Source organism: Pleurodeles waltl, chromosome 6, assembly GCF_031143425.1.
Source record: "Pleurodeles waltl isolate 20211129_DDA chromosome 6, aPleWal1.hap1.20221129, whole genome shotgun sequence".
NCBI lineage: Eukaryota > Metazoa > Chordata > Amphibia > Caudata > Salamandridae > Pleurodeles > Pleurodeles waltl.
The window spans coordinates 1,637,126,155-1,637,414,512 of NC_090445.1; positions in this window are offsets into that span (position 1 = coordinate 1,637,126,155).

Sequence of the window (288,358 nt, forward strand, 5' to 3'; positions counted from 1 at the left end):
GCAGGAATGCACTGTAATAATGAGTGCATTTCTGTCCTTTTGTCCTGCACTGTCACACAATTGGCTGCCTAGCACCAACGCAGTCACCCTTGCACCATAATGCAAGGCTGCCTGTGTTGCATGCAAGATTATTTTTGAGCAGGAAGGATCACCTTCCTGTACAAAAACAATCCAGAGAAACGTTTTCCTCTTTTGATGGTTGCTGCAGAATGCAGCACACAAGGGAAGAGGAAAAACGAGGATCAATGAAAATATTTCTCCTTGTTACGCCTGCTCTGGGGAGGTGTAAGGTTTTGGTACTGCCCCAGGTTTATGTAACTAAGTAAATCTGGAGCAGCGTCATAATCTATGGGTGTGCATGGGAAAACCCACTGGAACACCAATAGAACGCCTCCCTTCACAGAATAAGGCAACGCAGTGACGTGCGCTGCTTTTTCTTATTCCATAACTATGAGGTAATGCAGAGGCATGCAACATGGCTTTCTGTGGCCTCAGAGATATGGTTGAGAGGCTTGCACCTTGGGATCATCAAAAAATGTGACCCTCCGGCAGTACTAGCCTCTCATAAATATGCCCCACAATATTCTTGAAGACCCCACACCAATTTTAATAGCAGCAACATATCTGCCTGACTTTGCAAGGGTGTAAAAAATGTGACCCTCCGGCAGTGCTAGCCTCTCATAAATATGCCCCACAATATTCTTGAAGACCCCACACCAATTTTAATAACTGCAACATATCTGCCTGACTTTGCAAGGGTGTACATGTGCTTTAGAGATGGAATCTCAAAGTGAGGGCCCTTGTGGCTTTTCTTAATTACCTTTTGGACCAGTTCATCAACACTTAGATTAAGTTTCATTTGTATGCCCACTGTTCTTACTTTGATTGTTATTGGAAACCTGTAATTGAGACTAATGTAAATGTGATGTGTTCCATGCCTGCCTGGGGTTGTTTCAATGTGCAGGGTTCCAAGGTGCAAGACCCTGTGTCGCTGCTGATTCACTGCTGAGTCACTTTGCTCTCTTTTTCCACTGCACGATAACTCTGACCTCTATAAGTACGTTCTACAGTCTAAAGGCTTGGTTTAGATCTTGGTAGAGGGGAATACTCTGTTACAAATATGACTTCCCATCCGCCTTATTATGATTCCATGTTATGCTATGGAGATCGAAATAAAACAGATGGGATATCTGTCATGTTTGTGACAGAGTATTCCTTCTGCCAAGACCTAAATCAGGTCCTGAGTCTACGTAGTTGATGTGCAAAATGCATACTGTGTACAGCAAAAGGAATAGTATTACCTGTTATAATCAGCATAAACTTCAAGGTCAGCTCCCAATATCGCATAATATTACATGCTAGCATAAAGTGGAAGTTGTATCCCTAAGCAGCATCTATAAATCTGGTCTCCATGTTGAGTCTATGGTAAAATGGCCTCCATGTTTTGAACCCCTGGTTTGGTCATTGGACCACCTATTTTGGGGCCAGGGAAATAGGAATTGTAGATGCCATGAATGTTCCCAACTAAAGTACCTCCATTTAGTAACCAACAAGCCCTACTTGCTGATTGTCTTGGATCTCATGAGGCCAGTCATTTAAGAATAAGTTCTGTTCAGCCAGCCCCCTTTTTGTGTGGGCTATTAGTCACATGTCATTACCCAGCCGTCTTTGTGCATATTGCAAACCTGCTGGTCGAAATGAATCAAGGCTTTCTGCAAAAACATGCAGTGGACTTGGCTCTTCACAGTCATACTAAATTAGACTTTCACGCCAGGCATAGAATGGAAACAAACATGGTTGCTATCCAAGAGAAATTTCTATGAACTAAGAATTGTGGGTAAATCTAAATCCTCAAATTTTGCCGTCAGCAAAGTACACCATCAGATCCTCTTGCAAAGAAGTGGTCACTAACTAGGGTGGGAGGAAAAACTAAAGCATGACGCATGTCTTTCCTGACCGAATAGACTAAACAACTAAAACTTGAGTATTTGATGTCTCAATCCACACCTTTGATCCGTGTTGCTCTCCTCTGTCCAATCCCCTTCCAAAGTTGCCTATTACCATTTGCATGGGTAATCAAGGCATCCGATCTGTATTTACACATAAATGTTGAGACATTCTCCAGATATTGAAACACTTTCACAGGCTATAAATGAAATATGGTAACATGTTATGGCAAGTGCACGAAATAATGTGAAATTATTTTGCAGGTATTTAAACCTAAATTATTTAATCATGCTACAGCATGGAGGATTAGATAACTTTGTTCTGCAAGTATGGCAGATCTGAGTCCTAGTTTTACTGAATGACCATAAATCTTTTGTATGACTGTCAACCTGGTCAGAATTCTTAATGAAAAGTAGTTTGCATTCTGGGACTTGAAGTTTCACTTTTCAATTAAAAGTAGTCTACAAAACGTCTGACTTGGAACAATGCACCTTATGGCCATACGCACACTTTAATACTCAAATAGCCATATTGGTCTTAGATGTTCTAAGTAGGTCTGAGCGGAGTTCATGGAGTTCCGCTATGTGGAACTCTGCAAAGTGACCAAAAAACTCTGCTGTGCTACGTGGAGTTCCACTAGAAGTGGAGTGCATTAGTTCATGACGTTCACGCTGATTTTTAGCACTGGGTGTTTGTTCCGCACTGAAAAATCAGTGCCAACGGCACCACACACAGCACAAGAGGGTGCTGCTTCTTTTCTGCCACTCGTGTAGATTTTCTACTCGAACAGCACCTTTCTCAACGCGAACAGAAGGTTTCTCAACGCAATTGGTCGCGACAATCTGTGACCATCCACTTTGGGAAATCTCGCTGGGAGGTGGTCTGAGTAAGATTTCCCTCACTCATGCTTGCCAACTTAACGTGAGCGAGTGTGATTGAGGGAAAAAACTCTGCTACGTGGAGTTTTTCAGATCTCTGCACTCTAAGCAGAGTGCGTAGTGGGAAAAACTCAGCAAACTCCGTGAGCGGAGTGGAGTTCATCGCCCATTCCAGTTCAAAGTAGGATCAATGTGCAAAGGTATAATCTTATTTGAATAGTGTGAATTTACAAAGGGTATAGGGAAGTTAAAAATATACGCTAAATTTGCAAGTAAGTAATTCTTAAGGTACCATGAGAATGCACTTTAAGATGGATACAGACAAGAGTGCTGATGTTTGCATTTGTGCTGTAGCATTGCTATTTTGTGCAACAGGTTGATGATCACAAGTCCCTGATTCACAATTGGTGTTGGTGTGCCACATCTCTCCTACTTTCAATTGCATAAAGCGTACACCACATAGAGTTTCAAAGTGTCATCCTCAGGATTTTGACCTCAAACAACTACAAATCCCAGACTGCTGTCTTCAGCAGGTTAGTGTCTATGGAGTGAAGTCAAATGAATACGCTGGAACAAGGTGCCCCTAACTCCTACATAGTCATCAGTGCCCCTCCCCATGAACAACAGCTGCTAACGTGCCCTCCAAAACATGCAAGACTCTGACTCTAATCAGGGTCTTGTACCCCTGTAAGGTGGAAACAAGCCCTGAATTTGTTATTGATCAATGGCACGGCGTTTGCATTTTCTGCATTTGCATGCAAGTTCTTGTATTATCGCCGTTGGAAACGTTCTCTTTAAAAATTGTGAGTATGAATATATACAAATGCAACATATTATCCCAAAATCTAGGATTACAACTGGAATAGTGCTTGAAGTAGTTTAGTTGATCGAAGAATAGTCAATTGAAATGTAAATTAATCAGGATCACATTCTGTGCAATTTAGGATTATTTCACATTATGTATGCCAGTGCGGGTTTGGAAACCAAAATCAGTGTTGGCAAAATACAGTTCAAACCAGTACCACACTGCAGGAAGCCATAACTACAATGATGCCCTGGCGAATGGCTGTGACATAGCAGTTCATACAGCTGTGGCAGTAGCCCTTAGCCTGCAGCCGTTCGGGAGAATGTCAGCATGGCTAAATGGGCCTGTCCGGACTTCCATGTGCCCCAATGAAAGGTCTGCTAATTAAGGGCAAATAGGAAGACTTTTTGTGGTTCATGTAGTTAAAAAAACAAATGCAATTTTTGCTGTGTGCTACTCATAGGCTTTCCGACCATGCCATGCATTAAAACCAGTGTCCCAGCTCATTTTGAAAAAAAATGGAATAAAATCCAGTGGGCCTTATGCATCCAATGACGTAGCCAGGGTTCAATTGCCGACAAGGTGATCAAGAAAATGCCCCTTCCCTGTTTGGCGATATTAGGGGTGTAACGGGGTCCCCGCACACTAGTGTCCTGGTACCATTGCACTCCTCCTGTGCCCACTTTAATTATGAGCAATAGGCACCCTTCAGAAATTATAAAAAGATTTCCCAAAGACGAACATACATACTACATGGGCTTGACTCTTACAGCCAAGTGTTCTGCGTCATGATAAACTCTTCTTTGTTTCAAGCTTCCTTGGTCAGTTACAGAAGACTAACATGCAAATGTTCAGTTAATACCATGCATGTCCATCTGTTTCTGAATTAATTACTAAAACACGTCCTTAGCATGAGTCCCAGTGATGGTATTTTGATCCGGCAGTAAGAGAAGCTGTGCAAACCTAACTATGCCCAAAAGAAAATAGAATGTGGAGATTTGGGGATGCTGCAGAATCATACCACACATGGGGCCTCTTTTAAAAAGAACCTCTTGCATCATCATCGATGCGTCAGATTTGTTGCCCCTATCGCACATGCCCAAGAACGCCGTGGATGCACTGTATTTACAATACAGAGCTCTATGGCGCATGTTTTCGCAGCTTTGTCACAATTTCTGACGCATCTGTTGGCGCTAAACTCACACTTTGCTGGAGTTGCGTTGTTAAACTGATGCAACACCAGCAATGCGAGATGAGTCCCATACCAAAAATCCATGAGTCAACTTTATGCCTGCTCTGAACAGGTAATAAAATGTTGACGTATTGAAGTCGTAGAATGACGCAGTAAAAAGTTGTAAATCTCACTTCGTCAATCCTACGTGACTTTTTCAGAGGAAACACTTACCCTGCATACATTATATCTGCATATATATGCATTGGGCCCAATGTTTCAGTTTGTAAATATGGTGCAGTGTAGTACAAAAAATAAATGGCGCAAAGGGCTTGTAAATGAGGCCCCCAGGGTCCACGGAAAACCGCACCAAAATAGTTTTATACCAGTTTTGCAATTGAGTGATGGGGTACTACTACCATAAAATATCAGTTGCGAAAATGGGCCATGTAGAATCATGGCTCTTTATTGTATTTCATGCCTCTATTATTTGCCCCCAAAAAAGACAAAATATTTATTTATACATTTTTTTTAAATCATGGGTGGTGCATAAATACTCTACCAGCATTACATATTCTGCCCATTTCCCACATATTGTTATCTGTGTTCCTATATGATTGTATTCCCACTGTGGTCACAGGCTTTTCCAAATGGTGTGTGATTGTTGCCCATGACTTCTGGGTGTGTACGAATTGATTTAACTATTTCCTTTCTGCCAATAATTTAGAGGCTAGGTTAAACCACGGGTCTGTATCCTGGGCTCTTTCGGCATTCGTAAATGCTCCATTACCTCCCGTCCCTCCCTCGCCTTCCTTTAAACCAATGAGGCTTCCTGCCTCCCACTAGACCCTCCCTTCCCCTTTTAAAAACTCCCCCCATCCCTCCCCCTCCTGTTCTTTTTGTCTAGCCCACGCTAGACTTTCCCTTTCACTTACCTTCACGGCGGGGCCTGGGGGACATCGTTGGATGCACTCCTCGGGACGCGGAGCTCCGCGAGGTGTGCTTCGGCCGGGCGCGTCTTTTCTGAGCAGGCGGGGCTGCTCGTAAGACGCGTCCTGGGAGGCGGCTAACGGGGTCAGCCGGCTCTTGGTGGCTGGGGCGCTAAGTTCCGGTTTTTCTTCACTGCGGAGCAGCGGAGTAATGCCGAAGAGCGTTTTTTGGTTTCTGTGCGGGTAGGACGGGCGTTCTGCCCGCATTTTGACTGAAATTCTTGTTTTAACCTTTGTATGGATTGGGTATGGGATATTGTTCCTGGGCCCTGTATATTTGGGGGTGTTTTTTTTTTTAGGTTGGTGGCAGTGTGTTCTGTGGATGAGATCATGCCTACAGCTTCAGCTAAAAGACGGAGGATTATTTCTTCTTCCTCCTGAGAGGAGGGAGGTGCTGATGGCGTTTCCACCCCTGGGAGCCGCCAGATTCAGGGTGGTGGTGCTGCGCCCCTCATGTCCAGGGAGGAGGTACAGGAGATGTTCGAGGTGGCTGTTTCCAGAGCTCTTCAAGCGGGGATGGCCAGGCCTAGTGGGGCTGGGCTACCCATACTCCTGCACTTACAGGGAAGTCCTCCTCAGAGAGTGAGGAAGGGGATGCTCCATCTATGTCCTCTGGGGGTGAATATGGCTCCAGGGAGGTGATGTGGGATGTGATGGCACATGTACGGGACTATTTGGGGTTTCCTGTGTTTCGACCTACCAACTCTGGCTCTCACTTATTTCCACAATATCAGACGCCTTCTGAATTTTCCATGCCTTTTCAGGGACCTGTGAAGGATATGGTGTTTCGAGAATGGAAGGATGTAGATAAGGCTCAGGTTCCACGGTTCATTCGGACACTTTATTTACTTGAGAGTGAGGAGGTATTGCCTCCCTCGGTCCTCCTGGATTCAAGTTTGGCTACCCTGATCGGCAAAACCGCTGTCTATCCGTAGGATTGTGTGCCTACTGATGACATGGACCGTAAGGTGGACTCGGGGCTTAAGAGGGCTTTTGCGGCTAAGAATCTGGCTCTGAGGGCAGGTATTGATTCTGCTTATGCGGCCCAGTCGTTGGTGCAGGACTTGGATAAACTGGCGGTGGCTGTTCAGGATGGGGCGAGGTGTTCGGAGCTCCTGGCTAGTATGGAGCAGCAGGCCAGGTTGTTGGCAGATGTGTCTTCAGATGTGGTCCGTACTTCGGCTCTGGCGTCTGGTGTTTTGATTGGGGCCCGGAGGTCCCTCTGGTTACGAGCCTGGAAGGCTGGCCCGGGGGGGGGTAGTCTGCCTGGCTGAGACTACCTTTTGAGGGTCATAGCTTGTTTTGGGTTCAATTACCTTCCATGCTTTACAAAGCTTGTAAGGAACGGAAGCATGCCTTGCCTTATAAAGGGGGATCTGCTTCAGGAAAAGGGTGGAAGGAGCATTCCCGTTCTTCTCCTAAGATGGAGGCCAAATCTTTTTCTTTTAGGAAACTGCGTTTTCAGCCGCATTTTTCCCCTAAGATGTCGGCGCCTTCGAACCGGGGTGGGTTCAAGAAGGGGTCCTGACAATCACTGTGGGCCTGGCATAGGGCTGGTTGGGGGAAGGCTGAGTCGCTTTCTTTCGACTTGGAAGGAGAGTGTCAGCGATCGTTGGGTGCTGGACATTGTGGCCAATGGTTACGTCATCGATTTTGTGGTGATGCCTCCAGATTCGGGGGTACGTCCCACTCCTCTACCTGCAGGAGGGTCGTGGAGAATGGCATTGTTGGACGGAGTCCGGGACTTGCTGGTCAAAGGGCCGTTACCCGCGCTCCGCTGGAAGTAAGAGGTCAAGGCACTTTTTTTTTTTTTTTTTTTTTCTAGTTCAGTAAGTATCCGGGGGGTTTCGGCCTGTGCTCAGTCTGAAGGAGGTGAATGCTTGGATCGGGATGGTGCATTTCTGCATGCTGTCTATTCTGACTGTTTTTCCCTTGGTCAGTCAAAGGGACTTTCTGGTGTCACTGGTTCTGCAGGATGCTTACCTGCACGTGCCTGTGGCAAGGTCTTCGCGGAGGTTCCTGAGGTTTGCTGTGGATCTGGTGCACTATCAGTTTTGTGTACTGCCGTTCGGCCTCAAGTCTTTTCCTCGGATTTTTACGAAGGTGCTGGCCCCCCTGGTGGCTTTGCTACATTCAGAAGGGGTGTTTACTCATACATATCTGGTTGACATTTGATCCATGCAACCTCGCAGTCCCTATTACAGAGGCAGGTGGCCCAAGTTCTGGTGTCCGGCAGAACCACGGGTTTTTAATCAACTGGGGGATATCAGATTTAGTCCCATCCCAGGATCTGGTTTTTCTAGGGTCTCGGTTTCGGACTCTTCTTGGCTTGGTGACAGTGTCAGAGAAGAGGTTAGTGGTGCTCCGGTCCATGGTGAGGATGGTTGTGGTACAGACTGCTCCCCGTGCTCTTCTGTGGTTGCGGCTGCAAGGTCATTTGGTGGAACTGCGGTGCTTGTTCGGACAACTTAGTGGCCAAGGCTTATGTCATCCGACAAGGGGGGCCAGGTCAAGGGCTTTATTCAGTCTGGCCAGGAAGATTTTTGTGTGGGCTCAGGAGTGGGTTCCTTCTCTCAGGGCTACATACATTCGGGGGGTGGTCAATGTGCGGGAGGATCTGCTGAGCAGGGTGTTACTTCCTCTCAACTTTTCTCCCTCCGGAGGTCGCTGTTTCTTCATCTGGTTCGGCTCTGGGGTCTTCCAGTGCTGGATGTGTTCGCGTCCGAGGAAAACGCGATGCTCGGTCACTTCGGCTCCCGGTTTCGGTGTCCCAGAGCCTGGGAGGTGGACGGGATGTCGTGTCCTTGACCGAAGGGCCTTGTGTATGCGTTCCCGCCGTTTCAGCTACTCAGGTCTTTTCTGTTAAGGGTGCGGCTTCTGGGGGACAAGGTTATCCTGATTGCTCCCCATTGGCCTAGGGCGAATTGGTTCCCATTGCTGCGGCTGAGGGCATCCGGTCGGATGTGGCCTCTTCCTCTGTGTCCGTCACCCCTGGAGTTTCCCTGCCTCTCGATGGGGTCTTGGAGGAGGTTACACTTGACGGCCTGGGAGTTGAACGCAGAGGTTTGATGGGTCTGGGGGTGCCAGTGGATTTGAGTTCTACTTTGCTGGGTTCCAGGCGGCGTTCCACTTTACTTTCTTAGGGTAGGCAGTGGAAGGTTTTTTCTTCTTGGTGCTTGAGGCATGAATTGGATCCTACCGGCGCGTCTCTCTTTGATGTGATGCAGGTCTTGCAGGACGGTGCACAGTTGAGGTTGTCAGGGGCATCTCTGCTGGTACAGTCGGCGGCTATTCAGGCATTTAGAGGTCCGTGGCGTAGTCTTCCAGATGAGGGTCGTTTGATGCCAAGATTTTTTCAGGGGCTTCTTAATTTGTTTCCTCGCCCTGTACGTTCTTTTCCTTCATGGGCTCTTTCTTTGGTGTTGGATGTTTTAACGGATTCACCTTTTGAACCTCTGGGGGACTGTGATTTACGACATCTTTCCTTAAAGACGTTCTTTTTGGTGACCATTACTTCGGTTCGCTGTTTAAGGGAATTGGGGGCCTTGGCCTGTTCCTTTCCTTTTTGTAAAGTTTTTCAGGATCGGGTGGTTCTGGTTCCGGTACCTTCTTTTATCCCGAAAGTCAATTCTTCTTTTCATGCTCGCCAGGAGGTCATCCTTCCTTCCTTTTGTCCGAATCCCGCTTCGGTGGAGGAGGTTCGTTTGCATTCGTTGGATGTACGCAGGGCTTTGTTGGAGTACCTGCGTGTGGTGGCTCCTTTCCGTAAGGGTGCTTCGTTTTTTGTAAATTTTGGGCCGGCCCGTAGAGGAGATGCCTTCCACGGCTTCCTTGAGTCGGTGGGTGAGATCATTGATTCTGTTGATTTTTTCCTTGAAAGGGGTTGTTCCTCCTCAAGGGATTCAGGGTCGTTCTACCAGGGGTATGGCGGCTAGGGTGGCAGAGCTTCAGGGGACTTCAGTGGTGGAAATTTGCAGGGCCGCGGCTTGGGACTCTCCTTTGACGTTTGTTCGGCATTATGGGCTGTCGGACTTGGGTAGTTTGGAGTCGGTATTGGGTCACCGGGTCTTATCCTCTATGAAGTAATAGGGGTGGGGTTTTGGTGGCCTTTGTGCATGATATTAAACTTCTTGCAACTCAGTGTCCGTCTCCTGTGTGTTTCTTGCTATGTCTCATTGGTTTAAAGGAAGGCGAGGGAGGGACGGGAGGTAATGCGTCCATTTTCTTACGATAATGGCATTACTCCTAGTCCTACTCCCTCGCCTTCCTTTCCGTTCCCTCCCGCCCTCCCGGTACGGACTGTCTGAGTTGCTGCTTGGGCTTGGTTTTTGTACAGGAGGGGGGAGGGGCGGGGGGAGTTTTTAAAAGGGGAAGGGAGGGTCTAGTGGGAGGCAGGAAGCCTCATTGGTTTAAAGGAAGGCGAGGGAGTAGGACTAGGAGTAATGCCATTATCGTAAGAAAATGGACGCAAAAACAAAGACTCCTCTTGGATTCTTATCATGTAACCCATCTAGCTGACCACTCTCAAATTTGAGGCTCGCAAATGAATATTTTGTATGATTGATAGCAGTCTACTTACAAGGGGTGGAGTTTCACTTTGGGGCAGACCTGTGGAGGAGGACTGCATCGAGTAGAAAATTTCGAGTGGAAGGCGAATTGCTTGTTTCTAGGTAAGTCCATTTTATCTCTGACACCAGAAAACATTAAAAAAAAAAGTATGAAGCATGTACTCCAAATGGAGGTTAAATGCCAGCACTAATGATGAAAGTTATGTGCTCTTTCTTGTCTTTTCAACCTGCCAAACAGCAATGTTTTCTTTTGTCTCCCAAACGTCATGTCTGGCTTCGTCCCATAATATGGCCCTTTAAGTCAGCAGCATCACGATTATATCCACCTTGTGGATTCTGTCTGAAATTAAAATCTTTGATACTTCTGAGGCACTTTACATCCTAGATCAAGGGAAGTATAAGTCAGTGATTTATCCTTTTCTGAACCCGACTGGAGCACTGGACCTGTAAGCAGTGTGGCTAACAGATGCTCGCTCATAAGCTGCCTCATACAGTCCTAGGCTCTTTCCCGCCTCATGCCAAAGCACAGGTTAGGCCAATGGTTAGCCTGGGAACCACTGGCTCTGAGTCCTTTGCACCTAGGTCATGCATTTGATTTAAAGTTGTCCTGGGCCACCACATATATTTTGCAGTGCATAGACCTAGTCCCATTCCAGGACCAGTGAACGTTCATAGGAAACTAGCCCCTAAACTCTGCTCTGCTGCCTCTTGGCTGGAGCTATACCATCTGCTTTTGTTCTGCACTCCTTGTATCCAAATAAAAGTGAGCAATCAATGACTGTCTGCATTCTTCCTATAGGTGACCTCACTGACCCTTGGTCGACATCAGTTGCTCCCTACAGCACAGCTCCACCTGCAAGCTGCTGCCCCTCTGCGCTGCTCCACGCTCCAGGTCTCTTGTTGGAGGCCCTCCTCCACACACAGGCTTCTGTCTGCGCCTCATCCCTGGTGGTCCAGGGGTGAGTCTGTCTCTGATTTTACTCTTTGCTCTCGATCTCTTGTTCTATTCTCTAGCCTTTTTGGCATTTTCCTTTCCATATTTCCATTATTATTTTGCTCTTTTCATTTCATTCCTCTCTCCTTCCCACCCTTGCCGCTGCTCCGTCCCTGCGGCCCTGCCCTGTCCCAGTGCCACTTCACACCTCCCAGCCAACAGCCCCTCCCACCTCTCTACCTTTCTTAATGGTGGCCACTGCATGCCATGCAGCTGGCGCGCAGCGTGGGTGTCACTGGCATGCTGAAGGTGCGCCAAAGGCAAGCTCGTCTGCGCCCGTCCACACCTGGACCGGGCCTTGCACCATGGATCCTGGTCCCCACACTTTTCACTGCTGCGACGCCAGCACACTCCACGTCCTCAACACCGAACCATCTGCCGCCTGCTACCTTGTGTTGCCTAAGGACACACAAGGCCCATTTACCTGCCCTAACTGCGCCTCCCCCTGCCTCCGCACACTGGACCCACCAACCACATGCCCCACTAATACTGGACCTGGACATCTCAACTGCATCCTACTCATCACCCGCTCCCTCATCAAACATGCAGTGGAGATCTGGGATTTGCTTGACTCCATCTCTCATATGTCGCCTTCTTCATGGAAACCTGGATGACCCCCACCTCAGTCCCAGACACCACCACAACAATTCCCAATGGCTACAAATCATCCACAAGGACCACATCAACTGATCGGGATGGGGCATCGCCATCATTCACAAAAACACCCTCCACTTCACAACTAGGTCCGACGACCACTCGACCGACACAGAGCACCTCCACTTCCAGATCCAGACCAACCCAAACACCACCCTCCATGGCACCCTTGTCTACAGATCCCCCAAACCCCACACCCCCATCAGTGAATCCATAGCCGATTTCATTGCACACCACCGTCTCACCTCAACAGACTGTATCCTCGTCGGCGACCTCAATTTCCACCTGGACAACTTCAACGACCACAACACATCATCCCTACTGGAGAACCTCGCCACCCTGGTACTCAAACAACTGGTCACATCCCCAACCCACTTGGTAGGACGCACACTTGATCCCATCTTCTCTGTTAGTAACAACATCTCTGTCACCCACACCTCCGAACTACAGTGGACCGACTATCATTCTATCCACTTCTCCTTCACCAAGCCAACCAAACACCACCACACCCATTGTTACCTACGCAGAAGCTGGAACAAGGTCTCCAAAGACCAACTTGCCACCATCCTCCACCAAACACCAACGAGGGCCACCACGAACGCCAACACATCAGCATCCAACCTCCACTAATGGATCTCCAACTGCACCAACACACTGGCTTCCCTCTGGAAACTCTCCAACAAATAACCATCCAGGATAGCCAGGTGGTTCTCCCCAATCTCCAAGAGTTCAAGCGCACCCGGACATAGAAATAGGAGCAGCAAGACCCCAGCTGACCATGCAGTCTTCAAAACCGATGTCACCACACACTACCACCTAATCAGAACCACAAAGAAAACAGCCATACAGGAACGCATCAATGCCAACACACACAACAGCAAAAAGCGCTTCACTGTGATCAAAGAATATACCAAACCCGGCAAGGATACCACAGACATCCCCCCCAAGACCTCTGCGACAACCTTGCCACCTTCTTTCACCGCAAGATCTCAGACATCTACGACAGCTCCACAACCCAAGACCCACCCACCCCACTCACAACCACTGCACCCAAAGGCTCCAGTTCCCAGCCGACGCTGCTCAACAGGACCATCCTCTCCACCAACAACACCCTAAAGATCATGAAAAACATCCACTCCAGAGGCCCCTCGGACCCTTGCCCCCACCACATCTTTAACAGAGACAGCAACATCATCACCCCTAACACTACCGCACCATCAACTGCTCCATTAAATCCACCACCTTCCCGGAAGACTGGAAAAACGCAAAAATCAAACCCCCACTGAAAAAACACTCTGCCGGCAAGACGGACCTCGAAAACTGCAGACCCATCTTGCTGCACCCCTTGCCAGCCAAAGTCATTGAGAAGTCCATCAACGCCCAAATCACTGAATTCATCTAAACCAACCACGCCCTGGAATCCTCCCAATCAGGCTTCAGAAGCAACCACAGCACCAAGACTGCACTCCTCGCCAATACGGACGACATACACACTTCTCGCCTGAGGCGAAACCACAGCCAACATCCTGCTGCAACTTTCCACTGCCTTCGACACTGTCTCCCACCAACCCCTCTGCACTAGACTTCAGGACGCCGACATCCGCGGCAAAGCCTTAGAGTGGATCCACTCCTTCCTCATTGGCTGAACCCAGAGAGAATCACACCATTTTCCTCAAAACCAACAGAGATCAGTTACAGAGATCCCCAGGGCTCCTCTCTGAGCTCCACTTTCTTCAACATCTACATGGCCCTGCTTGCAAACATCGTCAGAAACCACAAACTCAACATTGTCTTCTATGCCGATGACAACCAGCTGATCTTCTCCCTCACTGTCGAGCCTATAGCCGCTAAAAGCAACTTCCACAACAGAATGACGACAGTCACTGCCTGGATGAAGGACAGCTGTCTCAAACTCAACTCCAACAAACTGGAGGTCCTCACCCTGGGCTCCACCCCCTCCACCTCGGACGACTCCTAGTGGCCCTCAACGTTCGGGACCCCCACACCCACCGATCATGCATGCCACCTCTGCAACATCCTTAAGTCCTCGCTCCCAATGAACCGCCAAATCAATGCTGTCTCATTCTCCTGTTTTCAAACGCTCTGCCTGCTCCGAAAGATTTTCAAATGGATCGCCATTGAGTCAAGGAGAACAGTCACCCAGGCGCTTGTCAGCAGCAAGAACTACGGCAACACACTCTATGCCAGCACCACCCAAAAACTCCAAAAGAAACTGCAGAGAATCCAGAACCAATCGGCCAGTCTCATCTTCACTGGCTCCCGATTTTTATGCAGTGTGTACTGGTGGCGCTGTTTGGAGAGAGATGTTAATCAACAATGGCCTCATTAGGAGAGGCCTGAAAAAGGCATGCATATCCTCTACACACGAAGTTACTGAATCAGTGGTTATTGCAAACTCCAGGGTTGGGAAACACACATTCTCATACTCTCTCTCACATAAACACACTCTCACCTTCAAGCACACTTATAGTATAAATTTCAAAGCCGTTTTACCTACTTCAGCTTCCTGAAAGGGATATAGTGCAGCTAATTGTACTCCATTGTTTACACCAGCGGCAGCCGCCTCAAATCTCAAGGGGAGGGGAGGGGGGAAGGACGGGGGAATTAATAAAAAAAAATAATAATAAAAAAGTACCTTTTGCTATCGTCGCCGCTGCCTCATGCCGCGAGCACAGGCTCCCCAGCAATCCTGGTGCTGCTTTCATGCTATATCTAGCATGAAAGCAACATCAGGATTGGTCTGAATGGCTTGGATTGCCACTCAGACACAACCCTGCACTCCACTCCTCCCCCCACTCCTATCTCCCATGACCCAGCCCAGTCCTACCCAGAAGACGTTGCTGGCTGAGTCAGCAGATGAAAGATAAAATGATAATTATATCTTGTTTTATCCTTCATCTCCTGACTAAGCCATTGCGAAGGAGCTGCCCCTGGTTTACACTAATAGTGTATAAACGTATTCAGTATTTGTGTAGTAAAAAAAGACAGAAAAACAAGAAAGTCTATTAGGACGAGCTACCCATCTGCTCCTGGCACTAATTTTGCCTCCTCTGAGGCCAGGGGACTCAAAGACAATGCTAGGGGTCGCAAAGAGCAAGCCAGGAGTCGCCACTGCTGCCCTTAGTGACCACGAAATGATATCCATGGGAATTAGTAGTGTGATCGTGCTCTTTTTTCATCTCTCCCTTTGTCCATATTTCTGCTGGCTCATGCACCCAACTGTGCACTTTCATATTTGTCTCTCTCTTGTCCTCCTGACACATTATTCCTGTCTGCTGATCAGGGGCAGCTCCTCCGCAGTGGCAGAGGGGTGTCGTCCCCTTCTGGCTGAGCCAGCAGATGAAAAATAAAATGATAGCTTCCTATCATTTTATTTTTCATTGTTTTTCTTCTGCTGGGTCAGCCAGCAGGTGCAGGAAGGGGCAGGCCTGGGCCACAGGGAAGTGGGAGGGGGGAGGAGGGGAGAGTGCACTAAGTACACATGTGTGTTTGGCCGGCCATCTGAGGCCGACCAAACACACATGCACACTTAGGTTTCTCCAACCCGGCTGTATACAGCCCGGCTGGAGAAACAGCACAGACCCCAGGATTGTGTCTCAGCGGCAGACACTGCCGCTCAGACCAATCCTTAGCCTGCTTACATACATACATACATACAGCACCAGGATTGGGGGGAGCCTGTGCTGGAGTCCCACAAGTGCTGTGAGGCGGCAGGAGACGGTGGTGGGAGATGGGCAGCGGAGGAAAATGTTTTCTTTTTGTTTTAAAATAAATGTTTCGCCTGTCGTCTCCCATCAGCCAACCCCTTGATATATGCGCTGACCGTCGCTGCTGTCGATTCTGTTCTTGTCTACCCTTTCAGTCTTGTTAATTCAGCCCTTTTCTGTCCACCTTCGAAACTTTTGTATTCAACTGCATATCTTACATCACACTTACTCTCCTATATTTAATCACGTCTGTCCTTTTGTAGTTTAGCTTCTTTTGAGACACATATATTCTGCCCTGGTGCCTATTTATTTCTGCTCAAGGCAGGGCTGAGAAAAACACAGACAGCTGAGGAAAGGGCGCCGAACTGGGATGCGAAGAAGGCACATATGGATCTAGCTGACACTTCAATGAGAAGTGTTAGCCAAAGCTGCCCAGGAGCCACTCTGTTCTTGTGGAGTCTAGAAAGGAATGATACTCTCTCATCCGTCTCAAACCGAAGTGAAGGTATGTTTCAATGCTGCCCCTCCCTCTGCATCATATCATATAATCATGTCAGTGTTTGTATAGCACCAAAACCGAAAGGCATCAGGGCACTGCAGAAGACTGGAGGTGAATAATTTCTGCAGTGCCCTATTGCTTGAGTCTGTGACATTATACAAACACTGATGTGATAAGAAGAAAAGGTAGAGGAACAGCTTTAAAATATGCCATTTTGTCCAGTCTTAGTCTGATATTAATTTCAAGGAGCTGACATAGCTCTTTCTAGACTGCACAAGAACAGAAACTGACACTGTGAAATGTCACTGAGTATAATGTGCCAAGATGGGGATACAGAGGCCGGCAGCCCTGCTAACCGACTCCAGAGTGCTCTCCAGATCATTGTCCAGGCTGGCTTGAGGGCAGTCGCGGCTTGCGAGACACCGAAGGGGTGGGGCAATGCGCGGAGTGGGGGAATAAACATTAAATTACTTTAAACAAAAAAAAACACTTACCTGCACGCCGCCACGCCGCTCCGCTCCTCCGGCTGGAGAGAGCACACTGTGCATGTGTGATTGGCCGGCCCTAGACTGCCGGCCAAACATGCATGTGCCCTGAGCTGGAATGCTCTGCACTCCCCCTCACTGCTTGTCACCCCTGTGTCCCCGTCACCTCACAAGAAAAAGATTATAAATGTCGTTTATTATCTTTTTCTTGTAAAGGTTTTGCAGCTGCCGCTGCTGGCGGGGGAGCGACGTTTCTGCCCCTGGTGGTGGGCCTTTAATATACAATGCCTGCAGCATGTTCTCGCAGCCCGCCCTTGCCCCTCTGACAGTGGCTGGCAAGGACAGGGTTGGGCTGCATTTGGGAACTGTGAGAAACCTCGACCAGTGTCAAGCAGGCATCAAAAGCAAGTTGGGTGAGAGGCCATTAAAACTGCCGCTTACACACATAATTACAATGTTGTATGAAAGTGTGGAAGTGTGTGCCTCTGCTCTGCAGCCAGTGCAGCTAACAGCACACTCGAACTACCCCAAGTACTGTATTTCCCATTGCTTTTGTCCCTTCGAAGAGTAGAGGTCGCAAAGCCAGTGTTAAGGGTCCCAAGGAGCAAGCAAGGGGTCGGAGTTCTGACCCCTGGTGACCCCTAATTGACGCCAGCACTCATTCTGTGACCATGTAGACGTACATTCCAACCCGCCCTCGGTATATAATGCACACAAAGCATAACCTTGATTTTTGTGTCTGAGTGCTACAAACAAAGCACAAACTTCTCCTTCGCAGATGAAGCCTCAAGGTCTCTTTTGCCAAACAAGATGGCTATTATTGCAGGAATCTCACTTCTGACCTCCCTCTCAGAGACATTGGAGGCTAGCCGTGCATCCTCCCTGCATTCTGTGATGCCTTCTTATACAGAAGAAGCAGATAGGCTGCACCTGTTCACCCTTCGAGGGTGCAGTCGTGTAAAATGAAATCTGCCACCACAATTAGGCTTAGTACATCCTGAGCAGCCACGCGCACAGGGGACCTCTTCTCTGGGGACATTGTAATCAATTGCCTGAGCGCGCGGCGGCAGCATCCGCTGCATGTCAATTCTTGTCAGGGACAGAGACCATGTCTAACCCCATACAACATCTACACAGGGCGGAGGCGGGCCTCGAAAGCGTGGATGTAATTACTAAGCTAGTTTGTACTGTGACTAAAACACTGCTGTTCGGTTTCTATTCTGCCCGAGGGAGCGACGAGTTTAGCGCGCCTTGTCCGCCCAGCAGCAGGAGCAGAGAGAATAACTCCTCAGAAAATTGGAGTCAGTCAACAGCTAGACGAACCTTGTGTCTTGTTGAGCACCCAGATCCGCGAGGCATGGCAGAGAGACATTAAATCCTCACTTGACTCAAAGGCAAACCATTATTCTGTAATTCTATATGTAAATAAGATGTATTAGGTAGCTGCTCAAGCAATTAATTAAACAGCTGTTACTGGAGTCGCGATGCGCCGAATGCGGATGAATATGCACAACTGAGGTTCGGAGCCATCAATATTAATATTTAGTCTACGCGCATCGCCATCCAAAAACCAAAGGATTAAAGGCTGCAGAAGCTGCGCGTCCCTTGTTGTAAATCAATACACCAGCCCTCCCTGCCGCTCTCTTCGCAACTTGGCTACCACCTTCAGCTCAAAGGATGAGTCCAAGGGTGAAAGTATTCATTGTTCACCCTCAGGGAGTTCTATATAACTAATGGAGAACATAGCGCCAACTCTTCCCGGGCACTATGTTAATAACGCTCTCCTCAAACAGTGCCTTAAAAAGGCAATCGCCGACACCCCTTTCTTGTTATGGCCTGACAGCACAGCAGTTTCTAAACATATTCAGTGCTTTAAATGAAAATACAGAAGCGCAGGTACTCACTATTAAAAGTACCTATTCTCTCCTGAGAAGTGTTGGTACTCTCCCCTTGAATGTATTGCAGCAGAGGTGAGAAGTGCAGGTATTCTCCCTTTCAAGATAAATAAGTGCTGGTACTCGATAGGGGACAGAACTGGCCCATTTAAAGCAGTGAACATATTGATACAAGCTCTTTAAAGCACGTATAGGACCTCATTAACAAGGAAGTGGTGCAGCATCAAAATTAACAGTGCTGTGCTGAGTCACTTCAGAAACCCATGGATGTGCAGTATTTACAAGAATAACACACACCCGTGTTTCCCTTAGCGTTGCCAATAAATATACCTGCCTAGTGCCAATGCAGGCACCATTCTACAGCACACAGAAAAGTAGAAAATCATCATTATTTCATGATTATTTATGTGCAGGAAGGGACACTTAAACAACCATGCATGTCGTTTTGCTCTTTCTATGTGTGCTGCAGAATGCAGCACACATAGAAAAAGCAAAAACGGGGAGAAATAAAAGTATTTCTCCTGGTTGTGGCATCCCCGGGGATGGCATTAGTTTTTGGTGATGCCGCCGGTTTACGATCCCTCATAAATCTGGGGCAGCGTTAAATTGCACTGGGTACCTGAGGGTACCCGAGGGTACCCGAGGGTACGAGTTCCGGTTAGTTGAAATACCTCTAACTATAACAGCTGAATTTCTAGGATTTTGTATTTTTAAAATGTGACCCTCAAATAAGCACACAAGTTAGCAAACATTTTAAAGATTTAGGCCTGCCTTATAGAATGCACTAACTGAACTTTTTTGCATTTCTGCTTTTCAACAGCAAATTTGCCACATGATCCTATAGATGCATATGAAAACCTATTATTGGCAGATGTGAGATGTGACACCAACAGAATTGGTTTTAGACCATCAACCCAGAATTACGTGACTGGCTCGTAACCAATTTCTGGTGTAGGATGCCAGTTTCAGTGATGGTTGTCTTGCACATGCAACCCTGAAGGTGTCTGTGGTATACAAGCCGCAATTGCTCAGTGTTTTCACAGCATTTTAAATATGGTTATTGAAAATGTACACCAATTTAAAGGCATATTTTCAAAACAACAATTTGTGTTCACTGTCCACCATGCTGTCACAGAATTTTGCCCAAGGAAGTTTCTGCCATACCCTTTCAAGGGAAATAGCCCTGTTGGGAAATAGTGTGTCAGGTGCTCCACCAAAATTTGAATTTGCCCCATACTTGATCCCAAAATACATATACTTAAACGTTATATTAAAAATGAAAAAATGAAAAAATTGTCTTAATCATAGAAGAATGATGAAAAGAGTTATGGAAAAATTCCTTTCTTCTGTTGTACTTAAAGATTTTTCCTACTAACAATGAAATAATTTCCTGGTTCTCCATGCATACCTTGTCGGTGGAGTATTTTACCCAAAATCATAAGTGTTGGGGAAGAGAAATCAGGCATCTTCTAACCACTGATAAAAAGATAACATGGGACATCATATAGCAATAAACAATGATTGATGTACTAAAGTCTTGCTTACAGTGCTTTAGGTGGGATGAAAAGGGTGCTAGGGCCTTAAAACAGATGTTGTTTGAGAAACATTTACACAAGGCACAGACGTGGAATTATTACATGTGAAATAGCATCTTTTGTTTGACAAATTCATAAGTTGAGTCTGATTGGACAAAGCATTACCAAAATCAGCAAATGACCAAAACAGATGATCCGCATATGATTAGGTCGAATGCCCATTTTTTAACCTTTGCAGGGGTCTTGACCTAGTGGGTCTTGGACCACTTAGAGCACTGTCTACTACCAAAATCAACAACATCTCCATAAGCTGCCATGGCGGTGGTGGTCTGACTGCCGTCGGGTTGGCAGTTGGACAGCCGTATTATGAGTCATGTGGGCCTATGGAACAAAGACCGCCACTGTTCCACTGGCACTGCTAAGCAGCGCAGACCGCCGCGGTCACAAGGCAGCACAAACAGGCCAGCGGAACTTGTGTTTCCTGCGGACACATTATGAGGTTGCACACTGCCAATGTGACCATGGTGGTGCAACCACATCTCAGAACACGAAACGTGGAGTACAAAGGGAGACACTCACATACAGGCAGCCTTACGTGTCCGGTGCCACCATAGAACCCATCCCACACATCCTGTGCTGCTGCTGACCATCAAAGGTGCACGTAATCCAAGCTACCGTGGACGTAACTGCCCATGAGTACACACACCTACCTGTGTCAGTACGCTCAACAACAGCTCTTCGCGCCATCATCCACATGATACAGGGGTCACGCTACGGGCACCAAGTACATGTGTCATTGTGTCCCAGTTTGGAATCATTCACAAAGAAAGACACATTCACAATTACAAAACACCTCCTTTGGGCAGGTAACTCACACTGCACTGCAAAACTACACAAAACACTTCTGCTTATCTCAGGCACAGAGACAGTGAAGTGTACACACCATTGTGTCACACCACAACAACACAGCAACATCACATTTACAAATACAACTGACACACTCACATTGCACACATGCCATGGACTGTCGTCACTTTAAATACATGTATGTATGGGTGTGTTGTGGAATACACACACTACTCCCATTAAATAGCCTTGCAGTGGACACACACACATCATCCACATTGCACACAATTGAAGGACATTGGGATGCACAATAGTCGGAGAGGCAAATATCTAAAGCTCACTAAGCAAACAATACCTGCACAATAGGGATGGGGACATCAAAAGTACTCATGAAGAAGGCTGCACTGGGACACATCACACTTAGCACATGCCCCTTGAACAACATATGCACAAGAACTGGCCCGACATGCTAAGGCCAAGTGACATGCCTGTGCACAATGTGGAAGTACAATTAAACAAAGCAAATACAACTCCAACTGCATGGGACATACATCTATATGAAGTAGCTACAAGATACACACAGCAAAATGGACACATGCACAGTCAAATGCAAACAAAGGTAGCACAATTGAACACACTCCACGTCTGCACAATTCAAGTTGCCACACATTAGGTGAATCTACAATCCATATCAGGGGGAGAAGTCTAACACCATCCATGCTCACATTGGACAACACAAAATGAAATACTTACCATACTAAACAGAACACAATGCAGTGACACCACAGTTGCATTAACACCCATATATCCATACAGTCAACATCTACCTTTGTCTCGGGTGACACCAGCACTGCCCACAAAGTTAGATACTGCAAACAATAGCAAATGGATCAGAAAGCAGGGTGAAACACACACAACTGTAGGCAGACTACACAAGTTATTCAGGAACAACATAAAGGTAGAAAAGGAATTTCAGGACAAATGTGTACCCAACAAAACAACTGTTGGGTGTATTTGCAGAAAAATCCTCAGAATTAAGGCCACTTCCCAGTCCATATTCAATTGTCCATGCACATCACTGTGCTCTCATTTGACTCTTTTTCTGCCAGGGAACTTCCACAGGAAGGGGCATCAAATGGGCAGGCAGGGGCCTCAGGGATTATCCTTGTGGGTGCAGAATTTGTTATGGGTGGACTGCTTCTTTGGAGGGATGGGCTTGTTCTTGGGTGGAGTGGTGTGTGTGCTTGTGGGGGGGGCAGCACTCATATTCAGCCAAAAGGGAACACCAGAGACTAATCACAAGAGGGGATTTCTCTCAGCCACAACCACTGGCAACTGTGCACTCTTTGGGCCAGATGTGGGTAGGTAACAATTTGCGAATCAGAAATAGCGACTCCATGCAAATCGCTATTTCGGACTCGCAAAACCAAATGCCAAAAAGACTCGCCATACCAAATTGCGAAACGCAGAGGTGTCGCACCGCATTTTGCGACCTTCGTTTTTAGTGAGGTCGCAATTTGTGCGAAGGGTGTGGTCCGGTGTCGCAAATTGCGACTGCTTCGCAAATTGCCTGCAGGTGGAACATAACAGTTGGGAAACCCACTTCCTGGCTCTCGGTGATGACATCAGAACCAGGAAGTCACCAAATAGAACTGGGAGGAGAGAGGAGCACACCCAGCCCAAACTGCAGAGCCACACCCAGGTGAGAGGAGCTGCACCAACAATGAAGAAGGAGACAGCCAGTGCTGGCAGGAAGAGAAAACGAAAGTTCTCTGACAAGGAGTTGGAGGTCCGAACGGAGGAGTGCTGCCTGCACCATGACCAACTCTTTGGCAAGGCAGCAATGAGTGTCCCTGACACTCTGAAGAAAGAAATTTGGCAAGACATCCAAGAAAAAATAAATCCCATTGGGGTAAGCCACCGCACCCTAGATGAAATCCGGAAAAGGTGGTATGACCTTCGCTCCAGGACCAAGGAGAGGGTTGCGGAGCGCATGAGGGAGATGAAGGGCACTGGAGGAGGCCCATCCACCGTTCCTCCACCTACAGCCCTGAAAACCCTGGTGGAGACAACACTGGAGCCGGAGGCTGTACTGGGCATAAGAGATGTGGACAGTTCAGCGCCTGGAACATCAAAAAGTGAGTACCATGATATATGCTTTGACACCCACAAATGCACTATACACACAATCCCAGTACACAGCAGCAGGCACCACCAGACTAGATTCATTCCAGTCTAGCAACCTCTAGAATAGTGCATTATGGGCAATGTAGTACAGTAGTCCAAATATAGGCAAATGTTTATTATGAGGCAAAAAACAGATGTGCAAGACTGACAGTGTATCCCCTATGTCCCACAGGTCTCCCACAAGTCACCCCCATCAGGGCGAGGAACATGGGCCAGACCGACAGGAGGAGGCTGCCAGTGACACAGCAGGGCACAGCAGGACACCACCACCCATGAAAATGCCACCAGAGTCCATGGAAGATCCTGTGCTGGACATGGAGGCAGCAGTGGTAGCACCAGGGCCCAGGCCTACAGAGAGGCACACACAGCCAGCAGTAGGAGCAGTGTGCAGACGCCGGCGCAGAGTGCAGTCTTTGCACAGGGAGGATGCCACAGACGTTGAGTTTGCTGGACTTGAGGCATCACTAGTAAAGGGTCAGCACCTGCAAAACAGACAGTTGAGGTCAATAAACAGGAACCTTACAAGACTGCAGACCACTATTACCCATGGGCTGGCTAATGTGGACAATCAGTTACAAAATATGAACACACATCTGGGGAACCTGACACAAGCCATCGAACTTTTGGTCAGGGAACTGGTGGCTGACAGGGCACAGGCACAGCGCAGGGAGCGCAACACTGCAGCTTAGTTTGCCAGACTTGCAGCATCGATTGGGCTCCTGGCTACAAACATCACCTGCCTGTCAAGGCGCACTGTCAGCCTGCAGGTCGAACTGGGTCATTTCACTGGTGATGTGGCACGGGGACTTGGCCGCATCAGCCATCTGGTTGACATGATGGAGACCAGACAGGCTGCAAGGGCCACAGGGGATACCCCGCAGGACATCGAGGAGGGCTCCACAATAAGCAGTGTGTCTGCCACTGATGCGCGTGTGCTGCGGAATGGCGGTGCACGGCAGGGCTAAGGGGACCCATCAGGAGTGAGCCATGGTGGCCGCAGTCGGAGGAGGCTGTGAGCCACCGAAATGTACTATTACTGAGGCACATGCAATTAATGTGTCTGACTTGACTGTTTACAATTCCAGACTGTGGCATACTGCACATTTCTAATGATATCATAGTTTAGCAATAAAAAGGTTTTTTTTGTTTCAATACATAACTGGGCTATGTGTGTCTGACATTAGTGAGTGTGCTCATGGTTGCCACGTACCTGTCAAAGTATTGGGTTGTAATGTGGTTCCGTCTCTGCCTGCCCTCATTTGCGATGCTTCTATCCCCAGGCTGTCGATGTGGTAGCTCTTGCTCCTCATCCTCTGTGTCTGTGTCTTCAGGGGTGAGATGTAGCCCACGTCTGGTGGCAATGTTGTGTAGGATGGCACAGGCGGCAACTATCTTGCATGCTGTTTCTGGGGCATACTGGAGTGCACCTCCACTTTGGTGGAGGCATCGGAATCTTGCCTTCAACAAGCCAAAGCTTCTCTCGACTACAGTTCTGGTCTGCCGATGTGCAATGTTATATCGCCTCTCGTTCTGATTGCCAGGTGTTAGGTATGGGGTGAGTATCCATGGTATCGGGGCATATGCACTGTCGCCTGTTTGACAAAAAAGGCAAATTTAGCAGGGCATCACAGGGTTACACAGTGTGTAGTCACCATACCTAATAGATATCCGTCTCCAAACTCCCCACGTTCTAGGCGTTGGTGTATCCCACTGTGCCTGAATATGTATGAGTCGTGTACTCCCTGGATATTTAGCTACAATGTCAGTAATGACGTTATGGGCGTCACATACCACCTGGATGTTTAGTGAGTGGGTACATTTCCTATTGTGGAACACATATTCCAAATTTGCAGGTGGGCAAATTTGTATATGTGTCCCGTCCACACACCCTATTACATGGGGGAAGTTGGCAATTCTGTAGAAGTCCAACTTGGTGCTGTTGATTTCTGCCTCATTCCTGGGTAAGTATATATATCTAGACGTGTGCAAGTATGGCATCTAGGAAATGTCTGAAGAATCATGAGAGGGCACTTTGGGATACCCCACCTGCCACTGTAATCACCCCCTGATAGCTACCCGAGGCCAAGAGGTGCACTGAGCATAGCACTTGCACATGTGTGGGGATGGCGCTGCCGTGCATTGTCTGTCGTTCAAGCTGAGGTTTCAGCAGTTCAATTATTTCTAAGATAACAGCACTGCTCAGTCTATATTTGTCATAAATCTCCTCCTCAGTTTATTGGAATAGTGTCTGCCTGGTTCAGTATATCCTCTCCTGTGTCTGCCTCCTCCTCCTCTGCTGGGCAGCCTGGACTCTCCTCCTCAATTGCAATCCCGTACAGTTCAGCCATTTTGAATCACCCAGATGCCTTCTGGGTCTCCTTTTATACTTTGGTTCTGGTTACCACCTGCTCTGAATCAGTGGTAATCTGGGTGTGCAAAACGGGCTTTTTGCGACTAGTTACAAATTGCGACTGGCTTTTGCATATGGTTTGCGACTCGCAATTTGCGACTTCCTGATTGCGGGTCACAAAATCAGGTCGCAATTTTTGCGAGTCGGTGCTGGGTCGCATCGCTATTTGCTATTCGGAAATGGGATTTTTGCATCCCATTTTGGATCTTGCAGGGTCGCAAATAGCAACTCGGGCCATTTGCGACTAGCAAAACTTTGCTACATCTATCCCTTTATTTCTTATCCTTCTCTTCCTGATCCCATTTTCCCTACTCCCCTGGTGTAGGTCTTCATATGCCTTTTGTGGAATTCCTTTTCCTTGAACTGAGGTCTCACTTTTGAAAAGTCTTTGGAAATTGCAACAGTTTCTTTGCCAAAATCTTGATAGATTTATACTTTATTTTCATCTTCTAGCAACAATGGCATTTATCTTGCTGCTTTTCTTATCTTCACTAGGGGCCTCATTTTGAATTGGGCGGGCGGCGGAGGCTGCCCGCGAAACTCTTCAGAACGGAAAATCATAATTCCGGTTTTCCACCCTCTGGCCCTATTATGAGTTTTCTGCCTAGCCATTGGACAGAAACAGCATTTCCGCCCACTGGCCTAGCGGAAAACTCACCAGAACATTGACCTCAACTCTTAATCGAGCCGGCAGCAATTTTGTGGTGCGTCAGATGCAACAGCACCCATCGTGCTTTTCACTTGCAGTAACAGGGCTGTCCATGGGGCTCCCCATCTGTGCCAGCCTTTGCATGGTAGTGGGACCGCCATGCAAAAGCTGGTGGAGAGGGGACTCGTAATACCCAGGCTGCCCTGGCGGATTAAGACCGACAGCACCTCCAGGCTGTCGACTGGCGGGAACCTGGCTGTGCTGATGGTCAGACCGTGGCGGCTCCGTCACAGTCATAATGTGGGGGCCGGACCGCTGCTTTGGCGGTGGTCCGATCTCCACCGTGACCCTGGCTGTCTAATGACCACCAGGGTCGTAATGAGGGCCTAAATGTTGAAGAGGCAAAAACGTAAAAAACACTTGCCATCCTTAGACTGGTAAGCTTTACAGTTGGGTGGTGTAAGTTGTGCCTTTTCAAAAACCTTAGAGGGTATGTTCCTCAGATACATTCTGCAGCTTTAACCTTTTGCATATTCTGGTAAATTGAAAGTACAAAGTTTTTATTATGTATTTTGGTTTCGCACCCAAAAGAAAAAAATACCGGAGCTCCTAGGATATATATTTGGGGTGATTAAATTAATCAGTGTCTTTTTATCTCTCATTTTGACGTTCGTATCAGACACTCTGATTGCGAACGAGCTACCTCTCATTGGATATTCTTGTTTTCTGCTCTGATGTTATCTACCAACTTGGACTTGATTTGAGGTGAAACACTGCTTGTTTCCTCTTATTGGATGAGGGATGTTTGGTGTCAATTGCGGTGTTAGACATGTTTTGATAATGTAGAAACAGCCTCCAGCCTAGATACAGCATAAATATTTGAGTAATCAACAGTTTGACAGTTATGGGACAAATAAAAAGTTGATTTTGAAACATTGTAAGAAAAACACAAAGACTGTAATGCAATATTTCTCACACTCTCAAGCAATAATATACAGATAACCATTCAGACATTCATCCAATATTTAATTTTGTCAGTAGAAGAATAATACCAACATAAATGGTATTGTCATTTTAAGGAGAAAAGGAAATCTGAAATGAAAGCAATGTGCAGCAGCACAAGCCCTCTTGAGAGTATATGTAACTTGGTCTCCTCTTGTACGACACAACAGCTAAAGCATAGATCGCCTGAGGAGACAATGCATTTTAGGGAAACCTAGATCTTCTGATCACAACCAGGTCAAAGAAGTGCAACACCAACTTGTCAACACCCCACAGAACCTCCAAGATCCTGCGTGAGTACTGGAATAAGGAAAAACTTAAAAAAACTAACACCTTAAGGGGCTGATTTAAGAGCCCTAGCGCCATCCTAATGACACATCAGTGTCATTTTTTACGCTAATGTGGTGTTAGATGGCCAAAAACGCAGCACCAAATTTATGCATGCATTGCGCCACTTTGAACCCTTTGAGCTACATTATGCCTGGGCCGGGTGTAATGTATGCAAAGTGGGCGTTCCCCCGTTAGGTGGCTTGAAAAAACGGTGCAAGGAAATCTCAGAGATTTCCTTGCTCCATTTTTTTTTGCATCTTTAATGCCGGCTTAGAGCAGGTGTTAAAAGGGGGCATGCCATTGAATGCAAAGGGCCCCCATGAATTCTGCAGAAGTAGAGCCAAACGTTTGGTGCGACTCCTGCAGAGTACATCAATAGCATCAGGAATTCTGACTCTATTGCCCCCTATCCTGCGCCATTGTGCGCCGTATTTTAAATACGGTGCACACATGGTGGCCGTAGGGGATGCCAAGGGGCGCAAGGAAAGTGGTGCTGCACTGGGTGCAGAGACACTTTCCTTAAATCAGGCCCCATTTCTCATAACTTCATTGTAACTAAACCAGGGGTCATAGAGACTTAAGCGCAATTGCTATCTTCGAGCGCATGCACTCTACATCATCCCACTATCTACTGTCTAACTCTTTCCAGAACAAAACATTGTCAGGGATTGAGGCCCAGATTTATACTTTGTTTTTGCTGCATTTGCGGCATTTTGTGACGCAAAATCGGCGCAAACTTACAAAATACAATTATATTTTGTACGTTTGCACCTCTTTTGCGTTAAAAAATTACGCAAATGCGGCACAAAGAAAGTATAAATATGGGCCCTAGTACGCTCACCTGAAGGTGTGTAATTATGCAAAATGGAGTAATAGCATCATTTTGGGAATTTAGTGTAACAACCTTGTTGTCATATTCTCAAAATTAGGCACCATACGCAGTGTAATTGGAAATTCACACAGGCCCAACTAGAAACCAGCGAGACAAAAGCACATGGACAAATGAGCACATCCATCCTCTATCAGTATCACATTATCTGCTTCATGAAGAGGATCACAGCACTGTTCCATGCATACAGAAAAATCTCCTGCTTCAGTGGCCAGGTGCAGGAGTAAACATCTAGGCTCAGATTTAAGAGGGCCTAGCGCCTCCTTGCACCACATTAGTGTCATTTTTGTTTTTACACTAATGTGGCCCAACTCGCCAAAATCACCGCGCCATATGTGCCAGGCATAATGTATGCAAGCAGGGCATTCCCCCGTTCGGTGGGCCAAAAAATGATGCAAAGAAATCTAAGATTTCTTTGCTCCATTTTTTGCAGCATTTTTAAAACCTGCACAGAGCTGGCATTAAAAGGAGGCATATCATTATTTTAAAAAGTCCTCTATGTGCTTTGCAGGATTAATGTCAATTTTTTTAATGTTAATCCAGCAAAGCGCCAAACTAGCATTAAAAATGCTGATGCTAGTTCCCTAACTACACCATGGTGCGCCGTATCTTAAATATGGCGCACATATGGTGGCGTTAGGGGGGGCAAGAAAAGTTCACAGCATTGGATGCAGCACCTTTTTTTTAAAATCTGTCCCCTAGTGTCTTTCTTCCAATATCAGAAACACTTAAGGGTAGGGGACAGACTGGTAACACTGAGGATCAGACATGCCAAAAGTAGTTGGTGTTATTTAGGCACATTGAGAGGCAGAAGGGAATTTTGAGACTTGCGAATTGGGGAGGGAAGGATAAGACATGTAAAGGGGGAGAATCAGAAGTAATGCATAGTATAGAACTAGACACATAGATAACAGTTTCAGGGAGTACTATCTAGTTGGGTATGGTAAAGCTCATCTGTGACAGTCAGGGAATCTGTGGACTTTTAGTTGCATGCCACTAAATCAAGTTCATCTATACCAATGTATTATAGTGTATACACAACATCACCTTACTATGACATCACAATTTAGTATAAAATTACTATTCTGAACTCCACCTATATTTCTCCTGGGGAATAAATATAAGTGAAGTTAACTGTACTAATTATCTGCTTGTCTTATAATGTAGTGGCTAGATTGACCAAGTAAATGCACTACTATTTTCATGCACTATATCACAAGTGAAATAGTGACCCCCCCCCCCATTTATTTACCACAGTCTTGGTGGCATCATAGTTATTTTGTGAATAATAGTGATAACCTGGTCATTGTTGGTGCGAAATACTGCGGTAGCCATGAGTGACATTGAAGAACCACACTACTTGCTACTCACATCCAAATCATTGCCTTTTCCACTGAAGGAAGCCGTACCTTGGGACATCTAACATCAGGGAATACGAAGAGTAATCCCCAGGAGATGCCAAGCAGTTGCATAGTTGTAAACTTGCAAACTTGTCCAGCCATGAGAGTATCTCAACTTGTTCCTAGGGCCCCTATTTGTGTGTCTTTTGAGGTTCATCAGTTTAGCACATTCCAAATCTGCGAAAGTGCAGTAGAAATCGTGAACATTGCGTACCTCACTATTTTGACTGTCTCAAGCCAAGGAACAACTTTAGTGAACGAGGCTCATATTACCCAAATAATTCTGCTTTATATTTAAGATGTGCTGTTTTAATACAGTGTACATTCTCAATTGGGTCAGTTGTATGACACAGGTTTTTTGCATTTTACCCTTTGAATTATTTTGCAGATCAATGAGAAATGAATTATTATCACAATACCCATTTGCAGCAAAAACTGAACTTGAGTTCTCAATCTTGATTGTAGGTGAGAGAGTGTAGCTTATAAAATCTATATTAACATGAAATGTTTATGAATTAATGTGTGGTAATGCCATATAGAAGATGTATTAACTTGTTTTGCTAAAATGTGCACTTGAAATGTGACCACGGGGAGTGGCCGTCAATGTATACGCGGACTAATAAAAATTGACTAATGCCAATGAATATTCGAATTAATGAATGATTTGCACTAATTATTAATGATTATGGGCCAGATGTAGGAAAGGAATTGCAACTCGCAAACGGCAAAAACTGCCGTTTGCGAGTTGCAAATCACATTTTCCTATGCAGAAATGCATTCTGCGAGTCGGACCGACTCGCAAAATGCATTTCAGAATCGCAAATAGGAAGGGGTGTTCCCTTCCTATTTGCGATTCCTAGTGGTATGCAAAGCACTAATGTCGGTACATTTCAAAATGTGAGGGGTCCAAAAGTGAGAAGTCAAAATCAAAACTTCCAGAATAACATGGTCCAAATGCAGGGGTTACAGCCCATGCAGCAAATACAAGTGCCGCGTGTTAAACCAACACAAATACAGTAAGTACAGCAGCAGGTTCCTATGGTACCTAGACAGCAAATGCAATTACCATTAGCTCCAATTGGACAGCAACAGGTGATGCTTCCTCAACAGGTCACAGGTCAAGTGATGAGCCAAAATAATACAGTACAGCAATTCCCATTGCGTGGTGAAGATGGAATGAATGATGAATGGTTGGATGACAGTTCAGATAGTGAAGAGTGCAGGCTTGCAGCATCCCTAGAAGTAGATCAAAGAGGACCCTATGTAGAGGGAAAGGTGATGGGTCACAAGGTTTCATTTTTGGTCAACACAGGAGCTACACGCTCTACGGTCAGAAGTGCAGAAGTTCCGAAATTACCACTGTCAGGGTGTACCATAAGAGTGGTAGGAGTAACAAACCAGTACTTGAAAAATCCGATTACTGACCCAGTACAAGTTGAGATTGACAACTTCCAGAGACTGCATAAGTTTGTAGTCTACGATTCGAGTCCTGTGTCCCTACTGGGAAGAGACTTACTGTGCAAGACGAAATGTTCGATTACCTGCTCTAATGAAGGGATTGAAGTGCAAACCAACAGTGATGATGAGGGAGATGATGGGCAGTTTTCAGAATCAGAAACAGAGACCGTAAATGAAGTCTACCCTCTGATAACCTTGTTTCCGATGCTTACAGTAACAGACTTGCCAGCCGAACTGCAGGGAACAGTGAAAGAGAAAGTGTGGGACCTGACAGGAAAGGAAGTGGGACTGATAAAGGGAGTAGAACCGGTTAAAGTAAAAGTGAAGCCAAATGCAGTGTTTCCCCAGGTGCCGCAGTACCACATAGCACAAGATGTCCTTATTCAGGTGTCGCAGATAATCGCAGACTTTGTAAAGCAAGGTGTCCTGAAAGAGGTATTGAGCAGCCCATGTAATTTGCCAATAATGGGTCTGAAAAAGCCTTGTGGGAAGGTTCGAATTGTACAAGATTTGAGAAAAGTAAACGAGGTTGTGGTAAAGTGTTGCCCCATAGTGCCAAATCCAGCAGTGATTATGTTCCAGGTTCCATGTGATGCAGAATAGTTGACAGTTGTAGACCTGTCACAAGCATTCTTTTTGGTACCTCTTCATGAGGACAGCCAATTTTTATTCAGTTTTAAATTTCTGGACAAAGTGTACAGTTGGTGCAGAATTCCTCAAGGTTTTTTCAGAGTCAACTTCCATCTTCAATCAGATATTGAAGAAGGATTTGGAGTCGCTAGAACTGCCTTTCAGTTCAACTCTGGTGCAGTACATTGATGATTTGTTGATTGCGTCCAGAACGAAAGATGACTGTAGGTATGACACAATTGCCTTACTGAACCATTTGGGAAAGAATGGACATAAAGTGTCCCCAAAGAAGCTGCAGTGCTGTCAGAGAGAGGTAAAATATTTAGGGCATTTGATTGGGAAAGGGTCCAGGAGAATATCGAAAGAGATGGTGACGGCCATACTGCAAATGAACCCCCCGACAACAAAGAGGGATGTCAGAATGTTTTTGGGTATGGTGGGTTACTGTCGTCAGTGGATCCCCAACTTTTCGATTATCTCCAAACCATTGATAAAGCTGACAGGCAAGGAAACTAAGGATGAACCGTATGCCATAACTTTATCTGAGGAAGAGCTTGAGTCATTCATAGAATTGAAAGAGTGCATGTGTAGGGCACCAGCCTTAGGTATGCCTGATTATACGAAGCCTTTTCTACTGTTTTGTCATGAAAATGATGCTTGTTCTTTGTCTGTCTTAACACAGGTCCATGGAGGTGCAAATCGCCCTGTAGCATATTTTTCAGTTACTCTGGACCCAGTCGCAACAGCCTTACCAGGTTGTTTGAGTGCAGTTGCAGCAGTTGGTCAGAGCCTCACACAGTGTGAAGGCATAGTGATGGGACATCCCCTAACAGTAGTGGTTCCGCATTCAGTTGAAATTCTGTTGACCCGAACTAAAACTCAGCACATGACAAATGCTCGACTTACCCGATATGAGACAATTATTTTGGGGTCACCTAATGTCTCTCTAAAGCGATGTACTGTATTGAACCCGGCAACTCTACTTCCTGTTGAAAACACTGAGATTAACAATACAGAGGAAGTGGAGCATGACTGTCTTGAGGTAACAGAACTATGTATCAAACCCAGACCTGACATTAAAGATACGCAGTTAGAAGAAAATGACTGCATTATGTTTGTTGATGGATCCTGTTTAAGAGACTCAGTCGGAATTCTGAGAGCCGGATATGCTGTGTGTACCATCACCGGTATTGTAGAGGCCTCCTGGCTCGAAAGAGTGTATTCTGCACAAGTGGCTGAATTAATTGCCCTTACTAAGGCATTCCACGCAGCTGAAAATCTGAAAGTTACTATCTATACTGACAGCCAATACGGATTTTGAATTGTACATGATTTTGGCCAATTATGGTCACAGAGGGGTTTCATGACCTCTTCCTGGTTCACCAGTGAAATATGGCGAACAGATTAAGGATTTGTTACATGTGATTCAGTTACCTCATGAAATTGCCGTGGTGAAATGCAATGCTCATGTTAAGTCACAAGATTTTGTGTCAATGGGAAACGGCTATGCAGATCAAGTCGCAAGGTTTTGCGCATTGAACTGAATATCGTTTAAGGATCAGTGGGAATTGTTACAGCAAACAGAAAATTTAACGTGCTTAAACTTTGCATTAAGCGTTGTTGACACATTAGATGAACTGAAATCACTGCAGGGTCGTGCTAGTAGAGAAGAAAAACGCTCCTGGCAGAGAATGCAATGTGTACAAAGAGCTGACGACTTGCGGGTCTCAGAGGAGGGGAAATTGGTTTTACCCAACAGTCTTTTGTCACAATTTGCAAGGTTGTACCATGGACAGGCACATCTTGGGAGAGATGCGATGATCAGATTGTTCAAAATTGATTGGTTTAATCCAAAATTCAGACAAGCCGCAGAGTTTACCTGTCACAGGTGCATCATCTGTCAACAGATGAATGCGGGAAAGGGAACTGTAGTAACTTTGAGCCACATAGGGAGCTGGAGGTCCGTTTAGCAAGATGCAAATGGATTTCATTGAAATGCCTGTGTGCGGAGGCTTGAAGTACGTTTTGGTAATTGTGTGTGTTTTCAGTCACTGGTTTGAAGCTTACCCTACACGTAGGAATGACAGTCTCACAGTATCAAAGCTGTTGCTTAGAGAGCTAATACCAAGGTTCGGTTTTCCGGTCTCTTTAGAATCAGATAGGGCGAGACACTTCGACAATGAGGTGATTAAGCTCTTGTGTGCTGCATTAGACATTGAACAGAAACTGCATTGTAGCTATCGCCCTGAAGCATCAGGACTAGTGGAACAGATGAATGGTACCTTGAAATCGAGAATGGCAAAAATGTGCACAGCTACCAACATGAAATGGCCAGATGCCTTGCCGTTAGTATTGATGTCAATGAGAAACACACCTGACAAGAAGACAGGATTATCTCCCCATGAGATAATCATGGGCAGAGCTATGAGGTTGCCCGCAGTACCTGCAAATGCTCTTGTAAATATCACGGATGATATGGTATTGGACTACTGCAAAGGTTTGGCTGATGTGGTCCGCTCTTTTTCCCACCAGGTGGAGGCCAATACGTTGCTACCAATCAGTGATCCAGGTCACACTCTGCAAGCCGGTGACTGGGTGGTTGTCAAGAAGCATGTAAGGAAGTCGTGTTTGGAGCCGTGCTGGAAGGGGCCATATCAAGTAATACTGACAATAACCACTGCTGTGAAGTGTGCAGGAGTTCCAAACTGGATACATGCCAGTCACACAAAGAAAGTAACGTGTCCAACTGATGAGGAACTTGAAGTGCCCAAAACAACAGCTCCAGAGGGGGAAGTCTCAGGGCCGGAGAGTATTCAAAGGGAAACTGAGACTATAAGAGAGCCCACTGAGGACGGCCTAGTCCCTCAAACAGTAAATGAGATCAAGAGAGGTGACGATGAGCCTATCTCAGTAGAGGCAGCAGGAGAACCGCAACAAGGAGAGGTTCTCCCAGAAGTAGACGGATACGAGTTAGAGCTTGAACCCGTTACAGACCCAGAAGACGAGGGGGAAAGAGCAGAAGGAGATCAAAACACAGAGATACCTCCTGAGCCTATTGCAGGTCCGTCAAGAGAAAACACCATAGTACAAGAGGAAGGAGCAGTCCAACGTCCTGAAAAGCCAAGCAGGAAGAAAACGCATAAAGGTGATAACTGGCCAGAGAAACTAGCTGCAAGAAAAGAGGTCGTCCCAGATGAAACAATAGAGGAAGAGATTGACACAACCAGAAAAGAGGATCTTAGTGAGGGAGAGTTGCGAAGTGAACTCAGACTGAAAAGAAAGAGAATCGCAAACAGAGGGTACGCAGGTCCTGAATGGGCGTATGCAACGACATCTGAATGGCAACAAGAATTCTTAGCATTTTGCTTTGATCGAGAAGTACCAGGCCAATACTACGGTACCTGAATTAAAAAAAGAAAAGACTGTGTTAAAATTAAAATTGAAATTGAAAGCTGAAAGCTGAGAAAAGAGACTTATAAATTACCGGAGGAGACATAAAAAACCTGAATTGACTCTGAAAAACCGACTATGACAAGTTGCTAACCTGATTTGACAAAAGGGTCCTGTGGTGAGTGAAACACTGTAAATACATGCAGAAAGAGAGGAAGAGAGACTTTTGCATTAAGAAAAAAAAAAAAGCTTTTAAATCGTCCTCAAGTTGATTGTTTGTTTCGAGTTATTTTCTATCTGATTCATTACAAATCATGGCTTATACTACAGGTAGTAGCAAAAGGAGTAAAGTGTGTGGTTGGTTAAGTGTTATATTAGGTATTGTGTGTGCAATAATAATTGTGGGTGTGATCGTGGGAATGCCGTGGTTGGAGAAGAAAGCGACTAATAATGCTTCAAAACCTGAAACTGCTACACTAACACCGTGGGAAAAATTTGAGCAAGATACACAACACTTGCATGAGGGAACTAATTCAAAGGGGGAACTCTCCACTAATGTCTTCTATCGCTTGCTGAATGAGTATGTCGATACCATGGATGCGAGAAACTGTTATGTGTGTACAAAGATTCCTTCATCAGTACAAGAAGGGGTCACCTATCATAGACTTCCATTAACTTATGAAATAAGTTGTAGTTTGCTACTAACAAGATTCTATGACCAAGAACATGTGCAATATTTTTATTCCAATTTGGATGTGGTGTTTTCTTTTGTGCCTGGGATTGAGTTTCTGAATAAGTTAGCTAAGGAGCATAGTATAAAATTAGTTAGAGGTTTCTTTGAACCGACACTAACATTTGGGACAGCTTATGCACACGCAACAATCTGAACTGCTTATTAACGCCTGTAGAGAAAAGCTTCTTAGATCACACTGATGATAGATGCAAAGCACTGAAGGAAATATTAGAAAAGGGGCTAGAGAAACGCACATATGCGAGCGATTATGCTTACACCGCAATAAAGACGCAAGGCAAACTAGCTATAGATGCATTACATGTAGGAAGGCTTTGTATATATAGGCCAAAATCTGATCATGATACTTTATTTGTGGGAACGAGTGAATGCAGGCATGTGTTTTTGTTTCAGAGTAAATGGACATTCATGTTAAATGGACAGGACCAACGATCCCTGGGATCCATTACATCTGTGGACTCAATGCTTATTACCGTCTCCCTAAGGGATGGTATGGCACATGTTATTTGGGGATAGTTTCCCAAAGATTTACCAGATTGATGACTTAAAGCAAATACCCAAAATGTCTGAATCACAACATGCTAGACAAAAACGAGAGACAGCGGCTGCTGTCGTTGGTGACATATTTGGAGCCATATTTCCTTCAGTAGAGGTTATTCTAAACTCCATAAAGATTTGAAAGTTGTCTATTATTGTGGATAACATGCTGACGAACTTCACAGAGGCTATACTCCTGATGGATACTGAACTTGCTGCGGAAAGAGCTATGACTCTTCAAAATCGGCTTGCTTTAGACATTCTTTTCGCAAAGAGTGGTGGAATCTGTAAGATGCTTAACGAGCGTCATTGTTGCTCGTTAATACCGGATAATAGTAGAAAGATTAGAGGTATGCTTACTAATCTAACTAGAGATAGTGCAGATTTGAAAGATTTGAAGGAACCCGCGGTTTGGGAGAAGGTTGGAAAAGGAATTGCCAGAGTGGGGAGCTGGTTTACAAATATTTGGAATGGGGTGCTTGCAAAAATATTAGGGGGTCTATTAATTGTCCTGGCTTGTTCATTGGGTCTATGGGGAGCATGTAAAATCAATGAGAAAATTAGAAGATAATGGACCAAAAGGAATAGAAGAAACTAGGAAAATGAAAGGGAGAAAATGTTTAATGAAATTTGGGAAAGTTCACACAAAGGACAGGGTGTTGAAATGCGCATTATGCGCAAAGTGAAAAATTAAAAGTGAATGGTCAAAAAGAAAAAGGGGAAAGGTTTATGTGATGACGAACGTCATCAGAGGAGGAACTGAAAGAGCGTAGCTTATAAAATCTTTATTAACATGAAATGTTTATGAACTAATGTGTGGTAATGCCATATAGAAGATGTATTAACTTGTTTTGCTAAAACGTGCACTTGAAATGTGACCACGGGGAGTGGCCGCCAATGTATACGTGGACTAATAAAAATTGACTAATGACAATGAATATTCGAATTAAAGAATTATTTGCACTAATTATTAATGATTATGTTATTAAAGTTATGCTAAATAAATCTTGTAGGCCTTAAGTTAGCATGAGCAGAAGCTTAGCTGCGTGGCTCTCATATTAAATGTGTTTCTCTAACGTGCAGTGTGCTGACTCGCAAAAGGACATGACCTCTTGTTTTCTTCAAACTAGAAGCTGAATGTAACCATAGTGGATCCGTTCTCATGAAATTCATACTGCTTGTAGAAATGTTTAATCGAAAGGCAACAGTGTGGACTAATATAATGTACAAGGTCGTTTAAACCGGTGAAGACAATGGAACTACTGACCAAAAGATGTGCAAAGAATTACAGAAGGATGAAATCATTCCGGACGTGCTACCTCTGAAGACGTCAATCATATGGACCAATAAAATGTCTGTAAACTAATATGGGGTGAAAGATTAATGACATAATCTGTTTTCTAATAGGGTAAAGATAGTAGGGTATAACCATGAACCAATGACATTTTAGGGGAATGTACTACGAAAAAGAGATAAAAACCAATGATACGGGGAGCCAGAGAGAGAGGTGTTAGGGAATGCCATTGATTTTATCCAGAAACTCTGTCACTCTGTTTGGTGACTGATTGGTTTATTAAAACCATCTTCTTCCTTAGATTGCCCATTTACACTTTACCTCCTTATGAGGGAAGTGCCCCCTTTTTGTCCCAGTGCTGAGTATTCACTGATGGCGAATCAACTGATGTCTTGAAGACGAAGTCTGAACCTGAGTGCTGACTATGACAATGAAATTGTGATTTGTCTGTTTGCTTTTCCTTTCTAGGTACCACCTACTTACTTTTTACAGAGACCATAGCTAGATTGTTTTCCAAATTGGTGTTCTAACTTGTTTTCCATGAAGACCAACATGCCAGTGCTAATTAGTGGCTAGGACAGGTGTTCACTAAACTGATGCAAATAGACAAACGACTGAATCTATGCTTTGTTATACTGACGCGTTGATGACGCTCTGCTAAAGTTGATTTATGTACACGCCATGTTATGTTCTGATGTTCGCGATTCTTGCCTTAATGAAATCTTATCAGAGTTGCAATATTGTGACTATGTTATTGTGTTTCTTGGTTTTGAGTTTAAGACATCTGCTTTTAGAATTGTAACTAATAGGGAATAAAACTCATAAAATTCTACTAAACTGGTGTGGTTATTCATGAATGTCAGGTCATGGCGGTGTCTTGAATTGATTAATGTCATTGACTAAAGTGAAATGTATTGTTGTGATAAATATTGATGACATTATTGACATATTGATTGATATATTGATTAGCTATCTCGTCCTAAGGTGTCTCTCAACTGGGTCAAAAGATTCATTGGCCTAAAACGAGTCCTGATGTGTAATAAATTATCATAAAGGGATGCGTTAATATAGGCATTCACTGAACAAAAAACACATCCAACCAACAGATACTATTATTAGCAGTTTCTGAATGGGGGGAATGACTGTCAGTGGGTTTTGAGGCAGAAGCTCTCACTCACTGGATTAGTATGCCTCAAAAGCAGAGTTTAGATTTATAGGAGGGATTTACTCTTGTTCTGGGGGTTCAACCCCTAATATTTCGAATTTAGTACCTCTTGACATTACCATCTCCAGCTCAGTACCAAATCTGTAAATAAATAACGGCCTGATTTATATTGTTTTAGCTCTGCATTTTTGTCAGTTTTTTTTTTTAAGCAAAAGCGGCGCAAACTTACAAAATTCAATTATAGGCCCATATTTATACTTTTTTAGTGCTGCGTTTGCGTCATTTTTCGATGCACAAGCGGCGCAATCTTACAAAATACAATTAGACTTTGTAAGCTTGCGCCGCTTTTGCGTATAAAAATGACGCTAATGTGGCACTAAAAAAGTATAAATATGGGCCATATTTTGTAAGCTTGCACCGCTTTTGCGTCAAAAAAAGTTTAAATGAGGCCCTAAGTGCTGCAGCTCACAGTTGTTTGTAGGAGCCCACCACTACTACTGCCGAATTCCGGGGTTGCAAAATACCAACTCTACCTAGATTTGATTCCACCTCATGCCTCTTCTTCATCACTACGTTCTCCCTTTGTTGCTGGTTTCCTGTAATTCTTCTCCATCTTCCCAATTCCTCTATTTGCTGACTCTCCCTATTTCTCTGGGTCAAATGCTGATGATATACCAGTGCCCACCACCTGTAACCCACCGGGACAAGTTAGGCACAGTTCCATCTTACTTTTACATTTCAAAGAAAAGTTGAAGTCTTACTTGTTTCTCTCAGGAGTTTTCTAAAAACAGCTTCAAGTGAGCCGTATGGGTAAGTGTGTTCCTTGTAAAAACTTACAGTCGCTCAGCAAAGACTGTGTCTCAATTTTGATCAGGTAGGAGAAGCATTATTGACGACGTGCGCAGGGCATAATGAGCATAGTGCCATTTTGCAACATGGACATTGTCCAAATGTATCTAATTATGAAAGTTTGTATGACACAAAATGATTTAGAGAATGAGAGAAAAAAGTGTCGAATCCCTCAAAGAACATGCAAGCCAGGAAAGGTCTCATCTGAAATGCAAGGCACTTGGCCATCGAGTGTTCCCATTTCTTAGTACAAGCAGAAAAGAATGCTTCGGACTCGGAGAAGGATGTGCTCTCATACCAGACAATTACTCTTCCAGTTGCATCTGGCAGATTTAATATCTGCAAATGAGATGCATTAATCTCTGAAATAACTGTTGTGATAACAAATGATAAAATCAATGAATTCATTACCACACAGCGACAGGAAGACTTGGAAAACTGGCCTGTGCGGTTGTAAATGATTCCAGTTGAGCGGAATTCAGTTTTTGAATTGAGCTTTGATGTGCAATATAACATTTACCACATTTATCTAGAATTGCTCGCCGCCGAAGGTCTGCAGCAGCTGAAGTTTGATGCCGGCTGCACATCAATTGCCTGCTCAGGCCTGTCGCGAGTTTTGAGCTAAAGTGGCTGGGATTGTATTTACTGCAGAGGCAGTCAGGTGGCTACCAGTGGTTTATAATGGCTATGACAATGATGGACGCCGCTTTCGGGGAGTCTACTGTGTTTAAGAGCTTTGTTGGAGAAAACTGATGCAGCTGTCCTTGTGCAGTTATGCTAGGTACCAGAAGTACATTGCTTAAGGATCGCTGACCAAAAAGATAGGGGCATATTTATACTGGTTTTCTGCCGAATTTCCGTCATTTTTTTAACACAAATTTTGGCATAACTAACTCCATATTTATACTTCTGCGCTAGAACCATCTAGCGTCAAAGTTATACACGTAAAGCCATTTTTTTGATGTGGAAACCTACCTTGCGTCAATGAAATGCAAGGTAGGCATTCCTGTGCAAAAAATGACTCCATGACCTTATTTATCCCCGCACGGGGGGAGGAGGGGTCAAATGATGGTGCAAAGCTTGCTTTGCACCATTATTTAACACCTGGGTCAGGGCAGGCGTTAGGGGAATTGTGGGCCTATTTCCATGGTAGAACACCATGGAGATAAGCCCATAGGTGCCCTCCCCAGGCCCCAGGGTCACCCCCTCCCACACCAGAGGGACAGTAGAGGATGGGGGACCTTATCCCTGGTAAGTATAGGTTAGTACAGATAAGTATTTCTTTTTCGTAAGTGTCATTGGGGGCCCTGAAATAGGCTCCCCTACATGGCACTGGGTGCAATGGCTATGCCCAGGGGACCCTGGTCCCCTGTGCTGGCCATTGCGGTGGTTGGCATGACTTGTGTCTTTTCTAAGACAGGAGTCATGTGGTATGGATGGTTTTGCATCAGAAAATGATGCTAGGCTGGTTAGAGTCATTTTTTGTTTTTACTCTAACCTGCCTAACATAATTCTTTGGTGCAAAACCCCCTTACTCCCATACCGCCACCCCCACCTGGCTAACATAAGTTTTTTTACGCTAGCCTACCCTTTGCGCTGGCTTGCACCATTCCATAAATATGGTGTGCGGCTGGCGCTCAAGAATGGTGCAAGCCGGGGCAAAACATTTTGATGCAAAACTGCGTTAGTGCAGTTTTGCACCAAAAAGTGTAAATATGCACCATAGTGTGCTGTATTACATTTACAAAAAAGATTGCACAGTTGGAGTTAATAAGGAAAAATCTTTGTTCATTTGAGTAATATTTTCTTTAGAAAGTTTTAAGCAAAGATATTGATGTCAGATGATATTTTTGCTATCTGTATTCTGCCATACAACTCAACTGAAGTCTGTTATATCAAGTTGAGACATTATTGTGACCAAAATATCCCAAAAATAATTTTGTTTTGCTCTGCGTCAAGAAGGTGTTCCATGGGTGGTACTCGGGCGTTTCCGTGCAACTACCCATTATTTTTTATGAAAAACCCTGTCACTAACAATAGTAGACAGGGTTTTGCACCAAAAATGAAAACCACTTGACAACAGGCATTAAAATGCAGAAATAATTTTATTTATCCAAATGTTTTCCACTTTGCATGTGTGCTGCACAGTACAGCACACATCCAACATGGGAAAAGTTTTAAAGTTAGTCTAGGCATAGCATTTTGTACTGGAAGAGTATCCTAATGGTGCCAAAGTTTTTGCCTGGAACTCTACAGCCTGATTGTGCATCAGTTCTAGGGAGAGAGCAGAATAGTGACATAGGTGGTCATTATGTACTTGGTGGTGGGAAAACCCAACAGCCGGCATGGCGGGCCACACCGCCACATAAAGAACACCATGAGGGCCGCCATCGGCATCCCTCACTCACCGGCAGGCTGCCTCTGTCAGGCAGCCTGACGGTGGTCGGAATCATTATCCAACAGGGCAGCGGTGCTGCCCCTCGGATAATGATCCATAATCCTCCAGCTCCGGGGCACTTGCATGGTCAGTGCAGGGGCCCCTGTGCAGTGCCTAATCGTGCAGGTGCACCCGCCGCACAGAGGCATTGGCAGCGGCTCCACATGGAGCCGCCGTCAATGTCCCGGCCAGGCATTCCTCTGGGCCGGCCCAGAGGAATGTTCCTAATACGTCCGGTGGTGATCCGGGGGCGCTGGTGGTCAGTAGTTTGACAGCCAGCAAGAACACGGCAGTTTCAAATACTGTGTTCATAATGAGGGCCATAATGCTGTTGATATGACACTTTCCTATTCTTTCCCTGTCACACAAGGCAGCATAACAACTTTGGGTGCTGCACTGTATTGCGTGACAGTTTTAAATATCTGGGCCTCGGTTTGACAAAAAGATTTTAACAACCACAGCCACCATATTCAATCTCAAGGCCTTCACCTCCATCAAATCATAACTGGTTCTACTCACGCTGCCAGTTACAAATTGGATGTTATATCCATCACCCCTCCCCCTGGGGTTCAGTTTAGTGGCTGACACATACCCAGTTTTCTATAGCAAACTTCAAGATCAATGTTCCATTCTATAAAAACACTTCATCCACAGCAACAACCATCAACAATAACTCCACATAGAGGCTATAGATATAATTGGAACTCTTAATGCTTAACTCTTACCTCTAAAGTACAACAATTGATATGTGGCTTCAGGACTTACCCACCTCTACAACTGCATATGCACTGTGTTGAACAACCAGATCCTACTAAATGTCACAGTAAGGATTAACATCAAGCAGCAGATTGCATGGGCCCATAACAAGATTAGAAAAAAACAAAAATGCAACAGGTCATCCTACAATGTAAGTGGAGGAAATGAAGGGATGAAAAAGATAAAATCATACTGCACCGCTATACAGAGCCTAAAAAGTGGCCACAGGGGCCTCAAAATGACATCACTACTCCACATGCATAATTGATGCCGACTGTCTATCAGAGGAACTTCACACAATTCTAGGAGAATTCCACAGATGAAGAGACGTAGGACCCCAAGCCTTTTGTGGGAAAATCTCCACAGAAAGTATCACAAAAACAGATAATAATAGAGAACTATAATTGGAGTCATTGAGTCTAAGAGTAAAGAGATTTTGGGATAGATGTTGGATGATAGGGCTCTAAGTAAGGGAAAAGTAAGAGGGGGCTACCTCCAGTGATAAGGTGGTACTAGCCATCTTCAAGATAAAAAGGGCCCCCATATCACTTTAAACACATCCATCTGATCACTTGGTTTGTAAATCACCTTTTTTGCGGGAAGCCATTTCAACCATGGCTGATGCCCATTCTTCCACAGATGGTGGAGTGGCGAATTTCCAGTGTCTCAGAATAAAGATTGTAACCACTGTCAGAAAGAAGTCAAGCCAGTGTTTGTAAATGTAAGGAGATGCCATCCACATTGTGCGTTGCATGCAAGAGTGCTGGATCTAGAGAGAGCTGAAGCAGCAGGTCAGTAGTATTTTGAAGAATATCCCAAACTGCCTCCAAGTAGGACTGGACTGTTGGGTATCCCCATAGGAGATGTATTGCACACCCTCCTGACATGTCCGCATCTCCAGCAGCAGGGAGAGGAAGTTGGCTTTGCCCTCTCGAGCTTAAAGGGTGAATAATGTCAGTCACTGAGGACCTTGAAGTGGCTGCATTTCAGACGTGCTTCCCTCAGACTTTTATTGTGTGAGTTGAGGAGACCTTTCCAGTCTGTTTATCCAGGTATTCTAAGAGATGGGGTTTCCAATGATTGTACGGGAAAGTTGAGGTAGGTTTCGACTATGCGTGGTCCATGATGGTGACATAAAGACCTGTTATCAGCTCACTATGGTGGTCATTCCAACCCTGGCGGTCCATGACCGCCGGGTTGGAGGACCGCGGGAGCACCGCCGACAGGCCGGCGGTGCTCCAATGGGCATTCCGACCGCGGCGGTAAAGCCGCGGTCGGACCGGCAACTCTGGCGGGCTCCCGCCAGTGTACCGCCGCCCATTGGAATCCTCCAAGGCGGCGCAGCTAGCTGCGCCGCCGAGGGGATTCCGACCCCCCCTACCGCCATCCAGTTCCCGGCGGTTCTCCCGCCGGGAACCGGATGGCGGTAGGGGGGGTCGCGGGGCCCCTGGGGGCCCCTGCAGTGCCCATGCCACTGGCATGGGCACTGCAGGGGCCCCCGTAAGAGGGCCCCTAAATGTATTTCACTGTCTGCTGCGCAGACAGTGAAATACGCGACGGGTGCAACTGCACCCGTCGCACAGCTTCCACTCCGCCGGCTCGATTCCGAGCCGGCTTCATCGTGGAAGCCTCTTTCCCGCTGGGCTGGCGGGCGGCCTGAAGGCGGCCGCCCGCCAGCCCAGCGGGAAAGTCAGAATTACCGCCGCGGTCTTTCGACCGCGGAACGGTAACCTGACGGCGGGACTTTGGCGGGCGGCCTCCGCCGCCCGCCAAGGTCCGAATGAGGGCCTATATGTCCCCCCATTTGATAAAATACCACTGCAGCATAGATTCACTAAGGGTCTTAAGGTCACCATCTAGCTTTTATAGAAGAATTTCCTTATGCCTTTCCCAGACTAAAGGGGCCAGGTGAGTGGCTCTAATGCCAATAAAATAGGGAGCTTCTACCATTCTGAGGTATGGACCCTAACCTACATGGAAAGCTGTAAGTGATGCCATTTCTGGAAGTCCATCTGCATTTGGTTTGTAAAAGATTTGATGTTGTTGGATACCATATGATGAGGCCTAGCCTGAATCTGAACTCCCAGATTTTTAATTCACTTCGGCATCCACCAGAACTGAAAACCATTCAGGCTAAGTATAGTTGTAACTGTTGTCATGGAAAGTGATTTGCTCGTGGGACAGTTTATCCAGTAGCTTCTGAAGTTTGAAAAGCAATCAACAATCTCCTTTACAGCTGGGATGGTGATAACAGGAGAGGCTAGGGTCATTAGCATATCTTCAGCATAAATATTAGCTTCTATTCTCCGCTTGGTGTTGGTATGCTTTTTTTTGTGTATGGCTATTGCCAAGTGTTCTAGGACCAATATAAAAAACAGGGGAAAGAGTGGACACCCCTGTTTGGTCACTTTGGCAAAACTCAGGGAGGGTGATCTGAAGATATTGACGCTGGTTTATGCTGCTTGTGTAAGGTATAACCATCAGAGCCATGAGAGGAATGTCAGTTCGATACCCAGTCTCTCTAGGGTCCAGTACAGGTAACCCCACTCCCCCAATCAAAAGCCTTTTCAGCAATTTGATGTTCATTTTCATCCATTTGATGTTTCCATTCTAGATGGACCAAAGAAGGTGGGTCAACCTCCATGGATAATTGTGCGACAATCTGCTTGGTATAAATCCCACTTGGTGGTTGTCATGTAAGGATGAGATATATTTTTTAAGTCTACTGGCCAAGACTTTAGCAAGAATCTAAATTGATGTGGGAGATGGGGCAGTAGTTCTAACAGTGCAGGTGGTCGCTATCTGGTTTTGGTATCAGCGATATTGAGGCCTGGGTAAATTCTGATATTAGAGGATCTGTGAGGTGGCATCTCTGAACAAATTTCCCAGCAGTGATACTTAGGGCCTGATTTAGAGTTTGGTGGATGGAGTTATTCTGTCACAAATGTGACAGATATCCCGTTTGCCGTGTTACTATCACATTATATCCTATGGGAATCATAATATGGCGGCGGTATGTACGTCACATTTGTGATTGAGTAACCTGCTGCCAAACTCTAAATAAGGCCCTCAGTGTACTTCTTTGATCTTATAGAATTTTATAGCAAATCTGTCCACTCCCGGCGCCTTGCCAGGAGGCATAGCTTTAAGGAACTCTACAATTTTGCTGCACATTTATTTCGCTGATGAGGTCTGCCTGATTGTCTGATGTCAGACATGGTATTGTGAGGTCCCAGAAAAACTAAATTTCCCGATCGTTGTCATATGGGGCTTCCCAGGTATAAAAGATAGTGTAACACTCCATAACCTTTTGCAGCAATGTCTCTCAGAAGATTGACCAGCCTGCATTTACGCCACATAGAGGGGACACAGTGTATTGCAATGTGTTTTGGTTCAGTTGGAAGACAAGTAATCTGCCTGTTTTTCCTCCTCATTTATAAAGATGACTCCTGAGGCTCTGGAGAGCTTTCTCATTGGCCACTCTGAGTGAAGAGACAAGCTTGTACATTTTAGTCCTGAGTGACCGGATGGTTTTCGTGGTGTGTCTCTGGTAAGTACTAGTCAAAGTCAAGATTTCAACCTTAAGGGCAAGCTTACTTTGCTAGTTTTGTTCCTTTGCCCACATTGAGTCCATTAATATCAGTCCATCACAAAGGCTTTACCTGCAGCCCACAGACCTTTCAGGAAATATATCAAGCCCTAGTTGTGGTCAACATAGTCTTGGAGGTAATCAGACAATGTCGATTTTTCCTCTAGAAGTTTGTGTCTATGGGTGTCTGTAGGTAACTGGGTTACTGTTTGCAGGGGTGAAACCCTACTCAGCAGCAACCACAATTCTTGTCAGGGTGAAGTTATGAGCAACCCCAAATTAACCTGTGCTTAACCCTCTGGTATCCTAGTACAAAGCAGTCAGGCCTAACTTACAAGTAGTGTGTAAAGTATTTATCCAGCACTTCAAAGAGTAACAAAGTGAAAACACAACACAATAAAAATCCTACACCAATTTAGAAACATAGAATATATTTTAATAAATTATTTTAGATGCAATCAACAAGAAGTACACACAGGATGCAATGGCAGCATGAGACATGTTTAAAAAGGCTACTTAAGTGGGTGGCCCAATAAGTACAGGAGGCTCACTAGTAGCATTTAATATACAGGCCCTAGGTACATGTACTACTTTACTAGGGACTTATAAGTGAATTAAATGTGGAAATTTAGTGTAAGCCAATGTTGCCATATTTAGGGAAGAAGCAAAAACACCTTAGCACTGGTCAGCAGTGGTAAAGTGTGCAGAGTCATAAAGAACAAAAAACAGGGTCAGAAAACAGGGAGGTGAAGGCAAAAAAAAATGGTGATGATTCTGCAGACTGAAGAAATGGCCAAGTCCAACAGTATCCTTTATCCAGGTCCTGTTGCAAGGTACAAGTCAATTTCTAGAGAAATAGGAGCATTATCTGATACACACTGCACCCCGAGGAGACAACCTTTGACGGAAGGGAATTGCTGAGTAGAAAATAATCAATGAGGGATTCCACATTATGCGGACATCAGAAGAAAGTGTAGTCCCTGCTGGTCGTGTGGGAGAGTCAACAGAGATCTACTAGTCTGTGAGCAGTTAATAAGTCATACATAATACCACGTTCAGCATACCAAGGATACAGATGACCTGATCGATCCAGAATAGGGATGAGGCAAGGTTCCAATTTCCACCCACTATGAGTGCTCCTGTTCCTCTATCTGTTAGGAGTCTGAGGAATTTAGAGAAAATCCTCCCCTGTTGGTGCCTAGATAGAGCCCACCATACATGTGTGGGATTGAAGGGTGAGGCATGTAAACACTTACCTGCCTTGGGGATCACTCCAGGCTTTGTGCACCTTAGCAGCAATGCATTTATGGAGGAGGATGGCCACAGCACCTTTTCAGTACACTGGTGATGCAAGTACAGGTTCCGACAATTAAATCATTGTGGCTGATTCTAGTAATTCATAGTATATCCCCTTCTGTTTAGCCAGAGGGCAAAAGGAGAGGAGATTTCTATGTAGCACATGGGTATCATAGGAAAAGTTGGCAGAGAAGGCTACAGAACTCTTTTTAGTGGTAAAGGGACTGTGTTGGCTTGCCACTCATAAAATCTGTTCGGTTTGCGTATGGCACAGGAGACACATATTAATTGGCTGAGGGCAGTCTAATGCACTCGGTCCACTTTGTTTTAGTCTGCGCCCCTTTCAAATTCCAAGGGTATCTTAAACTCCACATTTAGTGGTCTGGCAGGGCTAGGTAGCATTGCTGCTCAGCTGTGTTGCTGCTCATAATAAGGCCCCAGCAAAAGGCCATGTGTGGGCGTCCTGCCAGGGGGTGACTTGCTGTATTTGTTAGTGCTTTAGCACTAGCACCTCCCACTACTGCCCACCAAAGTCCACCCCGGGACGGTTGGACCAGCGGTGCTCTCAGATGATCCCTCACCTCACATACTGACTACTGGCTGCCGTTCTGTCCTCTGAGGCAGGGTTTGGGCAGTTCAGTGGTTGTGATCACTTCTCCCCTCACTCCACCTCAAGTCAGTGGAGTTCATTCCCTGAGCTCAGGTGAAACGTGCCAGGGTTGCTTGGAACCTCCATTCCTAGTAAAAGGGCATGTGAGGAGGTTAACCTTGACAGAGGGATTTACAGGGTGGCCATATTTTTTGTGATGCAAGCTCCAACCCCCATAGCACCTTCAATGCGTTCTCTGAAAAATTATTGCGTAGCATTATCAACTTAAACAGGTGGCTAAGATCACCTTCCGACCCAGCCCCCCAAAAATCTTCAAAGACATAGGGGGTCATTCTGACCCCCGCGGGCGGCGGAAGCCACCCGCCTGGCGGGAACCGCCAGAAGACCGTACCGCGGTCAAAAGACGCGGCGGTCATTCTGACTTTCCTGCTGGGCGACCGCCAAAAGGCCGCCCACCCGCCCAGCGGGAAAGCCCCAGCAACGAGGAAGCCGGCTCCGAATGGAGCCGGCGGAGTTGCTGGTGTGCGACGGGTGCAGTTGCACCCGTCGCGATTTTCAGTGTCTGCCAAGCAGACACTGAAAATCTTAATGGGGCCATGTTAGGGGGCCCCTGCAGTGCCCATGCCAGTGGCATGGGCACTGCAGGGGCCCCCATGGGCCCCACGCCACCCGTTCCCGCCATCCTGTTTCTGGCGGTTTTCACCGCCAGAAACAGGATGGCGGGAAGGGGGTCGGAATCCCCATGGCGGCGCTGCTTGCAGCGCCGCCGTGGAGGATTCCCTGGGGCCGCGGGAAACCGGCGGGAAACTGCCGGTTTCCCTTTTCTGACCGCGGCTGTACCGCCGCGGTCAGAATGGCCCCAGAAGCACCGCCAGCCTGTTGGCGGTGCTTCCGCGGTCGTTGGCCCTGGCGGTCCATGACCGCCAGGGTCAGAATGACCCCCATAGTATGGACAGTCTGTGTAGAGGAAGTAGCTAGAATAATACTGGAAAAAGTCCTTGGAACTAGAATCTTTCCCACAGGGTTGAAAATATCCTACATTAGATCACTCTTCAATATAGGCCAGCACGCTACAGGCCATTATTTAATGAATCCAAGGCAAACTATTCGAATGCTCTACAGACTGGGGCTGGAGGTATCAGTAAGCAATAGTTCCAGGGACGGAATGCCCTTTTGAGTTTGTGCCAATCTTCTAACTTGCGTGTTTTTTGGGTTTTCACCAGCTCTTTTCTAATCTCTTCCCATGCTGAGAGAGATTGGAATGTTCTCCTGGCAAGGGCAGTAGTAACACTTCTCCCTGTATTGGGAAGAATGTGGTTGTAGGGAAAGTAAACTTGTAAACACTCAACAGATTTTCGCATGAGCACACCTACAGATGCATATTTGCTCATACTAAAATACAGTTCACAAATACTTTCTAGAAGTACAATGTTCTAGTCTAGTGAAAATTCTTGTGAATTCATGAAACACATAAATCTGTACTAATGCACAGACATCTACGCTGGGTGCACTTTTGTGACTTTCTTTAATAATTTGGCCCTTAATTAAGTCTGGTATTAACCATTTTTATATAAATTCTATTGTAGTGTGGTTAGTTTTACATATACTTTATGCATTAGCTTCAGGCTTTAGGCCTTTGTGCACTTTGCCCTGAATGTATTTTATTCATTTGCTGACAGCTTAGAGCCTCTGTGCACTTTGCTCTATATGCTTTTTATTAGGCTTCGTACTGTTATTTTTCAAATAGCCAGTTCTACGGTGTTGTTTTTTATTCATATCACACTGTTTTGCCTACTACACCACTGGAGTTCTTCATAACATATTCACTCTGTTCTTCAGTCAAGGATACAGTCTGGTACATTGCCGATAGACGTGGTAGGAGTTTAGATTTGGCATTCCTGCGTAGGGACATTTTGTGATCACGATGACATGTTAGTTATAAAATCACTTCCTTGTTCCAATACATGCAAGAGGGAGATTCCGCCCAGAGACCCACAGCTAGAACCTGACTGCCTCGTTGCAGATGCTGAACCAGATCACAGGCCTTTGCTCAGGTATGAGGGCTTATGTCTCCCCGGTGATTAGGAAAGGCAAGCTAGAAGCTTAACATGCTGTGCTCTAAATAGATCAAGCAGAGGAAGAGTAGAAACTGTTAGGAAATATGATAGCTTTGTTCTTATGTTTTGCTCTCCTGGTTACTATTTCAATCCTACTATGTTGTATTGTTCTGGTTATTGCGGCTCACGCCTTATTATCTAAAATACAGTCGTTTTATTAAAACATTATATAAAACCTATACTGTCTTTGTCATTTGTATATGAGACCATATTGTAAATGAGAGAGTTGGTTTGGATCTGAGTGACCACGATTTCCCTGAGAAGTTCCAAAGATGTCATGCGCTCGGCTGCCTAATCATTTCTTCCCCGTGGGAGAAATGAGGCACTGCTAGTTAGCCGGAGCAAAAACCGGATTTAGGGTGACAGAGTTCCTTACACGTGGGTCAGACTCAGTCCCCCACACCGTTATCGATCCTGCTGCCTAGAAATCCAGTACTCTCATTTAGGATAATGAGAGCCCACGCGACATGGCGCCGCCAATGATTGGTCTGGATCTAATGTTTAGGTCCGACTGACTCTCTCGGTCTCATATATATTTTGACTCCTCGGTTCCGCACGCGGAGACGTCCGTGGGGCTGAGGCTTTCCGCCACCACGGGATAGGTACGTCCTATTGCTTAGTGGTTGGTTTTTTAAGCTTGAACTTTGAAAGGAAAAACGCCGATATTGGTGTGCCTTCTCTGACCTAGAGCTATTTTTGCAAATGGCGAATCCTAATGTAGTGAATATAGCAATCAATATGCGTCACCCGCTCACAGGACATCTGATAGCACATGGAATAACAGTCCAGGGGGGGTCCAGTCACTTTTGTGGTGGACGCCCATGCAGCCTATAGGACAGAACATTTTTATTCTTGGGTCGCATTTCAAGCAGTTGATGGGGGTACAAATACTTTTCACGAATACACTGTTGCGAATGCCCCTGTACAATACAGGGCTTACGCTTATTTAGAGATACCTCTATCTTATCAAGAACACCATAATTGGCTTGTTGGCGCCCTCCCACATACAGTAGCACAAGTGAGGTTAGGTCCGTTGAGTAATGATGGTCCGACCTGGCCTTTATTGGCTACTTACACACCATATCCTGCGGTTGCAAATTTGGCAGTGGCTAATGTGCGTCGTTTATATATAGACTTAGCTACAACATACAGAAGACTGGTTCAGTTTGTGATGCAGACATTAAATATTAATGCAGCGCGTGCTGCTCCGGCGCACCCACAAGCAGTGGTTCCGGGAATCAATCTGGCCACTGTACACTCAGTTATGGGCAAGGTACCGGCTAAACGGGAGGAGACTCCATTTTGGCTGGCGCAAAAAATGAATACGCTGGAAGCAGTATTTCCCCATACGGGACCTCAGGATAAACATAGAATTTTGACGATGTGTTTGCCGTATGGGATGGTTCCTCCGGTGGACCTTTGTAATACCTGGGGCACGGTGTTTGCCACGCTCTACACTACAGCACACGGTACACCGACTTTAGCTAATTTACCGGAAGTGCTTAAACAAATTCAAGATGAATATGGGGCTCACCCTGCCTTAGATTTGGGCATGCCGTTAATGGGCAATTTTGCCGCAGTTTCTTCTATTATTTTGAGTAATCTCAAGGGAGAGGCAGTAGCACTAGCCGTGCGAATGCGTCTTCGGGATGTTCCGCATATTGATCAAGAGCGGGAACTTCCACGAATAATAGCTGAGACATATTCAAGTATTGGTCGCGATAGCCTAGGGGCTCGACCGCAGAAACCCCAATTGCAGGGTAAAAATAATAAAGATAATGCTAAGCAACAGCAACCTGAGGGTACAAAAAAGCGCTGGGAAAAGAAACAGCAAACACCTAAAAAAGATGGGGGACAGTCTCCGCAACCGGAGACCCCGCAGAATAGGTATAATCTCAGGAATAGGGATAATTTGAAGACGCCTGATAGATATCAATATACTGATACACGCCAATCTCGTTCCTTTCAGGACTCCTCAGGGAAGAGAAGTGAGAGAGGTGGGCGGTCAGAGCGGAGGACGGAGTACGTGAAACCGAGACAAGATTCACAACGCTCGGCGGAGTTTTCTGTTAAACAAGAAGAGAAACCGCTGCAACAAAAACAGCAATTTAAAAAGAAAAAAGTGGCAGCAGTCTCAGTTAGACATGCCGCTCAAGAAAAGAGTTCTCTTGACGAACAAGACATGGGCGTTAGCACTGTTAGACAGCGCGGCAGAGGTCACAATAGTTCGCCGGAGTCTTCTAGAGCATCTGGAGGTGAAAGCAACTGATGACTTCATACAAGTCGAAACGGCGGACATGCGAGTCTCTGATCCTGATAGAGTATATCAAGTGACTCTACGATTAGAAGGGGACATTGACCGCATTGTACACGCCATATTTTCGGACCATGTGGTAAAATCATATGATGTTCTGTAGGCCGAACAGGATTGGCCACCTGACTTTGTTCGCGACTGTCCGGTTGAGGAGGATGTTATTGTACCTTCCTTCTCACCACTTGTTCCGAGAGAGCTAGCGGAGTCCTATGGTAAAACATGGGCTCTAGCACAGGCTCCCGCCCTAAATAGAAATAATGTGGGGTGGGATAGACAATCACCTTATCATGTAATTCCAATAAAGGGCACACCTCAGCCACAGCCGCAGTATCCTATTAAATTTGAGGCAAGGGCATCGGTTCGGAAAATTCTTACACAATTGGAGTACCAGGGTGTAATTGAGCCCTGTGTCTCGCCAATGAATAATCCCTTATTTCCGGTTGCTAAACCGGACCATTCATATAGGATAGTGGTGGATTACAGACATTTGAATAGTCACACACGCACATATGCAATACAGAATTCACATAGCGCAGCGCTTATGAACAATATAGTGCGTAGGAAATACAAAACAACGTTGGATATCTCGAATGGATTTTTCTGCCAAAATATAGCGCCCGAAAGTCGGGACTATACAAGTTTCAGTGCGTTTGGCTCTCAGAATTTTTTTTGTCGTTTGCCTCAGGGGTATGAGAATAGCCCAGGACTGTTTTCGGCTCGTGTGACTGAAATGCTGCACGAGTTGGACCCTGAAGCGTTATCATATGTTGATGACATATATCTGACAGACGATGAGATTCTGCAACATCTAAGGCGCGTATCGCGCATTGTTGTGGGGTTTGCTGATATTGGCTATAAGTTTAATTTTAAGAAATCAAAGATTGCCTTCCTCAGCGTCATTTTCCTGGGATATGAGTTGTCGAGTGAGGGCAAGAGCCTAGCGCCACATTTTTTGGAGAAATGTGCTTTATTGCAGCCTCCTAATACGGTTCGGAAGCTCCAGTCATTGTTGGGGTTTCTGAATTTTGGCAGAACTTACATTCCTGATTATGCTACGCGTATAAAACCCTTATAAGAACTGATTCGCCCGAATTTTACGAGTAGATTTTGGACGATTGAGCATACACACATACTGCGAGAGTTACAGACTGATCTCTTAGCAGTTAAACACTTACATACACGGGACAATAAGACACATTTAGGGGGTGATTCTAACATTGGCGGGCGGCGGAGGCCGCCCGCCAATGTTCCCCCGTCAAAATACCGCTCCGCGGTCACAAGACCGCTGAGGGTATTTTGAGATTTGCCCTGGGCTGGCGGGCGGCTGCCAAAAGGCCGCCCGCCAGCCCAGGGCAAATCTACCTTCCCACGAGGACGCCGGCTCCGAATGGAGCCGGCGTAGTGGGAAGGTGCGACGGGTGCAGTTGCACCCGTCGCGTATTTCAGTGTCTGCTTTGCAGACACTGAAATACTTTGTGGGGCCCTCTTACGGGGGCCCCTGCAGTGCCCATGCCATTGGCATGGGCACTGCAGGGGCCCCCAGGGGCCCCGCGGCACCCCCTACCGCCATCCTGTTCCTAGCGGGAGACCCGCCAGGAACAGGATGGCGGTAGGGGGTGTCAGAATCCCCATTTTGGACAATTGAGCATACACACATACTGCGAGAGTTACAGACTGATCTCTTAGCAGTTAAACACTTACATACACGGGACAATAAGACACATTTAGGGGGTGATTCTAACATTGGCGGGCGGCGGAGGCCGCCCGCCAATGTTCCCCCGTCAAAATACCGCTCCGCGGTCACAAGACCGCTGAGGGTATTTTGAGATTTGCCCTGGGCTGGCGGGCGGCTGCCAAAAGGCCGCCCGCCAGCCCAGGGCAAATCTACCTTCCCACGAGGACGCCGGCTCCGAATGGAGCCGGCGTAGTGGGAAGGTGCGACGGGTGCAGTTGCACCCGTCGCGTATTTCAGTGTCTGCTTTGCAGACACTGAAATACTTTGTGGGGCCCTCTTACGGGGGCCCCTGCAGTGCCCATGCCATTGGCATGGGCACTGCAGGGGCCCACAGGGGCCCCGCGGCACCCCCTACCGCCATCCTGTTCCTAGCGGGAGACCCGCCAGGAACAGGATGGCGGTAGGGGGTGTCAGAATCCCCATGGCGGCGGAGCGCGCTCCGCCGCCATGGAGGATTCTGTAGGGCAGTGGTAAACCGGCAGGAGACCGCCGCTTTACCCTTTCTGGCCGCGGCTGAACCGCCGCGGTCAGAATGCTCTTGGGAGCACCGCCAGCCTGTTGGCGGTGCTCCCGTGGTCGGTGACCCTGGCGGCCGTCAGAATGACCCCCTTAGTCATCAGGGTGATACCTGGGGCTGTTGGGTTTACGTATGTCACCTTTAATGAGGGTGAGACAGTCCCGATTGCATACAAGTCCCACTTGTATTCTGCTGCAGAACAGCGATTTGCACAGACTGAGAAAATACTCACTGCAGTACAGATGGCTGTGATTAAAGAAAGACCGCTAGCCCAGGGCCAACGCATCATTGTCGTTTCCCCGATTCCGGCCTTAGAGGCTGTTACAAAAGCAAGTGTTCCTAATTCGAAAGCTTTACACCCACAATGGATACTATGGGCTACGTCTTTGACAGCCACTGATGTAGATTACATATTTGACCCTAAACTGCAGACTCAAGAATTTCTTCAATATGAAATAGAGTACCCAGTTCCTGCTGGGACATTGCCTATTGACCGATATCAAGTGGTCATGTATACCGATGGCTCTGCGCAACCAGCGGTTGGGACTAAACAACAGTATTCTGCTGCATGTGCGGTGGTGAGCGGTACTATGGAGGGGGAAGTGTTCTGCCCCCGACATACTTATACTAAAACCTTGGGAGATTGCACGGCGCAGCTGGCTGAGCTCAAAGCTCTATTGTTAGCGTTGGAGCACGCGGATCCGGCTATTTTGACCTTGCTGGTCTGTGACTCCTACTACTGTGTTCAGTCTTTCAATGAATATCTGCACTATTGGAAGTTGAATGGGTTCAGAGATCCTAAAGGCAACACCATTAAACATAAATTGTTGTGGGGTAAGGTTGCGGATCTGAAAGAAACGCTTCCTAAGGTCCATGTTGTGCATACACTTGGACACCAGCGCATTGGAATACACGTTGCTGGGAATACTTTGGCTGATGAAGCCGCAAAGTCGGCAGTGGCTGTCACCACTGTGACCGCAGTGACTCGTTCGAGTTCCAAACCAGACACAGAGATTTTGGCTGCCATAAAAGCTACGGCTGATGGCACGCCGTTTCCTAAAGGATTTCCTTCTAAATATAGTTACTGCTTGAGTAGTGCGCTTAATGCTGTTGTTAATATTCCAGGCATTGGTGTACGTGAACTTCCCAATAAAATTGAGAGACCTCGATTAATTTCTGCAGCACATGAGGGGGTGGCATCTGCACATGCTGGTGTGGCTGCCACAATTTCACTTTTACAGGCTCGTTACTGGTGGCCTGGTCTCTATAAAGAGACGAAGCAGTATGTCCTTTGTTGTGACGTCTGTCAACAGATTAAGCATCGTCGGCTAGACGCCCGCAGCAGACGCCCCTTCTGATTTCAAACAAACCGTTACAGTGTGTGTACTTGGATCATTGTGGTCCGCTGACACCAGATAGTGCATACAAATATATATTGGTTGCTGTAGATTCGTGCTCCAGATTTGTGTGGGTATGGCCTCAACGCTCGGCTGACGCTCGGACTGTTATTAAAGATTTGCGCATCTTTGTCGATACATTTGCAGTTGCGGCTTTTCATTCGGAGCAGGGCCCTGCTTTCGCCTCTAAGGCATTCAGGGACACCATGGCTTCGTTGGGGGTCCAACTCCAATTCTCGTCTCCATTTCATCCCGAGGGAAATTCTGTCGTGGAGCGTTTAAATCGTGATTTAAAGCAATCCTTAACGGCCAGGGTTATAGGTACGGGTCGTAGTTGGCTAGCCCACCTATATGGAGTACAGAGAGCACTTAATAACTTGCCTAGACGGTCACTGGGGGGTCGTACTTCATATGAGTGCCTGTTTGGAACACAAATGTATGTTCCTGATCTGGATGGTCCTGGTGTGGAGGCGGCAGTTACGCCCTTTGACATAAATGATTGTGTCACTGTTTTGCAGGATTTACAACAATTCCGTGAAGATAACTCCTCTGCAAGTGCTGCCTCCTCAGGAATTAAGGATGAGCCAGTAACACCTACTGGTTGGATACCCAGGATTGGGGATCTAGTGCGTGAAAAGGTCACAGTAAAGAAAGAATTTGGTCCTTCTTATCGAGCACCTGTCCCTGTGTTAGGGGTGAGCGGCACGAGAACTGTGATTTTACCGCTGCTGCAAGGGGCCAAAGGAAATCGCTTTGTTTCTATTGATAATGTCAAGTTACAACATGTGGCCGATTCTGCACAGCAGACCAAGAGGGACACCCAGTAGTTCCGGCATCCCTCTCACTACTGGGGAAGAAGTCCCGCTGCAGGTGATTTACACCGACGCTGTTTCCTCTCCGAGCTTGGGGAGGGTGGAAGATGATCTTGCGATTGTTCCACAGACAACGATTAATGTGGAATCTTTTGATCAAGTTGCTGTACGTTCTACTGATGTTTCTGAACATGTGGTTTATAGCGTGCCTAAGAGAGAGCCTCCATCTGCTTCTTTGTTCACAATTGCACCTTTTGCAAGAACTGCCTCTGGCTGCTTCAACGACGCTGATGAAGCAGTGTCTAGCTCCTCGTCCTCGATGTCTTCTGTCCGAGGTCCACGTAAGCTGCTGAGTTGGCTTAAACGTACATATTTTGTTTTTCCTTGGAACTATTTGTGGCTTTTTTTGGCTGTAATGACTCTTTTTTTATGGTTGGGATTTGTGGTTACTTTTTTTCTAGTAATACATGGTCATTTTCTTCCTGATCGATCTGACATTGAGCACGTGGAGACTGTGTTGAGACCACATTTTTCGTCTCATATGGTTCGAAGAGACTTGTCCAATGTGAACATTTCTGCAATACCGATTCTGGATGGGATTGTATGGGATAAAGTAATGTTTGATATATATGGTCCCACTGAATTGATTCAAATACCGTATGTCCTCAGGTTATCAATGAATGATATTGTTATACCAGGCATTGTTTCTGATGATTTGGATGTAAAGACAGTAGATTCTATGCTAACAGATTTGCAATATTATACTGTCTATGACGATGAAGATGTTTACCAATTTAGAGATAATCATGGTGACATGTTTTGCTTCAACTATTATGGACACCACTTTATTCATAAAGCTAGTAGCCCTAAGTCCATATTTAATTATGTGCAATGGGAACATTGCTCGACTCCTCCACAAGGGAGTTCAAAAACGTATTATGATAAATTTGCATATTTTTCTGGGCATGATCAGCGGAATGCTAAGTCTTACTATTTTAAAGTTGCACCGTATTCTAATAAGCAAATTTTATTGAGAGATACTAAATTACTATATTCAAATTTGTTTGTATCTAAACTTTCGGTCGAGGGATATGAATACTGGTTAAAGACTGTTGACTTGAAAAGTGTTTGGGGTACGAAAAATTGGCAGATGCAAGGCAGGGATACATTATTTAGAGCATGTCTTATCCCTGTGCAGATGATTTACCTCAATGACACGGTACAACAGACTAGCTGTTTGGGCTTGGCGACGATTAGAGAATTGACTTTGCCTAGTATACCTGTCCCTTCCAAATTAAACAACTGGCAGCACTATGTGGTTATTATGGCCTGTAGACACTAATCAGTGTCATCAAAGTTTTGTCACCTCTTCAGGGGGGTTCAGGACTAGTAGGGCAGACCCTCGTTACATTTCACCAGAACATGCTGATATTATAACTACGTACAGCGTGGGGAAGCTTTGTCAACAATGGTTGAAGTCATCCACGCTGGCTGCAGTTAAGTCACATCTCAAGTTACTGTCTAATGGTACTGATTTACAAGATTTTTTGTCAGGTCCCAAGGTACCACGGAAGAAAAGGTTTTTATATGAAGTTTATAATGAGATTTGGAAACTTTCACAACAGGAGGCTGCAGCCCGGTTGAGGCAGATTGATCAAGAAAATCTACTGCAGACTTTGGGGGTCATTCTGACTCTGGCGGTCACCGACCGCCAGGGCCAACGACCGCGGAAGCACCGCCAACAGGCTGGCGGTGCTTCCTGGGCCATTCTGACCGCAGCGGTAAAGCCGCAGTCAGAAAAGGGGAACCGGCGGTTTCCCGCCGGTTTTCCCCTGGCCCAGGGAATCCTCCATGGCGGCGCTGCTTGCAACACCGCCATGGGGATTCCGACCCCCTTCCCGCCACCCTGTTCCTGGCGGTTGTTACCGCCAGAAACAGGATGGCAGGAACGAGTGTCATGGGGCCCCCTAACAGGGCCCCATAATGATTTTCAGTGTCTGCTTTGCAGACCCTGAAAATCGCGATGGGTGCCACTGCACCCCTCGCACCCCAGCAACTCCGCCGGCTCCATTCGGAGCCGGCTTGATCGTTGCTGGGTCTTTCCCGCTGGGCCGGCGGGCGGCCTTTTGACGGTCACCCGCCGGCCCAGCAGGAAAGTCAGAATGACCGCCGCGGTCATTTGACCGCGGTGCGGTCTTTTGGCGGTCTCCGCCCGGCGGGCGGCGCCCACCGCCCGCCAGGGTCGGAATGAACCCCTTTGTCTGTTGTTGATAATGGCATGCATACCCTTTCTGACCGTGTTTACATGATTGACAGCATTGTTTCCTCTGCTATTGACATTATTAAATCAGACATGTCTTCTTTATATCATGGGCAGAGTCAGACGCGGTCCATCATGCAGCTGGGTTGGACTCTTCAGACCTTGAAGGCGGGTCGCGTTCCATGGCAGCACATTCGTGCCAGAGAGATCTTTATCTCCTTTAATTTGACTCGTCAACAACAGTTGATGGCTAAAAAGGAAGCAACATATGTTATGTTAAATATTGAGAAATTGGAGAAAACTGCCTTTCACGGTGGCTGAGATTCCGTCAGCTGAGTGGTTGATTCATGGGGTTATTAATTTGCCTATCTCCACTCTGCAATTTACTTCTTGTTTGAAGCACATTCCGGTGGGTAGATATGAACTATTGGGAGACAGTTACATACACGAGGTGTGGGAGCTTCCCTTTCAATACAGATGTGTTAATGGTTTGAGGGAGGTTTTTCTTAGCGGTAGCGAATGCGAAGCTTCTGTCAGCCATTCCATGGTTGGTAAACAGCTGCCCTTGCACGGAGCGTGTAATGCTTCGATTGCTAACTTGTTATTTAAAGGATGTTCCAGTCCCGGTTATTAAAAACACTTTCCAGGTGCTTTCTAACGGCAGTTACGTTGTTCTTAACAGCAAACGCTGCTGTGGCATGCGTGCCGGAATAGTTTACGTTGTCGTTGTCAACAAGGCCATTACGTGCTGCGGGAATGTGTTGTTTCCCCCCACTCAAATTAGGGAGGTAGCGGACATCTGGCCTCATATTGCTACTTCCAAGGTTGATTTCGACAAGTTAAGTCGGCTGAAAGCTTTATTGTTTCAAAAGCATGTGGCCCTTACATCTGCTAGCGAGACCTACGCACTTCAGGTGGCAAGGTCATCGGCGGAGATACAGTCCCTTTTGAATACTAACTTTCCAAGTCACTTCGGTGAACTTGTGGGACGTATATTTAATGCATCCAGCACTGCTGGTATTGCTCATTTTTTCAAAGCCGTTGGTGTTGGTTTCGCTCACACCTTCTCTTCCATATTCGGTTTGATACCTTCGGCTATACACTCTATTTTCGGAAGCATTTTTGGGGGTTTCCCGATTACTTTGGCTTTGTTGGCTGGAGTCTTGCTATTGTTGCTCTTTTTTCGCAATGGCTGTCCCGCCACGACGAGATCCTATATTGTTGCTCCCGTCAGCGCAGCTGTGTCATGAACGCATGATGCAGCATTTTGGAGCAACACTCCTGGGCCATTTGGAGTGTGACTGGTCTCTGTCATTCAGACCGGTTTTGGATTTTGTGCAACCCGTGTTTCGGTGCCTTTGGTGCTCATTTGAACATGCACTGGCTTTCTGTCTCTCACTGCAGCGCCCTCCAGTGGTCGATCCTGATCTGTTGATGTTCCCGATTAGGGCTCATTCCCAGACTTGTGCACTACGGTTGCGTTTGCTTCGTGAGGCGGTTTATGAGATTCCCTTCCTGGAGGAAGATGGTATTGTCTCTTTCATTGGCCCTGCACGGGGTGCCGCCCTGAATGGTTTTGGGGCTTTGGAACACACCTGCTCCATGGTACTTTGTGGCGTGGATCTTCCGATATTAACATATATCGAAGTGGAGGAGCTCCTACGTTCTATTGCTTCTGTCTGACAATTGGATTTTTTTTTTTTCCTTCGGCAAAATTGCACTATATTGAATTTGGCCTTATCGTCACATGTTTCCTAAATTTATGACTTTGTTGTCTTCTTACCTTGTTGAAATATATTGTTTATGTTTGGGGCATGTTTTTGTGTTGTTGGAACCACTTGCTACTGACAAGGGGATTGTGTAGTGTGGTTAGTTTTACGTATACTTTACGCATTAGCTTCAGGCTTTAGGCCTTTGTGCACTTTGCCCTGAATGTATATTATTCATTTGCTGACAGCTTAGAGCCTCTGTGCACTTTGCTCTACATGCTTTTTATTAGGCTTCGTACTGTTATTTTTCAAATAGCCAGTTCTACGGTGTTGTTTTTTATTCATATCACACTGTTTGCCTACTTCAGCACTGGAGTTCTTCATAACATATTCACTCTGTTCTTCAGTCAAGGATACAGTTTGGTACATTGCCGATAGACGTGGTAGGAGTTTAGATTTGGCATTCCTGCGTAGGGACATTTTGTGATCACGATGACATGTTAGTTATAAAATCACTTCCTTGTTCCAATACATGCAAGAGGGAGATTCCGCCCAGAGACCCACAGCTAGACGCTGACTGCCTCGTTGCAGATGCTGAACCAGATCACAGGCCTTTGCTCAGGTATGAGGGCTTATGTCTCCCCGGTGATTCGGAAAGGCAAGCTAGAAGCTTAACATGCTGTGCTCTAACTAGATCAAGCAGAGGGAGAGTAGAAACTGTTAGGAAATATGATAGCTTTGTTCTTATGTTTTACTCTCCTGGTGACTATTTCAATCCTACTATGTTGTATTGTTCTGGTTATTGCGGCTCACGCCTTATTATCTAAAATACAGTCGTTTTATTAAAACATTATATAAAACCTATACTGTCTTTGTCATTTGTATATGAGACCATATTGTAAATGAGAGAGTTGGTTTGGATCTGAGTGACCACAATTTCCCTGAGAAGTTCCAAAGATGTCATGCGCTCGGCTGCCTAATCATTTCTTTCCCGTGGGAGAAATGAGGCACTGCTAGTTAGCCGGAGCAAAAAACAGATTTAGGGTGACAGAGTTCCTTACACGTGGGTGAAACTCAGTCCCCCACACCGTTATCGATCCTGTTGCCTAGAAATCCAGTAGTCTCATTTAGGAAAATGAGAGCCCACGCGACACTATCTCTCTCTCGATCCTTGAGTCATCTGGCTTTACTGTGAGTGATAACAATTTGCTGTTTCACAAGGAGCATATCAGTACACAAAATAGTTTTGATCAGTGCCAAGAACTACTGTGAGCAATGTGTACTTTTTGAAGCCAAAGCATATTTCTGCATTTTGCCAATGTTTGTTACAATGGTGAGGACCCAGCAGCTCCTACAACAATGAAGTTTTACAAAATCCATGTCAAAACAGGACAAACATTGACAAAACCAAAATTGTCAGACTTACTGGCTTTGCCAATGCTTATTTATCTCCATGTTTCCCATAAGCTTGTTGAAATTGATTACACTGATATTTCCATGATGCTTATTATTTGGAAATACACCATGCATCAATACATTTTACTGAATGATGCTTCAAAGAAATGGTACCTAAGGAATAGTGAAAGCATCCGGCTGAAAAAAATCTATTATTTATTCAAATTATTCATTTTTTCAGAAAAAAAGGAAAGAGTAGCTGGTTTACAAATAACCAGTATACGAGGTGCAATGGTGCTTTTGGTGAATCAAGCGAATTAAATAACAAGAGGAGCAGTAATTGGATTCAAAAGGAAGCATTGTTAATATGTGCAAATAAGGTATATAAAAAGCGCAAAAAGGACTACAGTAACATTAGAAAACAGATCAGATGAAAACAAAGCGCACCAACCGTATTTGAAACTAAGAGACATTTTAAGTTCAGCAGGGCAGAACCTCTACCACCCAAGAAATGTCAAACCAGCCTTCCTCTACGGCTAGAGCTTCTTTGGGTGTCTGGAGCTTGAAAGTAAAAGAAGACTTCAGGTCCACCATACTATGGCAGAGTGCTGATTAAGAGAGTCCCATGGGCGAGTTTCACATTCGAGAAACATCACCACCACCACCTGATACAGAAAAAAACAAACCCGCTGTTTAGTCCTTCCACCATCAGAAGACCTTCAGGTAATTTTGGACTGTTAAATGTTTCAAACCCCCTGCAAACTTTATCAAACAAATTTCCTCCACTTCACTCTAGCCCTAGCTTTCAACTCAAGGGGCGATGATGATTGCTCTAGTGATTTCATTTATTCCAACATGGAAGCCAAAGATGAGACAACAATGCAGTCAATAACAGAAACTAATCTAACTGTAAGCTGTCTGTACAATGGAGACATCCACTGCAGGTCGCCAGGCTCAGACACATTTATCATGCATCTGATGCCTCGTGGAAAGGTGGAGGGGTTGTCCTTTTTTGAGAAAAATTGAAATTTCGAAAACAGAGGAGGCGAGCACATGCAAGAACAATTTTTCAGCAGGCGCTGTTTGCATACGGTGAGGCTAGGTCACATCTAGTTATTGATTCCAGCCCTTCTCTTTGGGGTTTCTGAAGTGTAATTGTATTCACTCTTCTATTTATACGATGAATCTATAATGTAATTTCATGAGCCTCTGCAATGCACTAAAAAACATATGAACACTAAGTAGTTCTGCCTAATCCATATGAAACAGTGTTGAAAATCAGCATGGTAAACATGGCAAGAGAGGGGAAGGGACTCATCTAGGCTTTGACACTAATCTAAAGAGGATTAGCAGGGAGGTAGCCGGGATGGCGAGCACTTCAGGAGAGGGGACAATACAATTCCATTTAAATGAAGGCATTAGATTGCAGGCGGCTTGTAAATGATTAGACAGCCGCCTTCAAATTGACCAGGCCAGTTGGAGTGCATTCTGGCGGTTCCACGAACCTTACATCTCTGCGTCGACGTTCGCGTGGAGGCGAACAGGGGTTGACTGCAGAGGCTGGTATTCTGACAGCCTCGCTTTTCATGACATATTTAGTCTTAGGCATGAGGGTGATTGATTCAAATTGACTTGGAAGACTGATATTTAAATCTCACTGTGGTCTTCAGAGGCTCCTTTGCATTCTCCCCCGACCCCAGGCGTGGCCTTCCACCTTTTGCCTCATGAAGAGTGTCTGTCAGGCTGAACAAGGGTCAGCCTGACAGACACTCTTCATTTTCAAATCAGACAGCCAGGAGTGCGACATACGCAATTTGTGCAGACTCCTGGCTGCTTGAGCTGATCATTGCTGGGCTGAGGAGGTCATAGCTCCTATGGGCGTGACCTCCTCGGCTCAGCAAAGGTGCCTCGAGGCCCTCCCCTGGCTGACGAGGAAAGCCTCACCCATTGACTTCGACCTGGGTGCTTCAGGTTTAAGCCCTGAAACGCCCAAGGCGAGTGTCAATCAGTGACACTTCGTCACAGAGTGGGGTGGTGTCAGCAGTCTCACTGACCCCCATCCCACTCTGTGACGAGGCTGGGACTGCTGCCTTCCCTCATTGGCTGACCTATGGTCAGCCAATGAGGGAAGGCAGCAGTCCCAACCCTCCTGGGACCTCGAGGCTTAAGGTAAGTGTGTGTGTGTGTGATGTTTTAAAATGAATGTTTGGTGCCTGTTTGCATGTTATAAGTGTTGTTAATGGATGTGCGTGCATGTGTGTGTGAAAGAATGTGTGTGTGTGATCTTTTAAAATGAATGTTTGGTGCGTGTGTGCATGTTTGAATGCTATGAGTGTTGTTAATGGATGTGCGTCTGTGAAAGAATGAGTGTGTGTGAATTTTTGGTGCGTGCGTGCATGTTTGAATGTTATGAGTGTTAATGGATGTGCGTGCACGCGTGCATGTCTGTGTGTGAAAGAATGAGTGTGTGTGTGTGCTTCCCGTCCGCCCCCCTCCCTCCTAAAGCTACTGTCCGCCACTGCCCGACCCCTCTCCCTTCACCAGAGGTAGATAAATTTATGGCACCTTCCAGTACCTAAAGTTGGATTACCTGCATTGCACAAGTGACAAAGCAACTTTGCACCACTGATCAGGCATTTTTTTGCCAATGTTGCATTGATCCCCCAGTGCAAAATTAAGGGACATGTTTACAAGAAAGTGGCGCATCATACATGATGCGCCACTTTTTGTGCGTCCCTGCTCCGTATTTATAATAAGGTGCACCATGGAGGTCGTTAGCACAATAGCGTCACAATTTTTGACTCTATTGTGGTGCTTTGTTGCACTAGCATCAAAAAATGTAATGCTAGTGCACCAAAGCACAGGGAGGCCCATTGAATATAATGAGTGCGTCATTTCAAGGCCTGCTCTGAGCAGACGTTAACAAAGACGGAAAAAATGACGCAGTGTAATGTACATTTTACTGCGCCATTTTTTGGCCTCCCTGCGCCAGAACGCCCCCCCTTGCATACATTATGTCTGGCGCAGGCATAATGTGGCACAAGGGTTTACAAAGTGGAGCAAAGCATGCATTGCACCACTTTGTAAATATGACACAGAGAAATTGCCTCCTCAATGTCACATTAGCGTGAAAAAAGAAAAGACGCTAATGTGGCAAGAGAAATGTAAATATGTCCCTTAATCTGCACTGTGATATGTGATGATCTGTGCAAATGGCAGCGGTAAACTGTTACCAATAAAAAATGACAGACTCACCAATGCATTGCTTGCTACCCGGCCCAGCCACGGCCTATAGTAGTCAACCTGAGACCTCATTAAAAGTGGTGGTACTTCACCCAGAGAGGTAACTCAGGTGAAATTCTGCACCTTGCATTGACAAGTATCTCTAGGCCCGGAATTATTGTGTCTGCAAACACCAGACCCATTTACGCCAAGACACTGGGAGTGTCCGTACTACTGCAGGTCAGCAGCTGAGCGCAGCACCATATCCTGGCTCCTACTCGACCCCTGCAGCAGTACACGGGAGCACACAATGCTCCCCTGAACAGGGAAGAAAGCCTGTCCAACACCCCACCAGCTCATACGACAAACGTCTCTTCCGCTGACACTTTGCAGCTATTCAGAAGAGGTGGAAAATGTCAGTGAGTTTTTTACTCGGAATCAGGAGACACACTCTGGAAAAGAGCTTGGCATTACTGGGGCCGAGGTGTTGTTCCTCATTCTGGGGAACAAACCTTGAAATTGCTATAATATGGGCCTCTCATACCTGCCAAAATTGCAGAATCAAGCCTCCCAGTGCCCTCCACCAAATTACCCAGTGCTCATAAAGAGGACAATAAGAAAATAAACAGGTCTAGTGCTCCAGAAATAAATTATTCAGGAAGCTTTCTTTAGAGCATGGGTACTCGCAAACATGTTCCCACAGGCCAAAAAATGTGGAATGTGGTGTGACCAAGGGCTGCACTTATGCCAGCAGTGGGGGTGTTTTGGGGATGCTTAGCAAATGGGAAGGTGGGTGAAGGAGAAGCCAGGCATGTACATCTAGTGGCTGAATTGAATTGAGCAATGTAGAACAAGAAATCAGGACCAATACTGGCTTCTCCACTTGACCAAAATGTGTGATCCTAGACCTAGCAATTATTTTTTCACTTTCCCTCCTTTTTCTTCATTGTCACATATAAGTGGACCTCGAAATACATGACTGCAGCATGTGCGCTGTAGTGTTTGGTTTAATGAACTGTAATACTTATCATGTATAATAGCAAACCAGGGCATCCAGAGGATGTTCACAGCAACTGCCTGACTTGCCTCTTGGTTCACAATTGGCATTGGTGTCAGGGCAGGGAAAGCATGAATGTTTCTAAAGTCATATTTAAAAACTCACTTTTAGTACTTCTCAATGCACTGATATCTGATTTAGTAAGGTGAAACTTCTGCATGTTAATTGAACAGCACTTTTTGAACATTGAAGAGATTTTATCATATTTTTACATGTTTGCTTCAAGATGTCTTTAAAAATGAAGGTACTCCTAAAGTTAAGCAGTGTAGGAGACACTCTACGACAAGGGACCGGAATACCTCAACAGACGCCTCAGCTTCTACGTCCCCACCCGCCTCCTCCGCTCCTCTGGCCTCGCACTCGCTGCTGTCCCTCGCATCCGCTGCTCCACGGCGGGTGGGAGATCTTTCTCCTTCCTGGCGGCCAAGACCTGGAACTCCCTCCCCACCAGCCTCAGGACCACCCAGGACCACTCCGCTTTCCGGAGACTCCTAAAGACCTGGCTGTTCGAACAGCAATAACCCCCCCCTTTTTCCCCTAGCGCCTTGAGACCCGCACGGGTGAGTAGCGCGCTTTATAAATGTTAATGATTTGATTTGATTTAGGACACCATAGTTACTTCGTTTCTTTATCTGTAATTAAACTTTAAATAAATGCTTGCCCGTTTATTTAAGTGGAGATAACAGCAGCCCAGTGCTGCTGTTGACTATGGGACACATACGTTCCCCAGGCGGTACTTTGAGTATCACTGCTTTAGAAAAAACCATGCGATCCCAGCTAACAGAGTACAAAGCTCTAAGTCCTAGCTTAGTTCACCCCCATATTCAGAATAGCAAGTGCCATGTAGCTGTTACAATAGGTTCTTATACAGCATGCCTTGGTTCTGCTAATTGATTGTGTGTTGTGGGCATGTTACTGGGCAATAGGAAGGTGGAAATACATATGTGCTAGGGTGGAAAGACTCCACTGAGAGAACTGACTGTTAGAGACTTTGTTGTCGCCTAGAGCGAGAGGGGTGCTTTAACCCCCAAAAAGACAACTGTAGATGCTGCCACAATTAAACAGCTTGCAAAAATCTTTGAGTCAGAGATGACTTCCAAAGAACAGTAATCATAGTATGGTGCTTCATGACCAAGAACTGTATATGGAGCAGGCTGGGGTATACAGATCTCGTCTCTACCTTGATGTCCTGGGAGGGAGTACATGGGACTGGGGTAGTTGAGGGTTGTGCAGTGAAGTATCATGAAGTCAACCAGATGAGAATGGGACTCCTAGGGCCTCATTTACTACAAACTGATGCATCACTCATGATACGCCAGTTTGCTTGCGCCGCAGTGCGCCCCCTTAATGAAACCATGGTAGTGCTGTACTTACAACACAGCGCACCATGGCACTCGATAGCACTGCTGTCTGAATTTCTGATGTAGTTGTGGCACTTTGCTGGACTAGCATCAAAAAGTTTGACTCTAGTCCAGCAAAGCGTGGGGAGGCCCAAAGAACAAAGCACAGTGTCACTTTAACACCTGCCCTGAGCAGGCGTTAAAAAATGACACTAGAATGATGCAGTGAAATCTTATAGGTTTCACTGCACCATTTCTAAGGGCCTCCTTGTGGGGTAATGCCTCCCTTGCATACATTATACCTCGCACAGATATAATGTGACGTGAGAGTTTACAAACTGGCGCAATGTTATCATTGCGCCAGTTTGCGAATACGGCGTGGGGTGGGGGACTGTTCTGTGCTACTGTAGCATCAGAAAAAATTATGCTACAGCAGTGCAAGGGGCTTGTAAATGACTCCCCTAGTTTGTCCAGAGACTGTAGGTTAGTTCAAAGTCTAGATGTGTGTGTGTGTGTGGTGAGTGTGTGTGTGTGTGTGTGTGTGTGTGTGGGTGTGTGAATGTGTGTGTGTCTCTCTCTCTGTTTCTGTTCATGAGTGCTTGCATGTGAGTTTGTGTATGTGTATAGCTTATCGTGTGTGAACATGTGTATGTGCACTTAAGGAGGAGCTATGAATGTATGCTGTTTTGTTAGGCATTCATTTTGTAATCTAATTATAGAACATTGCTTCACCATTCTTATACTACACCGTTATTTAAGACAGTCATTTAGAGCTAGATGTACAATTACTTTATACACCACAATGCACTTTACAAATCAGCAGATTTTGCAGTTACAAAACCTATTTCGCAATGCAGAAATGTGACATTGTGAGATGCAAATTTATTTGTGACTTCCACTGTCAACACTGCGATGCCTTATAAGTCGCAAAGAATCACAAAGCAAAAGAGGGTGGAATATTGGTGCTCATCCTTGCTTACAAACGGCCAGAAAACATATACTGTATATGATTTGAGCGAGCCCCTTCTGAAGTTGCAAAGCGTTAAATTTACCGACTGCTGAGCGCATGTAATACCAATTCTTGTTGGTGACATGTGTGGCATGGGAAGGAGCAGGCAGTGAAGAAGTACTGAACTGCTGCATGCTCACCCTAAGATCCCTTCCATATTTCGTCTAATTTTCTTGTCTTGGTTTCCCTGTCCCATTAATGGATGCTGTTGCTGTCACAACACTTTATGAATGCTAATGCAGAGATGGAGCCTACTGTCCTTTGTATGCTTCCATCGTGGTAGTCGCTGCCATTCACAGAGGAAATCCTTCCTCCTTAAAATTGAGGTGGTATTTCTGTGATTTCTTGTGAGTGACCTCTTTCCACTGTGCTGAGGTGAACAAAAAAATGTGAAGGGTGGATTACTTGAATTTATCTCAGACACTATTAATTAGTCTGGGCCCCAATCAAGTCCATTGTTCTTTTGCCCACCAAGCCGCCTCTGAGAGGTGACAGCCATACCCATATCAGTCTTGGACCTTCACTGATAGAAACAGTCCAACTCCAAAAGCCGGGCCAGGTTCCCCAGAAAGGTTTTAGCTGCGTAGCATTAGCACACCTATCAAAGTGTAAATAGTTGACTACTATGCCTCATGCGGAGTACAAGCACAATTTTGTGCTGTAACTTGGCTAGTTGTTTGTGTAGCCCTTGGAGATTAGAAGTAGTGGCTCCTGTCAGGAAGGGATGGGGGTGGGGGTAGCAAGCAGAGCAGGTGGGCAATAAAAAAAAACCTACCTGCCGCCTCCATGTTCTGCAACTCCATCCTACCTCTCGTCTTCTTCCTCCCTCCCCACCCAATCCAGATGCTTCTTTCATACTGTGTGATAGCATGAAAGAAGTGCTGGGATTGGCCCGAGCCGGCAGAAATGCCACTCAGGGACAGAGTGGGAAACTGCGCTTGGTCTGCACCCTGCTGTGCAACACAGCCAGGTGGAGAGGTCTAAGTGCACATGTCAGTTTGGCTGGCCTCGTACGGACGGCCAGGCCGGCCAAAATGACACGCGCACCTGTCCTCTTTTATTATCCCTTTATTTTTCTGCTTTCAGCAGCGGGCGACACTACTCCGCCATAGAGGTGGGTCCGCCCCCTGGAGCTTAGTGACCCACATAAAGCACTCTTGCAGGTTTCATGAGATGCTAGGAAGGATGCAATAACAGAAGGCATTCTTGTGTTCACCTCCAGCATGAAAACTGCTTAAAATGTAAGAAAGGACAAGTTGTAAAAAAAGGGATAGAAAGATGTAGAGATTAAGCATAATGCAAAGGGTCACGCAAAGGGTCACAAAATGTACAAAAGGCCCCACATTAAATGGTAGGCAATCGATTGTGAGTCTTGATGCCAATAATGAAGTCTTGCTCATGAACACCAAACGAAAGTTTCATAAAAGAGGAGCAATAACCTGATAAATTGTTTGCATCTCAATCAAGGCTCCCCAAAAATGTACATTCCTTAGATACAGAACTGGAAAAGCAGAACATGATGTATATGTGAAATTAGCAGAATTTCAAAAGGGTTATCAAAGATATACTTAAATAACCAGACAAATAACCACGAAACATGCATAGGTGATTTGCTCACACTGAGCTGTAGTTTTTATTCAATGGGTTCTGGAGGGGCTGTCGCACCAGAGTAAATAAAAAGAGAAATAATTAAATGAAAGTCAACAAAGATCGCAAACCAGAGGACGTCCTGGTAAACCTGTACAGAGAGAACCCGAAGATACTTTTAAAAATGCCATCAGAGGTAGAAGTCAAATCCGGGCATGGTGGAAATTTTTTTATAGAAAGAGTTTCCTCCTCCTTCCTCCTGAATACTCCAACCACTTAAAGTAGTGAAAATCTTTGTTGTCTTTCGTACCGGGAAGAAGAGAAAGATTTGGTCTACCGCCTTGTAATTTTATATACATCTCGGAAAAGGCACCCTGCTGGCCAACTAATTCACACTGAAATGGGTCCTCATACTCATAGGCTACTGCACGGATGTGCTCCCATGCTTGAGAGCCCAACTCTCCACAATTCTTCCTTTCTGTGGCTGCCTTACTATTAGATGCACATTGATAGGCTCCCATTATGTTTGTTACATTTACTACTTTTCAGGCCTGGTGCTGGGCATGGTCCTCTGAGATGAAGAGGGAAAGTCAGCCAGATGAGGTCTTTGGAAGCTGAGAATGCCACTGGAGGCAATGTGACTGCTATTTTCAACATCATGGCAGAGAAACCGAGAGAGCCTTTGTGGCTACTTTGAACGTGTGGGCATGGCTTTTTCAGTACACTGCTCCTGCAGAAGAGGCATACTTGAGAGGTCCTTTCCTCGCTCCCAAGCATGGAAATGAGTATTTTTGGGTGCGCACGATCTTGCTTCTTATCAGTTGACAATCACAAATGAAGCAGAAATGTTCACTTTTAGGTGATATGATACTTTGTACGCTCAGTGTTTTTGGCCTTACCATCATCTTGCCTCAATCTTGTATCAGTGCTCTCTCTAAAAGAAGTTTGTTTGTGTTTATTTATGTTATTCTTAATTTGTTGGAAGAGTACAGTGCTGCACAACTTCATGCTTCTAGATGCTTAAGAGAGCTGTCTGCCGTGGCAAGGGCTATCAAATGACTAAGACCTAGTGAGGGGAAGGGTCAGCAATTACAAATGCTGCAAGAAGACATACATTGTACAAAACAAATCTGACCGACGCATTTGTGGATGCAACAATTCAACAATTAGGAATCATTTCATACAGAAATATATGACTAACAGGATCTTGGAGCGCAATCATTTTGGGGGATGGGAGGATTGGGGAGTGGAGCTTTGGGGTGTATGTTTGACAAAAAGATGGAGGGAATAATAATAAGTCCAGTCCCCACACTGTGGGGGGATGCCATAGGATCGCTGATGTGATCTCAATTCTGTTGGAGTAGTATTGTGGGACTCAAACTCAAAACCAACCTATTTCAACAATAGACCCTACGTCTATTGTTGAAATAGGTTGTTTTTTTAGTTTGTGTTAGAAGAGTATGGAAGATAAAGCATCATGGATTTCTGAGGTGTTTAGGGAACTGATGTGCTGCCAATGCATGTCACCAGTTGTCTATATTTGGACCTGGCCCTTTTGCAGGGTCACTCCTAAATTGGTTTTGTTCTGTTGCTGAACCGTACTTGTTGACATTAGGACTCTGTGCATCCTTTCCCTGCTAAACAGCTGTAAAGTGCTTGCGCTCTCTCCCTAACACATGGTACTAGTGGCATCTACCTAAATGGTAAATTTCATTTACTTGTTTGTCCCTAGTAAATGGTACTAAACCTACTCAGAGGCCTGTAAATTAAATGCTACTAGTGGACTTACAGCACTCATTATGCCACCCACCAAAGCAGAACTTTTAAAACATGGCTCAGGCCTGCACTGCAGACTGTAGTGCAGTTTTAAGTCCTTTAGTAAGTTCTAAACATTCCTTTTTTGTGTCGAGCTCGCAAGTGCTCTGGCCCCTGTTGTAATCTCTCCTTGGGCTTTTAACCACGTCCATGTCACACCCATCGGTTTGGTTGGTTCGTGGGCTTGCCTTTCAAAATTTGCTTGATTTCATTTGTGAAAGGCAAGCCTTTTCCAGAGTTTAGCCCTCCTCGAGAGCACAGGTAAACTACTGAAAACATTCGAGGCTCCATGATTTCTTCATGACTTCTGGACTACTATTTCTTTTTATTTCCTATGCATCTCGCTGGGCAGCTGTTGAGCGCTTTGCATGACATCAACCCTGTTACATAGATCATTGCATGACTGCTTATACGTTTAATTGCGAGCAAACTTCTGTTCCCTTTTGTGTGCTTCTTCACGCTCATGTTCATGGCATGGCACTTTAAATCGTCTTGCATATGTAAAACTGTATTACTTTTCATTTTCAATTTATGTGGCAAAAAAAGACTGGTTAGGAATTTACAACGCTAATAGCTCCAAGTCGAACAATTGTGGGACCCAATTGTTGGAAAGTACCTTCTTTCTTGGCATGTTACCCCCAATTTCCGCCTGTTTGTCAGTACATTTTGCCTGTCTCACTGGGATCCTGCTGGTCAGGACCCCAGTGCTCATAGTTTGTGGCCTAATGTGTGTGTTGTCAGTAGTGCTTAACTGTGTCACTGAAGTTCTGCTAACCAGAACTTCAGTGCTTATGCTCTCTCTGCTTCCAAATTAGTCACTATAGTTTAGTGACTTCATATTCCAATTGGCACATTGGACCCCTCTTATAAGTCCCCAGTATATGGTATCTAGCTACCCAGGGCATTGGGGTTCCAGGAAATCCTTATGGGCTGCAGCATTTCATTTGCCACCCATAATGAGCTGAGACACACCCTTCTTCAGGACGTCCACTGCAGCCTGCGTGAAATAGAGCACACACTATTTCACAGTCATTTTCACCGCACTTAAGTAACTTATAAGTCACCTATATGTCTAACTTTCATTTACTGAAGGCTAGGTGCAAAGTTACCAAGTGTGAGGGCACCCTTGCACTAGCAAAGGTGCTCCCACGCTGTCCAGGGCCAATTCCCCTGACTTCGCGAGTGCGGGGATACCATTACACGCGTGAACTACATATAGGTCAATACCTATATGTGGCTTCACAATGGTAACTCCCAATATGGCCATTTATGGTGTCTAAGATCATGGAATTGTCCTCTCCTTCCAAATGTGGTACTGGGGGGGCAATCCCATGCATCCTGGGGGCTCCACCATGGACCCCCAGTACTGCCAAACCAGCTCTCTGAGGCTTGCACTGCAGCTACAGCTGCTTCCACCTCACAGACAGGTTTCTGCCCTCCTGGGGTCTGAGCAGCTCAGTCCCAGGAAGGCAGAACAAAGCATTTCCTTTGGGAGGAGGGTGTTACACCCTCTCCCTTTGGAAATAGGTGTTACAGGCTTGGGAGGGTAGCCTCCCAGAGCCTCTGGAAATGCTTTGAAGGGCACAGATGGTGCCCTCCTTGCATAAGCCAGTCTACACCAGTTCAGGGACCCCCAGTCCCTGTTCTGGGCGAAACCGGACAAAGGAAAGCGGAGTGACCACTCCCCTGTCCATCACCACCCCAGGGGTGGTGCCCAGAGCTCCACCAGTGTGTCCCTGGCATTAGCCATCTTGTTTTCCAAGGTGTGGGGACACTCTGGAGATCTCTGAGTGTCCAGTGCCAGCAGGTGACATCAGAGACCCCTCCTGATCGGTGCATACCTGGGTATGTAGCCAATCCCCCTCTCAGGGCTATTTAGGGTCTCTCCTGTGGGTTCCTCTTCAGATTCAGCTTGCAAGACTCCTCCAGGAATCCTCTGCATCCTCCTCTTCAGCTTCTGACCGTCAGATCAACCACAGACTGCTCCAGGAACCGCTGTAACTGCAACAAAGTATCCAGGGTGACTCCTGTGACCTGCAACTTCAGCTCCAGCCAGCATTTGCAACAGTTTCCAAGTTGTGAATGCTCTGAGGACTCCCTGTCCTAACCCTGCACCAGAAGAAGCAAAGGAATCTCCCATGGAGTGATGCAGTCACTTCCCTGCTCCTGCAGGCACCTTCCAAGATGACGACCGGTTCTCTGGGACTCCTCTCCTGACAACAAGCGTGCTCCCTGGAACACAGGTGGTGAGCCCATCTGACCCAGACAATCCTAAGGTCTAGCTGTCCAAATTTGGAGGAGGTAAGAGCTTGCCATCCCTGTTTGCGACAGTACCCCTGTGCACTGTGTCATCTCTAGCTCTTGGGGCTTCTGTGCACTTCTTCCAAGAATGCTTTGTGCACAGTGTAGCCCAGCTCCCCAGCACTCCATCCTGCAACGCACAACTCGCTGAGCTGTTCTCCGGCGGCGTGGGACCTTCTTTTGTTGTGCTGCACCAATCGTGATTTGCACCTTCTTTGTCCCTGTGTCCTGGGTGCATCCTGGTCATTTGTGGACTTTCTCGAGTGTTGGGAGCCCCCTCTGACTCCTCAGTCTGAGTTGAGGCCCCCAGGACCCTCCTAGGTCCAGGCAGCGCCATTTTGACTCAAACCGAGACCTTCCTTGAACCAAGGCTTGTTGGACGAATCCAGGGATGCAAACAGCCTGCATCCAAATTCTCGATGTGGGACATCTCCTGCACCATGCAGGAACCCACAGCCATCTTCTTTGGTGCTCTTCTGCAGACTTCTTCTAACTGGAGAATCCTCTTTTGCACCATCTTCTAGGTTGCCAGGGGCTCCTGGCCTTCTTGGAATCTTCTGCAACTTCTGGACTTGGTCTCCTCTCTTCACAGGTCTTCAGGTCCAGGAATCCACCATTTGTGGCTTGCAGTCTTGCTTGGTTCTTGCAATAACTCTTATCACGACTTGTAGTGTGTCCTGAGGAAACTTGCAGTACTTTACCCCTTCTTTCCTGGGCTCTGGGGTGGGTATTTTACTTACCTTTGGTGTTCTCTTACACTCCCAGCGCCCCTATACACACTACACTTGCTTAGGGGGAATTTGTGATTCGCATTCCACTTTCTCAATTTATGGTTTGTTTTTCCCCCAGGCCTCTTGCATTCATTGAATTTTCTACTGTTTGCACTATTCTATGACTATTTACTTACCTGATTTTGGTCTCTAGTGCATGAACACATAGCTAATATTATAGGATAAAAACACAATTTGCAGGCATTTTTGTTGCTCATTCATCTTCTGAACTCCAGCATGGTTATCTTGGGGGTACTGCAGCACCCCGCACCCTTACTCCCAGTGTCTGTGCATTTTGCTTACAAGAGTTCAATAGCATCATCAGGACCACTGTAGCCAAGTACGCTTCTAGAATGATGCTGTATTATGCTGCCTTAGTGCTAAGAGCCTGGGATCCTGTGGGCTGCAATTCCTTAAACCCAGCACCTTCATCCATTCCTCAACCCTGAATGTGCAGTTTGAATCCTCTTCCCAGTACTGTTTATATTTTGCCAGATGTGTTTCCTTTTCCTGTTTTAGAAGGCATAGACCTGCGAGAAGCTTATCCATATGAGACTAAGGGCCTGATTCTGATCTTGGTGGATGGGGTTATTCGGCCACAAGTGTAATGGAGATCCCGTCCGCCGTATTACGATTCCATTATATCCTATGGAATTCTTAATATGGTGGACGGAATATCCGTCACATTTGTGACTGTGTATTCCATCTGCCAAGGTCGTAATCAGGCCCTAAATTTCTACATGTACTTGCCTCACGAGACCTCAGTTTGAAAATGCTTGTTGGGATGTTGCTCTTTATTCAGTATTCAACTTCTTCGAAAATTAGTTTGTAGAAGGATTATATCTTGAGAGAAAACAAGCTCCCTATTCAAGAATCGTCTCATATTGAATTGAAGGTGTGGGTGCTCTCACAAAGAAGCTTCAGTCCGCACAGTTGTCGGGTGTTGGTCTCTGGCGAGACGCATTACATTCTGGTACTTGCAGTGTTACAGGTTTCATTGATTTTAGTATTCAGATATTGGTCCTTGATGTGACTCCTGTGTTGTACTTGCAGTCTTTCATTCAGAAGCAAGGTATCAAGGAATGATTGCTTATTGAGTACCCCTCTAGAGAGTCACAATTAAGAAAAAAAAACAACAAAGAGAAAAAAAACTTGTTTGTCAATTGAATAATTCTTACTTGAAGATGAAGATAGCGCTGGGGCCGTCAGCAAGGCACCATATCAGGCGTATATCAGTAAGGAGAAAACAACCAGGCTGTGTCAAGCGCAGAATCCAGAAAGAAAACAATCCAACCTGCTTAAAGCTAAAATTATGGACAAAAATAGTAGCACGGGTCAAAGATTGTGGTGCAAAGTCAGGGAATGAAATGTGTTGCAACACATCTTGCTCCAATAAAGCCTCCTGTGTATATGCTTTTAATAGGACAAGAACTGACCTCACAGAAAAAGCCTCTGCAATATCACAGATTTAGAAACTTAGACATCCTCCAGTAGAGACACCACTATCTTGAAAAGGGCTGTTTATAAGGTTTGTTTTCATTCCTTACCAGGAATCTGTGGAGTTTGTTTCCAAAATTCCTGCAACTGTCAATTGTGCCATACGCAACTCTCAGTGCAATCGCAGTACCACTGTGAGTGCCCAGGTGTCAGAATGACCCAGGTAGCAGAGGTGTTCAGCAGCAATCCGAAGGGGGCATCTGAAACTTACTGATAGAGAGCGAATGGAACACGTTTTCTTCTGAGCCCAGGTGGTCTCTTACCAGCTCCTGGTACTGTCGTCTACACAAATCCCAGTACAAATTTAACAAGAAAAATACACTCAATCCATCAGATTGCTCTGCTACAGCTACCTCTGGATACCCAAAGATGCTAGAACACCACCTACATTTCACTAATAAGGGATAACTAGAACTGGTGTAAGGTTTAAGTACCAAGTTGCAAGTCATATCTCTCTCTCATTGACTAATACAACTATTATATTTAATAGGTTATAACTTTAGACTGTGATTAGGTTGAAACATACTTTTGACACTCAAATGAGCTGTAACATAAAAACCCTCTTTAATGGTGAAGTCAGATTTAAAGCCACAATTCTGAAAATACCACTTTTAGAAAGTTCAGTGACAGGTGATGGGGTAACCCAATAATCCTCCAGGGAACTGGGTATAGATGTATGTCAACGCAAATTGCCCTCCCTCCCCGAAAGAGGAAAACATGTTTTGTCTTAGATTTGATTACTCTTGATAAGGATTGTAGTGTTAAATAACATCCAATCCACACACAAACCAATTAAAAACAAAAATAAAAATAAATTGATGCATTACTGATGTATAGATGTGACATAATTATTAACAGGTGTATAGAACCATATTTCTTTTTAATTATCAATACTTCACACATAACACAGTATCCATATAGGGTCAGGGTGACAGCACATGCCCTATGCCACACAGGATGATCACAAAATACATTTTACCATGAACAACAAGTGATCTGAGACAGATAGGGCAACCACCCAACCGCTCCTCAATTGTCCATTCAAGTTCTTTTCCCTTGAAGAGAAGTTTGATCAGTAGATCAATTTATAAACAATTGCGCTTGTTAATCTGTTAATGTTTCGATCTCCTTTTGTCCAAACAGTAGACAAGACCATCTTCAGAACAATGTGTTGACATTAAAATGCAATATAGACCCTTCAGTTGCAATAAAACAGGTAATATTAGGCTGAAAAGATCCAAATCAGAATGTTATCAAGCTAAATCTGTTTTGTAGAATAATACATCATTATAATTAAATTTAAAAAACCAAAGGCATCCTGCATACAAGCAAAACCATTAAAACTGTCAGGAGCCAGCAATGACAATCTGATAGTTGTCCCACAAAAGGGGACACTGTCTCAGTAGGTCGTGGTGACCGCTGAAGTACAGTCTTGCCAGTGTCCCCCAGGAGGAGGTGACCTCAACCACATTGCCTGTACTAACAGGACAGAATCTAAGGTCTCCCATAATGTGGGATGCTTTTCACGAGGCCAGGGGCCTGCTGGAGTACAGACTTGCACAGGGGCCATTGCAACTATCACCCCAAGTTTGAGGAAGTCCCTCCCATGTTACCTGCACCTCCAGAAAAGATGCGGGATCTCCTGCAACAAGGGAATTGGTGGGTCAAGCATGGCTGCAGCATGACAGAGCCAAGAGCTTGCCCATCTGCACCCATCAGATCCCAAAGGAGGATGTGTTGAGCTGCCACACCTTGCTTTCAGTGGTACTAGGAAGGTATGGTTTTACTTTCCACTCCCAGTGAAAGTGTACTTGCATATAATGTAATGCATTATATTTTCCTGTGCTTGCAATGCCTTTTTTGTGTCGCTAATAACTTTGGCCCTATTTGTAGAATCTCCACAAAACATTTTTTTAAAGTGCCACTTTATGACTGGTTCGTACATGAAAAGTTTCGGGGGGATCGATCAAGTGGGTCCCAAGAAAAATGGGGGGGGCCCAAAACAAATTTTCCCCATTCATTTTTGATTTTTTAAGCATGTTTATTTAGAGTAAGTCATGATCATCAAAATATTACCCATGTATAGAGCATAGTAAAATAACGTAACAGTGACAAAATGTGCATAAATGAAAATGGGAAATACAGAAAAGACACTATATCAAAAAGAAAAAAAATTTAATCAAGCAAACTTAGCAATGCAACACCATATATTACACCAAACCCAGCCCCATTTAGTTGCATTAAACCAAGAAAAAAGGAAAAAACTACTGATCTGGGTATTATCTGCCTTACATTTACAAATATCCTCTGTAGGATAATGAGCTCCTACTTAAGTAGAATGGGTGGGCGGAGCTGAAGGAGTTCCACTCTGCAGAATTCTGCGGAGTTGGTTAATAACACCATGGAATTCTGCAGAGACGCAGCTCTGTGAGCTGCGGAGTAGACCTGAATGCGCCCGATCCTGGAAGTTCCATGCAGGGTCTGGCCAAGCAAGCACGGTTGGGTCTTGTTCGGCCCAACCCTGCTTAGCACTTCTGAGATCGGGCGCATTCAGGACTGGGCCATAGGCAGCAAAAGCTGCCCTTTCAGGCCTCTTGTGCACTGGCTTGCCCTGTGTGCAGTCAGTGCACATGGGGCAGGCCGGTGCACAAGAGGTCTGAAATGACAGCTTTTGCTGCCTACGTCCCTGGTCTGAATTCAGGCCAGGACCATAGGTAGTGGAAGCTGCTGTTTCAGGTCTTTTGTTCACCAATGTGCACATTGAAAATAAATCTGAGGAATTACCTCGGTCCTCATTGCCAGAGGGTCAACGTTGCCAGCAGCATGGTTGTCCCTCTGACTCATGACCCTGGATCCAGAGCTGCTGGGCTTGGACACCGGTGAGCAGCTCCACGCTGCATCAGGTGAGTGCACATTGTAGCCCAGTTATGGGCTACACAGCGCAAGCACAGCTTGTCTGCACTTGCACTGTGTGGTCCATAACTGGGCTGCAGTGTGCACGCGTTGAACTCCACTCCACTAGCGGGGCTAGCAGAGTTTTTGCCTGAACTCCACGCTCCAAGCGGAGTGCCAAAAACTCTGTTAGCTCCACCAACGGAGCAGAGCTTACCGCCCACCCCTATCAAGTAGTACCCCCAACAAGCAACATCATCAGCATAGGCAGCAGTTTTCAGCTCACTGCCATTAGATCTTACTGGTACTATCCCTTCATTTAAAAGAAAGAACTTCAACATGGCTCAAAACAGAGAGATTACAGGAGTGGGAAGAGTGGGCACCCCTGTTGCATGCCCCTAAGAATCACAAGTTTTAAGGAATAATCCCTCCATAGACTAGCCTAGCCATAGGGATTTGATAGAGGGATTGTATCCACTGAAGAAATCACTACCTGGAACCAAAGACCCCCATTGTACCCCATAAGTATTCCCATGCTACCCAATCAAAAGTTATCTCAGTATCTAATAAAATCATGCCCATCCTTTTACCTTCCTTCTCTGCTATATCAAATGCCACCATGACTGAATTGGTATGACTAGTAGTATCCCTTCCCAGGACAAAACCATGCTGTTGAAATGAGACCAAATTCAGCAGGAGCCAGCCAGGTAGACAGCATCTTGGCAAATATCTTTGCGCCTATTAAAGAAATTGGATCATAAGAGCCCCTATCCTCCAGAGGCTTATTCTTCTTCAGGAAAACAGCAATGTTAGTTTGCCTGATCAGCTTCATGAATTCTGGCACCGTAGTATCCCCTGTAGCTTTCCCAGAAGATAGACCCTCAATAGCATCCTCTAATTCAGACACAGATATGTCCCTCTGTAAGGCCATTTCCCGAGTGTCATATAAATGTGTCAGTCTGCAGCCCTGTAGATATTTGAACAGATCAGGCTGGTTGAATAATTGAAAGTGGCTATAAAGATCCTGATAAAAGAGTGTTAACTGCTTTACAATAGCTTGGGGACTGGTATGCAACACTCCGTCTGTCCCTTTAATACTATGAATGGTACACCTAGATTTTCAATCTGCAATCTGAAATGCCACTACTTACCCAACAGTCTTCCTATATTCATACTGAAGCACTTTATTTTTGTGACAGGTAGCAGCCACTTTTTTCATGAATCCTCAATCTAAGAGACACTGGCTCTCAATTGTAATTGTGATTGTATTTATACAGGGCTTACTACCCCTGATGAGGAGTCAAAGCACTTTTCAGCAAGTAGCACGCTGTTCGGAAACCCAAGAGGAATTAGTGGTGGATTAGTATGGGGAAATATGAGTACAGTATTAGTATGAGTTAATTTGAGAGGAGGCTATGTGAGTTTGTTAGTTGGATTGGCTAGAGTAATAGAGGAATAGAGAAGGGAAGAATCCAGAAGTGTTAATTGGGAGTTAATAGTAATAGGATGAGGCTTGGGATGAGTGAAGGAGAGATAGAGGAGGGAGGAAAGGGATAAGGGAGATCATAGTAGTAGAAGGGGTTTTGGATGAGTCACAGGTGAACTAAATGAGGGAGAATTTAGTAGGGTTGTTTGGGTGATCATAGTAGTAAACTGAGGTGTGGGGTGAGCCAGGAGAGGTAGAGGAGGGAAGAGTTTAGGCAGGATTATTTAAATAGTAGAATGGGTTTGGGATGAGTCAGAGTGGGGATGGAGGATAGATTGTTAGGGACATAGGATGATGGGGAGACTGAGTAAAGCTCCTAATTTTTTTAATGTATTTATGTATTTCATTTGATTTATGGTTTATTTCTTCTTCTTTCTATTTTATTTATTTCACACACATATACATATACACACATGCACACACAGGCATACACACACACACATATATATATATATATATATATATATATATATATATATATACTTAACCATATATATTTAACCATGAGTAAATATACATTTGTTAAACAGGTTTAAAGAGTGCGTTTACTTTATTATTATTAAATATTAACTATACATATTTCTTAAAGAACGATGCAGATCTAGAATATATACATAATCAGATTATAAATATTTATCAACACAGGCATATGCAGTCCATTGTTGTTTGGATATGGTGGTTATGAAGGAAAGAGAAGGAAAGAGCCAACTCTTGAGTAGTCTTCTGAAGACAAGATAGTTATCTGTGGATCTTATATTTGGGAGTAATGAATTCCATAGTTTGGTTGCTTGAACAGAGTAGGATGTACCACCTATTGTCTTCTTCTTGTATGGTGGTGTTTTAAGGCTGGGTGCCAATCTTGAGCGGAGGCTTCTTTGTTGAATGTATTTGGTTATTTTGTATATGATGAAAAGCGGTCCTGCTCCATGTATAGCTTTGTAGATGAAACAAAGCAGCTTGAAGGTGGATCGTCTGGCAACTGGTAGCTAGTGTAGTGCTCTCAAGGCAGGGGAGATGTGGGCTTGTGGCTTTACATGTAATAGTAGCCTGTCAGCTGAGTTCTAAATATGTTGTAGTTTTTCATAATAGATAGAGATGATCCATGGTAGAGGCCATTGACATAATCCAGTTTAGAAAGTACAAGAAAGATAGTAGCCTGCACCTCTTATGGAAATCCGAGGTGGGGGAAGATGCGTTGCAGAGTCTTTAAGGTGATGAAGCTTGATCGTGCTAATTTGGCCACTTGGGCATTCATTGTTAACTTGGAGTCTATGGTAATTACAAGATTTTTAACTTCCTTGGATACATGAGGAGGTGGCCCCAGATCGTCAGGCCAGGCACACAGTTGGTCATAATTTTTCCAGTCACCACACATGAGTATATCTGTTTTGGAAGCATTCAGTTTGAGATGGCTCCAAATCATCTACTGATCAACAGCTCTAAGGCAACTGAAGATTTGTGAGTTTTCAATGTCTTTGGGGCATTCCAATTTAAGGATTATTTTTGTGTCATCTACATAGCTGTAGCATGTGAGTTGAAAATCATTGATCAATTGTGGTAATTACATCATATATATGTTGAAAAGCATAGGTGGGATGATTGATCCTTAGGGGACCCCTGCTTTTTGTGAGGTAGGGTTTGGACGAGAACAGTGGAGAATAGGTAATATTAGTTCTGTTTTGAAGGTCGGATGTAATCCAGTCAAGAGCAGTCTCTTCTATGCCAGCTTCCTGGAGTCTTTGAATTAGGGTGTCATGGTCAACAGTATCAAAGGCAGCTGAGAAGTCCAAGAGAAGTAGTGCAGCAACTCCATTGTAGTCGACAGAGTTTTTAAGATCATCCCAGATTGCAATGAGTGCCGATTTAGTGCCTCTTCCTGGGTGGAATCCATTTCGGTAGTCTGAAAGTATGGAGTTGTCTTCAATGAATTGTGACATCTGGGTGAATGCTGCTTTTTCTATTAGTTTGCCCAGGAAAGGTCCATTTGTAATTGGTCTATAGTTGTTGAGGTCATGCGGGTCTAGGTTTGTGTTCTTTAATAATGGGCGTATGTATGCCTTTTTCAGGTCTTCAGCGAAAGTTCCTGTAGTTAAAGAGTTATTGATGATTCTTCTTACAGGTGTTGCAACAGAAGTAGATAAAAGAATGTTCTTGAAGATGCGTGGTGGACAAGGTTCAGAAGGGCAGCCGGAAAGCCTACTTGTTTTGACCACATCCATAAATTCACATTGTGATATTTGTTTGAAGAAGTGCAGAGGCTCGGTTGGTTTACTCTTGGAGGGGATTTTAGGAAACAGGTTGGTGCTGATGGTTTTCTTCTGTTTAAAATAGGAGTTCAATGTGTCTGCCTTTGTTGTGTAATGAATTGCCAGTTTGTTTGTGAAATCTTGAGTAGTCGGATTAATTCCTGCAATGCATTTTGGTTTTCAAAATTCATTGAGAATTTTGTAGATTTAGCATTTTGAATTCTGTCTGGGTAGTGCTGTGTTTTAGATTTTTTGATTGTTGATTTGTATATCCTGTTAAGTTTGTGTGGCTAAAGTTTGTCTTGAATGTTGTTTGTTTTGTGCTAGGTCAGTTGCAGCCTTCTGATTTGTTGCTTTATCTTTCTACGATCTGTGTTTTCTGAAAGGTGTTGTTTTTGTTTTGTCCTATGTAGTTTTTCTGAGTGGTGTTAGGATATCGAAAGCTCCATGTAGCCACTCATAAGGTTTTGGAACAGAGTGTATTGTATCTAGATCTGTGTTGGTTGTTAGTTGTGTTTCTAAGTCTTCAAAATTGAGTTTGCTTCATGATCGATATATGTATTTATGTAAGGTGCTATGCAGTGTGTTGATGTGTGGTGTTTTATGTTAGAAAGTTACCAAATGGGGGTCTGACCATGTGATTGGCATGATGCTTTGAATGGTAACTAGTTCAGGGTTTGCAAAAATTATATGTACGATGTGTCCAGCGATGTGTGTGGGATTGTGTAGGTTGTAACTAGGCCAGTGGTGGTAGCTTTTGGATGGGGCATTTTGGGTTTGTCAAACCAAATGTTTAGGTCCCCAAGAATGCATAGGTTTGAGTATAATGTTATGAAGGTTTGAGACTGCATCTAGAAAAGTGTCCGGGAATGTTGAATTGTTAGGTGGAGGTCTGTAAAGTAGGAGAAAGTTACAGGAGAAGGTTGGTGAGAAGGGCCTCACAACCTTGTATGGAAATGGTGTCTGTTTTACTGAGATTTATTGCTTGTTTGAATATAATAGCTAGTCCACCTCCTTTTCTGCCTATACGGTTTTGTGTGATGGTTTGATAGCCTGGAGGAATGGCTTCATGCAACACTGGGGCCATGTCATCTCCCAACCATGATTCCGTTACAAATAGTAAGTCAGGTTGTGTGTCAGTGAGCAGGTCGCATATGTGGTGCTTGGTTTTTGAGAGTCATTGAACATTTGTGAGTAAGCAGTTTAGAAAATGTGTGTTTGTGGCGGCGTCATTTTCTTTTGGAGAAGGGTGAGCAGTATATTTTGAGCTTGTAGCAGGTGTGTTGTTATATGTGATAACTGTATAAGGGTCTCAATAGTGCTGTTTTTCTATATAGTGTTCCTCATCCAGCAGGCTTAGAAGGCATTTTGTTGGATCTGTGTGTGTTGGTGGTGGACTTGATAGCTGAAAGTGATATGGTGAGTATAGGTTTTTTTTGTAGAGTAGCCTTATTGTGTAATAAACAAGGGGATCAAAGTTTTAAGAGTAGTGTGTTTTTTTAATTTTGTTTGGGTCTGTTTAGTGTGGAAGGAGTATGGTTTAGAGGTGGTGGAGGAGCATGTGGATAATAATGTACAGTAAGGCTCTAAATTGTGCAATGGATGCGAGGTGGGTGAATGACTGTTGCTGTGTTGGGGTGCTTCTGGTAGATATTTGTGAAGAGTAAGAATGTAGAAGAAAAGATTGGTCATGATTTGTATTATTTATATAGTCATGAGGGTGGGAGTGGGTGTGACGAAAAGTCTGAAAGTTTGTGTTATTTTGATGTGCTCATGTGTGTGGTTTGTTTTGTTTTTGTGGAATAGTGAGAGGATATATTGATGTAGTGGTTTTCTGTGAAGGATTTGTATGTGAGTTAGTGCTGGTGAGTGTTATTAGAATATTACAGGGGGTGTTAGTGTGTTTTGGTGAAGAGTGTATGAGGTATGTAAGGGGGATGGATGAGAGTTAGGGGTGTTTGTGGTAGTTTTGATCACTGGAAGAGGTAATATGTGTGGTGGAGTGGAGTGTAAGGATTGTATGGTTGTGTGTAATTGGTGAAGAGAGGGGAGGGTGTTTCTGGATGGTGTGATGGAAGGCTGGGTTTAGGTACCCAAACAGGTACCTTTCCTTGTCCTCTTCGCCCTTAGCCTTGACAACCGGGCTGAGACGCCTTGAGCCCTAGGCTTATATTGCCAAATTGGCCAATAGAAACCTAGTCCTAACTCTAACCAATCAGATTCGTAACCCTAAACCCTAGCCCTAATAACCAATCACACACCTAATCCTGACTACCAGTCACAACAGTAACCCTAAAACCTTAGTCCAATAGGAACCCCAGCCCTAGTACCAATCAAAATAAAAGCCCTAAAACCATGTAACAATAGGAATCCCAACCCTAGTACCAATCAAAATAGAAGCCCTAAAACTACGGACCAATAGGAATGCCAACCCTAGTACCAATCAAAATAGAAGCCCTAAAACCACAGACCAATAGGAATCCCAACCCTAGTACCACTCAGAACACAAACAATAATCCTTAAGCAAATAGAAATGCTAGTCCCAGCAACCAATCACAACAACATATGTAACAACCAATAGAAACTGATATAAGGGCCAAGTTAACTTAAGCCCAACTCCCTGTGGAAGGGAGAAGGGAGGTGCTGTGTATTCAGAATCTCCTTGGATACAGGCAGGCAGAATCCACACTTCCAAGCTAGCAGAGTCTTCTTTCCAGGCATGAGGCAGATTGAAAAGCACTGAAATACTGTTTGTCGCACACTCAGATATTTGGCTTTTTGAAGGCAAAAAAAAGTGGTGTAGACACTTTCTAAACATGGTTTAAATCACAGAAGCAGATTAAGCAGTCTCCTAAACACACTATGGTTAGCCACTGAGGTGTCTGTAGCCTTTTGTTTTGTTTTTTAAAGGAGGGGGGTGGCGGTTGCTATATGCAGTCTTTTCAACAAACCAGGAGGGACATTTCAAACAGTCACAGGTAAAATGCAGCAGTTTAAAAAGACCAAGCTAGCTGAAACACAGGGACCTTACAGTAAATAGGCACAGATAGCAGTACAAACACTTTTTAACAAATAAAGTCTGGGGCCCTTACCGGTCTCCTAGGATTTCTTGATCACTGGGCTGTATTAGGGCACAGTGAAAGCTGAGCTCACAAAATCGAGGTGGCTGTTTTGGGGTTCCCTCTACAAACTTAACTCAAGGTATGCAGCTTGTTCCCCAGAATCTCCAGGTGCTATTGCCCGGGAATGTTGAAGTGCTAATTACCTCACCCTCAAACACAACTGACTTAACCCCTCTTGCATTGCCCTATTCTTAGTGAGAATAAACTGCAAGGTGACCACATATATAAGCTTTTACAGCATCTCACACCACCTGCAGTGGGGCTTTACCAGTGTTCAGCCTTATAAACCCCCTTAACAGCCCTGACATATAGCTTGGGTAATCCAAGTTGACAAGGAGATGTTGAGGAAATGTAAAGTGCTGCTCTCCCTTGGGCCGGCTGGTGCCTGGAGCATAAGAAGAACAGGATTATGATCAAAGGTAATCTTAGGGCATACCTCAGTCTCAGCACCTTCGACTAGTTGTGCCCATGCAAAGATCATTTCTATTCTTGAATATTGTTTGTGAGGAGAAGAATATAAGATGTACCCCAGTCTTAAGGGATGTAAAACCCTACACACATCACTCAATCTGTGTAAGCGGGCAATTTCCAAAAGGGATGCTCTTGTCTTGGCCAAGCCTCAATGTGCATGATGATTAGTAGAGTAAATCTCTTAGTCCATCCCGTAGTTAAAGTCACCCATCAGAATTAGCCCCCCCCTACTCAATCTAATAATTCCAGACAACACAAATCTAAAATCCCCGGGTCATCAGCAATGTACCAAAAGATGAGCAATCACCCACCTTCCCCTCACATCCGCTGATGTTTTAAGTATCTTAGTCTCCTTGTGCCTGACAGACATTATAGCTACCCCCGAATTGAAACAGGCTGTGAGGTGCTAACAATAATGTTGTAGTCCAATTGTCTCAGCAATGAGTTATCCTTATATAATAATTGTGACTCAGTGAGACACAATAATTGCAGCTGGTACAACATTACCTCTTCTCGCACTAGGTGTCGCTTGCCTGCTCGATTCAAACCAGCCACATTTCGGTACATTATTTTCAAACCGACCATTAACATGTGTAATACATACTTGGTGATGCCACCCCTAAGCTACCTCCCAAACAATGGGAAAAAAAATGTAAAAGTGATCCTACCCCTGCAGATCCCCCTTCCCCTAAACCAAGCACCATTCATCAAGCAACTTATCGCTTGCACACTTCTCCCATCCCCCCAACCCTCCTCTCACCCATGTCCACAGAAAAGAATCATCCCTCCCCTGTGCTGTCAACTGATAAGACAGCACTGTGATATCTCAACTCCGGGACCCTCGCCCTCTCACCTACCCCCTGCCACCCAACAACTGTGTAGAAAAAAAGTAGAAAGAATTTTTATGAGGAAGCCTTAGTACTGCAAAATCGAAGTCAGGCAGATTTCATTAAATATTATTGACTTGACATGGACAATATGTAATGTTCATAGCATTATTCTTTAAAGTCAAGTGTGCGTGGAAGAACCTTTCATTGAAAGTAACATTTGCGCTGCATTTGGCTCGGAGATGCAGAACTGTGTTTGGCTATCTTTAATAATCTGTTTACCTGGCCAACTCCTGAAGGAACACCTGACCCCAGCATCTTTCAGGGGATCTATTATTTGTTGCAGTTTCCACCGGCCTTCCATAGGATGTTCACAGAAGTCTGAGCACACAGAGACATTGAGTCCATAATGAATGATGCATTGGATCTGGCTTTAAGTGAGATTGTCTGCTTAGCAAAAAGTTACCAATATATATCAAAAACAGCCAGAGATACTTTTGGTTAGCATTGGCGTGATTCCAAATTATTGACAAAGGTGTGCATGTTAAATTTGGGAGTCCATGTCCCAGTCCTCCAGATCTGAGAAAGCCTTTTCGAACAGACTCACTTTGGCATCTGTGGGTCATCCCCTTCTCTTGACTCAGGCACCTCAAACAACCTCTGATTAATATTGCGCTGTTGATTTTCCATGTTTTCAACTTTCGATTGTACCAGCTCCAAACACCTCTCCTGGCTCTTAATGGTCTAAACTGCAGCTGTAGCAACTTCTTTGGCCCCAGCCACCTCCGACTGGGAGAACTGCAGTGCCTAATTATCCGGTCTGACCTCAATGTAATGCTGGAGTGTCTCTGAGTGCTGGATCTGCTTAAACTGTAGTATTACGGCCAATGAGGGCTCTGGGTCTGACTCTGGTGGCGCCAACTAAACAAGACCATTGACTGATGCTCTAGAATGCCCTGTAAAGTTGGTGAAGGAAGACTTCAGAACTTGTCACTCGGTCAGGTTCCTGTCAGGAGTAAGATGAGTGCTGACCAGGGGTGGGTGAAAAACTCAGTGAAGTGACGCCACTTTTCCTGTCGCTCACGCTTGCCAACATTAAGTTGGTCAGTGCGAGCAAGAGAAATCACTAATTTGGGGAGCGCAAGTAGGCCATCATCGCTTGCAATGAAAAAGCTGCTCCTCGCATTGAGGAAGCTGGCACTCAAGTAGAAAATCTACTTGAGCGGCATAAAGAAGTTAGCACCCTCCGGCACTCCGTGTAATGCCGTTCACACTGATTATACAGTGTGGACTGGCCTCTCTTTTGAGACTTCTCTCTCAAATGACAAGTGGTCACAGTAGGGTGTGTGGATGAAACGGTCTCTCCTTCGAGACCTCTCTATCAAAAGATGGCTGTGCGTAGTAGGGTGTGTGGACGGACTGGTCTCTCCTTTGAGATCTCTCTCTAAAATCATGGGTTTGTGCAGTGGTGAGTGGGGAGAAACTGGCCTATCCGTTCACCCTTCTCTCTCAGATGACAGGTGTGCATAGGAGGGTGTGTGGATGGACTGGCCTCTCGTTTGAAACCTCTATCTCAGATAAGGAATGTGCATAGTAGCTGTGTGGATTGTCACAAGTGGTATCTATTGCACATCTTCACAGGAGCAGAATGATGCCTTGAACCCAATGCCTCTTTAAAGTTCTCAGTCCCTAACTATATTCTTATCTGGAGACAAAAAAACTCTTACAGGGGAAAGGGGTTGAGGATGAAAGAAGAGACTACCTCGTCCTCTACTCTGCGCTTGTCTATCACTTTGCCTGTTGTTTTTGAGGACTCAGTGGTTATGTTACTCGAGCTGTACGATAAAGCAAAACATTAATACTCTCTCTCAGTAAGGCCCATATTAAATACATTTTTGTGCCGCATTTGCATAATTATTTTTAATGCATATTCGGTGCAAACCTAACTCCATATTTATATTTTGACATTAAACACGTCTAGCGTCAATATAGGAGTTTGCAACATTTTTTTGATGAGTGACTCTACCGTGCATCATTGAGATGCAAGGTAGGCATTGCCATCCAAAAAATGGTGCTATCCCCATTGCCCCGTATTTATCCACTGTGATAAAATGACACACGGGTGGGAGGAGGGGCTAAAGAATGGTGCTAAGCCTGCTTAGCGCCATTATTTAACACCTGGGTCAGACTAGGCATTAGGGGACCTGTGGACCCATTTCCATGGTTAAACACCATGGAATGGGTCCACAGGTGCCCTTCCCAAACCCCAGGAACACCCCCAACCCCATCAGAGGGACACCAGAGGATGGGGAGGCCCATCCCAGGTAAGTTTGTTTTCCTATTTCTTTTTGCCATTGGGGGCCCTAACTTGGGGCTCCCTGCATAGCACAAGTGCAGTGGCCATGCCCAGGGGACACTTCCCCTGTGCAGGCCATTGGGGTGGGGAACATGACTCATGTTTTTGGTGGTTGTGCATCAGGAAATGGCACTAGTCTGGTTAGAGGCATTTGTGTTGCCTCTAACCAGGCTAGCGTCATTTTCTGACGCACAACCACCTCCTTCTCTACCGCCATCCCCACCCGGCTAGCATCTTTTTTTAAACGCTAGCCCAAGTTTAGCACCGGCTTGCAGAGTTCAATAAATATGGCCCCCGGCTGGTGTTGTGAAATGATCAAGCCGGCTCTAAACCTTTTGACGCAAAACTGCGGTAGTGCACTGTTGAGGCAAAACGTATAAATATGGGCCTAAGTCCTACCTTCTCTATTCCTAGGATTAATCGTTTCTTTATAAAGGTAACTTTTAGTGTGACCTATCCCAGTGTAGCGAGGCGTTAGCTTCTCTTATGTGTTAGCAATTAATGGTAAAAATTCAATGAAATTTTACTTGAGGAGTTTTTTGGTATGAGATTATACAACTTCTGTTTTCATATTCTTCTCCTCATCTTCAGCATCCTGGATTTGATTGAAAACAAATATTGTAGGAGAGAACCTGTTTTCACATGAAATCTAATGTTCTTGAAATAACTGCTGTTCCTGCTTTTCACAGTTTACTCATGACTAAAACGAATGTTCTTGAAAATACTGCTCTTCCTGTTCTTTACAGTTTTCTCATGACTAAAACAAATGTTCTTAAAATAACTGCTCTGCCTGTTCTTAACAGTTTTCTCATGACTAAAATGAATGTCCTAGAAATTACTGCTCTTCACCTTTTGCATATGACAGAAAATGAGTTTTCTTAAAATAACTGTTCCTCCTGCTCTGTACCGTTTTCTCATGACTAAACGAATGCTGTAGGAATAACTGCTCTTCACTATTTTTAATATGACAGAAAACAAGTGTTCTTGAAAATACTGTTCTTCCTGCACTTTACTATTTTCTCATGACCAAAACAAATGTTCTAGGAAGTAAAGGTTTCGATGGCTTGAAACCGGAACTCTTAAGAGTTCATTCTCTCTCTCTCAGAATACTTGTGTGATTTCAACAATTGACTCAGGAAAACAAATGCATGACTTCTGTCTCTCAAAATCTCCTCAGTGAAGTGCACCGCTTCGGAGGCTGTGCACGCACTTCATATCACTCAGCTGTCCATAAGAACTTCTCCATCAAATACTAGAGCGCAACCTTGACTCTTAGTGGCATCCATTTTGAGAGCCCTCCACTTCCAGAAAACTCTGCAACAAAGTCTGCAGATTGTGCGGGTGTTGCCAACTTTGAAGAACCCCCCCCCAAAAACCTGGAGAGGGGGAGCCGGAGAAACTGAGGATTTCCTGACACAGAGTGACTGGCCTCTCCCTAAGAAGACAATAGTGCATAGTAAGGTGTTTGGAGAGAGACTCATCTCCCTCCTGGATGACAGGTGTGCATAGTATGCTGTGTGCAGGACTGCCATCTCCACTAAAACTCCTTTCTTTGATGATGGGTGTGATTAGTAGCATGTGGGAAGAGCCTTAACTCCACTCACAACTATTTCCAAGCCAATGGACATGAATAGCAGACTCTGCTAAACACCATCTACAGTAAGACTCCTTCCTACAGCAGTAAGTCTACATACTATGGTGTATTCAAAGATCAATTGCTCCCTCTTATTTTTCATGATCCTTTGAGAGTCTCATGAGATTGTAACAATTAAAAAAAAAAAATTAACCTACTCATCACAGTACTTATCGCTCACACTCTTCCTCTCAATAAGAAGGGGCATATTATAAATTCCTATAAGTGGACTGCATTGAGAACTCACCCAATCCTTTTTACTATTCACAAGATTGTACAACTTTTAAAAAACAATATACATTTTTTTTATCACAGTAGTTACACCTTAGAGACCTCCACTCTAAATCTAAGGGGACAGCTTGCCTCTCAGCTGCCCCTTTATTTACTTTTTACCTCATTTCCACAACACCTGCACATTTTCAAAGTAGACAGAAATGGCAGCCATTGCATTTCTAAACTTCCAACAGTCAATCAATCAGAGTGCTTGCTCGCTCTTGTGGAACTCGCTGTAAACTCTTCCTCCCGTAAGAGTGTGAAGGCTCACAGGAAAATCAGGCCAGTCGACTACTCACACAGCTCCATTTTTGATTTTACTCTTTCATGGGACTCCTGCGAGACTCCAATGAGCCCAACTACCAAAATATACAATTATTTATGACCTTTAATTTCTCAAAAACTACTGAATGGACTTACACCAATTCACACAAAGCACAATCTGCAGACTGAGAGCTAGCTTCCTGCTAAATTCCGGTCAGCAGTTTTGAATGTGGCCCATCTTAAAGAAGTCTATGAGAAATGCATGGAAAATGCATAGGGATTTTGCATTTTGGGACCCCCCATTTTTCTTGACACTGAAACTTTTAATGCACAAACTAGTCAGAGCATCTTTTGGAAAGTTTTGTGCAGATTTGTCAAATGGTGTCACAGATATTAGCAACTCAAAGAACGCTTTTCCTGTGCAAAATTGATCCTAACTATAACTATCTAGTGGTGACTGTCACTAGGTAATATATATTTCTATCTATGTATGTGTGTATGTGTCTATATATATCTATATGTATATATATCTATTACCTACACCACTTCCCCTGGGCAATGAATAAAATGTATGTGGGGGGTCGCATGGCCCAGCGAGCCCTGTGGCCACCACCTACCTGTGGCTGGATTTTAAATATTTAGGGGGCTGCGCTGCCCAACTCATGAAGGCATAGATGGCCCTGGGGACCGCCACCCCTTAGGGCTGGCTCCTGCTACCTCCTGAGGTGCCCACCCTGGGCTATATTTCATTAATACGCTGGGGGCACTAACCTACCCCACAGCCCCAGGGATCACCACCTCCCCAGGGCTGCAATAATAAAGTGAAGGGGGTCCGTTTTGGACCCCCATAACCCTGGAGATCACCACCTCCCCGGGGCTTCTGACACATTGGAAGTGGGCTGCGCGACCCCCCTCGTGGGGGCCACTGATGGCCCTGGGGACTGCGAAGGCTGGCTCCTGCGATGTCCCCGCGGTGACCACCCGGGACATAGCTGTTTGCTGTGGCTTAGCTGCAGCATTGACAGCTGCAGCTAAGTCACAGCAAACACTCTGCTTTTTTGACAGTGGGACCTTTCAAACAGGTGTCAAAAAGCAGAGTTTTCATCTCTGTTCCATGCATGCAGGTATGCATGCGTTGAACAGAGATGAAAGCTTTACTCCAGCAAACAGGCAGCTGCTGTTAAAAGCAGCTGCCTGCTTGCTGGTGCAAAGGAACTGTGGGGGAGACCATGAGGCTCCCCCCACAGTCTCAGATAGCTCGTAAGGGCATATTACAAAATAAAAAAAATACATAGTTAGGGACTGTGAGGTAGGCCTTGAGGGACCACCCTTGTGAAGCCACTGATGGCCCTCAGGACTACCACGGCCTGCTCCTCCTATGTCCAGGGCTGACCACTCCTGGGACATGGTTGTTTGCTGTGGCTTGACTGCAGCTCAAACAGGTCCCACTGTCAAAAAGCAGAGTTTTCATCTCTGTTCCATGCACACAGGTATGCATGCAGGGAACAGAGATAAAAGCTTTGCTCCAGCAACCAGGCAGCTGCTGTTAAAAGCAGCTGCCTTCTTGCTGGAGCAATGGGACCGTGGGGGAGGGCTTGAGGCTCCCCCCATGGTCCCAGATAGCCCATAAGGGCATATTACCAAATGAAAACAATAAAATATAGTCAGGGACCGCAGGAAGGCCTTGAGGATCCCCCTGGAGTCACAGATAGTCAGTAAGGGCATATTACGAAATAAAATAAATAAATATAATCAGGGACCACTGGGGAAGAATTGAGGCTCCCTCAGGGACCCTAGATAGCCCATAATATCTATATATATATATATAAAAACCCTGAATAGTTCAAGTGTCAAGGTCGCAGACCTTTACAATGAGCATTGAGGGTTTGAAACCCGGTGTATTCCTGGTCACTTCCCCTCTATATTTTTTTTTAACTACAAATGTTTAAGGTTCATACTGATAGGTGATATTACTCTTTTTAAATGATGAAATACATGTTTTCAAACTGTCCAGAAATATCTCATTCTGAGTATACATCAAAGCCTAAAAAACTCTCTTTCCCTCTCACTCTCTCTCTCTGTCTCTATCAGTCTCTTTCTCCCACTCACCCAATCACTCAGACCCTTACGCACCCACTCATAGACCAACTCAGGCACTCATGTGCCCACTCACAGACCAACTCAGACCCTAGTGCACCTTCTCAGACTCTCACGCACCCACTCACAGGTCCACTCAGGCAGTTATGAACCCACTCACTGAGACTCTCACACACTCATTCAGAGACCCACTGACACCCTGATGCACCTACTCACAGACTCGCGCACACAATGGTGCACCCACTAAAACACTGATGTACAGACTCTGGCAGACAGGCACTCTCACAGGCACTCTAACCCCCATATTCACCCTCTCACACTTATTTTCACACCCAGAGAGGCTGTGGCCAACTCCTGCTGTGCACAGCCAAAAGGCCTCTGCACAGCATGGGGTTGGGTGGTTAGGGGGTTTGGCTGCAGGATCTGACTGCAGGCCAGGTCCTGCAGGCAACCTCCGCTCTGCATGGGGGAAGGCTGTGCATGGTGCAAGGTTGGCTGCTTAAAATGGGTTGCCCTCAGGGCTTGTCCACAGGCCAGGCCCTGTGGCCAACTGCCACAGTGCATGGCCAAAGAACGAGCGCGGTGGTGGTTGGTTAAGGTATAGTCATGAAAATGATTGCACTTTAAAAAAAACATAGAAATTCAATGAAGAAAACAAAGGTTACAGGGGCGTTATAGTTAGGAAATAGAATTTAAAAAACATAGAAATTCACTTAAAAAAACAAAAGTTATAGGGATGTTATAGTCACGCTCACATTTAAAAAATATAAAAGTGTAGAAATTCAGCAGTTATACTTATACTTACCTCAAGTAACCATAACTCACACTCTCACCATGCATTGCCAATAACCACACACAAATTACGGCGGTCATGAGACATCTTTTGATAACATCATTGATAATTTCAATATAATATTTGCAGTAATATAGTTTTTGACAAAAAAACTGTGCATGGCTGAGCGTGAATTATAGTTACCTTAGGCGCCCATTCTGGCTAGATGGGACCGTTGAGCTAGTCATCTAGAAAGGAGATTGAAAACTACAAATCCACTTCTTTGTTATCAAGGAAGGGACCAGCCACTATGAAGGACCTGAGACTTGTGTTCTTTGCCTACAAAGTCCACACCGACCAGATGAGCATAGTCATGAAGGAGTTCCCTAGCCTCTTCCAAGGTCTTGGCCGCCTATGAAACACACAAGTAAACGTCCACATCGACCATACCATTCACTCTGTGGTGTTGTGTCACTGATCAGCCCTTTTCCACCTCTGACCCCAGGTGGAAGCAGAACTGAAGAAACTGGAGCAGTTTGACATTATAGCAAAAGTGATAGGCCCCACCCCTTTGGTGTCCCCACTGGTCGTCGTTCCCAAGCCAAGACAAGCTGGAGTAGTGCATCTCTGTGTTAACATGAACCTCCTGGACACTGCAATATGCTGTGAGAGACATTTGCTGCTAGCAAGGGATGACACCATCTCAGATCTCAGCCGAGTGCATTGGTTTTCCAAACTAGACCTCAATGCTGGGTGCCACTAGCTCAAACTTGACCTCCATATGCCCATACATCACCATGTTCTCCACCCACGTTGGCCTCAGAAGGTATGAACACCTCAATTTTAGCATTTTACCTGCAGTGATGGTGTTCTAGAAAACCCTTGCGGTGTGGTTAACATCAGCGATGACATTCTAACATATTCCAACATGGTAAAGGAGCATCATAAGCGCCTCTTTGCCACGCTAGCCCCTTTGGCAGAGCACAGTCTGACACTACAAGGAGAAATGATCCTTCTTTGAACAAGCAATGACATTTTTTTTAACACATCTTCTCAAAGAAGGAATGTGAATTGACGCAAAGAAGGCAGAAGTCAATCTGACCGCACCAACACCCTGAACTGTGGGGGAAGTGTAGAGTTTTCTTGGTCTTACTGGATACTTTAGTAGATTTATCCCAAACTTGGCAACCTTTTCAGAAATCATAAGGTCCCTAACAAAATTAACATTAAATGGGAGTGGATTGACCGTGCAGAGGATGCCTTCTGACATATAAAAGGAGCCCTCATGAATGACACCAGAATGATGTACTGTGACCCTCACAACAACATAAAGTTGGTTGTTGATGCCAGCCCCATAAGGCTGTGGGCAGTACTGATGCAGGAGGAAAGCCACAAGACAGAGGTCCTGATTTCATATGTCAGCAGAAGACTCACAGTGATGGAGTCCATGCATGCCCAGCTCGAGCGGGACGGCCTGGCTACCGATTTCAACTTCTGCAGCCCTCACTTCCAGATCCTCATGAACCATAAACCACTAGTCCCCTTCTTTGCCGATATGTCAGGATCCTGCAATCCAGGATTGAATGATGGCCAGTGCAGCTGCAGAGGTATTACAACTCTGCGGACTTCCTGCCAAGACCCCAGCAGATGGGGGAAAGGACAACAGGGAAGAAGACAAATGGGCAGAAGACTTTGTGAGCATGGTTGTGCAAGGGGCCTGTCCGGGGTGATGGCACACAAAGGAAACCGGACAGCAACCAGGGCAGACCCCTGTCTCCAAAGGGTGGTGGAAGCCTTGTTTGCTTGAAAGAGGAGCTACTTCCGAGACAGAGCAAGAGGATGGAACACCACGGACAAAGCTGTCCTCACTTAGGTATGGCGCTTCTGTCATGATCCTAATTACACCATGGATGGGCTCATGCTGAGAGGATCGCACATTGCAGTTCCACAGAACCTGTGGCCCTCAGTGATTGACATGGTGCTCCAAGGACACCAAGGCAAGGCTAAGACCAAGGCCAGGCTAAGAACAAAGGAATCATTTCAAGGAATGGACAAGCTGATGTGTGAGGCAGTCAGCAATTGTGTCCCATGCAAAATCACTGGAGGAGGAACAGCAAAGCCCCAGTCACCACAGAGGTTACAATGAATAAGGACCTGGGGCCTACAAAATGATCTAATTCAGAGGACCACATATAAACTATGCCACTTGCCCTTTCAGTACTTAAAGAATATTTCATATTTTCACTTGTTTATTGTTTGATCTGGTACTTGGAGATTCATATTCAATGTCATCACATCTTTGCAGAATGGGGAGTGTAGGGTAAATACCATTGGTCCTCTGTTTGGTGGCTCTTCTATGATTTGAGTGGCAGAGAACCTATGGCCCGAAAAATGTCACATATGTCACTGCAGCAGAAAGTCTTGTGAGCTATATTATTGGCACTAGAACTGAAATGTGTAAAGTGCAGTTCCCTTCTGATGACAGCTCCCACAGAAGGTGCAAAACTCTAATCTTCTGACACCCGTTTTCAACCTCTCCCATACAACACAATGACCAATAGGTTATATGGGCTTCAAGAATGTTGGTTACTTTGCAAAATACCCCAGTCCCTGAATTCTACACCATTAACACCCAAAGCCTCTACTCTGACAGTGCCTACCACTGAGCTCTCAAAATCCGATTGATGCATTAGGTGGGTACATTGGTGTGATGGTTGGAAAATCTCAGACTCACACCCATAAAATCTCACTAAGTTATGCTCCTAGCCAGGCTGCCTGCTTTAAGGAAAAAAAATCTACCAAGGAGTGAGGTGAGGAGACTAAACCCACCAAGAGAGATCACTTTTGCACACCCCAGGAACATGGAACTAGCAGCTGCGGAATGCCTCTTGAACAGACTGGTACCAGTAGTTGTTGACTGCAAATGAAGCATTTTGATTGAAGGTTCCAGACAGGGTGTTGTAGGAGGCTGGCCCTCCATGTAGGGCGCAAAACTAAGCACACTGTGCAGGGGGTTCAGTCAACGACATGTTGGTTTACAGAGGTAAAAACTAGACCAACTAATGCTCTAATTTTAATGGTAGCTTTGTTGAGCAGTTAGGCTAATCTTGGAGAAGTGCAAAGCATTTGTTGTACTCACAGTATCAATAAAGCAAGACACAACCTTAAAAGAATAACTCAAGACCAATTAAAAAAAATACTTCAGATAGGTTTGTATAAACAATGTAAGACCAAGATCATCAAAATTAGGTAAGTAATTTATAAGTTATGATTTTTTTAAGTTTAATAAAATTAGTCTTTGTGCGTAATTACGCACCATAGGAATCAATAATGGATAACCTTTAAACATATATATAAAATCAGGCAGTGAGATTACCATGTTCTGCTTTAGCAGGTGAGTCAAGGTCATCAAAGGCCACTATCGGTCAGCTGCAGAAGTTCAGGCAGCTCCTGGTTCCGGCGGGAGCAGCGGGAAGTGGTCTTTGGAGCTGGTGGCAGGCCACTGCGAGGGGGCACTTAGAAATGCACTGTGCAGGTAGACTTAGAGGTAAGTCCAGCGGGTCCCCTTGGAGTGTTGAGGTAGCAAGGGTTGGGGGACCCTTAGCACGCAGATAGATCTCTGGTGCAGGGCAGAGGATGGCCAGGTGCAGAGCGAATCAGTGATCCAGAAGCTGTGCGTAAAGATGCCCTTGGAAGCAGGAGGTAGGTCGCTTCGAGGGTCACTTACAGGTCAGCAGGGGCACTCTGGTGGGAGGTCTGGGTATTTTCTGAAGTCACTAACTAAAGATTCCTCCTGGTCCTTTTACAGTCCGAAGTGGTCTGTTTTTGTTGGTGTCCGACATGAGGCAATGGTACGGTTTGCCAGTGAGAGAGTGCAGTGCCATCAAGCTTGGCACATTTGCAGTGTTTGTCCTTGAGGTCCATTGATCTGGCTGTGGTGTCTTATTCAGCAGTCAGCAGCTAGTAAGTGAAGTGGACCTCGCTAGCTTGTTGGTTTCTTCTGGAGGTGGAGTGATAACTTCACTCTGGAGGGAGTTCTTTGGTGATTTACGAAGAGAGGAGATCCTATGGGGGTTTCTAGAGTCCGTCTAGTGTCCAAGCAAGCCCTCAACGGTGATTGTCGAGTCCTGATCACAGCAGGAATGTTTTAACGCCTTTTCTATGTGCAGCAGGTCTTCAGTTCTCGTGCCTTGGGTCTTCTTTGTTGATGGTCTTCTTGTGTCCTTAGAATCTGATTTCTTTGTCTTTGGATACCCACTAAATATAGTATTTAGTGTGCATTTTAGGGGGTACCTAGTAGTGACCAATGGATCATCTACTTTAGGGTGGTTACACCCACTAAGTGACCACTTCCTGTGGGCAGAGGTCACTACCCTGCAACTGATTGGCTATTTTCCTTTCATCCAAGATGCAGGAAAATGAAATGGAGAGGTCACATCGCATGCAACACCTTCCGGGTGGTGCAAGCCAGGTCTGGCCACTCCTCCTGTCCTTTGTCTGGGTTTCCTGCCATTGCTCCCACCAAAAGTGGGGTTTTGCAACAGGGGCAGCCATCTGCTGCTAGCAGCAGGCCTGAGTGTTGAGTTTCAAGGGTGGTAAGCCCTTTGAAGCTCTCCAGCAGTGAAGTGCACATTTCTGAGGGAAGGGGTGTTAGCACCTCCACCCAGGAAGGGCTTTGTTCTTTGTCCCAGAGAGCAGGATCTCTCACCCCAGGGACTCATATTTTTGTCTGGTGGTGGCAGATTGGTTGAGGCCGGCCAGTGACTACTGGATACATTTTGTAACAAATCCAAAACTGGTACCAGTTTGGATTTATCATCCTGAGTTGTTTGATATCAAACAATCCAGGGTTCAGAGTGGCCATCATGTAGCTGTGGAGCTGGTACTGATCAGTGTCCAGTACATGCTTTCAAAATGGCTGCTCTGTTCACTTACTATGTCACAGGTTTGGCACGGACATAGTAAGGGCATATTGCTCATGCAGCTATGTCCTCACGTACAGTATAGTGCTCCCTGCCTTAGGGCTCAAAGGCCTGCCAGAGTGGTGACACCTGTGTTGCATGCAATGTGTAGTGGACAGGGCACACATGCTGTGTGCCATGTCCCGTTTACTTTTTAGGTCAGCACCAGGACACTTACGCCCATATTTATACTTTTTGACGCAAACCAGCGCTGGCGCTGGTTTGCGTTAAAAAATTTACCGCCGGCTACTGCCATTCCTACGCGCCATGCAGGCACCTTATTTAAGGAATGACGTTAGCCGGCATAGGGGAAAATGGGGGTTGTGCGTCAAAAAATGGTGCAAGCCAGGTTTGAGGCAAAATTGTGCCTCAAACCGGACTTGCGCCATTTTTTGACGCACAACCCCCATTGAAATGACTCCTGTCTTAGCAAAGACAGAAGTCATGCCCAGGGGACTTCTGTCCCCTGGGCATGGTCATTGGGCACTGTGGCATGCAGGGGGGCCCAAATTAGGCCCCCCCTATGCCACTTTAAAAAAGAATTACAAAATACTTACCTCAACTTACCTGTACTTACCTGGGATGGGTCCCCCCATCCATGGGTGTTCTCCAAGGGTGGGCGAGGGTGGCAGGGGGTGTCCCTGGGGGCAAGGAATGGCACCTCTAAACTCCTTCCATGGTCAGAGACCATGGAAGTGAGCCCACAGGTCCCTTAAAGCCTGCCCTCACCCAGGTGTTAAAATACGGCGCACATTAGGCTGTGTGCCTTTTTTAAGGCCCACCCCCTCCTGTGCGTCAAAATGATGCAGGAGTATAAATAAGGCGCACAGGCCTTAAAGACCTTTCATGTCATTAACGCAAGGCAGATTCCCACATCCAAAATATGACGCACGCAGAGGAATTTTGACGTCCGCGGGCTCGGGCGTCAAAGTTTAAGGGGCTCATTCTGAGCCCGGCGGGCGGCGGGAGCCGTCCGCCTGGAGGGAGCCGCCAAATGGCCGCTCCGCGGTCAAAAGACCACGGAGGCCATTCTGGCTTTCCCGCTGGGCTGGCGGGCGACCGCCAGAGGGCCGCCCGCCAGCCCAGCGGGAAACCCCTCCCCACGAGGAATCCGGCTCCGAATGGAGCCGGCGGAGTGGGTATGTGCGACGGGTGCAGTGGCACCCGTCGCGTATGAAATACAAAGTGGGGCCCTCTTACGGGGGCCCCTGCAGTGCCCATGCCATTGGCATGGGCACTGCAGGGGCCCCCAGGGGCCCCACGACACCCCTCACCGCCATCCTGTTCCTGGCGGTCCGAGCCGCCAGGAACAGGATGGCGGTGAGGGGGTCGGAATCCCCCATGGCGGCGCAGCAAGCTGCGCCGCCATGGGGGATTCCCAGGGCAGCGGAAAACCGGCGGGAGACCGCCGGTTTTCCTTGTCTGACCGCGGCCAAACCGCCGCGGTCAGAATGCCCTGCGGGGCACCGCCAGCCTGTTAGCGGTGCTCCCGCATCCCGGAATGACCCCCTAAATATGGTGCACAGTTTGCGCCGAATGTGCGTCAAACTTTTTGACGCACATTCGGCGCAAACAGAGTATAAATATGCCCCTTAGCCTGCAATGGCAGTGCTGGGTGCATCTGGAGGCATGGCACGAGAGGGTGGGGCAATCAGTGCTGCTGCCCTCAGGGGTCTAACCTTGGTACCCAATGCCATGGGCACCTAAGTACCATTTACTAGGGACTTATAGTGGGAGCTAAAGGTGTTGCTTAGTGTGCCAATGCATCACAACAGTTTTAGGAAAGAGATCTGGCTCAGGGAACCTGGGTAGCAGGGGCCCTAGGCACTAACAACTCTGAGTCTACACTTTGAGGGGCTAACCATGTCAAAAGAGGCCTTGTTTCACAGGTGCTAACTACCTTTATTGCCATGGATGTCATCTAGGGGTCACATTACCGTGGCTTGCCCCTTGCGACCCCTGGCCTCAGAGGTGGCAAAATCAGTGCCAGGAACACATAGGCAGCTCCCTCTTAGTACTTATTCGGCTGGGGCTCCACTCTGTATTCTTTTATTTTTTTATTACACTAATAAGGAATGATGGGCCACATGTACAACAGTGTCAATGACACAGTTTGCGATTCCCAATGGGGTCGCAAATGACCTACCTCATGAATATTCATGAGGTAGGTCGCAATTTGGACCCCATTGGGAATGGCCGCCCTCACAGGGTAGGTGGCCTGCTGGAGACAGCAGATCACCATGTCTGTGACTGCTTTTAAATAAAGCTGTTTTTTTTTTCTTTAAATGCAGCCCGTTTTCCTTAAAGGAAAACGAGATGCATTTCAAAAACAAAAAACTGGTGCTAACTGCTATTGTTTTGCGACCGCATTCGCAGTCATAAAACAATCATACATGGGACTGCGACTCGCAGTTAAGAAGGGAACACCCCTTCCTTATTGTGACTCGCAAACCCTATTTGCAATTCGGTAAATAGATTACCGAATCGCAAAAATTGGTCTGTACATCCCAAATAGCATTTTCCATGTTGCAAACGGCCTGATTCGCCGTTTGCGACGTGGAAAATGCTTCGTACATCTGGCCCAATGTTCCATTATTCCCTATTAGTGTAATAAAAAAAGATGTATAATTAGCTGGAATATGACCTTCCCTGGCAACTGAGATAAGTAAAAAAAAAATGGTTCTAGATGCATGTTGTGTGCGTGTATGCGGGCTAGTGCGTGTTTACATGAGAGAGAGCGTAAGTGCCAATGTGTGTGTAAGTGCAAATGTGGGTGTAAATGTAGGCGTGTGAGTGGAATTGAAGTTCGAAGGGTGTGTGATGTCACTCCCGCTACCCCTGGCATTTTGATGAGTTGACATTCATGTTAATTGCCCGCCCATAAATTCCATCTGCGTATTTTCTTGTGATTGCCAATGTACTTTCTTGTGATATGGCAACAGAAACTAAACGCAGCACTGCAAATCCGCCCTTATAAGCGTGCCTTTGGCCAAGAGTAAAGCTGTGCAGCATTTAACTATGAATTTAGCAGTGAAACAAATCATATAAATGGCTTCGCAAATGTATTTCAATTTGACAGTGCAGCATTTGTTTGCGCACAGCAGAAATTATTCCTGCTTAATGCTGAATATCATTTGACACAATATTGTCCCCACATGAACAATTGAGCGATATTTGCATGATGAAAGCCACAAAAACTGGGCAACCAGTGACACAACAACTGGCACCTTTCCAACTTCCTCCATTAACAGGGCAAAATGGCAAACAGGAAGACATCAAATAGACACGACCTGGAATAGCACCAAAAGAGTCTTGCCAAAAAAGTAAACATATTCTGCTGCAGCAGGCAGATTACTGAAACCAATAGCAGGGAATGCAATAGCAGAAGCTAGAGTACAATGACCGACCCTTGGAAATCAAACAGCGGGCTAAACCAATGCAAGTGTGGGTCAAGCAATATGGTAGGGTGCCCTGAGCCTCTGTGTTTCCCAGTCATGCCTGGGACAAACAGGAGCACTTATTTCAAACTAACCCATAATTTCCAGGTGTTGTGTTTACTAATTTCATATTCGACAGCAGCTTAATTAAGGAAAAGAGAAAGCCCATGCATTATCAAGAAGAAGCATTTTATTATAAAAAAATGATGAAAAATATACCGATACAAATGTAAAGTCAAAGAAGCTGGAAAATAAGCCGTATATAATTATAATTCAATTCTTTAAGGGTAACAAGTCGGTCGCTGTTAATTCACAATTTGAATGCTTGCCAAACAAGGAGATGTTTTGTTTCATTTGATGGCACTGAGAAGGATTTTTAAAGGGTTTGTATTACAAGAGTGACCAAGAGATTTACTACAAAGTAACTCTGGGTCAAGGCTCAGGACCTTATTTAAAATTTGTCAGATAAGAAAATCTGCCAAAAACATGGCAGAGTACCTAGACCCGGTCTCAGTGTTGCCCTGCTCTGTATGGCGTCAGCAGAGACACCATGGGGCATGTTTATACTTGTTTTGCGCAGAATTTGCATTAATTTTTCGGTGCAAAACTAACTCCATGTTTATACTTTGGCGCTAGACCTGTCTAGCGCCAAAGTTATGGAGTAAATGTCATTGTTTGGACGTGGAAAGTTACCTTGCGTCAATAAGATAAAAGGTAGGCGTTCCTGTGCAAAAAATGACTCTATGGCCTTAGCGCCATATTTATCCCCCCATGCTAAATTCACGCACGGGGGAAGGAGAGGTCAAATAATATTGCAAAGCATCTGGGTCAGGGCAGGCGTTGAGGCCCCGATTTATACGTTTTGACGCAAACCTGTGTTAGTGCAGGTTTGCACCAAAAAGTATAGCGCAGGCTAGTGCCATTCCAGAGCGCCAGTTGGGTGCCATATTTAAGGAATGGCGCAAGCCGGTGATAAGGCCTGGTTTGCATCAAAATACATGACGCTAACCAGGTGGGGGAGGCGTAGGGGACACTGGAGGTTGTGCGTGAAAGAATGGCGCTGGTCAGTTTAGAGTCAAAATAATGACTCTAACCTGAAAAGCGCCATTGTTAGATGCACAACCCCCATGGACATGACTCCTGTCTAAGTAAAGACAGGAGTCATACCCCCCAGCACAATGGCCATGCCTAGGGGACTTAAGTCCAGAAGAACTTGATCGCCAGTACTGGAGCGATTTGCATAACTACAAGTTACTTGTCATTGTTTCTTTTGTGTTTTTAGTCACGCTCATGGCACTTTTATTTTTTATACAGCGGGAACTCTATCTGCAGTATTGGAGCACTTTATGCAAATCGCTCCAATACTACTGATCAAGTTCCCGCTGTATAAAAATTGAAAGGGCCACGAGCGCAACTCAAAAGCAAAAGAATCAATAACAAGTAGCTGGTAGTTATGCACATCACTCCAATACTGCCAATTGAGTTCCCGCTAGGCAGTATCAGAGCAATTTGCATAACTACAAGTTATTTGTCATTGTTTGTTTTGTTTTTCCTTTGCGCTCATGGAGCTTTCATGTTTTACGCAGCGCAATGGGCATTATTGGAGCGTTTTGTATGACTACCACTTACTTCACATTGCTTCTTAGCTACCTCATGTCACAGTTACGGAGAGGACAGTGCATCCCGTTTGTGCACAGTTTGCAAAATGTCAGTGCAAAGCTTCTTTAACTATAGCTAAGCACTTAAATTTTGTTCCTCATTGTATAGAGTTGTGATACCCTATCCTTCACAATTCTTGTTTCACTGTTTCTCATTAAAAGTTCACATTTGTCATGCATGATCTTGTAGATGCTTGCTCAGTGGGATTAAGTGTCAGGAAAAGACCAAATTATTAGGCAGGGTTGACCAATTTATGTGGCAAAAAAGTCAACTTGTCCATTTAGAATGCTAATAGCTCTACCTCTCGCAAATACGAAACCTATTGCATTGCAAATGCTTGTTACTGTCTGACTTTATAACTGCCTCTCCTGCTAATGTCCTATTGGGTGACTTCACTGGTATCCAGTTCTTCCTTCAATAGCCCCACCCCTATTCAGCATCAAGCTCTACCTCTGATTTTCAGTTGCAGAATATTCTACCCTTCTTTGCTGAGAAATCCTGAGGTTGGAAACCAGCTATGTTACGCATCCTAAAGGCAGAAAATCTTTGCACTGGCAGAGTTGTTTATTGAAGAAATACTTTGCCTGACAAGTGCAAATCAAAGTTACCCAATTTGCCAACTTATCTCATAGAGGTTTTACCTTCATCTCCCTTCATTGCATGAAAACGCTGAAATTCACTTTCAGTACCTTCAGCTGTGGTTGGTGGTTTTGCACCCTTATTTTGTACTGTCACAATTTTGACTGTGTTGCGTTTCATTGTGAGGCAATTAGCCATTGTTACTTCCGGCAATCTGGTAAATATGAGCCTAGTGGCCCTTTCACTTGTACCATGCACTCTTCTGCCCTTTTACTGGGAATGGAATGGTTTTCTTAGTCGTACTTGTGAATTGTATTTAGATAAAATCCATTCCTGGTAACTTTACATAAATTGCTGCTCAGGGGATATCCTTTTTGAGGCAATGTATTATGCAAAATGGCTCCTTATTCTTGTCTGAGCCAAGTGCAGTCGCTAGTGCAGATTAGCACAATGCACGAGTGCAGCAAAAACTCACATCTGCGTTGGTGAGAGTGCAGCACTGAAAGGATTGGCCATTTGAAACCATTGGTCAGTGTTTCTATGCTAAAAGCCCAGGAGCAAGACTTGAAGGAGTGAGCCTGTACCTCTCCAAAGGGGGGTGCAGTGTTTGACTACCCCTGCCTGCAGGTATAGACCTAGGAGGTCCCTGGGACCTCTGTGAACCCCTCCCAGAGGTCATCCTGCCGGGTATACTCAGCACCGCCTCTTATGTGATACACAGTCAGTCAGACTCTTCCCCTCTACTCCCTCTCAGTAATATGGCACTGGTAAAAGTGGGTGAAAATACACATTGCACCCACGGGTACTATGTATAGCACTGCCACAGGCGAATGATGAGGACAAGACTTGTTGTGATGTTCCATGAGGAAGACGACCTCACTGCTTAGTTTTAAAAGGCAGTGGAGCTCTGTATAGGTTTCAGTGCAAATACACAGCCAGCCTGTAATTGGAGGGATGGCTAATTACTTAGACCAAAAGTGGAGTTTTACAGCATCATGATGTAGCATTCTTTAGGAGAATTGTCTTCAGCTCATTCCTAAATTGGAGAAGGATTAGGGCAGTCCTCGTGGATTTGGGGCAGTCATTCAAGATCATGGGTGCATAGATAGAGAAGGCTTGTCTGTTTTTTGCTTTTTCTTTTTCATCCCCAATCTAGATGATGGGGTTATTTGGTCATATTTCTTCAGACCCTCAAAGAGGCAGCCTTTAGCATGTAGGATGCCCTTAAAGGGGTAGGGTATTCTCAATGTCCAGAAGTACACAAAGGCGTCTGAGAGGAACAATTTGACTTTCTTCACTAGAGAGGGTTAGTAGCAGACCGTCTTAGTTTTCTGGCCGGTCCGAGTGAGATCAGTGTCCAGGGTGAATTTGAAAGACTTGGAAATTGTTGAAAGTTGAATCCACCCAGTGTAATGTTGTTGAAAGAGTTTTGATCCAATTGTTTGCTTGTTGCTTGATGCTGCTGGTAAGCAGCAGAAATTACGTTTTGGTTGAGTTAAGCTTCAGATGGGTACTGTACATTGATGACGCAGAAAAAGAAGGTCCGACATATATTCATACATATCGTATAATCAAAACATGTAATGTAGTGTGATTTTAGTAAAGAAAATAATGTACGAGGGAAAATTGTGCCCTCAGGGTAGTTCGCCATCATTGTAAACGAGCTTTATTAATCATGAAGTATTGAAAATGTAGTAATCCGTCATAATCGCAAATGTATGCCATGATTTCTTGTTTGAAAACTGTTTTGCTTAGCTTAAATTTAGTACAGGCTTTGGCCTAGTTGCCTGGTTTAAAAATTCTAACTGCGTGAACTAATGAAACATATATTCTTGCTTGAAGTTGTATTTTTCCAGTAGAGCTGACTGGTACACTTATCTCCAAGGTTTCGTGCTAGGCCGGTTTCATCCCCTTTGATACAAGGTCAGTCTCTGCAGGTGCGGACAATGAAGGTACAGATAGTAAAATAATTGGCAAACCATGTTACAATTTGTGTTCCAAGGCTCCAAGGACAGTGTATGCATAAATGAGCGCTAGTAAAAGACAATTTTGATTGGACAATTTGAAGCCAACCTATGAACCCTCCAATGGAAGACCCTGCAGAATTTGGAATGTTTCTTACTTAAACCCACCGGACAAAGAGAAGTCAGCCATTTTCCTCGATGCCAGTTTGAAGCCTGATGCCAGACTCCATTTTGGACGACACCCTGATGCCCTTTTCTCTATCTGAGAGAAAGAGACTTTAAGAATTCTCACCCTAGAGACTTTAATTTTGATTTGCCCCCGTCTTGCCCATGCAGTAACTTTGCCCTATTCTCCTTGCCGCTGCAAGGAAGCTTGCCCTTAACTTTGCCCCTTTGAAATTTGCCCCATGCTGATCAACCGGTACCTGAAGGACGAAGACTTTTCTTGAATGCTGATTGTATTTGGTAAATATGAAAGGATAAATGTATTATGCATTGTGTTTTTCCTTTTAGGTACCAACTGCTAATTTGATAGGGTCCTAGCTAGAAGTTTTCCAAATTGGTGTTGACTAAATTCGTTTTGCATGAAGTCCCACATGCCAATGCTAATTAGAGGTTAGTCGAGGTACTCATTCGATGTATCATGCTAATTTGAAATCTTGTTATGCTGACCAATGTATGCAATTAGTCAAATACAGTTAGTCATATTGGTGATTTGCATTGCGATAACAGAGTGTATCATTATTCAGATTTTACGTAGATTGCGTTTCTTCCGCCGTTATGGACAGATAGTAATGTTCATATACATATATCAATTGGTTTTGAGACATATATACATCGTGCTAGCTTTGTTAATATAGGGAAATAAATTCACTAACTTTTAATAAACTGGTGTGGTTATTCATGACTGAAAGATCATGGTGCGCTGAAATATCAACTGTTATTGATTTCTGGTGTGCTATATTAATCTATAAATTGAGTATTGATTACCGATTACAATAGTTATTGATCATTGATCTGAGTGACTCGACTATTTTAGGATGAGGAGAGCCCGACTCGGTTAAAAGATTCACCGACCTCCAACGTGTCCAGGTACAGGTAATTTATAAGGGCTGGACGCGTTATCAACATCGAGGTCTAGGTGAGGTGCTAACGACGATTGAGGCATCGGATTCAGGAGCAGAAGAGATTCTTCAGATATCTTCTAGCAATCCTTTACAGAAAGGAATAGTGAGCACAGCGTAACTCAACACTTGCTTTTGGTAAAGGTTCAGTGCCTCTATGATGTAACGATGGGTAAAGGAAGGTGCCAGAACTTCGAAGATCCTGTTAGAAACTCCCGTCTCAAAACTTCAGCTTTAGAGTTTGCAAATGACTCACAGAATATGTTAAGCTTAAGGTCAAAACTTTCCTTTCAGGTGGAAGAATGATGCACCAGTGCAATCTTCACAATTAATAATCTTCTGCAAAGGCAGACTAAAACCGTCTGCTTCGTTAGAAGGAAAACAACATTTAAAGGTGGCCACTGGACTAAAGAGGTGAGGCAGACATATGTATGACAACTAATCTGTATTGGTGCCTTAGACCCATGTGACAACGTTTTTTTAATCTGTATCTCATTCTACAAATGCACAATAGGAACAGGAACAACAGGAACAGTCTGCCTTTTCCACTGCGTGTACTGGACCAACTTACTCCTCAGCTCATGGATCCTCTACCACAGTATTTACATCATGAATGAACATGTCAATAGGGCCAGCAAGTCCACCAGTTCGAGATCGATAAGCAGAACAGCTGTGATTTACCTTCAGTGCTTACTTATGTTCTCTTCCCTACAATCCTCCTTCATTCTTTGTTTTCCCCTCCCTTAACCTCACAGTTGGAACATTCCGTAAGAGTTAATTTAGAATGGTCGTATCTGTCAGATCTGCCCTGCCTGGTGAGACTGGAGACACTGATTGATTATTTCTCGTCCTGTATTTTAATAAAAAGCACTTACATGGACTCATCCCATCAAAAGCATTTTACAATCCACCCAAGGGCACTTACTCAGCATACAGTCTCCCCTTCACAGTTCCCACTTTTTGTTATTGTATAGTCATGTATTAAAATGCCTTACCACAGTTTCATTTTTCACTTATCTACACATTCTTTACCACATGTTCCAAATGAAAGTTTGTGATAGTTTAGGAAAATAAAAACTGAAATAGCTCAGCTGGATACACGCCTACCTGATTTTAAGAGTGTTCCTAACTTTGCAATGTATTTATCATGCATGATTAATTAAAACCATAACATGCAATGACAGTTAATGTATAATAGAATAAATATTATACAGATACAATCAATAGAAATTCATCTATTAGACCCGCTACATGAAGAACATTATACATACAAGTAAAAAAAAGACTATTGGTAAAATTAATCGAAGCATAGTTGGACTATGTTGGCCCGCTGCTACAAGGTTAAAATGAATTGCAAAAAGTACTACAGGCATAAAAATCACTGGGAGCATGTGAAAAAAATACTCTTGGCGAAATTAATCAAGGGATGGTTGGACAGCTCTGAGCCCACAGTTTTTTACACAAGTGTGAAGCCATCCGCTTCTCATCATAATCACACACAGACAAATCGACACAATAAATCATTGCCATGTGGGTCAGCCTAGGTACTAACAGGGATTCCTTTATGTAGCTTCACACACAGAGCTGTAAATAACATGTCTTTATTCCTCTGCATGTACCTGTGAACTCCAACATTCTAAACCAACCTTTCATTATATTCTATTCTAGTGATTACGTCACACTAACAGAGATTCCGATGGGAGTAAGAAAGGGTTCATTCTAAATCATGCAAGACACTATACTTTATGACAGCTGCTCTTACTAGGGTCAGCTGTTGAGTGTATGACCAGTTTCAGGTCGTGTACCCCTTTGCTGTCCAGCTGTCTGGTATCACCAGATTTGGTCCTGGAGTAGTCAGAGCACAGAAGGCAGGCAGCCTACAATCTGGATTGTCATGGAGGGCCCTAATGTGCTACTTTTTGTAATGAGTATGATGAGTTAGGCATGTGCACTAGGTACACCCTAGTGTTTTGGATGCTATACCTATGCATCTGACTAGTTGATCATTCAGTATGGTATTTACATGACCGTTTTCCTAATTTAGTGAAGTAACTGCTCAGAAAGGCCTTTCTTTCCTTCAATAAGGCAGGCCAAATGCAGACCGTATGAATTACTGATTCACTTTGAATCATGTAAAGTCTGCATATGCTTCATTCTCTCGTTCTCGGCCACTAAAGCATGTTTTCCAGCATGACAAAATCGCCAAACCTTAGTGCCATGAACTTGCTTTTTTTGTGAGAATTGAAGAAGTGTTTGCTAAGATAGACCTGGGGTTTTTGTTCACCATAAGAATTGTTTACCACCCAGGCATGGGATCTCCTGACTAGTGTGGTTTTATCATCCAGTAATGCCAGGAACCGTTTGCCTTGTTAATGGTCTTGTTAACGCGTCCGTCTATGTTAATCTATACACATCATGACTCGTTTTAGGCCAATGAATCTTTGGACCCAGTGGTGAGACACCGTAGGACGAGATAACTGATCAAAACACCAATCAATATGTCAATAACATTGTCAATATTTAACACCAAGATATATCTTGTTTTAGGCATTATTAAACATTCGGCGCAACCATGACCTTTCAGTCATGAATTAACCACACCTTAATGAAGTTTTATGAGTTTTATTCCCTATTGATTACAATCTAGTAGCAAAGGCATCAATCTCAAAGTCAAGAAGCATATAAGCACAATTACAAGATGACAGCCACAGTAAGCTTTCGATAGTGCAGAAATAAGAAGCATAGATAATCAGATGTGTTTAACCAGATCACAATACATTGAATGTTCTAAGATACAAGTTCAGCATAGCATCATGTCAGTCACCTCAGTTTGTCAGTCAAAATGAATACCTCGTCTAACCTCTAATTAGCATTAGCATGTTGGGCGTCATGCAAAACAATTTTGAACACCAATTTGGAAACATCTAACTAAGGTCTCTAATAAAAAAACATACAGCAGTTGGTACCTAGAAAGAAAGGCAAATAAAGAATTTTTCATTAGCAACATATAATTACCCTCCTCTGATTAGGTCAGCATTCAGGATTAGTCTTCGTCTTCAGGACATCAGTTAGATCGCCGTCAGTCTATCTAAGTTTAAAAGACAAAGACACTCTTCTCATAAGGAGAAAAGTGTAGGGGCAGTCTAATGGGCAAAGATGGTTTTCTCTAAGTCTCAGGTCACCAAATAGAGTGACAGAGTTTCGAGATGCAATCGATATCATTCCCTACCTAATGCGCTCTATTTCCTGTGTCATGGGTTTTTATCCCTTTTTCGTAATTCAATCCCCCAAAATTCTATTGGTCAGTCAATACACCCTACCATTGTCAACCTATCACATTATACATTAAGTAATGCATTTTGTCATTTTGGTTACTTTATTATGTTCTTATTGGTCATCATAATTGACGTATTTCGTAGGTGGCATATCCGGGGTTACTTCATCTCCTTGGCACTCGTCAGGTCAAAGGTTCTCTTCTCCTCGCTCCATCGTCCTTGGAAGTGTCCAATAATGTTTCAAAACGCATAATTCTATATGAAAGCTACTAGCATGCGGATGGGAGAGTTGGGTGATGTTGCAAACTAATAAGGGAAAAGAACAATCGCTGGGTCATGGTCTTTTGCAAGTCAGCACACTGGAGAAACAGAAAAATATGCTTTAATATGAGAGTTACACAGCTAGTTCTCGACTCACGCTAACTTAGGATATATGGTTCCAATGAATGCAGTTTTATACGTGTTAATGTGCTCAGTTAGGCAAACTATAAACGATTATTTCTTACAGTCGACATTAGTTTATACATATGAACAATTCTCCATATTTATGAATACGCTTCAATTAATATTTTATTAATACAGCATTGTTAGACATAAACATTTCACGTCTATAATATGTAATATTTAAACTACGCTCTCTCAGTCCCTCCTCTGATGACGCTCGTCATCACACAATCTTTAGATCTTAATTTTTCACCTTGCGCATAATACGCATTTCAACATCCTGCCCTTTATGTGAGCTTTCCCATATTTCATTGAACATTTTCTCTCTTTCACTTTCTTCATTTCTTTTTGTTCTTTTAGTCCAATTTCTTTTCACCTTGTCATTAATTTAGCATATTCCCCAAAATCCCAATAAAGAAAACAGAACAATTAATAATCCCATCATAATTTTTGCAAGTACCCCATTCCAAATGTTGGTAAACCAGCTTCCCACTCGGGCAATTCCCTTCCCAAATTTCTCCCAAACACCAGTTTCTTTTAGATCCTTCAAATCTGTACTATCTCTAGTCAGGTTAGTGAGCATGTTTCTAATTTTCTTACTGTTATCAGGTATGTATGAGCAGCAATGACGTTCATTAAGCATTTTGCATACACCTCCACTCTTTGCTAAAAGAATGTCTAAAGCAAGCCGGTTTTGAAGAGTCATAGCTCTTTCTGCAGCAAGTTCAGTATCCATCAGGAGTATGGCTCCTGTAAAATTTGTCAGCATGTTGTCCACAATAGTAGACAACTTTTGAATTTTCATAGAATTTAGGATAACCCCTACTGAAGGGATTATAGCTCCAAATATGTCACCAATGACAGACGCCACTGATTCTCGTTTTTGTCTGGCATGTTGTAATTCAGACGTTTTAGGTAGTTGTTTTAAGTCATCAATCTGGTAAATCTTTGGGAATACTATTCCCAAATAACATGTCCCATACCATCCCCTAGGGAGACGGTAATATGCATTTAACCCACAGATGTAGTAGATTCCAGGAATCGCTGGGTCTTGTCCATTTAACATAAAGGTCCATTTGCTCTGGAACAGAAACACATGCCTACATTCACTCGTTCCCACAAACAAATTATCTTGATCAGATTTTGGTCTATATATACAGAGTCTACCTACGTGTAATGCATCTATAGCTAACTTGCCTTGTGTTTTAATTGCAGTATAAGCGTAATCATTCGCATAAGTGCGTTTTTCTAAACCTTTTTCTAATTTTTCTTTTAATGCTTTGCGTCTATCATCTGTATGATCTAAAAAGCTTTTCTCCACAGGAGACAGTAAGCATGTTAAATTGTTGCGATGTGCATAAGCAGTTCCAAATGTTAGTGTTGGCTCAAAGAATCCTCTAACTAATTTTATATCATGCTCTTTAGCTAGCTTATTTAAGAACTCAATAACAGGCACAAAAGAAAACACAACATCTAAGTTTGAATAAAAATATTGCACATGCTCTTGATCATAAAATCTTGTTAGTAGCAAGCTACAGCTGATCCCATACGTAAGAGGGAGGCTATGATAAGTAACTCCCTCCTGCACAGATGAAGGAATTTTAGTACATACATAACAGTCTTTCGCATCTATAGTTTCCACATACTCATTTAGTAAGCGATAGAAAACATTAGTAGAAAGTTCCCCTTTTGTATTAGTTCCCTCATGCAGATGTCTTGCGTCTTGCTCAAATTTCTCCCATGGTGATAGTTTATTAGTTGTAGTAGTAGTCTCAGGTTTTAAAGTTGCATTAATGGTTTCACTCTCTCTCCATGGCATTCCTACAATCACTCCCACAATCATTATTACACATACAACACCTATCATAAGTCCTAACCAACCACACACTTTACTTCCTTTGTTACTACAAGCCATGTTTGTATAGAATCAGGATAGCAGATCAACAATCAACTCTGAGCAGCAAACTCTTTCTGCGTAATTTACAGTGTCTTCACTCACTCCAGGACCCTTTTCGTCAATTCAGGTTAGCAGCTTGTCGTAATCAGGTTTCTATAAGTCAAATCCAGGTTTAATGTCACTTTCCGGTAGTTTTTTTTCTTAAGACTCTTTATTATTATTTTTCAGCTTTCACAATTTCAATCTTTATCTCAGCTTTCTTGTTGTATATTCTTCAGGTACCGTAGTACTGGCCTGGTATTTCTCGATCAAAACAGAACGCTAAGAATTCTTGTTGCCATTCAGAGGTTGTAGCATATGCCCATTCAGGACCGGTATATCTTCTGTTTGCTATTCTTTAATTTTCGTTCTCCTTGCTGTTCTCCTTCACTCAGATCGTCTGCTCGTGAGGTATCGCTTTCCTCTATTATTGTTTCGTTTGCTATTTCTCTTATTCTAAAGTGTGATTTGTCTGGCCAATGGTCACCTCTGTTCGTCTTACTTCGGCGTTTCCCTTCAGTACTTTGGACAGCACCCTCCTCTGGTGATATGGTGTTTTTTCCTGATAGGCTTGGGATTTGTTCGGGAGATTCTGATTCGTTCTGATTCAAATTTACCACTTCTCCGTCTCTTTCTCCTTCTTGTTCGACACTGTATTCAGACTCTGAATTGTAATCGTCTGCTTCTGGGAGAACCTCTTCTTGTCTTTGTTCTCCTGCTGCCTCCACTGAGATTGGCACTCTGTCAGCTCTCTCGAACTCACTGATAGTTTGAGGGACACGGCTGTTCTCAGCGGGCTCTTCTGCAGTCTCAGACCTTTCTTGACTGTCCTCTGACTCTGAGACTTCTTTTCTTGAAGTTGCTGTACCGGAATTTTCAAGTTCCTCTTCAACAGGACACGTTACCCTTTTTGTATGGCTGGCATGTATCCAGTTGGGAACCCCGGCACACTTTACAGCAGTAGTTGTTGTTAGTATTACTTGATATGGCCCTTTCCAACGCGGCTCAAGACACGATTTCCTCACGTGTTTCTTGACAACCACCCAATCTCCAGCTTGCAGAGAGTGTCCTGGTTCGCCGATTGGTGGTAACGTGTTAGCTTCCACCTGGTGAGAGAAAGAGCGAATCACGTGAGCCAAACTCTTGCAGTAATCCAACACCATATCATCTGTAATATTCACTAGTGCGTTTGCAGGTACTGCTGGTAACCTCATTGCTCTGCCCATGAGTATTTCATGTGGGGACAATCCTGTTTTCTTATCTGGCGTGTTTCTCATAGACATCAGCACTAGAGGTAATGCATCTGGCCACTTCATGTTTGTTGCTGCACACATTTTTGCTATCCTTGATTTCAGAGTACCATTCATCTGCTCGACTAGTCCTGAGGCTTCAGGGCGATAGCTACAATGCAGCTTTTGTTCAATGTTGAGTGCGGCACACAGAAGTTTAATCACCTCATTGTCGAAGTGTCTTCCCCTATCTGATTCTATAGAAACCGGAAACCCGAACCTGGGTATTAATTCTCTGAGTAGTAGTTTTGCAACCGTAAGACTGTCATTCCTACGTGTGGGATATGCCTCAATCCAATGACTAAAAACACATACAATCACCAACACATACCTCAAACCTCCGCAAACAGGCATTTCAATGAAATCCATTTGTATCTTATTAAAGGGACCACCAGCTCTCCCAATGTGGCTCAAAGTTACCACGGTTCCTTTTCCAGCGTTCATCTGTTGACAAATGACGCACCTGTGACAAGTAATTTCTGCGGCATGTCTGAATTTTGGATTGAACCAATCAATCTTAAAGGATCTGATCATGGCATCTCTTCCTAAATGTGCCTGCCCATGGTACAGTCGGGCAAATTGTGACAGAAGACTGTTTGGCAAAACCAGTTTTCCCTCTTCTGACACCCAAATATCATCTGCTCTTTGTACACACTGCATCTTCTGCCAGGAACGTTTTTCTTCTCTACCAACGTGGCTTTGTAATGTTTTTAATTCGTCTAAGGTATCAACCACTTTTAATGCTAGGCTTAAGGTTGTGTCATTCTCAGGTTGTGGTAACAGTTCCCACTGCTCTTTAAAAGATATACAGTTTAATGCACAAAATCTGGCAACTTGGTCTGCATAACCATTCCCCATTGACACAAAATCTTGTGATCTGGTGTGAGCACTGCACTTCTCCACGGCAATTTCAAGAGGCAACTGAATCGCATGTAACAAATCTCTTATTTGTTCTCCATTTTTCACTGGTGAACCAGAGGATGTCATAAACCCTCTCTGTAACCAGAGTTGACCAAAATCGTGTACAATTCCAAATCCGTATCTGTTGTCTGTATAGATTGTGACTTTCAGATTTACAGCAGCATGGCAGGCTTTTGTGAGAGCTATTAATTCTGCCACCTGTGCAGAAAACACTTTCTCGAGCCAAGAGGCTTCTACTATGCCAGATATGGTACACACTGCATAACCAGCTCTCAAGGTTCCTGTCGAATCTCTTAAGCAGGACCCATCAACGAACATAATGCAATCGTTTTCTTTTAACTGGGTATCCTGTATATCTGAGCGAGGTTTGGTACTAAGCTCAGTCACCTCCAGACAATCATGCTCAAACTCTTCCCCATCTTTTATTTCTGTATTCTCATTGGGAAGTAGAGTTGCCGGGTTCAGCACAGTGCACCTTTTCAACGTAACATTGGGTGACCCCAGAATAATCGTCTCATATTTGGTAAGTCGTGCATTTGTCATATGTTGTGTCTTAGTTTGTGTCAGCAGAATTTCAACAGAATATGGAACCAAAGCTGTCAAAAGGTATCCCATGACTATGCCCTCACATTGTGAAAGGCTTTGACCAACTGCTGCGACTGCTCGCAAACAACCTGGTAAGGCTGCTGCGAAAGGGTCCAAAGTAGCTGAAAAATATGCTACAGGGCGATTTGCATCTCCATGGACCTGTGTTAAAACAGACAAAGAACAAGCATCACGTTCATGACAGAACAACAGAAATGGTTTCTCATAATCAGGCATTCCTAATGCTGGAGCCCTGCACATGCATACCTTCAGCTCTAAAAATGACTCAAGCTCTTCTTTTGTTAATGTGATTGTGTATGGTTCATCCTTAACTTCTTTTCCTGTTAGTTTTATTAATGGTTTTGAAATAATTGAGAAGTTGGGTATCCACTGGTGACAGTAGCCCACCATTCCCAAGAACATCCTGACATCTCTCTTTGTTGTTGGAGGATTCATTTGTAAAACAGCTGTTATTCTCTCTTTTGATATTCTTCGGGACCCTTTTTCAATCAGATGCCCCAAATACTTCACTTCCTTTTGACAGTACTGCAGCTTTTTAGGTGACACCTTATGTCCGTTTTTTCCTAAATGATTCAATAATGCAATGGTATCATATTTGCAGCTGTCTCTGGTTTTGGATGCAATCAACAAATCATCAATGTACTGTATAAGAGTCGAATTGTAAGGCAACACGAGAGGTTCCAGATCCTTCTTCAATATCTGATTGAAGATGGATGGTGACTCAGAAAACCCCTGAGGAATTCTGCACCAACTGTATACCTTATCCAGGAATTTGAAACTGAACAAAAACTGGCTGTCTTCGTGAAGTGGTATCGAAAAAAACGCTTGTGATAGGTCTACTACGGTAAACCATTCAGCATCACAAGGAACCTGGAACATTATTACCGCTGGGTTGGGAACCACAGGGCAGCATTTTATCACAATTTCATTTATTTTTCTCAAATCCTGCACAATTCGAACTTTCCCACAGAGTTTTCTCAAACCCATAATAGGAGAGTTACATGGACTGCTCAGGACCTCTTTCAGAACTCCCTGTCTGAGAAAATCCGCAATTATCTGTGTCACTTCAATAAGGACATCCTGAGTCATGTGATATTGTGGTACTTGTGGGAACGCTGCATCCTGCTTTATCTGCACTTTGACTGGACCTACCCCCTTGATTAATCCAACTTCCTTTCCAGTCAAATCCCATACTTTCTCTGTTACTGATCCTTGCAGGTCAGCAGGTAGATCGATCAGGGTAAACACTGGGAATAAAGTAATTAGAGGGTAATCTTCATTCATCTCTCCTCCTACTTCTATGAGTTGACCCTCATCTGCCTCATCATCACTGTTTGTCTGAACCTCTATTCCACCATTGGAACAGGTAATTGAACATTTGGTTTTGCACAATAAGTCTCTTCCTAATAAGGATACTGGACTTGAATAACATACAACAAATCTATGCAGGCCCTGGAAATTTCCGATTTCAACCTGCACTGGGTCAGTGATTGGATTAGTCAGGTACTGGTTAGCCACACCAACCACTCGTATGGTGCGCCCCGAGAGAGGTAATCTTGGTACCTCTGCACTGCGAACCGTAGAGCGTGTAGCTCCCGTATCAACTAAAAATTAGACCTTATAGCCCATTACTTTTCCCTCCACATATGGGCCTCTCTGGTCTACCTCTAGGGATGCTGCGAGTCTGCACTCTTCACTGTCTGAACTGTCATCTGACCAATCCTCATTCATATCATTTTCACCTCGTAATGGGAATTGTTGTACAGTGTTGTTTTGATTTGTTACCTGACCTGTGACCTGCTGAGGAAGCGTCACCTGTTGCTGTCCCATCGGAGCTAGGGGTAACTGCATTTGCTGTCTAGGCACCATAGGGATCTGCTGTTGTATTGGTTGTACTGGCACAGTTTGGAAACGCGGCATCTGCATTTGCTGCATGGGTTGCACCCCTGACATTTGCACCAAATTATTTTGATAGTTCTGATTCTGGTGTCTCATTCTTGGACCTCGTGAATTTTGTAGTGTACCGGCATTAATACTCTGCTGAACTGTACCATCCTGCATTATATTCGGATAATCCCGTTTCCAATGTCCCACGCCCCCGCACGCATGACATGGTGACATCTTTTTCACTCCTTGACCATCATTTTGATTAACAACATTATTCATGTCCGAACCACGGTTCACAAACCCTCGACCTCTACCTCTCGGCTGTGCCTGAAACACACCATTCAATTGCGGTTGTTGCTGTATCATTTGCTAAACACCATTTCCTGTATTCCAGCTTGTGCAGCCCTTATCTGCATCACCATCACTTTCTCCTTCAACTTTTTCTGCTTCAACTCAATTTCGTCACTACAGTATTTCGCATACTGTAATACTTCATCAATCGGTTTAGCTTGCCAACAAATCAGATGATTTTTAATCATTTGGCTGACCTCCGGTCTCAGCCCTTCGACGAATCTGAACACAAGATGGTTCATGTCCTTCGGTTCAATTGTTTCAGTACCACTGTAATGTTTGAATGCTTTCAACAACCTTTCATAATACGCATGTATTGACTCTTTAACCTCTTGAGAGGTCCGGTCGATTTTCTGCCAATCGGTCACCTTCGGCGACACCTTTTGTTTCAAAAACTCAATTACTTTATGATAATATTTCATCACCTCTTCAGAAGGTGCTCCAGTCACCTTATCCCTTGCCGGTTCCTTTGTGGGCCAATCTACCCCTCTCTTGCACTCAAGCCACAAGTCTGGCGGAACAATAATCTCAAACAATGTATTTAAATCTTCCCAGAGACATTTTGCAAGCTTCACAAATCTATCTGTCTGTTGATACCACTCGATCGGTTTTTCCCTTAACCTAGGATAGTCATTCGTAAAAGACAAAATGTCTCCCCTGGACCAAGGCACATGCACCAAAACACCACCAGCTGTTTCTCTCATAGGTAGGATTTTTACCGTATCTAAATTAGGTGTGACTGTTGTTTCATTAGATCTCGAACTATCTCTTTTCCCCTTATCTCTTTTCTTCAACCATCGGCCTTCCCATTTCTCTAGTGCTCCCCAAATTTGTGCGCTTTGCAGCAACTCTTTCAAATGTGTCTTCATGCCTGCGGATCTCATGTGTTCAAAATCTTTCGAGTCAAAATCTAACCTATAACTACGTTTCAAATGTTTCGTGTTTCCAATGTCGATATTGTATTTGTCTGCCAAATTCGTTAATTTCTGGTGTACTTTGCCTACCTCTTTGGTAATTTTAGGGCATAAGTATCTTAATTCTGCCTCAGTGTAAGACTCCAACCTATTTACTCCCATTGTTCCATCCACCAATTCAGCAGCTTCTGCTCCTAGTCGTACTAGATTTAGGTATTCATCTTGTTTTTCTTTTTCAGGTTCGATTGTAATCGCTGTAGTCTTTTCTGATGTGCAAGTTTTCTCTAACCACTCATTTAACTGTTGTACTGTAAAACCCTGCAGTGAAATATTTCCTGCATGTATCATTGGAGTGTATGAGGTATTTGTACTCATAGTTTGGGGAGTCAGGACTCCCAACCCTGCTTGTCGCATTGCCTCAAGAGGTGCCCCTATTGGACTGAGGTCCATTAAGGGTCTTGATTGTTCGCAAACCTGTCCTCCCTGGGCCATTATTTGTGGAGTTCTAATAGGCCCTCCTCTTATCATTTCATGAGTCATAACTCCCTGTTCACACATCCTTGTTTTCTCCTGTGCATATAACGGCACCGGGGGACCAACCGTAATGGGTAGTGATATAGCGGCAGGTGTCTGGCCTGCTCCCAAGCTTCTTGGAGCTTCAACACCATAAGTCTGCTCTAATAATCCTGGTGCAGGTTCTTTCAAAGGACCTGCTACTGGGTTATACCCAGGTATCAGTTGTGGCGGTTGTGACACTAACTGTGGAGTTGACTCAATCTGTATTAACCTTGGCTTTGTATATATCGGGTCTGGTGGCACCACCAAGTTTGTAGTAGTCTCGAGTACTGGAACATCGGGATAAATTCTTTTTATCTGTGGTGGAGGCTGTAACTGTATCGGCGAGTCTGGTGCAGTGGGTACACTGACACCATTCTGTATCAAAGCTGTATCGCTAGTCTGCACTGTATCAGTAACACCCTTCTCTTTCGTCTGGTTCCCAGGATCCAAGCTAGTACTTGGAGCACTGTCGTTCACCGCGTATGGTGGCGGACGATCATGTAACAATCTATCCTTAAATGCCTCATCATCTGAATCATCCTCCTCTTCCCAGGATCTTTTATTCTCTTTGTGTTTGCCTAATTCTTTGTCAGTTTTGCAGGAAGCTTTCTTTCCCTGTGTCTCCTCTCCCTGGGTTATTGCCGGAAACAGCTTCAACCCATCCACTATTCCTCGTCTCCACATTTTGTTCTCATTGTCCCATCTAGCCTCTGCATAGGACTTTTCTGCTCTTGTCAATCTTCTGTGAAACCTTTCTTGTCTATGTTTAAGAGCCATCAGGTCCCAAATTGCCAAAGCCTCATATTGTGCTGGTCGAGGAGGTGGTTTCTGCGTACTTAACATCCACCTCAGATTTTCTAACACCTTTTGATTGAACGTTCCATGTTCCGGAAACGCTAGACACCCCTCTTTTTCAGTTAATTTGCGCCATTGCTTTATCCATAAACATGGTGCAACACCCTTTTCCTCCATAACCGTGTAAGCTGGTGTACCCTCAGGTGGTGTAGGTTCCCCATCAGTTGCAACAATATACACATCTCCTTTCAAAGCGCTTTTAAATGCCTTAACAAAATTAATTTTATTTGATATTTAATCAGAAAACGGCTTTGTTCCCAGGACACTCTTCACCTACCCTTTACTCAACCTATTGCCTCTCACGAACGGCAGCCAATCCGTGCGCGACCCCTCTCAGCATCTGACCTATCTCAGCGCGGCACCACTGACGTCACACTCACACACACTGTAGCTGACAAAGTCTTGCGGCTTGTCCACACCTCGCTAACTCCTTACAACTCATTCAAACTAATGCGAATTATTGCTAGCACTTAAATGACAACACAAATCTGCCGGTTTACTACAGGAAAGGTAACACATTTGCTTCAGAACTTTACAGAGATTTCACTTGAAGCCTCGGCCGCTACTCTCTCCTTCTCAGTTCCCTCATACGCAAGCAGAATTCGACCTGCAAATCCTACTCTCGACTTGTCAATGACTCCTTCTAGTGCACTTTAGAACTTGTCAAATCTCCATCGAAGGTTACACACATGCATCATAACTCAAAACTCGACTTGTCTACCACGCCCGATTGACCTACTAAACTGCACAGATTACGACATAAACCATTTTAACATCATACTCCGGAGTCTTAGACCTCAATAGGTCCGTATACAACAACCAACCACGTGGTTAATTTTGAGCAACAAGCGCTGCATTCACATGAAGTACGCCGACTTCCCTACTCTCATACTGTGGAGTACGCCCACTCCTTCTAAACAATACTTAATTTGGCCTAATCACACTCAAATATTCACAATCACCTGCAAAGTGCATAAGATTTAATAAGCGCAAAAGACCCTAACCACACATACTATGGCGCCGAGAACATTCCCAACTCATTTAGGCAGGCTCCGAGATCCCGGGAAAGCCCATGGCGAATCTAGCAACTCATCATCTTTCCAAATTGCATTTTCACAAGAAAACAAATTAAGCAATAAAACTCCGTCCTAGGGCCCCCAAGGGCCAAACCGTACTCTGCTACCAGAACTGTTAACGCGTCCGTCTATGTTAATCTATACACATCAGGACTCGTTTTAGGCCAATGAATCTTTGGACCCAGTGGTGAGACACCGTAGGACGAGATAACTGATCAAAACACCAATCAATATGTCAATAACATTGTCAATATTTAACACCAAGATATATCTTGTTTTAGGCATTAATAAACATTCGGCGCAACCATGACCTTTCAGTCATGAATTAACCACACCTTAATGAAGTTTTATGAGTTTTATTCCCTATTGATTACAATCTAGTAGCAAAGGCATCAATCTCAAAGTCAAGAAGCACATAAGCACAATTACAAGATGACAGCCACAGTAAGCTTTCGATAGTGCAGAAATAAGAAGCATAGATAATCAGATGTGTATAATCAGATCACAATACATTGAATGTCCTAAGATACAAGTTCAGCATAGCATCATGTCAGTCACCTCAGTTTGTCAGTCAAAATGAATACCTCGTCTAACCTCTAATTAGCATTAGTATGTTGGGCGTCATGCAAAACAATTTTGAACACCAATTTGGAAACATCTAACTAAGGTCTCTAATAAAAAAACATACAGCAGTTGGTACCTAGAAAGAAAGGCAAATAAAGAATTTTTCATTAGCAACATATAATTACCCTCCTCTGATTAGGTCAGCATTCAGGATTAGTCTTCGTCTTCAGGACATCAGTTAGATCGCCGTCAGTCTATCTAAGTTTAAAAGACAAAGACACTCTTCTCATAAGGAGAAAAGTGTAGGGGCAGTCTAATGGGCAAAGATGGTTTTCTCTAAGTCTCAGGTCACCAAATAGAGTGACAGAGTTTCGAGATGCAATCGATATCATTCCCTACCTAATGCGCTCTATTTTCTGTGTCATGGGTTTTTATCCCTTTTTCGTAATTCAATCCCCCAAAATTCTATTGGTCAGTCAATACACCCTACCATTGTCAACCTATCACATTATACATTAAGTAATTCATTTTGTCATTTTGGTTACTTTATTATGTTCTAATTGGTCATCATAATTGACGTATTTCGTAGGTGGCATATCCGGGGTTACTTCATCTCCTTGGCACTCGTCAGGTCAAAAGTTCTCTTCTCCTCGCTCCATCGTCCTTGGAAGTGTCCAATAATGTTTCAAAACGCATAATTCTATATGAAAGCTACTAGCATGCGGATGGGAGAGTTGGGTGATGTTGCAAACTAATAAGGGAAAAGAACAATCGCTGGGTCATGGTCTTTTGCAAGTCAGCACACTGGAGAAACAGAAAAATATGCTTTAATATGAGAGTTACACAGCTAGTTCTCGACTCACGCTAACTTAGGATATATGGTTCCAATGAATGCAGTTTTATACGTGTTAATCTGCTCAGTTAGGCAAACTATAAACGATGATTTCTTACAGTCGACATTAGTTTATACATATGAACAATTCTCCATATTTATGAATACGCTTCAAGGAATATTTTATTAATACAGCATTGTTAGACATAAACATTTCACGTCTATAATATGTAATATTTAAACTACGCTCTCTCAGTCTGTTTGAAAATGTACCTTGAAACATGAAGAATCCAGATTTCTCTTGCTATCAATGCAACTAGGGCCTTCTATAAATAGCGCCCATGAGCCGATATATGTTACCCACGATATACATTTTTCTCCAGGATAGATCGTCTAGGTTGTCTTTGTCGGAGGCTTGCAACTTCTGGCATCACTTTAAAAAAGAACCTCACGTTTCCAGTGATTGTTTCACCAAACCGAATTCAAGATGATCTTGGAAAGGGGTAGCTCTTTTGGGTAACCTAAAGTTGATATGTAGAGTTTTGTGTCCAAGTTGTCCAGCAATGATGTGTTACTGCCAAGTAATATTTCGTTCCTAAAGGTGAATGTTAGGGTCAGTTTAACTCTCATTACTTGAAGCAAATGGTCCAGGCTTGGGCCTCATAACTCATTTGATCTGTAAAGGAAAGCTGTCTAAATAGAGAGGCCTATGAACTTAATTGATTTCTTTTGTAAGCTATAAGTGCCTTTTGAATCCATTTGGACACAGATATTTATAGTTATGGTCCTTGTTTTTAGTATTACCATCAATGTAACACTAGCTAGACATTGATTATCCTGCTAAATATTGCAACTTTGGTTTTGCTTAACTTCATCTCCAAATTGTTTTGGCAGTATAAGCATATTTTTCATAACTTAGATCAGGTGTAATCAATCAACATTCAACACCAAACACTATGTTTTGTTACAGTACACCTGTTTACATGTAGTGACTCGCATTCTTTAAGCATAAATAAAGCAATTGCTAAATATTTCTTCTGCTTGGTAATTAAAGTAAAGGATTAACCATGAGCACAAAGGAAGTTTGAAACAAACTCTAGCAAAGAATTGTGGGAAAAGGGGACAGGTATAAATTATCAAAGGCTTTGACTAGCCCGTAGAACATGATCACAATGATTGTAACAAAGTGGAGGATGAATGGCGCAAACTATACCCTGCTTGCTTAGACAGCTTTAGAGGCTAATGGCACATTTGGAAAAGCTGCAGGGTTTTATGCCCCTATACCAGTCAAGAAGAGAATGTGACAACAATGGTCTTAGTACTTCACAATTGTGACCACGACCTTGAGCTGTCAAGAAGGCAAACACTAATCAAGAAAGCCCACAACGAATCCCAGTTGAAATACAGGAAAACATCCAGAAGACTCTTTAGGACTGGGAAAAACAATTATTGTGGTTTGTGGAAGACAAATGGAAGATTTTAGCTTAAGGCCACAAATTATGTTTGGCACAAATCTAACACAGCAGATCACCAATAGAGCTCAGGTCTGTGTGGGAATATAAGTGGGGCTGTTGGGGGCATTCTCGAGGGGGTCTAGTGAGGCCGAGGAGTTTGTCACATGCAGGCTGTTGGAAGGGTTTTGAGGACTATTTGATTGCTCTTTGTGGACTATGGGCCTCATTACGACCCTGGCGGCCGGCAGTACACTGGCGGTAACACCGGCAACAGGCTGGCGGTGTACTGCCAGTGTATTATGACCGTGGCGCGTTAGCCACAGCCATACCGCCGGCCCCTCCACTTGACCGCCAGGCTTCTGCCAGGCGGTCATAATCCCCAGGGCAGAGCTGCAAGCAGCGCTGCCCTGGGGATTATGAGTCCCCAACCACCAGCCTGTCCATGGCGGTAAACACCGCCATGGGAAGGCTGGTGGTAAGGGGGACTCGGGGTGCCTCTGGGGACCACTCTGCCCATGCACTTGGCATGGGCCCCAAGGCACAGCCCCATCACGCAGTGAAATGTGCGACGGGTGCTGCCGCACCTGCTGCACATCAACATTACCACCGGCTCTATTATGAGCCGGTAGCAATGTTGATGTGACTTTTCCGCTGGGCCAGTTAACGGAAACGCTGTTTCCGTCCGCTGGCCCAGCGGAAATGTCAAAATAGGGAGCCACAAATACCACCAGCACTGGCGGTATTCTGGCGCCCGCGGCTTCGACGGTCTGTTTGGAAGACCGCCTAAGTCGTAATGAGGGCCTATGTGTGGTCTTTGGAGCTACGTTCATTTATGTTGGTTGTTTGTCAATTGTTGAGGCTGCTTCAAGGCACTGTAGGGAGGAGAGAAGCCACTGTGCAAAAGAAAGGGAGGCACGTGATTCATGTCATGTTTGTTACAAGCAATGCAATTCCATTGCTGGTGAAGGTATTGGGCGCCCTTCATTTTTGTGTAACTGGATGGCTTAAGCATGTATTTGTTGGGTTACATAGGTGACTTAAACACATTGTTTCCGATCAATGTGCACCTGGAGCTTGTTGACAACTGCCTTCCCATTTTTCAAACCTAGGACGACCATTATATCAAATCCTACACTGCTTTCAGTTTTCAAAATGTGGTTGCTGCATTAAAGTGTAATTATTTGGAAATGCTTCTCCCAGTGGCCAAAGAGAGTAGTCTTAGAGAACCAAAAAAACGCAGTGCCACACATGGCTACTGTAATAAATATTGTTACCACCAACGCGATCGTGATGACTAACACAGGTTTCTGCATCTGTGCTAAAATCGTTTCCATTTAAATTGCATGTGCACCTGTTGCTTGTGAAGTGTGTGCATATGCTAAGATAAAAAAGGCAAAATCTGAAATGTTAGTTCAGTCATAATGCTAAGTATTAAATGGTGTTTTCTAACCCAATACACAGTTGTGTCACTGTTTTTTTGCACACTCGGCTACTAGATGGGTCATTTGGTCAGAACTATGAATCGAAAGTGCCACCTTATACCTTCTCCCAAAAGAAACACATACCCAAGGAAAGTAACATAAGGTAAGCCCTCTTTTGTCCGCCCAAATCAGAGGAAAAAATAAAATAAAAACGTTTTCTACTCAGAAGTTCAGATTAACCACAAAAACAATGCCATGTGTGTTTGCCCTAATCTGTGCCTAAATTTTACCGTTCATTGGGATACTCTGTGGAAATGCAGTTCATAAATATCCCATGGCTCTATACAGTACTATACAGTAATCAGGGACACAAGTTACGGACACATTGCTAGTGTATAATCGCCATGAATTGATGAACATGCACGTATGACTGGCGGATACGCGGTCAGCACAACAAAAGCTTGGGACAGGGCTGCACATGTCTAACATAAGAAAGGGTCATAGTGAATATTGAACAGTTTGGTGCAGAAACCGCATCGAAGGAATACATTTTTGTTTTAATATAGAGGTGCTGTAAATAAAACTGGACGTCTGGGGGAGGGGGTGTCAAACAGAGATTGTGGATTAAAGAGATTTTGGTGGGTTTTATCCTGGAGTATTTCAGGAGCAAGGATTACTTTACAGAATTTGTGAACTCATTGGAAGGCTTTGGAAATAAAAGCAGGGATAGAAGAGACAATTAATCCCAAAAAGTAGAGCAGGTATTTATAATCACGAATTCATATTCACAAGTGAATACAAATTATATTTTCTTATGATCCGTGTGTTTTATGTGAAATCAATAGAGCTATGGTGTGTAACAAGAAAGACTAACTTCGATGTGCCAGTTTCTATAAACTAGAATCACCTAAGTAGGAAATGGGTTGATGGATTCAAATTTCAGAGTCTTTCAACTCAGCAAATGAGGGACTTCTGGTCTTATTCCTTCATGCACCTTGACATCCTGCAAAGTTACAAGATATAATACTTTCAAAAAATGTAATTTCAGTATTAGAAATTGCAAACGTGTGCCGTTACACTTTTTGCCCTAGGTTTGGTCACACAAGTCCTCGCTGTACACTTATTTTCAATGTTGGGGTATGTATCTCTGGCACGTGTCCTCAAACTCTCTCCTTTAACTTCCATGTATTTTCTAAATGCATTTTCATGTATCGGTTATTTTTATATGGTGCTTGTTTCACCCAGGGCTGTGTCTCCCCAGGTTACACCCAGGTTTTGCTCTCAGTCAGACAATATCAGAAAAAGAAAGGAGGCGTCATGCTTTCAGACCATCCATTTCAGCTGACATCTGTGCAAAGTACAATGATGTTGAAAAAAGACCTCTAAAAACATTGTTTCTTTTTGCCACAAGAAGACTATTTGTTCTGTAATAACACTGCATCTCTTTTCTTACTCTCTCAAGTCAATTATGTGAATCCACTTCTGATAATGGATGCATACTTTAAAAAAAGAATGTGAGTGGTCTGTACCTCCTGCTTCAAGGGATTGTTTTTTGGTCAATCAGTTTGTTTGAGGTAAGCACCCTTCAGCCTTTCCTGCATTTAGAAGATATCTTTAGTCCCTGTCTCCAAAGTCTCCAAGTGTCTTTTTTTAGTAAGCACTATGTGGAGACAGTGTAGTACTTGTAGTAATGAATATTAGTGAAAAGCTACCGGGTCATATCTGACTCACGCCAATGACTCGATGAGCAAAACAGGAAAACAGACATACCAAAATATGTGCTTTTACCTAATCTGATTCCTTGAAGCGGGCCGAAAATCAATATTCATTGAAATGTACTGAACAGAGAGCCTGTGCCTTTTTGAGAGAAGTTCATTAAAATGGTTTGCCCTTTCTAAAGTCATGAACCACTTAAAAGAATGATGTTTGCTCTTAGAGAACTGAAGCAAATGAATACAAAAACGCAACTTAGATGGCCTTTTAATATGAAATGAAAAAATGTTTTAAAAATAAATCATTATGTAAAAGGTAAAGATTTAACTAGTGCAAAAAAAAAAGCCATATAGACATCACCATATGCCAAAGCAACAACAGGCTGTAAACTCCGACTGTAAATTCACTCACTAAGTGTTGCTATGCTACCAACAGAGCACTGATGCACTTTTAATTCTCCCATGATGCAGTGTGCGGCAACAGCACCACCCACTGTCATGACAGCTACCTACGAAACTAAACTCCACTGTTAACATTCGGAGCACAGAAAGCAAAAACAAAATGTTCATAGAATTTAAATAAGACAGTTCTAAGAAGATGCACAAAGCACATTAAATGACTTAACTTTTAAAATAGCGCTTTCTTTCAATTTTGGTAATTGCTCACAGCAAATCTCATTGAGGGTACTATTATTGTCTTTCCGGTAACAACATGATGTTCTCTGCAGCTCATCAGGATAATGTTGCTTAAAGAATGGCTCTGCCAGATGATCTTTAAAAGTAGATGGGATTTAAATTGTCCCCTTGGTTTACTGCGATTTTCAATATCACAAGGGTCACTGCATACAAATAAGAAATGTCTGATACCCAGATGATTAAAATCTCGGGTACCAGAGAAGGTCTCTTCGGATCCCAGCCAGATATAAAGAGTGGGATGGGTGATGCTCAGCATTTGAAATCAGCGAACACGTCTGGAACTGTATATGAAGACTCTTATCCTGGCAGGGAAGACATGTATAAGAGATGGAAAAAATAAACACAGAGCCATTATGCCTCACTTTAATGTGTTAACCATGAAGACAGCATTTGTGCAAGTTTGTATTTGCGTTTACCAGCGCTAATAAATCAGGCCTATTGACTTTATCAATGCTTGTTTTAATAAGTAGGACAATAAAAATTCAAGACCAGCCTAACAATCAATGTCCAGTATGATTAAAAAGCAGTATGCATTTGTTATAAAACAGTCCATTGTAGAGCGCTTCGAGGCAAGGTGCAAATATTTCAAGCAGGTGAGGGATTTGTTTTAGATTTTGGTGCTTGCTGATTGATTTTCACATGAAGCACAGCTTGAATAGTCTAATGGACTATCCCAGCAGAAAATAAAATATCCCCAAAAAAGATATAAACTTTCCTGCATTTATGTAGTGCTAAAGCACCACTGCGGTAATTACAAACTTTGTGAGGGGGACTTCCAAGGTTGACTTCATAGCAGAACATACTTACTGATTGCAGCTGTGCTTAAGCACAAAAGTCTCTACTTCTGCCCTCAAATGGCCAGCGTCTAACCATGCCAATCCTTCAATCACGCCTAATTTACAAAACGCAAGTCTTTTCTCCCATCTCATAATAGGTATATTTTTGATTTCCTGTTCAATGGTAAAGACAGTTTTTTGTTCCTGATCTTCTTTCACCTTTTCAAAAAAATCAGGGGATTTGGAGGATTAAAGGTCCAGTGTATACCCTCCAGTAACCATAGCTAATAATGTAATACACTGTTCCTGAAGAGCAAGAAAAGAACAGAACAGGGTGAGTACTAGGGGGTCCTATTTACTAGGAGCAAGAGTCCTCACACACCCACGTGGGTGTCATGCTTCATCATCGGACAAGCTCCTCGTCAGACCGGCGGTGCAATGTCTGACGGGCACCACCCATAGGGGGGCTCTTTGCCGGAGTTCTTTTTGATGATGCCACACTTTCCCGCAAGTGAGTAGGGAGAGAGGGAAAAAGGAGAGTGCAAAAAGGAAGAGATAAAATTGGCTCAAAGAATCTCACTAAGAATTATCTTTATTCATGCGTGGTCCAGGCCAAGGTTAAAACAATAATCAGGAGAGTGAAATCGAGATAATGTTCGACCACTCTCTCACTGTATCGCACATAACAGGGTGGTCAAGAAACTTCTAGACCCACCTCAAGATAGGGTCGACATGTTTCGCGTCTGTGTGGTCCAAAAGGATCCAATGACGCTTCTTCAGGACCTAGTGAAAAAATGATGCTTCTCCATATACAAAATCAATTGGCTCTTGCCTATAACAACTGACAGTCAAAAAAAGGGTTTAGTATCGTCAGTCACTTACACGAGTCCATTTTGACCCAGTGAATCGTTCCTATTCGTCACCCTGGAAATGTATGAGAGATATCACAACATAGATTAATGCTCAAGTAAATGTAGATTTAATTAAATATAACCAAATGTACATAAGGCTGTGTGGCACACGGTGATAGTGATTGAAGTAACACACCCATGCCAATAAAACAAAAAATAAAACAAACAAATTGTGCTTACCCTCCCCAAATTGAGATCGGGCTTCATGGGATCGCATGGTCCATATAACACACTGTTTGTTTCACCTTGACCAACTACACGTAAACACAAGCAATCACAAGTGACGTTCTCAGTTGGCTGTCACTGGACCTGCAGTCTTTGCACATCACTTCCCAGGAAGGAGCCTTCACATTTTAAGGACTAGCAGAGCAGGACATCTGCCTATGCCACAATCCTTAGTCCTCCACACAGTCATCCCTACTATTGCTGCAGCCCTTTCTTTCTCATTCATACTAGAAAAGGTCACCCTACCTTTCTAAGATCTTTTTTCCTCATTTGAGCAACTGTAACGTGTTTGTAAAGTGCATTGACAACACATCTCAAAATGACCCAGTTATATAATGTCTTCAGGTGGGGAGGGGTGGGGAGGTGGTTCCCCCGCCTTTACGATAGAGCGTTGCATGTGTCTTGTAACGCGAGGACACAAAAGACGGACTCCTCTGATCCCCATTGCTTGTGTGAAGGTACTGACAGGCAAAGAAAAGGGTCTAATAGATCAGCACAGGACATTAGCACAGCAGCCACTTTATAAGGTGGGTCCTGACTTAAGCCTCAAGTTACTGGGGACAAAGCTGTAAAATGTCTTGGTTTAGAGAAGCCCATAAGGAGTTAGATGGAGAGCCTAATCAAAGGTGGCAGAGACGCCTGCTGGGTCAAAGGTGGCTGCACCATTAGCGTCTGTATATGGTCTTAGTTAATCTGTTGTAAAGATAAGAATAGATTGTGTCTCCTTGGAAAGGCAGAAACTAGGCAGTGAATTGCCACATTTGTAAATAGGCTACCTCTTCAATTTTTTCAGAAGACCTTGCAAAACCTTTGGGCTGATAGACGACAATTTCTATAAATAAATAATACTGGTGATCCATCCCAATATGCCCTTAGAATGCTGTCTGCACCTTTCTGCAGGTCTTTTATCAACCACCGTTAAGAGATTGAAAAATAATGAAATTAATACCATTGTAGATTATTTAGATCAGAATAGAATTAAGTTTGAAGCAGAGATTTGCCCAAGAAACTCCTTGTATGATGTCTTACTTAGTTTTTCTTACAGACAAATGGTGTCTGTCCTTAATTGTCTCTCTTTACCTGAATTAGGTTTGAACAGGTGAACGATTCCCCAAGTTATTGGTATAAAGAATTCCTCATGATAACTCCCAGGCTATTGTAAATATATGCTGGAAATGGTGGCTGCATACAGAGATAGAAATCGACAGGGACATTTGGCCCAGATATATTGATTATGGGGTTTCACCATTAGGATTGACAAATTTTCATAGAAGTATGTTTTTTAATGGTTGGATGCTTTATTATAGCCCCAACAAAAAATGCCTCAGTTCCAAAGGAGTAGGAGAGACTGGGAATATATATTTTGTTTGTGTAAGGCTGCCTCCAAATATTGGATACAGATCTTTGAGAATATTTTACTAAGGGTAGGATACAGGTTGAGCCCTCAACTTCTATAGCTTTGCTAGGCCTTGCCATTCCGTCACACCTGGGGAAAAGTATGCACAATTTACTTATATCCCTGTATTGGTGCCTCGGTCCATTATTACGCATTAATGGGGTGCATCAGTGAATGCTCCACTGGGTAAAGTCTTAGCAAGATGAGGAAAGTCCGTATGAAGGAATACTGGTACTTTGCTGAGGTCAGCAAAATACGTTATAGTGAGCTATGGGGAGCCCTTGAAGTGGAAGAAACTCCATAGGAGAGATTTGTTATTTTGCAGTTTATCAGTATCAGGCACGGGCACTTTCCGATCTCTCTCTGATATAGAGGGAAGCAAGCACCTTATCAGCACCGTTACTTTACCGAGCCAGCTACTGGGTTAACATATTGGTTTAGCAAGCACTTAATCCACACTGTCACTTTACTGAGTCAGCTATTGGTTCAACATATGCAGGTTGCTTTGGAATAACTGGTTATAGAATAAAAAACAGCATATGAAAGGCTGTAAAATCTGGGTACTTGAAGATCAAATATATAACCCAGAATTGATATAGCACTATGGAAGGTGTTTACTTTCTTGACAAAATTAACTTTCAGCTTTGGAAACTTAGGGCTTAAGCAAATTTGAATATCTGTATGCATTTCCACTTTAAGGTCTACATGGTGAGGGTTTCTCTCTCATGGCTATTTTTACATGTTACTCTCTCTCTGGATTACCATAATGTTTTGAATATAAAAAATAGTATGAAATGTTCAAAATGAAAGATGTTCAGGCTGTATCCCAAACATGATAAAAAATAAATTAAAAAAAACTTCTCTGTAAACCAAATGTATGTATGACTCTATATATGTGTGTGTGGGGTGGGGGTTGGAGGGGGCTGTTTGTGGTGTTTGTATGTCTGTGCGTATGCTTTTATTGTGAAGTTCACAAATGTTTTACTTTTTTTTAAATTAGAGGAGAGACTTATGTTCTGTATGTGTGTCCCGGTCGGTGAGTGTGTCTGTGCGTTTTGTATATTTTATTTTAAATGTGAATCTCCTGGAAGCCCCAGGTTAATGTTCATGCAAACTGTTTGCACATGCACCCCTGCATCATTAGCAAGCTTCGTTACACAGTGTATATAGCACCTGTACATGTGCACTAGACCCTAACAGTTACCATATATCTTCAAAAGGTCTGAAAGTAAATTCAAGGCGAACAAAGTCCTTCAAATGACTGCATTGCCACTCAAATTTGGTGTATGTTCTCGTATTAGTTTTACGTTATGCAGAACAAAAAAATCTTCTATGCAGAAACACATTATCGAAAAAGTCTCCGCATTGCAACTTTAAATGTCAACTGAAAAATGAAGAGACAAGGGCTGGGCTAAATGTTATAGAATGTTTCATTAAGTTTGATGCACATTGGTCGAAGGAGCAAGGTCCCAACCTAAACAACAGTGGTGAGCATGTCATAGAAATACAGACACATAAAACCACTGAAATGTGCCAGTTATGGCTGGCAAAGCACACAAACAATACATGCCATAACTTTTGCTATTCCCCACAATTGTTTTCTTGATGTTGGCAAATTGGCGTTTTGCTCATTGCGGGTGGAACAAGTTATGCGTGTCTTGTGTGCTTTATAAACCATAACTGAAGAATTTTTATTTTATTTTATTGCACTTTTGTTCTACAACCATAAAACACTTTTTAAACATGTTGTTTTAGTTGATGTCTCAAATGTAATTATATATGTATGTGGCATTTCTATATGCCAAACCTAGCCAGTACTTAGTTCCCCTATTCCCGTGCACACAGCCTTCAGACTTAAGCCATGCACGGGGGTGGACAGCAGGGCTGGGCCTCTCTTTTTCTTTTTTCCTTTTGCCTCTCTCCCTTATCTATCTTTCATTCATGTTCTCACTATATTGTTTTTGTCTTTCTCCTCAAATCCACTAACGTGATCAACTCCTGCTGCACATTTGTTTTTAATTTATTTTGGTGCTCAGTGATGTCTGGTTCCTTCATGAATACAACTGTGAACTGCATTTGCCAGGATGCAAAGGGGTGAACTGTGCTGGGATGTGAGGCAGTGTGCTCCCACCCCCCTTCCTGTTTGAAAGGCTCCCTTGAGCCAGTGAGCTGACGAGCTTTGTAGATGCTCCTGTGTGCCTGTGAGTGGTACTGGACCTGAGAGGATTTTGGCAGCATTTCCAGCAACCCCAGATTAATTTTCTTTGTATTCTACTCTCTACTGATTAAGGGCTAAACCCAGAAACACGTGTCTAGAGATCTACAGCAATGTTTGCACCAACTTTGGTGAAAAACTACAGATCATTTTCAAGTAAGCGCTAACTGTGAACTGCATTTGCCAGGATTCAAAGGGGTGAACTGTGCTGGGATGTGAGGCAGTGTGCTCCCAACTCCCCTACCACTGATGAATCCTACTACACCAACAGAAGTCCGCTTCAATGAGGCCCATGGAAGAACACAGCAGGCAGTTCAGTGGGATTTGGGCTCCTGAAGGCCAGATTACGCTGTTTGGACAAGACTGGGAGAGCCCACATTTACTCACCCTGGAAGGTTTGTCAATCACTGTGGCATGCTGCATGCTCCATAACATAGCCCTGCAAAGGAACATCCCTTATATCCCAGAGGAGGGGGCGCCTGCGGTGCCACCGGGTGAGAATTTGGAAATGCTAAACGAAGATGATAGTAGTGGAGAGGAGGGAGCTGATTTGAGACTAGCATCTGCCTAAGTCTTGCATTGTATGATGTTGGATTCCTTTTGTGATTTAGGCGATATGGCTTCAGCTGATGACATCAACCGATTTCATATTTGCCTATTCTACAGCACAATGTCTGATACATCCCTTCCTTCTGTGGTCTGGAGGTTTATACCTGCAAATTTGATCATTTACCGGGTATGATTCAATCATGTGTGATTTGCTGTGTTTCAGACATATTGACTGTCAATGGGTTGACAATGTAATAAATTATCTTCTTTGACAAGACACTTGTGTTTGTGTGGAATGGTTGTAATCTTGAGCTTGACTTTGTGTACATTCAACATACCCCTGCGTTCACAAGTAGGTTGTTGTTTCATTGTATTGTTCACATGTTCTTACATATAAACATTGCTAAATGTGAAATTTAAGACAGCAGACAATAAGTTTGTAACTTGTGAATTTATTACATTGCAAAGGGTGAAAACAAACTTGTGGCAAAATGTAACATAAATTAAAAGTGATGGGGTCAGTCATGGTGAATGAAATCATAGGAGTAGATGCCACCCCATCGGAAGCCCAAAGGCCAGAGTACTCCTCCCATTATAAATGGAATGGGGTTCAGGATCCGTCCATCAGGTGAATGGGTGACTCACACAAAAGAGGTTGAGGTTTCTTGCTGGCAAGGTTGGCTGTCTTTCCATCCGCACCTCCTGGATTTTTACATGGACGTCCCCCACTTGCTTGGATGGGGTGGATTACAGCTGCTGCAGAGCCAGGGGTGTCTGAGGGTCGTTGGTCGTCTGTCTCCCTTCCTGTGTCTGCAACAGATGTATTTGTGCTTGATGTAGTTGGCCCACAGGAAGAGGTAGATGTTGGGGAAAAATCCCTGCTCAGGAATGTATGGATGTCCCTCAACACCACTGTTAGGGTGTCCATGATGGAATTATGGTCCTCCATATGTTGGTTCATGTCCCTCTGTAGATGCTTGATTTCCCGGAGATTGGTTAGCACTAGGCCCATCATACCTTGGGACTCATGATAGACCCCCAAGAGTTGACTAATGGTATCCTGGTTGTGAGTGGGCCTAGTGGCCTCACTCTGCTGGCCCACAGCATCGTTCCCACTGACCCTACCCCCATGAGCTTGTGCCCTTAGCACAGGATGCCCTCTCCAACTGGGCCCTGGACCCTCAGTGTCAGGATTGTTGATTTGCACCTCAGGATCCAAGACTGGGGGGCACAAGATGTTAGCAACTGTGCTAGATACACAGGTTGTGGGGCACATCGCATGTGATGTTGAAGCAACTGGGGTGGGAGGTGTTGTTGTGGGCACAGTGAGACTCCCTGTTGTCATCTGACCAGCCTGCTCAGATAAACCAGGACCATCATCAATGTCCATATGTCCAGGAGTGTCGTCATCACTGACGGTTTCCTCCAGAGGTGGTCTGGGAGCCTGGTCGGTGGACAAAGTCTGGTCAGATGCTGTGCGAGATTGACCTGTTGAAAAATAGAGTGGTTATTGGTTGAAGTGTGGAAGATACATCCAAAGGTTTTGTGTGGCTGTAAGCAGAGACCTTAGACACTCATAAGTGGTAGGTTTGCTGTTTGTGCTATATTACCATGGTACTGAAGTTGTTGACATGGCATATGTGAAGCTTGAAAATACTATTAGACTCAAGCAGCTCATTAGATGTAGTGATCAGTTGCACTTTAGAAGAGGGAATGAACATAACATCTTAGAAACAGTTAAGCCAACAAAGTGGAGAGGAGACATACATATTTGACCATTCCAAGGCCAAGTTGTGTGAGATATAGGCAAACACACAACTTTTTGGTATATGCAGCTGTAGCCATCATATGATCAATGCTGAGTCAATGTGTTGACTGCCACTACCAATCTGATGGAGCAGCTTAATGCCTTAGGAATACTTGATGTACACACTTGGTAAGGTGTCATTCCAGTCCTCATTATTTTCATTTTGGGATACCAGGACAAGAGCAATCTAGTTAGAAACACACGTTTCTGAGTTGAGCATGATATGTTGACTGCTCACTCCCCTCTGAGTGAACATTATTTAAAAGATGACACACAGGTGTTTTTGGACAAGTGCTGAAAGGCCTGTTGGTCTGAGGTACAGAAAGAGGGCCTCCTAGTCGTGGAAGTCATGTCACTTGCTGACTCCCCACACTACACAAATGCTAAACTCCCAGGGAAGGGTACATCATTTGAGAGATGGCACACAGGTGTATTTGGATAAGTGCTGAAAGGCCTGTTGCTTTGAATTACAGACACAGGGCCTCCTGGTAGTTAGAGTCATGTTACTTGCGGACTCCTCACACTACACAAATGCTAAACTCCGAGTGGAGAGTACATCATTTGAGAGATAGCACACAGGTGTATTTGGACAAGTGCTGAAAGGCCTGTTGGTTTGAGTTACAGAAACAGGGCCTCCTGGTAGTTGGTCATATCACACTCTGTACTTACCAACACTTGAGAAATGTTTAGTCTTACGTATCTGTTGCCACACTGCAGGTGGTTTGGCCCATACATTTACATGTTGACACACACCATGGACCCTGGGATTATCTTCTGATAATGAAACATTTACAGACCCCATTCCAGCATATGGCATGTAATGGGGATTGATACATTTGTAGTTATGTACAACAATGCACATTGACAAGCTTAGTTTGTTATAACTCTGGGTATTGCATGTTGGAAAATTAGATGAAAAACACATTGGCAAAAGGTGAGATGTGAGCATTCAGGACATTTACGATTTGTGACAGTTTTAGTGTTGTAACTTACCAGTCTCCACTCCTCCAGCTACTCCTGTCCTGCCCTCAGGATGCAGGATGACCAAGACCTTGTCCTCCCAGGGAAAGAGTTGTACTGGGACACTGGGAGGACCACCAACAGTCTTATTTTCCCCCATGTGTTCCCTGGAGGCCAGGGAACGCACCTTCCCCCTCAGGTTGTTTCACCTCTTCCTATTGTCCTCCTTTGTGTGCAGGGTGGTGCCTACAGCATTTACTCTGTTGACTATCCTTTGCCACATTTCTATTTTCTGACTGAGAGGAGGATGCTGGACTTGGGGGTCCAAACAACTGTGGCTCTACTCTTATGATTAATCCACCATGACTCTCAAGTCATCTTCAGAAAAACAGCCACAGAGTGTGGACTGCCAGGTTTGCAGGCTGTTGCGTATTTGACGGGCAGCCATTTGTTTTGGCGGTTGGCACTTCAGCTTGTATATATCGTAATAAGGTGGCCTGGAGACTGCCGGCACAGCTGTCTTTTTGGGACAGCCACATCGCGATCTGGCAGTTCGACGGCCAAACTAGTAATCAGGCTTCTAGTAATTTTCACAAAGTTGGTGTTGAAAACAAACTGTAAGATATTGTTTGAAAGCAGGGGTTATCTAAGTTCAAATAAAATGCCAAAGATGCGGTGTTACATTTCAGTTGTTTAACGATAAGGCCTTCTGGGATTCCCAGTACCCGGAACCTGAACCATGAATCTATAGTGTGCTGGACCCAGCCATGCGTATTTCAATGGTGCATGGAGAACCTACAAAATCCCAATGAACCAATGGAAAGGTTTCATTGGTTTCTGAGAACGTACTGTTCCACATTCAAATAGTTCTTGACTTTTTTACATAGGCCATTGTACATGTTGCCACAGTAGAGTTCTGCTGCAAAGGAGACTGGTTTTTTCTATGCTTTTTATTTTTTGCTAAACCAAAAACTGTTGCTTCTTTGGCATTACTTCTGAACAAGAGGAACAGGAGACGTGAAATACAGAGGAACAAGAGAAGAAAGACACAAAGATGTGGAAGACAATCAGACGGAGGATTCAAGTTAAACCAGAATATATTGTCAGAAAATGTGTATGCATTCCGGAGGGTGAAAAATATTGTCATTCAAGTAGATGATGTGCCCTTAGTGCGAAATGAAGCTAGGCAGGGACAGCCTGAAAAATAAAGCTTTGGAATATCATATATGTGCAGTTTGATGCTTGCCATGACCAGTAGTTCTATGCTGAAAAGAGGCAGAGGGATGCAGAAGAGGTGACTACATCTTCTTCAGTGCTGCAACACGGCATCCCTCCTGGAGAGAGGTTGTCTGAAGATGTTTTGCAGGAGGAGCAAGGAGAGATTGATCTTTGCTACATAACTGTGGGCTTGCCTTGCATGGTGTGCAGGAATATATATATGTGTGTGTGTGTGTGAGTGTGTATGTCCCTCTCTTTCTTCCTCCTTTTCCCTTTCTCCCTATCCTTTTTCTTTTGCATTCTTAATTTCTCTCTTTCCAATGCTTACCTGTTTCTCTCACCTTTATCCCCCTGCTAAACGTTTTTCGGTTTCTGCCTCTCTCGCTCTCTTTCTCTCCCTATGTATTTTTCTGCAACCCCACACTGTGCTTCTTTGTCTCTCTCTCTCTCTCTCTGTATATATCTATATCTGTCTTTTATCCATCACCCAGGTCCGCATCTTTCTCTTTCTGCATCTCCATATCTCTCTGTCTATTTCCATCTCTCCCACTCGTCCTCTCGCCTTCTTTTCTTCTTGCTGTCTCTGCTTCCGTTATTTTCTTCTTCTAATGCTGCCTGGCATTTCCTTTCTTTTCTATAATTTAGGTCTTGCTGCTCTGCAGTCAGTGATAACTGCAGTAACTGGACTCACTGCCGGGACAAGAGGAATATGTGATTTTAACAGTTCATTGAACTGTGAGATGAACAGGTTGAGCCTTGGAAAAGAAATCTAAGCCGACAGTACATTTCTGCGTTAATAGTGCTTTTCGTATGTGTTAAATTTCCGGGCAGTGACTCCTAGAGGGCTAACATCCCTTTCCTCTACAAATTAGACACATAACAGCCATTCGGGAACTCTGCTTTTACGTAATGTTTGGCGGAACGTTGTGCCAATGGCCTTTATCGTCAATTTGTGAAAGGCCAAATGCTCTAATTATATCTCAAGGCTAATCATAGCCCCCAAATAAATAGTGGATAATATAATCTAAAATTCTCATAAAGTGACTAATTCCCCTTGCATCTATTACAGACTGAGTTGCTTCTCAATCGCCTGTTAACAGAAACCAAAATAACTTCTCCAAGCAAATTACATGCACCTCTTCCGGCACTCAGCCACTCCTCACATCCGAAAACAAATCGCCTGCACCACGTCTTTGGGCAACCACTCACCTCTCACACTGCAAACAAATGATATGCACCTAATGTCTTTGCAACTTACCCACCATTCAGAGCTGCAAATAAATTATCTTCTTATCCCTTCCAGGCACACATCATCACTCAAATCTGCAGACAAATAATATACACCTCACGGCTTTTAACTCGCACCGACCCCTCACATCTGCAATCAAGCCATCTCCCGTTTCAGACACTCACTCATCCTTCACATCTGCAAACAAATCATCTGCACCTCGTGTGTTAGGCCACTCGCTAAGCCCTCACATCTGCAAACAAATCACAAGCACCTGATACCTTCTAGACACTCACCAGTCCTCATATTTCCAGATAAATCACATGCACCTCATGTTTTTGGGCACTCACTCACACCTCACATTTGCAACAACAACAAAAAAAAAATCATACGCACCTCATGTCTTTTAGCACTGACTCATGCCTTACATCTGCAAACATATTATCTGCACCTCATAAATTTGGGCACTCACCCAATCCTTAAATCTGCAAGCAGACCAAATGCAGTTCAACCACTTCCCATATCTTGTAGTCATTCGCTCACTTCTCTGAATGATACTGCCTGCCTGTGTAGGCAGTTACCCACTCTTCACACCTACAAATGCAGCTGCATTATACATCTTCTGCCGCACCAATACTTGTTGCATGTGTAAACAGTTTAACTGTACCTCACATTTGCACTCATTTATTACGATGGATGGCTTTTCTTGTCTCTCTCATTGGCCTGCTTCTAATTTGTGTCCCAGTTTGCCAATCTTGTATTTGTCTCTGCCATGGAGCCTTGCCTCTTTACATCTCTTTAAATGTGTTGCCTTTGTGGCTTCCACCATTCGATTTCGAACTAATCTTTTCTTCTGTGTTAAGAACTCTGTTGTAAATTGGATTACCGGCTGATGGGGTAAAACCATACTGAAGCAGAAATTACAATCTTTGTCTGGGTGAAGTCACAAGCGAACCCCAAATTAACCTGTGATCAACCATCTTGTATCTTGGCACAGAACAGTAATGGAGTGAAAGCACAACACAAGAAAAGTCCCACACCAATTTAGAAAAATAAGGTATGTTTTAATACACAAGTCAAGACCAAAATGATAAAAATTAAATCAGAAGAATGGAAGAAATGCAATCTTAAGGATTTTCAGTGAACATGGTGCCAAAAGCACAAAGCACCAACTGTGGTTATCTGATCGGGCCAGACGGGGACAAGGTCAGAAGTTAAAGCTGACTTTGTTGGAGTAAGGCAGGCTACAGGAATCCAGTCAAGCCTATTGAACAAGAGTGCCTTAAATCCTGGTTGGGTAGTGAAGCAAAGTCCTTCCATTGAGTTGCGCTGGCCGGTGTGAAGGAAACATCAACATGGAGCTTGCGATGCGAGGTCCTTGCCCAAGATGGGGTGCGTGGCAAGGTCATTAAATGTTGAAGGAAGCTTTCAATGCAAGGTCCGAGGTTGTCATCCCGGAAGCTGCTGCGGCATGTGATGTCTTGCCTAGCAATGCATTGGTGCTGAGGTTGGGATGTGTCACACTGGGTCGGTGCTGGTGAAGCTGCTGGGGCTTGCAAGGACTTACGTCGAGATGTGCCATGCTATGATGAGCTGGGTCGGTTGTCAGCATTGAGATGGGTTTCACTGGTGTTTGCGGTCCAATATTTATATCGGGTGTCTTCTTTGAAGTAGTAGAATGTAAAGTTTTGCATACTGTTGGAGATAGAATACGAGAAAAGCATCACTCCTACAACACTGTTTGGGCGCTGAGGGTCAAGACATTTTGGAATCTTTACCCACCATATTATCTCCTGACGGTGCTGATGGAGACTCTTCTATGAATGAATTTGATGAGGGAGGTCGGATTAACTGGTGTGGCTGTAGTTTCCATCTTCAGGAATTATCTTTAATAAATCACTTGGATTCGGATCATCCTACTTTGTTCATGACTTCTTATTCCACAGAAGGCCGTCACTACACATATGTTTATTCTTATTGTGTATATGTATTGGTACGTTCCTCTTCCCCCTCTGCTCTGCTGTTTCTCTCGAGCAGAATGTGACCTGGCATTCGATTCTTGAGAGGGAGCGGTTGAGGGAGGTCAGATTAACTGGTGTGGTTGGAGTTTCCATCTTCAGGAATTATCTTTAATAATCACTTGGATTCGGATCAGATCATTCTACTTCGTTCATGACTTCTTATTTCACAGAAGGCTGTGCAAATTTTTCGCCTCAAGGGAATAACTTTAAAGGCAGATAAATGCAAGTTTGCATGTTCTGAGATTTCTTATCTCGGACATATCATTTCTACTGAAGGACTAAAACCGAAAGATGACCTGGTTAAGACAATAGTAAGTTTAGCTGACCCTAAAAGAAAGGAAGATGTACAAGCTTTCCTTGGCATGGCAGAATTTTATTCTAAATATGTACCGAACTTTGCTAGCAGATCAAACTCCATCAGATCCCTACTCAAGAAAGGCACTGAGTTCATATGCTCTGATGAGTGTAAGAATGAATTTATTAATCTTAAAAATGCTCTATCTTCCGCTCAATGTCTTAGCAGTTTTCGACCTGGGTTGCCATGATCTATCATGACTGATGCTTCTGATAAAGGATTAGGTTGTGTCCTTAAACAGATAGATGTTGATCAGGAACACACTATTGCTTTTGCGTCCAGAGCATTGAGAGGAGCAGAATCCAGATATTCAACTATAGAAACAGAAGCATTGGCAGTATATTGGGCAATCAAGAAATTTAAACAATTTCTTTGGGGATCTTGTTTTATTGTACAGTCAGATCACAAACCGTTGCAAGACATTTTTGAAAAAAAAGGGTTAGATTGCATTTCCACACATATTTGCAAATGGATAGTGGGACTTCAAGATTTCAAATTTTCTGTTAAATATGTCCCGGGTTGTGAGAACAGAACAGCTGATTGTTTGTCGAGACTGCCATCTGTCAGTGGGGATATAGATGCAGAACATAATTCATGGTGGGTTGATGAAAACATCAAAGTTTGTGTTGTATTTTAGAGAAGGAATGGTTAGAAGAACTTAATAAGGACGATGAATTGTTACGCATAAAGAATTTATTAGTGTGTGGAAAAAATGTATCACATTCAGAAAAAGAGGGAGTGTTGTATAAGAAAATGTGGAATGAACTTTCAGTAGAAAGGGGTTTGATATTGAGAGGTACTATGCTAATTCCTCCTGCAACTTTACGCGAGCATTTGATATCTTTTGCTCATTCTGGTCATCATGGCATTTGCAAAACTAAAGAAAGGTTGAGGAATGCTTATTGGTGGCCGGGTATGGATTTAGCTTTAGAAAGGAAGGTCAGAGACTGTGTTGAGTGTAGACTTGCAGACAAGACTTTAAAAAAGAGATGGCATCCCATGGAGTTGAGAGAACTTCCCAAGGAAGTGTGGGATGAGGTGTCACTAGATATTATGGGATCTGTGAATTGTGGAGCTACTTCTAAATATGTGGTGGTACTGATATATATATATGATGGACTGAAGTTTTAGTTACGTCAGACATTACATCTATGTCTATTATTACATTTCTTAGGAACATATTTGCCCGAGAGGGTAATCCAAAAAGTATTTTAACTGACATTGGTGTTCAGTTTACCTCCAAATTGATGAATGATTTTTTAACTGCAAGAGGCATTGTACATAAAAAGTGTGCTCTATACCATCCAGAATCCAACGGCATGGTTGAATGCTTCAATAGAACATTGAAAGAATCCATCCAGTTGAGTAGGCAAATGGGAGAGAGTTGTATAGAAGCTGTGAGGGCTAAAGTAGAGAGTTATAGGTATACTCCTCAATCTACGACTGGTCAATCACCTTTTATTTTATTTAGGAAAAGGATACCACACACGAAGATTAATCCTCCATGGGTTGAGAAGTACATCAAAAATATAGTTAGTCCTGAAAATGTTAAAAGTATGGCAATAGCCAGAGAAAAACGTTTATTAGAGAAAAGGAAGAAAGTGTTTGATATTCGTAAATCTGTGAAAGAGATATTAGTTACAATTGGAGATTCTGTTAAGATAAAGGCATTATCAGAAGTGGTCATTCACATTTTAGTAAAGTGTACAAAGTGGTTAAAGTGTTCAAGGGAGCTATCAAAGTTGATGATGGACGGATTTGGAATTTAAATAGAGCTGTAAAAGTATAGAACTCTATGCATTTGAAAGTTAAATAGAGTTGTTAAAGTATAGAACTAGTTTGTATTTTGTATTTTATAGTATATTTCTTTATTCCAGAAAGGGGGGGTAGTGTAGTGTAGTACATTTATGTAAAACTATTTAGTGTTTCACATGTAGTTTCTCTCACTGTTACGAGAGTGTTTTATGCATGTTTATTCTTATTGTGTACATGTATTGGTACGTTCCTCTTCCCCCTCTGCTCTGCTGTTTCTCTCGAGCGGAATGTGACCTGGCATTCGATTCTTGATAGGGAGCGATTGAGGGAGGTCGGATCAACTGGTGTGGCTGGAGTTTCCATCAACAGGAATTATCTTTAATAAATCACTTGGATTCGGATCATCCTACTTCGTATATGACTTCTTATTCCACAGAAGGCTGTCACTACATAGAAGCTTCTAGAGAATTCCTTTGAAGTGCTCAGGTTTCCTGCCTCCCCTGCCCTCGCTCCAGACTAACTACAAGGGTTATGCAGTCCTTTGGGTGAAGGCAATACACAGCCTCTTCAAATGTAATTAGGGCTGTGCCCAGCTCTGCCCCCCATCCTGACAGTGATGGCCCATCCAGGCACACCTAAGCTCCCTATTGGTTGTGGATGGCTGTCTGGGAGGAATACACAAAGTTCAAAGGCCAACTACACCCTGTGACCCAAAAGCAGGCACTAAATGACTAAGGCACGAAAATTCCAAGTTTCTAAAAGTGGCATTTTCAAAATTGTAAATAGAATTCTGACTTTACCATAAAATAGGATTTTTCATCAAAATTCCAAAGACACAAACATGTACTGTTTATCTGTTCCCAATTTGGAAGCTACATATATAAAATGTAATAAGCTCACCCCAATGTTATCCAATGGGAGACGTAGACTTTACAATACAGAAAAACTGATTTAAAAGTTTTTCACTATCAGGACATTAAACAAAACCTGAAAGGTATTGCTCATACCTTTTAAATACAATGCACCCTGCCCTGTGGGCTGTTTAGGGCCTACATTAGGGGTGTCTTATATGAATTAAAGAGGAAGGTTTTGGCCTGACAAAATGTTTATTTTGCCAGGTCGAAGTGGCAGTTTAGAACTGCACATACCGGCTGCAATGGCAGGCATAAGACATTGTTTGAAAGGCCAAAGAAGTGGGTCCATCCTTATCTCCACTTAAGGCTTTAAAATCATCAGTGGTGACACATGGAATGCTGTGTGCCGGAACGGGATTCATACATTTTGAGGGGGTGGGTGACATTTCTTTGTCTGAGTAACAGAACTTTTATTCTGAATACATTTAAATATGTTAAATTAAATAAAACATTCACCTTAAAATATTTTGATATGCATTAATAACTATAAAAAGTGATGTATGGAATTAATTCTATGTAATGAATTTATTGTCACAACCTACTCGTTGTCTGTGGCCCACTGGCAATGTTGCGAGGTTCTTGTTCTTATAGGTTCTACCTTGACCCAAAAAGGGGTGACCCTTTCTGGTAGCCACGGTGCTGCTGATGGAGGGAACGCCAAAGGCAATCCATGCCCTCCAGAAGGAATCCCCGAGGGAAAAAAAACCAAAAGGGGAAAAACCTCAAATAGGAACTCCTGAAACAAAAAACAAAAGGTAAAATTAAAGCTGAACAAAAAGGCAAAAAAATACAAAGAAAAAAGCTTTAATAGGCTCAGAATAATCAAATATCTGACGCAGAAGAACAGGAGCGAAGATCACCACCCAAAGGGAGTATTGCAGTGCAAAGAGGACAGGAATCACACACCTTATATACCCAAAGAACAGGAAGTGACTGGCAGGAAGTAAAAGACACTATATTGGCTTGGGAACATAACATAGAATTCCATAGGAAAGGCACCATACTAAGTAAGGCTCCAAGGCATGCAGGGAAAAGGAAGGCATGCTGGGAAAGAGAAGGGAATCATGGGTATGAAAGAAAGGCATAAAGTCAGGAAGAAACGAGGAAGACAGAAAAGAAAGAAAAAGAAACAGTAGGTAAGTGGGGGAAAAAAGGAAAGTGGGGAGAGGCAGGAGCTAACGGAGGCGCGTCGCGCCAGTTCTGTAGCGAGGCCTCTTGCCCAATTTGTGTTGCGCGTCATGTCCCAAACCAAATGTTGGGCTTTATATTTAAAAAATGTTGGATTCATTTTTACATACAAAAATGGTTGTCAATACCTATAAAAATGAAACAAGAACTAATAACTATTTTAATATTTTTTCATTAACTTTATATCTATGAATATATATATATATATCTATATCTATTTGTCTTTCTCTCTCTCTCTCTACCTCTCTCTCTCTCTCTCTCTCTCTATATATATATATATATATATATATATATATATATATATATATATATATATATATAAAAATATAGATGTATACCAAATCCAAACAACAAAATAACAAAATTACACACACTCAGGAACACTGTTGCAAAGATTTAATCAACAAGACTAGTTTCGGCCGTCACCGCGGCCTTGATCTCATGACTCCAGTAGGTTTTTCACTCCATCAGACACACATAACAGACATAAAAAACGGACACATGATAAATATGAACACCGTTGCCATCTTTAAGTGGCTCCTGCTGACACTATTTGTATACCAAATACCGCATAGTACATTTACTGTTCTATTTCTGAACATCTATCGATATTATCGGGGGGCGTGGCCTGGGACCAATGGAGCTGCACGCGTAGTGCGGTGCTCTCGGACCACAATCCAGGCCCGAAGCTTAAATCCTGCCATAATAACGACCGGAGGTCTTAAAAATTGAAGAGAAGTGATCGGAGAATATACAGCACGAGTAGAGACCGCGGCGATACACTTTGGGGCAGAGTTTACCCGGAAAACTCCCCCCGACAACTTTGCGGCTGCCGTGACCGAAAATGGCGGCCGCGACAGAGCAGTGAACCGGTTGCAGCCGTGGCCCGCGGCTGAAAGGATACAAAGGTCTCGTGGAGGTGAGGGCCCCCACACCATTCATCGGAGGGCACGAGGGGCTCAGACACCTTCGCCACAAACGGCGAGAGCAACAGTACGAAGCGGAACATCAGCGAATGCGGCATAGTGTGGCTCCCTTGGGCCGCAATTCAGGCCCAAAGTTTAAATCCTGCCATAGTGACGACCGGAGAATATACAGCACAAGTAGGAACCGCGGCGCCTCACCCTGGAGCAGAGATCGCCCAGAAAACTCCCCCCGAAAACTTCGAGGCTGCCGCAACCCAAAATGGTAGCCGCGACAGAACAGTGAGCTCGCTGCGGCTGTGGCCCTAGGCTGAGAGGACACGAAGGTCTCGTGTAGGTGAGGACCCTCAAACCATCCATCGAAGGACACAAGGGGCTCAGATACCTTCGCCACCAACGGAGAGAACAACATTACGAGCGGAACATCAGCGAATGCGACATAGGGCGGCGCCCTCAGGCCACAATCCAGGCCCGAAGCTTAAATCCTGCCATAATACCGACCGGAGGTCATAAAATTATAGAGAAGCGATCGGAGAATATGCACCACAAGTAGGTACCGCGGCGGTCCACTTTGGGGCAGAGATCGCCCGAAAAACTCCCCCGGACAATTTTGCAGCTGCCGCGACATAAAATGGTTTGCGACGACAGAGCAGGGAACCAGCTACAGCCGCGGCCCTCGGCTGAGAGGATACGAAGGTCCAGTGGAGGTGAGATCTCCCACACCATCCATTGAAGGGCGCAAAGAACTCAGACACTTTTGCCACTAACGACGAGAGCAACAGTACGAAGCGGAACATCAGAGAATACAGCGTAGTGCAGCGCCCTCGGGCCACAATCCAGGCCCAAAGCTTAAACCCTGCCATAATAACGACCGAAGGTCTCAAAAATTGAAGAGAAGCGTCTGAGACCTGTTACAATGGTAAAACCAAAAAAACAAGACAAATCACCAGCGGGGGACTCCTCGCACACTGAGAATCCACCCCCAACGCCCGCCAGAGAATCGCAAACGGGGAACGAACAAGAAACAACTCTGGACACTGTGCTGCTGGCCATTAAAGATTCCCGGGAAGCGCTTGAGCGTAAAATCGATAACCTCACCACAGATCTTTCCCTTTTGCGGGACGACCACCGTAAATTAAAGGAAACGGTGGGTTTGCACGAGACTACGCTGACAGGGGTATTAGCGGCGCACAAAGACTCATCCTCAGAAATTAAAGACCTGACCACCCGGCTGAAAACATTGGAGGCAAGGGCGGAAGATGCAGAAAACCGAGCCCGACGGAACAACATCAGATTGGTGGGGGTTCCGGAGGGGGCGGAGGCATACGCAGCTAATACAGAAGTATTCCTAGAACAGTGGCTCAGAGACACGATAGCATCAGAGGGCTTCTCACCATTTTGTGCGGTGGAACGAGCCCACAGGATCCCTGGCGGACCACCCCCACCAGGAGTCAGGCCACAGCCAATAATCGCTAGATTACTCCACCACAAAGATAGAGACTACGTGCTGTCACAATCCCGCCAACTAGGAGAGATTCAATTGGATGGCCAAAAGGTTATGATATTCCCAGACTTTACGAGAGAAACACAGGCGCAAAGTGCATCCTACATCGCAGTAAAACGAGCCATGCGGGAACATGGTATAAAATATGCCATGCTCTTTCCGGCAAAACTCAGAGTGGAATACGATAACAGAACCCATTTTTTTCTCACACCTCAGCTGGCGATGGAATGGCTGGAATCACTGAACATCCACTGCAGAGCAACCCGCGACCGGACATTCCAAAACCCCGGGAAGAAACGTAGCAGATCCCGGAAGAAGACCACAGAAGCGGCTCCATCGAAACGTCAGTCACAACAGGAGATGTGTGATGCGGTGGAAACAGCAGCAGTGTTAGGCGGAGGAGACTTTCATACACACCGGACCCCAGATGCTGCATCAGACATTGACTCAAACTGCAAACATTCCTCAATATCCTCCCAGGACACTCTTGTCGGCTTGCCTTTGATCACCCCAGGAACTGCGGACGAGATTATTTGACCTCGCTAAAAGAACAAGGTGGCAAGTGAGCGGACAATTGTGGGGGAACCTCAATCTGTTTAGGGACATTGATAGGACCCAACCGTAAATATAGAGCGATAGGAACCTAGATGTCATTTCTTAACCGGCACATTACACATGATCGGGCCTGGGGAAGGGTCCGGGACGCTGCCTCTTGGTCTCTGGCGCGCTTCCCTCCAATAGGTTGATAATTAAGGTTACAATAGTTGTAATGGTTTGGACGGGGAGAGTTGTAGGTACCGGTCCTGGGGAGAGGGAGTTACAAAAGGGGTTTGATTTTGGTTGTGTTGTTTTCAGGGTTTACCAAGCACATCTATCTCGCAACCCAAACGGTTCACACCTTAGATTACGAAACTCAATAGGTTTGTCCTGTAGTAGTAATAGAGCGGTGTTAGCGGACCGCCTCTACACCCCTCCTTAAATTATAACCACAGAATACAAGACAATCACATGGAATGTCAGGGGCCTAAATAACATGTCCAAGAGGTACAAGGTTCACAGCTTTCTTAAACGAAGCGGAGTGCACATAGCTATCTTACAAGAAACTCACTTGTTGGCGCAGGAGATCAAGGACTTGAAAAAGCACTGGAGGGGACAAATATTTGCGACTACCCACTCAGCGTTTGCGAGGGGAGTGTTGATATGGATCAGACCAGGCGTCCCATTACAGGTTCTTTATACCTTGATCGACACTGAGGGGAGATACGTAGTGATTTCTGGTAGATTAGATGGGAGAGAGGTAACTCTTGCAGGACTATAAGCCCCAAATTACGAACAGGGAAGATTCCTAGACAGATTATCACTGATCATGAGCACACTTCTCACTAGCACTACGTTAATATGAGGAGACTTTAATTGTGTAATGGATACCGCAATGGATAGATCGCACCCACCATTGTCACAATCCGTAACCCAGAAAACAGCACTGCACTTCCAGCAGTGGCAAAAACACTGGCAATTAACGGATTGTTGGCGCAAACTTAATCCCCCAATAGAGAATACTCTTTCTATTCAGCAGTTCACGACCTACATGTACGACTGGACACCTTTTTTGGCGTCTCCAGAGGTGCAGTCTGTGGTGACGAAGGCCGAGTATTTTGGCCGCACCATCTCAGATCATAATCCCTTATTGATTTCTTTGGCCTGGTGCGGCGAGAGACCTTTGATTTCCACTTGGCGTCTGAGAGCAGAGTTACTTGAAGACGAAGCTTTTAGAGCCCAACTGGAGAAGCAGATTACGGAATTCCTCGAGAACAATACTGGAACTGCCTCGTCCAGATCTGTCGAATGGGAATCCTTTAAAACAGTGATCAGGGGATATTGTATTAACACAACTGTGGGAGTACGGAAGGTGCTAGAGATAGAACTAACCGATCTCGAGAACTCCCTTAGAGATCTCAAACGTAAGCACCCAACACAACCCGACCTCTCTACACAACTAGAAGAGACAAGGGCTAGAATAATAGAAACTAACACTAGATTGTCTTGTTTTGATTACAAACAATTCTTGCATCTCTCTGTATAATTGATGGGAAGTGCGAAGAGGGAGAGGGAGGGGGAGGGGGGTTTACAAAAAGATGGGAAGTTATCTTGTTTTGTATGCGTTTTCATGCAATTATAAAGCAATAAAAAAGATCTTTAAAAAAAAATCTATCGATATTATCATTAATACAATATTCTGACAAACTGAATGACATAACACTAAATAATACAATTATTACTGGTAATTATTTATTTATTTTTAAACATCAAATGTTGTTATCATTGTGTCTCTCCTAATCAAGCCCACAGTGGGCGAATTCGTCTATTCACATCATCCATTGATATCACTCAAAATCTGGCGAATCTACAAATCAACTAGCATAATATATCACAAAAAATAATAGTAATTGTTTAACAGCGAACAGGGTTATTCTCATTGTTTGCACCTAGTTGTTGTATACATAATGAGTGGCTAATTGGGGGGGGGTCTATTCTTATTTACACACACAGATATACATGTATTTTCTCCCACTGTAATACATCTTGCTCTGATGCATATCATTTAGTCCCTGTCCCTCATGTTGCGCTCACTCGTGTTTTTCTCCCCATTGCTTCCCTGACCCTTGCCCTTCTCTCTCACCCATGGCTGCTTCCACCCATCTGCCCCTCCATGTTGCTTACCCCAACACATGCGTTGCTTCTGACACTCTCCTGCCCTCTCAGTGCTGTTTCTTCATCCCGCCCCTCTCTGTGTTTCTTCCGCATGCCCTCTAATCCACCCTCATGTAAAGCTTCAGTGGCCGGTGTTGCTTTCCCCTCTCCGTAACTTCTGCTCTTCCCACCTCCTTTAAATTAAAACATTTATTGTTTCATTTTATCTTTAGTTACAGACCCGAGTTAGATCAATAACGAAAAAGGAAAGAAAAAGTCCAGTGTCGTTTTGTAGCAGCATACTTGTCTTTAGCCATGTTGCAGAGCATCGGGGATAGTGTGTAGTGTATCTTCAAGCAATTGGTAAAGCTAATTAGTATTAAACTCAAGACCTATTGGCTTTGCCAATGCTTCTCTACTTCTGCCAACATCTCACTGGTATTCAAGGCTAGAACTAGGCAACAAACCAAACGATGACACCTCACATCTCATCATTTGTAACAGACGCAATGCACACAATATGCTAAAATCCTGGTTTCACCTGTTGTAATTGTAAGAATCTCACTTTCATACAAAACACACAGACACACTTGTGCAAACATTTTAAAGTAAAAGGCCATTTAGCTTGATTGCTGTATTTAAAGCATCCAGTTTTCACTCTAACTGCGCAAATAGGAAGCTCTGCTTTTATTTATTAAAGCCATTGGTTTAGTGTATTAAAAGTGGGAAATGGCACAGAAACCTTTAAATAAAAATAAAAAAAAACAATATACAAGCATTTTACTCAGTAACAGCATGCTAGAAGCTCCTGTTAGGTCCATACATGCATCTCAACAGCAGCCTCTGGGCTACGAATCACTCTTACATGTTATTTAAGAAGCAGACAGTCTGGCATAACAACTTCCACCCTGGGAACAAAAAACTCCCTTGGACGAAATTATTATCGCATCCCTTATCCCCTGTCTCCCAAGGTAAATGCTTGGGCTTCCCAGGTTATAGTGCCTGCCCTGTCTGCACCCCACTTCAAGTGTAACAAGCACTTGAAATGCAATAGGTCTAGCATTTTCTTGAGTTAGAGCTATTGGCTTTGTAAATTCATAACTGGACTTTTCTTGCCACATAAATAGGTCAACCCTGTCTCACAATTTCATACTTTCCTGCAATGCTTTGGTGGTCACTAGTGGCAACTGACATCAGAAACCACAAGCCCTTGAGGGGAGACAATGGAAAATAAGGCTGGAAAAGTAGTATCTTTTTTTTGTAACAGAATGAAGTCTTGCAAGCGTTCTCGCCTCACATTTCAACAAAGCTCTAATGAAGTTAATAGCAGAGCAGACTGAGACATTTTATGGCCCCAATAAAGGAGATAAGCAATACCCTAATGCCCTGTGTGCATGTCCTGAGTGCTGGCAGGGATGGACCCTGAAGGAGAGACTCCAGATGGGAAGCTAAGCAAGTTTCACATCATTGCTCCTAGGTTTAGCTACATTATACCAGAAAGGGCATGCCGTGGCTTTCCTGAGCAGTGACCTAAATAACTCTGTGTTTCTTTCATAAAATAAACTTATTTTAGGATCCAGGGGTGAGGACAGCACTGGAATGAAGCCAAAACAAATGTCAGCAACATGGGAGAAGGTGAGAGGAACAGAATGCTGCAATAAAATGCAGACAGCTACCAGCTTAAAACACCCACAGTGAAAAGGGAACACCAAAGAAATGCAAAAGAAGTCAGTCACAGTAACGGATAAAGAAACTAAAGTGGACTAATACAGTAATTGGTCACTGCTCTGAAACAGAAAAAGGATGGAGAAAAAGGCATATCTGACCAGTAGCGAGCACGATTTTTTAAAGCACAATACAACCTACACATGAAATGTTTAAGACATAAGATGTATACTAAAATTATGCATGAGGTTGAACGCTCACGCTCAACCTAAAAAAGAGAAAAACTGTTTCTTTTGGCAGCCACTAAGATCTACCTTTAGCTCAGACCTCAACAAATCAGCTGAGCCACACTTATCTTCAGCTCATACCCTATAGATTCTGGGAAGCAAACTCTCCTGCCTTATCATACCCCCTTGGCTATCACAGAAACTCATTTCTTTAAACAAATTGGCAACACTTCACACCCAAAATCAATATTAGTTGCAGTTAACCATCAACACCAACATTTTCCAGCACCCTGCATATCCCAAGACACTGGTACTACAGGTCAGTTGACAAAAAAGCCAAAGGAATCCCTGAGGACTATCTATTAATATTTGAGAGGGACAGGGAAAGCAAAGCATAAATTAAAAAGAACAAAAACCCACCTCCAAATATCGGCTGCAAATAGCAAGTCCTTTAATAAAAAAATAAATTTTTTTGTTATAAAATAAATCATAACTTGAAATGTTTATTCCCCTGCACTTTACTTTACTTTATTTTACTTCATTGCAAGATCAGAAAATCATATTTGATATAGGCAGTCATTGTTCAGAGATACAACTGAGACTCCACCTCCCAACACTTAAAAAAACACATACTTGTTCACACTCACGCAGAGCTCAGACGTACCAACCATTCCTCATTCTTTATTAAAACCACGTTGTTCAACCACACCCCGAATGTTGAGGTCGAACCCCAGATAGACAAATGCTGTTTACAGTTAGTTTCTAAAATGTTACTCTCCATTCACAATATTCTTTATGATTTAATCGCATAGTTGAACTAGTTCTTCATATCAAGATCCTTTAGTCCTGATACAGTATCATTTTTTATGCATACAGACAATACTGTAATATATATATGCTCAACAAATTACAATATTCTTGTAAATAATCATTCAAATCTGAACGGGCGGGGTTGATGTGCCGGTGCCAATGTGTGTTTTCAGCACCAAGCGGTTGGAAAAACCACACACCTTCCTCATGGTACAAGGCTCTTCTCTCTGTGACTCTACCCAGCCAAGTGGTGCCACATCAGCCTTAGACACTTAAAAAAGGGCTTAATATGCTTTGCCAGCCTTTGTGGATGCAGGGGAACCAATGCATCTCCTCTGCTGCGTGGTGCAACCCCAAGCAGAATTACCACATCTCAGGTGCTGTGTGGATTGGATCCATTGCAAAGACTTGCATCACTGCCACAGCCCGCATTGCCTTCAGAACCTCCACTGCACTCAGCATCCCCGGTGCAGGCCCCAGCAACTCTTATTGATGGTAGCCACGATGATGGTCAGTCTGAACTTGTGACTTTGTCCCAGTTCGGCGCGACCAGTTATCCAAAGTTGGCTCTTTATGCCTTCTGGCGTTATTTCCTCTAAAAAAATTCTAATTCAATATCTCTGATTCTGCTAATTGTATTTTTGTCATTTTGGCATATTGTTGTGGGAGACAATATTGACAAGTGATTTGAGGCTTATAAGATTGCCGAACAGATGCACAATATTGCTAGGGAGGATTCGGGGGGGGGGGGGTAGCCTGTGAGGCATATCCTTACCAAAGAGAGTGAAACCTGATTGGCCAGAGAGAAGGGAGACAGGATTTGGTAACTTGCATAAAGAAAGCCCTTGTCAGGAAGTTTGGTTTGAACCCAGAGAAGTACAGACATAAGTTCATGAACAAGACTGTCCTGATAGACCTATGTGGATTCCTTTTCCAAGTCTCAGGATGGTTGAGTGAAGGGCATTGAGGTAAAGGATTTTCAGGTGCTACACAATTTGTTTGCAAATGAGAACAAGCTCATTCTTTGTTTTCCAAATCTGCACCAGCACCTGATTGATAGTTAGCTCACTGATCCGTAGGGAGCTTGCTAAAGAAGCTGACTGCTGGATCAGCAACAGGGTCCATCGAGAAGGGCCCTGTGAGTGACGCTAAGAAGGGTAGTTCAGGTTCCCCCCCAGAGTGAAGGGGAGGACCTTGTCACTGTCCAGTGCATCCAGATATCCACAGTTGGCATTATTTCCACTAGAAAAAATAGACGTCAATATCTCCAGTTCTGCTAATTGGATTTTTGTCATTTTGGTCATGTTTTAATTGTTAAATTGGGCTCTGTTGTTCTGATCTGGTATGGGACCCTTTTTATCTCTTTTTGTTCACTGTCTTAATCTTTGAAGTGTTGCGCAAGGACTTTACACTCTGCCTCGAAGTTCAGTCTGACTGCTCCATATCAAGATACCAGGGGTTGGGCAGAGGTTAATTTCGGGTTTGCTTTTGCCTTACCCTGAGGACAATTGTGGTTGTTGCTTGACCAGGGCTCAAATCCCAGTCAAGTAGTAACCCAATTTCTAAAACAGCCCTTCAAATATATTTAACACTCACCTGCATCTAACATCTCATGAACATTCACCAGCACCCCACATCTGATAAACCCTAACAATCCCCTCACATTTAATAAATATTGAGCATCTCCTCTCATCTGATGGGCACTTGCCATGTGAGCACTGAATTATGATTCAGGATCCTTCACAATCTAGTTGCTATGGTCCTACCTGCTGGTGTAAATTGAGTCAGCTGTAGACTGGTACCAGACACTGAGGGAGGTGGCAGAGAGTCTCATTCACCTGAAATAAGTGCAGTGGTACCCATTGGTACAAATTCAGTAGTGGATGTCCCTTTACCAGTAGTGGGATATCTCACCGCTGCTTTTAGTTCTTTAGCCTCAGGCATGCTGAGTCTGTGCAGCCTGAGCAGGAGAACAGGAGGAGTAGGGGCTTTGTGCAATCACACCACCACAGACACAGAGACCCCACAGACGGCAGAGTTGCGGCTGGACCCCTAAGATACCACAGGCCAGGGGGTGACCCTTGCCACACCCCCCTCACACTCAATCATTCAGTTGAGGAGTGCAGTCCTCTACCATCGAAGCTCCTGATGGAGGACCACTGCCTGAAGACCCAGCTCCTGCATAACACATGTGCAGCAGACGCAGCAGGTGGCCGTGGCCAAGAAGGAGGTGAAGGCTGCAGGTGAGCCAGTGATTGTGGCAAAAGTTGCAGGCGATGGGTGACAGATGGAGATGGAGGCCCAGGAGAGCATCAAGTAAGGCACTTCAAAGAGTTGGGCAACAGGGTCCACAGGCCACAGACCCATAGGGCTGCAGGGTCACTGTTTTCATCTGTCCTCATTTGTACTGTTGTGCCACAACTAGCTCCATTTTAGACAGTGTGCCGTTTCCGTGGCCCCTAAGGCCACCAAGGCCCCAATGTACCATATCACCAGGCAGCAGGCTACTAAGGCATGTCCTGGGGACAGGAAAAAGGCAAGGATAGGCAGAGACTGCCAGTGGGCGTTGCCTCCCTGCTGCACCATGCTCTCTAGTCTCTCACCGCTTTTACAATTTTTACACTCCCACTAACCTTCCTAGATAGGCTGGACGCTGGCCCTCTCCCACATAAGTGAACAAGGGAGTCAAGGGACACAACAATTCATTTGTATCAAACTAAAGCAAAGAAAAGCAACACTAAAAGCAGCACACTGCAAAGAAGCAGCCAGCTCTGGCATCAATTCAACTGCAATTCCTCTTCCTGACCTGGGTAACTAACATATCAGGCACCACGGGCTAGATCTCATGGTTGTGGTTGACCCCCAAGGACTGCGGAAGTGGGTGTTGCTTGCGGTCAGGGATTATTGCGCCCCGCGCCCATGCTAACACCCGCATCTGAATAAAGTGCACAGATACAGTCAGAAGAGCAGACCAAGTAGCAGATTGAAAGCAAACCGAGTAGAGCTTCCCTGATGTGCCTCCCTGCTGTGCACTTGTGCCCCTCCATAGCTACAGATTCCTAGGGAGGTGTGGCAGTGCAGCCAGGGTATTTAAGATAGATTAACTAACAATACAGCAAGGCTACTGGTCGAAGTGAGGCAAGAAATTAGAAGCCTCGTGAACACCAGTCCAAGTATAATAACTCTGAAAACACCCAACACGGTAAAGAGGGCAGGGAGATGACACAGTGGACGACTCAGTTCCACATAACTCACCCCTGGACTCTGCCACATCCTTTGGCTCTAAAGTGGTGACCCAGGCAGACCCAAGCAGGCGCTCCATCCTTCCTCCACCTCAAGAGCTGTCTTCCTCAAGGTACACCATTAAGCAATATCTTCAAAGGGCAACGGAAACAGCACAAAAATCTTTTAGATGGAGCCACTGTATGTAAAAGGCTAAACAGCTAAGGGATTTCAGTCTGTAGCCCAGCCAGCAGCCCTCGTAATGTTACACTAAGGTTAAGCAATGATGCACTGACTGCGGAAACTTTTAGATTGCATAGATTGCAAACATGCCCTAGTTTAGGATCTGATGGATCAACAATGTATCTAACTGCAGAATCAACCCCAGAATCAGCATTGTTACCACGCAAGCCAAAGAAAGGCTCAACCAGTGGGCATGATTTAGCAAATGGAGTGCCGATAGGTACCATCCCCAGATCGTCCTCTAAAACAGCTGACATCACAGACTTAACAAGAGCAGAACCAAATAAGAACACTGTTAGAACTGTCAGCCCTTGGCGTGGCTTCCTCTGCCTTTTTGGCTTCTGACCTCCTGTTTTGATTCTATGCTGAATTTCGTTTGTGCTGGCTTTAGGACTCTGGACACTTTACCACTGCTGGCCACTGCTAAGGAGCAACTATTCTCTGTCTCAATTGTATTGGTGATTGATTTATCCATGATTGGCATGTTTAATTTGCTAGTAATTCCCTAGTATAGAGCATCATGTGTGCCAGGGCTTGTAAATCAAATACTACTAGTTGGCCTGCAGCACTGATTGCGCCACCCACAGGAGTAACCCTGTAAACATGTCTCAGACCTGCTACTGCAGTGTCTGTGTGTGCAGTTTTAACTGCCAGTTCGACCTGACAAGTGCACCCACTTGCCAGGTCCAAACCTCCCCTTTTACTACATGTAAGTCACCCCTAAGGTAGGCCCAGGGCAGCCCGATTGTCAGGGTGTAGTGTATTTAAAAGGTGGGACATGTACTGGTGTATTTTACATGTCCTGATAGTGAAAAACTGCAAAATTAGTTTTTCACTATTGCAAGGCCTATCTCTCTCCCATAGGTTACCATGGGGATTGCCTTGAAATATCTTTTAGGTGGAATTTCTCATTGGGAGCAGATTGAGATGTGGAGTTTGGGGTCTCTGAACTCACAACTCACAATTTAAAAATACAACTTTTGGTGAAGTTGTTTTTTAAATTGTAAGTTTGACAATGTCACTTTTAGAAAGTGGGTATTTTTTTGCTTAACCATTCTGTGCCTCCGCCTGTCTGTGGAATACAAATTTGGGTCAGGGTGACAGTTGAGCTGTTTGTGAATTCACTCTAGACAGTTACACAAAAGGAGCTGAGGTGTGCCTTGCATAACTTGATTGGTCTTCCTGGGCTAGAGTGGTGGGAGGAGATAGCACTTGCACAGGCCTGTGCCTCTGCTGGGACCAGAGAATGTAAGACAGGGTCTTGTGCACTACAAAGACTTTCCTTTGAAGTTTGCCTACTTCAAAGACAGAAATTAGTATAAGTATTGGACCTCTGAGTTCACAACTTTAGAATCATTCTAGACTGAGGACATTCTGCCAGAAAGAAGAGCTGGATGCTGTAGGCGGGGCTGACACTCTTCCTGTTGCTTGGCTGTGCTGGCCTACTGCTTGCTGCTTCTGTCCTGGGAGTGAAAGGACTGGACTCTGCTTTCTACATCCTGCTTCCAAAGGTTCTCCAAGAGCTTGGACTGAGCTTGCCTCCTGCTAGAAGTCTCAGGGACCTCAAAGACTTCATCTGCCTGCTTGCTGACTCGCCAAGAGGTGCCAAATGCAGTTCCTGGACCCTTGGAAGTGAGTTCTGGTGAAATCAGGAAGAAACCAAGTACATTGACTACAGTAACGATCGCAACCAATGCCGCAGCGTGAGTCCTGGGTGTCATGTCCCTAACGCCCAGGACACCCGACTCCAACTCCGCTGCAGCACCTCTGGGCCCGTGGTGTGATCGCAACACTGCGTAGTTGACACCTCGCCTCTTGATATGCAGGATTCATGGACCCCCCCCATTGTCGTAAGGAACCAACGCCTCGCCCCAATCCTGCATCACCTCCCCTGCAACCATAAGGAACCAACGCCTCATATCCCCTGCCTAGCAGTAAGGAATTAATGCCTCACTTCCCCAGTAGCAATAAGAAACCGACACCTCACTGGCTTCAGCAACACCTTCCCTCCCAGACTTGGTGCAACATCTTTGTTTCATAATTTTCCTTGGTACTGTGCCTGGGGTCCGTGCGACTCTATGACCAGCCCGCATTCCCACACAAGTGGCATTGGACTATTGGAATGACTCCATCAAGATGCTGTGATAGCCCCAGTTGGAGCTATTGAGTTTCTAAGTGCTTTACTAAGATTTACTCTTTTAAAATTCATATATTTGCTTGTGTATGTTGAATGTTTGTGGGTTTGGCCTTGTTTCACTCAGATAAATATTGGCTATGTTTCTAACCTGGTGTGGAGTACTTATGTGGTGTTTTCACTGTGTTACTGTGTGTGTGTGTGTATGTGTGCAAATACTTTACATATTGCCTCTGAGATAAGCCTGACTGCTCGTGCCAAGCTACCAAGGGAGGGAGCAGGTGTAATCTTAGCTGTGTGACTCCCTTACCCTGATTAGAGTGAGGGTCCTTCCTTGGACAGGGTGGGAGCCAAAGGCGAGGGCCTTTACAAGGGAGCCGGCCTTTAATTGCCTGTGGAGCCTACTAGGGCAGGCTCAAAGGCTATTAGAACATTCTGCCAATAGAGGGCAGAATGTTCTAACAAATAAAACAAAGTCCTCACAGAGCCTGAGGGGATTAAAATCCTCTTGGGCTCCATGAGGCCTTTACAAAGAGAACATTGGTATGTTGATGCTCGGGATTTTACCAGACAGTAAAAGCCCGGGGCACTCCATTGTCTGCAATGGAGCTCCCAACATTACAATGTTCTAATTTCTCTTGTAAAACCATGTACAGGTCTCAGAACAATGAAAGTTCAGATGCACTACTGACCAAAGTAGATATCTTTAATGAGCTCTACTTCCAAAGCTTTTAATCACTTATCTAAGTTATTCTCGGTGGCCTCAAGCATTGACATTAGCATCCAGTGATGTGTACTATGATCTGTCCTTAGGGTTAGTCACTTGATTTCCCACAGCACTTAGATTTATTTTTGAATTTTTGTATAGCACAGACATGGCCTGCAGCCATCAGAGCGCTTTACAACACTGAGGATTATAGTGGGTTATAATAAAAGTAGTTAAACTCAGACGTCTACATCCATGTATGTATACATGAGCTACCACAAGAGACAATTGGGGAGAGGAAATTAACAGTTAAATTAAGGCAGATCAGTGCCAGTGGAGAATGTAGAAATGTCTAGAAGGGGGTAAATTAACTAAGATGTCTGTCAAATAGGAGGAGCTTGAGGTCCTTTTTGAAGGTGGCTGGGCAGGTGGTTAGACAGAGTGAGGGAGGCAGAGAGACCATGTTAGATGCATTCTGGATTCTCCTGGTACCTTCCACATGTCCTTCTCTGCATCTGCAGGCCAGATATACAGGTGTTGTACCTTTAAACTCCTTCTAAGACATGATCTCTAGTGCTGCCAGAGTGCCATCTTTCGGTGCCCGTTTAGAGGTAGGATGCTTAGACTGCTCTGGCAGGTTTTCATGAGCACCTCACCGAGTCACATGGTCTAGAACATCTAATCATACTCAGCTCCACAGTTCATTCTCTGAGGCCCTTCATGCATACCCAAACCATGCTAGTCCAAACGTGTTAGAAATGGGGTTTTTGGTTGGCAGTCAGGTTACCTCCTGTCCAAGCAAAAGCCCTCACTCTAGTCAGGGTAAGTCACACACTATCCAAGATTATCCTGTGCCCACCCTCTGGTAGCTTGGCACGAGCAGTCAGGCTTAACTTAGAAGGCAATGTGTAAAGTATTTGTGCAATAAATCATACAATACCACCATATAGCACCACAAAAATACACCACACAGTGTTTAGAAAAATATATAATATTTATCAGGATAATTGTAGGTCAAAAAGAATAAAGTTGCAATGGAAAATTGTAGAAATATCACAGGGAAGTGATATAAAGTGTCTTAAGTCTTTAGAATGCAATACAGTGTCTTTCAAGCACAAAGTACCTGGTTTCTGGTGGAAAATCTCCTCAGAGGGCCACAGGAGAAGAGATGCGTGGAAAAAGGGGTGTGTGCATCGATTTCTCCTCAGCACACACAGACTTGCGTCGGTCTTTTCCACGCGGGGAAGTCGGGCGTCATTTTCCGGCGCGCAGACAGTCTCTTTTTGTGGATCGCGGGGATTACCAGATGTCCCGGGTCTGTGCGTGGATTCTCCTGCTTGTTTTCCGGCTGCGCGTCGTTCTGCGGGGCTGCGCGTCGAAGTTTCGATCTCACGGTAGGCGTCGCGTCGATTTCTCCTTGGAAGTCGGGCGGCGTTGTCCTTGCGAGGCCGTGCGTCGAAAGTTTGGTCTCACGGCAGGCGTCGCGTCGATTTCTCCTTGGAAGTCGGGCGGCGTTGTCCTTGCGAGGCCGTGCGTCAAAGTTTCGCACTCATGGTGGGCGTCGCGTCGATTTCTCCTGGAAAGTCGAGCGGCTTTGTCCTTGCGAGGTTGTGCGTCGAAGTCTCGATCGTCCCGAGGGCGTCGCGTCGATCAGCGTCGGTGTGCGGCGTTTTTCTCGCCGCGAAACAAGCTGTGCGTCGAAATTTTCGGCGCACGGAGCGTCCAAGTGAAAGGAAGAAGTCTTTTTGGTCCTGAGACTTCAAGGAACAGGAGGCAAGCTCTATCCAAGCCCTTGGAGAGCACTTTCACAGCCAGACAAGAGTTCAGCAAGGCAGCAGGGCAACAGCAAGACAGCAGTCCTTTGTAGAAAGCAGACAGGTGAGTCCTTTGAGCAGCCAGGCAGTTCTTCTTGGCAGGATGTAGTTTCTGGTTCCGGTTTCTTCTCCAGCAAGTGTCTGATGAGGTAGGGCAGAGGCCCTGTTTTATACCCAAATGTGCCTTTGAAGTGGGGGAGACTTCAAAGAGTGGCTAAGAAGTGCACCAGGTCCCCTTTCAGTTCAATCCTGTCTGCCAGGGTCCCAGTAGGGGGTGTGGCAGTCCTTTGTGTGAGGGCAGGCCCTCCACCCTCCCAGCCCAGGAAGACCCATTCAAAATGCAGATGTATGCAAGTGAGGCTGAGTACCCTGTGTTTGGGGTGTGTCTGAGTGAATGCACAAGGAGCTGTCAACTAAACCTAGCCAGACGTGGATTGTAAGGCACAGAAGGATTTAAGTGCAAAGAAATGCTCACTTTCTAAAAGTGGCATTTCTAGAATAGTAATATTAAATCCGACTTCACCAGTCAGTAGGATTTTGTATTACCATTCTGGCCATACTAAATATGACCTCCCTGCTCCTTTCAGATCAGCAGCTGCCACTTCAACAGGGTATGAGGGCAGCCCCAATGTTAGCCTATGAAGGGAGCAGGTCTCCCAGTAGTGCAAAAACGAATTTAGGAGTTTTACACTACCAGGACATATAACTACACAGGTACATGTCCTGTCTTTTACCTACACAGCACCCTGCTCTAGGGGATACCCAGGGCACACATTAAGGGTGACTTATATGCAGAAAAAGGGGAGTTCTAGGCTTGGCAAGTACTTTTAAATGCCAAGTCGAGGTGGCAGTGAAACTGCACACACAGGCCTAGCAATGGTAGGCCTGAGACAAGGAAAAGGGGCTACTTAAGTGGGTGGCACAATCCGTGCTGCCGGTCCACTAGTAGCATTTAATCTATATGCCCTAGGCACCTGGAGTGCACATGACTGGGGACTTATAAGTAGATTAAATAGTTCAATCAGGTATGATCCAAAGTTACCATGTTTACAGAGAGAGAGCATATACACTTTATCACTGGTTAGCAGTGGTAAAGTGCGCAGAGTCTAAAAACCAGCAAAAACAGTATCCAAAAACGAGGAGGGAGGCAGGCAAAAAGTTAGGGGTGACTACCCTAAGGCTGTCAGGTCTAACATGTGTCCCCCCCAGCTGAAAGTGGGGAGAGCTACCCGACCTCCTGGGAGCTCTCATCGCTAAGGCGGAAGTACCTGGAGAGACCATCAGCATTGGCGTGGTCAACCCCTGGGCGATGTTCCACCGTAAAGTCCATCCCCTGTAGGGAAATGGACCACCTCAGAAGTTTTGGATTCTCACCCCTCATCTGCATGAGCCATCTGAGGGGCCTGTGGTCTGTCTGAACTAGGAAGTGAGTCCCAAACAGGTAGGGCCTCAGCTTCTTCAGTGCCCAGACCACAGCAAAAGCTTCTCTTTCAATAGCACTCCACCTCTGTTCCCGTGGTAATAGCCTTCTGCTAATAAAGACTACCGGTTGATCTTGGCCCTCCTCATTTAGCTGTGCTAGGACTGCCCCTATGCCATGCTCTGAAGCGTCTGTCTGCACGATAAATTCCTGGGAGTAGTCAGGGGCCTTGAGCACGGGGGCCGTACACATGGCTTCCTTTAGGGCGTCAAAGGCTTTCTGACAAGCCTCTGTCCAATTCACCAACCTAGGTTGTTTCTTGGACGTGAGTTGTGTCAAGGGGGACACAATGGTACCATAGCCCTTGACAAACCTGCGGTAGTATCCGGTGAGGCCTAAAAAGGCCCTCACCTCAGTCTGGGTTCGAGGTGGTTGCCAGGCCTTGATAGTTTCGATCTTGGCCTGGAGTGGCTGCACCTTGCCACCACCTACTAGGTGTCCCAAGTACACCACGGAACCCTGCCCAATCTGGCACTTACTAGCCTTGATGGTCAGGCCTGCCTGTTGCAGGGCCTGAAGCACCTCCTTGAGGTGGAGCAGGTGTTCCTCCCAGCTGGAACTGTAGACAGCTATGTCATCCAGGTAGGCTGCACAGAAGGCATCCTTGCCAGCCAGGACCCCGTTAACCAACCGTTGGAAGGTAGCGGGGGCATTTTTCAATCCAAACGGCATCACCCGGAACTGGTAATGGCCGTCAGGGGTGGAAAAGGCGGACCTTTCCTTAGCCCCCTCAGTCAGGGCGATGTGCCAGTACCCTGAAGTAAGATCAAACGTACTCAGGAACTTGGCAGCGCCTAGCCTGTCCACGAGCTCATCAGCTCGGGGGATGGGGTGAGCATCAGTCCGTGTGACTGAGTTGAGACCCCGGTAGTCCACGCAGAACCGGAGTTCTGGCTTCGCGCCTGGGGCAGTAGCCTTGGGGACCAACACCACTGGGCTGGCCCAGGGACTACTGGACTTCTCAATAACCCCTAGCGTCAACATCTTGGAGACCTCCTCCTTGATGCTGGCCTTCACCTTATCTGACAACCTGTAAATTTTGTTTTTCACAGGGAGACTGTCACCGGTGTCAATATCATGAACACAGAGGTGGGTCAGTCCCGGAGTAAGGGAGAAGAGGGGGGAGAACTGCTCCAACAGCTCATAGCAGTCTCCTTTCTGGTTTAGAGTCAGGGAGTCAGACAGAATGACCCCGCTTACGGACCCATCACCTTCTTGGGCAGAGAGGAGGTCAGGGAGAGGTTCACTCTCCTCTTCCATTCCTTCATCTGTGACCAGAAGCATGTTGATCTCCGACCTCTCAAAATGAGCTTTTAGTCGGTTCACGTGGAGCACCCTTAGGGGGTTCCTAGGGGTTTGGAGGTCCACTAGGTAAGTGGCCTCCCCTTTCCGCTCCTTTATTTCAAATGGGCCAGACCAGCGGTCCTGGAGAGCTCTGGGCTCTACTGGCTCCATTACCCACACTTTGTCTCCAGGTTGAAACTCTACCAGAGTGGCCTTCTGGTCATACCATTGTTTCATCACCTCTTGACTGGCCTCCAGGTTACTTTGGGCCTCTTTCCAGAAGCGGGTCATCTGATTGCGGAGGGCCAACATGTAGCTGACCACGTCCTGAGGGGGTGTCTTTGGAGCGTTCTCCAATCCCTCCTTGACAATGCTTAAGGGTCCCCTGACGGGGTACCCATAGAGAAGCTCAAAGGGACTGAACCCTACCCCCCTCTGGGGGACCTCTCTGTAAGCAAAGAGAAGGCATGGTAAGAGGACGTCCCATTTACGCCTCATGGCCTCAGGGAGGCCACCAATCATGCCTTTCAGGGTCTTGTTGAATCTCTCCACAAGCCCATTAGACTGGGGGTGATAGGGTGTGGTGAACTTGTAGGTTACACCACACGCATCCCACAGATGCTTCATGTACGCGGACATGAAGTTAGTGCCTCTGTCAGACACTATCTCCTTGGGGAATCCCACACGGGTAAATATCCCCATCAGGGTTCTGGCTACCACCGATGCAGTTACGGTCCTCAGAGGGATTGCCTCTGGGTACCGGGTGGCATGGTCCACCAAAACCAGGATAAACCTGTTGCCTAAGGCAGTTTTGGGGTCCAAGGGGCCAACAATGTCGACGCCCACCCTTTCAAAGGGGGTGCCAACGACAGGAAGTGGAATCAGGGGGGTTTTAACCCTCTTTCCTGCTTTACCACTAGCCTGGCAGGTAGGACAAGCCCTGCAGAATTTGTCTGAGTGTGTCCTCATTTTGGGCCAGTGAAAGTGGTTGACAAGCCTGTTGAAGGTCTTGTCTTGTCCCAAATGTCCTGCCAGGGGAATGTCGTGAGCCAGACCCAGTAGGAAGGCTCGGTAACATTGGGGGACCACCAGCACACGTGCTGCCCCAAAGACCGGAACCCTAGGCTCACTGTAGAGGAGATCATTCTCCCAATATAGGTGGTGATTGCCAGAGGCGTCACCTGCTGCCTGGTTTAAGGCTTGTTTCCTCAACCCTTCTAGAGTGGGACACTCTTTCTGCGCCTTGCAGAATTCCTCCCTGGTGGGTCCACCCTCAACTTGCCAGCCAGCAAGCTCCGGTAAGTCACCTAGGGTGGCAATGTCTTCCCCAGTTGGCTCGGGAGTCTCCTCCTCAGGAGCCCCGTCAGCCACTGAGGGAACTTCTGGGGCCGGTTTCCCGCGCCCCTCGTCCCTCCTCTTGGCAGCTCCCTGGGCCATCGTTCCAGGCTCCAGATGCCCTTGACTTCCCTCTCGGTCAGCCATGGACCGGGTGGTCATGCAGACCCACTCAGGTAACCCTAACATCTCCAGGTGAGATCTGAGCTCTACTTCTTTCCAAGCAGTATGCTCTAGATCATTGCCTAACAGACAATCTACAGGCATGGCAGGACTCACAGCTACTTTCAGAGTACCAGAGACCCCCCCCCACTCAAAGGGAACCCGAGCCACCGGTAGGTGACTCTCGCGGTTGTCAGCGACTATGACCTGGTGGAATGTATTAGGGATTATCTGCTCTGTGGACACCAGCTGACTCTTGATAGTAGTCATACTGGCTCCTGTGTCACGCAGAGCCTCCACCTTCTGCCCATCAATGAGGACCCACTGCCGGTACTTGGAAGTATTTTTAGGCATGTGGACCTTGGACATCATTTCTCCTTCTCCCAGGGACACTAGGGAAATCTCTACCTGCTCCCCAAAGCTAGTGGGGTCCATCTCCCCCCCGAGTGCTACACTAGTCAACCCAGGCGCCTGTCCGGTAGTGGACGGTGCCCTCTTGGGGCACTGTGGATCGCCTTTGTAGTGACCATATTGGTAACACTCCATGCATTTGGGGCTAGATTTTCCTGACCTGTCAAATGTCCCTGGCTTCTTCCCAAATTTGGAAAAGGAAGGGTTGCCACCCCCTCCCTGGGAATTCTTTTGGGGGCCTTTAGAGAGTTCCTTATCTGTAAGTTTATCTCCCCCCTCTTTCTTCTGTTGGGAACCCTGACCACCTTTGTGGGAGTCCCCCCCAGGTACCTTCTTGGACACTCTGGTGCTAACCCAGAGGTCCGCCTCCTCAGCAAGCTTCCTGGGATCAGTCAGCTTACTATCCACTAGGTGCTGGCGCAAATCGGTATAAGTAACATTAAGCATATGCTCTCTCAGGATCAAGTCATATAAACCTTTATAATCTGCTACTTTGTTGCCCCGCACCCATCCATTCAGTGCCTTACTAGAGAAATCAAAGAAATCTACCCATGTTTGTGTGGTTTGTTTGGTGCTGTCCCTGAACCTCTGACGGTATCCCTCAGGGGTCAGCCCAAACTTGGCAAGTAAAGTGGCTTTCTGGAGTGGGTATGTGTTTTGATCCGGTGGGTCCAATGTGAGAAGTGTGTCCCTCCCCAATGGCGGCACATAACCCCACATAGCTACCCCCCATTGCCCTTCAGGAACCTCATGAGCCCTTAGTGCAACTTCATAAGCAGCTAACCATTTATCTATGTCATCTCCCACCACAAAACTGGGCACCACATTTTTGGGTATACGAACCTTCTTTTCTCCAGCAGGTCCTGTCTGTATGCTGCCACCATTATTGCTGGATTCGGACTGTCTTGCCTTGATCTCCAGCTCCTTGAGACTCAGTTCATGAGCCAACAATAGTTTCTTTTCAGCCAACGCTCTTTCAGCTTCCACTTGTTTGGCTGCTCTTTCAGCTTCTGCTTGTTTGGCTGCCCTTTCAGCTTCTGCTTGAATCTGTTTGGCTGTTCTTTCAGCTTCAATCTGTTTGGCTGCTCTTTCAGCCTCAGCTTGTTTGGCTTCTCTTTCTGCCCTCCTCTCCTCCTGTTGTGCCTCAATTTTCAGTTTTGCCATTTGCAATTGGAACTCCCTTTCCTCTCTCCTTTCCTCTGCGGTCAGGCTTTGCATGGAGACACTGCTCCCTGGTCTGGAAGGGTGCACAATTGCAGTGGTAACACCATCCATAGATAGTGAAAATCCTTCTGAGGGGCCATTTTCTGGCTCCTCTTCCTCATCATCCTCTAAATGGGCTTCTGCCCAGGCCCTCAGCGCCACTTGAAAGTCCTCCTTTCTGGAGGCCCCTTGGGTGGGTACCCTTAATGCCCTGCAGAATCCTCTTAGTTGTTTGACCGTGTATGTATCCAACTGGACTAGGTCAAAGTCCCCTGTCTGAGACCCAGTCAGAGACATGTTGAGTGAGGATTTAGTTTTTGAAAATTGTCAGGAAAAAACGGATTTTCAAAAAGAGATAAAAACCAAGTTGACCTTCAACTGTGGGTATGTAGTGAAATACTTAGCTACTGTATGTCACTGCACAAATACAAGTCCTATCCTCACCGCTGATCACCAATGTTAGAAATGGGGTTTTTGGTTGGCAGTCAGGTTACCTCCTGTCCAAGCAAAAGCCCTCACTCTAGTCAGGGTAAGTCACACACTATCCAAGATTATCCTGTGCCCACCCTCTGGTAGCTTGGCACGAGCAGTCAGGCTTAACTTAGAAGGCAATGTGTAAAGTATTTGTGCAATAAATCATACAATACCACCATATAGCACCACAAAAATACACCACACAGTGTTTAGAAAAATATATAATATTTATCAGGATAATTGTAGGTCAAAAAGAATAAAGTTGCAATGGAAAATTGTAGAAATATCACAGGGAAGTGATATAAAGTGTCTTAAGTCTTTAGAATGCAATACAGTGTCTTTCAAGCACAAAGTACCTGGTTTCTGGTGGAAAATCTCCTCAGAGGGCCACAGGAGAAGAAATGCGTGGAAAAAGGGGTGTGTGCGTCGATTTCTCCTCAGCACACACAGACTTGCGTCGGTCTTTTCCACGCGGGGAAGTCGGGCGTCGTTTTCCGGCGCGCAGACAGTCTCTTTTTGTGGATCGCGGGGATTACCAGATGTCCCGGGTCTGTGCGTGGATTCTCCTGCTTGTTTTCCGGCTGCGCGTCGTTCTGCGGGGCTGCGCGTCGAAGTTTCGATCTCACGGTAGGCGTCGCGTCGATTTCCCCTTGGAAGTCGGGCGGCGTTGTCCTTGCGAGGCCGTGCGTCGAAAGTTTGGTCTCACGGCAGGCGTCGCGTCGATTTCTCCTTGGAAGTCGGGCGGCGTTGTCCTTGCGAGGCCGTGCGTCAAAGTTTCGCACTCACGGTGGGCGTCGCGTCGATTTCTCCTGGAAAGTCGAGCGGCTTTGTCCTTGCGAGGTTGTGCGTCGAAGTCTCGATCGTCCCGAGGGCGTCGCGTCGATCAGCGTCGGTGTGCGGCGTTTTTCTCGCCGCAAAACAAGCTGTGCGTCGAAATTTTCGGCGCACGGAGCGTCCAAGTGAAAGGAAGAAGTCTTTTTGGTCCTGAGACTTCAAGGAACAGGAGGCAAGCTCTATCCAAGCCCTTGGAGAGCACTTTCACAGCCAGACAAGAGTTCAGCAAGGCAGCAGGGCAACAGCAAGACAGCAGTCCTTTGTAGAAAGCAGACAGGTGAGTCCTTTGAGCAGCCAGGCAGTTCTTCTTGGCAGGATGTAGTTTCTGGTTCCGGTTTCTTCTCCAGCAAGTGTCTGATGAGGTAGGGCAGAGGCCCTGTTTTATACCCAAATGTGCCTTTGAAGTGGGGGAGACTTCAAAGAGTGGCTAAGAAGTGCACCAGGTCCCCTTTCAGTTCAATCCTGTCTGCCAGGGTCCCAGTAGGGGGTGTGGCAGTCCTTTGTGTGAGGGCAGGCCCTCCACCCTCCCAGCCCAGGAAGACCCATTCAAAATGCAGATGTATGCAAGTGAGGCTGAGTACCCTGTGTTTGGGGTGTGTCTGAGTGAATGCACAAGGAGCTGTCAACTAAACCTAGCCAGACGTGGATTGTAAGGCACAGAAGGATTTAAGTGCAAAGAAATGCTCACTTTCTAAAAGTGGCATTTCTAGAATAGTAATATTAAATCCGACTTCACCAGTCAGTAGGATTTTGTATTACCATTCTGGCCATACTAAATATGACCTCCCTGCTCCTTTCAGATCAGCAGCTGCCACTTCAACAGGGTATGAGGGCAGCCCCAATGTTAGCCTATGAAGGGAGCAGGTCTCCCAGTAGTGCAAAAACGAATTTAGGAGTTTTACACTACCAGGACATATAACTACACAGGTACATGTCCTGTCTTTTACCTACACAGCACCCTGCTCTAGGGGATACCCAGGGCACACATTAAGGGTGACTTATATGCAGAAAAAGGGGAGTTCTAGGCTTGGCAAGTACTTTTAAATGCCAAGTCGAGGTGGCAGTGAAACTGCACACACAGGCCTAGCAATGGTAGGCCTGAGACAAGGAAAAGGGGCTACTTAAGTGGGTGGCACAATCCGTGCTGCCGGTCCACTAGTAGCATTTAATCTATATGCCCTAGGCACCTGGAGTGCACATGACTGGGGACTTATAAGTAGATTAAATAGTTCAATCAGGTATGATCCAAAGTTACCATGTTTACAGAGAGAGAGCATATACACTTTATCACTGGTTAGCAGTGGTAAAGTGCGCAGAGTCTAAAAACCAGCAAAAACAGTATCCAAAAACGAGGAGGGAGGCAGGCAAAAAGTTAGGGGTGACTACCCTAAGGCTGTCAGGTCTAACAAAACGTAATCCTAAAAATAGAATTTTCAAAGGTAACTTGATGAGTTTGAAAAGATTACCTGATTAATGTCACGCACGGGTGAATCTTTTTCAGTTGAAAATGCTTTAAACGCCGGGAAACGTTTGCGATAATCTATATACCCGGCGCCCGTGGGTTTAATCAACAGTCCTCAGGTGTCCCCAAACAATATTAACTATACATTAAACATACAGAGAACAAAGGGAATTAAGAAAAGTCTCAGCATTCAGTAAATCATGGAGCCGACTCACCAATCTAGGAATCATAGCAATGTTACCTGCTTTCCCTTACAATTTTACATACTTTAGGACCAGAATATCCATAAAAGATAATTAATCAAATTGTACCCTGGGAGTCCCTATGGACCGAAGATTCTTTCCATTTGAAATGACCTGCCAGATCCTATAAGAACAGCCTCTATTTCTCAGTCCCTTGGAATAAACTTGATACTTCATTGATACTTCATTTGTTTTCTTCATAATAAATGTTTTTCTTTTCTCCATTGTAACCACAGCTAAATAAAACTCAGAGATGGGTGGAAGTAATGTGCCCTTCATAAGTGTATGAAAACGCTCAGTCATTAGTTTTTAAAAAAATTAAAAATATTTATTCTCATGGGGACGGAAGCTGGCCTTCCCTGTGTGGATCACCAAGTGCGCCTGTTTTGGCCTGGTCCTCCAGCCAGCGAACAATCCACTGCAGCTGTGCTGTCATGCTGCTAGGTAGTATAACGCAAAGTCTGGGACACCCAGTCTGCCCCTAGTTGTTGTTCACTGGAGCAAACCTAGCGTCCCCTGTTCCGCTGGCAATGCAAGATCAGTTCCTGAGTCAGGGTATTCAAGGAGCGAAACCACGGTTCAGAGATCCAAATTGGGAGACTCTTAAAGTAATAAATGCTCTGGGCAGGATGGTCAGTGTGATTTGGGCCATAATAGGAAGTTGCTGCTCATGCCAAAAGGCCACGCTCCCCTTAAGGACCGCAGCATGCACCTGAGCTTACCCCCACAGATATCCCCATCTCTATGGGTTATCCTAACCCCAAATTATTTAGGGACCTGGATTTCCACTGAATTCCAAGGGTCTGCACTCTGGGTGCCTAGCGCAGACCACTGGGACTGGGAAGGCACAGGATTTTTTTAGGCCAATCACCTGTCCAAACTCATCCAATAGCTGGACACGCCATGGGACATGCGTTCGTGCATCTCACAGAAAGACCAAAATGTCATCCACATACTGCAAGCCGGTATGGTCACCATCTCAAAGTAGGATCCCTTTATCTTGACCCTCCATTCGAAGTAGGCAAGTGAACGCCTCTATTGCTAGCATCAACAGCATTGGGGAGAAGTGGTACCCTGCCGTGTTCCCCGACCAATCTCAATAGGGTTAGAAATGCACTTGCCATCAGTACCAATGCTCTTGTATTGATGTATAATAGTACAACCCATTTGGTCCAGCCTTCTCGCAGCAACATTTGGGCCATGACCGTTTGTTGGTAATCCCACATGAGTGAGTCAAAGGCCTTCTGTATATCAGAAGCGAGGACTAGCGCTTCTTTGTCTGTTTCCTCTAAGACGCGATATAGGTGCTAGATGTTATGTAATGTGCAAAGGTTAGGAATGAAGTAATTTTGATCCTCATGAACCAGCTTGGTGAGGTGTGGCTGCAGTTGTTCACCAGTACGTTGCTTAAGATTTTTTAATCTAGGTTTAACATAGAAAGTGGGCAATACGTATTATATTCGTAGCGTCACCCTGCAGGTAGGGATACATATAATCAGAGACTCTCTGGTCATCTCTAGAAGGTATACGCAGTCTTAGGCATTAGTCAACATCTCAGCCAGTTCCGGAACCAGGTGCAGAGCATAAGTCTGATAAAATTCAACAGGGAGGCACTCTGTCCCGGAGCGTCTTGCCCCACACCAGTTCTTTCATCGCTGCTTTGATTTCAGGTTGCAAAACAGAGATCCCAAGTATTTCATGTTACTCCACCGCCAACTGTGGGAGATTCACCCTACTTAAGAAGGTGTCCAGGTTTCCACCTTCTGCTTGGTGGGTAGCTCGGTATAATTCCCTATACTACCTAAACTATTCCAGTTTGAGAGTAGATCAGTTCCCCCATCGGCCCATGTATTTGGGTAATAGGCTTCCCTCTATCCTCTGTGCGGGTCAACACGCAAGCAACCTACCTGTGTACCACCTCCACTTGTGCAGTAGTCATGTATTCCCACTGCCATAAGGACTCGTGCTTTCCCAGCACTCAGTGTACTTCCTTACTCACGGATGGTATAATCTCAGCAGCATATTTTTAAGGAATTGGCATAGGGCAACGCCGCAAGTCTTTTTGCTTTGCTGCCCCACGCAAACTCGAAAGGGCAGAAATGTACTGTTTTTACAAGCTCACAATTTGCTGCCTAGCGTCAATGCAGGCACACTTGCACCACGGTGCAAGGATGTCTGCATTGTTGGTAAGATTGCGTTTGTGCAGGAAGGGACACCTTCCTGCATAAAAACAATCCCAAGAGGCCATTTCCTTTTTCTATGTGTGCAACACACATAGAAAGAGGAAACAACAAGGAGAAATACAAATATTTATCTTCATTGCACCTATCCTGGGGAGGTGTTCAGTCTTGATGCATTCCCAGGTTTACAGATCCTTGTAAACCTGAGCATGCGTCAAAACCCATGGGTGTTGGGTGGGAACAACCCCGCAACACCCATAGAACGCTTCCCTGATGCAGTGTGCCTTACACTATATCTAAGATGTCATGAAAAGCCATGCAAAGTGGCTTTGTGGGCCTCATAGATGTGGGGCTGCCCTCTGCACTGCTGGAGCATCATTAAAAGTGATGCACTGGCGGTGCACAGGGTCTTGAAAATATGCCCTTCAGGATGGTCCAGGACCTTAGTTTCCAGGCACTGGCCAGTTGTGCTAATTCTGTCCCGAGTGAACACTCAACCTCCACAGATTGGCTGAGGAAGTGCCCCTACACCATAAGTTTAAATGCACCCCATTCTATGAGAAACTGTGTGCATATTTGTAACAAAATAGTGGGTGATTCTGTTTCCTAGAGGGTTTCTGAAGGTAGGTTTCTGTAAGTAGCTAGGAGAAAGCCACCAGGTAGGTATTAGGTGATGTGTCCACCCATAAGAGCTTCCTAGGAAAGGGTTTATGGTCTGGGAGCGTATACCCCAGATATCTTGTGCCCATGACTTGGACAGCGATCTCTGCCAATCTCAAGATTTTGTCAAAACTGACATGTAAGTAATGTACTGGATATTAGAAGTGAAACTTCTTCCATCTCCGATTACTCGTGCATGTCCCAGAGGGCCCAGTGTTCTATTCAGTCCCTGTGATCTTTGCGAGTTTCACCACAGTTGCCTCTGCTAGTGTAGGAACAGATCCATAAAGCTCTATATCAGTGAAACAGTTGAAGTCCCCTCCCAGCAGTAACGGTATGTTGGGGTCAATCGAAAGAACTCCAGAAAGGGCTGCTGAAAAGTGCATTTGGCCCACATTTGTTGCATATATACTGTAAGTTCATAGGTTGATGCTTTTTAGTCGCCTCAGTATGAGAACATATCTACCTTCATTGTCAATATATGTCTTTGTGACTTCCAAGGTGATCCCAGAATGGATACAGACCAGCACCACTCTAGAGAAAGCAGAGTACCCAGTCACATACAGTTGCCCCCTCCTGCGCTTCTGCAGTTTGGGTATTTCTGACACAGTCCAATGAAGGAGGGGTGAGTCCACCCCTCTGAGTTTGAGGAAAGAAATGACTTTATAACATTTGTCATTGGTCCCCATCCCTCGCACATTCAATGTGCTGAACAAGGAGGCATCCTTGGGACACCGGAGTGACTATGCCACATCTAGTTCCTCCGCTCTTTCCTTCTTCATCTGTCCCTTTGTGGGATGCGCTTTGGTGGTCTTCTCATCACCCTTGGTGGTGCCATTTTCTTCAGGCGGTATAAGGCTCTGCTTCTACTCGATACCCCCCTTATAAAGAAATGTTTTAAGGCATGGACAGAGTGGCTCTAGCAATGTTTGCAGAGTTCTTCCCACTCCGCGCTCCTCTTAGAGCGCAGAGTTCAGAAAAACTCTGCGTAGTGGAGCAGAGCTTTTTTCATCATTCATGCTCACCAATGTGAAGTTGGCGAGTGAGGAAAATCGTACTCAGACATATGCACACTGGTGTGCCCCTATTTACTTGACCTGTCACAGCAGGCCTGAATGGGCACACTTGACCGTGTGGTATTCTTTAACTTGTGGCCACCTTGCCCCTGTAGGCTGGTAAGTGCACCAGGAAACATGTGTCCATGTAGTGAAAAGATACCTACGTGTGTTTTCAGTACACATGAGGGCTGCTCTGCCCTTAGGTTAACATGGGGATAGGTTGCAATTGATCCTGAACTGCAATAGTGGATTGGAGTTGAGCAGCCTCATGGTGTTTACTATCATTGGATTCAGAAGGACAAACCCCTTCCCATGAAAAAGGTGTTTTTTTCAAGATTGATCTAGAAATGTCACTACTAAAACCTCCTTTTCGGTGCTTTTTAATTCCAGCTCCATTTCACTGGAGGTTGGGGAAAGCACATCTATGCATTCCCCAGTGATAGCCATAAAACTTGATTTGGGCATCCGGAATGACAGGTCTCTGCCAGTTGAGATCCTGACTATATAGATTAGAGGGAGTGGTTTTGACACTTGGCTTCTTCGAGCCAGATCATGGCCCCACTAAAGATAACAATCTACATTCCATGGACAGGCCTGGCATTTAGTGTAGACATCTGGGGTTCAAAGGGGAACCCTGTGTAACATCCTCAACTTCAAAGGCACACTTTGGTAAATCTGCCATTACCACACTTCAGTAACTTAGAACTATGCTTGCAATAATGTGGGACTGAGACACTGAATCACTGGTGCATGCTGCCAGAGGACTCTGTTGAGCACAAGGAGTATTTACTGCCCCTGTAAAGGGACAGCGCACCCTTTCGACTTTGTAGTTGGCCTAGGCAAAGTGGTTGTTGCAGTGTGGCACTCTAAAGTGTGCTCCCCAAGGGCACAACTGCATCCCCCTTGCTCTCTTGTAGAGGTCTCAGGGACATCAAACACCTCCTGTCAGGGACCCAAACCATCTACTGGTGCCCTTATCGGTACTCGCATTGTCAGCTGGACTTCATCGGGCACGATCGATACGAGCATTGAAGCAAGTATACTATTTGAAGATGGGGTTTTGCCTGGAGCCTTGCCTTCAAAGAATTGTCTGCATTTTGTGGAGTGTGGCCCTTCATCATGGGGCCAACATCACACATAAGCAACAGATTTGTTGTGAGCAGATTCACTGGTGTGGGGCCCCACGTGGCCCACCTTTTTCAAGTGTCGCATTTCTCTCATGCAACTCCAGCCTGCATGCTCATTGTGTGTGGTGTCCATGTCATAGAAGATGATCCACGCAGGTGTGGGCATCCCGCGACCAGTCCCGTACTCTACCTCATGTGGTCCCGCTGAACTTGCCTCTTTTGTGTGTGCAGCCGGATCATCTGGTGAGACTCAAGTCATCTTGCACAAGACATTGTGGTCCTCATTACAACCCGTCGCCTGCCAAGGTTGGACCGCCGAGCGGCCGCCTATGCGGCCACAAACCCGCCGGCCGCATTACAACATCCCCGCTGGGCGGAAACTCCGGCCCAGCGGGGATGTCGGCCGCAACATTGCAGCCGGCTCCTAATGGAGCCGGCGGTGTTGCGGCCGTGCGACGGGTGCCGCTGCACCCGTCGCGCTTTTCAATGTCTGCTGTGCAGACAGTGAAAAGCAGGGTGGGGCTGTGCCTGGGCGCCCCTGCACTGCCCATGGCAAGTGCATGGGCAGTGCAGGGGCCCCCAGGGGTCCCGCGACTCCCCTTCCAGCCAGCCTTTCCATGGCAGTCTCTACCGCCATGGACAGGCTGGCGGGAAGGGGAGTCATAATCCCCAGGGCAGCGCTGCAAGCAGCGCTGCCCAGGCGGATTATAACCACCGGGACAACGATGGCGGGAAACCGCCTGGACAACGATGGCGGGAAACCGCCAGGACAACGATGGCAGGAAACCGCCGGGACAACGATGGCGGGAAACCACCAGTCCCGGCGGTGTGACCGCGGCGCTACCGCTACGGTCAAAATATGGCGAATTGTACCACCATCCTGTTGGCGGTACAATCACCAAAACAGCCCTGGTGGTCTTTGACCGCCAGGGTTGTAATGAGGGCCTGTGTCTCATTTCAGGGAGGTATGGAATCAGAATCCTTTGTGTGCCTGCTCAAGGATGGTCTGATGTGACTCAGGTCATTGCGCACCAGGCGTGCCTCATTCCAGGGAGGTATGACAGTGAGAACTTTGTGTTGGTGATCGAGACTGGCTGTTGCAACTCAAGTCATCATGCACCAAGCATTGTGCCTCATTCCAGGGAGGCACGACATTTCACACATTGTGTTTGCGATTGGAAGTGTCTGGTGCGAATCAAGTCATTGTGCACCAGATGTTGAACCTCATTCCAGGGAGGCATGACATTGAACATGTTGTGTTTGTGATCAGAAGTTTCTGGTACGACTCAACTCATCGACAACCAGACATTGTGCCTCATTCCAGGGATGTACAGGAATTTGACTCATTTCGTTTTAACTAGATTGTCTGGTGCAGCACAAGTCATCACACACCTGACGTTGTGCCTCATTTCAGGGAGGTATGACATAGAGCACTTTGTGTGTGCAATTGGAATCTGTCTGGTGCCACTCAAGTCATTGCACACCAGATTTTGTGCCTTATTTCAGGGTGGTGCGGCATTGAGCACTTTGTGTTTTTGATCGGAATCATCCATTGCAACTCAAATCATTGCACACCCGATATAGCACCTCCATCCTGGGAGGTGCAGATTGGTATCTCTTCGTGTGCAACTTGGACCATCTGGGGCTTCTCAAGTTATTGCACCCCAGATGTTGCGCCTCATCCGAGAGAAGTGAGGGATTTTGTAACTAATGTGTATTACAGTGCCTGGCTCGGCTTGGGCCCAACAGGGGTTACCCCAATGACCCTCTCCCTGAGCTTTGCCAACCTGGGCCCATGCCGGAATGACTATTATCTGCTCTATCCATATCTTTTCCTTTCCCCCATTTTGCCCCAAGTGTCTGAACAAGAGTGACTCCGGCCATGTGCGGCATAGTACCCGGGGAAAGGCTGTTTGCATTTTCAGCTTGTGGGAAGTGGGATACTAGGGCCAGTTGTGGGGCGGATGGGTGGGTTTGGGCCCAAGGGGAGTCTGCGAACATAGTGACAGCTAACCTGTCGGATATCGGTGCACCACATTACGATGCCTGAGGCAAGTGTATGTGAGTGAGTAAGTTACAAGCTGCCTGAAATCCCTGGTACCACTTGGTGGTGCGGAGTGAGTGTGTGGGATCGATTGCTGGTGATTGTTACACCGTACAACGGTGTTGCCAGACATGTTAATCTTTGCCAGAGCACTTACACAGTTGACCTTAAAGTTTACCTGTGTGGCCCAGGCCGCAGAGCTAATTTAAAGTGCTGCATTGCTCTGTATGTATACATTTCTGCTATCGTTGTGAACCGGGGTACACCCTAGGGCTTTGTAAAATTGAGTTGGGGTGATCACAATGTTTGTCAACTCGTGTGGGTTCTGGGAGGGAATGTACTATTTTTCTCAAGTGTGCATACTGCAAATGTTATTTAAACACAGTTGGGCCTAGTACTGCTGGTGTTGTTTCTGATGGTGATACCTGCCCAGAGATACATGTTATTAATGCTTTTTTAATTATGTGTGTGTTAAATACAAACCGTATTCGCATTCACCTTCTGTGAAGTCTCTTTTGTGACGCTCAGCGTAATTGTTGTGTGGTATTTCTGTGCCATTGCTTTACACATTGCCCCTATGATAAGTCTAAGGCCCATATTTATACTTTTTTAGCGCTGCATTTGCGCCACTTTTTGACGCAAAAATGGCGCAAACTTGCAAAATACAATTGTATTTTGCAAGTTTGCGCTGCTTTTGTGTCAAAAAATGACACAAATGCGGCGCTAAAAAAGTATAAATATGTGCCTAACTCCTCTGTGCTAAGCTACCCAATGATGAGTGCAGGTTATGCAGTGAGTGTAATCACCCATCTCTGAGTAGTAAGTTTTACCTGGCTATGGCCCAGCCTCAGCCATCCAGAACGCGCCATCTCCAACAGAGACATATGTTTTCCCAAAAAGGGAAAAAATAGAAACAAAAAAGTATTTTCACATGGATAATTGCACACTGTCTTCACAGGGGCGTAAAAGGGAATAACAAAAAACATACTGCCTCAAGATTCCTGCAAATTCCTGGGGACTGAAAAATGTGTAAATGCATTGATGTGATGGAGTAAATGTAAGGTTGCGGATTTACAAATTATTTTGAGAGTCAGGGTCTCTGAAACATTTTGAGGTAGATTTACAAGGCCCTAGCGTCTCTTAGCAGCACAATAGCATCATTTTTTTATGCTAATGTGCGTTCAGTAGGCCATTTTCCTTCCCTATATTTAAAAAAGTGGTGCAATACATGCATTGCCCCACTGTGTAACCCCTAGCGCCACTTTAGGCCTGTGCCAGGTATAATGTATGCATGGAGGGCACTCCCATGCAGAGATGCCCGTATACATCGCACCGTGAAATTTGCAACATTTTACTGCACCATTTTTAGCATCATTTATAACACCTGCCTAAGGCAGGCGTTAAAATTACACACCCATCACTTTCAATAGGCCTCCCTTTACTTTGCAGGATTAGTGCCACAAGTTATGTCGCTAATCCTGCAAAGTACCACAATAGTGTCATAAATTATGACGCTATTGTCCTAACATGTACCATGGTGTGCCATATTGTAAATGCGGTGCACATGTGGAGTCATTAGGTGGGCTCCAGGGGGGCTAAAAAAAGTGGTGCATCAAAGCAGATGCGCTACTTTCTTGTAAATATTGCCTTTTGTGTCTGAAAGAGTTAACTTATTGGTGATTCTTAAAGTTACCCTAAAAGTGATAAGTGGAATAAATTAATTGAACAAAACAGTCGATGGTGTACAGCAGAAGATATTCACTGGACGTCACACCAGCTGCAGCACCTTCAGGAGCAGCAGCTCTTCCATGTGTTCCGATATTATTAAATTGGGGGTGACTCGATGCCCCCCCTTGTCGGTGGTATGACAGTAACCCACATGGACCTTAGCTACTTGACAACTAATGTAAAATGCAGCTTATGTTCAGACAAAGGACATATCTCTCCCTGAGCCAGGTAAAGCAGCACACCCGATGAGCTGCTGATTTTCTAATGCTAATCGCTGGTTCTTTTCATTAATTAAACATCAAAGGTTTCTAATCCTCAAGTCGTACGACCCCTGCGGATAAATTAAAGAAATCAGTCTAAGCATGATCCAGTAAATGGTGACAGAAATGCACGAGTTAAACTTGTTTCATGGATTATACGACCTGGTCTCATGTGTGGCTGCGTCTTGGAAGTTGACAGCTGCCTCGGCTGGTAGGAACTGACTTCAATAGTCTACCATTGATCCTTTACAATGTGAATATTTAGGATGCGTGAACAAGCACTGACTGTCTATCCTCCTCAAATTGTTGTGGCTTCAAACATTATCTGTAGTTAAAAGTATCAACATGGTAACATTCTGGGTGAGAAGTTAAGCTGCCTATGGCCTGTGCTCTATAGACTGTACAGCATTTCACAGTCACATGTTCCAACCCCGAGGAAGGCCCACCAAGTCTTTCATCATTCAGAGGTCCATTAAAAAGGTCCATTGCCATTTAGGTGCTAATTATTTCTAAATAAGAAAACGTCATTGGATTGAAGGACTACGAAAAATAGGAATTATGTTGGTTTGTACAAAGGGTATACTGCCGGAATATCATGGTTGAAATATTATCCTGCAAAAATGTCATGACCCAAATGTAAACTAACTATTGTGAAGGCACGAATAGACAGATATTGTAGGTGGTTTAAAACACCTCATACTACATATATGTCTGACAAATATACCTTCAAAATGCCTAGATGCGGAAGTAAGAATAGTAAATCCATACCTCCCTATATACATTTACCTTCACAATATCTTGGGACTTGATATGTAGAACAAAATATTTTTATAAAATTATATTTTTGCCAAAGAGCTGTTGACTGTAGAAGGCATGGCCCAACCTTAATGATTCAATTTGTGTCAGTGCTTATAATATGAAAGTCAATGTCTGTTATAGTGCTTAATGTATCTACAGGCTAAACAATCTTTAAAAAATAACATTGTTAATGTGGGACGCCCAAACACCAGGTAAGTGTCCCCTAATTTACACTGGATGGCTGCTTTCATATGGCAATCATTGAATATGAGGTGAGAACTGTCTGGGCTTCCCGCATCCCTCAAACAACACCGCTTTACCATGTTCTACCACTTAACAATTATCACAGAAGAGACATGAACAGGAAAGACTTCAATGCTTCATCTCTCGCACGGGAACCAATTGCTCATCAATATATTGATTCAACGTATTTCTTGATTACTATCCACGATTACCAGGAATGGATAGAATTGATGTGTGCTGATGACTTAGGTTTTCAGTAGGTTTACGTCAATAGCATCCCGTTGAGTTTAACTCAAAGACTGACTGGGATACTTTATCCAATTGCTACGCCTGGTAATCCAGCATTGAAAATGATGATAAATCCATTTAGTCAGGAAGGTAGTTTACATGGAATGTGTACCTAGCAATTCGACATCCAATCACGTTAAAGCCCTGAATATTCCAGATGTTAAATAAACTGATTAGTTCCCCACTTACAGACTACATGATGGTCCCTCTGATTCATTAGGATACGTGGATCTTCCATGGCTGAGAATATTTATTGCATAGAATGAAGCCAAGAAATCGGAGGACCATGTAGATAAATAATTTGAGTTGTAGATGTATTTCACTGCATAAACCTCCCAAACAAGACCCCTTTTTTCTTTCAGAAAGAGGCTGATGACTTCAATGGGATGCATGACTTAAAACCCCTATTGGGAGTGCTTGGGCCCAGGATGGCTGGGAAATATCCAGGTTCTTCAGTCATTCATTTTTTTTAAATGTAGAAACAACTCTTTACTACTATTTGTTTTATTATTTATATGTTGGATCAGATTTGGGGCTCGATGTACGTAGCTTTATTCTTATCGCAAACGGCCCGATTCGGAGAATGCAATAAATATTCTCAGCCACGGATTCGGAGAATCGGGCCGTTTGCAACAAGAAAAAAGCATTTTGGTATGTACAAACACTGTAATGCGATTCGGTAATCTATTTACCGAACCACACAATGGGTTTGAAAGTTACTATTTGGAAGGGGCGTGATGAGGATATCCCTTCCTTATAGTGAATCACAGTGGCATATAAGACTGTTTTGCGACTGTGAATGCAGTTGCAAAACAATCGCAGTTACTACCAACTTCAAGTTGGTAGCAACCCATTCGCAAAAGGGGGTCCCAAAGGGATCCCTTCCCCTTTGTGAATGGGGGTGCCAACATTTTTTCAGAGCAGGCAGTGTCTACTCTAAAAAAATAAAAAGGAACATTTTCATTTTGTTTTTGTGATGCATCCAGTTTTTCTTTGAGGAAAACGGGCTGCATTTACAAAAAAAACTTTATTTAAAAGCGGTCACAGACATGGTGGTCTGCTGTGCTTAGCAGGCCAGCATCCCTGTGAGTGCAGCCATTCCCATTGGAATCGCAAACAATGTGCTTGACACTGTTGTACATTTTCTTTTGCAACTCGCAATTTGCGATTCCCAAACAGATTGCAAATTGTGAGTCGCAAAAGTAAATGTCATTCATCTGGCCCGTAGGTCTCAAAGTGGATATCTTGGTAGAGCATTCAAGAAGAGGCAAGTCCAATGTTAAGATTACGGGCAGGCATTCTCACACTATTTTAAACTTGACTCAGAGTTGATGAATAAACTGCAGAAACTTTATTTCCACAAGACATTACCCTAAACCTTTGTCAACACAAGGCTGCCAGAGACAACAAGATTTTCTCAAATTAGGATGAAGAGTGTGTAATTATTGGAACATCTCCCAATAATTACTGGAATTGTTTTTAATGATGCAGAAGGGAAAAATTGCCCAGTAATGCCATGACAGGATGATTTTTCCTTCTGTACAATTACCATCATGTTCTACATGACTGGGTTAGTATATTGTCTATCACCTTGTATGTTATTTTCACTAATATGAATGGAAGACAGCCTTCATGATATCTTGGGACATTTTCAATACCAAGCAAAGCTTCTAAGGCCCAGGGCAAAATTTAAATGATGCTGGGGTAATTTGTATAATTTTGGGAATTCCATGTTATACTTGTTACACATAGTTCCCGAAATACAACATTATTCCATGCTGTGTAATTATGCTGTAGCTTGTGGCAAAATTATAGTGCAGGAATACAGGAACGAAGTGAACAACCAGAATGTAAGCAGCGGTTCACCACAGTTATGCTTTTTGAGTTTAATTTTTCAGTGTGAAATGGGTCCTTGCATCAAAAATTGACACAATGGTGCATTTGGTGCTAAAATATTCTGCTAAATGACAGATTTGCATTTCATCTAATTTCATGTAATTTTATGTAATTTGTCAAAAATTTCATGTACTTAACCAAAAACAAATGTTGTAGGCCCCTAATGCCTTTCAGCCTCAGTAAACCTTTATCAAGCATTCTATTAAGATGTATCAATTTGTGTGTCTAGGATATAGGCCCTCATTAGGAGACTGGTGGTGACAGTCGGGCTGCCGCACTCCAGGTGGTCTGGCCACCACATTATGACCCTGGCAGTCAGATCGCCAGGGCACCACCGTCATCATCGAGAACATGGTTCCTGACGGCGGGTGGACTCGTAGTCAGGTACGGGAGCGCTGAACTCAGCGCTGCTGTGCTGATCACAACTCCTGTTTCCGCCAGCTTTTTCATGGCAGGCACTGCGCCATGGAAAGGCTGACAGAAACCTAGTGCAGAGGGACAGAGGGGGGGCTGCACTGCCCCCTTGGAATGCGCACCGTCTGCTTTGCAGACGGTGCGCATTCCGAGAGTGCTGCTGTGTTACGGTATTGGCCCGGCTCCCTTGAGGGGGCCGAAACCAATTCCCTAACACTGTTCCCGTCAATCTGACCAGTGGGAACATAGTTCCTACTGGTCAGTCCGACTGAGACATCGTAATATGACCGGGGGAGGCAGCCAGTATGACGACTGCTTCCTCACCGAGGCTTTGACGGTTGGAGTTTCCTGACCGTCAAATTAGTAATGAGAACCATAGTCTGATTTCAGGGCCAGTTTATCAAGAAACAAATGAAACTCAGAGCTCCATCTTTATTGGAAGTCTGACTTTTGGTCCTCAAATTAACCTAAGAGTTTTTAATTCACAAAAATAATAGCACAACATTGAATCTTCGCTTCTTGAACATTGTTACCTATTTGCAAATTAGCCGCAAACTGAGTTCTGAATGCTAAATTAGCTTAATACAATGTATTAAATTTAGAAAAGAGACAGTTCCCTGAGATAGGACAGTTTAGTGAAAAATCAGGAATACACAAACAGTGAACGGAAATACAGATTTACAAACAGAAATTTCACAATATGGTGAATTGCAAAATGTATCCACAAAGCATTTGCAAACTGTATGTGATATTAGTATGAGGGTAAAGCAGTCACAAAATGCTAGGAGGTGCAAGCAGTGGTCACTAGATGCAAAGTATAAATTAACCAGAAAGCAACAGAAACCTTCTCAATGGGTGAATTCTATGCCATGGTTTGACGCTTCTATGACATAATGACATCATCAAAAATCTTGCAATACAAAAATATCAAGGCAAAAATATTTTGGTACTAAAAGTAAACAATGTTTGCTTTTCCCTCGTTCTTGCTGCTCTTTCCTTGCTTTTGCCTCTGCTTTTTATGTGCCTCCTCCTTGTTTTTTCTCATTCTCACTGCTTTCACCTTGCTTTTCCCTCTTACTCTTGTGCCTTCTTGCTTTTCCCTTGTTTTTACTGTTTTCTCCTTGTTTTTCAGTTATTGCTGCTCCTGCCTGCCATCAGTTATTTGCCACGTAGCCCCGCCCACCGTCTCAAAGTGCCCTTCCCTCCTCCTAAGACCCACTTAATAATGGCCGCAGAGCAATCCTATTGAGCAGGTTTCAGGCCCAGCTCTCCCCATGATGCTGCATCGCTCTTGCTCGTGTCTTCTCCTTGCTTTTTCCCCCATTTTTTGAAGGCCTTCTCCTTGCTTTTCCTGTTTTCACTCCTTTCCTCTTGGTTTTTCTGTTGTTTTTTTCTGAACCTGCCCCTTGCTTTTTCTTGGTTTTAACTGCTTTCTCTTTGCTTTTTCCCCCATTTTTTGTGCACCTTCTCCTTGCTTTTCCTGCTGTCTCCGTGACTTGCAAGCACCTGGATACCCATCACGTGGTTAGCCACACTTTACAAATCCTGATCAATTGTTTGATTGAAAAATATTGCTCCCAAAATACTGTGGTACTAAATACCAGAATTAGGTGTATACACACACACACACATGCACACATACACACATACACACACAATGTCCAGTAGAAGGCGTCTGCCGAAACGAGTAGACATTCTTTGCAGGAAATTATGTCTTAATTAATGGAATAAAGCGGATGAGATTTACGCTCGAACATTGATTTTCTTTTGTCCTCATGAGTCAGTGAAGGAATTGGTGCAGCCGTTTGGTGGGTATCGTCCCACCAGTTGTGGATTATATATATATATATATATATATATATATATATATATATATATATATATATATCCTTATTTGAGATTTCTGTTTGATGTTTCTCCCCCTTTGTCCATCTCTGCTCGTCAGCATGAGTATATTAGGTCTTTGTCACTTGATTATATTTTCAAATGCCATTCAATCATGTACTTGAAGATGATATATATGGTTTGATTTTTGGGATGCATACGACAACAGATTATACTTTGGGTGCACAAATGTGATAATCATGTGGTTAATCTTTGAAGATTTTCTTTATGTGCTACATCACACTTTACATTTGGAAATTGGTATTGCCACATAAGCGATTATATTTCTGGCCACTTAGCCTGGGATTGGTGACGATAGGCCAATTGGAATTGTTTCTTGTGTATCCTTAGACTATGATTTGTGCACAAGCAGGTCAGCCATAAACATCTTCATTCTTGCCTTATTTCTTATACAGTGGTAATGATAATTATAACACACCTTGTCAGCGGTTTTAAATGGAGACTTGTGCATAATCCCTTATATTGGGTGTTTCTGGCAAAGTTATGACCTGCTGTGTTCTTTTTCATTGAGGACATTAATGTTTGACAGCTCTAACTTGCAGAAAGTGGAGTGTTTGCTCTGACTTGGCGGGACCCATCAAAGCTCCTACCAAAGGACAGCAAACAGCAATGTCCCGGGGTGGGGCACCCTCTGGACATAGCAGGAATTAGCCCTGGGTGTTGCGGTTCCCAAGGCCATGTAAGGCTCTTTGAAGGGGGGCCATGCAGCCCCCATCCGATGTAAAATAGCCCAAGGGGGATGGTGGTCCCAGGAGCTGGGGTCCACAATGGACCCCCTTCATTCTTTTAGTTCGGCCCCAGGGAGGTGGTGGTCCCTGGGGTTGTAGGGGCACGGCACCAGGGAGGTGGTGGTCCCTGGGATTGTGGGGGTGCCAGGGGGGGCCCTGCACTGTATTTCATTAAAGCCCCAGGGAGGTGGCAGTCCCCGGGGCTGTGGGGCGGTCAGACAGTCCCCCGCATTGCACTTCATTACAGCGCCAGGGAGGCGGTCCCCAGGCTGCAAGGGTGAGCTAGGCGCCCCTTGCACTGTATTTCATTAGAGCCCAAGGGAGGTGGTGGTTCCCGGTGCTGCGATGGGAGCCAAGTGGCCCACCGGCACTGTATTTCATTAAATCCCAGGGAGGTAGCAGTCCCCAGGGCTGCGGCAGCCCCCACATTTGTTTACATATAAGCCTCAGGAGGTGGTGGTCCCCCGGGCTACATTCAAAATTTGACATGCCTCCAACCTGACCCATCTGGGGCTGCATTTAAACAATTGTGCATTTTTTTTTTTAACAACATTTTTGGCTGATCGTCCAAGACTCCGGCTGAAAGTTAAATATTAACAAATATGTTTTTTTGCTCTGGGAAGTCTCCCTTGCCCCCCAGCACCAGAGCTAAGGAGTCAGGGTGTCCCAACCCTGACTACTTTTCTTTTTTTTTAATTTCTTTTTCTGGGACTTGGCTGAAGCCAAGTCCCAACATGGTTGGCAATACTTCCTTGTTGAAGTGTTGGCAGCCAATCAGATCTCAGCACAAGATTGGGAGGGTTCGCGGAGCCTTGTGTCCCTACAATTGTTTTTTGTTTAATATTTCAAAAACTACTAAACAGATTCACACCAAATAATAAAAAGGGTACTTTCTGGACCAAGAACTACATTTCTGCCACATTTGGTGTAATTCCATCTAGCGGTTTGGGAATTATTCCTGTTCAAAATCCCTATGGGAAACGCAACTTTATTAACTCCCCCTTTTTTTTCAGGCCCGTTTGACTGTTCACCCCTAAACTTTCCAGAAAGCAGCTGACGTGAGCGTCAGATTTTTGGGGAAAATTAATTGAAGATTCATCAACCTGCGCCAAAGGTTTAAACAGAGATAGGCTCAGACTCAATATTTACTCAAAGCTCCATACCCATGTGTCACTGATTGTAGAGTACAACATACACATATCCTTCTGGGAAAAAACATGCGCATGTCCTATAGATAAATTCAAATCAAATTCATAGTCAATCAGATATAATATCCCCAAAATATATGTGTGTAAATATAATGTGATTCTAGTGACTGCTTAATGCACTGTATATTTATGATGAAAAACCTAGTTGCAAGAAATCCATGATCATGTATTTCTCTGAAACCAAAACGTCTCAATTATCGTCATTAAATTCTGGTTAATATTTTATGAGGATGATACCCAGAGCAAAATCATCAGACTCATAAATAAATAATATCGGTAAATAAATTCTGCTGAAAAATCCTTCCTTTCACTTCACTGGTGCAAAACAAATCGAAATCACACAATGAGACAAATTGTATTAAAGTGCAAAATCTTATCATAGTGAATCCCCACACTGTCGTAGTGTAGACGAAGAAAAGGGTAGGGGTGCTCCTGGTTTCCACCACTGGTGGGAGCTGGTCCAGTCCCCTTCCTTTCTTCCTGTGAAACAAAACACAACAGTTTAAAACAAATCTCAAAAGAAATCTAGGCAGCGGAAAAAATAATAACAATATCACAAGTTATACAGAGAAATTTCTGCACAAATAAACATCTTAAAAAGTACAGTTGACTCACAGTGCCTACAGTCATGGTTTAAATGCACATTTAATTCTTCATCATGATTCAGACCAATAGGGGCTACAGTTTCCAGATCGATGATTAATTGGGATTTTCCTTTCCTTAACAGTAGAGCACAATTGCCACCTCTAGGATTCCTGATAATGTGTTCAATGGCATAAATAGATAACTTAGTACAATCACTGGAATTTGTTTCAAGGAAGTGTTGTGCTACTGGTTATTTGGGAGCAACATGATCAATGGCACACGTATGTTCCATTATCCATTTCTTGACAGCACATATAGTGCTACTAGCATATCTTAAAGTACAAGGGCATTCTAAGCTGTAAATCACAAATGGGTATTGCAGGTAAGGAATTGTATAATGGGCCATTTATATTGTCCCACAGTGACATATTATTTTATGATGCAGCTATATCTGCAGGCTTTGCAACAGTCGCAAGGGAAAAAGCCTTTTAGACCAAGCTTGTTCATACCTCTCGGCAGTATAATGTCACTGTGCATGTGTGTGTAGAAAAAAGATTTATTTGGTTTTGTGATATTAGTGAAGCTAGGGTTCACTCCTGTTTTGTGGCCATTAACAGCCTCATTCCTCAAAATCTCCAAAATGTTTCCTAACACTTTGCCTCACCTGAGTGGAGCTGCTGTTGAAAGTGAAAATTACTCTGGAGATGGGGTCCTCCTTTCTAGCAGAGGTGTCAGTAAATAGAATCTCTTCTCTCTTAATACCATCAACACTTTTGATGACCTTCTCAAGTACCCAATTGGGCTAACCCCTCTCTTTGAATCTCTTTATCAACACACAGCGTTCAGTTCTATATGCATCCTCCATGCTGCAGTTCCTGTTGGCCCTTATTAGTTCCCCAAAGGAAATACTCCACTTTAGATTGCCTGGGTGACCACAAAGGGCATGCAACAGACTGTAGCCCGCAGTTCGCTTGTGAAAAAGGCGGGTATGTAGTTCTCCAGTGGATAACTTCACAGTGACATCAAGAAATTCTATGCTCTTCTAATTTGGTTGTCAAAGTAAAGTGTACGTTCATTGTTGTTAGAAATGGGGTTTTTGATTGACAGTCAGGTTACCATCTGTTCAAGCAAGGAATCTCTCTCTAGTCAGGGTAAGTCACACACAATCCAAATTATCCTGTGACCACCCTTTGGTAGCTTGGCACTGAGCAGTCAGGCTTAACTTAGAAGGCAATTTGTAAAGTATTTGTGCAATAAATCATACAATAACACAACATAGCACCTCAAAAATACACCACACAGTGTTTAAAAAAATATATCACATTTATCTGGATAAATGCAGGTCAAAACGATCAAAGATGCAATAAGTAAGGGTAGAGATATCACTGAAAAGCGATATAAAGTGTCTTAAGTCTTTTAAAAGCAAACAAAGTCTCTTTCAAGCACAAAGTACCTAGTTTGCGTGAAAAATCTTCACAAAGAACTGCAGGGGAGGAGCAACGTGGAAACAAAGGGGTGTGCGTCGATTTCTCGGGCCGCACACGGCTATGCGTCATTTAGTTTTTACGCAGGGATGGTTGTGCGTCAATTTCAGGCACTCGGTCGTGGATCCTCTTCGGGTTGGGGGGTTTTCAGACGCCCCGGGGATGATGCATGGATTTCCTGTGCTGACAGGACAAAGTCACAGGAGCTGCGTCGATTCGGTGGGGGTTGCATAAAATTTTCAACCGCACTGCAGGCGCTGCGTTGATTCCTCTCTGAAAGTCGGGCTGCGTCGTCCCAGTACAGCAGTGCTTCGTTACGGTGGGCTGTGCATCGAATTTTCGCCGCTACGCTGCGTCAATCAACTTGTTGCGAAGTCAGACTGCATCGTTCCGGATCAGCCTGCTGTGAAATTGTCACTGCGGTGCAGGCTGTGCGTACTTTCTGGCAGGCTGTGCGTCAAATGTCGCCGCACAAGGAATCCTTCTTAAAGAGATGAAGTCTTTTTGGTCCTGAGACTTCAGGGAACAGGAGGCAAGCTCTATCCAAGCACTTGGAGAGCCCTTCTTGACCACAGCCAGAGAGCAGCAAGGCAGCAGGGCAACAGCAAGGCAGCAGTCCTTCACAGAAAGCAGTCAGGTGAGTCCTTTGGGCAGCCAGGCAGTTCTTCTTGGCAGGATGCAGGTTCTGGTTACAAGTTTCTTCTCGAGGAAGTGTCTGGCTTGGTAGGGGCAGAGGCCCTGTTTATATAGCTAAATGTGCCTTTGAAGTGGGGTAGACTTAAAAGAGTGGCTTAGAAGTGCACCAGGTCCCCTTTAAGTTCAATCCTGTCTGCCAGGGTCCCAGTAGGGGGTGTGGCAGTCCTTTGTGTGAGAGCAGGCCCTCCATCCTTCCAGCCCAGGAGGACCCATTCAAAATGCAGAAGTATGTAAGTGAGGCTGAGTATCCTGTGTTTGGGGTGTGTCTGAGTGAATGCACAAGGAGCTGTCAACTAAACCCAGCCAGACGTGGATTGCAAGGCACAGAAAGATTTAAGTGCAGAGAAAGGCTCACTTTCTAAAAGTGGCATTTCTAAAATAGTAATATTAAATCCAACTGCACCAGTCAGAAGGATTTTGTATCACCATTCTGGCCATACTAAAATGACCTTCCTACTCCTTTCAGATCAGCAGCTACCACTCAAACAATGTATGAAGGCAGCCCCAATTTTAGCCTATGAAAGGAGCAGGCCTCACAGCAGTGTAAAAACGAATTTAGGAGTTTTACACTACCAGGACATGTAAACTACATAGGTACATGTCCTGCCTTTTGCCTACATAGCACGCATGGTTTACCTAGGGCATACCTTAGGGGTGTCTTATATGTAGAAAAAGTGGAGTTTTGGGCTTGGCAAGTACTTTTAAATGCCAAGTCCAATTGGCAGTGAGACCGCACACACAGGCCTTGCAATGGTAGGCCTGAGGCAAGGTTAAGGGGCTACTTAAGTGAGTGGCACAATCAGTGCTGCAGGCCCACTAGTAGCATTTAATCTACAGGCCCTGGGCACACATAGTGCACTCTACTCGGGACTTATGAGTAAATTAAATAGTCCATTTGAGTAAGATCCAATGTTACCATGTTTAAAGGGAGAGAGCATATGCACTTTAGCACTGGTTAGCAGTTGTAAAGTGCGCAGAGTCTAAAAACCAGCAAAGACAGTAGGCAATAAGTGGAGGGAGGCAGGAAAAAAGTTAGGGGTGACCACCCTAAGGCTGTCAGGTCTAACAATTGTTATTCAAGATCTCTACAAATTCCTTAACTTCCCTTTCCGACCCTTTCCAAATGACAAAAAGGTTATCAATGAACCTCAACCAGAAGATGATCTTACCACAGTAAATAAGTAACTGGCTGTCTATGTTTGAATAGAGTGACTTTTGATCTGCACTCCTTTCCAAGATGGAACTCATTGCCATATAATTTTTTTCATGGGGATGGGGTCCGTTGTTTATGTTATACACAAGCCTGTTTACACTTCCTGTGTGTGAGCACAGCCATTTTTTGGCAGAAATGCAAAGTCAGGAATAAACTTCTGTTTGTTCTGACCACTGAGTGAGTGTTCCCTTCATTGACATAGATTGATAGATAGATAGATAGATAGATAGATAGATAGATAGATAGATAGATAGATAGATAGATAGATAGAAGATCAAGAGAGACTAAAAAATGCATTAACAAAGGGAATGCAATTAAAAAAAATATTTAAATAAGTGAAGAATATATAAGAAATAGTAAATAAGGTGGTGAAATTACACTGCAAATATACTGTGAAATAAAATCAACAAAATATATTTAAAAATATACTACTATAAAATCCTAAAAGAATTAACAAAAATGTATACGTCTTAAATAAAAGGGAAAAACAATAAAAACTACGTCCAAATTTATAAATATAAGACATAAAATATAAAGGATATAAAGAATATAAGTATATAAAGTATACACACCGTCTTCAGTCTAAACAACTGCAGGGAAACGTTGTTACTTCAGAAGGGTAAATTGTACTATTCCTAATCCAACCTTAGATACAGAAGGAAAGTGTTGGAGTTTGGAGGGGTCACATTTATTATTTCCACTCCCCTGTAGCCAACAGTAAAGTAATTGTTAGACTTTGGGGCTCAGATTTGTATTCTTTTTCCAGTCTAAGCAACAGTATAGAAAGCATTGGACTTTGGCAAGGAAAGATTTACTAATCCTATTCCAAAATATGCACAAAAAAAGTAAAGTGTTCAACTTTGGCGGTGTGTATCTTAAGCCCTGATTTATACTTTTTGACGCTAAACTGAGCTAACGCAGTTTGGCATCAAAAAGTATATCGCCAGCTAGCGCCATCCCAAGACGCCGGCTGGGCGTCATATTTATGGAATGACGTTAGCCGGTGGTAAGGCCTGGTTAGCATCAGAATAGTTGATGCTAACTGGGTGGGGGAGACATAGGGAAAACTGGAGGTTGTGCGTCAAAGAATAGCAATAGTCAGGTTAGTCAAGAAAATGACTCTAAACTGATTAGCGCCATATTTTGGCGCACAACCTCCATGGACATGACTCCTGTCTAAGTAAAGACAGGAGTCAGGTCCCCCAGCCCAATGGCCATGCCCAGGGGACTTATGACCCCTGGGCATGGCCATTGGGGCCAGTGCCATGTGGGGGTGCCCAAGTTAGGCCCCCCCATGGCACTTAAAAAAAAAAAAAATGCTTACCTCTACTTACCTGGGATGGGTCCCCCCATCCTTAGGTTTCTTCCTGGTGTGGGTGAGGGTGGGTGGGGATCTCCCTGGGGCTAAGGAAGGGCCCCTTTGGGCTCTTTCCATGATCTCGGACCATGGAAAAAGGCCCACAGGTCCCCTAACGCCTGCCCTGACCCAGGCATTAAATAATGGTGCTAAGCAAGCTTAGCAACATTATTTAGGCCCACCTCCCTCCCTTGCACCATTTTTGCAGGGGAGGATAAATAAGGCACCTGGGCCTAAGAGTAATTTTTTGCCCAGGATCTCATTCACGCAAGGTAGTTTTCTGCAGGCAAAAAGTGACTATAACTCCAATATTTTGACACTACCTGGGTCTATAACATATTTTTAAATATCACAACCATAAAAGTAATATCAAAACTATCAAAACATATTCATAAACAGTTAAATGGGTATTTAAAAAACTTTCGACAATAAAAAGCTCAACTAAATTACATTTAAAAAATCTGAAAATTACTTACAATTTAAATAAAAAATAATGATTCAATAATTGAAAAAAAATGCATAGCTAATACTATCAATTGAAAACATGTAATATGAATTAAACAATATGTAATTTGAATAAATTACAAAAACATTAATCTAATTAACAAATTATACATTGCAGATGATAAAAATGTGTTAAAAATTAAATTATATACTCCCACCCTATTCGACTACAAACCCAGCAACCAAGCAATAATTTAAAAATTAACTCAAAAACTACAATAACTTAAATTATATAAAATTATAAAACATGTCAAAATCGATATTAAATAAAATAAACTTTATGAAACAAAATTAAACAGTTACAATCAATATTCTTACCTGCAATATTCTGTACCCTTTCTGTCGCCACAATATTTTTTGACAATATTTTTATCTAATGATGTTTTTGAGACAATATTATGTTGTACACCGACAGATGCAAGTTTTGGGACTCTAAATTAAGTCAGATTTAAAAAAAACATAATATCACACAATTAAAAAAAATCTTACGATAAACACAAAGGCACATCTGATGTTTCTCAATGAAAAACATGTAGATACATACTTAAAAAATCATCTGATCACGAGACAAGGGCTTTGGCAATACTCATTAAAAACACGTTTGGACATTTATTAAAATTATCATTCAGTTGAACCATAACATTCAAGTCCTTGACAAACTCTCATGTGTGTAGCTTAATGAACCAGGCTTTGAATCTTTGAGTAAGCCTTATGTAATAATAGTCCTGGCAAGTTGTTAAAACAGCAATTTTTATCTTTGACAAGGCAAAAATAAAAAAGACACACAAGAGGTGAACTAAATTGCTGAAGGTATAAGAAAGTGGGTCTACAAGTAACAAAGCCCGAACTTTTCAAGATAGAGATAGAGATTAAAAAAAAACACTTGTTGAATGCGACATAAGATTTACAAATGAAAGAGTAATACATTTTAAGTAGAGGATACATGACAAGGACAATTCAGAATTGATGATCAATTCTACTGGTCCAAGTGAAAACACCCGTACCATTGTTTAATCCCAAATAAGATTTTGCTGAGGAGGGGCCTGTCCCAAATGTTGGTCACCATGCCCAGACATCTATACCTATGGTCCAACAAATACTAACGGCCTTATTATGAGTTTGGGGGTCTGACAGTAAGACTGCAGCAGTGGTGGCTGCCAAAAGACCGCTATGTGAGCAGTAATCCGACTGCCATATTAAGAGTCACACAGGTCAGTCCACCAAAAAACAGTAAAATATTCAAAACTACCAGGAGGATGGAAAAGAGCCTGTCCCACCACCAGCACCGCCAGCCCGACAAAATTCCTCTGATCATTCTATGATCCAGAAATCATGAGAGCAGTTCTTCCATGGTGGAAAACCATTGGCGGTGCAAACCGCGGCAGTCAGCGATCACCACAGTAATACACCACACTACATTGGATAGTTAGAAAACCCCACACCTTACACACACATCCACACACCCGACACACCTACTAACTGCACTATATAAGACAAACCTTCACATCCCACAATCCTTTGTAACCAAGATAGAAAACCAAGAATAGATTTCACTCAGCACACATCCCACACCTGCACAACATACTCAACACACAATTTACTATCCCACACAATACACAACACCCATCACCCACTCACTTAACAGCACCCCACCACATCAATAATATTTTCTTTTCCCCCTTTTGTCAATAACTCACAGTCTTTTTCCCCACTACCATATCCCCACAAAAACATCCACGTTTCACAGATGATGAGTTGAGGGTCATGGTGGACTAAATTATCAGAGAAGAGCTATACATTTTTAGAGCACAGGTCCAGCAAACATCAATAGCCAGGAAAATGGAGTTGTGGCAAAGGATAGACGACAGGGTGAATTCTGTAGGTAGATACCCATGCACAAGAGATGACATCAGGAAGAGGTAGAACGACTTCAGGGGGAAGGTCTGCTCCATGGCCACTAGGCACCAGCTGGCAGTCATCAAGAATGGCAATGGACCCCCACCTTCTTTCTCAACTTTCATATCTTGGGAGGAGAAGGTCTTGGACATCCTGCATCCTGAGGGCCTGACAGGAGTACCTGGGGGAGTAAAGTCGGATAAGTCACTACATCATTAATGTCACCAAAAGTTTTGTCTTGCATGCTCACTGATCACCTTTCCCCACCTCAAGACCAAACCACCCACCACCCCTGTGTTCAAATCTCCAAAAAACCCTCTCTGCCTGGCTCACGTGAAATAAACTCAGCTGGGGCCACAGTGTATGTGTACGGCATGTGAAGTAATGGCAACTGACCGCACTACAACTCCCAGAATCACTATTCCACCTGTGAGAAAACCAGAACATTGTACTGAATTGAAATGTCTTGCATGTGGAACTAACAATCAAAGTAACCTATGCCTAATGCACCACTGTTTAAGAGTCCATGGCAATGACAGCAATGCTAAAACCCACTGACAAGTCTATTACAAGCAAAACACAGCTTCAGCTGTGTCTCCTACCAATCTGGCCTTTGAAAAAACCTCCCTAACAATTCTACATACTCACCAGGGGGGAAAACGAAATTGCAAACTGGTTGCACTTGCAGTACTCCCAGGCAGATGTGCAGGTCAAATGGTAACTCCTAAATTGTTTGCCAGCTCTGGCACCATTATGCATTGTTCAGCTTTTAGTTGAATTAATGATGATAAAACACCTTACTAGGAGAGAAATGTAAAGTGTATTTTCTTTACTCAGACAAGATTTGAGGGTATCAGCAGTCATCTAAACACAAACATACTCCAAGAGCTTGTAGCATGGTGTATACAATTGAAAATCTCTCTGTCCCACATAGCTGTAACCCAGATGTGGAAGCCGCTGTCATTAGCATATCAGGGGATTATGTAAAGGCAGTGGTGGCATCCCACATATCAAGTTTAGTTGTCAAAGTTAAACAACACTTGTTGAATCACTTACAGCATCTATGAGTTCCACTTCACCTACAGGTAACCGTGCTATTCTCAACATGAAAAGGACACAGAGACTGTCATTAATCCTCTGGATGAAGGTGCAAGTGAGGAAAACACCCCTGGATGTATGGACACTGAGAACGAAGCTAGTCCATGAGAGATACCTGGTCAGTCAACAACTGTGAGCCTCACCCTGCCCACATCGACTCCTCTCAGCCCTGTTGCATCCACATCACAGGCAACCATTCGCTCCCAAACCTGTGACCCAAGGACAGTGGATTCCATCATGTGCCCCCCAGTACAGGTTCCTGAGTCTCCTGTTGTCACCCCTGACAATGAAGGCATGCCACCATTTGGAGTGGGCACACTGTGCCAGGGGCTCAGGTATGTGAGGGTAGGGTTTGTGGGAGGGATGGTGTGGGCCAGACGATGGGGGCTCCAAGGAACACAACTGACCAGGACTCAATCTCCCAAGTCTTGGGAGCCTACCGACATTCCCAAGGCATGATGGGCCAGGTATAGGCCATGATGGGGGAGATCTAATAGCTGCAGTTGGACAACTACCAGGAAGCTATGCAGCAGTGGCAGGCCCCAAATGCTGAGGGACATAAATACCACCCTGAGTAGGTTTTGTACCTAACATCATCTAGCAATGAAACATCAGGCCCTTTTTGATCTGTGGCTGCGAGTGGAATTGAGGCCCTGCCAGAAGAACTCACCCGCAAACGTGGATGTCCACCCAGACTTCCAGGAGGAGCAGATGCCAAGACCAAAACCACTACCAGGAAGTGAACCCCTACTGATAGGTTCCCCTTGTGTGCCACAGTATGACTGTTCTGAAACCTAATTCCATTTTCCTATGGTTCAAGCACAATGGACTTGGGTTTCCAAATCGTGAAGCAGCTACCCTGATGATTTCATCCACCATGACTGAACCCTTCAGTGTTTACTTTGTGTTATTTGTGTTTACTTTCACTCATATTGCTGTGCACTCCCCAATAAATACCATTTAACCATAGATCATGGGTAAGTGTGATGTATCATCCATATACAACTGCCATGTAAGTCAACTCTTGTAGCAAAATGTTCCTCTCTAATGTAAAAACTTTGTCATGGTCATCACACATGTACTGTATAACCAGGATATTGATTGCATTGAGAATTTAATATATACATGACACAAATTATTTCTTTTGTACATCGCCACATGTTTATTTGGAGAATGGCAATCTCCCCACAGTGAACTACTGCTGTGTACTTTAGTGTTTCAGCATAAGTATCATTCACTACCATCCCACAGACTACTGACGTTAGGGACATGTCAGTCTTTCACCATCCCAGAAGGCAATCATATTGGTGCAATTCATCATCAGCTAAAGCCTCATCACATACCCACACCATAGCTCACAAATGACATTACCCCATGAAACAGACAGAGGTCAGTACTAATGTCCCCAGTCGTGGAATCTTCCACTTACCATGGTCAGGTATCTGTAGGCTTGCCACTCACCTACGTCATTCTTCAGAGACATGCACATTGATTTGCAAATTGGAAACACAGTACAGCTACGTACAAGTTGGTTCATATGGAACACAAACCATCATGATGTTACAGGGTCTGGTTACCACATTATGACATGTGTCAGACACAAATGCACACACACATGGCACCATAGGCACAACCTCCAATAACAAAAAGGTCTTTAGTGTGGAAAAGGACACTACCATCCCACTGTCCTGACAGTCTGGGCATAAACCTCACACACCACAAATCTCATACGAAACAGTACCTGGTTTAATCCATGTTCACTTCACATGTCAGTTTGCAAATCCCTTCTGCCTCTGGCACTGTCTGATATTGCCATATGAAGATGAGCCAAACAGTCAATCTGCAGTCTGTAATTGAGAAGCATAAGGTGTAGGCCTCAGTGATACACATACATTACACTGCCAATTAATATGTACAAATGTGACTTTGAACGTGCATTTTGAAAACATTAGACTATGTAAGTAACAGTTCTGTACACAACTCTATTGAACAATATGCATGCATATCTGAGTCATTGTCTTTGGATCCACTTCTGAGCTCTCTGATGGTGGTAAAAAGAACATTATATGGCGTGCATAGCCTAACCAATACCCTACAGAATCTCTTTTGTAACATCACATCACATACCTTGAGTCAGGTGAACTGATGAGATCAGCCCTGATGTCTCCAGGTTCATCCTCATCATGCTCATCTTCAATTGACAAATCTGCATTTCCACCCATAGGGTCTGCTAGTTCCCCCTCATCTGGTATAAATGGTATCTGATGTCTCAGGTCAAGGTTACGGAGCATGCAGCAGGCAACAATAATTTGGCAAACCTTGTTGGGTGAGTAGAGGAGAGCTCCTCCAGACTTGTCATTGCTGCCAAATGGAGCCTATAAGTCTGCTCCATGACACACTTTGTCCTTCTGTGGGCCTCATTGAAAATGACTAACCCTGGCGTGGTTGGGTCCCTTACCGTTTTCAATAACCAAAGTTGGGTAGCCAAAGTCCCCTGTAAGGTATAGTTACACCAATCCAAACATTAATCTTGGACATCCACATATATGGTAGTAGTAAAAAGGTACAGACACACCTGACAAATGTGACTTACCAACCAGCTATGCCCTCTCAGTGTAATATCATGTCATCAGCAGTGGTATATTGCTGTTCTGCATGCTGTAGGAATCATGGACTGACCCTGGATACTTTGCACAAACCTGTGATATGTAGAGGTCAGCCAAACAGAGCACTCGGATGTTGATGGAGTGGAAGTTTTCCTGTTCCTATATACCTGTTCATTGGCACTTGGAGGAACCAAGGTTAGAAGGTTACCATCTATGGCTCCAACCACATGTAGAATGTGTCCCAAAACATAGAATTATGCCTTCACATGGACCAAATCTTCACGTTGGTGAAATGTGATGTAGCTATCCATGTATTTTAACAATGCAGGCAGTACAGCCTTCAAAACCAGAGTGGGCATTGGCTGAGACATCCCTGCAGTTAGGGCCACTGTATTTTTAAAGGACCCAGTGTCCAGGAAGTGTAGCACTGACATGACTTGAATGATGGGAGGTATGCTATTGGGATTATGGATGGAAGGCATCAGATCTGGCTCCAACAGGCAACAGAGATCCATGATTGCATGCCTATACAGGCAGCATATTTGGATAAAATGGTGCTCCTCCCTGGTTTGCAGTTCTGCTAGTGGATAGTACACTGGAGGTTGTCTTGCTCTTCTCATACCAGGGTACCTATGTAGGATAACACCAGAATGTATGTGAATGACTCAATCTATACATCATATGTGTGCTCACACCAACTTCACACATACATCTAAATAATGTCACATATAACAGTGAAAAAGTAGTACTGAGCACATTTGAGCAAAATTTGACTAATCACTATACTCAGATCACCTAACACCTTACATGTTCTCTAAATGGAGAAACATGTCACTGACAGTAAAAGTTACATCACATTACTTGACATGTGACACATAACTGTTGCACACATACTATGTTCAGATTGTCATCATTATGTGGACTGTTAGACTTGGCATCAATGGCATGGTCTCCCCTACCATTTTGCCTCTACTTCCCAGGTTGTTTCTGTGTGCTGGGCTCTGTTTTTAGTGTTTTGTTTGCTCTGGACACTACCACTGCTGACCAATGCTAAAGTGTAAGGGCTCCCTGTATACATTGTATGTGTACATAGACTTTTCCATGATTGGCATATTTGATTTACTAGTAAGTCCCTAGTAAAGTACACTAGAGGTGCCCAAAGCCTGTAAATCAAATGCTATTACTGGGCCTGCAGGACTGGTTGTGCCTCTCTACATTAGTAGCCCTGTAAACATGCCTCACACCTGCCACTGCAGTGTCTGTGTGTGCAGTTTTAATCTGACAATTTGACTTGGCAAGTGTACCCACTTGCCAGGCCTAAACCTTCCCTTTTTATACATGTAAGGCCCCCCTAATGTATGTCCTAGGTAGCCCCATGGGCAGGGCGCAGTGTATGTTTAAGGTGGGACATGTACTTATGTGTTTTACATGTCCTGACAGTGAAATACTGCCAAATTCGGTTTTCACTGTTGCAAGGCCTATCTCTCTCATAGGCTAACATGGGGGCTGCCTTTAAATAGTATTAAAGCGCTGATTACCTGAGGGAGCAGATAAACATTTGGTGTTTGAGGTCTCTGAACTGACAAATTAAAAAAACATCTTTTAGTGAAGGTGTTTTTCAAATTGGGTGTTTGAAAATGCCACTTTTAGAAAGTAGGCATTTTCTTGCTTAAACCATTCTGTGACTCTGCTTGCGTGTGGGTTTCCTGTCTGAGTCAGTTTGATAGTTGGGAAGTTGGCACCTCTCCTCTAGACAGTGACAAAAAGGGATCTGGAGTATAGCCTGCATATCCTGAAGGGCCATCTGGGCTGAGAGGAGGAGAGGAGTGGTCACTTACACCTGAAAGGGCTCTGCCTGCCCTCACACAATGCAGTCTCCAACCCCCTGGTGTGTGTCTGGGGCCTGGCCTTGGCAAGGCAGGATTTTGAAAACAACAGACCCTTCTTTTTGAAGTAGGCCTATTTCAAAGGCAGAAAGGGGTATACGAAGAGCACCCAAAACCCCCGAAAATCACATTTGTTCTGGAACCAAGATGAACCTCTGCCAAGGAAAAAATATAAAATCTGGGGGAGCAGTACTGCCCCTTTGCCTGTGACGGTGCTTTGCTGGGTTGGCCTGCAGAAGCTGCTTCTACCTGAGAGAGGACAAAGACTGACTTTTGTGTGACTTCTCACTGGTGAAGAATCTCCAAGGGCTTGAACTGAGCTTGCCTCCTGTTGTTGAAGTCTGAGTGACAACAAAGACTTCTCTCTGCCAGCACTTGGGTTTCCTGCTGAGAGTCCTGCCTGCCAAGTGGTGCCCTAACCTGTCTCTGGGCCCTTGAAAGGTGCATCTGGTGGAAAAGGACAGAAATCCACACAAAGACCGCCAAGCGGGGAAACTTTAAACACACCACCCACCTCGCGGCTGATAAATGATGCCCCACCGCCCTCGTGGCTAAAATCGATGCTCCACCTGCATTGCGGCTGGGAGACCGACGTAGCATGGCTGAAGAAACAACGCGTAACTCCAGAATTCTGCTTTTAACGATGCAAGCTTCCACGCAGCGCAGTTTCTTGACACTGTGCGACCGGATTCCAACGCAAAATCGTTGGGCACAGAAAATCAATGCAAAGCCTGTCCGGACCTGAGGTGCCCGTCCGGATTGACGCATCGGTCTCCTGCGGGAGAGAAGAAATGACGCGCGCTGACCTGACCGGAGGAGGAACGATGCACGTTCTCACTTTTAGGTGAGAAATAGATACATCGCTGGCCTTTGTCGATGCACACTCGCCCGTGCAGCTTTATATTGAGGCTACCAAGGTACTTTTGTGAAATAACAACGTTCTCACTGTTTTCTAAGGATTAAGAATCTTATTATTTTTAAAATTCATAACTTGACTTGAGTATGTTGGATTTTTGTCGTTTTGGTCTTGTTTTGTTTAGATAAATATTGCCATTTTTTCTAAACCTGTGTTGAGTCATTTTGTAGTGTTTTCACTGAGTTACTGTGTGTGTTGGTACAAATACTTTACACATTGCTTTTGAAGTGAAGTGTGCCTGCTCATGCCAAGCTACCAAGGGGTGAGCAGGAGTTAACTGAGAGGGATTCTTCTTTACCCTGACTACAGTGAGGGTCCTTGCTTGGACAGGGGGTAACCTGACTTCCATCCAAAGACCCCATTTCTAACACGGAAAATACTGTTTCATGTACGTAGCCCCGAAAACATAATTTTCACTTCCTCTTCATATGGCATACACATTGCTATATGTAAGCATAAAACCAGCACGTAACACCATATCATAGATCCAATTTAAAGTTAAGAAAGCACCTTTCATTATCCTAGCATACATACATGAGCCTTAAAATGGCAGCTGCCTTACCTATTTTACTGGACATCAGAAAGTAACCTAACGCTGCTGGCGGATGTCGTCATGGCAGTAGGAGGTTACAACCGCGGTGGACATTGCCATTGGAACACATTGCTGCCTTTGGCGGACTGAGGCCAATGGTGACGTCCGCCGGCGGTGACTGTTCTGTACATGGCAGATGGGACCATCATCCTCTCCTGAATCCCTCACTTGACTACTGACACTGCTGCCAACAAGACCTCCATGAGCTTAGCTGCTGTGTACTGCCTCTGGGAGCAATCATGCCTCGTCCTACAGGTGATAGGGCCTCTGCCTTGTCTCTGGAAGAGCTAGACAAGCTTGTGGAGGAGATCCTACCCTTGTATGAACAGCTCTATGGTGCACCAGAGGAGCAGGTAAGTCCAATGCAATACCAATGATTGAAAGATTGAGTGTATGAAGATGTAAATGAAATGTGCAGGGCTAATATGTGTGGTTAGATGGACATGTGCATAGAAATATTTTGAGCCCTGATACATAGTAGGTAGTCTGCAATGTATGTACCCTGATCCACAAAAATACTTAACAACATTAAAATTGATGGTGGTGTCAGAAATAGTAGTTTACCTATACCTTTTTGAGGACATGCTTGTGGTCTGGTCATATGTTTCTAGCCCACAGCTGGAACTGGATATGCATGTTGTATGGCTGATTCTACTTCACAAATGGCCAGATTACAGTTGTTCATTTGACAAAGAGGGTGATGTTGGAGGAAGTGTATGTTTGGCTACTTGCACTAACTTTTGTTTTCACCCTACTTGTTTTGGTATGGTGCATGTGGACATGACTTTTCCCTCTTCTCTGTATCATCCATGCACGTCAACGCCCATCAGAAAAAGGGGATTTGGCATGCCTTCGCCAAGGAAGTACGGGGCCGGGGGTCCACAGCTAGCAGGACACCCACTATAGTAAGCATTGGGAGGACCTGAGACACTGGGCCCAGAAGACTTCAGAGGCCCAGCTGGGGATGTCCTCCCAAGGAGGAAGGGGTGCCATCGGACCTTGACCCCCTAATGGTCTCATATTGGTGGTGGCCTACCCTGAGTTCGATGGGCGTTGGAGGGCAGCACAGCAGCTCCAAGGGGGTAAACACTGACTGAACATGTTTTCATCCCTATGGCAGGTCAGTGTATGATGTGAAAGAATCTAAGTTGTGACAAACTGGTAAGTGCAAACGGTGAAAGATCTTCTTGGAACACAATAGATGTACAGTCCTCACCATTGGTACACAGGTGTGCACATTCTATAGTGTATGGTGACCTATTACTCACCTATGTTATCCCCCCTGAACAAAAGCATATGATGATGCCCATGCAACTGTGTCATATATGTACTACTATACTGCTCTATAAACCCTGCTGAATGTTCCTTGCCACCAGCAGATCCATACTTCCAAAATCCTAATGGTAAGTTGTCTAGGTCTTTGCCCTCTGTCCATTCCAATGCCCCTTTATCTATCTATATATGCAACAAGGATCCTGACAATTTTAAGACAGTCTTACTATTCATGAGGTTTCAGATTAGTGACAACTTAATGTAAGGCTGTGATCTCCAGCTGACACTTACTTGCTGAACTTACTCAAAGCTGTCACGAGGTATCCCCATTGGTAAGTGAGGACTATACATTGGCACCTGTGATGTCTTATCAGAGTGGACATCCTACATGCTGGAAACCATGCTAGCATTACAAGATTCCTGTTGCAACACAGACATTGATATCAGAGCTCTGTATGTCAGTCCCATGCTCTTTGGATGGTAGGTGGCTACACAGCTGTTTCCTCAGCCAATGTGTTGTGTACAGCATCCATTTTAGGACATCCTCATTCCTCACTCCTCATCCCTACTTCTCATCCCTGCTTCTCATCCATCATCCCTACTTCTCATCCATCATATATTATCCCTACTTCTCATCCATCGTACCTGCTTCTCTTCCATCATCCCTATTTCTCATATGTCATACATCATCCCTACTTCTCATCCATCACCCCTACTTCTCATCCATCATCCCTGCTTCTCTTCCATCATCTCTATTTCTCTTCCATCGTCCCTACTTCTCATCCATCATACATCATCCCTACTTCTCATCCATCACCCCTACTTCTCATCCATCATCCCTGCCTCTCTTCCATCATCCCTATTTCTCATCCATCATCCCTGTTTCTCATCCATCATCCTACTCCTCATCCCTCATCCCTGCTTCTCATCCATTATACATCATCCCTACTTCTCACTTCTCATACATCATTCCTACTTCTCATCCATCATACATCATCCCTACCTCTCATCCATCATCCCTGCTTCTCATCCATCATACATCATCCCTACTTCTCATCCTTCACCCTTACTTCTCATCCATCATCCCTGCTTCTCTTCCATCATCCCTACTCCTCATCCCTGCTTCTCATCCCTACTTCTCTTCCATCATCCCTACTTCTCATCCCTCATCCCTGCTTCTTATCCCTACTTCCCATCCATCATTCCTACTTCTCATGCCTCAGCCACCATCCCTACTCCTAATCCATCACCCCTACTCCTCATCCATCATCCCTCAGTCATACCAACACTTTTTCAGTTTTGTGAAACACACCTTCACACTGATTGGTTAGGAACAGCCAATCAGAGTTATGAGAGAGAGCTGCAGTCTTACAGCTCTGTTGGTTTGGGAAATACAAGGAGCCCACAGCTAGGGCCATAAATCAGCTCTTGGAGAAAGGGTTATACAGTTCATCTATAGTTCATCTAAAATCTTTCTGGTATCAGAAAAGAAAAAATAACAGCTCTCAGAGATAAAAGCAGCCTCAGATGTAAACATGTTCTTTGTTACAAATAAAAAGCAGGCTCAGATTTAAACATTTTGGGGGTCATTCTGACTCTGGCGGTCTTTGACCGCCAGGGTCGCGAATGACGGAAGCACCGCCAACAGGCTGGCGGTGCTTCCAAGCCCATTCTGACCGCGGCGGTAAAGCAGTGGTCAGAAAAACGGGGCCAGCGGTTTCCCGCCGTTTTTCCCCCGGCTGGGCGAATCCGCCAGGGCAGCGCTGCAAGCAGCGCTGCCCTGGGGATTCTGACCCCCTTCCCGCCAGCCTGTTTCTGACGGTTTTCACCGCCAGGAAGAGGCTGGCAGGAACGGGTGTCCTGGGGCCCCTGCTTAGCAGACAGTGAAAAGCGTGACGGGTGCAACTGCACCTGTCGCACGCCCGCAACACCGCCGGCTCCATTCGGAGCCGGCTTCTGTGTTGCAGGCCTCCTTCCCGCTGGGCCGGCGGGCGCTAACATGGTTAGCGCCCGCCGGCCCAGCGGGAAGGTTGAAATGGCGGCAGCGGTCTTTTGACCGCGTAGCGGCCAAATGGCGGTTCCCGCCTTGCCTTTATTTGTTACAAATGAAACCAGAAAAGGTTTGGATGAATTGGATTGCACTGTCACCAGAGTTGATTTTAAACATTTTGGGGGTTATTACAACTTTGGAGGAGGTGGTAATCCGTCCCAAAAGTGACGGTAAAGTGACGGATATACCACCAGCCGTATTACGAGTCCATTATATCCTATGGAACTCGTAATACGGCTGGTGGTATATCCGTCACTTTACCGTCACTTTTGGGACAGATTAACACCTCCTCCAAAGTTGTAATAACCCCCTTTGTTTCTACATATGAAACTGAAACCAGAAAGGTTTTCGGTTGAACTGTAGATGACCTGTATAACCCTTTCTCCAAGAGCTGATTTATGGCCCAGGCTGTGCACTCCTTGTATTTCCCAAACTGTGCAGAGTTTCTGCAGAGGCCTGTGCAAACAGAAAAACACTTAAATACAATGAAATATTGTGCAGCCTTGAATTCACTGGAAACAAACACACAGTTACATTACCTCTCCTTTCTTATCACCCACCATGTGCAATGAGGAAGCTGTTTTTCATTGAAATAGAATGCAGCTCTCTCATAACTCTGATTGGCTGTTCCCAACCAATCATTGTGAAGGTGCGTTTCACAAAACTGAAAATGTGTTGGTATGGCTGAGGGATGAGGAAGTAGTGATGATGGATGAGGAGTATGGATGATGGCTGAGGCATGAGAAGTAGGAATGATGGAAGATGGATGAGAAGTAGGGATGAGAAGCAGGGATGAGAAGCAGGGATGAGGATTTAGAAGTAGGGATGATGGAAGAGAAGTAGGGATGACAGAAGAGAAGTATGGATGAGAAGCAGTGATGAGGAGTAGGGATGATGGATGAGAAGCAGGGATGATGTATGATGGATGAGAAGTTGGGATGATGGATGTGAAGTGAGAAGTAGGAATGATGTATGATGGATGAGAAGCAGGGATGATGGAAGAGAAGCAGTGATGATGGAAGAGAAGTAGGGATGATGGGTGAGAAGTAGGGATTATGGAAGAGAAGCAGGGATGAAGGATGAGAAGTAGGGATAATGGATGACAAGTAGGGACGATGGGTGAGAAGTAGGGATGATGGAAGAGAAGCAGGGATGATGGATGAGATGTAGGGATGATGGATGAGAAGCAGGGATGAGATGCAGGGATGAGAAGTAGGGATGATGGAAGAGAAGTCAGGATGATGGATGAGAAGTAGGGATGATGGATGAGAAGTGGGGATGATGGATGAGAAGTAGGGATGATGGATGAGAAGCAGGGATGAGATGCAGGGATGAGAAGTAGGGATGATGGAAGAGAAGTCAGGATGATGGATGAGAAGTAGGGATGATGGATGAGAAGTGGGGATGATGTATGATGGATGAGAAGTAGGGATGATGGATGAGAAGCAGGGTTGAGAAGTAGGGATGAAGAGTGAGGAATGAGGATGTCCTAAAATGGATGGGCCAATACCTCTTATTAACATTTACATTCCTCACTGGTTTTTGCCAACATCATGTGTACACTGTAAGGTTCTGCCATAAATCAACATTGTGATGTTACGTAAACATACTTACTTTTGCTATGTTGGAAATACTTTGAATGCTTTTAGTATGGAAACCTATTGTTTGCACTGACTACATTGTGGTGCAGGTGTGGTACACTCCCTGGTGGTGGCAGACCCATCTGGGACCACCCCAGCAGCATCTCTGTCCACCATCCCCCTTTCTACCACCACCCTCCCTGTAGCTCCAAACCCAGTTGGCCGTGCCTGCTCACCTAAGAGGATTTGTGTCTCCTCCTCTGCAGCAGGCACGTCTGCACCAGCCCCTGCTGCCCTCAGTGAGGAGGCTATTGACCTTCTGAAGCCAATCTATGTGGGTCAGTCAACCATTGTGAATGCCATGCAGGGACTGGCAACTCAAATCCAAAAGAATAATGTGTTCCTGGAGGGGATTCATGGTGCACTAGCTGGCCTACAGAAGGCAGCCAGTCACTGTTTGTCTACCGTCTTCCCTCCACCTTCCTCTTCCCAATCCCAAACCCCTCAGACCCAGCCAAAGCACACAAGCAGACAGGTATGCATCCACCTCAACCTCTAAGGGTAGCTCAGACAAACATAGGCACCACAAGACACATCACCAGCATGGACACAAGCAACATTCAGATGTACACAGAGCTACAGTCACAACGTCCCCTGACACCCCCAACACTCCCAACATCACAGACAGCACACCTGACATACCTGTAGACACCACACCAACATTCACAGATCCAGCCACTGCACTTATCCGACACACACACACAGACAGCACCCAAGCAGACCCTCAGACAACCACCCCAGTCATCACACTCACAGACACCTCAAACACTGACACTCCTACATGCAGCACATCCACCATACCTGCAGTCACCACCCCAACAGACAGTCACCTACCCCCCACGGCATCCCCCACCACCCTCTGCCCAAAAAACACCCTCACTTACCCACCCAACAGACACCCACCACCCATAAGCATACCTCCACCAAACATGCACCCAAGACATCCACACCTCAGAAACCACTCCCTCTTCCTCCACGCCCAAACCCTTTTGCTATGACTGTCCCTGTGTGTGTAAGAAATCTTTGCTTTCAGATTGTGCCCTTTTCACTACTCCTCTCCCCGTGAAACTCCTAAACGTGCTGTTTCCCTCCGCAAGACTGTCCCTTCCACCTCCAAGGCCTCCTCTATCCCACGGCAAGTACCCTTGCCCCTACCCCGCCAAGAAGTCTACCCCTCCCAAGAGGTGTCCACCCTCCCCAAGCCTAAATTTAACAACCCCTCCCAAGGCTAAGCCCACACCCCCCTCCATTGCCACACCCCCAGATAATCCATGAGGTGCCTGTCTGCCCCTTGATGCCCCTACCTGTGGAGGTTCCATGGCACACAGGAGTCAAGTTCGGGGCAACAATATGTGCCTTTGGTGTACAAACCACACTTTATGAAACGGCCTATGGCATTTGACTTTTAAATTATTTTTTACAATATATATTCAAACCAACCAGTTGTTGGTTTCCTGGTTACATCTTTGTCCTGCATTTCTTTTCCTAGGTTAGAGTTGTTGCTGGCTGACATTGGTTGTGTGTCAGTATTTGTGTGTGTGTGCGGCTTGTGCTTCCTGTATATTGTTTGGGCAGTATGCGAGGGTGTGTGCAGTGCTTTTGTCCCGTAGGAATTGGGTGTGTGTTGTGTGATGAGCATGTGAATGTAGGAAACATGTTGTTGTCATGGTACATGTTGTTTGTGTTGACATGTGTTGTTGTGGTGTGTGGCTTTTTGTGCTTTGACTGTGTGTGCATGTTTTATGCATGGTATGATACGACGTACTGTGTGTGTGTGTGTGATGTGTGGATCGACTGGTAAGTTGTACGATTGTGTGATTGTGTTTGTTTGTTCCCCATTGGCTGTACAATGTGTTGTATGGGTGATGTGTCCCTGGGTAGTGTGTATAGTGAGTGCTTGCCATTGTATTGACGATGGTGCAGTTGTGGTGTTCTTGTGACGTGTTGTGGTATTGTGTGAGACTGGGTCTGTGCTGTGTTTCCATGCATATGTTTGTGTTTGTGACATGTGTGTGTGTGTGTGGTGGCTGTATTGTGTGTACTGAGTATGTGCATTTGTGTGTGTGGCTGTATGTGAGTGTGCGTGTCAGTGTACATTTGCATGTGTGTCTCCCTCGCAATCCCTTCCCAATGGTATGTTGTGTAAGTGTAAAAAATTATATTTATACAACAGTACCAGGTAAGTGTGTGTACTTACGGTTGCTGTCGTCGGTGAAGACTCTGATGTTTTCAGGCGAGCAGAAGCAGCAGGATGACATGTTATTCTGGTTCCATGGTGGCTCCGGATGAGTATGGCTTCCTGAAGTTAGTGTCTCCTTTTAGAGAGTTTTTTTCTGCCTGGATTTCCATGATGGTGTGACCGCAGTGGAAACTTTGGCAGTGTGCAGCCTCATATTGTGTCTGGTGGAAACATGGTCTCCGCTGTCCTTCAGTCGTCTGAGGTGGTCTGACCACAGTGGTGGTGTTTTGTGACACCTAGATAAGGGAATTCATGAGCTCTAGAAATAGAATTGCCCTGTCGCGTCATACTGAGGCACTTAAGATGTGAAGGTCCACAGGCCATAACAAAGGTCATGAAGGGATTCGTTTTGAGATTCAGTTTGGATATGAAGTCGACAAATGTTCAACAAAATCTTAAGTCTGTTGGGTTTCTTGCCATTACAATGGTGTAATCTGCATACAAAAGGACTGGGATCTCCATGTTCCTAACCCTGGCCATGTTCCTGCCCCACCGAATCAAGGTGAATTCTAGTCTTACTGACAAAATAAAAGTACCTGTGCAAGCACCCAACTCTGTCTCATGCCCGAGAGATGCAAAAGGGGTTAGTGTATTCACGATTAATGCCATAACTGACAAAAGCTTCCAGATCACAATGAAGGCCGCACACACAAACCCACACTTTATCCCAGCAGCATATCACAGAGCTTAGATCTCACCACACAATCAAAGGCACAGGAGAGGTCCATGAAGGCCAGGAAGATGGAGATATGTTTGGCAATCATATACTTGCTAACCAATAAATGGCGATTGAGATATTACTTCATCATACCCAGGCCTTCACGGAATCCATACTGCACCCTTGAGAGGATATGATTTTCATGTATACAAGAAGTCAGGCGATTGAGCACTACCCTCCCCATGATTTTCACAACTGAGTCCAAAAGTAAAATAGGCTGAGAGCAGCTGGGACTGGCTTTGCTGCCCTTCTTGAAGGTAGGAAAAATATTTGCACAAAGCCAGGAATGCGGGAACTCTGAGCATTAGTATAGTTTGTGAGTAATGGGGCCCACAGATCTGAGTTAGCCTTAAAAAGGTCCTTCAGAATGCCACCTGGCCCGGTGCCATATTGGCCGGTCTAACAGTACTGGTCTCAACTACGCCAGTTGGAGGCAGACAGCGTTAATGGGAAAGAAAGTGGTGTAAACATCATTAGACATGTTGAAAGTGGCAGTGGGATTGTAGATTTTATGAAAATGATCTACCCACTGACTGGGATCATTTTTGTGCCCAAACTGTGCTTGTTACCATTCTGCAGCTTAATGTCATTAACAGTTCGCCAAGGCAGGCCGGTATTACAGCTTTACCTTGTTACTAGCTACCAAGTTAAACCAGATATCGGCTTGAAGTTCTGACTTCCTCGCACACAATGCCCATTTAAATTCTGGATCAGTCAGCAATCAAGGCCCTGTTTTCTTGTTTTGTTTTTTAATGGAATGATGGGCCTTCCTAAGCCATGTGTTGGCTAGCCTACTGGTTACATCAAACTAGGACGGGTGAATATCAGACTTGATCTTAAGTGGTCTAGAAAGTGCTTCTTTGATTAAATAACCCAGCCTGACAAATTCCTGTGTACCTGTGCAGCACTCTTAGGCAGACTGAAGGCAATTCAAAATTAGTACCAAATGTTCAGATCGCAATTTCCTAGTATTCTATATTATGTTGACTGAGCACCAGACAACTCGTCTTTCCTGGTCACAAGATTAATAGATACCCGTTAACATCCCAGATTTGCCTAGGCTGCTCCACAACCCCACTAGAGATATAGACAAAGCATTCTGGTCACTGAAAACAGAAGATACAACAGACCCATCAGTGACCTGATTCATAATAGCAGGTGAGGAAAACATCTAATTAATAATAGTTGCATGTGCTCCTCCCGAATAAGTGGCAGTTGTGGAATGTGATGGGCCAGCCCTTTTCATTGCATTACAAATGAGGACTGCAGTCAAATAGGAATAAAGCTCTTGTCCCCTTTGGTCTTTGCCTAGAGGATTCTCATCAACCCAGGAGGGCTCAACAAGACTTTGGGGGTGATTCCAACCCTGGCGGTCAGAGACCGCCAGGGTTGGGGACCGCGGGAGCACCGCCAACAGGCTGGCGGTGCTCCCAAGGGCATTCTGACCACGGCGGTATGGCCGTGGTCAGAAACGGAAAACCGGCGGTTTCCTGCCGGTTTTCCGCTGCCCTGAGGAATCCTCCATGGTGGCGCAGGCGGATTCCGACCCCCTCACCGCCATCCTGTTCCTGGCGGTTTTGACCACCAGGAACAGGATGGCAGTGAGGGGTATTGTGGGGCCCCTGGGGGCCCCTGCAGTGCCCTTTGCCAATGGCATGGGCCCCCGTAAGAGGGCCCCTAAAAGATTTTCAGTGTCTGCCATGCAGACACTGAAAATCGCGACGGGTGCTACTGCACCCGTCGCACCCTTCCCACTCCGCCGGCTCCATTCGGAGCCGGCTTCCTCGTGGGAAGGGGTTTCCCGCTGGGCTGGCGGGCGGCCTTCTGGCGGTCGCCTGCCAGCCCAGTGGGAAACACAGAATAACCGCGGCGGTCTTCTGACCGCGTAGCGGTATTCTGTTGGGGGAACTTTGGCGGGCGGCCTCTGCCGCCCGCCAAAGTTGTAATCACCCCCTTTGTCAGTTGCCCAAGGGTGGGGGGTCCCAACTGGGCATTAAAATCCCCAGCTAGAATTAAATTAAATCCTCAACCATCCTCCAGCTGTTTACTGGGAAGTTCATTAATAAATTAGAACAGAGTGGCATAATTAGGACTATTTGTATAATTAAAATTGGCATTATAGAAATTGATGATGCAGACCCTGTAGTTGTGTGACCAGTGTAGATTGAAGAATTGGATCAGGCTGCACTCACAAGGGATGAGAGAAATATGGCATGGAAGGCTTGTTTTAAACCAAGCTGTGAGGCCTGTTTTGGCACCAGGGACCAGGGGTGGCAGTGACAGAAAAACAAGAAACCCCATTACAAAAAACATTGGATAAAACCCATGTCTCTTGTAGGAGAACAATATCAAATGTGTGGATGAATTGAAACCAGTTGTCCATGGATAATTTAGCTTGGATGCCAGTAATATTCGAGCTCAGTAGTTTAACTTTGTCTGAAGACTCAGAAATAGCCAAGTTCAAGGACCCCTCGCTAGTGCTGATTCAAGGAGGTTGCATGGGTCACAGGGACTAACAGGAGTTACAAAAGAGACCAACCTGCTTTGCCCCAACCTCGGGGAGCCAGGCCTCCGGAGAATGCTGAGAACATGTTGGTGGCAGGTAAGACACATCTGCAGGTGGCCTTAGAAAGTGTGGCCATGGGTTGGCTTGACTCAAGTACAGGGTTGGGCCTATGTTGTTGGGAAAAGATACCCTGTGGCATAACCGTGATCACAGAAGCTGGCTCGGAATCAAGGCACAAGGCCTACAAGATGTTGGCTGCAGTATTGTTTTTTTTTAAATTTAACAGTGATAAAATCCCTAAGAAACTCCTTAGCCAACAGGCCCACCCATTACACTCTCCATGCAAAAATAAATATAGCTAAACAACATATCCTTACAAAAAAAGATTACAATGAAACCAATGTGTGACCTTGTCTATGAGCTGATCTTTTATCTCACTGTCAGGTTGCCCTAAACTTTGAACATTCATCAAGATTACTACCAATAGACAAGCTGGTGGTGGCAGATGACTGGTAGGGAGACTATAGCCTTTCTCCTTCCTCCAATTGGCATTATCAATCAAGCAGACTCAAGATGCTAGCCTTGGGAACAGAGACAGCATGCCCAATAGGACAAGCGGCGGCCACTAAAGCTGACAGTGGGCTGGATCAAAAGCATAGGTCACTGATCAAGACCCTTCGGCCTCCAGGCTAGCAGCTGTATCTGATTTAGGGAACATATTACCCATTGCAGGCTGCTTAGAGGCATAAGAGAAAGCATAACCACCATCCCTTGCTGAACCAGGGCCTAATTGGGTGAGCTTAGTTTCAATAGATTCGAAACACTTAGCTAACGGGCTGATGCAGGTCTCAAAAATCTGCTTTAAATGTTGACACAAGTCCTTAGTCAATTTGTTCCTAAGGTTACTCACATAGGGGGTCATCACAACCCTGGTGGTCTTTGACCGCCAGGGCTGTTTTGACGGAAGCACCGCCAACAGGCTGGCGGTGCTTCCTGAGGAATTACGACCACTTTAGTCCCGGCGGTTTAAATCCCCCAGGGCAGCTCTGCCCAGAGGATTACGAGTCCCCCTCCCGCCAGCCTTCAAACCGCCATGAAAAGGCTGGCAGAAAGGGGAGTCGTGGGGCCCTCTGCCACGGCCCCATGCAGCTTTTCACTGTGACTGCATAGCAGACAGTGAAAAGCGCAACGGGTACAACTGCACCCGTAGCACAGCCGCAACACCGCCGGCTCCATTTGGAGCCGGCTCCCGTGTTGCGGATGAGATCCCCGCTGGGCCGGCGGGCGGAAACCAGGTTTCCACCCACCGGCCCAGTGGGGATCACCAAATAGGTCCCGCGGGAGTGCGGCCGCATTGGCGGCCGCCCGTTGGTTTCAACTTGGCGGGCGGCAGTTGCCGCCCACCAAGGTTGAAATGAGGGCCATAGTCCTGGAAAGCAATCAAAGAAGGAGTGAGCAATGGTACGGAGAGATTCCTCGACCAAGGGAGGTGGGTTTCACATTTTTGGTATCTCTTCCCTGCCTAAGGCGTTTCGCAACACACACTGGTGTTGGGAGTGATAGTGTGGGGTCAATGCCTTCGAGGGCCTCATTAGTTCTGGAAGAAGTAGAATGAGAGCCTGAGCCCACTTCAACCCTCTTAATGGGCGTACTCAAAGGAATGTCAGAAACACCCCCACTTTCCACAGTATGAAACAAATGTCTCTCAGCCACTTGAATCTCCTTGTCAATGACCCCCACAGACTGTTCGAAAAAAACATCCAGTGTGGTATTATTTCTGCCATCAATGGGTCTCAGCCCTTCAAGCTCGCACATCTTTTTCTTAAAATGAGTGAGATAAAAAAGGCTCTGGGCAGTTAAAAAAACACTATATACAAAATGCAAATTCAAACAAATCAGCAATATCACAAGCCAAGTCAAAGATACCATGAGTCATTTAAAATAAAGTTCACAATACCGTGCAATCACGAGGTGGGCCCGCCTGACGTCCTCTGGGCTCTGATGGGTGCAGATGGACCCGTTCTTAGCACCTTGCATTTAGGACGCCACTTCAGGCTAAGTAACGATCCCCCTTGGCCCCTCCTCTCCTTGGGAAGGGGGTTGTGGGCAATGTGACACTGAGATTGTGGGCAGGAACAAGCAGAGTCCAAAAGCATCCCACATGTGGAAAGCCAGCTTGCACTAAGTAGCACTCCCCCCAGGGTCCCTCCTTATCTCCTAGTGCAGGGGAATGTGGGCAATGTAGTCCTACAAGGGCAGACAGCAACAACAGTCCAAAAGCATCTTATATAGCATAAATATATAGCATAATATGTTATGAGTAACTTTGGCCAGTGTACGGGGTAGTATACGAGAGGAAAGGGCTCAGCAGACAAGGGATGTTAAACATCATTGATGGGCAGCAGAAAATGCTAGCCATTCAAACAAAATAAAATCAGGTACATCAGACACCTGAGCAGGCCCTGTGAAGGTCTTATATACACTACACTCACTTGCTGTTGGAGGCTGCCAGCACAACGCAGCTATGGCTGGAAGCATCTGCTTTAGTGCATTCTTTTTTTTAAAGTATACATTTAGTATGATAACTATGATAAATATGATACAATCATAATATATTCAACGGTTCAAATAAGGGAAACAACACAATTTAAACAGTAGTAGAAATATAAACTGTGGGTTGTGGGGGAGAGAACAAGGGGAGTATACATGGTTCATGAGAAATGTAGTCTGATTAAAAAAATACATTGGGGAGTAATAATGTTTACAGAGTAATTTAACATAATAAATGTAGTAGCATCATAGGTGGAAAATCATGGAGACTGAAGAACTTTGTGCACATCAGGTGAGAGGGCAAAAAATGCTTTGCAAGAGTCAATAAGTCAGTAGGTAACTGGGCTCCATAAGTCCTTTCTCTGTAAACAAGAGATATAGGGGGTCATTCTGACCCTGGCGGTAAATACCGCCAGGGCGGAGGTTGGCGGTAGCACCGCCAACAGGCTGGCGGTGCTCCGCAGGCATTCTGACCGCGGCGGTACAGCCGCGGCCAGAAGCGGAAAGCCGGCGGTGTACTGCCGACTTTCCGCTGCCCATGGGAATCCGCCATGGGGATTCTGACACCCCATACTGCCATCCTGTTCCTGGCGGTTCGCCCACCAGGAACAGGATGGCGGTATGGGGTGTCGTGGGGCCCCTGGGGGCCCCACAAAGAATTTCAGTGTCTGCTTTGCAGACACTGAAATTCGCGATGGGTGCAACTGCACTCGTCGCACCTTCCCACTCCGCCGGCTCCATTCTGAGCCGGCTTCCTCGTGGGAAGGGTGTTTCCTGCTGGGCTGGCGGGCGGACTTTCGGCGGTCGCCCGCCAGCCCAGTGGGAAACCCAGAATGACCGCCGCGGTCTTTTGACCGCGGTACGGTCTTCTGGCGGTTCCCGCTTGGCGGGCGGCAACCGCCGCCCGCCAAGCTTAGAATCAGGGCCATAGAGTGCATATATGCTGTGTCCAGTCTATGATTATAGCAGACTACATACCGCCATGCTTTAAAAGATAATTGAGTAAAATCCTTCCAATTTTGTGTTATTTTCTGAAAAGCAACAGCTCATAATAAATCTAGTATTTTTACATTTAAAGTTATATCTGTCCAATCCTTGCATGCACTTCCTAAAAATACTTAGAAGTGGGGAAAGGCACGTTGGACTTAAAACTGGGTTAATTTGTTTCCAAGTTTGCAACAGGAAAATAAGAATGGAGGGGAAAGTGAAAAATAAATGTTTTAAATCTGCATGCTGTGTTAAGCATGTCCAACAAGAGTCTGGAATGTCTGGTTTTATTTTGTGCAAGGATACTTACTGGAGTGAAAAGTATTCTATTATATATGTAGAAAACTGTTTACAGTGTGTTAGCTGCTCTCGAGGTTTTTCTGATATCTATCCACCTCTGTTTCCATGTCGAAATGGGCCAAGTAACTGTAAGGTCATATTCTCATGATAATTCTGTATCAGTTTGAGGCCTAGTATTGGAGATGCATTTTAAGTGTGAATTGATATAGAGGCCTTTGGATTTGTGTGAAGAAGGTTGCCCAAACGAGTTTGTAGAGTCAAATTAGAGGGAAGATTGGATTGGAAATATTTGTATGATTCAAGAATAGTATTGTGTGAGATCTGGAATCTATGTTGCGGTGAGGCTGGAAAACAAAATATTGACTGAGCTTGTGAAAAAAAGATAGGGGAATCTTGACAAAATAATTGATGGACCCATATTAAACCCCTTTTCCTTATAGGTTTCCAGTAAATCAGTCTATTGCTCAATTGAATAAATGTATTACGCCAGACAGTATAGTGAAGAAAAGTGTGTAGGTTGTTAGGACTATGTGATAGTATGGATTCTAATAGTTAACCGATGTTTTGAAACATTGGAATGGTAAGCTTTTGAAGTTTACATGTAATCCTTAGGTATTCTTGAAATGAAAAGGGTTATAAAAATGTGCATTCTAAATCAACCCATAATGGACAGCATTCTGTTAACGGTTGAGATTCAGTGAGAAGACTATCTTAATTAAAATGCTTTGTAGTATTTTGAGAAATCAGGGGAATTTACTCCACCTTCCATTTTGGGGCATTTTAATTTAGCATAGACAGACAAGGTTGTTTACTGTTGCAGAAAAAAAGATGAAAGTATTGAATGGATTTTTGTGAAGAATTGAAGAGGAATTTGTAATGGAATGTTGTAGATGGTATAAAGAATAATAGGTACCAATATGATTTTGATAGTGTTGAGGCGTCCTAACCAAAAGCAATAAAAAGAAGGCCGTTGACTAGTTAGTGAGGTTATTGTATTTATGCAATTATCAATATTTATGGATACAGTTGTTTAAAAGGATGTGATGAATTGAAGACCAAGATATTTCATTAGTTGAGGTTTCCAATCGAAGTGAGAGCGTCGGAAATAATCTCTAAAAGTGAATTTGTTTAGAGGTAATATTTCACATTTCTCATTATTTAGGTTATGACCAGATGCGAAGGCAAACAATGTTGATCGGATAAAAAAGCAGGGATGGCAGGTTGGGGTTTTGACATGAATAATAAAATACAGTCAGCATGCGCAGCCAGTTTAATCTGCTTAGTATTGTGCATTAGCCCATAGAAATCTGTATTGTGCCTGAATGAAGTTAAAAATGGTCCTAAGTTAACAAGAACGGAGGGCAGTGGGCACTCTTTATGTATTCCTCTATAGAAAATGAAGTATGAGGAAGTAAACTCATTTATGTAAGTATACAGAAGGAATATTAGGGTAATTATTTTAGGACCAAACCAAAGTGAGGGTGTGAAATAAGAATGACCAGTTTACGTGATCAAATATCTTTTAAACATCTAAAGCAATGGGAAATATTAACCAGAGATTTAGGCCTGTAATCTTTGCAAAGTTTTGGGTTCTTCCTTTCCTTTGAAATAAGAGAGATAAGTGTGTCTATAAAAGAATTGGCTGATCTAGCAGAGGAGTAAAGGACTGAATAGGAGCATGTAGTTTGAAGAGAAGTAATTTGCAAAAATGTAAATATAACTCCGCTGTGAAACCATCTGGTCCTGGGTATTTATCTTTTTGAAGTGTAAGTAGGGTAGTGCATAGGTCAGCGTATGCAATATCTGATATTAAAGATACAAAATCCAACAGTAGATGCTGAGGTTTCTGAATAGAGGAGAGATACTGCATAGTTTCAGGGTCAGTGGGAGAATTCTATGGGGTGTAGAGGTTTTGTAAAAATGTTAAAATTGGTTACAGTTTTCTGAATCTTTGTAGTAGGAAATATTAGAGTTATCCGTGATTGAATCAATTTGTAGTTTTTGCTGTTTGATTTTGAGAAAGTTTGCTAATAACTTCCCGGATTTATTTTGCCCACTGTAAAATTTGGCGCTGGATTTAGGTAGATAAGATGATGTATTTTCAGTAACTAGCTTGTTGAATCACATTTGGGGTGTTAATAAGCCATTGCAAAAAGTGTTGTGTTCCAGAGGTGTAGTAGGAGTGTTGCAATCATTTAATTTCTTCAAAAATGTGTTAAGATTGGGTCTGGGATAATTGCCATGTTTTGGATACAAAAAAAATAATAAACTCATGAGCTGATGCCTTAATGCATCCCAAATGGTGTGAAAGGCAATGTCTGTAATATGATTAATGTGGGAATATTCATAAAATAAATAAGTAAACGAGAAAGTGAATGACGTATCTATTAATAATGAATTATTAAATCTCCATCGTTGGGGTGTGTAGATTTAGGCAAAATGTCTAGCTATTCAGAGACGGAAGCGTGATCAGATATCAAGATGGAACCAATACCTGTGAATAAAGGGTCTGGATAAAACTGTGAGATACAAAGGAATAACGAGTCCATGATTGTGTTTGATGTGCAGAAGAGAAATAGGAATATTCAGGTTCGGTGGGATTGCACTGTCTCCATACGTCTGTTAGATTAAGTTGTTTAAGGGCATGGAGGAATGCTTTTTGTAGTATGTTAGGGATGTAGTGTGATGTAGAATGCCTATCAATAAATGGAAGAACGAGTTGGTTGAAGTTTCCTGCAAAAACAAAGTTGTCATCTGGGTGTTGTAAAAGTTTGTGAAAGATGCTAGACCAAAACGTACATTCTGGGGCAGTGGGATCATATACAATAAATAGAACAATGGGAACATTATCAATTAACAGTTTGAGCAATATCCACCGAGAATCAACATCAGTCTCCTGGGAAATGAATTTGGTATGGAGGGATTCATGACATACGTTTACAACTCCATTTTTTTACCAGTTCCTGGTGATAAACATATATCACCCACCCATCCCCTCTTTATTTCAAAGAATCACTCTCTTTAAGGTGTGATTCTTGTAAAATAATAATATGTGTTTCAAGTTTAGATACATGGCTAAAGACCCTTTGTAGATGATTGGGGAATTTAAACCTCTGACATTCCATGTTAAAGTTTTAAAACCATAAAGAAAAGATATTATGAAAAACAAAATCAGACAAGATAATGAAAATGGATACAATAACCAAGTATGGGACAACAAGGTAAGTGTTATGTAGAAAATATTGCAATAATATGTGAAAGACTGTAGAAAAAGTAAGAAGACAGAGATAAGATATAACTGGGAAAGGAAAGTACAGAGAAAAAGGAAATCATGTGATCAAAGAGAGAGAGTCTAGAACATAAATGTATAAAAAAAAGAAAATGAGAAGAAAGTGTAGCATACTGAGAAATACTGTGATGATGGGGAGTTGCACATGGATAAGACGGCACATCTTGTCCACATGGGGAAACAGGGCGCATGAAGGGTTGTACAAAATGAAGCCAGGAACAAGTACATGTACCTATGGGTAAACAACACCTGTTGGAAGAAAATATGAGAGTAAGTCAACATATAGGATAAGGTATATTTAAGCTGTCTACCCGTATTATCTACTAAAAAAAATCCTAACAACATCTAAAAGAAAAGAATACCATAGTATTTTCAGCATCTACATATGAAATATTTAAAGATTATATGAGGTTAATGTTAAGATTTAGGTGGTCATTACAACCCTGGCGGTCGGTGTTAAAGCGGCAGTAAGACCGCCAACAGGCCGGCGGTAAAAAATTAGCAATTACGACCGTGGCAGAAACCGCCAACAAAGACAGCCACTTTAACACTCCGACCGCCACGGCGGTACAAACAAACAGCGTGGCGGTCACCGCCAACAGACAGGCGGGAGACAATGTACCGCCCACACTAATATGACAGGCCAATCTGCCACCTTTTCCGGGACGGATTCACCGCGGATAAAAACACGGCGGAAACAGGAATCCCGAAGGGAAAACGCTCACCTCTCCACACCCCAGGAGGAACGAGGACGCCATGGACCCGGAACTCCAAATTCTGCCTGCAATAGTCTTCCTACTCCTCTACCAGGAGCACGAACGCCGGCGGCAAAGACCACGGTGAATACTGCACCTACGACACAGGGGAGGCAAAAAACAGGGACACACACACGCAACACCCCAACCCTCACCCACTACAACACACACACTAATGCATATCAATACATCACAGTTACACCCCCCAAATCCCCCGGAAGAATGCAAAGACAATAGAAAATGAGTGTAACCATTGTAATATATTAAAAGCAAGTAGGCAGAAATATATATATATATACACCATGTACATAATATATACCAAGCATAGTAGTCCAGGTAGTGCTCTAAGAAAGTCCGTGGAACACAGGGACCACACGGTATGGGTGAGGCCTACACAAGATCCCCGACCATGATGGAGAGAACACTGCAGGGGCATCAGAGAACAACTAAACAGGCACCTCAGGGGGAGAGAAAGGGGGGGCACCTCAGCCGCTTGAGTGCACGACGCCAAATCCACGAGGGGGCCACATGCCCACTTTTCCATCCTGGGGAGTGCAAAGCCACAGTCTCTCAAGTCTATACAGTGGGTGGGTTGCCCACTGCCATATCCTGGGGAGTGCAAAGCCACAGTCTCTCAAGTCTCTACAGTGGGTGGGTTGCCCACTGTTCAATCCTGGGGAGAGCAAAGCCACAGTCTCTCAAGTCTCTACAGTGGGTGGGTTGCCCACTGTTCAATCCTGGGGAGTGCAAAGCCATAGTCTCTCAAGTCTCTACAGTGGGTGGTTTGCCCACTGTTCAATCCTGGAGAGTGCAAAGCCACAGTCTCTCAAGTCTCTACAGTGGGTGGTTTGCCCACTGCCATATCCTGGGGAGTGCAAAGCCACAGTCTCACAAGTGCATGACAGTCTCCACTGGTTCTGGAGGGGGCATGGTGCCCAGAGTGCTTCATCCTGCCAAGGATTGGGGTAGTGGATGCTTTTCTCCACTGGTTCTGGAGGGGGCATGGTGCCCAGAATGCTTCATCCTGCTAAGGACAGAGGTAGTGGATGATAGTCTCCACTGGTTCTGGAGGGGGCATGGTGCCCAGAGTGCTTCATCCTGCCAAGGATTGGGGTAGTGTATGCTTTTCTCCACTGGTTCTGGAGGGGGCATGGTGCCCAGAGTGCTTCATCCTGCCAAGGATTGGGGTAGTGGATGACAGTCTCCACTGGTTCTGGAGGGGGCATGGTGCCCAGAGTGCTTCATCCTGCCAAGGACAGAGGTAGTGGATGACAGTCTCCACTGGTTCTGGAGGGCGCATGGTGCCCAGAGTGCATCATTCACCCCGTGACGGACTCAGTTGCGTCAGTGCCCTGTGCAGCGGTGCTTGAGATGGCGATCTCCTTTGCAGGGTCTCAAATGTCCTTCATGGCCCAGCGGGGCTCCTTCATGGCCCTGCGGGGCTTGTGCTAACGGTCCTTCATGGCCCAGTGGGGCTTGTGCTGGCGGTCCTTCATGGCCCAGCGGGGCTTTTGATGGCGGTGGCCTCCTGGACAGCTGGGCTGGTGCTGGCCTCCTGAGCAGCTGGGCTAGTGCTGGCGGTGGCCTCCTGGGCAGGTGGGCTGGTGCTGGCGGTGGTCTCCTGGGCAGCTGGGCTGGTGCTGGCGGTCCTGTCCTGGGCAGCTGGGCTTGTGCTGGAGGTGGGCTCCTGGACATCGGGGATGATGGCGGTCTTCTCCGCTGTGCTGCTCTTCCCAGACTTGCCGGGTTTCTTGTGGCCCTTCCCCACCTTGGAAGGTGTCACAGCTGACTCCACACTCCCACAGGGACCCCTGGGAGCGGCTTTGGTGGCTGGAGTCTTCCCCCTCTACCGCCGGGCACTGGCCAACTTCTGATGCTTCACAGGTGGGGGACTGTCTGTGCTGTGGCTCCGTGCCACACTGGCTGCCCTGGTGGCCGGTGCACTCCAGATTCTGGTGACTACAGGCACCACTGGTCCCAGAGATATTGTGGCTGAGGTGCTAGTTCAGGACCTAGGAGACAGACCGGGTGGGGGAGGTGTGGGAAAGAGGTCAAGGTTGGACAGGAAAAGTTTTTGGGACACACTGGGACGGGTAGCTGGAGGGGGTTTGGGAGTGGAGGAAGAGGTGGTGGTTGTAGGAGGTGTACGTTTGGTGACTTTGGGTGAAGGTGCATGCGCTGGAGGCTGTCGTGAGGTGGATGGCTGTTGGGAGGGTGTGTGCCTGCGTTTGTGTATCTTGGAAGGGGGCGTCACAGACACACTGGGAGAGGACACAGGGGACGTGTGAATGGTAGTGGGGGTGGTGACTGCACGTGAGCAGGGTGTGGTGGTGGGTGTGCTGGAGAGGGACGTAGTGGCTGTAGAGGTAGTGCATGCAGGTGTGAGTGTAGACGAGACTGAGAGGGAGGAGAGAGACGAGGAGGAGGGGGACACAGTGGAGGCCGTGGATGTTGGTGTGTCTGCATGTGTGTGATGCTTGCTTGAGTGCCTGTGGGATGCGTGGTGCTTATGTTTGCCAGAGCTACCCTTGTGTGTTGACGTGTGTGCATGCTGGTCTGTATGTGTGCTTGGGATAGGCTGAGGTACAGGGGATTGGGTCTGGGTGGAGGAAGTTGGAAGGGGGAGGCTAGAGACGGGGACAATGGCTGCCATCAGTGCTGAGGCCAGAGTCGGAAAAGCTCGCTGAAGGGCCTCCTGACCAGAATGAATGCCCTCCAGGAATGCATTTGTTTGTTGCAACTGCCTCTCCACGCCCTGGATGGCATTCAAAATGGTAGACTGCCCAACACTGAGGGACCTGAGGAGGTCGATGGCCTCCTCACTGAAGGCAGCAGGGGTGACTGGGACAGGGCCTGAGGTGCCTGGGGCGAAGGTGATGCCCACCCTCCTGTGTGAGCGGGCACGGGGCAAAGGCTGAGGGGCTGCTGGGAGGGCAGTGCTGGTGGGAGGGGTGGCGGCTGTACCTGTAGATGCGGGGGGCACAGATGTTGCCGCCACCACAAGGGAGCTCCCATCAGAGGACGAGTCCGTGTCGCTGGTGTCAGCTCCTGTCCCTGCTGTGGAGCTCCCCTCGCCCTCCGTCCCACTGGTGAACTCTGAGTCCGTAGTCTCGCCCTCCAGGGCCATGTGGGATGGAGCTCCCTCGTGCTCCGGTGCCACTGCTCCTCCGCCTGATGTTGCTAATGCACACAAGAACAGGGAGACCACAAAAAGGGGGGGGGGACAGAAGAAAGACATGTTGAGTGCATGCATTACCGCTACCGTTGGCTGACACGACAGACACAGAAGCCCACTACGCTGCACTCTTGGGGTCCACTCTTCAATTGCTGGGAAATGGCCTACAAGGCTATGGACGACATCTGCACACATAGATGACACAGTGGCATGACTAGGTGTACTTGGCACTCTACAGAGGTGGGGTGGGGTGCCACATGGCCTGCTTTATGGAGGGGCCTTGCCTACGGAACTCACCCTGGCCTAGGGAAACCCACAGCCCACCTCCCCCACCCAGACACCTCCACTGCGCGCCAAGTCAGCAGAATGAGAGTGTACTCCCCCCTTGTGGCTGCTGTGATGCCCTCAAGCACCCATCCAACTCCGAGTAGGCCACCGCCAGGATCCTGAACATCAGGGGGGTCATGGTGCGACGGGCACCCCTCCCACGTTGGGAGGCCATCCCCAGCTGAGCCTCCAGTGTCTTCTTGCTCCAGCGGCGAATGTCCTCCCAACTTTTCTGGCAGTGGGTGCTCCGTCTGTGGTAGACCCCCAGGATCCGGACGTCCTTGGCAATGGCACGCCAAATATCTTTTTTCTGGTGGGCGCTGACCTACATGAAATGTACAGGGGAGAAAGAGAAGTTATTACCAGCTGCACCGTCAAACTGATTGGCCCCCATCCCTACCCTTGCCATGTGGCACATGCCTTCACCGTCTTTCATGCACGCAGCACTCTCCCTCCTTCCTTCTTACATCCAGCCCTCTCTACACAGGCATAGCCCATTCAACATGCTCCCTGTGTACTTACCTGTTTCTCTGGAGGACCGTAAAGTAGTGTGTACTGGAGGAGGACCCCATCCACGAGCTTCTCCAACTCCTCCGATGTGAAGGCAGGGGCCCTTTCCCCAGACACTCGAGCCATTGTCTCTTCCAGACCGAGGTCACAGCAGCACTTGCAGTGTAGGTCCTCTCCTGTCGAAGGTCAGGTATCGAGTGATTGAACAGATAGAAAATGGCGGTCACGTCTGAAGTGGTGCGTACCGTCACCGCCGGCGTACATCGTCATTGGCTCCTGGGACCCATAGGGTCCAATGTTAACCAATGCAGCATTGCGGCGCGGTCTTCAACCGCCTACAGCGACAGTGTCCAACGCCAGCGCAGTTACCTCACATCCTATTGTCCCACATTACAGGTCAGGCAGCTGCCATTTCAGGGGCCCACATGGCTTCATTTTCAACTGCGTCACACATACCTAGGCCTAGACTCTACACACATACAGGCCATCTTTGGTGTGTGAATGGTGTTCTGTGTAAACTGTGGGCACGTACCTCTGAGTTGTTTGACTCTGTGCTCGCTGTTGTCCTTCATAGGCACCGTCCGCTGGGACATGTGAGGAGATGGCGGCATCCTCCGGTGTACCGACCGTTGGTGGACCTGTCAACAATGGAGGAGCGACATGTGATTATCACATACAGGCTTGACCGTGCCACAATCCAGGAACTGTGTACCCAGGTGGAGCCAGACCTGATGTCCGCCATCCCACAGGAATCCCCCCTCAAGTGCAGGTGCTGTCAGTGTTCCATTTCCTTGCAAGTGGATCTTTTCAAACAACAATGGCCATTGCATCAGGGATGTCCCAGCCTATGTTTTCCAATGTATTGTCCAGAGTGTTGTCTGCCCTTCTGAAACACATGCAGAGCTACATCGTTTTTCCTCAGGTGGAGGATTTGCCTACAGTGAAAGGTGATTTATATGCCCTGGGACACATCCCCAACATCATAGGTGCCATTGATGGGACCCATGTGGCTTTGCCCCCCCCCCCCCACAGGAGTGAACAGGTGTACAGAAACCGTAAGAGTTATCATTCGATGAATGTACAGATGGTATGTTTGGCAGACCAATACATCTCCCATGTGAATGCCATGTTCCCTGGCTCAGTGCATGACGCCTACATCCTGCGGAATAGCAGCATCCCTTATGTGATGGGTCAACTCCAGAGGCACCGTGTGTGGCTATGAGGTGAGCACCTGGAAGCAAGTCAGTGAGGAATCCCAGGACAAGGGCAGAGGAACGCTACAATGAGGCCCATGGGCGAACTAGGAGGGTGATCGAGCGGACCTTCAGCCGCCTGAAGACCAGGTTCAGGTGCCTCCATATGACAGGTGGATCCCTATTCTACTCACCAAAGAAGGTGTACCAGATCATTGTGGCCTGCTGTATGCTTCACAACTTGACTTTGTGACAACAGGTGCCTTTTCTGCAGGAGTATGGTCCAGATGGCGGTGTTGTGGCAGCTGTGGAGCCTGTGGACAGTGAAGACGAGGAAGCAGAGGAAGAAGACATGAACAACAGGGACTCAGTGATCCAGCAATATTTCCAGTGAGACACAGGTAAGAGTACAGACCTGCCTACTACATGTACTTTAACACTACTACCTCTCTACTGTCTGTCGTTTTCACCCAGTTTATGGTCACTGAGTTGTCACTTTCCCTTACGATTTCACAGATGTGGGTCCCACTGTGTGACATCTGCTTAGATTCCTCATGGACTAGAGCTGTGTGACATAGGTATGTTGACATTACAATTGAAAGAGCATTTTGTCACTGTAATTGCTAATACACTATTTCGAAATCACAGACAGACTCCAGATTGTTTTGTGATTTAAGTGTGTTTATTTAAGTGCTCAATATTGGAGGAGGTAGTAAAATGGTGAGGGGTGATGGCGGAGGAATGTCCATGGCAGAGTCCAGTCTATTAGTCTCACAGGTGCATTGTCCATATGGGCATAGGAAGTGGAGCTGGGGCAGTTTAAGTATGGACAGAGTGACAAAGTGGGACAGTAGGATGACAATCAGGGTGGTCTAATTTCTTGGCGGGGGTCTTGGCATCGTGCTGTGTCTTTGTCCTGGATCTCAGGGACCGTTTGCGGGGTGGTTCTTCCTCTGCAGGGGGTGGGGTGCTAGTGTGGTAGTCCTGTGGCGGGGCATCCTGTCCACTAGCGCCGGCGGAGGTGGTGGGCAGTTCATCGTCCATGCTAGTGTCAGGGGCCCCTTGTAGTGCCTCAGTGTCCCTCCTGGTGTTGAGTACTTCCTTCAGCACCCCTATGATGGTGCCCAGGGTGGAGCTGATGGTTCTGAGTTCCTCCCTGAAGCCCGTATACTGTTCCTCCTGCAGGCACTGGGTCTCCTGAAACTTGGCCAGTACCGTTGCCATCGTCTCCTGGGAGTGGTGGTAGGCTCCCATGATGGAGGAGAGGGCCTCGTGGAGAATGGGTTCCCTTGGCCTGTCCGCCCCCTGTTGCACAGCAGCCCTCCCAGTTCCCCTGTGTTCCTGGGCCTCCGTCCCCTGGACCGTGTGCCTTCAGCCACTGCCCCCAGGTCCCTGTTGTTGTTGGGGTGGTGGGTTATCCTGGGTTCCCTGTAGTGGTGGACACACAGCTGATGGATGTGTCCTGGGGACGGAGGTATGGGCCCGCTGGGTGGGTGCTGTGCTGGTGTTTCCAGAGGGGGGAAGGTCTGTGGTGGACCGAGGCTTGGGTGAGGGCAACCAACTGTCCCGAGGTCCCCGATGGGCCGGGCTGGTCATCTAGATCCAGTTGGGCAGAGCTGCTGTCATCACTGTGGGCCTCTTCTGTTGGTGGTGTGGACATGTGTGGACCCTCCTGTCCGGTGACGTTGGGTAGGGGTCCTGCAGGGGTATAAAAGGATGGTTATTACATCTGTGTGTGTCATGGTGTGCAAAGGGTGGGTGACCGTTTACCACAGTGCTTGCATTCCTGTGTGGGACCTTGTGTGATGATGGTTTAGGGGGTTGTATGGGTATGTGCAGTGGGCATGCTTTAGTGATGGGTGTCCATGCTTTGTTGTTGCATGCAGGGCTTGGTGTTGTGATGGGTGGTTTGTGATGTTGGGACATATGTGAGGAGTTGGGGTGCTGGGGGTGAGGGTGAGTGTGGGGGTATGTGCTGGCATGCAGGTAGGGTGGGGGATGTAATAATTAAGATTTGTCTTACCAGAGTCCATTCCTCCACCTACCCCTGCGAGGCCCTCAGGATGCAGAATCGCCAAGACTTGCTCCTCCCATGTTGTTAGTTGTGGGGGAGGAGATGGGGGTCCGCCACCAGTCCGCTGAACCGCCTGGTGGTGTCTTGAGACCACGGAACGCACCTTCCCCCGTAGGTCATTCCACCTCTTCCTGATGTCCTCCCGATTTCTTGGGTGCTGTCCCACTGCGTTGACCCTGTCCACTATTCTTCGCCATAGCTCCATCTTCCTTGCTATTGAGGTGTGCTGCACCTGTGATCCGAATAGCTGTGGCTCTACCCGGACGATTTCCTCCACCATGACCCTGGGCTCCTCCTCCAAGAACCTGGGGTGTCTTTGCCGTGCCATGGGGTGGTGTAGGTGATGTGTGGGGTGGAGTGTGTAGTGATAGGTGGGGTGCTATTTAGTGATGTGTTGTGTGAGGTGCGTGGAAGTTCTGTGGGTATTGGTATTGTGTGCCTGTGGATGCTTGGTAGTTGACTGTGGTGTCTCTCTCTGGCCTTCTCTCAGAATTTCTGGTCGTAGGGGTTTGTGGGTGATGTGGGTGTGTGTTTTATATTGTATTGGGTGTGTGGGAGTGGTGTGTGTATGTGTATCAGGTGTGTGTATTTCGAATTGGCCAATGTGGTAGTGTTTTGTACGAGTATGTGTATTTCTACCGCAGCGGTGTGTACCGCCAATAGAATACCGCTGTTGAAAGACCGCCGCGTGGATTCGTGGGTCGTAATGGCATGGGCGTATTTCTATTGGCGTGACGGTGGAGGTTTGGTCATCGCCAGTTTATCGCTGACCTTTGGTGTGGCGGACTTTTGTGGATGTCGGTATTTTGGCGGTTTGCCTGTTGTGGGTCAGAATGACCGTGGCGGTTTACCGCGACCGCGGCGGTGTTATGGCGGTCTTCTGTCTGGCAAACTCTCATCTTCACTACTTCATCCCCCCCACCCCACCTGCATGCCAACTCATACCCCCACCCTCATCCTCACACCCATCACAACTACCCCTTGCAAATGTCTCACCATCACAACCCACCCATCCCAAAACTTAGCCCTGCAAGCGGCCCCAAGCATGGACACACATCACCAAAGCATGCTCAATGCACATACCCATCACCCCCCCCCAAAACACCGTCACAACAGCCCCCACAAAGGAATGCCATCACTGGGGTACACGGGCACCCACCCATTGCACGCCATTGGCACACACAGAAGCAATAACCATACTTTTATACCCCTGCAGGACCCGAACGCCAGGTCACCGCGCAGGAGGGTCCACAAATGTCCACTCCATCCCCAGAAGAGGCCCACAGTGATGACAGCAGCTCTGTCTCCCTGGATCTAGATGACCAGCCCGGTCCATTGGGGACCTCGGGACAGTCGGTTCCCCTCAGACAGGCACAGGCCACAGCAGACCTTCCCCCCTCTGGGAACACCAGCACAGCACCCACCCAGCGGGCCCATACCTCTGTCCCCAGGACACGTCAATCAGTGGTGTGTCCACCACTACAGGGAACCCAGGCTAACCCACCACCCCAACAACAACAGGGACATGGGGGCAGTGGTAGTGGGCACACGGTCCAGGGGACGGAGGCCCAGGGAAACAGGGGAACTGGGAGGGCTGCTGTGCGACAGGGGGGGGACAGGCCAAGGGAACCCACTCTCCACAAGGCCCTCTCCTCCATCATGGGAGCATACCACAGCTCCCAGGAGACGATGGTGACGGTCCTGGCCAGGTTTCAGAAAATCCAGCTTCTGCAGGAGCAACAGTATATGGGGTTCAGGGAGGAACTAAGAAACATCAGTTCCGCCATGGGTACCATCGTAGTGGCCCTGAATGAGTTAATCACCACATTGCGGACCACTGTGGCCCCTCAAAGGGCCCCTGACACTAGCATGAACCAAGAACTGGCTACCACCTCCGCCGGCGCTAGTGGACAGGAGGCCCCGACACAAGACCAACAGGCCACCAGAACCGCACCCCCTGTAGAAGGAGAACCACCCCTCAAGCAGGCCCTGAGATCCAGGAAGAAGACAGAGTAACATGTCAAGACCCCCGCCAGCAAAGGATACCGCCCTGATTGTCATCCCACTGTCCCACATTGTCACCCTGTCCAACCTTAAACTGCCCCTGCTCCACTTCCCACAGGCATTTGGACAATGCACCTGTGATACTGATAGTCTGGACTCTGCCATGGACAATCCTCCACCACCACCCATCCAAATTAGAGCACTTGAATAAACACACTTATTGCACATAAACAATCTGGAGCCTGTCTGTGATTTTAACAAATGTCTTAGACATGACAGTCCCAAAATTGTTATTCACATTGTGATGCCAACTAACCGCTGTCACACAGCTGTAGTCCATGGGGAAACAAAGCAGATGTCACGCAGTGGGGCCCACAGCTCTGAAAACGGAAGGGAAAGTCACAACACAGTTACCATACACGGGGGGAAAAAGTCAGACAGTAGAGAGGTAGGAGTCTTTAAGTAAATGTAATATGCCGGTGTGTACTCTTACCTGTGTGTCACTGAAAATATTGCTCTATTACTGTGTTCCTGTTGTCTATGTCGTCCTCTTCGGCTTCCTCTTCTTCACTCTCCACAGGCTCCACAGCTGCTACAACACCACCATCTGGACCATCCTTCTGCAGAAAAGGCACCTGGCGGCGCAAAGCCAGGTTGTGAAGCATACAGCAGGCCAAGATGATCTGGCACACCTTCTTTGGTGAGTACATTAGGGATCCACCTGTCATATGGAGGCACCTGAACCTGGCCTTCAGGAGGCCAAAGGTGCGTTCGATCACCCTCCTAGTCCGCCCATGGGCCTAATTGTAGCGTTCCTCTGCCCTGGTCCTGGGATTCCTCACTGGGGTCAGTAGCCAGGACAGGTTGGGGTAACCAGAGTCCCCTAATAGCCACACCCGGTGCCTCTGGAGTTGACCCATCACATACGGGATGCTGCTATTCCGCAGGATGTAGGCGTCATGCACTGACCCAGGGAACTTGGCATTAACATGGGAGATGTACTGGTCTGCCAAACACACCATCTGTACATTCATCGAATGACAACTTTTCCTGTTCCTGTACACCTGTTCACTCCTGCTGGGGGGGGACCAAAGCAACATGTGTCCCATCAATGGCACCAATGATGTTGGGGATATGTCCAAGGGCATAGAAATCACCCTTCACTGTAGGCAAATCCCCCACCTCAGGGAAAACGATGTAGCTCCGCATGTGTTTCAGCAGGGCAGACAACACTCTGGACAACACCTTGGAAAACATAGGTTGAGACATCCCTGATGATATTGCCACTGTTGTTTGAAATGAACCACTTGCTAAGAAATGGAGTACTGACAGCACCTGCACTAGAGGGGGGATCCCTGTGGGTTGGCGGATGGGTGACATCAGGTCTGCCTCCAGCTGGGCACACAGTTCATGTATAGTGGCTCGGTCAAGCCTGTATTTCAGAATGACATGTCGTTCCTCCATTGTCGACAGGTCCACCAGCGGTCTGTACACGGGAAGATTCCTCCATCTCCTCGCATTGCCCAGCGGACGGTGCCTAGGAAGGACAACAGCGAACACAGAGTCAATCAACCCACAGGTACGTTCCCACAGCTTGCACAACACACGATTCACTATGCATTGAATGGTTTGTATGAGTGTTGAGGAAAGGCCTAGGTATGTGTGACGCAGTAGAAATTAAGCCATGTGGGCCCTTGAAATGGCGGCTGCCTGACCTGTGAAGTGTGACAATGGGATGTGAGGTCAATGCGCTGGCGTGGCACACCGTGGCGGTAGGCGGTCGAAGACCGCGGCGCAAAGCCACATTGGTTAACATAGAACCCTATGGGTTTCACGAGCCAATGACGATGTGTGCCCGCGGTCGCGGTACGCACCGCCGCGGTACACACCGCCGCGGGCGTGACCGACATTTTCTATCTACTTAATCACTCGATACCTGATCTTCCACAGGAGAGGACCTACACTGCAAGTGCTGCTGTGACCTCGGTCTGGAAGAGACAATGGCTGCTGCGACTGGGGAAAGGGCCCCTGCCTTCACTTCTGAAGAATTGGAGAAACTCGTGGATGGGGTCCTCCCCCAGTATGCGCTACTCTACGGTCCTCCAGACCAACAGGTAAGTACACTGGGACCATGCTTTGTGGGCAATGCCTGGGTTGAGTCGGGTGGATGAAAGATGGTGGGGAGGGGAGCGATTGAGGCATGCATCAGACGACAGATGAGAGCATTGGCCACATGGCAATGGTGGGGATGGGGGGCCACTCACATCAAGCATGCAGAAGGTGATGATTTTTTTTTCTCCCCCTGTACATGTCACATAGGTCAGCGCCCACCAGAAAATCGCTATTTGGCGTGCCATCGCCAAGGACGTCCGGACCCTGGGGGTCCACAACAGACGGGGCACCCACTGCCGGAAGAGGTGGGAGGACATCTGACGCGGGAGCAGGAAGACGGCGGAGGCTCTGCTGGGGATTGCCTCCCAACGTAGGAGGGGTGCCAGTCGTCAATTGACCCCCCTGATGTCCCGGATCCTGGCGGTGGCCTACCCCGATTTGGATGGGCGCGTGTGGACATCACAGCAGACACAAGGGGGTGAGTACACTCTCATTCTGGTGACTTTGCGCGCAGTGGAGGTGTCTGGGTGGGGGATGTGGGCTGTGGGTATCCCTAGGCCAGGGCGATTTCTTTAGGCTAGGCCCCTCCGTAAGGCACTACACCTAGCCGTCCCTCTCTTTCCAAATTGATTTTCCTTTCCAAACTTGACCTCTTTCCAACAACTCCCCCACCCCGTCCATCGAATAAGACTGCAATCAGCACCTCAGCCACCACCAAACCAGGACCTATCAAGACTGTTGTCCAAGGACTGTGGAGTCCCCCACCCTCAAGGGCAACTAGTTCTGCTAGGAGCCAAGGCATGGCCAGCCCACCCCCGGAAAACACCCAAAGATGACCAGTGCCTGGCGCAAGAGGCCAAGGACACCAGGGACCAAAATCCCTACCCTGGCTCCGGCTGGAAGTGGGGTGCCACCTGGCACACTGCCAAAGGTGGGAAAGGGCCACAGACGACCAGGGAAGGGTGGGAAGGGCAGCACGCCCGACAAGTCCGGCAGCAGGCCAGCTGCTCAGGAGGGCCCCACCAGCCCCATCCCAGGTGTGCAGGAGGACACCCAGAGGCCCGGAACGTCAGGCCAGGAGGGCCCCGCAAGCCAACAGTCAGATGGGCAGGAAGGCCCCGCCAGCCACATGTCAGGTGGCGAGTGAGATCCATGCCTGGGCCGGAACCGCTGGACACTCATCTCAAGCACCGCAGAACTGGGCCCTTTCACTCAAGCACCGCTCCGCTGGGCACCGCCGTCTCAAGCACCGCTGAACAGGGCACCGCCGTTTCAAGCACCGCTGAACAGGGCACCGCCGTCTCAAGCACCGCTCCGCTGGGCACCGCCATCTCAAGCACCGCTGAACAGGGCCCTTCATCTCAAGCACCGCTGAACTGGGCCCTTCATCTTAAGCACCGCTGCACTGGGCCCTTCATCTCAAGCACCGCTCCGCTGGGCACCGCCGTCTCAAGAACCGCTGCACTGGGCCCTTCATCTCAAGCACCGCTCCGCTGGGCCCTTCATCTCAAGCACCGCTCCGCTGGGCACCGCCGTCTCAAGCACCGCTGCACTGGGCCCTTCATCTCAAGCACTGCTGCACTGGGCCCTTCATCTCAAGCACCGCTCCGCTGGGTACCGCCGTCTCAAGCACCGCTGCATGGGCCCTTCATCTCAAGCACCGCTGCACTGTGCCCTTTCACTCAAGCACCGCTGCACTGTGCCCTTCATCTCAAGCACCGCTGAACAGGGCCCGCCGTCTAAAGCACCGCTGAACTGGGCCCTTCATCTCAAGCACCGCTGCACTGGGCCCTTCATCTCAAGCACCGCTGCGCTGGGCACCACCGTCTCAAGCACCGCTGCACTGGGCCCTTCATCTCAAGCACCGCTGCATTTGGCCCTTCATCTCAAGCACCGCTGAACAGGGCACCGCCGTCTCAAGCAATGCTGAACTTGGCCCTTCATCTCAAGCACCGCTGAACAGGGCACCGCCGTCTCAAGCACCGCTCCGCTGGGCACCGCCGTCTCAAGCACCGCTGAACAGGGCCCTTCAGCTCAAGCACCGCTGAACTGGGCCCTTCATCTCAAGCACCGCTGCACTGGGCCCTTCATCTCAAGCACCGCTCCGCTGGGCACCGCCGTCTCAAGCACCGCTGCACTGGGCCCTTCATCTCAAGCACCGCTGAACTGGGCCCTTCATCTCAAGCACCGCTGAACAGGGCACCGCCGTCTCAAGCACCGCTGAACTGGGCCCTTCATCTCAAGCACCGCTGAACAGGGCACCGCCGTCTCAAGCACCGCTCCGCTGGGCACCGCCGTCTCAAGCACCGCTCCGCTGGGCACCGCCGTCTCAAGCACCGCTGAACAGGGCCCTTCATCTCAAGCACCGCTGAACTGGGCCCTTCATCTCAAGCACCGCTGCACTGGGCCCTTCATCTCAAGCACCGCTCCGCTGGGCACCGCCGTCTCAAGAACCGCTGCACTGGGCCCTTCATCTCAAGCACCGCTCCCCTGGGCCCTTCATCTCAAGCACCGCTCCGCTGCGCACTGCCGTCTCAAGCACCGCTGCACTGGGCCCCTCATCTCAAGCACCGCTGCACTGGGCCCTTCATCTCAAGCACCGCTGAACAGGGCACCGCAGTCTCAAGCACCGCTGAACTGGGCCCTTCATCTCAAGCACCGCTGAACAGGGCACCGCCGTCTCAAGCACCGCTGAACAGGGCCCTTCATCTCAATCACCGCTGAACTGGGCCCTTCATCTCAAGCACCGCTGGCCCATTGGCGAAAGGTAAGCCTGTTGGTGGCATTACCGCCATTTTATCACCCACCCCCGGTTCATAATGAGGGCCTAAAACTCTTAGGGGGTCATTCCAACCCTGGCGGTCGGTGTTAAAGTGGCAGCTAACCCGCCAACAGGCTGGCGGTTAAAAAAATGGAATTCTGACCCTGGCGGAAACCGCCAACAGAGACCGCCACATTAACACTCCGCCTGCCACGGCGGGACAAACAAACAGCGCGGCGGTCACCGCCAACAGACAGGCGGGAGACAGTGTAGCGCCCACCCTATCACAACACACCAATCCGCCACCTTTTCCGGGGTGGTAGCCCCGCCGATAAAAACACGGCGGAAACAGACATTTCAAACGGAAAACGCTCACCTCCATACACCCCACGAGGAATCTGGACAACATGGAACCCGAACTACACATCCTACCAGCTATTGTATTCCTGCTCCTCTACCAGGAGCACGAACGCCGGCGCAGAAGACTACGGTGGGTACTGCACCTACGACACAGGGGAGGGGAGAGGAGAGGAGAAAATATTACGGGCACACATATGCTACACACCCACCACCACCCTCACCCACTACAACACACACATCAATGCATAGCCATACATCACTGTTACAACCCCCAAACCCCCCAGAAGAATGCAAAGACAAAATGAAATGATCATAAACAGTCGAATATATTGTATTATTGGCATATACAAATATCACACATTTAAAACTATTATATACATAAATATTAAAAGTCCGATACTTTTAGCAGTCATTGTCCGTGGACCACTGGGCCCAAATCACATGGGCAAGGCCCACACAGGATACCTGACACCAACGGAGAGAACACTGCAGGGGCATCAGATAGAAAAACTACAGGCACCTCAGGGGGAAGGGAAGGGGGGCACCTCAGCCACATGAGTACACGACACCAGATCCACGAGGGGCCTCCATGGCCACTGTCCCATCCTGGGAGTGCAAAGCCACAGTCTCTCAAGTCCATACAGTGGGTGGTTTGCCCACTGTACCATCCTGGGGAGTGCAAAGCCACAGTCTCTCAAGTCCATACAGTGGGTGGCTTGCCCACTGTACAATCCTGGGGAGTGCAAAGCCACAGTCTCTCAAGTGGATGACAGTGTCCACTGGTTCTGGAGGGGGACTGGTGCCCAGAGTGCTTCGTGCAGCCCTGCCCGACACAGATGCGGCACTGCCCCTTCCGCCAATGGGCCAGCGGTGCTTGAGATGAAGGGCCCAGCGGAGCCGTGCTTGAGATGAGGGGCCCAGTGCAGCGGTGCTTGAGATGAAGGGCCCAGTTCAGCGGTGCTTGAGACGGCGGTGCTTGAGATGAAGGGCCCAGTGCAGCGGTGCTTGAGACGGCGTTGCCCAGCGGAGCGGTGCTTGAGATGAAGGGCCCAGTGCAGCGGTGCTTGAGATGAAGGGCCCAGCGGAGCGTTGCTTGAGATGAAGGGCCCAGCGGAGCGGTGCTTGAGATGAAGGGCCCAGCGGAGCGGTGCTTGAGATGAAGGGCCCAGTGCAGCGGTGCTTGAGATGAAGGGCCCAGTGCAGCGGTGCTTGAGATGAAGGACCCAGTTCAGCGGTGCTTGAGACGGCGGTGCCCAGCGGAGCGGTGCTTGAGATGAAGGGCCCAACGGAGCGGTGCATGAGATGAAGGGCCCAGCGGAGCGGTGCTTGAGAGGAAGGGCCCAGTTCAGCGGTGCTTGAGACGGCGGTGCCCAGCGGAGCGGTGCTTGAGATGAAGGGCCCAGTGCAGCGGTGCTTGAGATGAAGGGACCAGTTCAGCGGTGCTTGAGATGAAGGGCCCAGTTCAGCGGTGCTTGAGACGGCGGTGCCCAGCGGAGCGGTGCTTGAGATGAAGGGCCCAGTGCAGCGGTGCTTGAGATGAAGGGCCCAGTTCAGCGGTGCTTGAGACGGCGGTGCCCAGCGGAGCGGTGCTTGAGGCGGCGGTGCCCAGCGGAGCGGTGCTTGAGATGAAGGGCCCAGCGGAGCGGTGCTTGAGATGAAGGGCCCAGTGCAGCGGTGCTTGAGACGGCGGTGCCCAGCGGAGCGGTGCTTGAGACGGCGGTGCCCAGCGGAGCGGTGCTTGAGATGAAGGGCCCAGCGGAGCGGTGCTTGAGATGAAGGGCCCAGTGCAGCGGTGCTTGAGATGAAGGGCCCAGTTCAGCGGTGCTTGAGACGTCGGAGCGATGCTTGAGACGGCGGTGCCCAGCGGAGCGGTGCTTGAGATGAAGGGCCCAGCGGAGCGGTGCTTGAGATGAAGGGCCCAGTGCAGCGGTGCTTGAGATGAAGGGCCCAGTTCAGCGGTGCTTGAGACGGCGGTGCCCAGCGGAGCGGTGCTTGAGATGAAGGGCCCTGTTCAGCGGTGCTTGAGATGAAGGGCCCAGTTCAGCGGTGCTTGAGACGGCGGTGCCCAGCGGAGCGGTGCTTGAGATGAAGGGCCCAGCGGAGCGGTGCTTGAGATGAAGGACCCAGCGGAGCGGTGCTTGAGATGAAGGGCCCAGCGGAGCGGTGCTTGAGATGAAGGGCCCAGCGGAGCGGTGCTTGAGATGAAGGGCCCAGTGCAGCAGTGCTTGAGATGAAGGGCCCAGTGCAGCGGTGCTTGAGATGAAGGGCCCTGTTCAGCTGTGCTTGCCTTGGCGGTCCTTGCCGTGTTCAGCGGTGCTTGCCTTGGCGGTCCTTGCCCTGTTCAGCGGTGCTTGCCCTGTTCAGCGGTGCTTGCCTTGGCGGTCCTTCCCCTGTTCAGCGGTGCTTGCCCAGTTCAGCGGTGCTTGAGTTGGCGGTCCTTGCCCTGTTCAGCGGTGCTTGCCTTGGCGGTCCTTGCCCTGTTCAGCGGTGCTTGCCCAGTTCAGCGGTGCTTGTCTTGGCGGTCCTTGCCCTGTTCAGTGGTCCTTGCCCTGTTCAGCGGTGCTTGAGTTGGCGCTCCTTCATTGCCCAGCTGGGCTGTGGCTGGCGCTCCTTCATTGCCCAGCTGGGCTGTGGCTGGCGCTCCTTCATTGCCCAGCTGAGCTGTGGCTGGCGGGGCCCTCCTGGGCAGCTGGGCTGTGGCTGGCGGGGCCCTCCTGGGCAGCTGGGCTGTGGCTGGCGGGGCCCTCCTGCACACCTGGGATGGCGCTGGTGGGGCCCTCCTGGGCAGCTGGCCTGCTGCCGGACTTGTCGGGCGTGCTGCCCTTCCCACCCTTCCCTGGTCGTCTGTGGCCCTTTCCCACCTTTGGCGGTGTGCCAGGTGGCACCCCACTTCCAGCCGGAGCCAGGGTAGGGATTTTGGTCCCTGGTGTCCTTGGCCTCTTGCGCCGGGCACTGGTCATCTTTGGGTGTTTTCCGGGGGTGGGCTGGCCGTGCCTTGGCTCCTAGCAGAACTAGTTGCCCTTGATGGTGGGGGACTCCACAGTCCTTGGACAACAGTCTTGATGGGTCCTGGTTTGGTGGTGGCTGAGGTGCTGACTGCAGTCTTATTCGATGGACGGGGTGGGGGAGTTGTTGGAAAGAGGTCAAGTTTGGAAAGGAAAATCAATTTGGAAAGAGAGGGACGGCTAGGTGTAGTGGGTATGGGAGTGGAGGAAGAGGATGTGGTTGTAGGAGTGTGAAGTCTGGTGTCTTTGGGTACAGGTGCTTGGGCTCGAGGCTGTCGTGAGGTGGATGGCTGTTGGGTGGGTGGCTGCCTGCGTTTGTGTGGTTTGGAAGAGGGGGTGACAGACACACTGGGAGAGGACACAGGGGACGTGTAAATGGTAGTGGGGGTGGTGACTGCATGTGTGCGGAGTGTTCTGGTGGGTGTGCTGGTTTTGGACGTAGTGGCTGAAGATGTTGTGCATGCAAGTGTGAGTGGAGACGTCACAGGGAGGGAGGAGGGAGACGAGGAGGAGGGGGACACACTGGAGGCAGTGGGTGTTGGTGTGTCTGCATGTGGATGTTGCTTGTGTGAATGCTTGTGTGAAGTGTGGTGCTTATGTCTGGATGAGCTTCCCTTGGGTGTTGAGGTGTGTTCAGGCTGGTCTGTAGGTGTGTCTGGGATAGGCAGAGGTACAGGGGATTGGGTCTGGGTGAGGAAGTTGGAGGGGGGAGGCTAGAGACAGGGACAATTGCTGCCGTCAGTGCTGAGGCTAGAGCGTTGAACGATCGCCGATGGGCAGCCTGACCCGAATGAATGCCCTCCAGGTATGCATTACTCCGGTGCACCTCCCTTTCTACACCCTGGATGGCATTCAAAAGGGTAGACTGCCCGACAATGATGGTCCTCAGGAGGTCAATGACCTCCTCACTGAGGGCAGCAGGGGTGACAGGGGCAGGGCCTGAGGTGCCTGGGGCGAAGGAGATGCCCCCCTTCCTGGGTGAGCGGGCACGGGGCAAACGCTGAGGGGCTGCTGGGAGGGCGGTGCTGGTGCGCTGGGTGGTGGCTGTACCTGTTGTTGCAGGGGGCACGGATGTTGCCGCCACCACAAGGGAGCTCCCTTCAGAGGAAGAGTCGCTGCCACTGACATCAGCACGAGTCCCCGCTGTGGAGCTCCCCTCGCCCTCCGTCCCACTGGTGTACTCAGAGTCCGTTGCATGGCCCTCCAGGGCCATGTGGGATGCAGCTCCCTCGTGCTCCGATGCCACTTCTCCTCCGCTTGATGATGCTAATGCACACATGAACAGGAAGACCACAAAAAAGGGGAGGGGGAGAAAGAAAGACATGTTGAGTGCATGGAACACCGCTACCGTTGGGGGAGAGGACAGACACAGAAGCCCCCTGCACTACGCTGCGCACTTGGGGTCCACTACTCAATCAGTGGGACATGGCCTACAAGCCTGTGGACGACAACTGCACACATAGATGACACAGGACCATTAATAGCTGTACTTGGCACCCTACAGAGGTGGGGGGCGGGGGCACAGGGCCATGCCTTACGGAGGGGCCTAGCCTACAGAAATCGCCCTGGCCTAGAGATACCCACAGCCCACCTCCCCCACCCAGACACCTCCACTGCGCGCAAAGTCACCAGAATGAGAGTGTACTCACCTCCTTGTGTCTGCTGTGATGTCCTCACGCGCCCATCCAAATCGGGGTAGGCCACCGCCAGGATCCGGGACATCAGGGGGGTCAATTGACGACTGGCACCCCTCCTACGTTGGGAGGCCATCCCCAGCAGAGCCTCCGCCGTCTTCCTGCTCCCGCGTCGGATGTCCTCCCACCTCTTCCGGCAGTGGGTGCCCCGTCTGTTGTGGACCCCCAGGGTCCGGACGTCCTTGGCGATGGAACGCCAAATAGCGATTTTCTGGTGGGCGCTGACCTATGTGACATGTACAGGGGGAGAAAAAAAATCATCACCTTCTGCATGCTTGATGTGAGTGGCCCCCCATCCCCACCCTTGCCATGTGGCCAATGCTCTCATCTGTCGTCTGATGCATGCTTCAATTGCTCCCCTCCCCACCATCTTTCATCCACCCGACTCAATCCAGGCATTGCCCACAAAGCATGGTCCCAGTGTACTTACCTGTTGGTCTGGAGGACCGTAGAGTAGCGCATACTGGGGGAGGACCCCATCCACGAGTTTCTCCAATTCTTCAGAAGTGAAGGCAGGGGCCCTTTCCCCAGTCGCAGCAGCCATTGTCTCTTCCAGACCGAGGTCACAGCAGCACTTGCAGTGTAGGTCCTCTCCTGTGGAAGATCAGGTATCGAGTGATTAAGTAGATAGAAAATGGCGGTCACGCCCGCGGCGGTGCGTACCACGGCGGTGCGTACCGTGACCGCCGGCGCACATCGTCATTGGCTCATGAAACCCATAGGATTCTATGTTAACCAATGCGGCTTTGCGCCGTGGTCTTCGACCGCCACGGTGTGCCACGCCAGCGCATTGACCTCACATCCCATTGTCACACTTCACAGGTCAGGCAGCTGCCATTTCAAGGGCCCACATGGCTTAATTTCTACTGCGTCACACATACCTAGGCCTTTCCTCAACACTCATAAAAACCATTCAATGCATAGTGAATCGTGTTGTGTGCAAGCTGTGGGAACGTACCTGTGGGTTGATTGACTCTGTGCTCGCTGTTGTCCTTCCTAGGCACCGTCCGCTGGGCAATGCAAGGAGATGGAGGAATCTTCCCGTGTACAGACCGCTGGTGGACCTGTCGACAATGGAGGAAAGACATGTCATACTGACACACAGTCTTGACCGAGCCACTATACAGGAACTGTGTTCCCAGCTGGTGGCAGCCCTGATGTCACCCATCCGCCAACCCACAGGGATCCCCCCTCTAGTGCAGGTGCTGTCAGTACTCCATTTCTTAACAAGTGGGTCATTTCAAACAACAGTGGCCATATCATCAGGGATGTCTCAACCTATGTTTTCCAAGGTGTTGTCCATAGTGTTGTCTGCCCTGCTGAAACACATGAGGAGCCTCATAATTTTCCCTGAGGTGGGGGATTTGCCTACAGTGAAGGGTGATTTCTATGCCCTTGGACATATCCCCAACATCATAGGTGCCATTGATGGGACACATGTGGCTTTGGTACCCCCCAGCATGAGTGAACAGGTGTACAGGAACAGGAAAAGTTATCATTCGATGAATGTACAGATGGTCTGTTTGGCTGACCAGTACATCTCCCATGTTAATGCCAAGTTCCCTGGGTCAGTGCATGACGCCTACATCCTGCGGAATAGCAGCATCCCGTATGTGATTGGTCAACTCCAGAGGCACCGGGTGTGGCTATTAGGGGACTCTGGTTACCCCAACCTGTCCTGGCTACTGACCCCAGTGAGGAATCCCAGGACCAGGGCAGAGGAACGCTACAATGAGGCCCATGGGCGGACTAGGAGGGTGATCGAGCGAACCTTTGGCCTCCTGAAGGCCAGGTTCAGGTGCCTCCATATGACAGGTGGATCCCTAATGTACTCACCAAAGAAGGTGTGCCAGATCATCGTGGCCTGCTGTATGCTTCACAACCTGGCTTTGCGCCGCCAGGTGCCTTTTCTGCAGGAGGATGGTCCAGATGGTGGTGTTGTAGCAGCTGTGGAGCCTGTGGAGAGTGAAGAAGAGGAAGCCGGAGAGCACGACATAGACAACAGGAACACAGTAATAGAGCAATATTTTCATTGACACACAGGTAAGAGTACACACCTGGGTGGGTGCTGTGCTAGTGTTCCCAGAGGGGGGAAGGTCTACTGTGGCCTGTGCCTGTCTGAGGGGATCCGACTGTCCCGAGGTCCCCGATGGACCGGGCTGGTCATCTAGATCCAGGGACACAGAGCTGCTGTCATCACTGTGGGCCTCTTCTGGGGGTGGAGGGGACATTTGTGGACCCTCCTGCACGGTGACCTGGCGTTCGGGTCCTGCAGGGGTATAAAAGTATGGTTATTGCTTCTGTGTGTGCCAATGGCGTGCAATGGGTGGGTGCCCATGTACCCCAGTGCTGGCATTCCTTTGTGGGGGCTGTTGTGATGGTATTTTTTTGGGGGGGGGTGATGGGTATGTGCATTGGGCATGCCTTGGTGATGGGTGTCCATGCTTTGGGGCCGCATGCAGGGCTAAGTTTTGGGATGGGTGGGTTGTGATCGTGAGACATTTGCAAGGGGTAGTTGTGATGGGGGTGAGGGTGAGGGTGGGGGTATGAGTTGGCATGCAGGTGGGGTGGGGGGGATGAAGTAGTGAAGATGAGACTTACCAGAGTCCATTCCTCCACCGACTCCTGCGAGGCCCTCAGGATGCAGGATGTTCAAGACTTTCTCCTCCCATGTTGTAAAATCTGGGGGAGGAGGTGGGGGTCTGCCGCCAGTCCGCTGTACCGCGATGTTGTGGCTTGATACCATGGAACGCACCTTCCCCCGTAGGTCGTTCCACCGCTTCCTGATGTCGTCCCTATTTCTTGGGTGCTGTCCCACAGCGTTGACCCTGTAGACTATTCTGCTCCATAGCTCCATCTTCCTGGCAATGGTGGTGTGCTGCACCTGTGTCCCGAACAGCTGGGGCTCTACTCGTACGATTTCCTCCACCATGACCCTGAGTTCAGCATCTGAGAACCTGGGGTGTCTTTGAGGTGCCATGGGGTGGTGTGAATGATGTGTGGGGTGGAGTGTGTAGTGATAGGTGGGGTGCTATTTAGTGGTGTGTTGTGTGAGGTGCGTGGAAGTTCTGTGGGTATTGGTATTGTGTGCCTGTGGATGCTTGGTAGTTGACTGTGGTGTCTCTCTCTCAACTTCTCTCAGAATTTCTGGTCGTAGGGGTTTGTGGGTGATGTGGGTGTGTGTTTTATATTGTATTGGGTGTGTGGGAGTGGTGTGTGTATGTGTATCAGGTGTGTGTATTTCGAATAGTCCAATGTGGTTGTGTTTTGTACGAGTATGTGTATTTCGACCGCAGCGGTGTGTACCGCCAATAGAATACCGCGGTTGAAAGACCGCCGCATGGATTTGTGGGTGGTAATGGCATGGGTGTATTTCTGTTGGCGTGACGGTGGAGGTTTGGTCATCGCCAGTTTATCGCTGACCTTTGGTGTGGCGGACTTTTGTGGATGTCGGTATTTTGGCGGTTTGCCTGTTGTGGGTCAGAATAACCGTGGCTGTTTACCGCGACCGCGGCGGTGTTATGGCGGTCTTCTGTCTGGCGGTAAGCGCCTTTTACCGCCGAGGTTGGAATGACCGCCAAAATCCTATGGAACTTGTAATACGGCTGGTGGTATATCCGTCACTTTACCGTCACTTTTGGGACGGATTAACACCTCCTCCAAAGTTGTAATAACCCCCAAAGTTCCTCCAACCATATTATGACCCTGCAAACCGCCACCTTTTCCTGGGCGGTACCAATGCCATCAAAAGCCTGGTGGAAACACATCACAGAATTGAAAGGACTCACCATTGGAAACACAGGGAAGAACCATGCCGCCATGGAACCCGAACTGCATGTCTTTCCGATGATCTTCTACGTTTTGCTCCACTTGGGCACCAAACCTGGCGAAGACGACGACGGTGAGTACAGTCGTCTAGCACACAAGGTAGGGTGGGAGAAAAATGACAGTGACACACTGACGCACAACACACACCCGACACACACATGCCATACACTCAACCATATGCATTACAAAAGGAATTTGACCATGAAGCTCTGCAGAATAATGCAAAGGCAACAGGAATTTACAAAAATGTTTGTAATCAGTCCAACAATAAAATCAACGATCTGATTTTGCCATGAAACAGATCTGTACACTTGTATAAAAGAGGGACACTGCCCAGTTCATAGTTCAATGGGCCCACATGTCCACAGGGCACAGTCCAAGGCCCCGCTCGAATCCTGCACCAATCCGGATAGAACACTGCAGGGGCATCAGTTGTCAAATAGGCAGACACCTCAGTTGGGTGGGGGACACCTCAGCCAGATGCGGGAAGAAGCCCACTGGTTCTGGATGGGGCTCCATGCCCATTGCTCTGTCCTGGGGAGTGCAAGGCCACAGTCTCTCAAGTGGGTGTCTTTCCCACTGGTTCTGGAGGGGGCAACATGCCCTGTGCTCTTTGTCCTGGGGAGTGCAACGCCACAGTCTCTGGAGTGGGTGTCTTGCCCACTGGTTCTGGAGGGGGCAACATGCCCATTGCTTTGTCCTGGGGAGTGCAAGGCCACAGCCTCTGGAGTGGGTGTCTTTCCCACTGGTTCTGGAGGGGGCAACATGCCCTGTGCTCTGTCCTGGGGAGTGCAAGGCCACAGTCTCTGGAGTCGGTGTCTTCCCCACTGGTTCTGGAGGTGGCAACATGCCCATTGCTTTGTCCTCAGGAGTGCAAGGCCACAGTTTCAGGAGTGGATGACTTTCCCACTGGTTCTGGTGTGTGCAGGCCGCACAGCAGCCCTTGGATGCCGGACTACATGGCGTCCGCCAGCGGTGATGGCTACACTGTGGTGGTGGTTGTGGGAGGCTCCTGCTCAGCCCGCCACCCTCTGATGGCTGCACTGTGGTGGTGGTTGGGGGAGGCTCCTGCTCAGCCCCTGCACCCTGTGATGGCTGCACTGTGGTGGTGGTTAGGTGAGGCTCCTGCTCAGCCCCTGCACCCTCTGATAGCTGCACTGTGGTGGTGGTTGGGTGAGGCTCCTGCTCAGCCCCTGTACCCTCTGATGGCTCCAGTGTGGTGATGGTTGGGGGAGGCTCCTGCTCAGCCCCTGCACTCTCTGATGGCTACACAACCACGGCTGGCGGGGGGCCCTGTGACAGCTGCTGCTGGTGGCGGTGTTTGGCTGGCAGCTTCCACTGGCATAGATTGCCTCCTCTCCTCATGCTCATGGGTTGGGGATCCCTTACCCTTCCTTGCACTGGTGGATGGGCTCTTTCCCCCTCTGCCTGCTGGTGCAGGCTCCTTCCCCTTCTTTGCAGCTGGCGCAGGCTCCTTCTCCTTCTTAGCATCTGGTGCAGGCTCCTTCCCCTTCTTAGCAGCTGATGCAGGTTCCTTCCCCCTCTTAGCAGCTGGTGCAGGCTCCTTCCCCTTCAGTATTGTTAGCCTGGAACCCCTACCACCACAAGTAGGTGCTGCTACCACTGGGCCTATGGACTGTTTGTCTGACGTGCTTGGCTGGCTCCTTGCTAGCCTGGCCATACGTGCAGGACAGGGAGGAGAGGTAGGGAAGAGGTCAATCATGGAAAGGAAAATCTTTTTAGGGACGTTAGGATGGGAGGAGGGAGGAGTAATGGGAGTGGAGGATGAGGGAGTGGGTGATGGAGGTGTTTGTCTGCTGGATTTGGGTGCAGGTGCATGGGCTGTATGCTGTTGTGAGGTGGACGGCTGTTAGGTGAGTGCGTTTGTGTACTTTAGGAGTGGGGGAGACACGATGGGAGAGGACACAGGGGAAGAGTGCATGGATGTTGTGGAGGTGTCTGCCAGTGAGGTGTCCCTGATTGGCTTGTGTGCGAGGTGTGGCCTGGGTGTCCCTGTACAGGTGGCCACACTGCTGATTGACGTGTCCAGGGGACAGAGGTTTGGGGAAGCTGGGTGGGTGCTCTGGTGTTGGTTCCTGATGGGGGAGGCTCTGTGGTGGTCCATGACTGGGCTTGGGTGACCGACTGTCCAGTGGTCCCTGATGGGCCAGGTAGATCCTCCAGATCCAGAAGTCCAGAGTTACCGTCATCTCTGTGGTCCTCTTCTGTTGGGGGACTGGATAGTGGTGGCACCTCCTCTCCAGTGACATTGCCTGGGGTACCTGTGGGGATGTAAATGATGTATTATGGCTACACAACCACGGCTGGCGGGGGGCCCTGTGTCTGACATTTGTACTTCTGTAGCTTCCCCTCTATGGTTGTTGTTCCCCTGCCAGCTTTTGCTTGTGTATTTTGGTGTATAGTGGTTATGCTAGTTTCCCTATACTGTGCATGCTTTGGTGATGAGTGTCCATGCAGGGCTGGGAAGGGTGTCCATACATTGGTACAGCATGCAGGGCTTGGCATTGGGATTAGTGTGATGTGATGGTGGAGTGTGTGGGACTCCGGTCAGGCCCTCAGGATGCAGTATTGCCAAGACGTGCTCCTCCCATGCTGTGAGTTGTGGGGGAGGAGGTGGGGGTCCACAGCCAGTCCTCTGTAAGTGAGCTGGTTTTTTGCTGCTATGGAACGTACCTTCCCCGTATGTCATTCCACCTCTTCCTGATGTCACTTGTTCTTGGATGCTGTCCCATGGCATTTACCCTATCCACGATTCTCCGCCATAGCTCCCCCTTGCTATTGATATTTGCAGCACCTGTGCTCTAAATAGCCGTGGCTCTACCCTGACGATTTCCTGCACCATGACCCTTAACTCCTCCTCAGTGAAATGGGTGTGCCTTTGTGGTGCCATGGGTGTTATGTGATGTGTGTTGGGTAATGTGTTAGGGTGTGTGATGTAGAATGCGTGAGGGGTGTATGGGTGTGAGTGGTGTGTGTGTACAGTTGTCACAATGGTCTTGGTGTCAGAATCGTGGCAATGAATTGTATTCGTAAAGGGTTGCGGGTAATGTGTGTGTGTGTGTTTTATAGTGGTGTGGGTGTGGTATGTGTATGGGTGTCAGGTGTGTATTGTTTGAATTGGCCAATGCGGTGTTGTTGTGTCTGTGGGTGTCCACTGTGAGCGCAGCGGTATGTACCACCAATGGTTTACCGCTGTTTAATGTCCGCCGTGGTGATTCGTGTGTCATAATGTGATGGACGTTGTTCTGTTGGCATAACAGTGTGGGTTTTGGGACTGCCACTTTTGCACTAACCTTTGGGCTGGCAGATTTGTGTATGTGGCTGTATTCTGTCAGATTGGTGTGTGTGTCATAATATGGTGAACGGATATTCGCCAGCGCAGCAGTAAGTTGGCGGCCGTCAGCAAGGCGGTAAGTGGCATTTACTGCCAATGTCATAATGAGCGCCTTAATCCTTAGAAAACATTGAGAACGCTGTTACACAAAGTACGTGGTTTGCGTCAAAAATAAAGCCGCACGGGTGAGCATGTGTCTGAAAAGTCAGCGATGCGGCGATTCCTTACTCGCAAGTGAGGCTGTGCATCATTTTCTTCTCCGGTCGCATCAGCGATGCGTAATTTTTCACCCTCGCAAGAGAGCGATGCTTCAATTTCCAGATGGGCACCTCAGGTCCTGGCAGACTTTGCGTTGATTTTTCACACCCAGGGATGTTGCATTGAAATCCGGTTGAACGGTGGCAGGAAACCATGCTGCGTGGGGTTTGCATCATTATCAGCAGCCGCTAGCGGGTGTTGCGTGTCGTTTCTCTAGCCACGATGTGTCTGTCTTCCAGCCGCATTACAGGCAGAGCGTATCTTTTAGCCTTGAGGCCGGTGGCGCATTATTTATGAGCCGTGTTTCGGATGGTGTGTTGAAAATGTACCCACATGTGGATGCGTGGATTTCTTTCCTTCTCCACCAGCTTCACCTTTCAAGTGCCCAGAGACAGATTAGGTCACCACTTGGCAGGGCAGGAGTCCCAGCAGAGAGTCCAGGTGCCAGCAGAGAGAAGTCTTTGATGTCCCTGAGACTTCAACAACTGGAGGCAAGCTCAGTTCAAGCCCTTGGAGATTCTTTACCAGTGGGAAGTCACTCAAAAATCAGTCTTTGTCCTCTCTCAGGCAGAACCAGGTACTGCAGGCCAACCCAACAGAGCACAGGCAAAGGGACAGTACTCCTCCTCCAGATCTCCAGCTCTTCTCCTTAGCAGAGGTTCCAGAAGTGATCTGATTTTCAGGGGTTTTGGGTCCAATTGTTATACCCCTTTCTGCCCTTGAAGTAGGCCCACTTCAAAGGGAAGTCTCTCTTGTTTGCAAGATCCTGCCTTGCCCAGGCCAGGCTCCAGACTCATACCAAGGGGTTGGAGAATGCATTGTGTGAGGGCAGGCACAGCCCATTCAGGTGTAAGTGACCACTCCTCCCTTCCCCTTCAGTCCAGATGGCTCATCGGGATATGTAGGCTACACCCCAGCTCCCTTTGTGTCATTGTCTAGTGGAGACTCTCAAACAGCTCAACTATCAGTCTGACCCAGACGGGCAATACACAAACAGGAAGAGTCACAGAATGGTTTAAGCACGAAAATGCCCACTTTCTAAAAGTGACATTTTCAAACTAACAATCTAAAAACCAACATCACTAAAGGATGTATTTTTAAGTTGTGAGTTCAGAGATCCTAAACTCCATATTTCTATCTGTTCCCAAAGGGAACTGCACTTTAATTATATTTGAAGGCAGCCCCCATGTTAACCAATGAGAGAGATAGGCCTTGCAACAGTGAAAGCTGAGTTTAGAAGTATTTCACTGTTAGGACATGTAAAACACACCAGTATAGGTCCCACCGTTAACGTACACTGCACCCTGCCCCTTGGGCTACCTAAGGCCTACATTAGGGGCGCCTTACGTGTAGAAAAAGGGAAGGTTTAGGCCATGCAAGTGGTTACACTTGCTAGGTCGAATTGGCAGGTTAAAACTGCACACACAGACACTGCAGTGGCAGGTCTGAGTCAGGTTTACAGAGCTACGCATGTGGGTGGCACAACCAGTGTTGCAGGCCCACTAGTAACATTTGATTTACAGGCCCTAAGCACCTTTAGTGCACTTTACTAGGGACTTACTAGGAAATCAAATATGCCAATCATGGAAAGCCAATTACACATATAATTTACACAGGGAACACTTACAATTTAGCACTGGTCGGCAGTGGTAAAATGTCCAGAGCAAACAAAACAGCAAAAACAGAGTCCAGCACACAGAAACAACCTGGGAAGCAGAGGCAAAAAGTTAATGGAGACCACGCCAAGGATGTCAAGTCTAACATGTAATGTACAGCACACATACAAAGTAGAATACGTTTTAAAGTTAGTCTAAGCATAGTACTTTGTACTGGAAGACTATCCTTCCAGTACAAAACCTATGCTAGACTCACACAGGCACCATTTCATTATGGTGCAAAGGTATGAGCATGGCGCATGTCATCAAATTTCTGCACTGGTGCTAGGGAGAGGGCCGAAAGTGCCATATAACTGTAAATATGGCATTCTCCTGCTCTCTCCTCATGCAGGGCAATGCAGTGCAGTAATTTTGGCTGCTGCAATGTGCTGCATTAGAATTTAGTAACTCCGGGCCAGAGTGTTTGGTAACCCATATCACTGCTTCCTTAAGTTGATTGCAATCTGATTTACTTCCATAACGCTTAGGCATCGCTATAACTTAGTTGGCATGAGGCCCACTACAACATAATGCGGCCAAAGAGTGTAACCTTGATGGCTGTCCATGGGTCCTGTATTTTGCACTTACCTGGTATTTCGGGTGATTAAGGGTTAACTTTCCACGGTCAAGGAATGCAATCATTTAACTGTCTTGCATTATGGGTAAGGCTTAAGTTTAAGGCGTAGACCATGAACTTTAGTTACAGTAAAAATTAGTATCGCCAAAGACAGACATGCAATGGATGCAGATTTAAAGACCCTGCTTGTGCCCAGCAACGAGTGCCATCTTGGTAAAACTACTCACCCTGACACTCTGACCTTCTAGTGTGTAATAGAGAAATGTGTGACTTAATCAAGTCCCATTTGGGTGTCTAAGTTAACTGTGCCAGTGTACCGTACGCTAGCATGCTTACTTGAAGCTACCCAAAAAGATGTTTAAAACAGTGGCTTGTGCTGGGTAAGTGAATCCTTGGATGAGGGCACGGAGTCCTGCCTGCCACTCTTCTCTGCTCATTAAACGAACCGCTCATTTATACGAGAAGCAGGAACACAATGTATGTAACAAAATTTACAGCCTCCCGGAATAAAATGTAGGCTTACCGAAGTGTATTGTTTTTGCTGTTCAGAAGCAGTAAAACTTTTATCGACAGACAATCAATATCCTCCTTCAGAGCCCTGTAAAAGAGGTGCATTTCACCGCCCTGAGGAAAAATATGCAGTTGTATGCGCTTGATTCAGCGATTGACTGGTCTGCAGTTCAGTCGTGTCGCCTCAAGTCTCAGATTCATTTCAGGAACTCAGAAATTAGATTACGTTTAGAATTTAAATTTGCCTAAGGAAATCATTGAAGCACTTTATAGTTTTTCCAAACAAACATTAGATGCAAACTATATATTTCTTACAGCGTTAAGACTGAATGGACAAATAGAAACTGTGATCCGCGTTACGAAGCTATGGAAGATCACCTCTGAAAAAGAGAGATCTACAGGGAGTAAGGAAGAAGAATAGCAGTGTTTCTTCTGTTTCCACCTTTATTATACCATCTTTAACAAGGAAGCAGGAGAGATGCCCTGCCATTCTACATGGACATGTTCTAGTAAAAAGTAAAGCTATCACTGTCAAAAATGATAAAATTGTGTCACTCTAAAGAAAAAAGGCTACTGCTCCCAGCACATAACTTTTGTCTCAAGAACCTTGGATTTTCCAGAAGTTCAAAAGCAAAAAGTAAGAGTTCCACACTGCATATGTTTATCATCCAGCCTAAGCCTAAAATGACATGTAAAGGCAGTGATATGTTTGTTGCACATGTGTGGCACAAACAAAGGCAAAGCCCCAATGAATGTTTGATCTTATGGGGCATGCCTTGATGTGCATTTTTAAATAAAGGGTTGTAGGATCGCTTTGGCAGGGGTGGGTGTAGCATGAAGAATATGCAGCAAAGATGCCCTCTCTACCAGCATCACACACATATTATCATTTAATCAATAACAGTGAATTAAACATGAATGCCAGTCCTTGTGGGTTTGACACAGTCCTCTGTGAGAAACAAAACCTAGAATGGTGTGTGTCTTTTGCCATTGGTAGTTGGGCACTGGAACCTAATGAGCAAAACTATTCAGACATTGAAAAAAGTGATAGCCATTGTTCTTGGGTAGCACCACTTCTGTCTCTACATTTGAGGGGGGTCATTTTCAAGTTGTCACTGATCACAAACATTTAGGGCCACATCTAGAGCTTGGCATATGGAAGTCCATCCATCAGGGTGGTGAAGACTATTACATCTGCCACTGTGACAGACTACCGTCTGCCAAATTTACTCGCTGACTTAGAGTTTTGCGGGTGGGTTACTCCGTCACAACCATGAAAGCTATCAAGCCCCCTTTATTGAGTACCCATCCACTAAACTATAAACCAGGGCCTTAGAGTTCACCGCTGGACCAGCAGTGATCTCTATAACTTGACAAGGACCACTATTCTGGCAGTTTCTGTGAAGGTTCCAAAAGTTTGGGGATCCCTCTGTCAGTTTTGATGGCCATCAACCCAGATTATAGAAACCTTTTCGCTTGCAAAAACACAATGTCAAAGTGGGAGTTTATTTTTTAAAATCAAAAACCTAATGACCCCTACATCCAGGGAGGCTTTCCCCTGGGCATGAGAATCATTATTTGTTTTTTATATCTCTCATTGCTAGAGAGTACCTGGCAGGGATGGACAGAAAAGAAGGACATGAGACCATTCACCCTAATTAGGGTTGGCGGTATAATGCCTTTCCACCAATGGTTGCTACACCATTGGGCCATCTCAGAGGAGGCTGTCTGTTGACAGAGCCAATGGGGTTTCAATCTACAGAGAGCTGAAAGCCTTACCGGGGCAGATGGACCAACATTTGGTGGACTGGGTAATCTGTTGCATTGTCTGTCAAACTATGAATTACCTCCTTAGTCCCTTGATTCAGAGCATTCTCATCAAGAAAAAGAATCCTCCAACTGCAGAACTACTCTTTACAGGTGACAAATAGGCTTTGCTTTCACAACCTTGCAGACTACCTCTTCTGACATTTCTAGCCTGCAACTAATCAAGAAGCTCTACATGTAAATGAGACGGAAATACATGAAACAGGTTGTTCAAGAATCTTGACCACTACCCATGTCGATCCGAGAGATCTGCAGAGCCTTGCAGTGGACCTCTACAATGCATCTGTGATGCAGCTCAGCTTGTTTCTACACAATTCTCTTTTAAGGTATTGTTCAGGTATTTTATCACATTGCACTTAAATATTTAATTAGGCCTAATAGACTGCTCCTCAGAGATACTTGCCACACATCTATTTCTTAGCATGGCCAGATTCTGCAACAGGCGTATGTCAGACAGACGTATGGCAGATGGAAGTCCATCCATCAGGGTGGTGAAGACTATTACATCTGCCACTGTGACATCCCAGGGGCATGTCAGACATTAAGGCATTTTTCTGGCCAGCTCCCACTTCTGTGGAAAAGTCTGAAATTATTTACTTGATGCCAAGGGAAATTCCCTTTTTAAATAATGTCACATGTTATGTTACTTTTGGTATGTTACTTTATGTCATGTCATGTTATGACATTTTACGTTACATTATGTTACGTTATTTTATGTAATGCAGATTTGTAGGTCGCACAATCACCCGAAGGATATCCTGACATCTATCAAGCATCTGGAATGACAGACAATGCAGCACCCAGGATTACACATGACATTCCCACTTACCCTAAATAAGTGACAGTGCTGGCTTTGGCAATCTGCCAAACGGCTGCCATTTCCAAGCAATTATTGATGGCTATGCTATTTACCAAGAAGTAGAGATCGTGCAGGCCCTTTTGGCCGAAGATTGAAAAGTTCCTGATCTCTTACAGACTGATCCAGGAAATAGAAACATGACATGGATCACTGTTTCTGGGTTATTAATTTGCTGACTACTGCATCACGATATAAATCAAGAACATCACAGTGATTATGTGCACCATCAACACAGTCATTTAATATGGTAGTTTTGATGAAGTTACTTAGTCCTCCTTGAGAAAGTGTAGAAACATGTAGCATGTGGCCAGGCACCTAAGGAATGTATGTAAAGTGGTAAAAGACATTGGCCCTCATTATGACATTGGCGGTATTCTCAGAATACCGCCAATGCCAAGGGTGCCAGAAGACCGCCAGTGCTGGCGGTCTTCCACTTGCCATATTATGGACACTGCAGGATTTCCACCACAATAAGCGTGGAAATCCTGCACTAGCCATGCTGGCTGACGGTGGCGTCCTTGAGCTGCTACCACCAGCACCGCCCCACCAGTATGACGCTGCCAGCCGTATTAAGGCCATTAGTATGGCCTGGCGGTGTCCTGCTGGTGGGACGCTGCCGGTGGTAGCAGCGCCCCTTCCCTGCACTACAAAATCCTCGCTGGACAAGGTAAGTCGGGGTCTGACAGGGGAGGGGTTTGAAGGGTAGGGGTGTATTGTGTGTGTGTGTGTGTGTTGTCTGCCTGTGTGTATGCATGTGTGTGTGAATGAGACTATTGTGGTGTGCGTGGTTGTATGCGTGTGAGTGAATGCATGTTTGAAAGTTGAAGTGATTCTGTGTCTGCATGTCAGTGTGTATGCGTGCCTGAATGGGTGTTTGGATGTCTGTATGAATGCGTGCCTGCATGTGCATGAATAGGTGTAATGTCTGCGGATGTGTTCGTGTATGGGGGTGTTTGTGAATGAATCAGGGGGCTGAGGGGGTGTTCAAATGGGGGTGGGGTGTGAGTTTGGATGGGGGTAAGTGGGGGGTTAGGCGCTTGCTGGGGGAGAGCTGCCTACCAGTGACAGGGAAGGAATTCCCTGCCACCGGTAGGCCACACCACCATGGTTTTCATGGCGTTGCTAACGCCGCAGAAACCATGGCGGTAGGCTTGCTCATAATGCCGCAGGCAGTACTCTGTGGGCCTCCAGGTCGGAGATGAATATTATACTCATAAGTGGCGGTATACACCACCAGTCTGTTGGTAGTGATACCGCCACATTAACCCTGGTAGTCAAAAGACCGCCAGGGTTAAAATGAGGGCCACTGTCCTGTACCACCTCTCTGTCAGCCTGCATCTATGAACAATCAGCTGATACGTACGATTAGAAACAGAAATATTAACAAAACCAGCAGAAACACAAATGGTTGTGCAATATAATTTAAATTTGGTGATGTGACCTTTATCTCTGACACCTGGGGAGCTAACTTTGTTCTACCTTTTTAGCTAACTCCATGGTCCATCTCTGCAACACAATGAATTACAGTAACTAAACACTAGACACTGAGAAAGTGACAAGGAACAGTTCCGCCTTCAAAAAACTTCACTGACCCACATCAGTGTGATTTCTGAAGAACTTGCAGATGCCATTTTATCTGATGAGCATTATCGGCTGCACAATATAGTGATTCCTCAGTACTCCAAGAAGACACCCTGTGGGCAACCTCTGATGCTGATGAGTCATCTGCTCCAGTAACAAGAAGCGAAGGAACATGGGTGGAAAAAGGCAAACAATCACCAAGTGTTTACTACCATGGTTGAGTGAATGACATTTGTTAAAAATAAAGCATAACCTGTTAGAAAGCCTAAAATCTAATTAGTATTTAAAGCAAACAGGACAAAGCAAAAGATCAAAAACAACTGTCATTTCAACTGACCATGTCTCACACAACAAAACAGACAGTTGGAGCTAAAGTACAAAAAAAGTAACACATATATATATATATATATATATATATATATATATATATATATATATATATATACACACACACACACACACACAAACACATACATTGCTCCCTAACATAAGTCAATGTATGTTAATCATGTGTCTAATTAATTGGTGGCAGGATCTTCCCCTTAGAGATGTGCAAAACAGCCTTGAAGAGAATACATACATCATATACACAATATTCACAAAATAGTGCTTCCCCTGCCAGGTTTTGAAAACAAGGTTAATCTCTTCGGAAATGTGCAATGTACAACCCTGAGCCCTATAGTTTCTGGACATACTCAGTGTGGCAAGAAGGTTCAAGCTAATACCAAAAAACATCCATATTTGATTAAATGGTTACAACATTAAGGTGTGCATATAAAGTTGCTAGTATTTCATTAGATAAGAATATATAGACATGATATGGACAGATTTATTTTTCATACGTAAACATCCATTGCCTCCTCAGTTACGTTTCCAGTACCTGACTTGCATTCATGTGGTCTGGTGTGCAGGTCTGCTCATAAAGAGGAACAAGGGGGATCTAGCACTTACTACAATTCCTGTGCAAGAAAGGTGCCTGAGAACTAGCTTGTCAATCACACACTTAGGCCCTCATTACGAGCGTGACAGACTTAAGACCGCCACACTCGCCGTGGCGGTCTTACCGCTGTAGTCCCACTGGTAAAGACCACCGCATTACGAGTTTGGAGGTTTGGCCAAAGCCAAACCACCACAATGCCACCAGTCCTGCCGGTGCAGTCGGACCGGCCTGGCCAGCGGTGAACACCTCTGGGACGGTAGCATACTGAAGACTGCCGGCCGTAGTAAGAGGCAGCAAACCACCAGGCTTTTTGCAGCGGTTGCCCCGCCACAAAAACCCTGACCGTAACGCACCCAGCAACAGGAATCCCCATTCCTGTCACCGGCACACGCACCCCCACACGTCCACACACTTGCAGACACCCACCCCCACCGACTGCACGCATACATACAAACACCCCCACTCGCTCGCACACAAACAGACATGCACCCCCACTCACTCACACACAAACACACCCCACCAACTGACTGCATGCATACTTACAAACACTCCCACTCGCTCACACACAGACATGCACCCGCCACATTCATAAACACCCCCACATTCATACACATCCACACCCTCTGCATTCATACACACCCACCCTCCGCACACATACACACCCACACCCTCCTCATACAGTCACACCCTCACCCTCCGCATACATTCACACACACACCCTCCACGCACGCACGCATACAGTCACACACACCCCCCTCCACGCACACATACAGTCACACACACCCCTTCCATGCACGCATAGTCACACACACCTCCCTCCATGCACACATACAGTCACACACACCCCCTCCACACACACATAGTCACACACACACACCCTCCGCGCATGCATAAAGTCACACATACCCCCACATTGCACGCTTACAATCACACACACACACGCACACATACCCATTCTGTCACACACACACACATGCTCACACACATACACGCACCTACCACACACATCCCCTTCCTGTCGGTCCACCTACCTGTCTGGGCTGCACAGCAGCCCACGTCGAGGTGGTCGTCCGGGAGGGGGTAGATGTCAGCTGTTCCACCACCAATACTGCACTGCCACGCAAGGATGCTCGTGCCATATTACTGCTCATAATATGGCAGGCGGAGTCTTATCCGCCAACTGTCTGGCCCACGGTGTCAGATTTCTGCCTGTCACGGGTGGAAATTCATAGGTGACTCATACTACTACAGTCTTCAGACCGCCAACACTGGTGGGTTTTTTGGCACCTGCTGCAGTGGCGTTCTTCTCAAAAGACCACAGAAGTCTAAATGAGCACCTGAGTGCTGATCCTTGAGTCCATTGCTAATAAACAGACCTCCTCATTCTGCGGACTAAGTTAAATAAGACTGACAAAGGAAACTTCATGAAGGAAGATTTATCAATCTACCATGAAAAGAGTCATGTTTCTATGGATTTAATTAATTCTTTCTACCCTAATTTTGAATGTAGAGATTAGATTGTAATTTCATGAAACTGTCACAAAAACAAATTTGCAGTTTTGATTTCTACCATTGTGTGCATTCTGTAAAAAGATTATTGAATTAAGCCATAATTTCTGAGTGATTGTTTTTGTCACCTATACTTCTCTGCTCTTCTTTCCCTCTCCTTAACTTGTCAGCTTCAGTCTAGGTGTGAGACTTAACTGTGTATGTGCAAGATGTTGTTGTAGAGTGTGAGTCCTGAATATCGAGTATTGAATACACCTTAATGTTGTAGTGAAAATATAGAGGACAAAAATATTTTCAGCTTAGTATGTATAGTTTTGTTATGCTTAACTCCAAATATATGTGCTTTGACAATATACATACAGGCACATACAGCCACAACTGTGGAAATATGAATGATAAATCTTTATGCTCTTACCTTTAGATATTTTGGTCTGCGAGATTTTGGCTCACATGATATTCCAGACCACAGTCCTATTGTATGCCGGTCCTTCAGTTGTATTTGTGTGCTCTTCCTTTTCCTTTCAGAAATGGTCAGTTGGAGCAGATTCAGGAGCTGGTGCTATAAGATACAGGATGGAAAGATGTCTGATTCACTGAGGGCCTGGAAGAATGAGAACCCCCTGCAAAGTGCTGGAGGCTGAAGGAAAACAGAGACAAAAGGCAGGTATTATGACTAGTGGAGCAGGAACGCCTGTCTCAGACACTAGGGCCAAAATTTAAGAAGGCCTAGTGTCACATTAGCGTCATCTTTTTACGCTGATGTGGTGTTAGGTTTGCAAAATCACAGCCCCATATTGACAAATTGGTGCAATGTATGCATTGTGGCACTTTGCGACCCTTTGCACCACATTATGCATGTGCCCTGCAAAATGTATGCAAAGGGGCCGTTCCGGCGCAAGGAAGTCCACAAAAATGCCACAATTAAATCTACAAGATTTTGTTGTGTTATTTTTGGCATAATTTTTATTCACTGGACCTCCTTGCACTTTGCTCCACTGGCGTCAGAATTGATGACGCTAGTGGAGCAAAGAGCCACAATAGTGTCAAAAATGTTGACGCTATTGTTCCTAATGCCTCCATTGTACACCGTATCTTAAATATGGCTCACATATGGTGGAGTTAGGGGGTGCAAGAAAAGTGGTGCTTCGCGAAGTGAAGAGCCCCTTTTCTTAAATCTGGGCCCAGGTTCAGGTTCGGGAGCTCTGCCTCTACTGCTAGTGAGGAGAGAGTAGAAAAGGAATACTGAATAGCGTGTCTTGTGAGTATAAATGATGGAATCTTTATGAATCCTGAAGACATAAGTTTCAGAACATAGTGAAGTGAATGCAGGTTTAGAATGTTGAATTCTGGGTTATACACTGAAGAATAAAGATGTGTAATACATAGCTCAGTGTATGGTGTATTCGTTGGCAGGTGCCCAGGCTGGGGAGGATGCTACAACTGGCGATGAAATACAAGATATATAACTCAATGATTGGCAGTGCTCTCCCAGAGAGTTTGTCGTGGTCCAAGGAAACTGCTCGTGCATGCCACATGTGCCTTCATTGAAGTGCCAAATTGACGGCTGGTGAATGTGGAGTCACAGCGCAACTCCATCTAGTGTGAAGCATTTGAAGATAAAGAAAGATTTACTGAAATGCAATCATCATTAATCAAGAAACTATGAACAAGGACATACACAAATGTACCCCACTACTACAGAATATAAAGCTAAGCAGTGCACGGAGTGATAACTATAAAAGAGGCCAGACACAGATATAGAAAAGAGAGCTAAATGACAGAACAATTGGTAACAAAGCACATAATAGTCACACTCACCTAAGCCTTAAAAAAAAAGAGCTTTTACGGTCTCAGCGGGGTTGAGGACACCCAATAAGAAGCACAGAGTTTGTGCTTATGGAACTGTCCGATACCTGAAGCAACACACAACCAAAGCTGCTAGGTGGCAGATCAGCACAACTCCAAGGGACTTCAAGAAGTGACGGGCTCCATTGGAGACCAAGAAAGAGGCCTCAGCCCCACAGACTATTAAAGACATTACAGAGGCCAGCATGTCACAAGACATCAGTGAGGGTGTGCATAAACCAATTCACCAAGGTCACCAGAAGCAGTTTGAGAGAACTCCCGCTGCAGTATTAGCCAATCCTGTAAACAGCTACATTGATGGTGCCTTCTTGAAACCACCACCACCCTTTGATACTGCCAAAAAGCAGAATATTGATAACAGATGGACTGCTTGGATTGAGACATTCGATGATTTAATTGGCGCACTAGAAGGAACAGTTAATAAAAAGATTATAAAATACCTCAAGAATAGTGATTCTCCAACTTAAATGACAAAAGAATATGGATTTCATTAAGTAAACAGAGGCTAACATTATGCATTCATCCTTTAATGCCACTCCACATAGCACTTGAAAGAACATTACATCATAAACCAAAAACAATCTAGAACAAACATTCACAATATATAAAGTCTCTATGCACAGAACGATCTTCCTTTTTTTAAATGTAAATCTTGCTCTCTCTTCTCTTGGATGAACGAAGAATTAATAAACATCAACTCTGTAACTCCTTACAGGAACTGAACTATAGAGCATTATCTGAAAAGAACAAAAGATACAGTTCAATTAAAAACTGCGAGTAAAAGACAATCAGTTATATATATATATATATATACTATATATGTGAAAAAGAAAGGGATCCCACAAGACATGGATGGGAGGGTGGGAATGTTAGCCTCGGTGTCCTTAAAGAAATCCAGTTTCTCTAGGCTTTAAAGTTGGAGAATCGCTATTTTATTACAAGACCAGAGGCTACCATTATGCATGTTGGTTGCCATCTAATACCACATCAGACATGTCTTCAATTGGTTTACAAAAATGGAAGCATTTGATCAATCAGCTGCTATCATAATGTCTTCCAGTCTCCCTCCTTTCCAAAGACCTTGACTATCCATAGCACCACTCATAGAATGAGCATGAAATGTCTGCAAATCGACACAAGCCTGTTGCATGGTCCATTACACCGATCTCACAGTACTGGCTGTGGTACCCACTTTAAAGGGTTTAACAAAAGAAAACAATTATTGGTTAACTCCATCAGCTCAAAATGTATTCATTTGGGGATCATATTCTCTCATGCAATCAACTTCACATAATTTCTTGCACACATCAAATCTTAAATAAAGGATAGTATGAGACCTAGTTTTGGTCCGCTTAGTGATAACAAATGTTAATCCAAATAGGTCATGTTACTTTCCTCCAATGTCTTAACGTCCAAACTCTACAACAAGAGATTAGGCATAATAAGGAAGCTAGTTTGTTAGTTATTCTTTTCAAATCTAAATACCTATTACCTAGCCATATACAAAATAAAGACAGAATCAAATTGACATCTCACAAGGTTCCATATCTTGCTCTAGGAGGCCTTCTTAATCTTATGCTCTCAAGAACTCTACAATCCAAAACATTTTGGCCTACACTCTTGCCATTGATCAGACCGTGACCTGCAGAGACTGCTGATCTGTAGCAGTTAATATTTCTATCAGTAAGGCCCTCATCAAACTGTTCCACAAAGAAGTTCACTACCTCAACTATAGGAGCTTCCATGGGATCCAAGTTTCTTTCCATGCACCAACATACCCAAAATTTTCAAATTCCCTTATATCTTTGCCAGGTTCCTGGAGCCTGAGATTCGACAAGTAGTTCCTCAGCTCTTCCCGAAAGGCCTGACATATCTGAAGATTTCCTGATACTTTCCAAGGAAGAAAGTTCAAAGTCCCTGTCTGAACTATAGGGTGTTCCTCTCCACTTCCATCTTTCAACAGACCCTCCGTTGCAGGAAGACAAATTGGAATTTCGCAATCGAGTTCCAAAACCATTTGAAACCACGCTTGTGAGACCCAAAACGGAGTTATCAATAGAAAGGTACACTTCTCTTGTTTCACTTTCTGTAAGAAATTGTGAATCATTGCGAAGGGAGGGAAACACATAAGCTTTCATTCCTTTCCAACTCTATAGTAAAGCATTCACAGTTAGGGCACACGGATCCAGAATCCAACTGTAATACTTCTTCAATTGAAAAGTCAGTCTGCTCACAAAAAGGTCTATCTACAGAGGAGCCTAACACTGATCTTTTCTCCTGAAACACTCCCTGTTCAATTTCCGGGGCAATCTTTTCAAAATCTTGAATTCCAGTCCACAGGTACATGTGCCTTTTCAGGCAAATACTCGGCTCTCAAATTGAGGGGCAGATTTATGGAAAGTGGCACTGCACCGAGTGTAGCGCCACTTTCCCTGCGCCCCTTAGCACCCCCCTACCGCCACCATGCGTGCACCATATTTAAAATTTCTCATGACGCTATTGATGTACTCTGCAGGAGTAGCGCCAAAGTTTTGGCGCTACCCCTGCAGAGTACATAGGGCCCCATTCTAAAGAATAGAAGCCCCCTTTTTAACACCTGCTCCGAGGCAGGCGATAAAAGTGCCATACAAAATGATGCAAGGAAATCTCATAGATTTCCTTACGCCATTTTTCTGGCTCCCCTAATGGGGGAACGCCCCCTTTGCATACATTACACCTGGCGTATGCATTGTGCCACTCTGCAAATACAGCGCAGGGATTTCGGCCTCGTTGGGCCACATTAACATCAAAAATAATGATCTTAATGTGGCCCAAGGTGGTGCTAGGACATTATAAATATGCCCCTGATTTTGTGCTCAAGCAAAATAACCAAAGTTTCTAGGCTAAATTTGATAGTACCAGGGATTTTGTGCCTCCCACGTGATTTATATAGACCACCGCAGAAACATTGGTCATTTTCAGTAGTACTGCTCTGTCTTGTAAACAATGTCTGAAACTCATGAGAACATAAAGACCTGCTGTCAATTCCAGATAATTTATATGATACAACCTTTCTGTGTTTGACCACAATTCATCGGTTTGCTGTACACCCCAGCCAGTTAGAGTCACACCCTACTCCAGAATGAAGTCCAGTGAACATCCAAAAAGTCCCCAGCCATTTCAGGCATCTAAATTCTCTAGCTACCAAACTAGTTCCACTTTTGCCTGCTGATCTAAAATTGTCTCCATCCCATAATCCTGCCCAAAGGGCCCTCACGTGTATCCTTTGCAATGCCTGATAGTGTAAAGGACCAAGAAAAATCACCTGCATTGAAGACAATGGTAGACCTAATAGTCTTGCTAGCTCCCTTAGGGTCAAAGTCTCCTTTGTGAGAATGTAGCATATTTCTTTACATATCTTTCATTAAAGGAAGAAGCAAAAACATGTGGACTATGTCCATTGTGAAGACTAAAAACTCTAGAGAATGTACAGGGGTAAAAATTGATTGCTCCTTGTTCACAATAAATCCCAGAACCATTTCCAAATCTTTCATTATTTGAGATTGACATTGGGACATAATTAGAATATAGTCTAGATAAATGATCATAAAAACACCCCCCTCTCTCACAAAGGAAGCAACAGCTCTCATCACCCTCATCACTTTGGTGAAACTCCAAGGTGCTGATGAAAGGCCAAATGGAAGAAAACTAAATTGGTAAAATCGATTCTGCCAGGTGAATTGAAGGTAAGGCTGGCAGTCCTTCGCCATGGGAACTGTAAAATAAGCATCCTTCAGATCCAACCTTTTCAACCAATTGATCTTCAGCAACATGCCCCCTAAAAGATGGATTCCTTCCACCAGGAGTCTTTTTAACTCTCAAGTTTATTACTGGTCTCCATTCTTGTAGGAAAGTACCATCTTGTATGTACACTTAACCAAAAAGTTTGCTTTTCTTCTGTAAAACGTTTTACAAAAGTTCTGAAAAGTTTCCTAAAAACTTCTAGAAGTTTTCTAAAAGTTAGAAAAAGTTTTTTTTCTCTGTGCTTTAAAAAGTTCTGAAACTTTTTCTTTCTTCTCACTATCTCTAAACCTTTTGCTATCATGTCTGTGGTAGATTCAGCCCTTAAAACTGTAAATGCAAATGATGACAGTTTGAATTACAAGAGCTTAAGGAGTCTCTGCTTAGATAGAGGTTTAGTTATAGGAAAGAACCCTACAAAAGAGTTTCTGTTTAACATGCTTATTGTAAATGATGAGTCCCAAGCTGGCCCATCAAATGAGAGGTTAGTAGCAGCTTCCCAGTCTGATTCAGAGGAACCCCTTGAAGAAGCTGGGGAGGGTTCTGATAAGGGTCTGCCCCCTAGCAGGACACCTAGTAATGTTGGTAGTAATGGAGGGTGCCATCACAGTAGGGCATCCTTTATTCCTAGAGGCCAAGTTACCAGGGTCCAGACAGATAGGGACAGATCCCCCTCTGAAGTTTCCAATTTGTCATCTTTGTCAAAGCATTCCCTACCCACCCACCCTGAGGATAACTTGTTAGAAAGGGAACTCAAAAAGTTGAGGGTTGAAGAGACCAGACTGAAGCTTAAACAGCAACAGCTGGCCTTAGATAGCGAATCCCTAGACATTGAGAAGGAAAGAAAGAGGTTGGTGTTATGACTCCATGGTGGCAGCAGCAGTATTCCTGATGGTAATCCTGTTAGAGAGCATGATTCCAGGAATCTGCACAAGATAGTCCCCCCTTACAAGGATGGGGATGACATCAATAAGTGGTTCGTTGCACTTGAGAGGACCTGTATGGTACAGGGGGTCCTTCAAAGAAAGTGGGCTGCTATTTTGTGGCTATCTTTCACTGGAAAGGGTAGGGATTGGCCCCTTACTGTTAGACAAAGTGAAGCTAACAATTTCACAGTTTCAAAGGATGCACCCTTGGATGGATTTTGCTTAACCACTGAACAATACAGGATTAAGTTCAGAGACACCAGAAAAGAGTCCTCTCAAGACTGGACAGACTTTGTAGACTGTTCAGTGAAGGTCTTGGAAGGGTGGTTACATGGCAGTAAGATATCTGACTATGAAAGCCTGTATAATCTTATTCTGAGAGAGCATATTCTGAATAACTGTGTGTCTGACTTGTTACACCAATATCTAGTGGACTCGGATCTGACCTCTCCCCAAGAATTGGGAAAGAAGGCAGACAAGTGGGTCAGAACAAGGGTTAACAGAAAAGTTCATACAGGGGGTGACAAGGATGGCAAGAAGAAGGATGGTATGTCTTCTGACAAGGGTGGGGACAAAGGTAAAAATACTGAGGCGGTCATTCTGACCGCCGCCCGCCATGCGGTTACCGCCGAATGACCGCCCCGCGGTCAAAAGACCGCGGCGGTCATTCCAACTTTCCCGCTGGGCCGGCGGGCTACCACCAAAAGGCCGCCCGCCGGCCCAGCGGGAAAGCCCCTGCAACGAGGAAGCCGGCTCCGAATGGAGCAGGCGGAGTTGCAGGGGTGCGACGGGTGCAGTGCAGTGGCACCCGTCGCGATTTTCACTGTCTGCTAAGCAGACAGTGAAAATCTGTATGGGCCCTGTGAGGAGGCCCCTGCACTGCCCATGCCAGTGGCATGGGCAGTGCAGGGGCCCCCAGGGGCCCCACGACACCCGTTCCCGCCATCCTGGTTCTGGCGGTGACAACCGCCAGAAACAGGCTGGCGGGAAGGGGGTCGGAATCCCCGTGGCGGTGCTGCAAGCAGCGCCGCCATGGCGGATTCCCTGGGCCAGGGGAAAACCGACAGGAAACCGCTGGTTCCCCTTTTCTGACAGAATAGCCCAGGAAGCACCGCCAGCCTGTTGGCGGTGCTTCCGCTGCCCTCCGCCATGGCGGTCATGGACCGCCAGGGTCGGAATGACCCCCTGAGTCTTCATCAGGTCCACAAAAATCCTCTGGTGGGGGTGGTGGGTCCAAATCCTCTTCCAATAATCAACCTAAAAAGCCTTGGTGTTATTTGTGTAAAGTCAAATGCCATTGGGTAACTGATTCCAGTTGTCCAAAGAAAAACACCAAACCTCCCACTACCACAAACCCTGCTGCAAATTCTAGTGCCCCTAGTAATAGCAGTGGTGGTGGGAAACCTACAAGTAGCCAATCCAAGGGTGTAGCTGGGCTCACTATTGGCAATGTAGTTGGCGTTGGTCTTGTTAGGGAGACCACAGAGGCTGTGTTAGTCTCTGAAGGTGCCATTGATTTGGCCACCTTGGTTGCTTGTCCCCTTAATATGGATAAGTACAAGTAACTTCCCCTAATAAATGGTGTTGATGTTCAGGCCTACAGGGACACAGGTGCCAGTGTTACTATGGTGATAGAGAAACTGGTCCACCCTGAACAACACCTACTTGGTCAGCAGTACCAAGTGACAGACACTCATAACAACACTCTTAGCCACCCCATGGCTGTTGTGAATCTCAGCTGGGGGGGTTACTGGTCCAAACAAAGTTGTGGTTGCCTAAGATTTACCTGTAGACTGTCTCCCATGGAACGATTTAGAGACATCAGCTTGGGCAGAAGTGGAGTTGGAGGCTCATGCAGCAATGCTGGGCATTCCTGTGCATATTTTTGCTTTAACCAGGGATCAGGCCAAAAAGCAAAAAGTACAGGTCAACTTGGATCCTGGAACAATGGACCAAGTGCTCTCTAAAGCTAGGGGTAGCAAGGGTAAATCCCTACCCACTATCCCTCCCTCTAAAGATGATTCTCCTTCTGAGGAAGAAGAATTTCCTCCCTGTGCAGAACCTTCACCAGATGAGCTGGCAGCAGACACTTCTGAGCTTTTGGGTGGAGGGGGGCCTTCCAGTCCTCTTTTTTCTTGCAGAACTCCAAGCTTCTTCCAACTGGTGGCAGCTTCCTTGCACCTTCAGCTGGCATTTCCTGGGCTCCTGCCCCCCCTCAACACTGTTGCGACTATTGGACTTGGTCCCCTTGTCTTACAGGTACTCAGGTCCGGAAATCCATTGTCAGTGCACTGCTGGTGTGTGTTCTTCCTGCAGAATCCCCTTATCACGACTTCTGTGCTCTCTGGGGGTAGTAGGTGCACTTTACTCCTACTTTTCAGGGTATTTGGGTGGGGTATTTTTCTAACCCTCACTATTTTCTTACAGTCCCAGCGACCCTCTACAAGCTCACATAGGTCTGGGGTCCATTCATGGTTTGCATTCCACTTTTGGAGTATCTGGTTTGTGTTGCCCCTATGTGCTCCTATTGCAACCTATTGTGATTCTACATTGTTTGCATTACTTTTCTTGCTATTACTTACCTAATTTTGGTTTGTGTACATATAACTTGTGTATATATATTACCTTCTTACTGAGGGTAATCACTGAGATACTTTTGGCATATTGTCATAAAAATAAAGTACCTTTATTTTTAGTAACTCTGTGTATTGTGTTTTCTTATGATATTGTGCATATGATATAAGTGGTATAGTAGGAGCTTTACATGTCTCCTAGTTCAGCCTAAGCTGCTTTGCCATAGCTACCTTCTATCAGTCTATGCTGCTAGAAACACCTCTTCTACACTAATAAGGGATAACTGGACCTGGCACAAGGTGTAAGTACCTCTGGTACCCACTAAAAAGCCAGGCCAGCCTCCTACAATCCTTTGACCTTTTGCCTTACCAAGAAGAGAGTACTTACAAAAACTCAGTTTTCTTTTCCCACCTCTACAATAGCTCCTTTCAACAACATAGATTTTACCTTGTCGTCTACTACTTTCTGCTGATCTGCATTCAAAATCAATTCCCTCAGGGGGGGTATATTGAAACGGCATATGTGTGAAGGACATTCTAAAACCCTAAACTGTTTCTAAAACCCAGGGCTCTTGTGTAATAGTTTCTTCAATGTGGATAAGATTTTTGAGGCAACCACCAACTCTTCCCTGGGAAGAAGAAGGAGAAATAACTGTACTCATCCTGCTATCCAGAGGACCCTTGGCTCAGGGACTTATTCCCTCTTGCTCATTGATTATGGCCTATTTCGGGGTAGAAGGAAGTGCTGCACCAGTTTGATAGCCTCTGCCATTGTCTCTGTGCATGAAGTTAACAAATTGGGAGCGTTGGAAATTGCAGCCAGCAGAAAGTCCCCTTCTTCCAGCTCTGCCAAAAGCATCTCCACTGAAGACTCTGCGTATACTATTCTGAGCTTTGTCGAGGGCCATGATGGTTGATACATATTTCCCAAGGGATTTGCCCAGGTCCTCTCTGAAAAGCAGGCCAAGCTAAATCTCCAAGATTGGGATGGATTTTCATCAGGATCGCCTTGCATTTCTTGGTGTTTAGTCCTGCATTAGCATTATCCAGAAGAACTATAGCGCGCTGGCTCCAGCCTCCAGATGGTCGAGATCCAAAGGGAAGCCCTTAATGTATGCCACTGGACATGTCAGTGATTTTTGCCAGCAATCCAACAACACCAAGTAGTCATCTTGGCATTATTTGAGGGATGTTTCAAGTCCCCTCCTAAGGTCTCTGACCATCTTGAAAAGAAATGCAATCAATTAAGGATCTAGGTTTGGAGTGAGGAATACTTCATCATGAAGGACAGGTCAAGAGAATTCAGCCTTGAGGACATTCCTCACCGCCTTCTCCAGTGAATTCCTGATCCACTTCTTGATAAAATTGTCCACAGGCTTCAAGGTCCACCATTCAGTACTTCTAGGGTGTTTGATATTGTGGGGTGACATAATTTCTTCTCCCATTGGTTTCTTAACGTTCTCCTCAGATGTAGAAGGAACAGTATCCTCACTGAGTAGGTCATCAACACCATCATCCTCTTGTCAGAGGTCAAGTATGTACTTGTCATCAATTTCCTTATCATCTCTCAGGAATTCATCCTCCACAAACTCAATTTCTTGAGTGTTGATCTCTTGCGTGTCACTTAGGGCACCCATTTCCAGTGTCTTGCATTGGACACCTCTCTTTTTTATGCTGCATCAGGCACCGTTGCCTTTTGAGGTGCAAGGACCTCCTACTAGCACCCTTTCTCAGGATGTTTTGTCTTTCTTCATTTCTTACCTCCTTTGTCCCCATTATCAGAACCACCCCATGAAATTGACTTTTTTTGCATGACTTTATCAATGGTCTCACATACACAGCTCCGCATTTCATGCTCAATCAATATTAAAATAATCTCCTCATTATTTTTTCCATCAGGGGCCTCAGTAGATTCATTATTGTCAGATTAATTCAAATGACGAATACTGAGAGAAACTCTTAGTCTGGAACGAGTTCTCATGGCTGCCAGAGCTGAAGAATGTGCTGATTGACAAGCCGCTGACATGGAGGCCAGAGGTTTGCAAAGTGAGTCAATAATGAACATGAAAATTCAGCAGAAGCACAAAGCTGCAGGACCAAGGTTGATGTCTCCAAGGAAAAATAAGTTCTGTTTCAGATGTGGATTGCTGTTTCCCCATGAAGGTAAATGTCCAGTTCAGACAGATATATAAGGCCTGTGGCAAAGAGAGCCATTTTGTGATGGTTTGCAAGACAAAAGAAAAGGTATGTGCATCACTGCATGAAGACAAAATTGCCAACTCCATGTTAGAGAAGGGACGTTCGTCATGGCCACAAGGCCAAGCAACAGCATCATTTGAGACAAATCGACACATAACTAAGTCGATGATCTTTTAAATCAATGTCAAAAAGCTTGTCAGCACCACTGTTGAGTGAAAGTGAAGAAGATGATTTTGTAATGTCGATATTTACCTCAGAAAGGTGTGCACATGTTCAACTCGCTCCATGTGAGGGGAAATACCAGTCAAAGAAAATTTGCCATGAAAAAGCATCCAAGTCATTCAAACATTGTCCAGAAGTTACACTCAAAATAAATGGTTTGCAATACCTTTTACCATTGACAGTGGTGCATTGACAAATATTATGCCTGTGGTGAAATACAATGAATTATCTCCATTACCACAATTGACACCAACAAAGACAAAAATGTGCACATGGATTGCATCAATGCCTTTGAAACGTAAAGGTTCATTCATAACAAATATGAAGCACAACAAGACAAGAGTGCAAGTACCCATTCATGTACTTCAAGGTACAGCGTCAAGTGCGTGTGTATGCATTTTCAGCACAGCTGCTAAAATAGGACTGATCTCGGTGAACTTTAAAACAACAAAACATTGAGTCAGTTTGCTTCCTTATTTCATGGGCTAGGGAAACTTAAAATATGAAAGTACAATTGCATATCAATGATGATGGTCGTCCTATTGCTCAGCGACATAGAAGAATAGAATTTCATTTACAAGAAGCTGTTGAAATGGAACTTGAACCATTGCTTACATATGATATCATTGAGCGTTATACTGGTCCAACACCTTTGGCTTCTCCCATAGTTGTAGTACTCAAAAAGGACAATGAAGGAGCTGTATGCATACGCGTGGGTATGTGTCAAGCTAACAATGCTATTGAAAGAGAACAACATCTAAGTCTGCATATTGCTGACATGATAACACAACTGAACAGCGCAGTAGTCTTCTTTCACATTGCCTTGAACAAAATATATCATCAGTTAGAACTCAAGGAGAATTGCGGGTACATTATAACCTTTTCTACACACGTTGGTGTATTCAAATACAAAGACTGCGGGGCAGATTTATGAAAAGTGGCAGTGCACCTAGTGCAGCGCCACTTGTCTTGCGCCCCCTAATGCCCCCCCTAATGCTTCCATGTGTGCACTGTATTTAAAATACAGCGCCCATTGGTGGTAGTCAGGGGGACTAGGATCATAATTTTGTACGCTAGTCCGGCGCTTTGCAGGATTAGTGTAAAAAATTATGGCGCTAATCCTCCAAAGCGCCCAGAGGCCCATTGAACACAGTGGGAGCCTCTTTTTAACACCTGTTCTTAGCAGGCGTTAAAAAAATGCCGATTAAAATGACACCTTTGCTTCATTTTTTCGGCCCCCCTATCGCTGGAACACCACCCTTCTATACATTATGCCTGGTGCAGGCCTAATGTGGCGCAAGGGGTTACAAAGTGGCGCTATGCAAGCATTGCGCCACTTTGTAAATATGGTGTGGGTTTTTTGGCCCTCCAATGCCACATTAGTGTAAAAAAATTACATTAATGTGGCTTTGGAATGGCGCTAGGCCCTCTTAAATCTGGGCCTAAGTTTTGGTGTTTCATCAGTTGCTGAGACTTTCAACTTTCAACTATAGCAATAACATATTGGTTTTCAGAGCTGCACAAAAAGAACATGACAAAGCTTTAAGGCAAGTGTGTTGTTTACTTGTTGATGCAGGTCTGTTGCTTAACACTGAGAAATCTGAATTCATCAAGAAAGAGTTGAAGTTTTTTGGTCATATCTTTTCTGAAGGTGGCATGACACCTGATCCAGCTAAGGTAAGAGCGTTGTCAACTATCAGTCCCCCACAAGATGCTTCCATGTTACGTTGATTCCTTCGCATGGACAGCTACTGCTCTAGATATACACAAGACTTTGCCACTGTGCGTCCTCCATTGAGAGAGTTGACTAATTCATTTCACTGGTCACATGAATGTGAGCAAAATTTTGAAAGAATTCAACAAGCTATTTGATTCAAAGTTACATACTGAATTTGTTGTTGGCGCTAGCCCTGTTGGGTTAGGCGCTATCCTTGCACAACACAGAGGACAGCCAAATGCTTGAAGATATATTGTGCCCTATGCAATCAAAGTTTGTCATAGACTGAACGTTTATACTCTCAACCTGAAAAATAAATTTGAGCAGTGATGTGTGCTTGTGAACATTTCCATATGTTCCCTTAAGGAAAACTTTTCACACTTGTGACAGATCATCAAGCACTGCTGACTATCTTTGGCAATCAAAGCCCCAAGATTCCTCCACAAATGGGGTCTATGATTGCAAGAGTACAACTACACAATTGTGCATCGTCCAGGGAAGGATCAAAACCCTGCTGACTACTTCCCAGGGCTGCCTATACAATGTCAAGGTACCCCATCTAAGACTGCTGAAGCCTACATAAACTTCACTGTGAAATCAAATCCACCAGCTTCCATTTCGTTGGAACAAATAGTCACTACTGTGAGTCAAGAAAGTGATATGCAAATTTAAAAACATTATTGCCCACCAGTCATGGAATCAACATACTTGACCTCTCACTGTAACATTGAGTGTCAGAAATACAAAAAGACAAACAAGCTGTGATGCAAGAAGGAATTATCTTGAGAGGTTCAATATTTTTCTCATTCTGGAGAGTCTGTGACAGGAAGTGATTGAAGTGGCCCAGTAAGGACATTGTGCAATTGTTGCCACTAAACTAGCACTCATAGATAGAGTCTTGTTTCCTTATCTGGATGAACAATTTGAACAAGAATTGAAAATCTGTCACCTATGTAACTACCAGTCATGGAAAACTACTCAACATGGAACATGTCAGAGTTACCAAAGTATGCCTGGGAAAGAATTGCAATTGACATTTTCTGTCCACTTGATATTGGACATCCATTTGATAGTGAATGTGGAAGAATACTCTAGCTTTCCATTAGTTGAAGATCTCCCACCTATCACTCAGGAAAGAGTCATTGAAAGATTAGATGGCATCTAGGATTTTCGAAAAGTGATAATGGCTCACTATTTAAAAGCAGACAATTCAGAGACTTCCTCGCTCTGCCTAAGGTGAAGCATCAGTCTAAAGGCCTCATTGAATGCTCCATGTGTACACTAAAGAACGGTGTTCATCACGCTATGCTAGAGAAAGTCTACCTCAAGAATGCCTTGAATTCCACTTTGCAAGCTTACTGTTTGATTCTTCACTCGACCACAGCTGAAAGCCCTGCAACGTTGAGGTTCAGGAGAGCCAAAACAGGAGAGCCAAAACAACTAAGTTGCCTCAGTGAACCAACACCAGATCAAAAACTGTTACAGAGACATGTGCAACAGACTAGAGTCACAAACAGAAAATTAAGGCCTATGTTGACAAACGGTGACATGCAAAGAGCATTATCTTCATCTAAGGGGATCAACGTGAATCTGATGCTTCTTTTGACACTGAGCTGTTTCAGAGGGCACATTGTGAGTGCTAAATGTCCTCGCACTTCAAACATGTGGTTCAGTGCCAATGTAGAGGCTGGCTCAGAGAGAACACTTGGAGAAACCCAGAGTTCATTTGCTCCTACATCACCGAAGCAGATCATGGACTCTCTGACTACTGATTCCCAGTTTCCAAAGACACAATCTGGGCAAGTCATCAAATTGCCAATAAGACTCATTAGAGAATTTCTAAAAACTGATTTATTTTATTTAACAGAGGGAGATATGTGTCTTGTGAGCATGTATGATGGACATTTTTTGGATCCTGAAAGACTCCACAGAGTGATGACAAACATTTCAGAGTGTAGTGAAGTGAATGCAGGTTTAGAATGTTGAATTCACAGTTATGCACTAAAGAATAAAGATGTGTATGGTGTAGTCAGTGGTAGGTACCCAAGCTGGGGAGGATGCTACAATGTTGAGGTCTTCTATTGCTATAAAGCAGTGCATAGGTGATGGTACATACTGAGAGAGAAGTAAGGTGTGTGTCCATCTTGAAGCTTTGTCCATAATGCAGGAGGCAGATGGACAGAGAAGAAAAGTCAATTGCCAACAGGCAAGCTCTGTCTGCATTCTTAACAATGTTCTGATGTGGCCTGCTGTACTTAGAAGAAATAATATTAAGACTGAAAATGGAGGAAAGCTGCAGTTCAGTCCCTCATGGAGATTACATTGAATCCCATCTTTTTGATTCTAGAGACAAAAGATGTTGTCTTACCGCTGCAGCAAGTCATGCGTGGGAGGGTTTGAAGTGGGTGGGATCGGAGGGACACGATGTGCCCATACTTTTTAAATTCATAAAAAAATCCTTCCCCTACTTTTTTTTTTTTTTAAAGACATCCGTCTTGGAACAATCAAATCCGACAGTTGAAATTCTTCAGCTGAAATGTTATTCAGTGAGTCTCCTGTGCTGTGAAACCGAAGCCGGGCAGACAGCTAAACAAGCCTTCCTGTGAGGGTACCTGCTTGCCTGGAAAAACTGCAAATGTGCACAAGGTAATTCTGCAAGCGTAAAGGGTAATATGCAAATCCAGAGGATGCTTGGGAGGTGGTTCTGGATTTGTTTGATCAAAACAATCGCTCAAAGCTTTGTGATGACAAAGATTTATTCTTTTTGAGTGGTTGTGCAAAGAGTTAACAACTGAGCTGTGAAGTTGTAACTCTTAGCACTGGGACAATATGTTTAAGGGACAATTATGTAAAACAAATGCAAACCTATGTCTGGGTATTACTAAAATCTGTATTTTAATAGCACAATTTTATTTTAAACCCTCATGCGCATTTTGTAAAAAACTATCTTATACTGTGTGTAATGCAAGTTTAAAATATTTTTTACATATTCACAGTGCTTCTGTCACAGGCTGTGACCTCCGAGCACTAAAAATACACAAGGAACTATTCTCCACTGCACCAACCAAAATTTCATTCTGTGGGTCTCTGGTTACACACAGACCTCTGCAGTGCATTAAATAATAGAGATAATGTGCATTTTTTAAATGTACTTTTTATTTAACCTTGCACATTTTTTTATATGTAGCTGCCTGACAGTGAAAGATCAAAAAAAGTACAGAATATTTTGTTTTTTTAGCCACACATTTCACCCGCCCATATTGCATGCGGTGTCACAGTTCTCATACAATTTTTCATGCATTTCGGTCGCTACTGTAAACCCCTTCCTGCAATATACCTCAAATTCCCCATCATATGTCCAGGAGAGCCACATGTAGGTCCAGGAGAGACACATGTGGGCCCGCTGGGTCTTCTTTTTGTTTTCAACTGAACAGCAGTGCCCTATAGTATCCATTCTTCTCCATGACGTTGGGCTACCTTTCGAAATGTTTGTAACACCCTCCTTGAATCTTATATTTTTTATATTTCAGCTCTATTCCTTTTACTGTCTGTTTGCTGTGATTTGCCTCCTCATTTAATTTCCAGTTTATTGTAGGCTGCAGTGGTAACAGTGACTTCTGGAAACGGAAGATTTATGGAGGGTGAGGTGGCATGCCACATCCCACATTCAGCAATGTTTATCCAGGAGCCTGGAGCCAGAGGGAAGGGCCTGGCAGAACCTGTTCCCAACAGCAGGGGAAGCAGTGCTTAATTTGTGCTTGTTGTTTCCGGTGCTGAGCACCTGCACTTATTTTTGAGGGCCGGGCTTGCTCTTCTGCCTCAAGCATTTGCTGCGAGCAAAAGACACAAATGGGAAAGAAGGAGGAAGGGACAAACGAAAAAGTGTCACAAAGGGAGAAAACAGCTGCAAGAGTGAGCTGAAGGGGCAGGGAGTGGCTTTATAAGGATTGAAGTGGCACCAGATGGCGTAAGGATTAGGCTGTCTCAGTATTCCGTGTTCACACATTTAATTGCAGCAGCCGTGTGTTTAAGAGTAGTGCTTTGGGCACCAGCACCTCTTTATTTACAAATTAAGCACTGGGCAGAAGTCCTGGCTCGCACGTGGGAGACAGGAGAGAGGAGGGTATGGAAGCAGGTATCTCACCGGCGGTACAGTAGTCTCTGAGCTGCTCCAGGCCCCGTTTGAGGAGGTGCGCGGATTACTATGCGTACAAAGAGAGCTCACAGCAGGATGTTGTGATAAATGATGTTCCCTCATACTGTTTTGCATAGTACACATCCGACAATGGTATGGACTGATACTAATGGTATGAGCTGAATAGAGCAGAGTGTTTTTCGGCAAGGGTTTTTACGTGTGTGAAAATGTCAGAATGCGAGAACTGAATGCAAGGAGGAGTGACATTTTAAAAGAACAAGTGAAGTGCAAAAATGTTTAAATGTGGTGCGCTTAAAATATTCTTTCCAAGTTCCTGGTGAGTACTGACAAGATAACAAGCATTTTAGAGACAATGTGATAGATGAACGCAAAATGCCCCATTGCCAAGGGCAAAAATGCCATGGTCGAATTTGATTTGCAAGGTAATGATCAAGTATATATTTTACTTGTCTGGTTTGTAACAGCTTTATAAATGGAATAAATTAGTGTAAAGCAAGTTAGACGTGTTAACTCTCCCTCTTTTTCCCTGCAGCAGGGAGGACAGGACATTTTATAAACCGATGACTTCCAGCACAGTGCTCTATGAGGATTCCGTTGTTAGGATTATATTGGTTAATAATAGCACCAGGCAGGGATGCCCCCTGTCTCTACTTCTCTTTGCATTTACAATAGAGCCACTGGCAGCCTGTCCTCACCGGGAGGGGCCCAGCAGTTGCATCCCCCATTTGAGGGTGAACATGCGGTCACTTTTTATTCTGATGACATCCTCTGTTATTGACAGGATTCCCGAACCATGATGACTACTATTACAGAGATCCTTGACAGTTTTGGTGCAGCCTCTGGCCTTCTGGTTAATAAAGGTAAACCTTGCCTGTACCCACTTTGCCCCAATGCTCCCCCGCTATGTTCCCTGGATGGGGCTACAGTTAGATGGTAAAGTACTACTTTTCAACAACTAAGCATCAATGTATACAATACAGAGGAGAACTCATGGAAGACGAAGATGCCACTGACACTCCCACTCCTACATTGTCTCAGACGGCCTGCCCTGCCCCTAGCCATTAAGATTAATGGGGGTCTTACTACTCCTCCCTGGGCCATGTGACTAGAGTCCAAAGTAAAAGTCTGTTCTTGGCAGTAACACACACACAGCACTCACCAGTGTGTCCTCACTGCCCTGATCTATGCCTCCAGGGAAAGGAAAACCCAGCCACAGGATGCGCAGGACCAAGAGCCATCCTTCCCCCACCCCTTCAAAAAACATAGACTTACATATCTTTGTCACCGAGCAGCAAGCACAAGTTATTGCTATCTGCTCCATGTTTCTTCTCACCCTTTTGTTACTCCACGAGGGTAACAGGGTGATGCCCATCTCATGCCTCAACGCCAGCCTTCCCTGATTATGGTCCCTTGACTCTTCTATTACTTTGTCAATGTCCCAGTGTGTCTGCTAGCTGTTTTTTTAGTGACTTTGATATCCTATTGCAGGATTTGGTAAGGGCCACAGGCCACTCGCTAAGATGCAGCTAACATTTGATCAGGGAGGATTGAATATCCTGAATTTTTAGGCCTATTTTTTAGCAGCCCAGTTTCCGTGGCTGTCCCATTGGTTAACGAGGATAGCTATTGAGGAAACTGGTGTGGGTGGCCCTCTACCTGGACTCTACCACTTGTCACTCCTGGGATAAAACCTTCCCTGCACTTCCTCCCAACTGGTGGTGATAGCACACTTTTGAAACAACAAGCCCCATATTCCCCAAGCATACCGCTATTGGGCCTTACTTGACAGTCTTCCTTTTCTGATGTCAGGAACATGAAACTCAGGAAGTTGAACTAGACACCCCGGGCAACTTATTCCGAAATGGACAGCTCCAGTCATTCCAATTGCTTAGAGAGTAGAAGACTCTACATGAGGGGCAATTTCTGACCTATGGGGCGATAGCGCATGTTCTTAGGACAAAATGGTTAATCAAGGACTCAGAACCCAACACTCACCTCCCTACACACACACTTTATATGATGGGAACAGGTAGATGATGTGTCAGTTGGACGTATAAAGCACAACAACCAAACTAATCACCCCCCTTCAACAGTTAGGAGGCAATTGGGAGGTAACAACTGGAAGATAATTTCACTATAAGGAGTGGATTAAAGTGCTTGCATATCCCTTGTGTCTTCAAATTCCACGTTTCAGTTTATCAATTTTTTAGCCTTCACAGAGCATGTTTCTCCACAATTAAGAGTAATACAATTTTCGTGGGTGCTTTTGTCTCCTGTCAACATCACTCAGTTTCACCTGCAGAGTTACACCGTATGTTATGGAGTTGTCCTCTTTTATCCACCTTCTGGGAGGAAACTCTTTAAGAACTTGCATCCTGAGTGGGCCTGCCCATACTGACATTGTGGGAAGCATGGCACTGGGGATATTCAAACAACCTAAACACAGCTGAGCAGCATCCCTCCTTTTGGATCTAGGGCCCTGATGTACAAAGGATTTTTAGCCTTGCAAATAGCCCGATTCATAGAATCAGGCTGTTTGCGACCAGAAAATTGCTTTTTTACATGTACAAAGCCCTATTTGCTATGCATTAACTTATTACAGCCTATTACCGAATCGCAAATTGGGTTTGCAATTTGGTATTAGGGAGGGGAGTGTTTATTGCGTCCCTCCCTAATAATGAATCACAGGGGTATGTGTGACAGTTTTGTGACTGAAATGCAGTCACAAAACATTCACATTTTATCACCAACTTCAAGTTAGGAGTAACCCATTTGCAAACTTCAAGTTAGTAGTACCCGTTTTTGATTGTTTCTAAAAACATTTTTAGGTGCAGGGAGTGATCCCACAGACCACTGCCTACTCATAAAAATTGAAAAGAAAACTTTTCATTTTTCTTTTTAAAATGCATCTCATGTTCCTTTAAGGAAAACAGGCTGCATTTAAAAATATAAGATTGCTTTATTTAAAAGCAATCACAGACATGGTGGTCTACTGATCCCAACAGGCCACCATCCCTGTGATTTTAGCAATTCTCAATGGGTCGCAAAGTAAGACCTCCCTCATTACTATTCATGAAGTAGGTCTATATGCAGCCCAAAGAGACTTGCCCAATGTGTGAAACACACATTTGTACATGGGTGTTTGTGACTACAAAATCACACAAATTCACTATTTGGTAATCACAAGCCATTCCCGCTGTACATCTGGCCCCTGGTCTCCCTCTAGCCAAAGGAGCAATCACTACTCGATGGAAAGCAACCATTCCTCCTTTATCTGAGCCCTGGCCAAATGGAGAGTAAAGCCCAGCATAGGGAAGATGCAATGGGTCTCCGTAAGCACCCAATTGCCAAGGAATGAGACAACACCTAGACAAATCTGGAAGAAGAGCCCTGAGATGACACCCTACTGCCCTGAATCCTACGAGGGCTGGCCCCCCTGAACGGGGAAGTTTTATTTCCCAAATCCCTCTTGTGCAGATTCCTGACAATATTTTCCTTTGTACTCCGCAATCATCTCTCCCCAGATCTCACCCGAGGGCCTGAGAGTTCCTTCTTTCTAATAAATGCTCAGACCAGCGTCACCAACTACATCTTGTCCCCTCTGTTGAGAGACAATAGTTTGAATGTTAAGTTTATCTACCTTGTTTTTCCTTTACATATTTCTTATTGTTAACCTCACAAAGTTCACCTCAGGCAGGAATTCTTGGCCCATCCAGCCAGTAATTTACGTTATCAATTATAGATTTGCAGATTTTTATGCTACACACGTAAAGTTCACCTTCTCCTCAAGAGCTGGAGATGCATCCTGTTCTTTATCTTTCAGATTTTTACATTTCTTAAATACATATTTGGAAACTGTTACTGTACTGTTTGGTAATCCCTAATAGAAAATATTTTTTTTAAATCTCTCAGTTAGAGGGAACTGGGGACACTGTGATCAAGAAAGGCTAAAATATAAATTAAGTGCTTAGGGTTTATTTTCTTATCCCCTGGGGAGCGTTTTGTTAAGGAAAGTGGGAAGGTGGGCAGGTAGAATCTACGAGGGCATGCCCAGTGCCCACCTTTAAAATGGAATATGATTTCTGTGAGTTTGTAAGGGCATACAGCTGAAGAATGAGAGATGCACCTGAGTATAGCCTAAGCACTCTGTTTGTGAATGGCTGAATCAGCAGTGCATGAAGCGTTCATTGCTGGGTATAATAATAGTTTTTTTAGATCTGATCTTTGAGACAGTTTTAGCTGCTGGTCAGACTGTTGTTTTTTCAAATACTCATACAGAATATACATACAGAGAGGAACTTTTGCTTAATAGACTTCCTCCATTGCTTTTTAGGTCAAGCCTAGGCAGCGTGGAGCATTGTCTGCAAGACATGTTGTATTCAGTCTATGGGCTTTAACCACACCCACTCTTGTCATTTGTTCATTTTTTTGTGTTTGTCTTAAAAGCATCCTTTTTATTGGTGCATTTTTCTGGACGTCCCCCCTTTGTGTGCTTAGTTCCCTCCCAGGCGATTTCACTAAGAGAATATATTTGTTGGCCATCACCATACGTTCACGTTTTCATGCTTCCTCGTGTTATAGCGTGTGATGGCCCCTCCTCCTGTCTGATTTCAGTTTTGTCTTTAATCCCAGCCTTGATCCTTTCTCCATGCGGCACGGTGCCATGCTTCATGTTACATATTATTCTACTTTTTTAATAAACAGCTACTTGTTTCTTTTTCTTTTAGCACCGCATGGGAGTAAGTGCACGTGTTTACTTGCTCCCTGTTGGTGATCCCTCCCGTAAGATATTCCATTACTTCCTCTGTCCTTACTTGGCCTTTCTCTTTTTTTCCCAATATACCAAAGCCCGTAATCTTGAAACAATAAATTAAAAAAAAAAGACATATGTGTGATAACACATGTGCTGCAGTGGTTGCCATACCATCATGACAAATGCGCAATGATTCATGCACGCCCTTTCATCATGGTACCTTTTTTACCGTTGAGCATGGCAAAACACTTTTTATGGTCTGTTTTTCAATAATTACCTTCATTAGGGAAAAAATGGCAAAGCCAATAAATCAGCTGTAGCAAAACCAAAAGATAAGACTAGTTGACTTTGCCAAGGCTTGCATAAAATCATCTTTTACTTTGTGTTGTTGGCATGTAAAAGTTGTGTGATTTCGTGACTGCCTCTTAATTAATCTGTGTGTCAACAATACCTCTTCACTAACTAGCAGTAGGCTACCAAATAACTTAAAACAAAAAAAATGTCTACATCACTTTTTGTTGTCTACTTAACTAGTGGAGGGATTTTGTGACTTTAACTTATGGTAACTAAGGATATGCATGCTTGGTCTCTTTTGATGTCTGTATCTACTCCTGTAGCTCGCACAATATAAATGACTGCTTTGTACTGTTAATAACTGCCTGTTGTACATATTTCACGCAGTTTGCTGCCATTTTTTCTGTACATCTATGACCTGATGACCAAACTATATTGCTGAGCTCATTGAAGTGTTGAGTTCCTTTTGGAGTTTTGGTAATTCTGTTGTGTCGGACGTTAGTGATGACCAAATTATGTAGCAAGAAATGTCCAGTTATGCATTTACAACGCCAATAGCTCTAACTCAAGCAAACGCAAGACTTATTGTATAGCAAATGCTTGTTTAAACTTCCTCTGGGGCGTGGGCAAGCCCGGCCATAAGCTGTGAGGCTCTGCTTATCAGCGATATTAATCTGACCTTTATCCTGTTCGTAGTTGGCCATCAATGCCAGCAGGTGAATGCACTCACTAGTGCTGTGCTCATGCACCAATAAAGCACTAACCTTTTCAAAAAGTCACTGCAGAGGTGCAGCTACAACACTGTGCGATTGACCGCCTACGGAGGGCTGAAAGGCGAGGTGGCATGCCTTGCGGGCACTTATCAGGGAGACTTCTCTGAGCCCTTTAGGTCTCCTCCTTGGGATATCGATACATGCAGTTCCTCAAGAGTAGGGCAACTAAAGTGCAGATGCTGCAGACCACGCTACAACAGTGAGCTTCTGGGGTTGGCTGCGCATGATCAGCGTGTCTTTATGGCTGAGCTGGCCCGACCTCCGGTGGAGAGTTTGCTGTTAGATTTCCCTGCCGTTAAGAACGTACAGCAAGCAATGTGGACCTAGTCCAGCGCAGAAGCCTCCATAAAGAGGCCGGCCTGGACTTGTGAAATCCAAGTCGGAGTAGGGCTGGGATTCCTGTTGAGGTTGCAGTCGTATAGGGATATGCGCAAAGGGCCCAGTGGGTGAGCCTGAACTATTAAGATGCTGTGGCCTGGTGGGGTCTCCGGGTTTCTTTATCTTCATCTTAGCCTTAGCTTGGGTGCAATTCTACTGCTGGCCGCATGGAAAGTCGAGCTTCAGAGGAGTTACGAGCCGTTATAGGCCCCATAGGATACCTGGGGCCCACTTCCTAACTGTGCTCAGTAAACCCCCACTGGCAGACACTGAAAATCGCGACGGGTGCAACTGCACCCGTCGCACCCCTTCCACTCCGCCGGCTCCATTCGGAGCCGGCATCCTCGTGAAAGGGGGTTTCCCGCTGGGCGGGCGGGCGGCCTTCTGGTGGTCGCCCGCCAGCCCAGCGGGAAACTCAGAATGACCGCTGCGGTCTTTTGACCGCGGTACGGTCTTCTGGCGGTTCCCGCTTGGCGGGCGGCTCCCGCCACCTGCCAAACTTAGAATCAGCCCCTATATCTAACAACCACCAGATGGGATCTGGGACAGACAGCGATGCCCTACGGAACCTAGATATTCACACGATGTTTCTGGAACTTAAACATAGTCTGACAGGGATCAACACAACATCTGATCAGTTGACGGACAGATTCAATCTCCTGAAGGGGAAAGTTGATAAACACAACAATAGACTTGATCATCTGGGGTGCCGCACGTTGGACATGGAAGATGGCTAGTCTACCTCCATCGAGGAACTACTCCAAAAGGAATAAAGTCCTAGACATCATCAGCAACAAAAATGAAGATTTGGCCACACTCGAGGAGGAACAATATTCAAATCCTGAGGGTACTGAAGTCAACAGAGATGAACCAAATGAAAGACTATGTAGAGACAATACTTTGTATATTGTTTGGAGTCGCACTCTCCAACCTGTTTATTGTCAAACGGGCACACAGGTCACTCGACCAGTGCCCAACCCCTTTAAAATCTCTACACAGACTATACTGCACCCAGGAGAGGATGCATAGAATGAGACTAACAGATGATGTGCACTGCATGCTCTAGGCTGTGCCTAGCGAGGACTTTCTCAACCTTGCGTGGTTCTGTTCTGGCGTGCAAGATTTTTGGTGCAAAGTATTTACTTTAATTGATCACTGAAGTTGCAATTGACTGATCACTGCTTATGGAACTACTGGGATATGCCACAGATATGCGCAACTAACAGTCTTATTCCAGTTGCTTGTCAAACATCGCATTGTGGTCCATTGGGGCCAACACTCTACTCCACAGACAGGTTCCTGGCTGCGAGATGTGGCATACTGTCAAGAGCAGCTTACCATTCATTGGAAACTGATGCACATCAGATCCTGTCACAAAGGAATTTGGCCACCCTTTGAATCCTACCTCAGGGCTCAGGCAGAGAGCTAGAAATGAAAAAAGAAGGTGACACCTGAGGTGCCTGTTCCATGCGAGGCCCCTGACACTGCAGACCCAACAACTCAGATAACCTATTAGGGCCAGATGAGGCTTGATTGTTATTGAGGGACTGCAAACTAATCACTGAAATCTCATTGAAACACCCTTTACCAGCTCCTGTTTGCTGAGATTTGATTTTTACTTTCTCTCCTCTGGCTCCCTGTCCCCCCCTGCTCCTTTTACCACTTTCAGGTTTTCCTTCTGTTGTGCAAATGAAAATGGATATCTCGCTTACTTTACTGTATGAAAGAGACTGCACTGCAAAACATGATGACAGTGTTACTTCGCATATCCATTTGTATAGTCTGTATCTTTTAAATCAACGATTAGGTCATCCACTCCCAAAAGGCACTTTACTGCTACTAGAACAATTTTGCAAAGACCACACAGTAAACATGATCAATGTATTTGCATATTTTCAAACACATTTGTCTACACGCTAAGGCCACTTTCATATGCAAGAGTGGACCAATTCACATGGGTAGCTCAACATGGGATACCAAAAAAATCATTATTGTTGGACATTGGTACTATTTGCTATCATTGAACTCCTTAACTCCTGTGAATTTATTTTCTTTTAGCATTAAATGATTATTGTTAAAAAAAAACTATGAAATAAACTTTTAAAAAGCATTATTTTTCCTCCCACCACAACATGGGGTAATTGGTCAACCCACTTTACCCATTTACTTCTTATATTTTGAGTGACTGCACCTTGTTCACCTTTTCTTGAAAGTTGTTCCTTTCTTTTCAGTGACAAAGCTGCTTCAAAGTGTGCATTTGTGTTTAATTAATTATTTATATTAACATTACACACTGCCTATTTATTTTGCATATAGTTGTGTTTAAAGTTTGTTAAAAAGTGTTTAATTTACTTTGGAACATAGTAGCTCCCTGCGATATGAGTGAGTGATTAGTTAGGCAGTGATTTGTTCTTGTCGCCTTCTTCAGAAGTGCTCAAAATTAAAATAAAAAATATTAAGAAATATTAAATCTTTAGAGCAACTGAAAGCTGAAAGACATTTTGGATAACCTAAAGTCCATCTATCAACATCTGAGCGGTGCCAAATAATTGACTTCTTGTAGTCCAGTCTTTACAGAATCATTTATTCACCACTATTTTTAGGTCTGAATGGTCTGGCATCCTTGGTGTGGTTTCCCCTAACTTTTTGCCCTATGACTCCTTTTTGCAGAATTTTAGGATTCTGGGCAATCTACCACTGCTGACCAGTGCTAAAGTCAAAGTGACAGCTGGGGGTTGTGCATTCCCTCTAGACAGTCACACACAAAGGGCGGTTGGGTGTGACATGTACATTCTGATGGCCCATCACTAGGCTGACGGGTCTTTCTGAGCTAGATGGATGGGATGAGCCAGGGAAGGAAGGGCAGGGACCTTTAGATCTTGAAAGGCCTCGTTGATGTTTCCCCCACTTCAAAGACACATTTGGGTATAAGTACTGGACCCAAACCCCACCAAATCACAATTTTAATGAAACCAAGGACATTCTGCCAGGAAGAAGGACTGCTGTGTTGACAGGTGAGACTGCCACTCCCGAGCTGCATTGCTGTGTTGGCCTACTGCTTGTTGTGTGCTGTCCTGTACAAGGGACTGCCACTTTGCTACTTGCTTTGCCATGTTGGCCTGCTGTCTCATGCTTCTTGTGTGCAATTAGAAAGACTGGACTTGTTCTATACATCCCTGAACCCAACATCCTCCAAGGGCTTGTTGACTTGCCCCCTGTTCTCCTGCAGTCTCAGAGACATCAAAGACTGCCTGTAACTCTCCTGGTGCTGCTGGAGTCTGTCATCTGTGTGCCCTACACTTGCCAAAGGTGCCCCCTCCAGTCCTGGGCCTCAGAAGTAGATTTCTGCAGCCTTTTATCTCTCAACATTGATGCAATGGTGACTTTGTACTGATCAGAGCCAACAGATCTCTCCTACGACGGCAATGCAGCAGCTGCTCGACGATATTGCCTTGACACCTGGCACAGCTCGATGCCAACAGACATCAGATTCACTATCTACTCGGCTCGACGTTGGCACATTTTCATTCACGTCAATGGAGTTTGATGACGACACGGGACGCCTTTGCACAGCTTGACGGCGACACAGTGGATCCTGGACGTCAACAAAGGCTCCCTCTAAGGTACTGTTTCAGTGGGACCTGTCTGGATACTGAAGCCAGCCTACCTTCCATTGCCATCGGCATGGATTTCGGATTTTCACTGGTCCCTCGTGACCTCAAGTAACCTTTTGACCACTAGTGACTGCTAAGTAGTGTTTTTACATTTATGACCCCTGCGGATGGTGGTAAAATGGAGAAAAGTACTGCCAACAGGCTGGCGGTACTTTTCCCCATATTAAGACATTGGCGGTTAAGTCAAGCCAAACCGCCAATGTACCACACCATCTGCCACAGAGGTAACGACCGCAGTGCTGGAGACTTCAGTCTCCAGCTCAGCGGCCATCACTAGGGCGCCTGCTGGATTATGACCCCTCCAACCGCCATGGTTTTCGTGGCTTCCTTACCGCCATGAAAACCATGGCGGTAGGCACTATCAGTGAAGAATCCCTTCCCTGTCACTGATAGGAGTCTTCATGCACCCCTCTCCTTCCCCTCGTTTCCCACCCACTCCCCCTCCCTCTCCAGACCCCCCCTTCACTCATGCACATTCATTCACACATGCATTCACACACTCATTCCCACATTCAACCACGCATGCAGACATCTATTCACACACACGTCCACACACACTTACATACATATAAATATACACGCATTCACACAACACAACATACACACACTCACACATCCATACATGCACACACATAGAACATGCAACGCCCCCCGCATTCACGCACGCACAGACATGCACACACACACACCCAACACATACAACACCCCCAAACCCCCCCCCTTGTCAGAGCACCTGACTTACCATTTTGTAAGGGGGTTCTCCGGAATGAGATGGTGCGTGGCGCTGCTGCTAGCAGCGCCACCTTACCGCCATCTGCAGGCATGGCCAGAGCCGGATTTCGACCATCCTTGTGGCACAAATCCGGCTGTGGTCATGATACGGCTGATGTCTGGTAGCTGTGGCAACGGTCTTTTGGCGGCTGTTGCTGCGGCGGTAGGTGGCATATACCACCAATGTTATAATGAGGGCCTTAATCTTTAAAACTTCATACCTTGACTTTTACTAATTAGAGTTTTGTCATTTTAGTCTTGGTTTACTCAAATAAATATTCTCTATTTTTCTAAAATGGTGTGGAGTTTTTTCTGTGATGTCTTTCACTATGTTACTGTAACTAAGTGTTGTACAAATACTTTACACATTTCCTGTTAATTTAAGCCTGACCTCCCTGTGCCAGCCTCCTTCAGCCATTGGCTTCAGACATTTCTTATTGCATCTTAACTCAACCTAAAGTAATAATAGTTTTTCTACCTTCATTTTATTGACTGTTTGTTGTATCACTCCAAAAGTAGACTCAACATCACACTTTTTTATCACATTCAGTTCTTTATCTTAAACATACATTGTATACGGAAAGCAGTCTTAATATTATTGTACATGCACTACCAATATCCCCACCACAATGCCACTAACTAGAATCAATATCATCAATAAAACCAATATCACCAACACAAATACGACTATTCCAACTACCACCTTCACCAATACCTCTGATGCAAAAAGATCACAACCAACTCCATCATCACCAATATAAACACAACTAATACTGCCATGACCATCAGTACCACCTCCAGCACCACAAATATCACACCATCAACAAAGTTACAAACACCCTCAACAAGAATACAGTACCATCTACACAAAACTGTCTGTGTAATTTCCACTAATACTATCACCAATAATAACCCCACTACTGACATCCCCACCGATACCAAAGCAACCACCAATGACTGATCACTGCCATCAATAACACCACCAATACAACCACTACCAAAACCACCATCAATACCACCATCAGAAATGAACAAAGCCTGCACATTTGTGTCATAATAATTAAGCCCAATAAAGTACATGGTCATTCACTCTGCTAAGTGAATCATATAGCTGCTGAAACGTGCAAATGTACAAATGGATGTAGTTGTAAATCTCCTTAGTAATAGGATTGAGTACATTTTTAATGCTGACAGGTAGATAAAAAAATTGGTCAGTTTTAAACCTTATGAAGATTTACAAAATAATGCTAATTTGTGTCCGTCAGGGTAGTTACTCTTCGCCCATTGTTGCAGCCAAATGTCCAACACAACATAGACAGGGCATTAGGCTTCTGGGAGTTGCTTCAGCGGCACTCATTCGCTGTTTCCTCAAGTGCAAGTGTGGGGCATCCTGGATCTGGAATGGAGAAAAGTAGGGTTCCTGCAAAAACAAGGCATGAGGTTACTGATCCTGATCCTGCATGCAAGTCGGAAAATTAATGATGTATCGCTGGTAACCTTTCTATTGTTTCTTTTAGCAAACTTTGGGCCTGATTTAGATATTGGTGGATAAGTTACTCCGTCACAACGGTGATGGATATTCCGTCCACTGAAATCTAAATACCATTATTCTATGGAATTTCGATTTCTGCAGACGGGACATCCATCAACATTGTGACAAAGTAACTCATCTGCCAATATCTAAATTAAGCCCTTTGTCAGCTTTGCAAAT